Source organism: Rhinichthys klamathensis, unplaced genomic scaffold, assembly GCF_029890125.1.
Source record: "Rhinichthys klamathensis goyatoka isolate OS25496 unplaced genomic scaffold, OSU_Roscu_1.1 h1tg000176l_1, whole genome shotgun sequence".
Classification (NCBI taxonomy): Eukaryota; Metazoa; Chordata; class Actinopteri; order Cypriniformes; family Leuciscidae; genus Rhinichthys; species Rhinichthys klamathensis.
In genome coordinates, this window is record NW_026606705.1 from 9,167,636 (window position 1) to 9,455,993 (window position 288,358).

Genomic DNA, 288,358 nt, shown 5'->3' on the forward strand with positions numbered 1-288,358 from the left:
ATCAAACTGTCTATGAATGGTAAGATTGGCAAGCTGCCTGAAGATGAGACTACACATTTTCAAGTGTTTTAAAGGCATCATTCAGTTTTCATTAGACCATTAGCAGTGTATACAGGGGATCCTACGTTCATCTTCTTTGTTCAACCTTCGTAGGCTGTATTCTCACATGCACATACGACTGTGCTATCACAGGGTTTGCATACTCAACAACCCGGCGCATGTCACCAGCAGTCTTTGGATTTGATTCAAGAGGTATTTTATGCTTTGACCAATTAGCTGCCTCAACACCCTACGGCTGAGAAAGGTGCACCTGCTGGGGCGTTATCCAGACATGCTCCATTAGACCAGCCAAGTATAAACAGTAGAACAAACAGGAACAGTTGGAATCATGGGTCTGTTTCTGAAAAAGACCCGCTGTTAAATGAGCAGAAACTGATCACTACCATTAACACTTTGATGATATTGTTTTTCAAAGAACGACTATCACAGTGGCACTGGGGTGATTCTCTTTAATACAAAAGCAAACCTGTTCTTACTCCAAAGGCGTTGTATAAAACTGAAGCATAGTCAAGGTACTTTTTTGCAGGCTAAAATGTCTTCATACAGTACGTGTGTTTAATTAAACAAAAGCAAAACTGATTGCACATTTACATTTTTGCATGCATCTGTACAAGTGGAATTGATCATACAGTATATATAATTTATACATTCATAGATATGTTTAACCCCACCTCACATGAACTGAGGCCCTGTTTACAATTAGTATTAAAATGCCTTCTGCTCGATTGGTTCACAAGTAGATGAGAGAGACACATTCCTGTCTCTTTTGTTCACTTCGGTCCTTCCAGGGGAGGGTCTATAGGTGGGTAAATGTATTGGCTTTTTCAGATCTAATGGACGAAATAAGCTGGCACAATTTACATATGAACGTGCAAGGAGACAACAGAAAAACATAAGGAGACATATAGTCGCAAGACTATGCCGAATGCAGTGAGTATGTATCAGAAATCAGGAATGGTGAGAGCAGGACCGTCGACTTCACCTTAGTCGGACATCGCATCACCTCTGCCATGGACCTGTGGGCCGTCAGATGCTCTCCGGCCCTCCACCCCTATGACTTCGGCTAGCTCCGCCCTCCCTCAGGCTTCGCCTACGCACTCAGCCGCTCCAGCTCCACCTAAGCCCAATGGATCCCTCGTCAGTGTGGCTCCGTCATATGTGACGAATGACGTCAGAGAAACGTCAGTAGGCCACAATCGATTATGGCCTATTACTGCATTAATGCAGAATCATCCACATCCGTATCGATGCAACGATTAATTTCAACACCCCAACGAACCACCATCTGCTCCACATTGAGCCAAAAACGACCAAATGTCAAAGTAATAAGAATACGGGGTAACAAAAGACTAGGCCGAAAGGAAGAACCCGATACTGGTATGCTTTGCCCCAGAAAACAACCTGAGGAATTTGAGGAAGGATGAAATATGGAATTATGCATCCTAAAGATCTATAGTGACAAACCAGTCCTCGAATCTGTTTATGTCATGATTCGCCTCAGCGCACAGATCTAGAATTGGACGCAACCCCCCAGTCTTCTTAGGAATGATAAAATACCGGCTGTAAACTCGGACTCTTTGTCGGGGGGGAGGAACATATTCTATGGCCCCCTTCCCTAGCTAAGCTATTACCTCCTATTCCATAACCAGAGCCTGCTCGGGGCCTACCACTGTGGACAGGACCCCCTTGTGTGCAGGACCCATTGAGATATATTTCAGACTGATCTCATGAAATGGCGTATGTATGACACGCCAATTCGTATTTCCATTTTTGGCGTGCTATCATCACGCATAATCGCTTTTCAGCGTGTTTATCAACGCCTTTGACTTAACGTTATATTACTGTATTATGTATATATAAATATATGACCTACCCCAACCCCGTCCCTAAACCTACCCGTCACTGGGGTTAATACCATTTATGAGTCTTCTCCTACCATCCTAGGAAAAGAAATATCGCTCCACAGATGTAGATATAGATTTTGCTTCGTTTCGCTCGGACATTTAAAGGCGTACACATACACGCGGAATCACTCGGACATTTAATGGCGTAGACATACACGCAAAAGATTTCGGCGTGGACATACACGCGGATAGCTCAAAATGCGTATAGATAACACGCCACTTGAATTGAAAGTGGCGTGTATGTTTACGCAAAGTCATGATGTCATGTTGTATATTTGGTATATACTCTGGTCTCTGGTATTACTCGAGCGACCAATTCGGTTCCCTGAAGCGGCGAACCGGCAGGGAACTGGACTGATTGCTCTCAGACCCTCCTCAGAGGGCTTGAGCATCCCAGCGCCGCTACGTATCCGGGCCTCTCGAGACTGGTCTCTGGTATTACTCAAGCGACCAATTCAGTGCCCTGAAGCGGCTAACCAGCAGGTAACAACCAAACTGATTGCTCTGAGACCCTCCTCAGAAGGGGTGAGCATCCCAGCTATGTATCTGGGTGGACACTGAGATATGGGCTCACCGGAGACCACTGCGCCCCAAAGCACATGAGGTGGTGGGGTTAGGAGAATGGCCTCCCGAGGGCACCGAAGGTAAATTGGCACCGTAAAGTGAGGTGTTAACCACTACCCCCCTCAGGGGACTGCCCTCAGAGGTCTGGATCTCTTCGCCGAAGCCTTCCTCAAGATAATCACAGTCCTCAGATCTGTCTTATGACTTCGGCTGAGACTACTAAAGGAACCAGCCTCTCAAGACTGGTCTCTAGCATAACTCGAGTTGCCAATCCGGTACCCTGAAACAGATGACTGAATGGGGAAACAACCGACTAACCCCTCTTAAACCCTCCTCGGAGGGGGCGAGTCTCCCAGCGAAGCTGTTTCCAGGCGGACACTGAGACTAGAATTTGCTGGAGAGTGCCGGTTGGGGGTATGCTCCCCAGGAGATAAAAAAAAAATGCAGTTTTGTCAAATGTAAAAATAGTAGGGCTGTAACGATACACGATATAAAATCGAAATCGCGATACTCAGGTCCACGATCCTGTATCGCGATGTGAGAAGGCAGAATCGCGATCACAACCCTTCCAACTTCCAGAGTTATCCTTCCTGTCCAGAACCAATGCTACCACATCTTTAAATTACTATTAGTATTATTTGAAGTTAACATAATAAAATACGTAGACCTACACCACAAAACTAGTTGAGGATAAATTATTTAAAATTTGGCAATTTCAGCGTTATGGACGTGAAATTTGCAGCCAAAACTTGAAATATAAATTCTCAGAAAGTGCATTTAATACCAATATATTGACACTTCTGTTTATATATCCATAGCCTACTCCCTTAATAAAGTCCAGTACATGTCCAGCCATTAGAAAAATATAAGTCTACACATGCATTTTATATTTGTGACCAGTTACGGAAACTAGGGACACAAGTCGTTCTGGAGCATTTTGAGTTATTCACAGATTCTGAAAGTGTGGTCTCCAAGCTTTCCAACGATGTGTAACACATGGAAATCTGATAATATTTGGAGAAGTTGTGGCCATTTGAAGTTAGGCACTCAAAAAAACTAAAAGTGGATAAAACCGCCTCGAAAGATGTGCAGTTCTCACCTCTCTCTGCTGCTGGGAGTGACAATAGGGCTCATTTACATCTCATTTAGATAAGCCATACCCCCTGTAAAGCTCTCCCTGTGCTTTACAGCTTTTTTTTCTTTCCTGAGCTAGCTAATAACAATAGGTTGGTATGGGAAGGTCTAAATAGACTAAACATGAGATAACATGTACGTGTTCTTAGAATGAAAACAAAACGACAAACTTTAATGTTTAATGCAAACTCACCCCCAGGACCGGCGAATGCACTTCTGCCGCTCTAGGCGAAAAAACAATTGTGCTGCCCCTCTATTTGCAACGTTTACCAGCAACAACACACAAAGACCAATATGCCATACATATAATGCAAAACCAGCAACAACACACAAAGACCAATAAGCCATAGGCCTACATATAACGCAAATAGTGCGCAACGCGCGTGTGCCCAAAATGTCAACAATATTAAAGTTTATGCAGGAGGTAAATGCCTGCTGGCATTTTTCTTTAAGCAGTCATGACAGGAATTTTCCAAATAATCATATTTCCTCCTCAGATTACTGTTGCAAATCTCTTTACACCACTTTCTTATGTGCGTATACACACACAAATGAAATGTCCGCAAGCACATTATATCATCAGCAGGTTCAGCATCTTACATAACGACTAAGGAGCAAATAAAGCTTAACTTACGTTTCAGAAACGCGCACGGCAGGCATTCATCGCAGCAAAGGTCTTAACTGCATCCTCTATTTCGATTCTCTGTGCCAGTTCATGTTCTATGGAGATTGTTGACAGTCCATTAAGTCTGTTCCCTGTTCACAAAACGTTCCCCATTCAAAGCAATCGGGACGTCACATATGAAACAGTTAGCCACCGCTGTCAGCGAGCCGAGCCGCCGTATTCAAGCACCGAGGGCGCGCGCGTCGCGCCCATACCTCCGGTTCAGTTTCCCGAGCCCACGAAGTGCGGCGAAAACATTTTCGGTGTAACTGCCACGGTTCAGCTCGTCTGCGACAATCTTTGCGGCATCCATCTTCATTGAATTTTGATATCAGATAGAGCCGGCCAGAGTGCTGGATAATAAGTAGCCACGCTGTTGGGGGGCGGGGGCAAAAGCGCCGGCGGCTATTCAGTATGGAAATACACACAGACAATGACACGCCCCAACTGCATGCTAGAATCTCCGAAAAACAAGCCGATTTCAACCTCAAAATGTACGCTTTTAAATATACCAATACTGTTATCTGAAACATGGAGAGGCTTCTTCATGATCTCAACTAACAGATTCTGCAAAAAAGCGGAAATCACCAATTTTGGAAAAAAAACGCTTCTTTCTCATTTTGCTCGCAAGTTGTGCTGCCGACTTGTGTCCCTGGTTTCCGTGACGGGTCACATTTAATATGAGGGAAATACACACGCGTACACGGACGCGACACAAAACATCTTTAATTTTTTAGGTGGCAAAAAAAAAAAAAAAATTATAATTCTGTAAATTACACTGTACAAACCAAAAGTAATAGGCTCCTAGGCTACCCACCGGATGAAGGAGGGTTGGCTCTCCCCAGAACATAAAATATTCATTTTGTTTTATTTTTCGTGTTCGCATTTAAGAGGAAAAAACAATGTCGTGACAGTTCTCTGGAAGCGGCACTAAAACTTTCAGAGACCTCAAACAGAAAGCACAAAGACTTTCTTTAAATTGAATTTCGTTTTGTATTAATTGTATCTCAATTTAATAAATGTTTCAGCAACCAATTGCCTGGATTTAATAAATAAGTAGTAAATATAGCAGACAGATAATCACGACACAGAGGGGCCGGCGCGTGAACTGGAGCTCGTCTCATATGAATCGAAACCCAGTGTATAAGCCTATAGACCTGAGAAATATATCTACCGGTATATTGAAATGTCTACTTTTAAACCGAACAATTCAATACGAAAGAAAACAGACTGCTCTCTGCTTATGTAATCCGTATGAAAAGTGCATTTCTCTCTGGCGCGTTCACTACTGCGAAGATCGCGAGTCAGCATCGCAACTTCGTCTTTGCAGCTGACACTGACAGAAAACACTAATAAAGAATTAAATGTCTCCTTGCTATATTTGACATATTCATAATCATTACTTTTGCCGGTTCTTTGTGTAAGCTTATAGGTGCTTTATTGGCAGTGCCAGCCTTACGTTACATGAACGCGTCACCACCGCATCAGCACCGAAAACTGGAGATTTTTTTAGACCATAATCGCACAACCTATTTGATATTCTATAATTAAATACTCAGTGACTCATCCCAACCAACTATTTAAAAAAAATTAACTTGTAAGCGTCTTTTTACATGTTACATATCATGTGAGTCGTGACTACCTTTCCATGTGACGCGAGCTATTTAAAGAACGTGAAGAAACATGGAAATCAACCCAGAGATTGCGGACCCTCCCAATAGCCTACATTTCAGTCAGCAGTATGTCAACATTTCGGCTACACGGTGGAGAACAGGGATGGCAATCGTGTAATCTACAAGACCCACACAATTTGCCGTAAGTGTTTTAATAAGCTTCCTCAATTGACCGGCAACACGTCCAACATGCAGATGCATATCCTACGGCACCATCCCGAAATCAATTTAGTTGGAGCACAGAACACAACCCAATAGCAGCAGCCTACACTGCCTAGTTTAGTTTAATAATTTGCATAGTTATTATTGTTCTTTGGTGTTCAGATTATACAGGTTTTTTCTAATGTTATTTAATAAAAATACCAGTCTTTTTTTTTCTCCTTAAAAATCTTTTTTTTCACCCCAAGCCCCGCCCCCTCAAGCCCCGCCCCCGTGACAGAATCGCGATACGAATCGAATCGTGGGTCAAAAATCGTGATACGAATCGAATCGTGGGTTTGGTGTATCGTGACAGCCCTAAAAAATAGCATGTTGGTTAAAACCATGTCTACAATTCCAATTCATCTATCCATGTCAATTGAATCTTAATCCTTAGTAAAATGTAAATACTTTGACTAGATGTATTCCCATGAGAAGTTTTTTTTTAACTAACAATGCTGCAGAGCCATGAACAGCTGTTAATTATGTTACTGTTTATGTTCCCTTTCGAGGGATGCGATGCGTCAACGCGATGCGTCAACGACGCTTTGGGAACGCCCCCAGCGTGAATGCGTCTGAGCATCAATGTCAACTAGTCCAATGGAAAGAATGAGCGTCACGGGCGGGTGACGTCATGACCAGGAAGGGATAAAAGCACATCCGGTGCAAACCGACATTAGCTTCTGTGCCTCAGCAAGCGATCTGTGTTACTCTATCTCTGTCTATTTATTGTTGTCTGTTCGATATTATTGGGAAGAGTTATGGCGAAACAACTTTACAAACTCTGTGCTTCTCTCTGCCCGCGTTATTTAACGGGTGGGGACACACAGGAGCTTTGTGTAGTTTGTTTGGGAGTGGATCATGCGGTGTCAGCCTTCGAGGGGGCTGATTGCCAGCATTGCGAGATGCTTCCGCTCCGCATGCTCCGCTCTCGTCTGGCGCTTTTTGAGGAAAGTGGCCAGGCTCGCGATCCTCAGGGTGCAGGACCCGCGTCTGCCGAGGCTGCGCGGAGAATGCATTCCTGTGGATCGCGAATAGGATCTCTTTACGGGGTTGGAGACGGGTCCGCGGATCTTATCTCCTCCCTTTCCACGAGGGATCCAGTGCTCTCTCGCCGGTCTCGGAAGCCCGCGCTGCGGTCTCTTCCGCCCGGGGAAAGAAATCAATGCTTCAGTGCTCTACCTCCGAGGAGGTAGATGTGCTGGGCATTGAAAGTGACAATCATGGGGGAAGTGGATTTGCCATCTCTTTCCCCAGCGTATGAGAAATATATATAGCATATATATATATGATAGTTTATATATTATATATAAAATAAAGTGAATATATAAATATATAAAGAATATATATAAAAAAAATAATAAGCTGGTGGACTTGTTTACTAAGGCTGTAGATAAATTAAATATTTAATGGCCAGCAGAAATAAGGGGGCACTCGTCCTGAAAATAAAATAAATTGACGAGTTTCCTCCCCTCTATTTTTCCACCTCCATCACGGGGCCTTCCATTTTTCCCAATCTGCACAGCGAGCTGTCTAGATGATGGAAAAAGCCTTACTCATCTTGTCTTTTAGCCCCACATTCATGTGTATTCAGATATTTGGGGGTTAAGAGAGTATGGCTATGGGGCAATACCCCGGGTAGAACAGACGCTTGCGAGCTATCTGTCTCCCGGTTCAGTATCGTCCCTGAAGGCGTCGGCTTCTCTCACTAAACCATTAAAGAAAACTATTTTTTAATCTAGTGGGAAAAGCATATATGGCAGTGGGTTTGGCACGAGCCTGCTTGCACACTATAGCAGTGCTACAAGCATATCAGGCTGACCTGCTACGGTATTTGGACAGAATTGAGGGAGTTTGGCCCGATGGGGTTTGAGAACTCCGTCGGGCCACAGATTTATCTCTCAGGGATGGCAGCCCTTGTGGTCACTGAGAGACAACTCTGGCTCAATTTGATGGGAATCATGGAGAAAGATACAAGATAATCTCTCCCTCGCTATGTCCAACCCCCTGGGGCTGCTGGGCGTGAGCAGCTCCAGCCGTCTAGTTTCTTATACACAACACAGCAGCCAAAGCCTTCAAAGCAGAAGTCGGATCCGAGGACTGTTCTTCACGCTGAGAAGGCTGCGGCTCAAAAGAAAAGGTCTGGCGCCACCGGCGTCAGACCGGTGAGGGCAGCCCCAACCGGGGTGGAATGGTGTACACCTCATTATACGGTGCCCTTTCCATCTCGGTGCCCTCAGGGGACCGTTCTGCCAACCCCGCCACCCTTGGTGCTTCGGGGCGCAGCGGTCTCCAGCGAGCTTCTGGCGCAGCGTCAACTCGACATTGCGTCGGACTCGCGCCCTCTGAGGGGGGTTCGAAAACAGTCAGTTCGGGTGGTTCCTGCCAGTATGCTTCAGGTCCCCGAACTGGGGGAAACGGTCTTTATTACACCAGAGGCCAGCCTCGAGGGGCTGGTTCCCTTGGTAGATTTTCTGGCAGCGCGGAAGCTACTGCCAAATATATCTCTATGGGTCCTGCAGTTAGTAGTAAGAGGCAGATTTGGTTCTCGTCCTCCAGGCTACAACGGAGTGTTGCTCACGTTAGTGCATTCCGAGCAGGCTCTGGTAATGGAGCAAGAGGTAAAGGCCCTGTTAGCAAAGAAAGCTATAGAGCAGGTGTACTCACCCGACATTGCGTCGGGTCTTTACAGTCGTTATCTCATTGTTCCAAAAGAGGATGGAGAGCTGCGTCACATACTAGATCTTCGTCTGTTGGAGTGTTTGGTGCTGGAACTCAAGTCCAAGATGCTGACACTCAAACAGATCGTGACTCAAATCAAGATCCACGGACTGGTTTGTCACGATAGATCTAAAAGACGCATACTTCCATATCTCCATCCTCCCTCAGCACAGGAGGTTCTTGAGGTTTTCTTTGGGGCAAAGAACACCAGTATCAGGCACTTCCTTTCGGTCTAGCTCTATCACCCCGCACTTTCACGAAGCGTGTAGACGCAGCTCTGGCCCCGCTAGGCTGCAGTGCATACGCATTCTGAATTGCATAGATGACTGGCTGATTCTAGCGGAATCAGAACAGTTAGCGGTTCGGCACCGAGGTGTCGTTCTCGCTCATATGCAGATGTTGGGGTTGAGGCTCAATGCCAAGAAGAGTGTGCTTTCTCCAGTACAGAGAACCACTTTCCTTGGTGTGGTATGGGATTCAGTGACGATGCGGGCCACTCTGTCGCCCGTTCGTGTAGCTGCTATCCTAACAGCCTCAAAAGAGCTGAGGCTAGGCCAGTCACGCACTGTAAAACAGTTCGAGAGACTGCTGGGTCTTGTGGCAGCAGCGTCCAACGGGATACCTTTTGTCCTGCTGTACATGAGACCTTTACAGTGGTGGCTCAGGACCAGAGGGTTCTCCCCGAGGGGAAACCTACTTCATATGATCAAGATCACGTGGCGGTGTCTCCGCCTCTTGGTTATATGGAGGAAACACTGGTTCTTAACCCAGGCTCCGGTGTTGGGAGCTCTTTGCCATTCGAGTTGTGACCTCGACAGATGCTTCCCTCACCGGCTGGGGAGCGGTATTGGAAGGCCGCTCAGCTCAGGGCTTGTGGTGGACTCATCATCTCGCTTGGCACATGAATTGCCTAGAGATGATGGTCGTCTTCAATGCGTTGAGACATCTCCTCCCAGACCTGAGGGGCCATCATGTGTTGTTCTGGAACAGTGACTGTTAGGCCTCAGGGCAGCAGCGTCCAATGTGATACCCTTTGACCTGCTCTACATGAGACCTTTACAGTGGTGGCTCAGGACCAGAGGGTTCTCCCTGAGGGGAAACCCACTTCGTACGATCAAGATCACGCGGCAGTATCTCCGCGCCTTGGTTATATGGAGGAAACTCTGGTTCTTGACCCACAGACAACACGTTGGTGGCCTCTTATTTTGGTCCCTCAGGAAATTGCGCTGTCTGAGGGCAGTGTATATTCCAGGGGGGCCAGAATATTGGAGCAGACACCCTGTCGAGGCAGGGGCTGAGGCCAGGGGACTCCACCCCGAGGCGGTGGAGCAAATATGGGAGTTTTACGGCCAGGCAGAAGTGGATTTGTTCTCGTCTCAGCATACGACGCACTGTCAACTCTGGTTATCCCTCACTCAACCAGTCCCCTCGGGGCTGGTTGCTATGGTGCAGACGTGGCCGAGGCTACGTCTGTACGCATTTCCCCCTGTTGCTCTGCTCCCAGGAGTTCTGGAGTGATTCCGCCAGGATGGAATAAGCCTATTTAGTAGCACCACCCTGACCGAGCTGAATTTGGTTTGCGGACCTAATTTTTCTCCTCGACGGACCTCCCTTGGAGGTCCCGATCAGGAGAGACCTTCTGTCTCAGGCAGGGGATGCAACATTGCACCCCCGGCAGGGGATTTGGAAACTGTGGGTTTGGCCTCTGAGGGGGCCCAACTCATAGAGAGTGGTCTCTCAACCGAGGTTGTTGAGACCATTCTAAGCTCCAGAGTTCCCGCTACGAGGAAACTATATTCACTATTTCGAGAGTTTTTCACTTCTTGGTGTTACCAGCGTCAGTGGGATCCGGTTAACTGTTCAGTAAACACAGCATTCGAGTTTCTGCAAGAACGCTTTGTATCAGGTCTATGTCCTTCCGCGCTTAAGGTATACGTGGCGGCCATTGCGGCTTTCCACGCCCTGGTGGGTAGACCCCCTGATCACTCGTTTCCTTCGGGGCACTTTGAGGCTGAGGCCTGCAACTTGCACTAGGGTGCTGGCTTGGGACCTGGCAATAGTTCTAGAAGGCCTATCTGGGGCTCCCTTCGAGCCCTTAGATTTGGTCTCAGAGAAGTTCCTTTCTTTTAAGACTATTTTCTGCTAGCTATTTCGTCCCTATAAGAGTCAGACCTTCAGGCCCTTTCGGTCCCCACCTGCCTTGAGTGCACCGGGGATGGCCAAGGCAATCTTACCCGAAACATGGATATGTTCCAAAGGTGCCTACCATTATTCCGAGGCCTATTGTGCTGCAGGTTTCTGTCCTCCCCCATTTTTCGGACCAGGAAAAGCTGAACCTCTTGTGCCCAGTGCGAGCACTGGACACTTACTGTATGTTCATCGGACTTCTCTGTCGAGAAAATTCAACCTATTGAGCAAATAGATAGTCAAAACAATTCTTCTTGCTTGTGAGTCTTCTGGCCAACCATTTGGTGGTCAGGGCTCATTCCACTAGGAGTATGGCTTCTAAGCGTATTATCTGGAGTTCTCTCCAAGACGTTTGTGATGCGGCGGGCTGGTCCTCACCGCTCACATTCGTGAGGTTTTACAGCTTGGACCTGGATGCTGCCCCAGGATCCCAGGTGCTTGGTGCAGTGTGACAACAGGCTGACACTCAGGCATTTGAAAGTCTGGCGTTTTGGGTATTCTCGTTCCCAAAGCGTCGTTGACGCATCGCGAGTTCCCTCGAAAGGGAACGTCTCAGGTTACGACTGTAACCATAGTTCCCTGAGAAAGGGAACAAGACGATGCGTCACCCTGCCATACTTCCTGCATCCCTGTGATCGGCTTGCTTCGGCAATTTTCGAAGCTAATGCCGGTTTGCACCGGATGTGCTTTTATCCCTTCCTGGTCATGACGTCACCCGTCCGTGACGCTCATTCTTTCCATTGGACTAGTTGACATTGATGCTCAGACGCATTCACGCTGGGGGCGTTCCCAAAGCGTCGTTGACGCATCGTCTCGTTCCCTTTCTCAGGGAACTATGGTTACAGTCGTAACCTGAGACGTTCTCTCTAGTTTATCATGATTTTTGCAAGTTTGGTCATGGCACTGATACATTGTATGAAATACCAGTCTTCAATAAACCGACAGTTTTGTACCAAGTCTGCCAAATTTCTGCTGGTTGAAGACTTTGGTGGTGTTCAGATGTGGAATGTAGTGGAATTTTTGTTTTTAACAAAATGTGTTTTCTCTCTAAATTAATGCTCACATAGTGTATTTTAATATCATATCATATAATATAGCCTAATAATATATATGTCCAATAAAGCTGTTTTCATTTCCTATATTATTTTTTTCAGACAATAGAACAAGTGGCTATGATATAGTGAATGACAAAATTTTGTATGTTAAAAATATCTGAATTGACCGAGAGAGTTCGGGAACAGGATGAAAGCTCTGTGATCACAAGTAATAAGCACAAGAAAAAAAAAGGAAATTAAAATGGTCAAACTAAATTCTTTAAATATAAAACAAAAGAGAAGCAGATAAGTGATAAGTCCGTAAAACTCCTCTCAGCCATATTCACTGAACAGGGGAGATGCAGAGAGAGAGCGACGGCAGGGAGAAAGCAAGAGCTCGCGCTCGCAGGATAGTACTGGCAACATTTGGAGGTTACTGAGCTTTGTCTAAAGTCGCTAGATTTCACGTGATTTCGCGCATCACGTGTTCAGTCCATAGGTATGCGCGTTTGAATATATATGTGCGCCGGCATGTAGTCCTTCACAAATCAACCCTCAACAAACTACTTGTCTGGTCTTAATGTATGATACAGAAATTTTTAACGCATCTGCGTAGCCACTCGAACCGGAATTATCCCGACAACATTTATCTGTACAGAGGTAAAGGAAGGGAGGCCTTCACAGGGGAGAGACTAGTTGACACTTCAGGACTGCGTTGTTGTCGTGTCCAGGCGCTGGTCCTTCATCAGATCAGGATATGGCCTGGATCCGGGGGACTGCGGTAAACCTCGGGATAAACAGAGAGACTAATATTAGCGTAGACGCCATCCTTCTTATGATGTACCAAGCACATCAGGATTTTTGGGAAGTGTTCCCAGTTCCGACTGATCTAAACTATGCAGCCTAACATTGAATTATAGAAGTCTATAATGTGTTATGTGTATGCTAGGTCAAAGAGATGTGTTTTTAGTCTAGATTTGAACTGACAGACTGTGTCTGCTTCCCGGACAATGTTAGGAAGATTGTTCCAAAGTTTTGATGCTAAATAGGAAAAGGATCTACCGCCAGCAGTCGATTTTGATATTCTAGGTATTATCAACTGGCCGGAATTTTGAGATCACAATAGACATGAAGGACTATAATGCGTTAAGAGCTCGCTCAAGTTCTGGGGAGCTAAACCATTTAGTGCTTTGTAAGTCATCAGCAATATTTTAAAATGTATACGATGTTTAATAGGGAGCCAATGCAGTGTTGACAGAACCGGGCTAATATGGTCATACTTCCTGGTTCTGATAAGAACCTAGCGGCTGCATTTTGGACTAGCTGTAGTTTGTTTATTAAACGTGCAGGGCAACCACCCAGTAGATCATTACAGTAATCTAGCCTTGATGTCAAGAATGCATGAACTAATTGTTCTGCATTTTTAATTGAGAGCATATGACGTAATTTAGATATATTTTTAAGATGAAAAAATGCGGTTTTACAGATATTAGACACGTGACTTTCACATGAAAGATTGGTATCAAAGAGCACACCCAGGTTCCTAACCGACGACAAGGACTTGACAGAGCAGCCATCAAGTGTTAGACAGTATTCTAGGTTATTACTTAAAGAAGTTTTTTGTCCAATAATTCTCTGTTCTAAATCTGTTTTTTTTCAGAATTAAGTAGTAGGAAATTGCTAGTCATCCAGGTTTTTATATCAGCTATGCATTTCTGTTAATTGTGTGGATTGGTAAGTTTCGTTTACTTTCTCGAGTATTGTTACGTGTAACCATGGTTGGTAAGCGCCACGTCCATGTTTATATTTTGCCAAGCCAAATCTATGTTTGTTTTATGTTTTGATCATTTTAATTAAACTGCACTTGGGTTCTACAAACTTGCCTTCAGCGGACTCCCTTTAAAGAATACTTGACCCAAAAATGAACCCAGCAATAGCCCTCCTGCATCTACGCTAGGGGAATGTTCCCCTGGAGACGTATGTTAAAGACTTTTGTGGACTTTGTTATCTGGTGGGTTTTAATGACAGAGCCCTCAATGACATTTTTCGTGCTGGTTTGGATTAACCAATCTCCTCTAGGATGCAGGAAGGTCAACCAGCTGGAATCTGGTGGAATACATTGACCATGCCCTTCTGCTGAGTGGTTCCTCGCTTAGTGTGGGAATTGTGGATGAGGGGGTCCACAATCCCGCAGTGCACACCATAGCCAGCATGCCAAAGCCTGAGTCTCTTCACTTCATGCCTAGCATTCTGCCGAGCCTGAGCTTCACATCATGCCTGCCATTCTGCCGAGCCTGAGCTTCACGTCATGTCTGCCGAGCCAGAGCTTCTTCACGTCATGGCCGCAGAGCCAGAGTCAGCTCCGGATGATGCAGCGCTGATCATTATGGCCATGGCAATTTTGTGTGTATGGGCAGGACACACATTGGCTCCAACCTGTGAGCAGGCCAAACCAGAGGCCCCAGCTAAGATGACCGCTGTTCCAGAGTCCCGTCTCAAGATAGCCGCCGTTCCAGAGTCTCGTCCCAAGATGGTCGCCGTTCCAGACTCTTGTCCCAAGATGGCCACCGTTCCAGAGTCTCATCCCAAGATGGCCACTGTTCCAGAGTTACGTCCCAAGATGGCCGCCACTCCAGAGTCACTTCCCGTCATGGCCACCACACCAGAGCCCACTGCCAAGATGGCCGCCACTCCAGTGGCTGATGGTTCTTAATCCAGGCCACAGCCAGGGAAGTGCCCCATGGTGGCGTTGACAGAGGGAGGAGCCATGGAGGAACACTGATAAGGGTCGCCATGGGAATATCCGTAGAAAATGACGGCGAGGATGGAGCATATACCGCGCAGCCGATGAGCCGAGGTAAGCCACGACGGAGCTGCAGCGACCACCTCCCGAGAGTTAGCTGGGGGTCCAGAGGTTTGAGGTTGAGTTGGAGTGACTGAGGGCGGAGGTGGAGTCTGAGGTATGGCTGAGAAAGGCTCACTACTGAGTGCCACACTACTGAGAGGAGGCAGAGGTGGTACAGAGAGACTGATGAGAGACAGAGATGACTGGGTGGCACAGATGGCTGGAGACTGGGGAAAAGACTGAAGTACATACTGCAAACACCCCCCCCCCCCCCACCAAAAATAAAATAAAACTAGTGTTAGAACTAATCTGGAGAGGTGGTGGGAATATATATATATATATATTGCAGAAAAAATAAATATTGCAATGTCAGATTTTTCCAATATCTTGCAGCTCTAACCCATGTCAGCACCTGTGGATCTTCAGATGAAACAAAAATTATCTGTCTCCGTGAGTAAACAAAACCCCTCATGATTATAGTTCATTGTGGCTCTTACATTTTATGACGTGGCTGACAACTAGTTGTCCAGTTCCGGTTCTGCTCATTCAGCACAGGTTTGTCAAGAATGTAGACATGCAGTGCTGAACATGTGCAGGTGTCAATTGTTATAGAATGCGTTTGTCATGTTGTTGTAATAAGCAAAACGGTGCATGAACGCAACCGGATTAAGCGACATTGTCAAGTCAAGTCACCTTTATTTATATAGCGCTTTTTACAATACAGATTGTTTCATAGCCAGCAGCCATATCACCCTGTAGCCCAAGAATGGTTGCCCACTGAAGCTAAGCAGGGCTGAGCCTGGTTAGTACCTGGATGGGAGACCTTCTGATAAAACCAGGTTGCTGCTGGAAGAGGTGTTAGTGAGGCCAGCAGGAGGCGCTCACCCTGTGGTCTCTGTGGGTCCTAACGCCCCAGTATAGTGACAGGGATACTATACTGTCAAATGGCACCGTCCTTCGGATGTGACGTTAAACCGAGGTCCTGACTCTGACATTGAACTGAGCTGACATTGTCCAGCTCAGTTCAGTTCTCATATAATGGTGTCAATCCAGGCAGATCAATAATATTGTTGAATATTAAATGTCCCCAACTAAGCAAGCCAAACGCCAAAGGTGAAGCTTTGCCATACTATCAAGCATCTACATTTTGTATAAAACATGACAGGGGATTAGGGATGAATGGAAACATTGCGATCCATCGATCATAATCACCCTAACTGATTACGTCGATGTGTTGGAACAGCCCTAATTGCATCAGGAAAGGACCACAAGCTGGGACTTGAACACTGGTTGGGATGGCCTCCAAAGATGGGAACCCAAAGATGTGCACTTGCAGATCCATGATTCAGCCCTGCCCCTAACACCCTAATGGTAAAACATTCTAAGGCATACGTTATGTAGTAAAACACAGACTGAATTCCGTCCCCATGATACATTCTAGACAGCATGTAATGTAGAGTGCCAGCATTACCATTAGCACATCAGAGACAGAGCTGGATATCAATGTACACCATCCTCATTGTATTGACATCTCAGCACATCCTTGATCCCCCTGAGCTCCAGATAAAATCACGCTATGCTCAGAGCAGACCCATTGTTTTCTGGGATTATGGGGGATTACACATAGAAGCCAATGAAAGAAAAGGTTTGAGAGTGATGACCTCGTCAACAGATCAGGATGAGCCGGATATGTTGTATTCATTCCAAAGGAAGGATTTAATTAGATTAGTAATTTAATGCAGAGGGGTTTGTGGAAAAAATCTTGAAATTTGTGGGGTCACAAGATATCATCATGACAATTTAACCTACTGCCTCCTTAGATATACCTCAATGTCTATGGGACCTAAATGGAAACACTTTCTATGAAGACCATGCTTAAGATGAATTATAGCTCCATTTTTACTTTTTTACAAGTATTACTATTTTATAAATACATTTATAAAGACCCATACTCTGTTATAAAACCGTTATAGTTACATTTATATTATAATTTATAATTCCTTATAAGTCATGCATTTGCTTTTTCAATGTGCATACTCATAATCCATTATACACTGATTTATAAGTATGAATTAGTCAGTCTTATTGTTCCATGAATGTATTCATAAAGATGCAACCTGCATTGCTAGGTAACTATATTAGAGTTACAACTTTTTAGTAATTCAGATTTATTTATGTCAAATAACTGAATATATTGTTATTAATAGCAGTGTTGTGTTCTTTTAACACTTGAGTGTGAGTGATAATAGTTACTAACCTCTATAAATGCATGATTGATGTCTTGAAGTGAAAACATAGGAAGCATTTTAAGTTGTTTACTTGTAAATGTAACTAATGAACAATAATTCCTGAAATAAAAGAATGAAAAAAAAAACACCCAGATATCATTAATACGAACAGTTGATTTAAAAAAAGAAAATGTAATGTTACATACTAGCTAAACACTGCAACAATATTTTTTAAAGTATAATTTTAAACTGCAATAAGCAATACCATGCATATGGCTGAGGAGATATAGATTTTAACAAATCAAAATTACCATTCATGACCTCTAATGCAAACATTTGCCATTAAATACATTTTTGATAACTAATTGGTACAGCAAACAAGTTGTTGTATCGTTCACAATAATAACTTGAGAGGACTCGACGTTGTCTATATGCTTTTTTATTACCAACTTCCTAACAACACTTCTTCGTGGCATTTTTATGTTCAACTAGGCAACTGGTACCTTAGTGACACCTACTGTTCATACATGTATTTCAATATACCACATATTCCCCTTTTGTTAAAGAACAAGATTTGCATTAAACAAAACAATAACAAAGCACAGAACTCAAGAAAACAGTTCTAAATGTCACCAACATGCATAACATTATATCACATGCATATTTCAATTGACCATTTCACTGAGTATTAGTTTTACTGAAAAGTATGCAATTAAATAACTCAAATGTTTAACCTGCTTCCAATCTGTGGAAAAGAGCGAGCAATTATTTTCTCTATCACTCTTATTTCTTTCTTTATCTTTTTTCCCCATAAAACAACATTTAACAACATGCATGTCTCCAATACATTTTCTAGAATACGTTCAATATTCAAAACCTTGTATCTTTCCCCTTTTCTAAATTACTGAATACTTCTATGTACTGTAGTCCAGGGACGGACTGACAATCTGTGCGTTCGAGAAAAGTCCAGAACGGCCGTCCAACCGAGGGCCGTCGGCACAAAAAAAAAGTATAATAAAGCAATATGAATAGCCAACAGCAGGGGCACTAATACGATCACTTATGGCAGTGTTTCTCAACCTCTCCTGCAGGGACCCCCTGACAGGCCATGTTTCTGTTTTAACCCTGAAATGGCACACCTGATTCAAGTCATTAAAGGCTTAATGAGTAGTTGACTAATTGATTAATTGAACTATTCCTACTCTAATTACTCATTAAGCCTTTAATTACTTGAATCAGGTGTGCCATTTCAGAGTTAAAACAAAAACATGGCCTGTCAGGGGGTCCCTGCAGGAGAGGTTGAGAACCACTGACTTATGGGCTATGCTACGTGTAAAAAAAAAAAAAAACTGAGGAAGAAGAGTCGGCCTACTAGCCACTGACAGAAAGTTAGTTTAGTTTTATAAGGTTTACCTATAGGCCTACTGCACTTTTCGCTCAAAAAGAAACTTGTTTGATCTGTGCAGCGCGGAGCATTATCAGTTCGGCCCAAAAAAACAGCGATCGAGGCCAAAGCAGCTGTGCGGGCTGATCTCGATCACAGACTGCGCGATTCAGAAGCATTTCAATTCATCGCAGAATTCTCTATCTCTATTATAAACCCACAGATGACTATGTGATTTAAGCTAGTTAAAAGCCAGATGAAACAGCGCTGATATTCTCAACATATCAATATCAAAGACAGGTTAGAAGACTTTTCACTCCACAACTTATGAATTAACTGTAGTAAAACAAACTTTTTTGGGCAGAAATGTGCCTGTATATATTCATATTAAAAATGCTGTTATAGTCATGTAGGCCTATAAATGTATTAAATGTAGGCCTAATGCAGTAATGTTTTTGTTTAGAAGTTATGGCAGTTTTTTTTTTTTTTTTTTGCATTTATATTTATTTCCAAATGTTTTGGCTACTGTTTTTGATAACACATACAATAGGTTTATAGAGAATAAAAAAAAATCAATATATATTTTCCAAATTTTTCAAGAATTGTTGATTTTTTTTAAAATTATGTTTTATTTAACAAGGTTCGGGAGGAGCAGGTGCAGATAATTAACCCAATCAGCACAAGTGGAGATGAATCAGTAATCAACTCAGGACAAGATAAATACCAGCAGAACCCACCTTTGTTCCTTGACAGTTTATCAGCATCCCACCTCCACCCCATCTCCTCACTTTTAGTTCCATCTCTAGTTCCATCTACTCTTACCAACGGGGGGAGTACTCTGGGTTCGGGCAGAAATTCAGAGCTCGGAGCCCTCCACCCAGGCAGCACGCCAAGTACGCATAACCTTTACCATAATAATTATATGTAGATGTGAACTCGTGAAACGCTTGTAAGTCTGAACCAGAATATCAAGATATTTTATTATTTCGCAATATGATGGTAAAAAGTAAAAAAGTTAAAGTTAAAAGTAAAGGTAAAGGTAAGATAAAAAAGCTCCACCATGTTATATGTATAAAAAAAATATTTTTAAGTATAGCCCTTCTAGATTGTTTTATCCCTTGAGGTAGCCCTCACACACAAAAATGTTTTATAATTATAATTACAAGTTTGTGTAATTTGGAGTTTCTGTAGCCAGTGACATTTCATTATTTGTATTTTATTTTCAATGCAGATGTAATGGCATTGTACATGTTTTGTTTTTATTTGAAGGCTGAGGCTTCATTAATAAACAAAACCCCAATTATCATCATTGGTTTTGAGATATTACTTGCTGTGAATACCTTGTCTGATAGGCTACAGTATTGTGGCATAGTCTTAGGACATCATGGCTAGTGTCTGTCGCACACGGCTAGGGACGAATGGCCGGATGATGGGCCTACTTGGGAGAAAGTCCAGGGCTGTTTTTTAGCCCCAGTCCGTCCCTGCTGTAGTCCTTAACCCTCTGGGGTCTGAGGTGTTTTCGGGGTCCTTGAGATGTTTTGGCATGCTCTGACATTTGTGCTTTTTTCAGTTGCTTATAAACATATTAATGGCACAGGTGAAATTACACTCTATATAGCACACACAGGGCTACCATAATATGTGAGCAACATGTATGTACATGTTTGTATTTTTGAGAGAATATTGTTTATGCGTGGTTATTGAAAAAACTAAAAACTAAAGTTTATAATATAAGGCCACAAATAACATACTAAATATTTGTCCACAAGACTTTTGACTAGTGGATGTTATCGCCTAGAGTTTTTGCTTCAAATTGATCTGAAAATCATTCTGCCTTATCATTCACATAAAACAATAGATTGTTTTAAATTGTGAAAAACATTTTTTGTTTGCAAAGGCAATATGCGGATGGGCGGAACGGCCCAACCCCCTCATGAATAATTAGGCAGTTCTCACCTGAGCAGTCTGCATACTAATGAGCCTTTCATTCAGGGGTGTCACACAAGAAAGAATGCAAGGACAATATATATACACTACCGTTCAAAAGTTTGGGGTCAGTGAGAATTTTATTTTTATTTTTTGGAGGAAAGAAAACAATACTTTTATTTATCAAGGAATAATTAATTTGATCGAAAGTGACAGTAAAGACATTTATAATGTTACAAAAGTCTTTTGAACTTCCTATTCATCAAAGAATCCTAAAACAAACAAAAAAACTGTACAACTGACAGACCAACAACTGTTTCAACATTGATAATAATAATAAATGTTTATTGAGCATCAAATCCTCATATTATACTGATTTGTGAAGGATAATTTGACACTGAAGACACTGACACTGGTGATGCTGAAAATTCAGCTTTGATCACAGGAATAAATTACACTTTACTATATATTCACACAGAAAACAGCTGATTTACACTGGAGATAATATTTAATACTATAACTGATTTTTGTTGTATTTTTAATCAAATAAGCGCAGCCATGGTTAGCAGAAGAGAATTCTTTTAAAAGTATTTAAAATCGTACCGACCCCAAACTTTTGAACGGTAGTGTATATAAATAAATAAATGTTTATACACACACACACATATACATATATATATATATATACAAACAATCAAAATTTAAATGAAAGCCAAAAGCACATTTATAGTCACACCTTTTAGCCATCCACATACCATTTTTAGCCATCCACCGCGGTAAAAATAAACCAGTCGCATTGCAAAGTCGTTCGCGAAATGACCGCCAGGTGGCGCAAAGGGACATTTAGCAAAACGTAAGTGGGGCTAATGTCTATTAACAGTAGCCTAAGGATGAAATACTACAAGTTATGGTAATTTCCAAATAAGCCTACAACAAATTGTTGGTCATACAGATAAGATATAATCTTTTAAAACTTTAAAAGGCTAAAGTAGGCCTACACTCTCACAGGCTAAAGACCAAACGTTTTCTCGCTCATGTCAGAAACAGACGTTTGGGTATTTCTCAGTGAGAAAATTCATAGCCGAGCAGTAGAACTTACGGTTCATCATCAAGATGACACGGGTTCAAATCCCGCACAAACATGGTCTGCTGTAAATTTTATATTTATTATTGCAAAGAGATTTGTCTAGCTCTAAAACTCTGTTACACCATACAGTTTTTTTTTTTTTGCTTATATTTATAAAATACAATTATCATGCATTTCCATTCAACACTAAGTAAAAATACAAAAAAACAAAATAGTATCCAACAGAACGACTTTGCATCTGTATAATAATAGGCTACCAATCGTAATTTCAAAAGCAGTTCTGTAAAAAAATAAATTATATATAGCCTATATATACACTCACCGGCCACTTTATTAGGTACACCTGTCCAACTGCTCGTTAACACTTAATTTCTAAGCAGCCAATCACATGGCGGCAACTCAGTGCATTTAGGCATGTAGACATGGTCAAGACAATCTCCTGCAGTTCAAACCGAGCATCAGTATGGGGAAGAAAGGTGATTTGAGTGACTTTGAACGTGGCATGATTGTTGGTGCCAGAAGGGCTGGTCTGAGTATTTCAGAAACTGCTAATCTACTGGGATTTTCACGCACAACCATCTCTAGGGTTTACAGAGAATGGTCCGAAAAAGAAAAAACATCCAGTGAGCGGCAGTTCTGTGGGCGGAAATGCCTTGTTGATGCCAGAGGTCAGAGGAGAATGGCCAGACTGGTTCGAGCTGATAGAAGGGCAACAGTGACTCAAATAACCACCCGTTACAACCAAGGTGGGCAGAAGAGCATCTCTGAACGCACAGTACGTCGAACTTTGAGGCAGATGGGCTACAACAGCAGAAGACCCCACCGGGTACCACTCATCTCCACTACAAATAGGAAAAAGAGGCTACAATTTGCAAGAGCTCACCAAAATTGGACAGTTGAAGACTGGAAAAATGTTGCCTGGTCTGATGAGTCTCGATTTCTGTTGAGACATTCAGATGGTAGAGTCAGAATTTGGCGTAAACAGAATGAGAACATGGATCCATCATGCCTTGTTACCACTGAGCAGGCTGGTGGTGGTGGTGTAATGGTGTGGGGGATGTTTTCTTGGCACACTTTAGGCCCCTTAGTGCCAATTGGGCATCGTTTAAATGCCACGGCCTACCTGAGCATTGTTTCTGACCATGTCCATCCCTTTATGGCCACCATGTACCCATCCTCTGATGGCTACTTCCAGCAGGATAATGCACCATGGCACAAAGCTCGAATCATTTTAAATTGGTTTTCTTGAACATGACAATGAGTTCACTGTACTAAAATGGCCTCCACAGTCACCAGATCTCAATCCAATAGAGCATCTTTGGGATGTGGTGGAACGGGAGATTCGCATCATGGATGTGCAGCCGACAAATCTGCGGCAACTGTGTGATGCCATCATGTCAATATGGACCAAACTCCCTGAAGAATGCTTCCAGCACCTTGTTGAATCTATGCCACGAAGAATTGAGGCAGTTCTGAAGGCAAAAGGGGGTCCAACCCGTTACTAGCATGGGGTACCTAATAAAGTGGCCGGTGAGTGTATAGGCTATATATATATTATTTTTTTTATTCCAGGCTCTCATGCCACACCCCCGATTTCTCACGCTGAAGTGTCAACCCGGTCGGTCAAATTCCTGAAGGATATAGTTTATCTATAGATACCTGTTGAGCCACTCGTGATCGACTAGTTATTATACCGCAAATTAGTTAAAATATCCCGTAATCTATCTAGAGCGAGCGTGCATGCGAGACAGATATTGTGCTCCAAACCGTGCGCGCGCATGGCAGAGAGGTCTGTTCCCTACAACCTAGAGTTTTTAAAAACATGGTTTTAAGTAAAGTGTGATTTGCCAGGGGGGATTGTGATTTCCTTCTGGTCTAAACATCCCTGCTTCTGCTGAATTATTTTAATCCCCACACCCCTCCCTCCACAGCTAATCAATGCTATAGGCTACTTCACCAATATCAAATATATAAAATAGAGATATGCAACAGGCACGTTTAAACGACAAACAATAAAATCAAAACCAGCGTTTCAGTTGTTCATTAGTTCCAGTGGCCTTAATGCATGCACGTCTTTTCAAATTTCACAAAGCGTGTTGAGATTATTTTGAATGAAATATTGAAGTTTATAATTAAGTGTTTTGGCACACCACGCCGAGTGGCCCTATGCATTTTTCTAAAGTCGGGTTTTATTCTGGCATGGTGAGTTCATTCATTTAGATTAATTTATTTTTCTCATTATTACAGCTAAAATAACTTAGTAGGCGACTCCGTAATTTTTTGGTCATACAGATAAGAGTAGAGTAGCTTACATCGTTCAAAACTGTAAACTTGTATTCATATTAGGCTAACGACAAAAACAGTATAGGCTATCTGTCGTCTCTGTCTCCGGGAACTGCGCGTCACAAAAATGAACCGAAAGCCACTTCAGCTCAGTCACGATAAGAAATCGGCTATGTCTAAAGCCTTTAAATGTCTAAATATTTAGGCTAATAAATGTTATCTGATTATAGGCTAATCCATATGAAAACTAGAGGAACAGAGGATCTACTCAAACATGCAATGTAAGCGCTTCCCAATGAGAAAATGACAAGGGTGAAAATCTCGCTCTAATTAAATGTAGGCTAAATCGCCCTGAATTAAAATGTAAAAACAGATCAAATAATGTATTTGTTGAAATGTTGCGATATTGTTTCATTTAAGTTCATAATTGTTCTATAAATGTAATTTAATTTAGCAGCATTACCACGAAGCACCGTGTTTCGATATTTATTTGAATAATACAAAATCAAATAAAAGCTTAATTCACAAATTGCATGCCTGGTTGTAAGGATCCAAAGATCCCTGTAGAATTTAATATTGAGTTGAACATTTTGTTCATGACAACAAATTAACAAGCGTTTTTTCAGATTATATTTAGTTTTGCTTGGAAAAAGCTGCCCCAAACCAGTTTTATTTCATCAATTATTGAAATAATGAAATATTTAGTAATAAACTTTTATGACAGAAATATCACTAGGCTACATGTAATTCCATTTAATTCCTTCATTATCAACACTGTCTAGAATAGCGATTTAAGTGTGAATTGCGACTTCTCTTTGTGTTAAGTCAGCCTCAGACTCCGATAGCCTGTGGGGGGTTGGAGGGACAGTTGCTGAACAAAGGTGTTAATGTTCCTCTTTCATATGGAGAGTGTCGGATAGCCAGCCTGATGAGCAGGCAAAATTATTGTAAGGATAAATCTGTGTCCTAATGTAGGCCCCATATTTTATATAAATTTATAATAGTAGTTTTAGTATATTATAAATATTGTAGTTTATTTATTGTAGCCTATTTAAAGTTTTTTTTCACACAAAATTTCAATTGAAGTTATTGTACGGTGAATTCAACAAGGCATGCTGTGTCTTTTGAAGCACCCTCTGGGGTCGGCGGTCTCGCCGGCGATACCAGCTCACTTTTATCCTTATCAGTGCAAAAGAGACTCAAATTACTCTGTTGATTTTGATCTTACATATAAGTGTTGTACATCATTCGATCCTGTTGAGTTTGTATTTTTTTTGTGGAACCTCATAATAAAAACAAAGTGTTGTGCTTTTCGCCTAATAAAGAAAAATAAACATGATGCGCGTTCTGCGTTCTCTCTGTCAGTGAAGTCCATTCTGAAACGCGTCCAAAAAATGAACTGTAACTCTGCAAATACTCAGTCAAACAGTTATACAGGCACACAGGCATGGAGCCTGAATTATCTAATCGCGATATGGAATGGTGTCTGTAAACAAAAAGACTGTTTGAATCGCGTTTTTGTGTGTGAATGAATGAACAGCTTTTACCTAACTATATTCCAATACTGAGATGAGTAAAAATCGACTGAAATATGTTGAAATAAAATATTTTTGTATAAGCAACGTATTAAACTGCAAATTAACATTTATATGCCCTAATCATAAAAACGATGTTACATATGAAAGACAAGATGTCGTTTTTACTGTAAAATACTGCCACATCAAATAAGCTTGTTTGCTAAGATGTTATTATAGTGTTTGTTCGATTGTAGGCTATATTCAAACTAATTAATCCGCAACTGTGAAATATGTATGATAAAATGTATACTTTAGTATATACAAAGAAAGATTACATTTGAAATATAGTTAAAATTTTAATTGTTGTTGTAATTGTAACCTTTTTATTAAAACAGCAAAAATATATGTAGGTTACATATAAATAAATCTTAGGTAAATCTTAAAATTATTTGTATTGTGTTTTATTAGTGACACATTTGGGATATATTCCCAAACTTTCTGTAAAAACAGTATGATAATTAACTGCACAATTACTAGAAATTTTTACATTAGATATTATACAATTTGCAAGCACAATTTGAAAAATAAATAAATAATTGGAACTGTGAACCAATTTTGTATTATATAGGCATATATATATATATATATATATATATATATATACATATATTGTCATTCTTGTGGCTCAGTGACACACCTGAATGAAAGGGTCATTAGTATGCAGCCCCATTATGCGCTCATTATGCGGGCCCATTGTCTTCTCAGGTGTGAATCACAGCAGGTCACACCCCTGCGCATATTGCCTTTCCAAACAAAAAGTGTAATTTTTAAATTTAAACCAATCTATTGTTTTATGTGAATGATAAGGCAGGATGATTTTCAGATCATTTTGAAGAAAAAACTCTAGGCGACAACATCCATTAGTCAAAAGTCTTGTGGACACATATTTAGTATGTGTTTTGTGGCCTTATTTCAGAAACTTTAAGTTTTAGTTTTTTCAATAACCACGCATAAACAATATTCTCTCAAAAATACAAAAATGTACATACATGTTGATAACACATTATGGTAGCCCTGTTTGTGCTAAATAGAGTGTAATTACACCTTTGCCATTAATATGTTTATAAGCAACTGAAAAAAGCACAAATGTCAGAGTATGTCAAAACATCTCAAGGACCCCAAAAACACCTTGGACCCCAGAGGGTTAAAAGGCTGTGAAAACTTGGAATGTCCTTTCTTGACGATTCCAGGCCCCCTAATGCACACAAACAAACCAACTTGAATCTTTGAAGGTTGTGCACTGCGTTGCCGATCTGTGTACTCTTTCATTGTGTTTGTGACCGTCGGATGATTTGTTACAAGTTCTTTTTGTCCTTTGGCGGTCCCACAAATGGAAGACCAGACACATGCAATTTTTTCTTAATTTGACGGCCATGCAAAAGTTCAGCAGATGACAGTTTTGTCACAGCATGAGGAGTTGCTCTGTATGTATATAGAAACTCTGTCACAAAAGCTTTCCACTCTTTACCTTCAATGCTAGCAGTCTGCAAACAATCTTTGAACACTCGATTGAATCGTTCAATCTCACCATTCGCTTGTGGATAATAGACAGAGCTACGGTAGTGTTTGATATCTCTGTCTGCAAGAAACACCTCAAACTCAGCCGAAACAAATTGTGAACCATTATCAGTCACAAGTTCAAGTGGATTTCCGTCACAGCTAAACACAGCAGACAAAAACTTCACAACAGTCGCAGAAGTAACATCAGGTGCAAACGCAATCTCTGGCCATTTACTGTAGTAATCAATGAGTGTCATTGCAAAACGACAACCTTGAGGAGCATTATTCAAAGGCCCAACTACATCAATAGCCAGTTTCTCCCAAGCAGTTGTTGGAGTAGGCACAGGACAGATTGGAGCTGCATTGGTAATAGCAGTCTTGTCATGCTGGAGACAGGTGGAACAGGATTTGATGGCATTTTCCACTTGACAGTCCATGCCAGGCCACCAGTACAATTCCCTCAGTCTCTGCTTTGTGCGCACCATCCCTTGATGAGTGGCATGCGCCAGCTGGATGAACTTTGATTGCAAAGCTTACGGAATGATCACTCGGTATGTGCCACGAATTACATATCCGTCTTGTACAGCCAGCTCATTCCTGATACGATGATAAGGAGCTATAGCAGAATTCAAGCTTTTTGCACTACGAGGCCACCCATTTGCAATGGAGGTCTTTACCTGTTGAAGGATAGGACAGGTATCACAAGTAGACCTCAGCTCCTGTACAGTAACAGCTGCAAATTCAGGAGACAGTAGAGCCACCATTTCAGGCTCTTGGTATTGGCTGTCTTCTGTTGATGGAAGTGGAAGTCTGGTCAAACAATCAGCTGTGACATTGTCTCGGCCAGGTTAGTATTTCATGCTGTAAGTAACACACAGAAGACGTGCAGACCATCGGGCAATTTTCATACCTGCTCGTCCAAGGCCTTTTTTGGAAAGCAGTGTAGATAAAGGACTGTGGTCAGTGCAAAGAGTGAAATGGCGGCCCCATTTATAGGTGCGCCATTTTTCTGTCGCCTAAACACATGCCAAAGCCTATTTTTCTGTTGTAGAATACTTCCTGTCACAGTCAGACAATGTTCTAGATGCAAAAGCAACTGTTCTTTCAGTACTGCCATGACACTGGGTAAGCACAGCACCAATACCATAATCTGATGCATCCGTTGTGACTGTCGTCGGTAAAGAAGGATCAAATAATGCAAGGGCTGGGCTAGCAGAGATCAGATTTTTCACACGGCTGAAATGTTCCTGAGCCTCCTATTTCCAGCAAAAGCTAGTAGACCGTCGGAGCAGTGCACGGAGAGGTTCCACCAATGTCGCAAAATTGGTAATAATGAGTGCTTGTTGTATAGCCAGAACATGATCTGGATCTGGATGCAAGCCTGAAGCTGAAATAACATGGCCAAGAAAAGGTAACTCAGTTTTCCTGAAGTGACACTTTTCCTCATTAAGCTTCAACCCACTGCTTTGCAAACGCTGAAGTACAGCTTGAAGTCGTTTCTCATTTACTTCCGGATTCTCACCATAGACGATGTCACCTAAATAACATTGCACACCATCCTGGCCAGCCAAAATTTGAGACATCATTCTTTGAAAAGCACTTGGTGCTGAGGCCAGACCGTAAGGGACCTGTATGAAGCGATAGAGTCCATCATGGGTAACGAAAGCTGTCAGATCCCTACTATCTTGATGAAAAGTCACTTGGTGGTATGCATTCTGGAGATCTATTGTAGAGAACATAGAAGCCCCACGTAGTTCTGTAAAAACTTCCTCAATATGTGGCAAAGGGTGACTATCTATGACGACAGCTTTGTTTGGCTCTCTTAAATCAACACAAAGTCGAATTCCTCCAGATTTATTTTGGATGACCACCACCGGCGACACCCAAGGTGATGATGGCACTTTTTCAATGATCCCTTCAGATTCTAGCCTCTGTAGCTCTTGTGAGACTGCCTCTCTCACTGCAAATGGCAACCTGCGCAGTTTCTGTTGTACTGGCGGCACATTTGAACGCACATTTACTTTATGTACAAAACCAGCAGCAACACCCAATGGCTCAGTGAAGTTAACAGTAGTTTGACCGTCCTCTGTGAAAGATGCAATAGATCCATTCCTTATCTCAAGATGCAAAGTAGTAAAGAGATCCATGCCAAGCAATGGTGTTCCGCCGGGTACAATGTAGAAAGAAGCCTGTGTATGGTGACCCTCATATGTAACTGTAATGGCAAGGCACCCTAAAACTGGAATAGTGTTTTTCAAATATATCACCAAACGAACATTAGGCACAGCAAGAGAGCTATCTGCAAAGCATTGGCGGTACAGATGTTCTGGGAGAATGGAAACAACTGAGCCAGTATCCACCAGTAATTCAACATCGACTGATTTCCCACACTCAGTGTGCAAAGAAACATTACATCTAAGATTTTGTTTCTGTTTCATCGGCAGTGACGTTTCAATGCTTAAGACAGTTAACTCAGGTGCAGAAACTTCTTGCTCATTGCACGTGGATGCAGAACATTGACAAACTCATTCATTTGATGGCATCGGATGAGAAATTGTGAACTTACGTGAAGTAGGTCTCTGTCGCCACCGCGGTTTTGCACAGTCACGTGAGCCAGTATGCACCACTTTAACTGAAGCTTCAGTACGCTCCATAGCCTTAGCTACTGCAGACTCAATTTGTCCGGCGATAGTAATTGCCTTTTGAAGAGTGAGGTCCGTTTCCAAAAGCAGACGTTCCCGAATACGTGGAGTGCATGTCTTCTCTACGATCAGATCTCTAATCATGTCATCTCTACCTTAAGGCTCATCATTACCCTCCAGGCCGGTTAGAACTACTATGGCACTGGTGGGTAAGGCGTAAATGGGGGGCTGCTCGGCGGAGCAGCCCAAGCCATTAACAAACTCCTTGTACAGGATAAAGTGTCGTTTTCCGTGCTCCCCCTGAGAAAGATTGGGGACCGGGATGGCATTCTTAACCGAAGCCTTTTAAGCAGAAGATGGATCCGAGGACTGTTGTTCCTGCAAAAAGGCTTCAGCCAAAGAAAGGTCCTGACGCCACTGGTGTCAGAACTCGAGGGCAACCCTGAACAGGGTGGAGTGGTGTACACCTCAGTATATGGTGCCTGCCCTACCTCGGTGCCCTCAGGGGGCCGTTCTGCCAATCCCGCCACCCTTTGTGCCTCGGGTCTCCAGCGAGCACATGGCTCAGTGTCACCACGACGCTGCGTCAAACTCGCCCTTCTGAGGGGGGTTCAAAAACAGTCAGTTCGGTTGTTTCCTGCCAGTATGCTTCAGGTCACCGAAGTGGCTGTTCCAATTACACCAGGGGCCAGTCTCGAGAGGCTGGTACCCTTAGTAGACTATCTGACAGAATGGAGGGTTGCATCCTATACTAGATCTTCGTCAGTTGAATCGCACAGTCAAGAAACTCAAGTTGAGACACTAAAACAGATCGTGACTCAAATCAGATCCGAGGACTGGTTTGTCACGATAGATCTAATAGACGTATACTTCGATGTCTCCATCCTCCCTCACCACAGAAAGTTCCTGAGGTTTTCTTTCGGGGGCAAAGAATGCCAATATCGGGTGCTTCTATTCGGTCTAGCTCTATCACCCCGCACGTTCACCAAATGCGTAGATGCAGCTGTGGCTTCGCTCCAGCTGCAGGGCATACGCATTTTGAACCACATAGACGACTGGCTGATTCTAGCGGAATCAGAGCAGTTGGCGGTTCGGCATCAAGATGATGTCCTCGCACACATGCAGAAATTGGGGTTGAGACTCAATGCCAAGAAGAGTGTGCTTTCTCCACTACAGAGAACCACTTTCCTTGGTGTGGTTTGGGATTCAGTCAAAATGCCAACCGTCCTAGCCATCCTGCGAGCCGTTCAGCTGCTATCCTCACAGCCACGAAAGAGTTAAAGCTAGGCCAGTCACTCACTGTGAAACAGTTTCAGAGACTGTTGGGCCTCATGGCAGCAGCGTCCAATGTGATACCCTTTGGCCTGCTGTGCATGAGACCCTTGCAGTGGTGGGTCAGTTTCCCCCGAGGGGAAACCCACTTCGTATGATAAAGATCACGCGGCGGTAATGAACTGCCTGGAGATGATGGTGGTCTTCAATGAGGGGCCATCATGTGCTTGTCCGGTCAGACAACACATCGGTGGTCTCTTACATAAATCACCAGGGGGGTCTGCGATCGCGTCCACTATGCAAACTGGCGCACCAGATTATCTTGTGGTCCCTAGGAAAGAGTATGTGGTCCCTGCATGTGGTCCCTGAGAGCAGTTTATTCCCGTAGCACCGTATTGCCCCAGGTTCACAGGTGCTCTTGTCTTAGTTGTGCTCTCAGTTTTCACACAGACAGGCTTTTGTTCGTATGGCGTTCGAGCATTCTCGTTCACAAAGCATCATCGACGGAGCACGAGTTCCCTCGAAAGGTGCGTCACTTTGCCATACTCCCAGCATTCCTGTGATCGACTTGCTTTGGCTAAATTGAAGCTGACGCCGGTCAGACTGGATGTGCTTTTATCCTTTCCTGGTCGAGACGTCACCCGTCCGTGACGTTCACTCTCGCCATTGGACTAGTTGACACAAGTGCTTCAGACACATTTACGTAGGGGCGTTCCCAAAGCGTCATCGACACAGCGTCTCGTTCCCTTCTCAGGGAACTAGCGTTACAGTCGTAACCTGAGACATTTCGTACAGCTAAATATAACTAGAAGTGTATGGTAGCCGGACACTTTCAATTTACAAATGGCTGTTTTTGCTCTTACATGAAAATAAGGTGGATACTATTAAATACAAGACATCACAAGTTGAATAAACGATGATAAATAAGCCTCATGTATTGTTGGGAAGGAACAACCAATCAGATTAGTTGTTGTATTGGTTGTTCCTTCCCAACATGTATAAATGTCTAAGAATCTGAGCATAACAAACATAATTAGACATCAGCAACTCAAGTTAACTGGAAAATATTAGGTCATCCATAAATAATGTATATAAATTCCGCTTGTCTGTGAAACATTCTGTGTTTATTATATCTGAACGGAGAACTCTGACCTAAAAGTTAACACATTCTGTAGTTGCTTCATGAGACTGCAGCTCTAAATTATTAATATTGTAATAAAAAGTGGGAAAATTATCTGAAAACATTTAGTGAGAATGACAAGGCAATGAATAAAAAACATTTAGGGCTGAAGCCCCAAAAGTCCACCCTTTGTGCCACCCATGGCTAAGTACCCAATTTTACTGATGATCGTTTTTTTAGACCCTATATTTGTGCCTTTTCGTAAAGTTCCTCATATAAACATTGGGTAAATAGGTGCAACATTTTAAGGGGAAATTATATTGGCATACGACTAATGTCTTTGAAGTGCAGCTCTTTGTGTAGGTCAAAGAGCAATTCTTCATGTGTCATGCCAATGCCCAGGTTGCATTTGTGAGGTCTGCACACATCTTCACCTCGACAGGTGCTCGTCCTGCTGGGAGCTTCTCTTGATGTGGTAACCTGTTACTGAAAATCGTTTCAGTGTGCTTCCATTAGGAAGGTGTGAGGCACTGTGGGAAATATTACGATCCCTTATCTCTCCACAGTCTCTCACCTCTTTAAATAAGTCTGGGAAAACTTCTCAACCTCAAAAGACAATTGGCTCCATCACCATCCGACTACAGATTAGTACAGTCTGTTGGGGGGTATTTAAACCTGGTCACTTAGCTATCCATTCATGAAAAGATGCATTTGAGACAGACAATAATCTTGTACACATGAAGAAGAAGAAGCCACAACTGAGAGAGCTACCATAGATGAAACAACTGATATTAATGGCCATATGGGACATAGATAACATTCAACTGAAATTTTGCTGCCCAGCATTAATACATTGCATGAAAGGGAAAATTATGCCACTTCCTTGAGGATGATTTCAGGAACTGGCTTTTGATAGTTTAAGATATGAGTTTCACTTTATTTTGATGGTCCCTTTAAGACATTCTGTTGACTTTAAGTTGCAACTACCGTACATGTCTAGTGTTAGTAGAGAATTAATAGACTGGTAGGGTTAGGTTTAGAATAAGTTGACATGTAATTGCAAAGTTACTTATAGTCAGTAGAATGTCTGTTGGGGAGCATCAAAAAAAAGAGTTAGCAGATATTAGGCAGACAGTCTACTAATACTCTAATGAGAGTTAGTTGACATGTAGTTTTAAAGTTACTTAAAGTCAACAGAATGTTCAAGAACCATCAAAATAAAGTGTAATCAAGATATGTTACAAAAGGTTAACAGTCTGGGAAATTATAGAGACAGGAAAAAACTACAAACTGATTACTAATTAAACCAAATATTCCCAAAACAATTTTGCCACACTACATTTTGAAGTGAAAGTAATGTAGTGAAATCAAAGCTTCAGTCCCATTCATTGTAACTCCATGACAAATAGTAAATAATTTCTCCTTTTATGGTCTATGGAAGAGAAAGTCATTGAGGATTTAATAGGACAATACACGAGTAAACGAGAATTGCTGTTGGAGACAAGCTAATCCTTTTAGTTGATTTTTGGATCAGAAAATAAATCAGTGAATAGGCTACAATAAGACTAATTTTACAAACATTGTCCATATTTCCTTGAAATTACTAAAAGAACAATTAACAGAACCACTAAGGTATGGGAATCATTAAGTGGAATTGGAAGCAGTATCATTTAATTTCTCACAATTCTTATCCTGAGATATGATTTAAGAAGGATTCTTCGGTCAGATTGCTTTCAAGATTGCATTTCCAGTTCTGTATGCAACCTCTCTGTGGATTCCCAGAAATAGAGGCCCTAGAGGTGGAAAGATACAAGGTAGGAAGCTCTGGGTCGTATGGACGCTCATGGGATTCACTGGGCTCTGCTCCGTTTGTCACAGGAGAACCGGTACTATCACTGGCACATGATTAATGAAGCAGGTGCTCTACCTAAAGGGCAGGTTACTCAAACCCCATTCCAGACCAAGAATTGCCTATTCCGCATAGTAGAGGATTTCAATTGCCATGCCCTAATCAGGAGAACTCCCCGATGGATTTGCGGGAAGCTGAAAATGTATTAATTTCGCTCTCTTTTGGAGAATTTGACCATCCGGTCAATTGAAGTTACGGGGAAGTGTATTAGCACTTTAATGGCCTTTAAGAATGATAGGTTAGAGAGAAGACTTCACACCAGCTTTAGACCTGAAGACAAGCTCAATAAAAGATGTTCCCCTGGCACTCTAAACAATCTTAGAGTTCTTGGCAAATGACTTCTTTCAGAGACGACCTCACGTCTCGCTAGTGGAGTTCTGTTACTAACATGCAAATTAAAACCCTGATATATCAGCATTGAGCTGCTCTAATCACCTATTTGAGCATTCTGTCGGGTTTGCTAGACATATACTGCATTTTTAATGTTAAAGACCTTTCATTGCTCTAAACCCTCTGGTGCTCCTCATTTGTGTGTAGCACTTGTTATCTTCGCGGTCAGAAGTGACCGGACACCTAAAAATGAAATTTCCTCCACCCTAGTAAAACCAATGTAATTTATTTTTGTTCAATAATATTTTTTATTTTGAGAGGATTTGATGGTACTTATTAATATTTTTGCAATAATTATGGTTAATTTTTGCCATTGAAAATGCAAAACATTTTTTTTTCCAATTTAATTATTTTTTCAATTAATACTTTATTTCAGATTAATATAGAGACTAGACCTTTTAAATCCAAGTTTTTTAAGTCAGAGCACCATCTGTTGAGAGAAAATAAAATAAAACATATAATTTCATGGTGTTACCACTAGATGCCTGTATAGCTAGATGCCTAGTATAATTTTTGTGTTTTTGTCAATTTCCCATTCATTTCCTATGGTCGGTCATTTTTAACCGAAGAGCACAAGTGTGACTTTTTTTTTTACGACCACTTAGCCTGCTCAAATCATGCCCTCAATTTTTTTTTTGTGTTCACATTCCAAATGCCATAAAAGTCACCAAGTTTCATACCATTCTGATTCATTGCTTGAATATGCCATATAAACGACTGGAATTACATACTCTGAAGCAAATAAGTCAATCTGTTATTGTCTCGAGTAAGCAATGTTTAGCAATACCCAAATTCTCCATGTAATTCACACCGAGAAAAGTTAAACAACCGTATAATTTATTTAAAATGCATTTTTATATTGTTCAAATTCAAAATTGTGGTTTTTGGTTTAAACCTGTTTTGTTCCGTTTAACTAAAACCAAGAACGCATGCTGGCTAGCATTACTAACTGCAGAAAATATTGTCAGTTTTAAAACAAAATAGTTTCTCTAAATTTGATTTCTTTGCTTTTAATTAACGTAATTCTCTAAAATGTGAGTCATTCACCATATATAACTGTAGCCTAGTACCCGGCAGTGACTGCTTTTCCAAAAAAGAGTGTGAAAATATATTTGTGTGGATTTATGATATCAAATTCTAGCTTTGTATCACTGTCATTTCCACCACATTCTGTAATGCTTTGCACAATAAATAATTTGAGATGTAGTGGAAATGACACTGTCATGGAATTGTTCATGACTATCAGAAATAATTGAACAAATGTATATGCATGTATATCCAAACAGTGTTTGCAGACAAATAAACTAGTGAAAGTGTTAAGTGTTTTAATAGAGTTTATTCTATAAAGTGTACAGGGCCAAAAGTGCCCTTATAGTTGTCTTTAAAGGAACATCACAGCAAGGTTATTATGAATAAAGCCAAATCAGCACAAACGCTCTTATCAGATCATTTAAATGTATAGAATAGCCAGCACTCACTTCATGAGGCCAAGCAATGACTCTGTATTCAATACAAATCCTGTGCCCCTCGGGGCCTGTAAGATGCTCTCGCTCGCTGCGAGACACGCATTGTTAGACTAATGAAAAGATAGGATTTGATTAAAACATTTCAAACATCATTTGGACCCTGATGCGAAGCAAAGACGCACCCCCGTCGTGGGCACTTAACTCCTGTGGTTCAGCAGTCGTGTAGACTCCCTGAGCTCAGTCCACAAATCACACTGATGGGTGTATCGCGCTAGGAGGGCTCTCCGTTGCCCCTATAGCTCCGATAGTCGTTAAAAATTCATTAGACAATGTTTTTGCTGCCTCTTGCTGGATGTTACCCTAGTAGCTTACAACTCGACTGGTTTTCATGGGGACACTCAAACTGAGTCACAATGAGAGTATATGTGAGAAAGAAATATCAATAGGATCTCAGAAAGCTGTAAGGTTTACTGATATGAATCATAATAATTAGTCAGACACAAACAAAAACATGGCTGTGAGGAACAAAAATATAGTATGTCATAATTGACTAATTATGTCTAATTTTCACAACCCATGATTACTAGAAATGTTCCGTTTAAACGCATTGTACTGTACTCTAAAGTCTGAAATGCACATCGCATCAGAATATTATAACTCAATCCAGCAACAGTAAGATGGATGAATTTGAATCATATTTGCTTAAACAATTACTTGCCTTAATATAATTAAACTTTTTTTCTAAATGTCATAATCATTTGTTAAAAAAAAACAGTATTCATTACTTCAATGAGCTCTGCCTTAAATTATTACATTGTTTAAATGAACAAATTTTTAGCTAACTGTAATTTTGTTTATGTAAATTTCAGAACTTAGACAACGTATAGATTAACTTACCTCTGATAACATATCACTCTAAATTGTAATGTGGACTCATGCATTTTCTGTAAAGCTGCTTTGAAACGATGTGTATTGTGAAAAGCGCTATACAAATATATGTGAATTGAATTGAATTAATTATAATGGCAAGACTGATCACCACATCAATGACAGTAGTTTACACTACAATATTATTAGTTTAGTTTTTTTTCAAGCACTATAAAACCTCCTGTTTTGGCATTAAAAGCACATTTTCATTTAATTTACACATATACATTTACATTACTTTTTTTTTTACAGTTACAATAAAAATGTATTAATGAGAATCTAAAAAGAATCATGATGGATAATGTGAATTACAGCAGAAACAAAAGTAAAAGCACAGACATATCACAGTAATGAGAGTTTATGGGAAAATAATATTACAATGGAACAAATCTTAATCATCCTAAAAACCAGGCTGAGGCATGACTGAGACATGTTCTTGAAAGACATAAGATTTGCCCTTCCTCTTTTTTAGTCTCCTTGCAATGCAAAGGGGAATGCAAAACCGCTCTAGATTTATTCAAATCTCATCACTTAACACTTTTAATCATGTGGTTTTAAGAGCACATAAATGTGGGCTTAAGGGCAGTTTTGATTAAACTCTAGTGTTGGGAGAGAGGGTCTGGTGAGCGTTGATTCAGGTCAGTGTGGGTGTGTTGGCCACTGTCTCGCGTGCATTCAGACCTGATTCAGTCCACTCTCATCATGCCCTGCAGTAATGCAAGCTGACGTGATGTAAATGAGTTTTAAAGGTACTCGCACCGGGTGGTCATTGCTCTCGTTTAGCGGTCAGATTGACCAGCTCTCCAGCTGCTGGTGTGTCTGTTGCTCCAGCCTAAACTACAACATTACGGCTTTATTACAACCGAACGTCTCTCCTAGGAGAGAATGGGAAAGAGGGAATTGAAATAGAAGAGGGAGAGAATTGTTGTGGTGATGGAAAGGAAACAGTGTTGGGCAGTACGTTTAAAAAAAATACTTTTTTAAGTTGATGAAATGAAATAAAGTTGATTGGATTATGTTTTACAAGAAAATGTTTCATGTTTAATTTAATGTGTTTATGAGAAAGAGGTTTCACTTTAACACATTATGTTGACTATAAGTTACTTTACATCTCTATTAACTCTCATTAGAGTATTAGTAGATGACAGATTCCATATTGGTATTTCCTCTTACCATCACTGTATCAAGGTATCCCAAAAGAAAAGTAAGTTGGATTAATGAATTTTGTGTAAATAAGTCTTGTACAGAGATGCTTTTTCTTTGACAGCATGCATCATTTGTTGTTGTTTTGTTTTCTAATAACCATATATTGTCTGTCTCATGGCTATTTGTAATAATTCATATTTATAACGCAATGGTAAAGTACCAAGTTAGCTTGGCTACCAACATTTTCTGTATAGTTTGCCCAATACTGGAGCCACTATTGTCTGAATTTGTACACATTTTGTTGCCAGTATGTTCTGCAGTGAATAAAAGCCCCAGGCAGATACATGCCAAAGCCATCTACACCACTTTGTCCCTGCTGTCCTGGCTACATGTCGGCAGCCCGTCCCTTCTCGCCAGAGCCGAACACAGCCATGAGCAGATGTGAAACCACACTCAGAGGAGTATTCATTTATTCCGAGTCCTAGATAAGGTCTCCTGGAGGCCTGGAAGCCATTTCCAAAATGTCCTAGTATTTACTGGGTCATTTAAAACAGGTGCAATAACGTTTCTGCTGTTTTGAAAGATTTTTATGTTCAAGTCATCATGAAATCAAAATTGACACTTTACTCATTGTACCTGATTTGATTGTGCACAATGCATCAATGCATGCTATTCCAAGTTAAAAAATGTTTCTCAAACTTTTACTGAAATATAATAACATCAATCTGAAACTGCTTTCTTTTTAAGCTGATGCCACCCAGGCTACATAGGCTATTGGTTAATGTTAACCAATTAGCTATTTAGCTAGTTGTGCTAATCTTGTAGGTCGAGTCACCTTTATTTATATAGCGCTCTTTAGAATACAGATTGTTTAGCAGAGATGACAGGAAAATAATGCAACAAAGTTTGATTCTAGAAGAAAATAGCATCATAGTCCAGCTTAAGTAAGTTTAGTGATGGTTTATTTCTGTTGTAAAAAAGTTATTAATTTAGTTAAATTATCTATACAGCCACTCTGGGAAAACCGTGATGTCATCGTCCAGCTCAGTTCAGTTCTCATATAATAGTCTCAATGCAAGCAGATCAATAATATTTTTGAATATTAAATGTCCTCAACTGAGCAAGCCAAAGGCAAAAAGGCAATGCTTATATTATCTAAAATCTTGCAGAAATTGTAATGCGGGTTATGCATGCTGGTGTGTCAGTACAATGAAGTTGGCTGCAATGTTAGCAAATGAAGATTCTGTAGATTAAAAAAATAAGCACTGCCATTAGAATAACATCAAGATGCTGTTGACCACGCTCCAGACTAAAAGCCCCCTCTTAAGAGGATGCCAACTGTGTTTCAGGATGAGGGTAGTCCTTCACAATCCAATACAAATTCACAGTTAAGTCTGACTCCAATCTGTACCAGATTTTGTTTTTGTTGCTGAATATCCTTTTCAGAAATCTGTCACATTGTGGAAATAAAATGGGATTGCTGTGTGTCAGTGTCTGAGTCATATCATTAGCCGTTGATCTGGCTGATTGTTTTTAATTGTAGTGTGTGAAATTTACATGAATGTAAGACATAATCAAGAAAATTAAAACTTCTCTCACATTAGAATGTTTAACTTGAGCATATGCTGGCATTTATAAAATGTTTTTTCTGCTGGCTGACTGAGATGTGAGTGTTTTCTCCTTTAATTGATGTGATGTCATGAACCAACATCATTTCCTGTTCTGTTATCTCCTCTTCCCTTTTTGCATTGTTAATGCATTGAAGAGGTGAGTTTTCTGGCTCCTGTTAACCTTATTTAAACTGTATTGTAATTATTGCTTTTATGTCTATATTTTCACTCATGTATGTTTATAATGTTATTTTACCTATCTCTGTGATTATTTTAGTCATTTTACCCTTTTTGAGGTATATTTTTGTCTTTGGCCTAAATGAAAATGAAGCACATGGTGACAAGTGTACATCATATTTATTTTATAAAGAAAAAAAGGGCAATTCACTTCTAGAGGCTGTTCAGCCCGATCTCAGGAAAGTGCGTATCTATACAACGAATGTTATTTCTCGTGCCATTTATACGCCAAAAATAGTTTTTGCGTCTATATGATACGCAGTTTTCACGTGCATATGATACGCACTTTATGGCGTGTAATACGCACGCACTCCCCACCCCCCTCCCCCCTAAACCTACCCAAGGGGTTTTCGGTGCGTAGCATAATGCACGCAAAAACCATTTTTGGCGTATAAATGGCACGAGAAATGACATTCGTGGTATAGATACGCACTTTCATGAGGCTGTTGTTTTATTTGTTACATCAGGAATATTTTTCTGTTAATTCTATTTTCTTGTATAATGTGATTTGACTTTACTTGATTTATGTCTAATAAATGCTATTGTTCATTCATGCCAACTTTGTTTAACTGTACTGTTACTGATATAAGGTTGTGCTAGAAATAATGTTAGGTGGGCTTGACTTTATCAATCATAATCTGATTTCTTTTGTCTCCGCATTTGGCTTGAGTCTCTTTATATCACACAAATTTGAGGTATCATCATGTCTGTAGCACAAACTGATGGAGGGAGTTACCCTATATAAGCAATGAGTGTTATGAAAATTCAAATTTTGAATGACCAAAAACTGTAAAGTTGGCAGAGAAAGGAAAAACACTATTGCATTCAGGTGCATTGTTTGTTTTCATTTAATGTGGGATGCCTATTGTAGGGGAAAAAAGGGAAGGTAGACAGTTTTATTGGTTGAAAATATTAGTGATGGAAGGCATGCACTATAGGAAGCAGCTGCGACAGCCATATTACGTATTGATCTCTCATGTGCAGCGAAGTGGGAGCGCTTAATTAGATTTATATTGTAAACAGAGACTCACAATACATAATTTTACTCTGCAGATAATGTTATCAATCAAAGTAAATAATATTTGGTCGTGGTAGTGGCTGGTCTGTCACAAGAGAGATTTACTTGCGCTGTTAACGGGACTGGCCGAGAGACGTCTATTTCTCTGTGCAGTTTTCTACAGGATTTAGTTTTTACAGTGACCGAGGTATACATGAAAACAAATCGGTTACCTAACGTAACCTCGGTTCTCTCTAGAAGAGGGAACGAGTATTGCGTAAGCTAGCTTACGCTGCGGGAAAGATTCATCTTTGCTGAGAGTTTGAAGCCAAAAAATTATTTCATAATTTGTATCCATTGACAACGCAGTTCCTCTGCGGCAGACCTAGAGCAGGCTAGCTAGCAGCTCATTGGTTCGCTCAGAGAGAACTGCTTAAGCCTATGGGAGAGCGGGGCTGAACCCGCTTCCAATGAGAGGCGCCCGCGCGCTCATTGCGTCATGGCCCGCCAGAATGGGCGTGGCTATGGTGTATATAACAGTCTCTCCCAGGCTTATATGTTGATTTATTTCAGCGTGAAGCGAAACGCTAGTAGCGCAAGCACGGCCGGGAACGCAATACTCGTTCCCTCTTCTAGAGAGAACCGAGGTTACGTTAGGTAACCGATTCGTTCTCTTAAGAGAGGTTCTCTCGTATTGCGTAAGCTAGCTTACGCTGCGGGAACACCTGGTCAACGCCGTGCGCGCTATGAATCCACTCATGAATCCCAGGGTGATACCGGGGGATTTTTAACGTGGAGTGAATGTAGTATGAGGCCGGCAGAGCGGGCACATGAAGTGTATAAGCATTTAAGGAGAGCACAAGGGGCGAACCGGTTGTGTGAGGGACTCCCAGTAATGCAGCTTCTTAGGGAGCTGGTCGTTAGACAGCTAGTAATTTTGCCTGCAAGGCGGGAACTTCCAAGTTGTAAAATCTGACAAAAGTGGACGGGGAGGCCCATCCCGCGGCCACACAAATGTCATGAATGGAAATTCCACAGGACCATGCCCACGATGAGGCCATGCCTCTAGTGGAGTGCGCCCTGATGCCCAGAGGGCAGGGCAGGCATTTAGATGCGTAAGCAGAGGTGATAGCGTCTACTATCCATCTAGACAGTGTCTGTTTAGAGGCGGCCAGACCTTTGGTGCGCCCCCCAAACGACACGAAAAGCTGCTCAGCGCGTCTGAACGCGGCAGCGCGCGTAGTGTACAATCTCAGAGCCCGCACCGGGCAGAGGAGATTGGCGTCGCGCTCACTATCGGATGAAGGCAGAGCCGATAGGGAAATAATCTGAGCCCTGAACGGGGTACCAATCGCCTTCGGGACATAGCCATGTCTAGGTTTGAGAATGACAACAGAATCATTCGGTCCAAACTCAAGACACGCGGCGCTGGATGAGAGCGCGTGAAGATCCCCCACGCGTTTTACTGAGGACAGAGCCGTCAGAAAAACGGTTTTGAGCGAGAGGTATTTTAGGTCCACAGACTCGAGCGGTTCGAACGGGGGTGCTTTCATAGCTTCGAGAACTATAGAAAGATCCCAGATAGGAACCGAAGGGGGGCGCGGAGGGTTCATCCTCTTAGCTCCCCTGAGGAAGCGGATGACTAACTCGTCTTTGCCCAGGGACTGAGCGCGTCGGGGTTCAGAGAACGCCGCGACGGCTGCCACGTAAACCTTGAGAGTGGAGGGGGACCTGCCCTTGTCCAGCATCTCTTGAAGGAAAACAAGCAAAGACGGCACCTCGCATGACCGTGGGTCCAGATGTTTGTCGGTGCACCATTTTGAGAACACAGACCATTTAGACGCATAGAGCCTTCTCGTGGAAGGTGCTCTAGCCTGTATGATAGTGTTTCTTACTCCTTCTGGCAAATCGACGAATAGTCGTTGATCACCCATGCATGTAGCGCCCAGCGCCGTGGATGGGGCTGCCAGATCGTGCCGCGAGCTTGAGAGAGGAGATCTGCTCTGACTGGGATGGGCCACGGGGCTGTCTGTGACAGCTGAGTGAGCTCCGGAACCCAATTCTGACTCTCCCAACGCGGGGCTATGAGGAGCACCGAGTGGCGTGTGTCCCTGATCCGCTGAATTACCTGTGGTAGCAGAGCGATCGGAGGGAATGCATAGAGCGGGCGGCGAGGCCATTCCTGGGCTAGCGCGTCCTCGCTCCTTGAGAAAATATTGGGCAGTGAGCGTTCTCTTCTGACGCGAAGAGGTCCACCTCTGCTCTGCCGAATAGCCGCCACAGTATTTGGACCGTTTGTGTGTTCAGGGACCATTCTCCTGAGGAGATGAGGTTCCTGGACCGTCGTTCAGATGGCCCGGCACATGCGTCGCTCTGAGCGAGAGCAGGCGGCTCTGAGACCAAACTAAAATGCGGTGTGTCAGTAGGAAGAGATTCCTGGATCTGACACCGCCCTGACGGTTGAGATAGGAGACCACAGCCATGTTGTCCGAACGGATCAGGACGTGGTGTCCCCGAATGAGCGGGAGGAAGCGCGAGAGCGCGTTCTCGACCGCAAGCATTTCCAGACAGTTTATGTGTAAAGGGCTTTCCTGTGTCGACCAATGGCCGAAGGCCGGTGAGCCCTCGCAGACTGCACCCCAACCCGTGTTGGATGCATCTGTCGAGATGACTTTTCGGCGGGAAAAGGTCCCCATCGTGACGCCCTGTCGAAACCATTCTGCTACTGTCCATGGCTGCAGCGCCGTGAGACATGTCTGCGTAACTCTGATCAGCTGGCGGCCCGTGTTCCACGCGCGGTGGGGTACACGGCTGTTTAACCAAAGCTGAAGCGGACGCATGTGCAGAAGGCCCAGCTGAAGCACAGCGGAGGCTGAGGCCATGTAACCCAGCATCCTCTGAAAAGTTTTCAGAGGTGTGCGGGTGCCCATCTGAAACGAGGCGGCCAGTCGCTGTACACTGCGCGCGCGCTGTGTAGACAGGCGAGCCGTCATCGTGACCGAGTTCAAATCTATTCCTAGAAAGGAAATCGATTGACTGGGTTGAAGGGAGCTCTTTGTCCAGTTGACAGAGAGGCCCAGCGTTTTCAGATGGTCGAGGAGAACTGCGCGGTGCGACAGAAGCTCCGTCTGTGATTGGGCCAAAATCAGCCAGTCGTCCAGATAATTCAATATGCGCAGCCCCTGGCTCCGCAGGGGGGCGAGCGCCGTATCCATGCACTTCATGAATGTACGGGGCGCCAGGGATAAGCCGAACGGGAGAACGGCGTATTGATAAACATGACCCTCGAAGGCGAAACGTAAGAATGGCCTGTGACGGGGATTTATCTGGATCTGAAAATAGGCGTCTTTCAGGTCTAGAGAGATGAACCAGTCCCCCTGGCGCACCTGCGCGAGGAGTTTCCTGGTAGTGAGCATCTTGAACGGTCTCTTCATGAGCACTTTGTTCAAAGACCTGAGATCTAAAATCGGTCTGAGGCCGCCGTCTTTCTTGGGAACCAGAAAATAACGGCCGTAAAATCCCGACTCGGTCATAGATGGTGGGACTCTCTCTATAGCGCCCTTTTGCAACAGCGTCGCAATTTCTGAGCGGAGCGTGCCGGCGGCCAGCGGGCTGACAGTAGATTCGAGCCGAGCGCGCGCACGAGGCGGGCGGCGGCGAAACTGTAGCAGATAGCCGTTCTTTATAATGCTTAGCACCCACGGGGAAATGCCTGGAATGGCTTCCCACGCTTTGGAGCATGCGGCTAGTGGCCGAATGGCTATATCGCCCTGATTGCTGCACATAGCGGGCTGGACAGTGTGTGGGCGCGCTTTGAATGTGTGTGGCAACGGGATTTGCACTCAGAGAGGAGTCTATGGGCCGTGAAACAGAGCGAGCAGAGAGGGGACACGCACATGAGCTCGTGGGCGTGTTTATGTTCTCTGATATTAGAGCGGGCTGTGCCCGTTTCATGTGATGGGGCTTTGAGAGAGACACGGGATATGTTATGCTTGTGTGTATGGGTGAGCACATGATTGTGGGCACATTTTCTACACAACTGGCATATTTTCTCTTTTTGAGATTTCTCTGGGTAGCCGTGAAAACGGCTTTTTGTCGCTCGCAAGCGGGCTGGGACACCGGCTTGTTTGTGGCGGTCAACACTACAGCAGTCGGCGAAACAACGGGGACTGGCAGAGGGCGAAGCTTTGACGGCGGTCCGGCCGCAGCGGGAGAGCACCGTTGTTTTCTTAACTTTGCTAGGCAGACTTCTGGTGATCAGGCTTCAGCGTGATCTTGGGTCGCGGGCCCCGTGGGGGCGGCGGTCTGCGGCGGCTGTCAGAGCGAGAGCGAGGGCGGCCGCCCTGTCTGCGCTGGGCTGTTTGAGTCTGCGGAGGGGGGCGCTGTGGTGGAGCTCTGGCAGGAGGCTCACGAGAGCGGCCCGCGGAAGAGCTAGCGCGGCGGGGCAGAAACAAATTCATGGCCTGAGTGGCTTTCTGGACCTCGGAAAAGCGATCGACGATTCCCGTGACAGCAGATCCAAAAAGGCCCGTCGGGGAGAGGGGCGCGTTAAGAAACGCGGCGCGCTCAGAATCTCCCATGTCGGCGAGCGTGAGCCATAAGTGTCTCTCGGCTACACAAAGGCTGGCCATGCATCTCCCCAGAGCTTGTGCGGCGGCTTTAGTGGCGCGAAGGGCGAGGTCCGTAGCACTTCTCAGATCCGTGACAGCGGGGGAGGGGTTTCTACCGCTTTCGGCCCACTCACGGAGAATATCGCTCTGTAACACTTGGAGGACAGACATAGAATGTAGCGCTGCGGCGGCCTGACCGGCGGCGGCGTAGGCGCGAGCATGAAAGCTCGAGGTCGCTCTGCAAGCTTTCGAAGGAAGCGTGGGGGAAGAGCGCCATCTAGCAGAGGGCGGGCAGAGGTGTGCGGCGACCAAGTCCTCAACGGGCGGCATGGCTGAGTAACCTTTTTTGGCGGCTCCGTCCACCGAGCGCAGCGAGGCGGATATATCGGAGCGGTTTCTAGCCGAGAGCGGGGCATTCCAGGACTTCGTCAGCTCTGTGTGAAGTTCAGGCAGGAATGGGGCGGCCCGGTTGCACGCGGGGGTCGAGCGCCGATGAAAAAAGCTGCCGTCCATCCGGTTCGGGGCCTGCTCGGGTGGAGGAGACCACTCGAGACCGAGGCGTTCGACGGCCTGTGAGAGGAGGCGCATTAGTTCCTCCTCTATCCCGGCGCGGATCCCCGCCGACTCTCTCGTGGATCCGAGAGATGACCATTCCTCACTGTCTGACGCGAGCAGTGAACAGGAATCCTTCTCCTCCGCGGCGTCATCGGAAGCGACAGAGCGGCCACTCGGCGGCAACTGTATGTCCGGCAGGGGCGGGGAGGGAGAGCGGGAAGCGGGAAGCGGCGGCGGCGGCCCGCATGGTTCAGCAGGGGGCTCCGGCGGCCTCTGGGAGCGGCGTTTCTTCTTACGCGGCGAAGAGGGAGGCGGCGCGGGAGCGGATTGTGCTGCCAGAAGTCGTGCCCGCAGGGACGACAACGGCAGGCTTTCACAGAAGTCGCAACCTCCATCCGCGAGGGCGAGTTCTGCGTGCTCGAGTCCCAGGCAGAGAGCGCAGATGACATGGCGGTCTCCGTCCTCGAGAGGAGCGCGGCAAGAGCCGCAGGAAAAACGAGACATCTTTAAAAAGACGCTCGGCTCTTTTAGATATAGAGAAAAGAAGAAGGATACAGTCGTCGGATGGCGCTAGCTTGCAGGGCGGCTGAAGGTGGCGAAGACGGCCGGCTTCTTCAGGGTCCGGGAGCTCGCTAGAGTGATGCCTTCTCGACGGCGACGGTTTTCTCAGGACAGCAGAAGCGTGCAGCTTGCTGAAGATGAAATGAATCAACATATAAGCCTGGGAGAGACTGTTATATACACCATAGCCACGCCCATTCTGGCGGGCCATGACGCAATGAGCGCGCGGGCGCCTCTCATTGGAAGCGGGTTCAGCCCCGCTCTCCCATAGGCTTAAGCAGTTCTCTCTGAGCGAACCAATGAGCTGCTAGCTAGCCTGCTCTAGGTCTGCCGCAGAGGAACTGCGTTGTCAATGGATACAAATTATGAAATAATTTTTTGGCTTCAAACTCTCAGCAAAGATGAATCTTTCCCGCAGCGTAAGCTAGCTTACGCAATACGAGAGAACCTCTCGTAAGAGAACAGGGTCCTTTTTTTCTCCAAGGATTTCAAAAAATGGCTTTATAAAGACATGAGCAAACCAGCTCAGATTATTCAACACTACAAACTTTGATTTGATGTAAAACAGAGAGATAAAGATATGAGGCTATGTAGATTATTCACTGTCCCAATTTGCATTCTTATGCACCATTCTATATTGTTTTTATAGAATATAGTGTGTGTAGTTTGTTAACACAGAAAATTCCACTTATTTCAAAAAAAGAAACTTATTTCGCTTATTGCACTGTTGTAGCTTTCCTTATGTAGCAGAGGGGTAGGGACTATCAGACTCAAAATGAATAGGATTTTTAATTCCCAAATCAAACTGTTGCACTTTATAAAGGTTAAGCAAACACTGTCTCATGGTGACAATGGAGAGATTGTTTATAAAGATTTGATATACATCTTTTTCTCCTTGTCTTTTGGCCAAATTAATGGAAAAAAAACAATGTTTTTGAATCTGTGTGATCTTACAAAATATAGTAAAGAACATTATTAGAAGTGTGGAGAACACTCGAACCTACCCACAGAACATAATCAACATATGACCTACTTTGCCTCCCCGTGGAGCCCGTTGCCTTTTTGGGGGCTATGGGGTCAACATAAGTTTATTAATATCCAGTTTGGCAAGAAGCAGGAGAGTGCAAGGGGCACGTCTGAAGTGAATTGGATTGTGGGAAGGGGTATTGAGGATATCAAAGGGACAACAATGAGGGTCAGGATATTACTTCAAGAGAACATTTTGTTCAAAATAAGTTTCACACAGTCAAACAAGAAACGTACATTTTGAAGCAGCTGTGTTTTGTTTTCAAATGCAAGTTTGCTTGATTAATCATCCTTAAAAAAAGTTTAAACTCATATTCTAGAAAAACACAGTACCTTCAAAATTCATGCAAAGGGATAGTTCAACCAAAAAAATTAACATTCTGTCATTAGTTACTCACCCTTGTACCCATAAGACTTTTGTTCATCTCCCAGAACACAAATGAAGATCTTTTTAATGAAATCTGAGAGCTTTCTGTTCCTCCATTGACAGCCTACGCAACTACCACTTTCAAGCCCCAGTAAGATTGTTGTTTGCGAAAAGAAAAAGTAAATAATTTACCACTTTATTTACAAAATAATAATCTCTCGTGTCAGCACAACACTCATGCGTCCTGGGGCCTGTACCATAAAGCTGGTTTAGGTGGCTAGCCAGGTATGTTTCAGTTTAGTTTGTGCCAACCCTTGGTTTTAGGGTTAAAAGGGCAGGTTATGTAGCCTACTGTTGCTATTTTTTTTCTAGATCTACAGCAGAAACAAACTCTGTTGCATTATTTTCCTGTTATCACTGTAAAGCTGCTTTGAAACTATCTGTATTGTAAAAAGCACTATATAAATAAAGGTTACTTGACTTGACTGTCTAAGAGATCTCAAACCGAAATTGCTGTAAATCAGCTGTGAGCAAAGTGACACATCTCTGACGAAATAAAGACACTCTGTTTCTACTTCAAATTAAAGGTCACTTCATAGCAAATGATTTTTGAAGACAAAAACATCTGGCTGTTAGCAATGCTTATTTATAATAATAATTTTGTATGGTTTTGATAAAATATTATACCTTAATCCATTACACATGTACAATTTTAATTCATCACTTACTATTAAGCACTTAGTTTAAATTAATACAAATGTATAAAGGTAATAAATACGTTTTAGAATCAATAGATAAAGCAATAAAAATGACTACATGTGCAGCTTAAATGTTCAATTCTCTCTATACCTATATAAACTAACTTCACAACTTTTACTTGAACTGATATAGCTAGATTTTTTTTTCTTTTAGTTGTCCTCTTTCTTAGCTCTTTTCTTCTTGCTGTGTAAATAAGTTGAAATTCTTAATAGTTTTCAATCTCGTAATTCTGCAGAGGAGAGAAGTGCTGCTTTTCTCGCGAGAAATGAATCGCAGTTTCACTCTTTCTCAGCATGTGATTGGCTGTTCGCCACTGATGTCACACCTTAACTCCTAAACTCAGGATCAAAGGCTGAGTTGACAGAGAAAGTTGATGATCAGTGATGATGGTACCAACAAAGCCTGAGTTTAACAAAGCACTCATGTCGCTTCATAAAATTGAAGTTAAACCACTGGGGTCACATGGATTACTTTAATGATGTCTTTACTACCTTTCTGGGGCTTGAAAGTGGTAGTTGCGTAGAATGTCAATGGAGGGACAGAAAGCTCTCAGATTTCATTAAAAAGATCTTCATTTGTGTTCCGAAGATGAAAGAATGTCTTGCGTGTTTGGATCAAAATGAGCGTGGGTAAATGATGACATCATTTTCATTTTAGGGTGAACTAACCCTTTATTTTGTTAAATTCAGGTCCGCCATTTAGTCCTTGGGCCAAGACCCAAAATTTCACGTATTGGTACCATCTGGTACCAATTTTGGTAAGCCTCTTCTCCAATCTTCTTGGCCAAAAGTAGGTCATTTGCCACATCAGGTGGGGCTACAGTTGCAGTTGACAGACTGACAAACTCTTCTTGTTCTGGACTGAGCGGATTCAATTTCTGCCAGCAAGAGATCAACGATGGACTGGACATCTGCCTCATCTCTTCTGATCCTGGGAGGCTGTAGGTCTGGATGATTCAGCTGAGAATCACCCCGACCGAAGATCTCTCTCAGCTTACTTAGGTATGCGCTTTGTTTTCTCCTGCTGTCTGCGTGGACTTACGTGTCGCTGAACTGCGTCCACTGGAAGAAACAACTCAACGTAGCATCACAAAATATGCGAGTGTTGGTGAAGGCCTGTCGGTGTGCAAGTTTGTGCACAAAGCTAATATATACACAATGTAACATGGATCCACTGTCCGCGACTGTTTGCCGAATGACTGCGAGCTGTCCGGTAGTTAATCTTTTAGATTGACATCGGACCTGTGTGTTTATTTTGTGGTTAGAAAACGGCAATATAATAGCAATGAAGGTTGTGACCAAGATAAACATCGATTTTGGAAATAAAATGGGGTTTCTGGGCATAATATCTACCTGAAATTCAACGTTTCTTATTTTCTTGTGTTACAAAGCTGAAACCTAATACATTCCACATGAACCTGATAACAAAACTTATTCAAATATATTATACAAAATTGTCCGTACAATTTATGACGTTCCAATAGTAGACAGTGTAGAGTCGCCAATACATGTTATTTTTCTTTTCTTTTATATTTTTTACATCTCAAAACAACAAAATGTGAATTCAAAGATATCGACTTTATTATGCCTAATATTTACAAAATATTTTAATTTGCTTGGGATTAATATTAGATCACTGTTATTACGGTATTGGATGTTTGTGTATTTTTCAAAAATAATTCTAATACATAAAAGTAGGAAAATTACTAATTCTAAAAAAAAGTATAAAAAGCTGGGCCTGTGGAAAGGTTATCATATTATAATTAACTTATATTAACCCCATAAACAATTTAGTATAGGTAAGGTTTTGCCCACCCAGATGGTACCAATATCTGGTCTGGCCCATGGACTAATTGTAGATGTTGAAAAACTAAATGTGAACAAGTTTTTAAATCATAAACCAAAAATCACCATTCTATAAATCCAAAGAAAAATCCAGAGGGAACCCATGACAAATTAGAGGGAGAATGATGTAATTAATAATTGTAAATGTAATTAAAAACAGTAGACCCGTTTTTGTTGGTTAAAGGGATTATGAAAAAGAGCACACAGGAAAAATATAAGAATTGCAGATTTTCCAAGAAAACATTCCTCGTAGCTTTTCAACAAGGAAATAAATAAACACTTGGAATATTTTCCTTTAATAAATTGTCACTTGCAATTTATTAGGGAAATAATAAATTGTATTTAATTATAAAATAATTAAAAGTTCACTGAAATGTCATGATCATGTCGTGCTTAGTTTCATTGTCATATTCTGTTTAGTTTTGCTTTCTTTGTCATGGTTTCTATCTGTCGGAATTTTCATTCCTTGTTTGTTACCATAGTTTCTAATTAATTACGCACCTGTTTCTTGTTCTGTTGATTGTCATCTCATATAAGCCCTCAGTTTTCTCAGTTCTTTGTTCACCGTTGTTAATGGTAGTTGTGTTGTGTACTTTGAATCACTCTGTGTTCATTAAAATATCCCTTTTTTCTGTCGCTCTGCATCACACATCTTCTTTGGCTTATGCAACACAGCCTCATGACATTAACTGTGCTATTTGGGTTTTTTTTAAGAAAAAAAAACTGAAAATATGATTTCTATCAAAATGATTGATCTTTAAAATATGTACATTTAATATTTTAACCAATATATTAAGATGATATAATGATAATAAGACGTATGATGGGGACATTAAAATGTACTGCATAATAGGAATGACCCAGCAAATATTGCTGTAAAAAGCATCAGTCAAATCCTCCATACACTCAAGCACCGATGATATTATTTCATTGCTGACACTCGAAAATCACCAGATTATTGAAAGAAAAGTTATTGTTGCTATCATCACTGACAGCAGGAGGGACAAATCCGCTTGTATTTCATAATCAGAGAACTTTTACAGGATATGTTTGTATTTCATGTATTTGTGAGAACTTTGAACAATGTACTGTATGTACGGATTGTAGAATCTGTTGCATTGAATATGTCATTCAATGAAATGTCTTAAATGAAAACAAATATTTTATATATGAATGCAGCTGTCTCTTGTTTCTGTTGTATTAGCCAGCAGAAGTGCTAGAATGGTAAGAACATGTTTATGCATGGGTGTCTCAGATATAATGGCATGTCCATTCATTTAAAAATCTCTCCTACCATAAGTACAGTGGTGGTACCAAGGCAAAGTCAAGATACTGTATGTTAATACCATGTTAATTTGATATTACGGTATTTACATGTGCTAAGGAATCGGAGTGCCACTGAAAGAAATAAAACTCAAATGATTAACATTAGTTAATGCATTAGGTCTCATGAACTAACAGGCAATAATACTTTTACAGCATTTATTAATTTAGGTTAATATTAATCCTATTATCTTTCAAGTTTTAGAAATGAACATTAGCTAAACAAGAATTAACAATGAACAATGTATATCTGTATATTTATATATTGGTAATGCTATATTTGTAAAACTTTAAACTTTCTATTCATGATTTTTTAAGCCAACATCAAAGTTAATATTAACCTAGATTAATAAATGCTGTAAGATAAAAGTTGACCGTACTTAATAGAAATTTAAACTAATAGAAATATTATGTTTGTCAATGTAGTTGAAAATGGAACAATACAAAATAAACCAATCATTATGAAACTTTAAATGTAAATAATAATAAAAAAAAACATTTGTAAATTCATTTGAATAAAACTACTTTGAACTAATAAGGTAGTTTGTTACAATTCAATTTGAAAATGTAGTTAAATGGAAACATATAAATGTATGATTTTAAAAACATTTAAATGACATTTAATGTAATTATTTTAATTAAGTTAAATATTTTTAATTAATCATTTATTAATAATTGATATTTATTAAGTGATGCTCTTAGTCTTACATATGCCATGGTATAAATCCAAGAAACATGGTAATACCATGGTACTTTTTGTTATTGCTGTATAGAGTGTATAGAGTGTAGTTTTTTTTTTCTTCTTCCCCTTTACAAGCTAAATATAAAATCAATTAAACATCGAATTTAAGTATTACTGTGTTCATGAAACATTCAAGGGGGAATTCACTAAGAATGAATTGTGCCTTCAAATAGCGTATCTTATTTTGTCTGTTGTTTTAGCAAGGGAATTATGCAAACCCCCCCCAAAAAAAGTCCCAAAAATGTCATTTAAATGCCAATTCCCATCTTGCAGGCCAGTTCTATAGGACCAACTTACTCAAAATTAAATAATTAAATAAATAATGAATTCACTAAAACAACAATTACATTTATGTTTATTCTGAAATATGTAAATAATTATTAAATAATTAATTTAATTAATGATTCAATAAATAAATAAATGATTTATTTATTAAAATTCCATGAAAACACATCATTTATTGTTTAATATATTTCACAATATCCTCCTTCTCCCACTATTACTGTTTTTAAAAATAACATTTTTCATAATAAAATGTACTTTTTCAAAAAGCCGTTTTTCATTATAATATGCTGAATTTACGAATGACGCCTATTTGATGAATCATGAATCAGACCAAAGCACGATTTTCCCAAAGATTTTTTTTCATAACAATAGAGGACATTTCACAAATGCCAATCAACAACCAGTGGGCGGTGCTGATTGGCTAATCCTTTCAGATTTTGCTTAGGTCTGGCGAGTGTTGAGGTGAATTGAAAGATTGGAAACGAACAATTATCTGGATTAGATGACATAAAGGATCTGCTAGTGGTGACAAGTGCGTCAGAGGATCTAGAAATGGATGACTACACATGAAACACTTTACAAGCGATTGAACACAGAGTTCTTGTAGATGAGTATGCGAGAACGTGCTTGGAAGACCGTGTCTAGATGCTCCAGTAGATTCAATCCGGAGATATGTGAATGCGGGATTTAGAGCTAAATAAAATTGCCAATTTGCTTGGTGTGTCCATAAGCACAATTCAAAGAATGGAGCTCAATGGACTTTGGTAAGACATTTAGTAGTATATTATATAACGTATACTTTGACTAGCGCTTTTCCTTCAATGTCCTCGCTGTAGCCCGAGACATTCACGCAAGAACATCAGATATTGTCTCAGTTATTCGTCATGCTTTAAGTACATGAGAAAACTGTGAATCGGCGTTCCGTGACTAATGTCACCAACTACACAAAGGGCCCTATCATAAACGTGGCGCAATGCGGCGCCAGGCACGATGCAAGTGTTTTTTGCTAGTTTCAGCCCGACGCAGTTATCATTTTCACGTCCAGCACCACGTTGTTTAAACAGCAAATGCATTTGCGCCCATTTGTGCGCCCATGTGCGTGCTGTTCTGAAAACGAGGTGTGTTTAGGCGAATTGTTGGCGTGTTGCTATTTTGAGGCAACTGAAATAGACTGTGCCATTGACCAACTGAAACCTGGTCAAAAGTCAATGGCACAGTCTTTTTTTTTTTGTTATTTGAACAGCGCGTTAGTAATGCCATAGATGGCACATAGATGGTTTCGTTTCCTCGTTAGAGAAGCATTCAGTCTTTCCGCTCGCAAATTCCGCCATGTAAATATTTACGCGAACGCAACTGGCTTTTAAAAGGAATGGGAGATGAGACTCTGATTGGTTTATTGCACGTTACGCCCAAAACACACCCATTATTTATTAAGAGAATAGGGACAACCCTTTTAGACCATGCGCCGGGAGCGCCAACCCTTTTCCCCGTCTTTAAACTAGCAAAAGTGGATTCGGACACGCCCTAAGTGCACTTGCACCGCTCACTGCCTGTTGACTTGCATTTGTGAAATGTCCTCTATTATAATGTAAAAAATCTTTGGGAAAATCGTGGTTTGGAAATACATGATTCGTCAAAAAGGCATCATTCGTAAATTCAGCATATTATTATGAAAAACTGCTTTTTGAAAAAGCACATTTTATTATGGAAATTTTTTTAAACAGTAAAATTATGTGAAAGAGGATATTGTGAAATATATCAAACAATAATTGTTGTGTTTTCATGGAATTTTGCTAAATAAATAGATACATTCATTTATTGATTGATTTAATTCATAATTAATTAAATTAATTATTTAATTATTTCAGAATAAACTGGTACATTTAATTGTTGTTTTATTGAATTCATTATTTATAGAATTTTCAGTTATTTGATCCTCCATAATTGTAGGTTGTGGAAGTTGCAGATGACTACCACTATCTAGTATACAATTCTGGGACTCTACAGAACCACTCCACCTCTTCAATCCAGGCGCAACTTGTCTCTATTAATGCATAAAGTGTGCTTGTCTACACATCATTTCTTGATATATGCTTGGTTATAACACTCTTCTCCATATATTACTGCTGCCATGATCAACATAAAATTTACACAGACATTTAATAATAAATAATAATAATAATAATAATTGTGTAACTAAATGCTATTTATGCTATCAAAAGAACGCTGTTTTTTTTCTGAATGAGGTGGAATCTAAAAGAAGTCGAATTTGCATAGAAAAAAGTGTTTTTGTGCTGAAAAGAATGAAAATGAAATTATTATTATTATTATTATTATCACTATTTCATTGCATTAAGCTTCTGGTTAAACTGGATTGCAGGTGCTAAGTGAATAAAAAAATAAAATATACACAAAAAAAAATGTGCTTAAATAAAGATTATGCGCTTTTTAGTGAATTCACCCCTCAGTCTCATTTCCTCCCAAATATAAATCGATTCATCATGCGTACCTCCAAATGTACATATCTCCGTCAAACCTGGTATATCATTTTAAAAGGAGAAAGAAACTACCAAAAACATCATGATATTACAATTTTGTTTTAGCAACTTGATATTTTCACTTTTTTAATTTATTCTTAAAATAGTTCATAATAAAAAAGTATTTAATGTAAATGAATCTAAGACTTTCTGAACTGTCTCTGGAGGTGTCAAGACTTGGAGGTGAGCACTGTGCAAACAAACACAAGCACAAAAATCAATCTCAGAAAAGCCGAATACAAGAGCTTTTCTCCGACCCTTTACAATACAAAAGCTAAAAGTAGATTCCATGTTTGCTTTTCTGCAATTAATCAATTCTTTCCTTTGCATTTTGTCCGTTTTCTTCTTTACTTAATGTTCTCGTAGTCCTGTTTTCGAACCTGTGAAAGGAAAATTGCTACTTGAGTTTGAACTTTATAAGACTGGACTGCGTTATGGAGCAGAGCATTACCCACATTCTACATCTGTCATTTCCACAACGTTATTCATGTTAAATAAGATTCTCTACAAAGGTACAACATATAAAACTGTTAAATATATAACTCGTAGGCCTTTTCAAAATACATATAATGACATCTCACTCCTGGTAAACAGAAATTACAGTTTTTATGTTCTTTTTTAATATTTTCTGATGATAAGCAATGGGGTACTCTTCCATTTAACCTTCTATGTTTAATGCAAACTGTCCAAAATGTTGCTACTGAAAAATGCTAATTAAATTTCTTGATGCGTTTATGTGTACAGTATCTATATCCTTGTTGTCCTTGGAATACAGTGCTTGGTTCGGTTCAAGGGAATCTGTAAAGTATTAAAGGTTCTCCTTGGATTGTGATAAATGGGAATGTTCGACCCGATGTCGTTTCAATGTTCCACGTCAGTGTTTCCATTTGTAGACCACTGCGTCATAGCAAAGTCTTTCTATATCTATATCTATCTCTCTCTCTCTCTACATTTAGGTTTATATATATTGATTTTTTCTTTGCCAAAATTGTTCCTTTTGAGTCTTTCCCTCAGTCCGTGCTCACATAGTCAATGTTTTTTTGTTTGTTGTGTATAATTGTTCCTCTTTGGTCAGTAAAAAATGAGCGCCAAAAACGTACTCCAGCAGAAAGCCGTTTCACAGAGCAGTTCACAGTCTCAGATTGGGTCGGAACCGCTGGTGGAGTCCCATAAAGCCTGTGTCTGATTCAGTCTCAGACAGGATAGGCGCCTCATTGTCCCGTGCTGCGCTCTTAAAGTCCTCAAGGCTCCTAATGTCTGTGAGGCGCTTTGTGAACGTACAGTGTGTTCTCCGTGGCACAAGGGGGTGCTGCCCATTTACAAAGCAGAGACTCAGACAGGTAGGCAGAGGCAGGTGTTAAGCCGATGAGACATAGCAAGTATCTACAGCAGGTGGGCGAAGCAGCAAGAGGCCTCGTCTCGTAGCACTCCAGGAACCCCTCCCGCTGTTAGGACACCTAGATCAACCAGAAACACACAGGGAGTCAAGATTAATAATGCAATTCTAGGTATGTAGGGATGCAAAGAAAAGTGGCACATTCAGACACTACGTAGGCAAAGCAGGATTACTTTTGGGTGATTCTATAATTGCAGGTACATTTGGGGTTGTGGTAAGCAGGACGAGGCCGGGGGCCGTGAGAATGGAGCGTGATTGATAATCACGGCAATCATGCGGTTATCCCTAGGTTTACCGCAGTCCCCCGGATCCAGGCCGTATCCGGCTCTGATGAAGGACCAGCGCCTGGACACGACGACAACACAGTCCTAGCCTACAACTAGTCTCTCCCCTGTGAAGGCCTCCTTCCCTTTACCTCTGTACAAATAAAACGTTGTCGGGATAATTCTGGTTCACGCGGAAGCGATAAAAAATTCTGTATTATACATTTTTCAAGGCTTGTACCTTGGGACCTATCCCAGAATCTTACGGAAAACCTTTATAATAAACTATATTAAATCACACAAATATACTTTATGGATTTAATCTTACTTTATTAACCAACGTCTTTGCTGCTGACCTTCAATGACCTAATTCAACCTTATTAATAAGCAAACATTACTTTAGGTTAGATTTAGAAATAAGAGTGTTGAACTTCCCTCTCCTGTATCCTATAGTTCTTAAATACAGAATGGCAGCACAGCTGAAAGGTTTATTTGAGCGGCGCCCTCTACTGTACAGGCATAAATATGCATTATCTCCCACAACTATGTAAGATACAGGAAATGATGTCACTTTCCCTCTCTAATAAAATCTGAAGCACTGAAAAGGTATGTGTGCTCTCTCAGGAAATATTTTAATCTAAAAAGTTCTTACACCAAGAGTTATTTTGTAAAACGTCAAAATTGTTACCGCAATATCAAAAGGAAAAAAAAGACGAATTTATCACTTATTACACATTGGGTTGTCAATCTTTCAATAATGATTTCATTAGTGTCATTTATCTCTAGCAAAAATAATCTGAATCCAGATGGTTTAGTTGGTTTCCCTAACAAACCAAACTAGTATTTAGACAAATAGTGGTTTACTGGTCATCTGGCTGGTCTCTGGTCCAGTCTGATCAGATAACAAGTGCCCAACAGAGACACTTAAACCAGCAGGTGTTTTTTTCCAAGAGGGAGGAACTTAAACATTTAAGACTAGACAAGTGGCTATAGGCCTCTGGGTGCAAGTTCAACTCATTTTAATCTGTGACGAAAGTCAAAGATATTATAATTCTTTTGTAATCAAGCTAATATTTGAAAACTGTTGCATTCCTCAGCAGCTGCCAAAGAAAATGCTCTCAGCGCCATCTGCTAAATAGTCTACTGCCAGGCTGGAAAAAGGCATCAAATCCTGCCAACATGGGCTGCTGCTTAATTTACAATAATGAACTCTTGACTCTTGCATGGGGAGCAGATATTCATGGATTTAGCAGGTGCTGGATGAAACATTACCGAGTCTGAATACGGAATAACAGGGATAATCAGGATGAAAATGAACTCAGGAAAGTGATAAAGTGACCCCAGAGTGTGGAGGCTAAAGACAAGAGCATGCTATTGTTAATAAACTGCATGAAATGAAGCCGCTAACTCCTGCTTTAGAATCCCATATGCTCTAGCATAGTTTTAGCAATTGGCTTACATGTCGATGACCATGCGCAGATGTTAACAATCCTACACCCTTTTCAGTGTATATATTTTATATATTTTATATTTAATATACTGGAAATGCAAACAGTAGATCATTCTCTATGCAGTGTCATGTCACTTGGTGGCGCTATAATTGAACAAAACATGAAATTGGCTCTAACTACAGTACTGTTGGTCTGATTGAAAATCAAACGTTGTATTTGAAGAGCTCTTTTCCAAAACGCGATAAACGCCATTTAAAAAAAAATGAGTTTGTCACGTCATTCTGTTGTATACCGAGCCTACTCACTGCTCCATAAATGTTTCTAACCAAATCGCTACATATCCCTGTTTAAATTGTACTGAATGGTGTCGTTTTACTCCAAACCGCGACAGCCGCTACACTCGTTTCGAGTCAAAGTGCGATATATTCTCTCGGCCAATCGGAGTCTTCGAATAGCTGTCATGCGTGAGGTGTACGTGAGGCGTGAGGTAAACATCGTCAGTGTGAATTAAATACGTCGGAAAAATGAATGTGTTGACTGTGATAAACACTTTTGATGGGTCCGAAGAAGCTGTTAAGCCCGCGCCAGGTGGAAGACGACGGCGTTTAAACGAAGACAACCACGAACGTCAACAAACTAAGAAGATGCGCTACTCTGGTGGAGGACGGATCCCCACCATTGGATGTAAACACACCTCAGCTAAATGCTTTTGCCAAGCAGATAGATTGACACCCGATGACCTTGTCATGAATTTTCAGAAGTTTCATGACAAACCTAATAAGGTGGATCAGGACGCGGCACTTCTTCACCTGATGAGCGTATCTGAGGTAAAACGGCAGCGTCAGAACGACGAAAACCGACAGAAGGGGAGGAATGTCACCGTGAAATACAGCCTGCTGTGGGATGAGCACCCCAACAAATTGCCAGTTTGCAAGGCCACATTCCTGTCAGTTTTGGGTGAGTAAAGTTTTCATGTTTGGAATAGTTGAAATCCGTTTTGTATGTGATTTTCCTTTGTAGTTACACTGATGGGCGTCATGTTTTATACTATTAGAAGGATTGTTTTTTGGCTACTTATCAGAGAAAAGTAATTATGATACACAACCCTTTATTTGTGTAGTGGATGGCTAAAGCCATTTCTAGACCAGTGTTGTTTTTGGCAGCCCTTTTAGTTTTAGTCTTAGTCTTTTGGACGAAAATGCTTTTTAGTTTTAGTCACATTTTAGTCACTTATAAACTTAATAGTTTTAGTCAAGTATTAGTCGACGAAAACAAAAAAAGGTTTTAGTCAAGTTTTAGTAAAAAAAAAAAAATTAGTCTTTAAAAAATAGAGAAAATAAAAGTGCAGCTGTGTCAATTTGTATCAAGTTCAAAAATGGAAAAGAAATAAAAGTGCCACTTTGCAATCTGTTAAAAAAAGAGAAAAGAATAGAAATCCATTTGGCAAGACAGGTCTATTTATCCCTGCATTAGTGGCTGCAATGAGCCTGTTTTGCATTGCTCAATTTCTCAAAAGTCATGCTCAATGTTCAGCTGAGATCTATACTTTGTTTTCAGTGAAGCTGAAAAGCCCATCTCACAGAGATATGATGTGGCAAAGGGAAGAAGAATGCACACAGCTCTCTGCCTTTAGCCTATACATAAAAACGTATTTTTTTTTTTTAAATAGATAAAATAGACATAACATACTGTGTTTGATATGGGATTAAAATGATGGGTAGTGTATGGGCAGTGTATAAGATATAAACTAATGATTAATTATTGTAATATTCCTTTATTCCGATCAGAGCATGTGAGCGGAGAGCGCATTTCTGAATATCCCTCCGCTCGCTCATTCAGCTCAGGCTCGCGCGCTCAACCCAGAATGGCCTGCTGGTTCGAGAATATGTGGAATAAGGGCTGCCTCCGACTAAAGTTTTTATTCTAGTCGACTAGTAGTTGTTCATTTAAGCCATTAGTGGACAAATCGCCCCTTTATATTAATTTAATTACTTAAATAGGCTATACAGGATAATGAGCGTTATAGCCGCACTCGAGCGCACGACCGCACGCATAAAGCTTGCCACAAATAACCGGCAAAAGTAATGATTATGAATGTGTAAAAAAATAGCAAGGAGACATTTAATTGTTTATTAATAAACTGGAGTTTTCGGTGTCGCAGCAAAGATGAAGTTGACGATGCGGACGCCATGAGCGAATAAAGATACAAAGGCATAAAACGGAAAATTTCCTCCCGTTTGGAGGAGACCTGTCACGGCAGTGGGGCGCGCCCCACACTTTGAGAACCGCTGGATTATACTGAAACTGAAAGTATGTCCATAAATCATCTCGTCATTTCCGACCACCATGCCCGTCTATTGGCTTCGATCGCTGCCGTGGTCCTTCGAAGATGTGTGGTGAGTGACTAGCCGCAGGTGTGTTGTGTGGAATCTGGTGCGCGCGGCGGCATGGGTAGCCTACCCAAAACAAGGAAGCGGCAGCATTGCTGATACTTTTTTTTAGCTCAAAACAGACAGATTTCACGCAAAATAGGCGGAAATGACATGCTTGTGATTGTGAACGTCAGACTTATAATCATTTTCGTTCCGTCTCGTCTTGTCAACGAAAACTCGAAAACGTCTCGTCATGTTTTAGTCACCTTAGAGACATTTTTAGCTAGTCATCGTCGCGTTATCGTCATAAAAAAAAGTGCGTCAACGAAATCATTTCGTTATCGTCATCGTTGACGAAAACAACACTGATCAAAAGAAGTGTTTTAAGTTGATTCTGTACTGGACTATGTGTATAGTGTGTGTAATGATGTGTATGCATGTTGGTTTTACATTGAATCGATCTAATTCATTAATTTACCTTCACTTTACCACAGGAATCAGCAAAGACCGGGCCTCCCGGGTTGCCCGGTATTATGCTGAGACTGCAGAGGCTCGTCCGGAGAGAAGAGGTGGTGCGAGAAACATCGAGGGGAACGACAGTAGAAGGCAACTGATCATAAATCACATCAAGACCTTCACGTGCAGGGCCAGCCACTATGGGCGGAGGGGAGCACCTGGGCGCAGGTATCTGCCAGCTGACCTCAGTGTGCGCAGGATGCATGGGCTCTTTGAGGCTCTAAACCACGCACACACAAGCTACTCCCTCTACTACTCTGTTTTTGCCAAAAATTTCAATCTTGGCTTCGGCCACCCAGCAACTGATGCATGTTCTGATTGTGCCAAATACAAATTCAGAATCACAGATCCAAATATGACAGAAGCAGAGAGGCAGATAGAATCTGCATCATTCATTTTGCATCGTCGTAGAGCTCGTGTTTTCTATGACCTACTAGGCAGAGTTGCGAAGGATTCTGTGTCTGTCTGCTTTGACATGATGCAGAATCTGATCCTTCCCAAAACTCCAATAGGGCAGGCCTACTACTCTCGTCAGCTGTATCTCTACCTGTTTGGTGTTGTAAGACACCATGGAGAGAATAGTCGGCAGCCAAAAGAGGATGTCCATCTCTATGTGTGGCAGGAAAATCAGGGTCCCAAGAACAGCAACATGATTGCATCTGCTTTGAATGACTGCTTCACAGTTCGCCTTGCCAGTCAAATTCGCAGATCCAAGGGGCTTCAGCTCTTCAGTGACTCGTGCTATGGACAAAACAAAAATATGACCATGGTCTCCATGCTCATGGAGCTAAGGCAAACCTTCCCCAATCTTTGCATCGAGCACACATTTCCAGTCAGGGGGCACAGCTATCTCCCCGCAGATAGAGTGTTTGGCAGGATTGAGCAGAAAATCAGAAGGATCGACACAATTCTCCTGCCACAAGAATACCATGCCCTCCTGCAGCAGTTTGGTAATGTGTACATTTACGGCACAGACTGGAAGGCTTTTGATTACAAGTCAGCTACAAAAGAGTGCGTGAAGGCGCAGAGAAGCTTCAAGATCAGTGAAGCACGCATGCTGGATTTGAGTACCAACAAGGTTGGTATAAAGGTGGCATACAATGGGGAGTACTGCTTCCACAGTGTGCTGAAACGGGGCAAACGGTGGGCTGACCTGAAACCTGCCATTCTTGAAAGCCAAACCACAGTGAAGAAAGCAAAGAAGCAAGATGTGGTTGCACTCCTGAAAGCAATAGGTGTGTCTGAGGCAGTGAGCGCATTTTATAGTGATGCACTATCTGATGTGAATGAAAACGCTCACCAGAGTGACGAAGACCCAGAATAAATTCCTACAGTGTAGTGAATGAATGTAATGCAGTATGTAATGCAGTATTAAATTTTAGCTTTGTTTTATTGTTATAAAGGTTATGCACTTCAAGCAACAACATTTTAATTGGTTTCGCACTTAATATTGCACTAATTGGCCATTTGTTTTGTATGTGTGTTATGTTTTACTGTGTCTTTACTGTGAATAGCGAGCGCTCTATAGTCTCATATAGAGCTCATGATATTGTATGTTAACTTATTTTAAAAACAGACTGAAAAAAATGAATGGTTTTATAACATTTTTGAGCAAAGAACACATGGTGGATATGTAGTGGAGAGTGGATATATAGCGTTTTGAAAAGAAATAAAATAAACTTTGGATTTATGATCATTAACATTCTTGTTTGATTTCTCAATTATTGTTGATGGTGTTCAGACTGACCCAAACAGGATTTTTAACTATATAAATTAAATACTTACAAAATATGTAGGTCTGGGTAAATAATTGTCCTTTATCTCAAAACAATCAAAATGGATATATAGCGTTTTGGAAAAGAGCTCTTCATTTGTTAACATTAGTTCATGCACTGTGAACTGACATGAACAAACAATGAACAGCTGTATTTTTATTAGCTAACGTTAACAAAGATGAACAAATACAGTAATGGTTACATACATTAACTAATGTTAACAAATATTTTAAAGTGTTACCAAATTATTTAAATATTCTATAATTTTTTTTAACCCAGCCCTATTTATTTACAGCATCTATTGAGGATTCCACTTGAGTGTTCATGTGGTAAACAAGCTCTGAGCTGTATATGGACCTTAAATGACATTTACCATCTCTGAATTTGCAAAACTCTTCATACCATCCAAGTTTTGGGGAGGTTAAAGTCAGAACACACAAAATGGTTAAATATTATCCAGACAGAAAGTTTAGATGATTGGAAAGTGATAAATATTTGCTGAACACATCAGTATCCATCAGAAGTTATAATGTTGGTGTAGTGTGAAGGGTTTGAGCTTGCTAAACTCCCTCTGGCAGAATATACAGCTTTGCCCCTTGAAGGAAATTCATGCAAGCTATAACTGGATTTATCTTAATCATGCTTTTCATGTTGCATTTCCCCAATAAACAGCTTGGGAATTGCAGTATCACAGCTCCATATGAAGAAATTAATCACATACAATAACTGAGGGATTGTGTAATATGTAGTTTCATTAATAATTATACGGACTGGTTCCCTATTGAGGAACTTACTGTACATGACCGTTTTTAACTTGCATGTCTCACAGTCTGTGTGGTGAAGTCTTAAAATAAGAGCTACTCAATAGTAGCATGTCTCTTTACAAATTGCTCGGGCTGATACTTGGAAAAGACTCTTTTGGCAGCTGGAAATGGGAGGTTGGCAAAGTAACAAAGAAACCTTGTAATGGCTGCCTGGATTGTCTGGGTGAAATAACCAGCTTGGGCAGTGACAGATACAGAAGAGTGGCACCAGCTCTACAGAAACCAACAGTTAAATTAAGTCATTTGAGTTTTTTTTTTTTTTTTTTTTTGGTGTTCATAAATACTACATGGTGTTGAAACATGCCCCAGTCATGAGTAAACGGCCGTCAATGTTTCTCTCTCTGGGTAGGATTCAAAATGGAGGTTCTTGTTCTCCAGTGCTGACTTGGCTCCTTCCGACAGGAGCTGGCAGTGGGCGCTAATGGTTTGCAGAGGCCAAATACTTGCTTGGAGGAGCAGATGTCATCTCCATGGTGATGTGTCCATGCTCAGGCAGGGATGTGTCCTGTGGTGCCACGCTGGCGCATGGGGATCAATTACGCAGACCCCAACACTCACAGCAGCAATGCCTTGGCATGTGGCATCCGTGACCTCCCCGTGTTTTTTAGAACCCTCAGTCTATTCACTTTCCTTTTTTGCTTCAAACACACTTCAACGTAATAATTAATGGAATGGTTCATCTAAAACTGAGAAGATGTTAAAAAAAGTCATTATGAACTCTTCCTCATTTTGTTCCTTACTTGTATAATGTTTTTTCATTGGCAACAAATGTAGAAATTATGAAGAATATTTATGTATCTCTTAGAACTTAAGTTCTCGGTGACCAAGTAACAACAGTTCATGGTGACCAAGTCTGTAAAGCTCCAAAAAGAAAAGAAAATCAACACAGAAAGTGTCATGAAAGTAGTCCAGCAACATCTTCTCCACCCAAGCTCTTAAATCAATTGTCATTCTTGCGTGTCCTATATGATGAGATACAGGGTTTTGAAATACATGTGGGAGAGTAAATGACAGAATTTCATTTTTGGTTGAATTATTCCTTTCACTCCCCGTTTACCGACAAATTTCACCAAACGGCAGCACTTCAAACCATGGGATCCCCCTACATTTTCAAAGCCAGACATCACTGATGAGCAAGCGTTTTCTCTGTTTGCATGTGAAAGATAGCTGATTACTGCAATCAGTAGTTCTCTCTCGTCTCAAACTCCACCGCTACTACAGATTCAAGGACCCTTTCCATGGTTAAATACTACACAATCAACCTAATAGCTAATAGAATAGTTGATTAAGAGCCCTCTCGTTCTGATGGTATAATCAGAGAATTAAGGAGTAGTGTGGTGCAACTTTACAAAAGAGGAAACATAATGAGTTCAATTAACAGAATCCAGAAGACCTTCCACATTTCAGAGGAAATGCTTAATGTTGAACCCTGGTATGCTGACAACCCTGGTATGGTGACAGCTAACAGCTAATCTCACCCCTTTTTAGAATATCACCAACCAGCTAGTCAGATGTTGTACAACTAGTCGACCATCCAGACCCATCTTATTCTTTTTACATATTTCCTCCCATTTCGAAGATCTGCATATGTTGCTCGGATTAAAAAAAAGTCTGGAAATGACTTGAAAACGTTAAACGAACTTCATGCTAATGTGGGGTCATTGTCTCACAGAGACATTGTCCTTCATCATTATACTTCTGTTCACTCATCACCTCCTTTGACTAATTTCAATTGTTCCTGTAACTAAACAGTGTGAGATGTCATCAGATAAGGTAAAGCTTCATCAGAGCCTGTATAATGACATTGAGCCGCCCGCCAGAGATGACCGGCAATGCACAAGAGACGTCTACTGCTCGTTTAATCTGTTGTTAAAATGGAGGTGATGACAATCATATGAATCACTCAGGAGGGAAAGAGAAGAATGAGCAAATCACAAACATGATAGCAGTAATGACTGTTTATTCTAACAGGATGGGCCTACAGGGACTCTTGGGTTGATTAGTGATCATTCTCTTATTGAATAGCAGAAACTAATTTTAGCCGAGTATACTGGAAATTATTTGATGAGTTCCTTTGTCTCTTGACAATGGCTGGTCAATTAAAATGGTCAATTAAAAACAAAAAAAACAAACCGCAAAACATGACTGCCACACCAAGCATGTGCCACTCGCCAGACCACATCTCCAACATGTTACGTGATCGAAACATATCTGTCCATTTACGCAGAGGCCTTTCTTTTGTTCTGTGTACAAATGCAGACTGGAGTCTATGGCCACCAAGTCACATCTCAATGTTTTTTCAGCATCTCGCCCAATGAGTACCACTGTGCCAAGTTTAAGTTCAGTTCATCTATGAGAAATGTACCTTGAGACCCCTGTGTTCTGTTCCATTCTTGCTCTCCGTTTTTGAATGCAAAAATGCGTTTACAAGACCTTACCAAAATACATTTCTTCAGACTCACTTTCTTTCCCGTTCCCAGTGGATGAGTGATGCCTGGCAGTACCCTCACAGCATGGTACAAGGTCACTTTCAAAAACGTCCATACACTGTTTAATATCTACCCAACATAACTAATACAGCATATTCTTACAATGCCCCAATCTGAGATGATTTGTCAATAATATCTTAAAATCTCTGATTCACACACACACACACAAAAATAAAACCAGCCGTGCATTTTACATATACCAGTACTTTACAATGTAAACTTGCATTTCATTTTACAAATCATTTTAGTAGACTTTGTTCCATAATGGCCGGACACTTGCTTGTAACAACCTGAGATCAAATGAATGCATGATGTGTCAGCTGTGTCAGGATTAAACTTCACCCTGCTTTTCTCAATATTTGTCAAATGACTTTGATTCATATGATACGTAACCTGCATGTCATGTTTTGTATTACATTATTATTATTGTTTTAAATGATCAATGTGGTTTTTAAGAACGTTTTTATAAAATGACTTCTGTCATGACAACTTTCTCTCTCTCTCTCTCTTTCTTTACCTCTCTTTCTCTTTCTTTCTTTCTTTCTTTCTTTCTTTCTTTCTTTCTTTCTTTCTTTCTTTCTTTCTTTCTTTCTTTCTTTCTTTCTTTCTCTCTCTCTCTTCTCTTTGCGTGTGTGGTGAAAAACAACACTCTCAGCAAAGCGACGGCGAGTCGTGTGCCTTCACGGTACATCAAATACAGGTACGCTGTGTATAGTACAGATCGCTTGACGGAGAGCAAAACTTTCAAGCGCGAAAACAGGCAGAGGATACAGGAGGAGGTTCTGGAGGAGGATGGCTGACCAGGAGGAGGCGGAACTGAAGGGTCCAGGGCTATACTGAAGGTGATGAGAGCCAGAAAGAAAAGCCCTGCCTGGGCCAGACTGCTGCCACCATGGGGACGGCCGGAGGCAATGACGGTGGAGTAGGAGCCCACCGCATAGTCGAAGGGCTGAGGTGATGGAGAGACAGCAGGCAGTGAGCCTCAGTGACGACCTCCCGCGATAACGGTGTGGGCCCGGAGGTTAGAGGGCGAGCTGGAGCGACCGAGGGCGGTGGCGGAGCCTGAGGGTGGGCTAAGTGAGCTGGGTGCCCAAGCCCACAGCACAGATGTGGCGAGGTTGAGACTGGAAAGTGCAAAATAGTCCAATGATAAAGGCTAAGTCCTCTAGAGTGGGAGGCTGGGTGGGACTGACAGGACAGATGAAGATTGTCTTAACTGAAGGTCCGAACTTGGTGCTGCCAGAGTCTCAGTGGCGGGAGGATAGGCAGGGCTCTTTTCCTTGCCCTCTGATTCCACAATGGCTTCCTCGGCGGTGGATGGTGCAGCCGGCATGTGCACCTTGTCAGACTCGCGCATCTCAGGCTCCACTTCGATGTTGGGCTCACACGTCCCCGATGGCGTTGGCTCGCTTCTCGTGGGGGAGAAGGGCTCGATGTCTGCGGTGGGCTCAAACTGCTTTAACTTAACAGATGGGTTCTGGCTGGGCACTGGGTTTGGAGTGGGGCTGGTGACATCATCAACGGTGAAGGATGATCCACAGGATACCAACACCCACTACACAAAGGCAGCGAAGCTCCTTTGAGAAGCCTCCCCGGACAACTGGGCTCGTGTGGCTGTGTTGAGGCCAACACGAAGAAATGTGCAGAGGCAGTCGTCCGGGAAGGTGGTCTGATGGTCCAAATCCAAGAATTCCTCCAGGTGTTTCTCGAGGGAGCGTTCTACTTGCTCAAGGCATAGTAGCTTTACAGCAAGGAAGCCCATGATAAACTTAAAAAAAAAGAAACTACATAAAACACGAACTGGAGACGGAACAAAAATGCAATGAATCGCCGCGTCTATTTTCACTTTTGGGTCGTTTTTTTCTGTCACGGGTTGTGAGGTGAGACGCATAGATGAGAACTGGCAAACACACACAATACTTTTTTGTGGTTATAAATATTAAGAGTTATAATGATGATTTTTAGGATGATTTATAACACACAATGAACACAATTTTATCCACAGTTATAATAGATTATATATCCCATAGTTTCATATATTTTACTTTCCCAAGTCTCATATCTTAACATTGTTTACTTAAGACCTGCACAGTAGAATACTTCATATTATGAGTGGTCTTTTACTGCTTAAAGTAAAGTGATACAAACAAAGTCTTATTTTAAACATCTAAAAAGATTTATGATGTGGTCTTAATATTTATAAGTGGTCTTTGTTTGCTTAAAGTAAAGTAACAAAAGCTACTGTAAGTATTATTTTAAATAGCCATAATATATCATGAAGTGGTTATAAGACATTTCCCTTAAGATAAAATCAAAGTTTTGTGGAAAAGTACAAAAGAACGATACATTCACAATGCAAATCATGTTTTATTCATAAAAACTGTAAAATTACAATGCTTTACCAAATCTAATAAGTAGGTAGGTATTATTACTGTTGTTACCATTATTCATGAGATAATAAAACACATTATAATGTTGTTTATAAGGCATTATGCGTGCATTATAATGCATTAAGAATTCCCTTATGATGCATTATCAATGCAGGCTTCATCATAATGCATTGTACTCTTAAAAGTTATAACCACAAATAGGTAAGTATTATAATACATTGTAACTATTGTTATGATTATTTATCAGATGATACAACACGTTATAAAGTTGTTTATAAGGCATTATACATGTATTATAATGCATTAAGAATTCTAATATAATGTATTATAAATACAGGCTTCAAAAGAAAGTGTTACCTAATAATCTAGTGAAACCTATAATATATTTAGTCAAAAATTACAATCAGAGGGAAAAAGATACAAACAATATATAACAAATCCACACAAATGGAAGACTTTAAGAGCTGATGACAGCAGACAGGAGCTGAGGTGTTGTGCGCCCACTTTCATTTCCTCCTATTTCCTCTACGTCTCGTCTACATACCTGCGGTGATCACCCATCTGTTCACATAATTAGCCCAAAGCGTGATCTAATTACCATTGATAAACATCCCAGAGTTCTTCTCGTTGACAGCAGTCAGCTTAGAACTGATCTACATGTCTTATGATAGAGTCTGAAGAGCTCTATATAGAACCAAGTGATAGAGTTAAAGTCAACATGAACCAACTAGAGTTGGGGATTTTGATTCATACCAGTAAATCTTCTGAAACCGTTCACTAAATTTCATTCAAATTTTGTTTATATTCGTTCAGTGATTTGTTCAATTACCCTTCCTTCAGGTTACACCACTATGCCAGTAGTTGGGGACAAGTGAGTGTGTTATAGGTGAGTCATTGAATAATTCACTCAAATGATTTGATATAAAAAAAAAAATTTGAATGTTAAAAGTTCAAATCTACTACGTGTCCCGGTCAGTTCATGTTAGGTTTCACAGTCATGTTCTGTTTACTGTCATGGTTTATGTGTTACCATGGTTTTTGATTATTTGCATACCTGTTCCTTGTTTCTTTGATTGCCTGTCCCACTGTATTCAAGCCCTCTGTTTCCTCAGCTCAGTGTTCTGCTTTAAAGTAGATGCAAATGTGTAGTGTTCTCGCTCTTTGTGTTTATTACAGTCTATTCCATCAGTCATTCTGATTCACGCATCTCTTTATATTGGATTTCACCACACATTGATGACTTTTCATTAGACCCTTGTACACAATATTCAGTTTATTCAAAAATAAGATGTTAGGTAGCCTTGATTTTGTGAGTTGGGAATTAATTGGATGGTTAAAAGTGGTCAATGTGACAAATGGTTTGAGGGGAAGTGGTTCAAAAAATGATATCAGGCAAAAAGTAAAGTTGTTTCAGAGTCACTAATTTTTCATGAAAGACTGCAAAGACCTGAGGGAAGAACACAACACTACACTATGTTAATGTATTTATCTGACAAAATAATTTGACCAAAAAAAAAAAAAAATCAGACCGAGCACCATAGCATGCTTGTGGTAGCCAATCAGCAGCAGGGGGTGTATACACTCATGATGAGGGAGGAGAAAGAGTGAGTAAGAGGGAGATTTAAAGAAAGACTTTAGAAAAAGAGATGGCTGAGAGACATTACAAAAGAGAAAAGGTCAGAGCAATATTACTAGAAAAACAATGGTTATTATCACACTGTAAAAAAATTGCTCTAAAAAACGGACAAATTCTAACAGTGTTTTTGCTGTAGTAATTTCCTGTGTGATTTTAATTTCCAATCTATTTTAAGGTTTCAGTTTTGACCAAAAATGAATAAGTAATAAGCTGTAAAGCAATTTCACAGTATCCATACCGTAGAATTACAGTAGACCACTGGTAGTATTGTACTGTTATTTTACAGATAAATTGCTTACTGTACCTTTAATTACTAAAGCAAATACAGAACTGTAAAATAAAGTGTGACTTAAAAGATGATATAAAATCATTAAAAAAAATAAAATGCTTATGAATTTTATTTTTTAATGTTTGGTAGTTGAATGCTCTAATTCTCAGAGTACACCTCCCATTCACATGAAATCAGATTCTACGCAGATCGTGCTATTATGTCTAATTCATCTGTACACATTATAAAGAAAAAATATATATATTATCATTTAGTCTTTATTAAGACATGCATAATGGCTTTATAATCTTTCATTAAAATATAATATGCAACTGCCTCTCAAGACACTATTTTTTTTTTTTTTGCTGACTTCCACTCTGGAATGAAAGCTCATTTTTCACATCCTAATCAAATCCCAATGGATAACATCAAGCCTCGCTCCATTTATCTCTCTCTCTCTCATTGAACATCCCATTTCACTCTAAAATACTGTAGGCCTATGTGACATTATGGAATTGAGAGTTGCGAACATAGTTTCATGTCATTTTAAGAGCAGTGGTTATGAGAATATACAAGTCTCACCGTTGTAGTTTTCACTCTGCCGCTGGGCTGTGTACAAGTCCAGCCTGATTTATTTACTAACAGGTCACAGCCTTCATCCTCTAGACAGGGGACCATCTCACACCACTGCCTGGTCTTCACAATACGAGCTGTGGATCAAGACCAGAGAAAAGGTTAAGATGATATGATTAGGAAGTCAAGCACAAACACAACAATAACCCCCCCCCCCCCCCCCCCAAAGCTTCTGGACAATGTATGAATGTCTTTGTATTAGATGACAAAATAAGAAACCCACTGTAATTTATTTGAAATAAAGCACATGTTTCAAGAAAACAAAATACTGTTTGTGAGGTTAGAAAAAGTATTGTGACACTTTCTGTTTGATAAACAGTATAGTGGAACATATCCATGTCAAGCCAATCCAAGGGCTAACTGACTTCATATATCCAATATAAATCACAATGCTTGGTAATCACACAACACCAAATATATGGTAAAATATCTGAACCTTTCAGACTGAATGCGTCACTTTTGATTCACTTTTAGTTATTTAGCTTCAAGCATGTGTCAAAAGATTTCACTTTTCAACCCTAGCTGTCCCTGCTAGTCAAGTATAAAAGAGTAACACACTAGTGTTGTGGATGATATAAAATGAGACATCCCCCTATGGAAGCATCTTGTGCTACATGAGCATGAGAAAGGAAAATTAGTTTAATTCGAAAGGATGGTCATTAGTTTAAAGAAATTAGGTTCATCACAGATTTCTCGAGTAGATGTATTTGAGGTTCATCATGGACAATCACTTTTATATAAAATTAGGTCACTTTAACATGCATTAGCATTAGTCCCTTGGGAGAGACAGTGGTTCCTGTTTCACAGGACAATACAGAGCTTATTTATTTAGACAGTACAATCATACAGCCATTGCTTTAGAAACTTATATTTCAAACTTCACATGCCCAACATGTATGTTATGTATGCAAAAAGGTTTACATAACATAACTATAACAATGGCCATGTATAATTTACTTTAGATCCGAAGCAAAACATGTAAGGTTTCAGGAAATATATTAATAAAAACAGTATGTTTATGAAATAGTTGGATATGAAATGTCATGCCTGATATCTTTTAGATCCTGAAATTATAAATAATATATTAGTTATATAATACTTATATATACTGTAATTTCAGAAATGATATATTTATTTTGAGTATTAGCAAAGTATTAGTGTACATGTGTAAATCTCGATCTTCCTTCAAAATAGCTGGGCTTGAACATATGCTCATTTCTTCCCGTGAATAGTCATATATTAGAAACATTATTTTTTTCTTTCTGCAGCTTTAAAGATGGAAGATAATTAATTCAGTCAAGTTGTTGTCCTCTGTTCCGTTTAATTGACAGAACATCATAACATTACATCATGTGCATACCCAAACGTAATTGCCCTCCACTACAGATAGTTATCTTCATACAATTCAAAATGTCTGATCCATTTCCTGAAAGATGAAATCACATCTGTCAAGGCTGCATTAACGGATATTTTTCTGTTGTGTTTTACAATATTTATTCTTATATGGCTCTTGCCATAATGCATTTTTGAGAGCAATATTTAGAGGCAGGAAGAGAACTAGAGTAATCAGAGCACAGGATAATTACCTGCTGATTTGCATTTTTGCCATTGAAGACTCTTTTGCAAATTTCAGATGCCACGGGGAGACAAAAGGTGGCGCAATCAGGCCTAATTGTAGGTTTAATGGAGGAATTCAATGCGGCAGTAATCAAGACAGCTGAGCAGCTTAAAACGTTTGCTTCGGTGATGTTCAAATCTAGCTATGAATTGCCGAATTATCATTTTACACATCTACACAGTACATTAGACTAACAAGCAACCAAAACAGCAAACAAAAGCGATTTGCATGAGTCATGGCAAAAACACATACAATGATTCAGAAATGCAGCATGATGCCATTTAAAGCATGACTTTCTTTTTTCAGAATTTTCATGGATCACAAAAGAAGAAACTTTGAATAATGCACAGGTCACTCTTTTCCATACAATTACAATAAATGGGGCCTTTAGCTTTTAGAGCTTGACCTTTATCCCACAATGCAATGTGCTCAAACCTCCAGTGTGATGAATGAAATCATACTTCAAAAGAACAATCGAGAGTTGGATGCTATTTTTCAGCCAATCAGAAGAATTTGAGGTACTCTTTGCCTGACATCCATTTTGAGTGTTTGGGTTTGATGTCTTTAGAGGGGCTGAGATTTTAGGTAACACTTTATTGTAACATGAATGTGACTTTACATGTAACAGTAAATTATGCGTAATTACAAGCAAACTAACCCTAATCATAACCTACATGTTAAATAATATCACTCAGTAAATGTGTAGTGTTTGTGTAGTTACATTGTTGACAGTGTCATTCTAAAATAAAGTGTATCCATATTTTAGAGGGGGTGGGGGTAAAACACAGTTGCAAGAATATTTTTGTGATCCCTAGAATTCTGCACTGATTACTCATAACATGTAGTCTGATCTTAACCACACTTATATACCTTTTTTTTTTTAACTCCCAACTCCCAAATTGTGGTTATCCAAAAGCTAATTGGACTCCGTTAAGAAAATGAGATTGGAAGTAAGGGCTGCACAGATGCCCTACCTTTAAGATCAAGGCACACACTGACAATTCTGTTCTACTCAAAGACTGGTTAGTGTGAACCATGCCTCATATCCAAAGGCATTCACATGACCTTAAAAACACATTGCACAAAGCAGGTAAAGGCTATGAAATAATTGCTAAATACCTGTTAATCAATCAACTTTAAAATACCCATTTTAAATACCAATTCAATTTTTTTTACTACTCTCCCTAGGAGCAGGCATCCTGCAAACATCACTCTAAGAACACAACGTACAACCTTGAAAGAGGTGGGAAAGAACCATAGGATGACAGAAAAAGACATCCAGAAAACTCTGTGAAAGTCTTTACTGAACAAAAATGGTGTTCATGAAAGAACTGCTGCCAAAAAATATTGAGGCATGTCTCATGTTTGTCCATGAAAACCTGGGTGTTCTATAACACTCCTGCAAATCTTGTTTGGACATCTGAGACAAAAGTTGAACTTATTGGCAAAAAAATGGGCACTGCATGCACAACAACACCAAAAAAATCTCTTCTCAACTGTGAAGCATGGAAGTATCATGGTTTAGAGCTACTATGCTGCCTCAGGGTCTGGACACTTCACAGACATTGAAGGAACATTGAATTCAAAGGATTATCAATTTTTTTTTCAGGAGAACATTAGGAAAGTACTAAACTAAAGAATGACTGAAAAGTGGCTGAAGCCAATTGAGATGCTGTGGCATAACCCAAAGAGGACTGTGCTAACAAGACAACCCAGAAATATTGATGAACTGTGACCGATTTGTGGGGAGGGATGGTCCAAAATTGACAAGAGAAGCTACAGAAAACATTTGGTGGAAGTTTTGGTGCTAATGGAGGATCTACAGGTTTCTAGAGTTGGTTCCCTTACTTTCTCCAACCTGCACTGTGAATGATTATTTATTCAATAAAAATTTGAAAATAATACTGTTTGTGCATTATTTGTTACGTCAGATCGTGTTTGTCTATAATCGTGAGTAAATTAAGATCAGAACGCATTTTATGAATAATCGATGCAGAAATTCAGATATTTTCAAAGGGTTCACAACCTGTATGGTACTGTACTGTGAGCTGGACTTCACCTTTTATTTTTAGTGAGACAAATTAACTACCACTGATGTTATCTATCATGTATATATCGTGTAATGTCTTTCATTATTTGATCATTAATTAAAACTGTTAAGTTCACACTTGTACAGAAAGTCTAACAGTGGAAAATAACTGTATTTATTTCCAAGATACAACAAGTAGTGGTGTGACAATATCGTGTCACAATATATCGCAATACAAAAATGCAACAATATGTATCATGGATAGTGACAATATGTATTGTGTATAGTTCACCCAAAATTAAAATTACTGTGTGTAAAAAAATTCAAGTTTACGGAGTTTTAGTATCAGTACTACATTAAACTACTATAATGTATAATAATGCAATGGGGGAATATTTGTGGGTCCTGATAATGCCAAATGTCTGATGTCACCAGTAAAAAAATGGCCTACATTATTTTAAATATATGTCAGTGACAGACTGCAAGCATATTCGTCTAAAATAATTCAGTTTTTTTTAGCTTTAGAATCATGATCTTTTTAATTCTGGTGTCACTATTGTCCTGTGCATTGGGTTACCCCCACCAAGTCCAAGCCTATTCTTTTAATAATAATAATAATAATAATTCATCACATTTAGATAGCGCTTTTCTGGACACTCAAAGCGCTTCACATAGAAGGGGGAATCTCCTCAACCACCACCAATGTGCAGCATCCACCTGGATGATGCGACGGCAGCCATAGTGCGCCAGAACGCCCACCACACACCAGCTTACTGGTGGAGAGGAGACAGAGTGATCAAGCCAATTGGTATATATATATATATGGGGATGATTAGGAGGCCATGATGGACAGATAGACGGGGGGCCGAACGCTGCTATCTGCTTTAGTTTTTGAAATGATAGATCCTCGAGGATAGAGTAGCTGCTTTTTTCACATAAACTAAATAATTTTTTTATGAACACGTATCCGTTTGTTGGCAGTGTCAAGTCGATCATATTTTTTTGAAAACTAAATTTACGTTTAATAAACGGATGAGGCACACGCGAGGGAGTACTATACATCTAACCAATCAAAAACGAATTCTATCGTCACGTGACTAACGTCTGCCAATAGTATTCGTTCAAAATATAGTACCATTACCACGACTGTAGCGTAGCACATGCGTTCTCTAGCTAGCTAGATCCATGAGTTCACACCATAAAATCTTCTCTAATGAAATCTACACAATCAAACATTTTCCAGCAGGAATCCTATCCGAAGACGAGAAATATTAACAGCGGCATCCAAGATTCCAGGTGTAATGGCTCAGGTAAATACTGCTGTTTATACCTGTCTTATAACGTTAGCTTAGTGCATGAACTCTGTAAACCGTTAACATAATAGGTTATTCCGGATAATGTTTGTATTTACAGGTAACGTTAACGTTACACTGGTTAGAAATGACATACAGATCACAGAGAAGAAAACGTAAACAGAGTTATTCTATCAGGCTGTACAGTAGCGCCATAAATTAGGATATGAAAGACGAGGATTACTAGACAGAGTAATCTCTCTAATCAAAGACTCTGCTTATTACACACTCTGCTTATTACACTCTGCTAATTACACACACACACTCTGCTTATTACACACACACTCTGCTTATTACACACACTCTGCTTATTACACTATGCTAATTACACACACACTCTGCTTATTACACACACACTGCTTATTACACTATGCTTATTACACACACACTGCTTATTACACACACACACTCTGCTTATTACACTATGCTTATTACACACACACACTGCTTATTACACACACACTCTGCTTATTAAACACACACTCTGCTTATTACACACACAGGGACATGCACAAACATGCCAAATATTTAAAATAAAAGGATTACAATGTAAAAGATTATTATTGTGTACATAAAGATATGGTGGAATCCAGCTTGTCCCGTTGAAGGTCTATCTATAGTAACGTTAGGTTGTGTGTAGTTGATGTAATCATATGTAGCTAGCTAATAACGTTACATGTTATCTCTTCCATGACTAGCTACATGTTATCTCTTCCATGACTAGCTATTAGGTGATGTAGCTAGTAGATGTAAACTTATATGATAAATGTTATCTTTTCCACTTTAATCTCTGTCTAGAAAAGATAAGGGAAAAACAGAAAAATGTGATGACTGCAGGGATTGTAGTAGTAATGCTTCCAACTTGTTAGCAGATAACACTTGAGATTCAAATTCTTTAAATTGTCAAATAAAACAAACGACATATAATTGTTTGCTATAAATAAAGCTTTTTCCCCCTTTTGTTTAGTGTTTTAATTACTCATGAGTCATGACATACATTTTCTAAAAATGTCAACCTTATTTTCAGTTTCAGCAACTACAAGCTGATACCGAGTTGGATAACCACTTCAATTTACTGCCGAGCCCTAATGGTATGCTTTTATTATTCAAATTGACACAAGGGGCTCTATCTTGCACCCGGCGCAAATGACTTTGTACACTGACACATGTATCATTCCTATTTTGCACCCGCGCAAAGCGGACTTTTCCCTCCACAGACACACGTCGGTTAACTAAGAAATACACTTGCGCTCCCCGGGGCGGTTCAGCACAAAGAGGAGGCGTGTTCCGGCGCAAACTTTCCCTAGTGCTATTTTGCAGTTCCAGAAAACAATTGCGCCACTGACCAGAAAAAACCTAGTCTAAAGTCAGTGGCGCGTTGCGCGTACATTCAGATGCTATTTTAAGCGCGCATGCTTGACCATAATACAGAGTCTGAACAACGCGCATACACTGTAGATGATGCTCTCATCTACACAGATGCATTTTACTTTTTGCAAATGATATATTATTATAAGGAAAAATATTAAAACACGAGGAAAATCATTGTTGTGTCCATGACAATTTGAAAAATAGGCATATAAGCTTACACATTTACCCCGATTATTATATGCATGTTTAACTGAAGCTAATTTGGGTGGGTTTGTCCCGTCCCCAATGTCACTTCTCTTTCTTTTACGGCCCTGACGAGAACATCGATCTCCTTGGCTGTGAACCGATTCTGAAGCGCGCCTGGTAAATGCGCCGTTATAATAGTTTTGCGCCATGGAACAAGCGCACCTCGTTCATCATGCTCTTAAAGGGAATGTGAGATGACACTCTTATTGGTTTGCTCCCGTTACACCCAAACCACACCTATGAATAATGAAGCTACTTCAGACCAACCCCTTTTAGATTTGCGCCAGGCGCAAGAGTCATTTATCCCACCGGGAAAATAGCAACAGCGCCGGGATCCGCCCACAAAGTTGCTTGCGCTTTGTGCTTTGACACTTGCGTTTCAGATTGTTAAAATAGGGCCCAATGTGTGATTACTGTATGCATTTTAATCTGGGCTCATCTTACACTTTTTTTTTAAATTCTTTTTTTAAAGTGCCTCATAAATGTAAATCCTCATTTATTAGACCGTGAACCAATAATTTTACTACACCGTTTACAACTCTGCTAATCTGTTTCCCCAGGTAATCCCAGATCCTCAGCCCTGCGAGACATCTTCTTGACCTGATCGGACTAAGCCCTGACACATCTATTCTGCTGAAACAATGAAAATGCCCTTTGTTTTTCAGGGTTCATCATAAAACCCCTTTTACTGTTTTGCTCATCTGATTGATGGAGCACATTTCAGTCGCTATATGTTGAAAAATGTGTCCACTAGATGTCTAGTATGGACAATATGTCGCTGTGTCTATAGAAGCCTTTCTCTTAATAGATTCATGGTCTGGCCTGGCAGGGTTTACATGGGCAGGGTTTATTTTTTGTGCGCATAGTTTCAGAGAGATCTATTTATTGTTGTTAATAATGTTAAATGTCCTACCATTATATATATTACTGCCATATACTACTAAAACCTGCTTGACCAAATAGTTGAATTGTCATTTAGTTATAAAGGTAGTCATGCTAAGATAATAGATATTTAACTTTTATAAGACTAAATATATAATAATTAACTTAATATATATGTTATTACATTATATAATTATATCTGTTTGTTTTTTCACTATTTCTGAGATGTAAATATCAATAATTTATGTTTGGGGTTAAAAAGGATCCTAAGCATTTATACCATGATTTATCCAAACGTATGAGGTCAAACAACTACACTTAACCACAATAAAGCTGCCTAACAACCCTTCAACTTCCTGTACTGTCTTTTCTTTCCTCTTGCTGGCTCTCTCAATATTTCTTTTGTTAGCATACTGCATGTATAATTTTCTATGGTAGCCAACATGAATTGGCACATCTGGAATGTGGCCTTCTGTGATTTCTTATTTTTCCACAGCTTTTTGGGCGATTTGGCTTTCTTTTGTATTTAAATTCACCCACTCTAAAGAACATTGTACAAACTTGATCCAACTTGTTAGTGAAAAGGTGTTAGTGTTGATGTACAGCTAGTAACATGCACATAACACTCCATATCCAAGATAAAGTGTCTTATTTGTGTTAGATATATAAATATAGGCCTACTACAATATAACATTGCCGCTATGTCACGCCCGCCCATTTCGGGGTCCTAGCCTGGCCGTCTGCGATTGGTTAGTATTTTTAATGACGTTAAAAACTACAATCCGATTGGCGCAGCTACTAGAGCTGTCCCGCGATTTGCCTAAGAAGATTGACAATCAAAACATACGTTTGTGAAAATATATGATCAAACCAGAATTGCCAACAAATTTTATTTGACTACATATAATGACTTAATATCGCACATGAAAAAAGCGTATACTCTATCGATGGAGATCGATCAACAACACGAAAAACGCGTTCGGCCCACCGTCTAAGAGGCCACTGGGCAAATTTGGCCAGGATGCCGGGGTTACACCCCTACTCTTTTCGAAAGACATCCTGGGATTTTTTGTGACCACAGAGAGTCAGGACCTCGGTTTAACGTCTCATCCGAAGGACGGTGCTCAATTGACAGTATAGTGTCCCCGTCACTATACTGGGGCGTTAGGACCCACACAGACCACAGGGTGAGCACCCCCTGCTGGCCTCACTAACACCTCTTCCAGCAGCAACCTGGTTTTCTCAGAAGGTCTCCCATCCAGGTACTAACCAGGCTCAGCCCTGCTTAGCTTCAGTGGGCAACCAGTCTTGGGCTACAGGGTGATATGGCTGCTGGTTTTACACCCACAATGTAATATCAAGTTTTGCATTTTAATCAACAGTTAATTTTTTGTTAAGCTTTTACCATATGTCTTGGAGTATCACAATAATATCGTATCGTGAGTTTAGTATTGTGATATCTATCGAATCGTGATATGAGGGTATTGTTACACCCCTAACCACAAGAGACTGGATGCCACTGGATACCACTCACGTGTAATATAGGTCATGTTCCAATAAACAAGCATACTGCTTATTAAAACTTTATTGTTGCATAATGCACACTCTTTTGCTTACTATTATTTAAATAGGAGGCAGTATGTAGTGTATTCTGTGCAGTATTTATTAGCTAATAGTCCATGTACAAAACAAAACAAAACAAAAAGCAGCAGACAACATAATCTCTGTTCTTGGATGTCAGTGCCATAATTACAACATTACTTGGGAGGACGTTGATAACGGAGATTGACATCGACTGAATGGGATCACGCGAGGGAGCCAGTCATCATCGAGTACTATTGAAACGAGCCAATGGAATGGGCGTGCGTGATTTGCATCACACACTCCGCCCCCACGGCACGGGTATAAATACGGAAGTGGATGCACGCACTAGTTGCTTTTTCGCTGAGGAGCGAGCGTAACTCGGAGTCAGCGGTGGTCCACCAATAGTGGCGAAGGGACTCCGTCTCCGTTCCCTCCTTCAGAAAACGAGGGTTGCATACACAACCGAGAGAAACAGGCACGTCGTCTGAATGGGATCACCATTAAAATCGCCACTAGTGCTGCCACCTTCCAGTGCCTAAGCCTCCTGATCTCCCCCGCATTATTGAGGCGGAGATGGGACAGGGCTTAAGCCAGGGAATCACTGCTGTTCCACAGGACCACTGGGAAGTGTGCCCTATCAATGGATAAAAGGGACGCTGCAGAAGCCACATCCTGCCACCTCAGGACTCGGCCGTGAAGTCATTGCTGAAGCGGTCTTCATATGGGGGAAGCCGACCGGATGCGTCTGAAGAGTTTCAGTGGGACCCTTTATCACTTCTATACAGTACTAACCATCCACACACTCTTTTTCAGAGATGCGGTGGACCGAATCCATCTCCAAACTAGAAAAGAGATCCTCAGCCCGTGGACGAGTTTACTCTTTCCCAGTTGACCTGAGGACCCAACTGGCTATGAGCACTTGAAGGGTAGGACTTTGTACTGATACTTCACACCTTTCGAACGCATGAACACAGGATGGCCTGTGGTGCGGAAGGATAGAGATCTGAAGTACATGTCAGTTCGAACGCTGCAGACCAATCTTGGGGACGGAGCATTTGGAAATGCATCTCTGTGTAACAAATTGAATGGAGGCTTTCGAAAAAGGGCCCGTCTCAATTAACACAGGACCAAGATGGTCGTGACCCACCTCTCAAGGGTACAATGAAGTACAGGCTTATAGAAGCCGGCCTTCAAATCGGCTGGAGGGAGCGGCTGCATCGCGTCCTTCAGGTCGTGACCCACCTCTCTAGGGTACAATGAAGTACAGGCTTATAGAAGCCGGCCTTCATATCGGCTGGAGGGAGCGGCTGCATCGCGTCCTTTGCCAGTAGACTGTGATGTGCGCACACAAGACAGGAGCACTGCTCAACACTTAGGTGTGACTAAAGTAACTCATTTTAGGAGCATATTTGTTTAACACCTAGGTGTGATGAATATCACTGAGCTTGGGTGGAATCCGAGCGAAAAGGAATCGCAAGTCGAGTTTGATGGTATAGTTTGGGGCCATCTGGACCGGTTGGGAAGCCTTTTTGGCTTCCATGAACTGGGCCAGGGGACCACAGACGTACCCAAGTTGGTGCAGCGAGGTGGTGCAGCAAGCCCGAAGGCGGTCCGAAGCAGGGTCTGAATGTGGTGCACAATAATTACCTGTCTCCACGAGACGGCCATGGATGCGTGAGAAGGCGAATGACTGGGTCCTCGAACCGCACCCAGCTGCCGTGCTGGCGAACAAGAGGCGGCTGAGGGGTGCAAGGCTTTACAGGGTTACACATTGCCAGACTTGCCCTCTTGGGACCCAGGAACAGAGGAATTTGCTCTTTCTTTGAAGTGTGGGTACCGCTTGCTCCGTTTTTGGGAGCCAGCGGTGGAACAGACACACACACAAATGAAGACTCCACCCGGCCCTCACCCGGGGGGAGGGAGTGGATCGGTGACCAACTCCAAGAGCATCATTCTCCATCCCTGAGTGGCCCGCTCAGGAATGCTTTCGCTATCGCTTGCCACCTGGCTTGGCAGCGCCTTGAGCGGACTGGACGTCCCTACTGCGGCCAGCTCCATGCTGAGGCCTGGCTGAAGGCTGCTGCGGAGGCCCAGCGGGAGCGGCGGCAGGGGAACGCCCTCGGTGTCGAGCAGGCGGAGGAACTGCCACCGGTGGCGGGCCGCTGGGGCAGGATGTGCCGGATGGCCTCCGTCTGCGCTTGGCGGCAGAGAACTGTTGGGCGCAGTTCTCCATCAAGTCGCCGAATAGTTGAGAGCTCAAAGCTCGCGATCACCCCTGCACTCGCGCTGTAGAAACCACCAGCACTGGGAGAGTCTTCCAGAAGAACACCGACTCGCTCGTTGTAAATAACAGCACTCTTCAGAGACATCAAACAATCGGCTCCAAAGCGAAAGGCAACTAGTGCGTGCATCCACTTCCGTATTTATACCAAATGTGTGATGCAAATCACGCACGCCAATTCCATTATCTCGTTTCAATAGTACTCGAAGATGACTAGCTCCCGTGCGTGATCCCATTCAGTCGACGTCGACTACGTCGAACGTGAACGACTGAAAGGGAACAGTGCCATCAATTTAATACAGTAATATGCCCTCCTAGAGTGTTTGGTGCCCGGAAATTTTATTGAGATTTCCCGTTACCACCAATTATTAATCCAACTGAACATAAAAGGAAAGAACGCCAGCTCAAACTCACAGCATTTAAGAAACATCGCATTTCACGGTGCATGTAATCACAGTGCCCATAATCTGATGTCATATATCACTGACATGCTACTGTTGCCATTTAATTTGAGCTGTTGCAACATTTTAATCAATTTCAAGCAGGGTCACAACTTCCACAAGGGGCCGTTCAAACTTCCAGACAGTTTCCGTCGGTGTGTAACCACTCTCCAGGTGTGAGTAGAAGGATTCAAGGACAACTCGACGTTATAAAATAAAAACAACCTGGATGTAATCTGCCTCTGGGATGGGGCTAGACGCACAGTTCATCTGGAGGCGATAAGAGAAGGTATAACATCATTACACCCACACTGGGACACTCATCTTGTTGAAATGCTTTATCACACTCACGTCAACAGCCAGGAACCCTGGGTAATAAATCTTATCTAATGCTGAAGAGAAGCAAGGTCTGGCAGGAGAGAGTAGATATACAAGAAAGCAAGAGCTCAGCTAGATCTTTGCATTTTAAAATGTGCGGAATATAGGTACAGCCATCTGGTCTAAGAATAGTCAGTAAAAATAATTAGTGAGTAATTAGTTAGTAAATGGATGAGCTGCCATCTGAAAGGACTGGTGTTTAGGAATTTGATTCATGACATTAAGCTTTAATGCATTGGAAAGAACAATCAAACATGGCATTTCTTTAATAGCTCAATTGTTCTGATTGAGGTATGAGAATTAATGAAGATATTCAGAGAATTCTGCTAAAAGGATTAAAGGATTCTGACTTGAGAATTAAAATTTCCTGATAATTTACTCACCCCCCTGTCATCCAAGATGTTCATGTCTTTCTTTCTTCAGTCGAAAAGAAATTAAGGTTTTTGAGGAAAACATTTTAGGATTTTTCTCCATATAGTGGACTTCAACAGGAACCAACGGTTTGAAGGTCAAAATTGCAGTTTCAATGCAGCTTCAAAGGGCTCAACAGATCCCAGATCCCAGCCGAGGAAAAAGTCTATCTAGCCAAACGATCGGTCATTAAAAAAATATACATATATATCTATATATATATACTTTTTAACCACAAATGCTCATCTTGCACGTTCACGACTTTACATTACATAATCACGTTGGAAAGGTCAGGCGGTAACCTGACGTAGGATGGAAAAGGTAGGGTATTGCTCATTTTCTTCAAAATCGTCTGACATCGCTGTTTTACCATTTATTTATTTAAAGGGCGTTTGACTTAATCTTTGCACGTTCGCTTTGTAAACACTAGGTCGGAACTTCTGCCTATGTCATGCGTGACCTTTCAACGTGATTATGTAATGTGTGGTGCATTGGAGCTAGTGCAAGAAGAGCATTTGTGGTTAAAAAGTATATTATTATTATTTTTTTGTTGTTGAAAATGACAGATAGTTTGGCTAGATAAGACCCTTATTCGTCAGCTGGGATCATATAGAGCACTTTGAAGCTGCATTGAAACTGCAATTTTGACCTTCAACCCATTGGTTCCCGTTGTCCCGAAGTCCACTACATGGAGAAAAATCCTGGAATGTTTTCCTCAAAAACCTTAATTTGTTTTCGACTGAAGAAAGAAAGACATGAATATCTTGGATGACGTGGGGGTGAGTAAATTATCTGGACATTTTAATTCTGGAGTGAACTAATCCTTTAAGATCTGACTTTCTCCAGAGAGAGAGAGAGAGATAAAAAAATCACATATATCTCCTCTAGAGTTTCAGAAGAGATTTTGACAATTTCTTTTTGAAAAAAAAAAAGCACAAAAAAAATATATTTTGCCAGGATAACAATCAAAAGTCAAAGATCTTACTATGAACTCTATATAAGGAGAAACATTTGAGAAAATGTTGCTACTTAAATGAAAACTCCAGGCTATAAAATAACTCCGAGCTATAAACAAGCAATGTCGGAGCAATACAATTTTCCTCTGGGAACTTTGCAAGTATATTTATGAAAACTGTCACATCATATCCATCAGTACAGAGTGCAAATGTAGTGATAGATTTCCATAGGCAATATAGGGCTTTTCAAATGTAATTTATGCTAAATTAATTCATAAAATGGTGCTGTATTTATGACATTTCTTTTGGGAATGACACTTTTCTAATTCATAACTTAATTTCTGGTTAATAATTAATAACAGTGCGTCAGCCCCTGTATCAGGTTTGTAGTTTTATTCAAAGACACAGTGCCTCCATGCTCCAGTGGTCTGGTCCAATCTCGGGTCCCTCGGCCTTGCTCTGGTGACAGGCATGCGCATGTTCTCCATGTCCCTGGCCAGGTGCCCATTCTGTCCTCTTTCACGCATTAGGATTCGCAGCAGCACCGCTGCGCAGTAATGACAGCTCAAAGACCCTTTTAAGCAAATTTAGTGTCTTCATTTTTGCACAGGCATTCCAATATGGCGTGCCATTCAACTCACTCTATCCTCTATTTGTGGGTCATTGCTTTTTCTTTATTTTTCTCTTAATCTCTCTTTTCCTTGTCCAAACCTTGGGGTCAACTTTTACTGGTTAGCATAGCACAGATAGCCCCTGCTAGATGTTGTACTACACGATCTGGCTGTTAATAGCATCTTTCTCCATTTTCCCATGGCTCTAGAGTCATTAGTCATATGCTATTTAAGCTCAGGTGACTGGCTTAAAACAATTTGGCAGCAGAACTGAACACCCATGAGCTGGCATAAGCGAAGACTGTACATTTCGTACATCGGGGGGAAGAATATATGGCTGATTTTGAAAGCTTATGTCCAAATGGTAGTAATGGTATATACTACCATGAGCATGAGCTAACCAGCCAAACCTGAATCTTTTGGACACCAATTCCATCATGGCATATATTTTTCTACGCCTTTAAAAGTCTGTCATCTTTAAACTACTTTTCACAATCCATATACAAAACTCCTTCCCTACATTATATGTTATAAAAATATAATAAAACTGGGTTATACATACTGATCTGGTTCATGGGTTAGTTCACCCAACAATTCTGTCATTAATTACTCACCCTCATGTCGTCCCAAAACCCAAACATGTGTTCATCTTCGGAACACAAATGAAGATATTTTTTATTAAATCTGAGAGCTTTCTGTAGCTCCATTGACAGCTACGCAACTACCACTTTCAAGCCCCAGAAAGGTAGTAAAGACATAACGGTAACACTTTGCAATAAGGTTTCCTGGTAACACTTTACAATAAGGTTCCATTAGTTAACATTAGTTAATGCATTAGTTAACATGAACTAACCATGAACAACATCTCTGTTCAGCATTAGTTCATATTTGTTAACGTTAACTCACACATGTACTAATGCATCAATTCACATTAATAGCCCGGTTAATTAACATTAGTTAATGCATTAGTTAACATGAACTAACCATGAACAATGCCTGTAAATAGCTTTACTGTTTTGTAAGGTTAACTTACTGTACATATTTACATTAGTTTACGTTGCAGTTGACACACACTAAGTATGAACATTTCTAACTCACCATGTTACCCTAAATGTAAAAATACTGTTGTGTCCCTTATCAACACTCTTTCATATAAGGCATTGGTTTGTTGGTAAACAACATGGTGAGTTAGAAATGTTCATACTTATGTGTGTCAACTGCTACGTAAACTAATGTACATATGTACAGTAAGTTAACCTTAAACTTAAAGCTATTTGCAGGCATTGTGAGCCCGTTCTCATCCCAAGGCGTCATACATGTGACGCTTTGGACATTTCGTCGAAATCTTACGCACATGGCATCCTTTAGCGTCAATATGAGACGCAGAACCCAAGGCGTCATACAGGTGACACTCGTCTAAATCCAACGCACATGGCATCCTTTAGCGTCAATATGAGACGCAGATCCTAAGGCGTCATAACCGTAACCCTACCGCAGACCTAAACCTACCCATAACAGTGCGTTTTATATTGACGCTAAAGGATGCCATGTGCGTAATATTTCGATGAAATATCATATGGCGTCACCTATATGACGCCAAAGGATGAGAATGTGTTGGCATTGTTCATGGTTAGTTCATGTTAACTAATGCATTAACTAATGTTAACTTAATTGTGCTGTTAACGTAAATTGATGCATTAGTATATGTGTGAGTTAACGTTAACAAATATTAACTAATGCTGAACAGAGATGTTGTTCATGGTTAGTACATGTTAACTAATGCATTAACTAATGTTAACTAATGGAACCTTATTGTAAAGTGTTACCGAAATATTTTTCATTGTTAGTTCATGTTAACTAATGTAGTTGTAAAACTAATGGAACCTTATTGTGAATCTAAGAAAATGCTAAGAAGAAAAATTGAGTGTCTTGCTTGTAAAAATTCGCAGTTGCTAAAGTGTTCTGATGGTTGTTTTTGGGATTGCTGTTATTTAGGTGTTGTAGGTTGCTTACTGACTCAAGTAAAAAGAGCCCAGCAAGTCTCTAATATTCCAACACTATCTCACAACCAAGTCGTACGAATTTGTATAATTTGTCAAACCCCAGTGATTGGTAGGTTTAGTGGCGGGGTCAGGGGTAGGTAATTCATACGAATTCATACAAATTGGGCACCTCGTAAAATATGTACGATTTAGCAAAAATCTTACGAATTCGTACGTGTGAGGTCGTATGAATTCGTACGAATTAGCCACCTTGTAAATTACGTTTGAATTGCCGTGAGATCGGGTTGGATATTCCGATCTCTAGTTATTGCTCAGGTCTAAAATTGGTTATTTTTTACAGACCCTTGTTCTGTTTGGAGGGGACAGTGTATTTATCCTCACTGCTGTTTGGTAAATGCCAGGCTGAACCCTAATTGGCAGGCGCATTTGGCACGACGCTGTTTGCCGAGACTGTCTGTCTGTTTGGTTCCGCCGTGGGCCCGTGCGGACCGGTGCATGCAGCCCGGCATCTGCAAACCTCACCCTGAGTGATATCATGGACTCACAGATGCGTGCTGACATTTCCCCCTTGCAGCAGGAGTAGCTCCGAGCCAACAGTGGAAATGTCAACCCCTACACGGGCCACGTGGAATGAAATCATTTAAAAGTCTGTCAGTGCAAACCATAGTATCTGCAAGGAAAGTGACTCCAGTGTGAGGCCACACTGTGAAAAGTTATGTCCTTAATTCATATTTTTGGCTTGTTTTCCAAATATATCTTAATATCTTTAATTGCGATAGTCTTTCTTCCCTATTGTGATGTACTAGCCTAGTGAAACGGCTTCTCGGACAAGAATTGTTTTGTCAGTTGGGAATTGATTAGATCGTTTTCGTTTGCTACTGCTGAGATCTCATTTAAGTGATAGGTTTGCCCACCCTTGCACCAGTAAACACGTATTTGTATATACATTCAGTCACCTGATGGAGTTTTGGTTCCTTGTCACTGTTGCCTTTGACGCCTTTGGCTTTGGCTTGCTTAGTTGGGGACATTTAATATTCAACAATATTATTGATCTTCCTGCATTGACACCATTATATGAGAACTGAACTGAGCTGGACGATGACATCACTGTTTTCCCAGAGTGGCTGTATAGATAATTGAACTAAATTAATAACTTTTTTACAATAGAAATGAACCATCACTGAACTTACTTAAGCTGGACTATGACACTATTTTCTTCTAGATCTGCTGTGCAGAAGAAACAGACTGTGTTGCATTATTTTCCTGTTATCACTGTAAAGCTGCTTTGAAACAATCTGCATTGTAAAAAGCACTATATAACTTGTGGTATAGGTGACTTGACTTGACTTGATATATATATAATTCTATAGTGATTTTAAAACAAGATATATTTATTTGAGGATTTTTTTCTAAAATATTAAGACTTGTTTTCAGAATATTTAATTCTGTTAAAAAGTTATTTCATGAAGGTTGTGAAATGTACTGTTTCTTTTAAACAAGAGGAGTTCTTCAGTTTTTTAATTGATCTTGTCTTAAGAATGTTTAGAGAAAAAAGGAAAAAAATATCATTAAATGATTCTTTGGTGGCGTTTTTTCTTTTCTTTTCTGCATTGCAGTCTAATGCTTATCTGCCTTAAGATGCTGACTACTTTACAGCTATATCCTGGATCAATTTACATGTAGTAATTCAACACCCTGCGGTAATGTCAGTGGAGCTATATGATCCCTGTTATGGGCTTGGTAGCACTAAAATTGTTTTAAAGGAGTCTGTTATTATTAAAGGAAACTAGGAAAGTATAATAATGTCTAGTTTGCAGAAGTTCCCTGTGGCATAAACAGTTTCTGTTTTATTAAAGTGAGAAAAACGACATATGCACCCATTCATCCACATATGTAGACAGAGATCTTTAATGTACACTATTCATGAGGTTATACAAAATTATTAACTTTTTTATTTACTTTTTCTCCCTGATCCCATTCATTTTTTTATACAGTAATTTTACACATTTTAAAAACAGCATAAAAAAAAAATACACAGTAAACATATAAACGGGTATATGATTTCACATAATGCGACACTATTTTTCTAGAGTACATTTTTGACTTCCTGTGTTCTCTTTTCTTGCCCCATGGGGAGAGAATTTCTAAATCTACCCCTTGACCCCATGTCCATGCACATTTCACAGCTCAATTCACACATTACTGAGGTGTAAACAGCACACATTCACACATCTCTTGTACTGCAGAGTGCAGATCTGAAGTACACATTTCCTCTGATTTATTACTTCCTGATATGTCTGTAATGAAGGCGCTGAGAGATCAGTTGTACGATTTAAATTTACCTTTGCAAAAACATTTAGATCAGTAATTACACATTATCTGTCTGTGTTCATTAACACTCATCTGTGACAAAACCATAGCAAACTCCCACACATACTGCAGCCTATTCTTAAAGAAACTAACTAACCCAATTCTTGTTATCAACATTATTTAAATGATGATGGATGTTTTCCCTCGTTACTAGCCTATATTCATTTTTAATAGGTTAATAGGTTTAAATGGTTAAAATAAAATATTACAAACAAGAATTTGAAAATAACCAGTAGCAATCAGAGTATTTCCTTTTTACCACAGGACAGCAAAAAAAAAAAAAAAAAACAGTAGGCCTACATGTTAAAATGTTATATTTTGGATTAAGAGACCATAGAAACCTCGAAATACGAGGAGCCCAGTTGCATAAACATAGCCATTATGTTTAAGACTGTAAAATAGACCAATCTACGTTTTTTAACTAATTTAAATACTAACTTACAGTAATAAACTATCCATCCATGTAGCTAATCAACTAAAAATATAATTCCTTATAATAGTTTGTAAAAAAAAAAGTAAAAAAAGATTGTTTGGACCAGCTTAAAAAAAGGCAAAGATATCACACTTTCTCAAATTATATCTATAATTTGGTTCAAACTCTAAATTTTGATTTAACAATAATGAAAAATATATTTCTTTTCCAAAGACAAAAACATTAATTCAAAAGTTATTTATAATACATTTTTTACTTGATGAATATATTTTCCCAAGGCATAAGCCAAAATGTTACTTAATGTAGGTCAATATAATTTTTTTATAGTGTTTAACCTAAAATCAAATTACTTTAAAAAATATGCATCATATCTTTTTAGTTATGTAACAAAAAAACACCAGAAAATTTAATAAAACCCATAATTACTTCTGCAGTCAGTATGTGTTCTGCACATTAACATTGATGTGTCAAATTTAAACAAAATCTTTTATTTTAATATGTTCAATGTGGAATGTTATTCGATTTTAGTCAAACTGAACAAAACTGGTTTTATTTTCAATTATACCAATACAAAAAGCACTTTAAACACATGACATGGTCTTTTAACTTTTTTCATTAAAAGAATAATCCTTTAGGTGTCTTGGAATCTTACTGCTGTTGCTGCTCAACTTAATTTAAAGATACTAAATTGCATAAATGTACTGCTGCACACGTAGTCCTCTAAAGATCTCTTTTAGGCATCATGCTCTGCCTCTGTCCCACCTGCCCTTGATCTTCTGAAGACGGAGAATGGTCCGAAACCGGTCTCATAGGCCCCTATGGTCTTGACCCAGTTAAGATGTTCTGTAACTGATAACCTGGGCTCAGACCCACAGACAAGCTTTATTGAGACAATAAATGAGTGTGGCATGCGGCTGTAGGGGAAGAGAGCATTATTTATGTATTTAGAGTAATGCTTCGCTAAGCCTCTCTGTCGGATCTGGGTTCTGTGATACGCCTGCATTTCGGCATCAGGCCACAATCCTTCTTCTTGAAAATGTGCTGAGCTTCCAGATCAGAATCTACTCCTTAAATCTGACCCCATTCCCCTGACTTCCTTTTATCTCCTCATTGGGTATGGAGGACGTTTCCCTGCCGAGAAGATCAGCCCATACAGCCTAAGGTCCTGTTTAACTGGTCTTCTTGTCAGGCTCGGTCTCCGAGTCTGACCAGTTTTAAAAATGCCCAGAATCACTCTAATACCATCAAACCATCCTGGGGTGCGTTTCCCGTACAACCACGTAACCCGCTGGCTATCTATCATTTTACGATTCGTGATTCTTGATAGCTAATCAAGACTGCTTCCCAAAACCGTACAGTCGCAAATTTGTCGTTCAACCACATTGGTTAATGATGTCACACAAGTGGTGGAGTAATAACCTCTTTTAGTTAATTTGTTTGAGATCAAATTAATGGGAGATATTTGCAACCCGATCTCATGGCAATTCGTACGAATTTTACAAGGTGGCTAATTCGTACAAATTCATACGACCTCACTCGTACGAATTCATATGATTTTTGCTAAATCGTACATATTTTACGAGTTGCCCAATTCGTATGAAATCGTACGAATGAACTACCCCTGAACCCGCCCCTAAACCTACCGTCACTGGAGTTTGGACAAATCATACAAATTCAGACGAGTGATATAATACGAATTTGTACGAATTAGCCACCTTTTACTCGCTCGTACGATTTCGTACGAATTGGTCGTGAGATAGCGTTGCATAATTGTAATAAATTACGGACATGGCATCTGAGGACTAATCCTAAACCTTTTTTCCAGATTCAATCATAGGCTCCATCTTACTAGAGCACATTCACACATGCGCACTCTTTAAATCTCTTGACAAACTAAAAGAAGTAAATGAAATTTGTATATATTCAAAATGAAAGATATAAATTGTACTGAATGTCAGCTTAATTATTTTGCTCAAGATAAGGATTTATTAAGTCCACTTTCCATACAAATAAGAAACTATGCTTCTAACCACAGGTTAGCTGTCGTTCCTTCCTACCATACAACTTTGCGATGCTGTTTGCAAATGTTCAATGTAACCATGGTTTTGGGAAACACAGACTCATTGAACTATGCTAATAAAAATGAACGACGGAACTTGTGGCCATATTTGGCCAAAAATGCTTGTGGAAAACACACCACTCACAACGTTTGTTCAGTACTGCAAAAAAATATATAAAAAAGTATACAATTTTGCTGTTTAAAATTAGCTGTTTTTTGTTTTATTTATAATAACACAAAAATAATTGTTTCTTGTTCTTGCATAAACCCCACTAAATGTTGTTAGATTTATGGTTATATATGTTTTTTAAAGCTATGGATGCTAATGCTAGGTGGTGCCAACCTCAAACCCGTAACCCGTAAATTAATACATCACTTGATGTGTCAGGATCATAGCCCACCATCAAAAGTTAATCACCATAATTGGATATGCCCCACACCCATAATGACATTTCATAATTATCTGTAGTGGCAATGAATCCTGGCACTTAGTGTTAAGCAAGCTAGCTAATGTCAGGCGATAATAAAACAGTTAGGAATTTAAACTCAAATTTTTGAAGGGAATCAGTTTGTGCTATTACTGGTCATGGAAATTTTGTTAATTAAAAAACAAATGGGTTTGAAAAATGCACCTTTCTACCACTGATATAGCACAGTTTTGTATATGGGACACAGCTTCTGGCTCTGTGGCACTCTCAAAACTTCTGCTCTTTTTGGTTGGGCATCTTGACTAGACCAAAAACAGCAATTGCCTCAACCAATGGTGTGAGTTTGGGGCATGGTTATATGTTATTGTGTGGACCACCATGAGCTCTGTCATGCACCATCTTGGCAGTGCTCTCTAAACTGTAAACAACTAATCAATATCTCATTTGTCAATGGAGTCTTAAGGACAAGTTTTCCAGAGATCTACTTTTTCCAACCAGATGAGACAATCAATTTGCCTTCCACTGAGACCCCGCTCAGAGAGATGGAAGTTAGAAGTGTTTTTCTTTTTCTGTGTTCTGTCACGCTCTCTCTCTGAGCATTGTAATGCTCTCTCCATATGCCAGAGCTATCTCTTTCTCTCTGGAGAGGTCTTCTGAAATACTCAGAGGAGAATGGAAGCATTTTCCGGCTCTGTTCCACTCTGATGGCACTTTGTGTTTAAATGGAGAACAGAATGTTCCTGTCAGAGACCCAACCCTTACCGGGACTGGCAGGTGTATTATACCTCTCGCTACAATGTCCCTGGACAAATTTAAAGGCAACTCAGCCACTTGCACAGCAGTAGCTCCTTAGGTCAACTACCTGCATGTTTATCTTTTTGATTTTCTACGTCGTCCATCTCCAACGCCCTTACACACATGCACTAAAGCAAACTCGGAGATTAAGGACTGAAGCTGCTTTTCAAATCTCACAAGCTTTCAATCTCACAAGTCAAGGTCATAGCACTCTCACTGAAAAGCAAAGGCTAAAATAACTGAATGTGCAGGGGTTGACATCTTAGTGTTCGAGTAGCTATTTTAAATCTGTAGCCTGCCAAGCTACTCATAATTTAAAGTAGTTTATAATCAGTTGCTGCAGCATCCTCATGTACATTTTGCACTGTGGTATTATGTATTAAAAGTGCAATACACACAAGCACGAATGGGGGCACCATAACCCAGTGAACTACATGTCTGCACTGCAGTGACACAACCCTTATGGAGAGGCAGTTAGATACACTACAAGTTACAAACACAAATATTAACTATATTAAAGTTGTTTGAGGGGGAAATAAATTTTTAAATATATAACATTATAAAAATTATATCAAAAAGCATGATTTTGTTTCATTAAAAGGCTATTTTTTTCATTAACCCACTATTGCTCTGATATTTTATCTTTAGTACAAATAGCATATTACTTCAGTTTACATTCTGTGTGACTTGCATCTATCATTATTAGGACTTATTATAAATAAGTTGCTATTTATTGCTAATTATACTTAATAAAATACAAACTAAATACAATCTATCACTGTTTACACAGCAAATTATGGAAGCTTGTTTCCATTGCAAGAAAAAAGTAAAAATTCAGACTTTTTTTTTCTCACAATTGCAAGTTATAAAGTCAGAATTGCAGGATATAAACTCGCAATTGCTAGAGTTTATATCTCGCAATTCTGACTTTATCTCTCGCAATTGCAAGTTTATATCCCGCAATTCTGACTTAGCATTTGCCTAAAGTAAAGAAATAAAAAAATAAATAGATAAAAATCAGCACCTGGCATAAAAAGTTTGAGGATCTTGGTAGCAGCTTCAAACTGGAAATAACTTGGACTACTATATGGACTACTACTAATTAAAACAGAAAAAAAAAATAACAAGCATAACTGCATCGGAAAAAAAAAAAGCAGTCTCAGGGACATCTGGGAACACTAATAAGTGATGACTGAAATAAATTGGTGAATGTTTTTTTAAAACAAACTGACTTGCTGAAACAAATCAAATAATTTTGATTTGATTATTGCCTTAACTGACTTGGTACAACTTTGAGGGCAATACAATGAGACAAATATGATAACTTTGAGACTTAATGTTATAAAACATTTTATCAAGCTACACTGCTAGTGCTACTGCTAAATGGCTCATTACTCTCCCTGAGCTTCCGAACAATTGTAAAAATTGAAGAATGTTAAGCATCACTACCTTTAGTTACCTCCAAATGCTTTTCCCAACCCAAAATATTGCGTGGTGTTAGTGTATGGCATCTGTTGTGTAAAAATAAGTGGTTTATTCGGAACTCCTGACTTTTTTATTGTTACTTATACAATCTGAAGTGAAAAAGATCATTAGTCTGGAAATCACTAAAACATGTCTTCACTAAAAGCTGCAGTGACAACTGGCTGCTCTCCCCAAAGTCCAATCACCAGACCGACTGTAGCTCGGGGTTGCCTCGGCAACAGAACCGTACTTTCTGCAGAGCTGACATGAGCTCTTCCACTCAAAGGACTGCGAACCAAACGCATGCAACAGTCGCAGTTTCATGCTTCCCATACATTACAGAGGATAGGAAAATAATCCCAGTGGGCCACAGAGACCCACAGAGTCCTGCCTTTATGCCTCTATCAAATTCGCTCTGCCTTCTTATACACGCTTTTGTGTAATATTATACAGTTTTAGTTTGCTCAGCAAGATAGTTTGGAATAAGAGGCATTGCCAATGTATTTGCTTTAAAAACAAAAAGGACGAGCAATTTACATTATATTCATAGACACAATTAATTTACACAGACTTGTGTAATAAACCTATTCAAATGTTTGTCAACAGTCAGTGGTTCTTAACTGTTTTTGCTTTAAGATTGCTTCATATTTTACATTAAGTACCAAACCAACACATTATTAAATGTAACCTGTGTATTTTTTTTTTCATAGGATATAAGGACATGTCATGCAACTTGTCCATGTTTCCATCTGCTAAAAATGGCAAATTCATCTGTTCTTATATTGAAATTATGCATGATTATGTTTAGTTGCATTTTATTTAGTGCTGGGCAAGGATAAATCGCATCCAAAATAAAAGTTTGTGTTTACATAATATATGTGTGTGTACTTTGTATGATTATTTTGTATATATAAATACACACACATGCATGTATATATTTTAGGAAAAAAATGTTATATATAAAATATAATATAATATAAATTTTGTATAATATACAGTATATATATGCAAAATATTTCTTGTGTGTATTTATATATACAAAATAAGTATACAGTACACACACATATATGATGTAAACACAAACTTTTATTTTGGATGTGATTAATCGTTGTCCAGCACTAATTTTATTACTTGCATTTTGCATTGATTTCTTCAAGACAATCTTCGACACACCACCTGGGGCCACTGTCTGACATAACTGTAAATAATTTGCAATAATTTCATACTTAAATGCTTCATAAATCCTTTAAATACAGTGAACTTAGTCTTTTTTCCCCATGATGCATTAATAACCTAGAGAAAATGACCGGTAAAATGGGCCATCTTTACAAAAAAAATTGTGTAAAAAGTGACTTTCACGGCTGTGACCACGTTGCACATTGTTATTATCTTGCGACCATGAAAGCAAGCTCATTAATATTAATGATTGTAGTAATTGTTACAGACGACTGGGGATGTACACTGGCTCCAGACAGCTGGAGCCTTCGGCAGCACGTCACACCATGGCACCGGGGTTCTTGATCTCCGGCAGAGGGACATCTCAGCGTTTATTTTTAGGAGCAGGGAATATCTTGGCTGGGTAGAGGCAGAGAGGTATTAAACTGGGGCTTATTACTTGATGCTCGGTCAGTGTGTGGTTTACCGCGATGTGACATTGTGTTGTGACAGAGTGTGATTCTCCATCACTGAAGCAGAAAAAGCGGCAACTCTCAAAGATTGCCACAATTACAAACCTACAAGGCTTTGACTGACTATGTGTCTATGGAACCTCGTTCTGCGGTCGAATAAACCTTAGCTATGCTGGGGTTCATTTATTTAGATAGAAACTTCCTAAGTGGATGTATTCAGGCTAAGTGCTCCATATACGGGTGGACTTTAGAGGTGGATTACAAGGGCATTCATCGTCTCTTCCTCAACCCTGTCCTCCTCCTCAAGTTCACCTCAAACCTGACACTGACGGAGCACACTATTAAGTTAGCACACTAAGCACTGAGTTTGTTATTATAATGGTCCCCACTTTGAGCATCTCACTTAATGTAAAAAATGGGAGTCTGCCTTCAATATTAATCCAAACCTGATTTATACCTCCTGCTTGCAGCGAGAGATGTCATTTGTATTCATTTGTGTCTCCTTTTGGAACATAGATTTGTTTCTTTTGCTCCTCTTATATGGTTGTCACCTTGTTGTTGATATAGCCCAACAATGCTACACGGCAGAACGTGCTTTTAAAGAATTGGCCGGGTAATTCAAACAATGTATGTGATTCTCAGGTGTTGGATGAAGGAATGCCAGTATAGTGATATTGGTTACTCTAGCGCATGAATGCATTTTAATATGCACATGATAACTGATTATATGCCTTGGATGCTTTCTCTGCACTTACATTGCATGCACTTCCTACATTTAGAAATCCGGATTAACTGATATTTGTCCCCTTTCTCTAAGTATCACTTTCAGATGGCACACCCACAGTCCATGACAATGTAATACTTATGCATACCATAAGTAAAAATACCATGCATACTTAATGCAAAAATGGTGCAATTCCAGGTCCAATTTGATGTATTCTTTCTGCCCATTAAAACAAGTTAATAATACTCTAATGACAGTTAGATGACATGTAGCTGCAAAGTTACTTATAGTTAGTAGAATGTCTAAAGTGGACTATCGAAATAAAGTTTTACCAAAATGGCTAATTCATCTGTGCTTATATTGAAAATATGCATGATTATGGATAGTTGCATTTTATTTAGTGTTGGGTAACGATTAAGCGCATCTAAAATAAAAGTTTGTGTTTACATAATATATGTGTGTGGACTGTGTATAATTATTTTGTATATATACATACACACACATGTAAATATTTAAGAAAATTGTATTTATTTTTATATAAAATATTTATATTTCTATATAATATAAATTATGTATAAATATATATATATATATATATATATATATATACAGTATATACATGCACATATTTATTAAATATATACATGCATATGTGTGTATTTATATATACAAAATCAGTATACAGTACATACACATATATGATGTAAACACAAACTTTTATTTTGGATGCGATTAATCGTTGCCCAGCACTAATTTTAGTACTTGATATTTGAATTGATTTCTTCAGGACAAATCTTCGACACACCACCTGGGGCCACTGTAATAACTTTAATATTTACATGCAAATTTGCAATAATTTCATACTTAAATGCTTCATAAATATTTAATAGATAGAGGTATAATAGGTAGATAACATTACTTTTTGATCAGACAGTCTCTTCCTGCCTATAGCGAATGGTCCATTTTCATAATAAGCAAACTTGACCAGACTTTAAGCAGATAAAAAAGTTCAAAATTCTTAAAGTGTGTATGTCAGGTTAATTTTTTTTTTAGATATATTAAATAAGGTTTAGATGTCTGAGTGAAAATGTAATTATCATTAAAATTATTACTGTAATTGCCCTACAATAAGCTTTAGCCATTTCTCTCAAGATCATATTTTTAAAACACAGCTGAGCTGTGACGTCAGAAGAGGGAGACGTGCCAAAAAAGTTCTATTCAAGTATGGAGAGTTTTGAGTCTAAGGAGATCCAAAATCCCCCTCAAACCTACAATGGCCCACAGCCATACAATTTTGAGCCTCCCAGGCATGAGACAGATGAGGAGGCAAACAGAAATTTAAATAATTCCTATCAAAGAAACATAAATATCTGGTGTGAAGAGAACCAGTGGAGAGTTGGTTATGTGTCTTGGTAAGTAGGCTATAGGCATAACTTAGAGGTGGAACGGTACATGTATTCGTATTGATCCGAAACGGTACGGGCGTCACGGTTCGGTGCATGAATATACACGGAGAATACACGGTATAAAAATAAATAAAACTCGCGTGCAAATTAATTAATGCGGAACTACTGTTAGATACGCGGGTTATTTAGGGAAACCTAATCTGTAGCTCCGCCTTAGCTCTGAAGCTCCATGGCTATAATGAACAGGCTGCGATGTCAAGATTGCAATGCTGGAATATGTTGGTGTGTGTGTGTGTGTGTGTGTGTGTGTGTGTGTGTGTGTGTGAGAGAGAGAGAGAGAGAGAGAGAGAGAGAGAGAGAGAGAGAGAGAGACAGAGAGAGACAGAGAGAGAGAGGCGCGGGCGCGATCGAGCAGTGGAAACATAAAAACGGGAAGAAATGGGCGCTGCAAATGTATCCGAATCCGAATCCGAATCCGAAGTCTTGGATACTGAAGCAGCACTGAAGTCAGCGCGTTTGGTCCGAACAAAGTTGACCCAGGCACGGAACACAGACCTGCTTTTTGGGAAAAAGTGGACTCTGTGACCGGTTTTAACGGTGTTTTTGCACCCAGCACAAACGCAGTAATTCACCATCGTGAAAATACGCCTGCGTATACCTAACTAACTACCTAACTTTAATAACAAAATAAATAAATAAATAAATGTCCTAATCACTAATTCTCTCGCTCTATCACTCGTACAATTTTCAACACAGCTCACAAACTCACTTTCTCAGCGCCCTGGGGAGACGTCTCCCTCTTATGACGTCAAGCGAATCGTTTTGGGGGAGGAGCTGTTTTAAGTGAGTACTGAAAATAGCGAACTTTTTCATCTTATATTCTGCCTTTAGGTATCGAAAAACATACAAAACAATACATCAACTTGTCAAACGTGTATTTCCCCTAACTACTTTGTGTCAATCATAATTACAAATTTAACCTGACATACACACTTTAAAGATACAACATAAAGAGTAACCCACAAAATAAAGAAAGAAAATACAATATGAACACACAAATGACTGAGGAAAAATACATTATGTCTTGACTTTGTTGATCTAATACTAAACAGTTATAGAAAGTTAAATAGTTCTCCAGACAGCAACATAGTGTCGGCCAAGATCCGGCCCACATCTGGTACACGTGGTTTCCACACGGCCCATATGTGGGCCGGATCTGGGCCAACACTATTTTGCTGTCTGGGTCACCATCTTTGCCTCATTTCCCAAGTGTTAGAATACTGTTTTTTAGACATGTTATTTTGATGTCCACAAAAAACAAACGAGGTTTGAATTACCTGAACTTTTACTTTTTATTTTTACACACACACTTTTTTAAATTAGATTTTTTTAAAAGCTCTGTGTGAAATCTGTTTAGTAGCAGGCCTCTGCAACTTTTTTTCTTGTCACATTCAAGCATACGTCTCAGTGCATAATGGTCAGGACATTACATTAGCCTACTGAGCATCTCCGCTCATAACCTTATTTTTCCTTTGCACGTCCCTGCCAGTTAAGCCTGCCCAGTGCTGGTGACATATGAGATATGAACTGTTTAATACTACCTTGCCAGTGCATCACAGGCTATAGCATTGTCAGGATCATGGCCTCTTCATCCACCACCCAAAACATCCTGTGGTGCTGTACTAACACTCACCAATAATGCATGACCTAATAGTCATATCAGAACAGTCACAACACCCATCTCTTATGAAAAATAAATGTTCTGAATTGAATTGAATGTATTGTACTAGATTTAAATAACTTGCAGATAATATAATATAAATTAAATAAAATGCCACTTAAAGAGAGTACACTTTAACAAATGTTTCTTAACACACTCATTAACGCACTTTGCCATAAAATTAATCTGTAATTAATAAACAAAACACTATATATATCAAACCTCTATACAAACGAGAACCGACGGGAACACTTTATTCTGCTCGTCCCTTTTGAACATTCTGTTGACTATGAGTAGCTTTGCAACTACAAACTGAACAGAAAACTCAGGGCTATATATGGGGACAAACTAAGGAAACTAAACGAGACACAGGTGAAAACAATGGGTAACTATGGTAACTAACAAGGCAGGGGACTAAACTGAACGGAAACACAGGAACCAGACACAACAAATGGCAAACCAAACATACACCTGACATGTATAAGATATTTTTAAGTCCTACTTAAGTGGGACTACTTACACTGTATTCTGCTGCCAGGCCATTAGATGGCGATGAAACACTATAAGACTGAACATGTAATATGCATGTGCATGACGTCATCGTCTTCAGAGATTCACATTTTTATTGTTTACACGGAGACCGTTTTCAAAAACGTCCTCTTTGAAACCCGTTTTCAAAAGTTTGCTTTTTCAGCCACCAAAAACGCTGTTGTTGTGTAGACGAACGGCCAAAACGCATAAAAAGTTTTACGTTTTTAGTTGAAAACGGTGTCGTGTAAACAGCCCCATTAAACGCTGTATTATTCATGCCAGGCCAGTAGTGTCTTTAAAAATATACATTACCGTTTTCACAAACGCATGACATTACCGTTTTCACAAATTAGCGTTTTTGTTGTTTTACATGAAGACGACGATGCTATCGTTTTCAAAAAACTATTTTTAAAAGCTTGCGTTTTCAAGCCACCAAAACTTAGTAGTCATGTAAATGAATGGCCAAAACGCATAAACAGATCCCGTTTTTATTTGAAAACGTTGTCGTGTAAACAGCCCCTAAATTCATCTATTATATATTTAAACTATGGTAGGCCTATTTGGTCATTTAATTGCAATTAGCATGCAATTAAGTGTCCAAAAACATACATTCAGTCCGCACCTAACTTTATATTATCTCTGCAATAAGTATGTTATTGTGTACTTCTTTTTCACAAGGGATCGTGAGACACCAAATGGATATCCATTCCCCTTTGACGACATTCTTCTGTATATTTTTAAAGACATGATATAAGACTCTCTTTCGGCCGAATGGGCTTCAGATGATTGCATCGTGCGCAAGCACTGCTTTCAAATCCACGCTCAGTACTAAATAACACATGAGAAGCTGGAGTTACAGAAAATTGCAGATTACATCAAAGGAAAGTGCGCAGGTAAAGGACAATCAGAGGCTGTCAGATAGAAGAAAAAAAAAACTGTTGCTGCTTTTACAGCAACAAGTGCAATGAGAAGTCCACTTTTGCCATAGATCCACTACCTTCTGCTCTCTTTAGGACCAGAGTAATCCCAAACAACCCATGGCCCTTTACTGAAAAGGTCTGCCAGAGACAGGAACTCTCCAGTTTAATTAGAGACTCACTCTTCACATGCACAAATATCAACAGAAGCATGTCAGCAGGACCATCAACCAAGCGTTTAGGTTTACATTGCAGGTAGAACAAGCCCCTGTGGGCCAGTGGACTGTCATCATCACTTTACATATCAGAAAGGAGGAAAGTGCAGTGGAAGTACTCTAGAGCTCTATGAGAAGATGAAGACCTCTGTAATTCAGTACTTAGACAGAATGAACTCAAAAACAGACATATTTGATACAATAGAGTCTCTGGAGAGCAGAACTGCCAGAGGTAATGTACAAAATGTACGAACGATTTTGAGGCAAACATTGGACACAAGGTAAAAAATATATATATAATAATAAAAAATAGATGAAGTGGATTTGATGGTTGATCAAAGACACAGTGGGCCAAATTGGAAGCTGCCGTTTCAATCGCAATTGCCATTATCTCAATTGATTTATTTGTGAAAAAGTAGTCCAAGTTTTCAACATCAGTCGATTGGACTACATTCATATTGTGTTGTAATTTTTGGAGCCTGTCAGCGACTGGTCACTGTATTCTTTTGTTTTTTATGTGGAAAAACAGCTTTGTCATTCAGGTCCCATTGTGATCCACAGAACAATGAATGTCAGGGGCTTTGGAACGATATGAGGCTAGATACTGTAAATGATGACAAAATCAAAGATTAAACTGATAAATAACAAATTATGAAATCATACTATATTGTTCCATGTCTTTATATGTTGTAAACATACAGGAGTGCACAAGCGGATCCAGACTTGAGATGATCTTGACTCTTTTTGTCAGAGAACAGCAGAAGAACAAACACTTTACAGCTCTGACTCTCCTCATCCATTTCTCTATTAGATTTATGACACATGCTCCCATTTTGAAAACACTCAATTTTTCAGCTTCATCATTCAACAGTCCTTGTCTGACAAACTTCAATATTAATGATGCTAGTTTATATCCAAATCGCTGAGTTAAATCCTTCTTCTCGGAGAAGTTTATTTTCCAATCTCCTCTGCTCTTTGCACTTACAATGAAATTTTGGCCACCGTAAACTGAACTGAATATATATAAATGAATGAATGCAAGACTCCCAGCATCTCACTTTGACATCCATGGGGAGTTTGATGGACTTTTAAAATGAAAGGTCTTAAGAGCATCATGTACATGTGTTAGTTGTATCTCTTAAGAAACATTTTAACAACATGATTTTGATTTAATATTGACCAACCCTCAACCATGCACATAGTATTGGCATGCATGGAGAATGAAGGAACTGTCAGAACGCAACATACTTAGACAAGAAACCTTTAATCGATATTTAAGTGTAATTGTATCTTATGAAAACAATTTCAACACCGTTTCTGATCTAGTTTACACTGAGCTTTGTTGAATTGAATGTGCAATAATTCACAATGGACCATTGGATTATTAAAAAATAACACACACCCTGAGGTGGTAAATCAACCCAATGCAAAGAGAATCAATTATTCTGCTTATAACACGGTCGTGTGTGTGAAACTTAACCCAAAAGATAATTTAAAGGGCACCTATTATTCTACTTTTTACAAGATGTAACATAAGTCTCTGATGACCCCAGAGTGTGCATGAGAAGGATTAGCTGAAAATACTCCACAGATCATTTTATATAGCATGTTAAAATTGCCAATTTTTGGGGGTGAGTAAAAACGTGCCGTTTTTGAGTGTGTCCCTTTAAATGCAAATGAGTAGAGTTGTTCCGATTCCGATACTAGTATCGGAAATGCCGCCGATACCAATAAAAATTCTGGCATCGGTATCGGCGAGTACTTCTATCCGCGTACCGATCCGATACCATTTTCTTAAACAATAACTAGTTATGCACGCTAGCTTTGCGTAACGCTGCATCAAATCGGAGCTCAATTCTTCTCCGCTGCTCTAAACAGTGGTTGCTTGTGGCAACACAGGAAGTCGTGCTGTTGCCACACAAGCAACCACTGTTTAGAGCAGCGAAGAAGAAAACGCGCGCGCGCCCTGCAGTATGTCCGCTGTTTAGCAGTATTTCAGACTGGACAACCAGGTAGTAAAACGGCGACATGTCTCATATGCCATACTGCAATTTCGAGGGGTGGAACAAGTATTAGCAACTTCAAGTAACACCGAGTAACCCCGCAGAACACGATTACACAAAGGCAAGGGCAGAGAAGGATGAGCCGCACCAGAATCAACAATCTCTGAAAGCTTCATTCAAACGAAGAGAAATGTTTTCAAAAGACAGCCAACGAGCGATCATAAATATAACTGACACAACATGTAAGTTATTAAGTTTATTATTCTGGATGACCAGCCGATGTCAAAACTGAAATGCCGTTTATTTAACAAAACTGTTTATGGACCTTAAATTATAAAGAGATAATTTTCTTATATTATTCATATATCATTTTTTTAGATTCCTAGATTTATTTGTTGCACTTTTTTTATACAGTTATATATTGTAAATCTAAAATACCTTTTTTGAGTTTACAGTTTTAGATGTGTGGCTGCATTTTAAGTTCTTTTTCACTTAAGAAAGATAAATAATATATTGCTGTGAAATGTATGTCAGATAATAAAAATACTCTAGTTCACTCTAAATACTCTAATTAAGGGATAAGTCTGAAGCACACCATAAAATAATTCTATCAATTCATACAGTGCTAGTATGAATAGCAGCTGTATAGATACTGTACAGACCCAGGTATCGGATCGGTACTCGGTATCGGCCGATACCCCAAGTCCAGGTATCGGAATCGGTATCGGGAAGGGAAAAAGGGTATCGGAACATCTCTACAAATGAGCTGCTCTTTTCAAGAAGAGGGCGGAGCTTCAAGAGCTCATGCTCTGGTGGCAACAAAACAGGACAATTTCACACAATAAAATGTCAGGAAAAATGTCGGACAATGATGCCTACAGAGCCAGAGAATGAATGCTGCATGGAGATAGAACAGGTATAGTTTAGTTTAATTACAGTTATAACTTATGTTGTCACCTTGCTTTTATCCACTTCAGGGCTGTTGTAGAAGACCTTGTCCGAATGGTGGCCAAAACTTTACTGATGAGTTTTATGAAGTTTATTGTACATCACACAAAAAATGAAGCATCCGTTTTCGCTCCAGAAAATCACTTTAAGAGCTGAATAAATCACAGTACAAGAAGTGCGCAATAAAGTCTTATCCATAAACTCCCTCTCTCTCTCTCTTGCATTATCATCAACATACACAGCAAACTACACAAAAGCACTCGTTACAACTAACAGCAAAAACATATATATACAGACTTTATGCCTTTTCTGGGGGTGCTTAATAAACTGGTAAACTTTATATCCGCAAAACACCTCCTATGAACAGTAATAAAGTGCTTGCTCTCCTTTTCATTACTGCCTTGACCAGTATCGATCCAGAGACTATAAGCTGTAACACCAACAGTTGGTACTGATCCATCCTCGAGTAACAACTTTTTAGCAAAGCCTGTGTTTTGTATTGTCCCTTTGTATTGACCCTCGTTCACAAAGCAGTCTGGAGTGAAATGATTTGCGCAGAAATAAACAAATTTAGATATGTTTTGCAGCGCATTACCTTCAAAAATAAAACTAATCCACTCCGTCCTCAGTGGCCCGGATGACGGGAGAAAGAGCTATATGGCTGAGCTGCTCGAGCACGGAGAAAATGACGGATAGTGAGAGGGCGGAAACTATGGTAATGCAGGACTGTCAGTCAGCGACCGTGGGCGGGGCCTGAGCAGTATGATGTCACACTGCTCAGAGAATCAAAATGGCATGTCTAATGAGACTTGGGGGTTACAAAAAAGGAGTGGATGGATTTGTATCATTGTTAGGGTGATTATGCTCACACACTGCCAACGCACATTTATGTCCAAACACAATATAAAAGTACATTTTGCATAATAGGTACCGTTTCAAGTCATCATTGTGTTAAATGAGAAAAGCATCAAATAGATGCAATAGTTGTTGCTCTGCTTCATGTTCGTCATCAATCAACTGCATGAAATGTAAGATGACCTATGTAATTTAAAAAAACAAAAACGAAACAAAATTCTCCATAGCATTTCTTTTTTAAAGTAACGCATTAGATCGACAGCCCTTTATATACAGGGCTGGTCAGAATTATTTGCCCCCTTGGTAAATATGATCAAAGATGACTGTAAAAAATGAATCTGCATTGTTAATCCTTTTGATATTTTATTTAAGAGTAGCAAAAATCTAACCTTTCATTGAAGTAATAGAATTGAAAGTGGGGGGGGGGAGGGGGAATCACATTATGAAATAAATGTTTTTCTCCAAAACACGTTGGGAACAATTATTTGCCCATTTTTCTTAAATACCCAATACAAATACAGCAGAGTATTTCATGTTACATACGTCCATACTTTTTTATCCCTGTGTGCACCAAACCCATCTTAAGTGTTTGCAGCCAAAAAAACTATTTTTGTGTTTGTTTCTTTTTCTCACAATAACACACAGTTTCCTAAGAATTCTTTCAATGCCTTTTTGTTTTTTGCTTCAGTCATCAAAGTATACAGGTAAGGTCTATAAGTCCAAGCACCATGTTGGCGGTGTACGCTAAAACAACGTGAAAAAAGAAAGAAAAAAAACGCAGTTAATGATGGATTACAAGAGAGAAACAAAAGAAATGGTACTTAATGGAACATCAATAAGAATTGATGTAATCAACAGCTTGGTACCTCCGTACACCTGGCAGCACTTTATCATGAGAATGGCCTGGTTTGCTATAGCGTGAAGACGAGGGGTTTAGATTGTACCTACTGTGTGGGTATGGCATTTATTAAAGAGGAAATCATTTGGCCAGTGCTGCCATACATCTACAAGTACCTTCCCTTTTCACTCTCATTTGCTAGAAACAGCACACAAACCCACAGCTCCAGCTCACTGTACTATAATTTCTCTACAAAACAGGGTGAATTTATTTGCTCAAATAAAAAAAATATATATAAATACAAAGACGGTGTAAAATATACATGAATGCCTTAATTCAGCAATAAACCTTTAACATTCAAGGTCGGACAGGACCGGGCTGGTGTAATAAAGAGATAATAATGTACTTATAATATAGAAAGTAGCCACCACACCATGTCTTTTAAGTGAATACTTTTACAAGTCTTTAGAAAATTCCACACAGGACCATTACAATGTAAAACATTTACATTATTCAACTACTCACCTCAGTCTCGTCTTAGTTGTGAGCCTTTTTCATACAAATGCTCATCAATTCATCGCTCAACACAATCTGACTGCTGAAACTGCATATATTCATGCTAATAAAAATTACTTGTAACAAAATTGTAAGTGAATGGTAGTTGGTGGCAAAAGTCTTTTAAAATGAATGCTTCCATGCTAATCTTGTAATTTCTATGCTAATGTTTGTGCCGCACGTCTGTTTTGGAGAGCTGTTCACTGTTTGGTGCATAATTTCTAAAAAGCCATCCAAAACCACATTACTTACTGATAAGCAGTCCTTAAAATAATAAATGAAAAAAAAAAAATAATAACACTACAATTAACATTAACAACACTACATTAACATATTCACTCTACAGAAGAGCTCGTGGAGTTCGGATGCTTAGTGACTAGTGAGGTTTGACAGTTCATTTCCATTTTTGCTGTTATATATTGCAGTCAATGCGGTGCTTTCACAATGTCCCAGGGCTCTATGCTGTGCTCTATATTTTTTAGTCGAATAGTCAAAGTTCGCCACCTTCAGTATGTCAAAACAAAGGACACCCATTTATGGACCACACCCTACAAAAAAAAAAAAAAAAAAAAAACTTAAAAAAACAAGGACACAAATAAAGAGTCAGGATCTGATTATTTTTACAAAATGACAAATTGACAGCTCTACAACAAAGTGAGAAAACATGAGATTGAGTATGTGAACTTGCAACAGAACACATTTTATAATGTTTTACATTTGATTGTTTTATGTATTTCTAAAGAACTCTGTTGGTGTGCTTTAAGCAGTCACTCTGAACCAGTAATCACTTAAATTATGACTACATTATGTAATTATTTGTCCCATTTTTGGCAACATATTTTTTAAATGTCTTAAACTGTATATGACAGGATTATTTATTATGTGTGTATATAGTATATTATATACATATATATATATATATATATATATATATGATTACATTAAATTACAAATTAATAAAAACATGAATTAGGCTACTAATCTATTAATGTATCTGTCTAATGTCTAAAAACATAACAATCATCTGTCTACAAAGCTCTAATAATGTATGGAATATTATATGAATAGATTATCCAAATATATATATTTTTTTTAAAAACGAACAAAAAACAACAACAATAGGCTTTAGAAGCACGGATGTGTCTGTGTTCTTCTAAATTTATTAATATAATATCCCATTCATAAATCATCCTGCTTTACGTCAGACAGTCTGAGCTACTGAAATGCTTCTCGGCAAAGTGTGCAGTTCGCCTTAGTTTCCTCATTAGTGACTGGACAGACCCATTAATACCTTTTTCCCTCTTGCGTTAAAAGGGCTGATATGAGCTCAACATGTTTAAAAAAACAACAACAAGGTTTACAGCGCATGTGTTTGAGACTCCATCTCCGGATCCGGCCCACATCTGGTACGCATGGAATCCACATGTACCAGATGTGGCCCGGATCTGGGCCGTTATGTTGCTGTCTGGGAAATGAGCTTCTCTACCACTTATTGTGAAATTTACTTCTTTATATTTGGTATTAGTATTCTTCACACTGCAAAATCTTATGTGTTTTTTCAACTAAGTGTGGGCCAATGTAAAATAGAGGGTAAATCGCGTCCCATATTGATTTGATACGAGATGCATCATTTTACCTGTAAATATGGGACAGTTACGTATTTTACGGGACGGGTGGCAACCCTACATCCAGGAATCAACCCTGCTTAGCTTCAGTGGGCAACCAGTCTTGGGCTACAGGGTGATATGGCTTTGCTGATGAAATCAGCTCTTACAATGATGAAATGACGCTTATTCAATAAATCTGTGAGGTTTTCAAGCATCACTTCGCCTCCTGTCTCTTGCAATTCTCTGACCTCTGCGTTTTGGCTATTAGAGGAGAACATGACAGTTTTAATATCAGAAAAATCGTCTGCTGTTTCCTAGTGGAGAAAGATAAAAATTTGAGCTGGATCCTGTTCCGGAAAATGCCAGATTTTTAGATTTTTGCATTCCAGTATTTGTTTTTAAACGATTCGGCATTTACAAGTGCATTACATGGTGACACTGCATGCATGCATATGAGACATAGCGAGTGTGAATTTATGCCAATCTATTTGTAGGTTATGTTTTGCTATTGGCCTTCAACAAATATATATTTTTGACCAATCAGTTTTCTTAAGTTCAAAATCACTTTCATTGGTTGGTGCTTACTGCTTATTGTTTTGCATGCAGTGAGGAGCAGAAAGCTCTTAATATTGCCAAAATGTCAAAAAGACAGTCAAGCACATTTTTTTTATTTATTTTCCTGAGTAAAGCTGATGGTGTTTCTGATTAAAAGAGATCCAGAGAAGATGAAACTGCATACCTGGATTCCGCTAACACTAATCAGGATTGCGGGAGACACGAGCAACACATTTTTGAGCAGTTAGAAATCTATGTAATGGAAGAGGCAACAACTTCGTCGGTGAGAGAACACATCAATGAAATCAATAGAATGATATTGGGTCTCAACGCACATACGTGACAGAATAATGCACTAGGCCGTGCAGAAACCTGCGAATGATGCTCTTATACAGTATTTGTGCCATCACCATTTAGTGACGTCATTGTTTGTTCCGGGAAAACGTCTCGGTTACGGATGTAACCCTCTTTCCCTGAGTAGGGAACGGAGACGTTACGTCGGATGACGGAGAATGGGTGTTTTGCCAGAAAGCCTATCATCTTCGAGTATTAAAAAACGAGCCTATGGCAATGAAATGCCATGGGTCTGCGGAATTTGCATAATGTATCTCCGCCCCACCGCGTGGGTATTTAAGGTGAGACACCTGCAACAGCAGATCATGTCTTCGCTGAGGAGCCGAGACTGAACTCAGGCGTCTACCCAGCGGTACAGCGGAAGTGGCAGGGAGACGTAACGTCTCCGTTCCCTACTCAGGGAACGAGGGTTACATCTGTAACCGAGACGTTCCCTTTCGTAGTCACTCCGAGTTACGTCGGATGACGGAGAATGGGGGTCCCCGTGTAATCACGCCACCTTCACAGCTGTCTTCCAGTGCCCTGCGAAGTCTGACCTCCCTGTCGTGATATAGGCACGGACGAAGGAGTCCTACTTAACACAGGAATACCAAGGTACACTGGGAAGCATATCTCAGGGGAGAAATGCCACAGCATGCCTACCCATAGGGAGGACTTAAGAATACACATATGGCCGAGGGGGTTTCATATGGAGGGACACTGGAGTGACCAGCCCGTGGGGTGGCAACTTTCAACTCCAGAAGTGGCAAGGTGGCTTGCCGAGGGAAAGACACATGCTTAAAGAGGCTTACAGTGTAAATACACATGTGGGGGTTACTCAGAGGAGGAACCATGCACACGGAGGCACCTAGCCGACGCACAGGTTATAGACACTGGCGCCAGCGTCAACAGTGCTGGAGGAACTCAGGGCTTCAGAGAAGAAGGCTACCTGAGGAAATATCGCACGTATCCAGTCCGTGGATTGGAATGGCGAGCAAGCGAGACACCTAACGGCTCCCATGTTAGCTTGAAAAAGACAGTACATGGGCGGAGACTGGCTCCACTCGGAGATTGTAAAATCTGGCGAATGTGTTGGGTGTCGCCCAGCCTGCAGCTCTGCAGATGTCTGTTATGCTGGTATGCCAAAGCAATGGCGTCCACTATCCAGTGGGATAACCTTTGCTTGGAGAGAGCCTTTCCCTTCAGCCTCCCACCATAACAGACAAAGAGCTGGTCTGAGGTCCTGAAACACTGCGTCCTGTCTACGTAAGCACGGCGGGCGCGTACTGGACAGAGCAGTGCCAAGGCTGGGTCTGCCTCCTCCAGGGGCAGCGCTTGCAGGTTCACCACCTGGTCCCGGAAGGGAGTGGTGGGAACCTTGGGCACATATCCAGGCCGGGGTCTCAGGATCACGTGAGAGCAGGCCGGCCCGAATTCCAGGCACGCTTCGTCAACGGAGAGTGCGTGCAGATCCCCCAACCTCTTGATGGAGGCCAGTGCAACCAGGAGCGCTGTCTTCATTGACAGGAACTTAATCTCCACTGATTGCAGAGGCTCAAAGGGAGCCCTCTGCAGGGCATATAAGACCACTGAGAGGTCCCAAGAGGGTACGAGAGGAGGGCGAGGATGATTCAGTCTCCTCGCTCCTCTCAGGAACCTGATGATCAGGTCGTGCTTTCCCAGAGACTTACCTTCAACTGCATCGTGATAAGCTGCGATAGCGGCCACATACACCTTCAGGGTGGAGGGAGACAGCCTTCACTCCAGCCCGTCTTGCAGAAAGGAAAGCACGACACCAATCGAGCATCTCCTGGGGTCTTCTCGAGAAGAGCACCAGTTGACGAAGAGGTTCCACTTCAACGCGTAGACGTGTCTCGTGGACAACGCTCTAGCGGAAGCGATGGTAGCCGCCACCACAGGTGGCAGGGTACTCAAACCTGCCTCGTCCCGTCCAGGAGCCACACGTGGAGTCTCCAAAGATCGGGACGAGGGTGCCATAGGGTGCCCCGTCTCTGAGAAAGGAGGTCCTTCCTCAGAGGAATTGGCCAAGGAGGTGCTGTCGCGAGGAGTATCAGTTCGGAGAACCAGGTCTTGGTGGGCCAGTATGGGGCGACCAATATGACCTGCTCCTCGTCCTCCTTGATCTTGCACAGAGTCCGTGCGAGAAGGCTCACTGGGGGAAACGCATATTTGCGTAGGCCCTGCGGCCAGCTGTGCGCCAGTGCATCCGTGCCAAGCGTGCCCTCGGACAGGGAGTAATACAGGGCGCAATGGGATGAGTCGTGGGAGGCAAACAGATATATCTGTGCGTCCCTGAACTGGTCCCATATCAGCTGGACCGACTAGGGATGGAGTCGCCATTCGCCAGAGGTTGGCCGGAGCCGTGACAGCTCGTCGGCTGCAAGGTTCCGCTCTCCTGGAATGTAAATAGCACGAAGGGACCTCAGGTGCTTCTGACTCCATAAGAGGAGGTGGCGTGCGAGTTGCGACATACGGCGAGAGCGTAGACCACCCTGATGGTTGATGTACGCTACTGTCGCGGTATTGTCCGGACAGACAAGTACGTGTTGACCCTGGAGCAGCGCGTGGAAGCGGTGCAGGGCAAGGCGTACTGCCAGCAACTCGAGGCAATTGACATGCATGAGGCGCTGGGGTCCTGTCCAGGAGCCCGCGGCTGCATGTCCATTGCACATGGCGCCCCAGCCCGTGGCAGAGGCATCTGTGGAGACAACAACATGCCTGGAAACTCGTTCTAGGGGAACTCCGGCCCGTAGAAAGCTGAGGTTCCGCCACGGGGTGAAGGACTGACGGCAGGTCGGAGTTATTGGAACTCTGAGCGTACCGCGATGCCATGCCCACCTCGGGACCCGATCGCGAAGCCACAGCTGAAGCGGTGTCATATGAAGCAATCCGAGTGGCGTTGCCGCGGCTGCGGATGACATATGCCCCAGGAGCCTCTGAAAAAGTTTCAGTGGGACCGCACTCTTGCCCTCGAACTGTCGAAGACAAGTCAGCAGTGAGTGTGCGCGCTCGCTCGTAAGCTGCATGGACATGGCGACCGAGTCTATCTCCATACCGAGAAAAGAGATCCTCTGTACGGGGCAAAGTTTGCTCTTCTCCCAGTTGACCCGAAGGCCCAGACGGGCTAGGTGCCGGAGCACTAGGTCTCTGTGTTCGCAAACCTGGACTCGAGAGGGAGCTAATATTAGCCAGTCGTCGAGGTAATTCAGGATGCGAACCCCGTGTTCGCGCAGGGGAACAAGGGCTGCCTCGACGACCTTCGTAAAGACGCGAGGAGACAGAGCCAACCCGAATGGGAGAACTGCGTACTGGTATGCCTGCCCCTCGAAAGCAAACCGAAGAAACGGTCTGTGTCGAGGTAAAATGGAGACATGAAAGTAGGCGTCCTTCAGGTCTATCGCTGCAAACCAATCCTGTGGCCGCACGCATTCCAAAATGCGTTTGGTCGTGAGCATCCTGAACGGCAGCCTGTGAAGGGAGCGGCTCAAGACGCGCAGATCCAGGATTGGCCGTAACCCACCGGTCTTCTTGGGGACAATGAAGTACGGGCTGTAAAACCCTGACCTCATTTCGGCTGGAGGGACAGTCTCGATTGCACCCTTCGCCAGCAGGGTGGCAACCTCCGCTCTCATGATCGGGGCATTGCCACCGACCAAAGTAAACGGACTCCCCTGAAGCGGGGAGGAGACCGTGCGAATTGGATCGCATAGCCGAGCCTGATAGTTCGGGCGACCCAGCGGGACAGGTAGGGAAGCTCTAACCAAGCTCCCAAGAACTGAACCAGCGGAAACATCCGAACGACAGACGTCCCCCCGGAGGGGCAGCGAAGCGGAGTGACCGGCCCAGGCGTGGGTGGCATAGCGGCCCGGTGCGGGGGCACGGTCATGCTCCGCGTCCTGACAAAGGAGACCAGGGAAGGACCAGCGTTCCACGGGGGTCTGCTCTGCCAGGGGTCTGGCGACAGAGGGGGACGAGAGTGGTGTGGTCCGGAGACGGCACACACTGTTATCCGCGCCCTCAGAGACAGAGGGGGACGAGAGCGGCAAGGCCCGGGAGCGTCGCTCACTGTCGTCCGGCCCTCTGAGGGCTCAGAGATGGGATGCAGCTCTTTGGTTTAGAAAAGATTCTCCCCCAGCCCTCCACCGGGGGAAGGAGTGGCCCTGCAACCACTCCCTGAAGAACTGCAACCCACATCTGAGCTGCCCGTAACGGGAACGCCGCAAGCCTGGCCTTGGCGGGGCTGCGGGACCGGTACGGGCAGGGGCGCCTTCCTGCGACCACCTCCACGGTGCGGCCCGGTGCTGGGGGCCGGGCGGGAGGGGGCGGAAGTCGCAGGAGGGCGCATTCGGCAGCAAGCGGACTGAGGCGTCTGAGCTGGCAGCTGGAGGCAGCAAAGCCGCGGGGTCAGACAAAATAGCCACAGTCCACTTCTGGGCGGCCGAGAACTGTTGGGCAGAGTCCTCGACCGCGCCGCCGAAGAGGCCAGCCTGGGATATGGGGGAGTTGAGGAAACGAAATCACTCAGCCTCGCGCACATCAACCAGGTTAGCCAGAGGTGTCTGACCACCTATGTGGACATCACCTGACTCAGGGAGCGTGCGGTCACCTACGTCGCTCGGAGAGCAAGGTCGGTGACGGCAGGCAGCTCAAGGATAAGCCCTGAATCAGCCCTACCCTCGTGCATGTCATTGAACACCCAGGAGGATGGCAATAACACGCAGTGAGGTGGCAGCCTGCCCCGCAGCTCTATAGGTCCCCGCCACCGGAGTAGACAAGAACCTACAGGCATTGGAGGGGTGCTTAAGAGTCGCCACGCCAGGTGGAGGCGCTGTGGGGACACATAAGTGTTGCCACAGAACACTCCACAGGGGGAACCCCAGTGCACCCTAGGCCGCGGCCTCTGCAAGGGCAGAGAAGGCGGAAGAGGCCACTGAGCAGTCGCGAAAAGTCAAGGAGACTTCCACGATCTCATGATCTCTTCATGCACGTCCGGGTAGAATGGATTTGGGTTCGCCACCCCCAAAAACCAATCAACAGCCTTAAGTGCTCAGGACATGGCAGAAGGTTCCACACAGCCCGATACTCGCGGCAGCCCGGGAAGCATAGCTGTGCACTCTGGATCAAACTCGTTATGCTAGCACATCCGAGGACGGCAGCACAGACGAGCCATCATCTCTAGAGGACTCCAGCTCACCTTGTGATGCGGTGATAGATGATTTCATCAGCCGGGGGACCGAATGAGACCGCGGGCCCGCGGGCGGGCCGGCGAACTCACCTGGGACCACGCAGGTTGCAATGTGAAAGATGGGGTGTGGGCCGAGGAATTTTTCGTCGGTTTAGTTCCAAACCTGCCGTCTTAGGTCACCCTGGCCACCAGCCGAAGTATTATCTCACGTGGAGAAAAATAGATCGGGGTGTGGATGAGGGGACTCTCACTCATTGAGCTCATCGAGTCTCGAGCGTTACAGTGCGATGGTCACGTTCCCAGTGAGAGAACGTGACACACCCACGAGCGCTGTCTGAGCGCGATCAAAGCCCAAACACTCAAAACAGCGCTCGCGCCCATCAGCTATCAGAATACCACACTCAGAAAAACACGGGCAGATCGTCTTTAGAAAGACGCGTCTTTAAAAAGACGTGCCGCGTGCAGCTCTTTAGTGAGAGGAAAAACTCCGCGGATGTTGCAGCGACCAGGGAGAACACACAGACTGGCAGACCACTGCTCAGATCGCAGGCAACGTGAAACTCGCTGGATACCGCCGTCACACCAACACCGGAGAGTTCGCTCGTCTCGAAGAGATGAAGTCACTGAGAAAACTCAGGATTTGGCTTGTGGAGTGAAGAGATGGCTCTTGGCTCCGAAGCGAAAACATGATCTGCTGTTGCAGGTGTCTCTCCTTAAATACCCACGCGGTGGGGCGGAGATACATTATGCAAGTTCCGCAGACCCATGGCATTTCATTGCCATAGGCTCGTTTTGTAATACTCGAAGATGATAGGCTTTCTGGCGAAACCCCCATTCTCCGTCATCCGACGTAACTCGGAGTGACTACGAAAGGGAACTAAAGTTGTATATTCAGTGTTGGTCGCTTTGTGTTATTTGCAGCATCTGACATATTTTTCAACAGCAAGACAATCCCAGAATGCATTTCTGTTCACCTCCATTCATCTGATGTCCCTGGTTAATCCTGTCATCAGCTTTCTAATTTCATGTAATGCTTTCAGTGTTTCAGCTTTAATTTATTTAGTCTACTGAAAGCATACAGGGATCATGTATAATGTAGCATTAGCTTTCATTCGTGTTATTGTGATTTCAGAAGCGAATGACTTCATGTCTCCATTCCAGCAAACAACCCTGATTCCCAGAATCCTCCACACTATCACAATTCTTGTCAGAGCTTTGATCTGCACAAATATATGACACTACACGTGAGTGATGTCATTTCACACTGCTCAGGTTAACAAAAGCGTATTTCTTTTTCCTTTTCTCTCCATATTAATACAGTTCACTATTTCCAGAATGACACATTGTTCCACATGACGACGAAGCAGAAGGCGTGAAATTACTGATAACGTTGTCCACATTAATGCAACACGAAAGTCAACAATGGCGACAGTGTCCTCTAACTGTATAACCACTGAGTCGATTACAAAAAAATTGACATGTAATTTGACATGTTACTTTTTTTGGACGGCTCACAATTCAGCACAAAACAGCAAACAAAAGGGGAGAGATGGCTAGTAAAATAAATTAAATACAGAGACATTTTTTTTAGAAGAACACACACACACTAATTTATTATTTTAATTAAACCGTTTAAGTTGTAAATATTTTTTTTTCACATTATAATGTTGATCATTACATCAACTTAATATATTCTGTAATTTAAACCTTTTTGGGGGGTTTTAGTAATTTAAAGCTGCAGTCCGTAGCTTTTTTTGGGTTAAAAATGATCCAAAATACATATTTGAGAAAATACACAACCAGCCAGTGTTCAAAACTATCTGCTTGCCTTAGCTCGATTCAAAGCGGTAAGCTTGTAATAATGTTAATTCTAATGGTACTGGTGGATTTCCGCGGGAGATTCGAGCATGTCTTTGCGTCATTACGTCACATCTATACACATAAAGAAGGAGTCTCGGCTAGTCGGCTATATTGCGTTTGAGGATGCTGGAGGTGGAGATTTATAGCCTTTTCTCACAGCACTTGATATAATTAAACTTATCAATTTGATGGCGGATCCAGAAAGGTTCAAACGACAATCACCAGTGACAACAGATTCACCCGATGTAAAATGCAAAAGACTTCGTTCGGACTTCGGAGTGGCTACAGAAAAAAAGAGACTGCAACCGGACCCATGCGAAAACAAGGATACATATCGGAAGGACATTACAAGTAGTCACGCAATGCTCACGTTGTTAACATTAACAATTTGAGAACAAAGTATAATTTGCACGGTTTTGCGTGATATGATAAGCGATTGTTAGCTTTAATCAGCGCGATTTACTGCAATGTCAGAACCAGAACAATGGTGGATGTTTCTTACTTGTTCAGATGACATTTTCCATTGAAAATTCTTATGTTGGTCATACTTAGAATAATTTGATTCTGAATGCCAGTATCCACACTGGCGCGGTGACTGACAGCTGCACACTCTCCTCAATGTGTTCATCCGCGCTGTGCCGTGTCCAAGTACATTCCGCGAATAACTGCAATGGCAGATTTCGAGCAGAGATGGCGACAAAGAGGAAAAACTGCGGACTGCAGCTTTAATGAAATTGTCTTGATAACTTAGGAAATTAGGCAGTGGATTTACAGTTCCCAGCATGCTTTGCATAGGACTGGATAAGGATAATGAACGTTGAAATTAAGTGTTAATTGATTTGTTTTTAGTGAAGGGAAAGACCTGTTAGTGTTTAATGCTGTTATGTTTGACATTTAAAAGAGTTTATGTAATGTTGAAGTTGTCGTGGTTGCCATTGTGCTGAAGTTACTCTTACTCCACGAAAACTTCAACATGACTTCAAACTTCATACATGAAGGTAAACACTACATTGAGTCTATAAGCGACGCTTATAACTACCAGAGTTGCTAATGCCAGTGACAAATAATATCTTACTTGTTCATTAAATATACATGTTAAATAAGTTGTGTTAGAATGTGCTATGATAGCTGTTGATATATATACTAAAATAGATAAGATTAATTGGTTCCAGGGCTACAAATCTGGTGTGTTTATGCTACAAATTATTAAGTTCCTCTAACTCAATTTAGCTTGTTGGTTGTACGTAAATTCACTCAAATTCAAATTCACTCACTGTCATAACTCAAAAAAATGTATGCACACTGTTGCGTAGATTTTTGTTGTTCTTGTTGAGGCAATACATAATTTTTTTGAGTGTGTGAATTGGACAGGGTTCCCTTTGCACAGAAAGCTGGTGCCAAATACTGACATTCTATATGAACAGACCTTAGGAAATGGTCCTCAGTTTCCAACCCTAGGAGTAAAGCATTTTGGGTCTGTGCTCTGTGGATTATCCTGTGGGTGAACTGACCTCCACAGACTGAAGGACACAGCATGTCTCATCACATATGACAATTGTGCTGAGACCTTGAGGACTCCAGCAGATTAAACTGATTGAAATTTCATTTGTCTCTTTTCTACCTCTCTCTTTTTTTTTTTTTACCTCTCTCTTTCTCTTCCCCTCTGGTGGACTGTGTCCTGCTTTTGTACACTTATATCTGGAACAAAATCAAACTTATGAAGCATTGCAGCTGTACAGCTGCTTTGGAACAATATACTGTATTTTGTGAAAAGCACTACAACATTAAAACGAACTTGACTTGGATTCTAGGATGTAACTACGGGTGTATTCTATGGAATTGTTTGTTTTATCAAAAAACATACATCTGATCGATTCGAAAAGTGATAGCACGTCTTCTCAACAAGTCACATGTATGGTGTACGTATTAGGACTTCCTTAGACTTTATAAAAGATTTCAGGTCACAGGAAAAAATGTCAGGTGTCAGAGGCATCTGTCGAACCAGAAATATGTAATTCATAACGAGTTTAATTTAAAAGGATGCACAGTTTACAAGAAAAAGCTGCCACAAAATACACTGCTAAAATCCAGGGCCTTGACCACCGTAGACATTGAGGTGGATAAATTGTTAAATATATTATTGCCATATTTAATTGCAATTTTAAATGTTTTGTACCAGCACAGGTGTCAAATTAAGTAGTGAATATTAATATCAATATATATATACCAAATTCTCAATTTTTAGGTCACTGTTTTGAAACTCTTCACAGTGCAGTGTCATTCAACAGTGTTAGTCTGTTTGTTTTTTTAACTGTAATATATTTTGAACTGTAATATAAACATAGACTATGTAAAATATACTGTAGTGAATTATAAACAGTAGAGAATGTCATTCTTGCTTTGGAAATCAAACATTGTATGATTGTATATATTTTAGTGCATTTTGAATGTGAAATAAACTGCAGTGCCAGGCTGAAAATTGGTTAGAAGAACTGTGTGAAGAGTAGCAGAATAATAACTATATAAAATGCAAACAAATGTGCCTCAATTTCTGATATAAATCCACAGATATTATAAAGTAGCAATTTTTCTTGGTTCATTAAAAGTTACACGTGCAGTGCTTCTTATGCCAACAACAATGTCATTTTCATTTATTAATTTCATTTTTGAATGCATCTTCTTTGTCTTATATTATTATAAATAGTAATATCACACAAAAAAATAAAATAATAATAATAAGAATAATGATAAAAAAAAAAACACTCCCACCTCTAAAAATCCTTCTATCCTTTGGTAATAATTAAATACACTGCTTCAGGCACCAGTGGTGTTTATAGCAGCGTACCGTATTTTGCAGAGCCTTTTTCTTGTAAACTTTTAAATTAAACTTATTTTTCCAAATCTCTTGTCCTATGTAGGGTCACAGGAAGGCTGGAGCTTATCCCAGCATTTCAGGCTGCAGGCAGGGAAACACACTGGATGGATAATGAATGACACGTTTCTTAAGTTTTGTCTGATGCCGTTTTATCCGATTCTTTGATGCCCAAGGCGGTTTTGTCCAATGCCTTTATATCTTAGGCTGTTTCATCTACAGTGGGATGGCTTTGCATTTATGCTCTTGGTCTTTTACAAGAAACTTATTAGAAACATTTATTACACAATCATCTTATCTTATTGTATATGATTATAATACATAAGAGAATATCTGGCAGAAATTACAGCCTACCATACACATCATGGTCATTTTTTTAGAGGTTTGCTAAAAAAAAGAGACTGGTATGTAATAGTTTTAAGGGTAGTACAGTGCTTTGAATAATAGATCCTCAAATATGATCTTACCATCTACGCAGGCCGGCCTGGCTCTCGTTGTCCCAGCAATCTGTCCTTTCTTACATGCGCAGCGGGCCGTCTGTCTGGCAATAGTTCTGCGTGGCTGACTGCTGTCTCTGTCTAGAGTAACAATCTCACAGGTGCCTGCTGCCAGTTGACCTGCAGGACATAACCAGAGATAGAAGAAGGGTTCAGAGGGGAACGTTGCGGAAAATCACCATAGCAGTTTTCGGACTTATTCAGGTTGTTTTTTCATACACTGTAAAAAAATAAAATAAAAACAGTAAAAGTACTGGCAAATTATTACCCGGACATTATCCAGTAATTTTACGGACATTTCCATTAACACTAAAACAACGCAATGAAGTTCAAAATTCAAAATACAGGTAAAACACCTGTAAAGGTTAAACACGGGAAATTTAGTCAAATTAATACAAAAATTTTAAAAAATAAAGTTTAAAATAAAGTTTGCCTTTTTTTGTGATAGGATAGTATAAAGAGGACAGGAAGCGACTGGGGACGTATCGGGAAAGGTCCACAAGCCGAGATTCGAACTCGGGTCTCTCGAAGCACAATGGCGCTATATATCAGTGCCGACCGTTGTGCCCTATTTTTTCCGATTTTTTTTAGTTATAATGGGGTTCTCAGTTATGCTTAGGCATCAACTTTTATACATAATTATCTTAAAATTCCAAAAAAAATACAGTCAAATGAGACAATTGTAGACATGCAATAAGAGTAATGTAACGTGGGCAGCATATAGCTCAAATAATTTGAATTTGATGAGAAATGTTTGATTTCATATTACACTTTTTCTCAGTCGCTTTGGTACATTTATCGAAGCGTCCTCAACATTTGCAAAGCAGTAAGTGCATTTCTCAAAACAATTCGTACAAATAGCAAAACACCATGGATTACCTGCAAAAGCCAGTCTCTTGCTCAAACTCCTTAGTTCATCTCTCAAAAGTAAATACCTGTGTCAATGAACATGTCAGTGCCATCAGAATGACAAGTCCTTGTGTCATTGTGTACGGATAAGACAGTCAAATTGCTTAGTCATGTTGTCAATATAACAGTGTACTCAGGAGGGATGTTCTGATGTAAACTATGGATAATGTTTTGATGACAATTATTGTAAATTGTAGGTTACACACCTTAGTGTATGTGGGAGTTTGATTGCAAGAGACTGGACAAGATTCACATTTACGCTTTTACTGTTTGTACTGTAATTTGTTGACAGACCATGTCATTGCGATACAGAAAAGAAAAGAAAAGGAGAGAAAACAAAGAAAAAAAGTGAACAGGACAGATTTAGAAAAAAAAGTCTAATGGAAATGTATATAAATATGCTTGACATATTATGACAACTTGTTCAACCATTTTGCATGTAAAGACGTATGCTATGAACTACTGCCTAAATGTTGTGGGGCCTAAACTATTCAACAGAGACCCATTATAATATATTTTGATCAACATAACATAAGCTATTGATAATATAGTAAACAGCAGATAATTGTACATAATCATTTTTGCATGGATGTACCAAAGCATTTGCAACTTGTTCAAAGAAATGAGAAACTGCTTTTTTGATGTGCACAAGTGACACAATGGTGTGACGATTGAACGGTAGTTTTGAGAATTTCAATTCTGATCTGAGAAATGTACCAAAGTGACTGAGAAAAACTGTAAAATGAGAAATTGTTGAGATTGTTTACTTTTTTACAACAGTTTTTACTATTTCTCAGTAAAACGTGAGAAAGAGGAGAGTGAAGCAAAGAGCAACAATCGATAATTCCTTCCCTTTCTTTGTCAGTGTGTGCTGGAGATGAAAATTTGATTGCAGTGCGAAGCATCTTATTTATTTATTTATTGATAGATGATAGATAGATAGATAGATAGATAGATAGATAGATAGATAGATAGATAGATAGATAGATAGATAGATAGATAGATAGATAGATAGATAGATAGATAGATAGATAGATAGATAGATAGATAGATATATTCAATTATGTCATGAAGTACACTTGGCGATTGGATAGTTCCATGAAAATCATTCAAGATATAATATGGCATCTTGTCATTTTTTTGCTTAATTTAAGCAATTTCAAGCAAACCTAAACAAAGTAAAATAATATGAATCAAAAACCCAACTTTAAAGCATTTCTAAGCTTCAGTTAGGGCCACTTCTGGCCCTCTGTGAAGCCCACAGATTAACCTGTCTATATGTGAAGCTGGTCTACAGGGAATCTGCTTCCTGCTCCAGACCCGAGAGTTCTGATTGGCAGTGAGTCAAAGCTGTGATTTAAACTGACCCAGAGTCAGCGTGCTGAGGTAAAACAGGGTTAATTAACTTAACGCATAGGTCGTTAAGGCTAATTGAGGATCTTAAGATACACAGCTGTACTGCCGCACCAAATGTGTGTCTCTGTGTGTGTGTGTGTGGTCAAAGGTTAAACAACATCAAGCTTAACAAGATGTTTGTGTTTTCATGGAATTTATTCAACCTTTAGCCTAAAGATTGCAGAGTGTGTGAGTCGGATTATGTAAAAATCCATTTGTCAGTCTGTTTGCTGTCTAGATGAGACTTCTTAAGCTCTGCAGGTGATAAGAAAAACAACTTCCTGATATTTCATAATTTGGCTGCTGTATCTGTTCACAAAGCCATACATTCTGATTCTTTAATAATAATTCCCCCTATTTTTTCTTTCTTTCAGATTATTGCTTTAAAATTCAAGTACACATAGGGCCCTATTTTAACGATCTAAGCGCATGGTCTAAAGCGCAGGGTTCAAGTGCAGTTAGGTCGTGTCCGAATCCACTTTTGCTAGTTTAACTATGGAAAAAATGGTCGTCGCTCCCGGCGCATGGTCTAAAACGGTTGTCCCTATTCTCTTAATGAGTAATGGGTGTGTTTTGGGCTTAACGTGCGAAAAAAACAATCTCAGTGTCTCATCTCCCATTCCCTTTAAAAGCCAGTTGCGTTCACGCCATGGCGGATTCGCTATTTACATGGCCGGATTTGCAAGCGGAAAAATTTAACGCTTCTCCAGAGAGGAAATGGATCTGCTCGTGCGCGAGGTTAAAGCGTGCAAGCAGACCATCTACGGGACAAAGGTGTTGTGTTGTGGACCCGCCTATAGGCGCACATTACTAATGCGCTCTTTAAATAACAAAAAACATACTGCGCCATTGACTTTAGACCAGGTTTTAGTTGGTCTATTTCAGTTGCCTCAAAATAGCAAAATGGGCGCAAAAGCATTTGCTTTTTAAACAACATGGACGTGAACATGAAACTAGCACAAAACACTTGTGTCGCGCCTGACGCCGCATTGTGCCATGATAGGGCCCATGGAAATTAAAATAAATAGAGCAAATTAGAAGCCTGAAACTTGAACTTTGAACAAACATCAATGTTATTTATTTATTTCCTCTGTTAATTGCAGACCCTTCTGGAAGCAAGTGAGCTGTGTGAAACGAAAATTTGCCATTGTGTAAGTTTCCTTCCTTCCGCTGATTTCCATTCCCCTCAAACCATAAAAAAGCGTGAAAAAACGCTTTGAAACAAAATTCTCTAATATAAACTTGACCTATGTTGAAAAGACAATGTTCTCTCCTTTCTACGTTGTCTCTCACTCTATGATAAAAGCTATTTCTTTATTTCTCTTTGCATCAACTCTCATTTCATTTATATTCTTCCATTCCTCCAAGCTTCTGGATGATGTCGGATAATGATATGTCATATGTGCGTAGCAGCGGGAAATCCATCTTTCTCTTTAACAGTCATTTCTGCAGAGATTGCATTTGTCTGCCAGATCTGAAAATCCCCAACAGGAACTGCAAAAAAAACCTCTTCCCCTTACATTGCTATACGCATAGTAAGACACGAAGAGATGAGATGAAGCCCTTTTGAAAATCTCCTTTTTTTGTCAGCAATTCATGCATTGAATTACATTCTTCTGCTTTTTGTCATAGTTTAAACTACATTTTGTTATTCTGTGCTCCTCTGGCATTGAATTAATATATTACTTGAACATTATCATTCTTTTAGAGCTGCTCTTCCATGTATCTTTAAAGGACTCAAAATTTTCTCAATCTTTTGTGAAAGAGTTTGAGTAATATGGAAACATACTTTTAATAGCAGCAATTCCTATCATTGAAATGTAGTTATGATGCTTCTAAGACATCTTTTTTCTTGAGTTATCTTATGTTAGGATCAACCAAGCAATAACTGTGATGCAATTATTAATGTTGCAATTATTAATGTTAAGGACCTTTTACAGGTACACATATCAGATTTTAAAGGTATTCATTCTGATTAATGTCAATGCAACACATATTTATAGATCTAAGACACTTATTAGGTGTTCAGAACCATGGCTTCCCCAATTACAGGATATATAATATTATTTCTAAAAACCAGATGCACTCATGATAAAATGTGGTCATGACTGTTAAATATTTTGAAGCTCCTGACTCAGCATCCATTGCTCTGCATTTCCTTCTGAAGGAATGAGCCTGATATCCATTCAAGGCTTCTAAGAGGCAGAGAGAAGGTAGAAATGAAGATTTTTTTTTTCTTTTGGTGAGAAAAAAAAAACCCTAACCTAATCAGTAAATATCAGGGAACGGTATAAAGCATTTCCTTAGGACTCTGGGTTCAGCATGGATATCCCATACAATAGATGGTGCTGATCTACACAAACACACACGCATATGTTGGTTTTTCATGTTTTATGGGGACATACATAATGATTTTTACACTGTATGAACTGTATATTCTATCCCTAACACTAACCCTACTCCTAAACCTACCCATCACAGAAAACTTTCTGCATTTTTACATTTTCAAAAAACATCACTTATGATTAATAATGATTCATAAGCTGTTTCCCTCATGGGCACCAAAAAATGTCCCCACAAGGACAAAGATTCCGGATATTGCTATCTTTATGGGGACGTTTTGTCTGCATTTCCAACATGAATGGCCAAACAGTTAATCTCACCAAATCTTGCTCAAACCACCAAATCACAACAATAAATTAAATTAAATTATAACACTGGCAAAAATGTTCACCCAGCATACACTGTCACCCATAACACACTAACCTGTCAACAGAGAGCAGTCATAATGTTAATATGTATCATAATTGTGGCGAGCAGGACGAGGCCGGGTGACGTGAGAGCGGCGCGAGGCCGGTGGCGTGAGTGGTAATGAGCGACACCTGTGAGACGCACCGGTCTCGCATCTCTCACGGAGGAGCGGAAGCATAAAGGAGGAGCGACGACGGTGAAGATCGAGAGAGGAACAGGCCTTATTTTATGTTGTGTTTTGTTTCTGTGGCCAGCAGTCGACCGTGAGGGGCTGCTGGCTTTACTTTCATTTTGTATTTGTTTATTTTATTATTAAAGTGTTGAATGTTCACCGGTTCCCGCCTCCTTCTTCCCATAACATCTGAACCCCGTTACAATAATGATGAACTTTTATCTATTAAGTTTACAGTATTTTTTTTACATAAACCAATGTCTTTAAAACAATATGAATAACACCTTTTAACTTTATTGACTTTAAAATTATTTAATTTTACTGTAAATGTTCTGCAATGATTGTTTATAGCCTGTATTTTCTGTAGAAATGCACAACATTTGCAATTATTCTATTTTGACTGAGTTTTAACAGTTTTGAAAGCAGCATATTCACATTTGAAAAATGGGCTGCAAATAATGTTTTACAGGTGGAGTATGAATGACAAAAGAGTTCAGGGATTTTTGGAAGATGCGGTATTTACGTTTTTTTCTCAGTCGATAAAACATTCCTCCAAACTCCCTTATTTTGATGGTCCCTTTAAGACTTTCAGTTGACTATAAGTAATGCTGCACCTACATGTCAATGACTCTCATTAGAATATTAGTTGAGTATAGACTGTTAGGTTTGTGGTGGTTCGGATTAGTAGAAAAATTTGACGTACTTGCAAAATGACTTAAATTCAGAAGAATGTCTGTTGTGGAGTAAACACAGTCTTACCCTAACCAAACATTTCAACTTAACTGCATAATGAAGCACTATTTTTTTTCTTCTCTGGTAATATTAGCAGTAAATGCTATGTAGTCTGTGTTCTCTTCTATTGATTTTAAACATTCATCTATAGACACACAAATACACTAATGGAAATACAAATTCCCTTTCAAAAGCTACACTCAATGTTGCGCTGACAGCGCTATGGGAAAACATATTTGACTGGTTGTGAACACGTGTGGTTGATCACTTGATGACAAGATCATGGGGCTCACGTGTCGATCTGGCTGAAGGCCAGGTGACTGGTCCTTCCCTTTCTCTTGTTCTCTGACCAGATTGTGAGGTCATCAAGCCCACTTCTGGAGCGCTGCGGCACTTCTTCGGACCGGGCTGAGGACACTATAGTTCTCTTGGGGAGATTTTGAGTGCACTGCCTCCGAGCGCTCCTCTCATGACGATAGATCTTACGATGAGTCGAGGTAGTCACTGTGTAGTCACTCTTCAGCGAGACTGGCTACAGGACCAAGAGACCCCCAGACAATCAAAGTTAAACGACAGATTTTTGTCAGGTGTCCAAGGGGAGGCATCAGAGAAATGGTCCCTCCCCTTCTTTCAAGATCTCCATAATGAATTATCTAAATCAAGGGTATAAACAGTGTTCTTCCCATGTCTTTGTGCTCTATTTGACTATCGTTGTTGCAAAGGAACAGGGTTATACGATGATGCCCCAGGTTGAAGATATGCTCGCGGGCTACCTCTCCACTGGCAGCGCATCATCACTCAAAAATCCTGCGTTTCCCTCCAGACCGTGCAGAATTACGTTCGTAGGGAAACGTTTTCAGGTGGCAGGTCAGGCTGGTACGTGGCAGTGTTGCAGGCGTACTAGGCTAACCTGCTTATAGAACTGGGCATGAGTGGGGGAAACGTCAGTGAGGAGGTGGTTGATGAGCTGCGCTGAGCCAAAGACCTGTCTTTGCATGCAACCAAGCAAACGGCTCGTGCCATTGGCCGTTCCATGGGTGCTATGGGCACTACGGAGAGACATGTGTGGCCCAACCTCACTGGCATCAAGGAGAGGGATAAAGTATTTCTCCTTGATGTCGCCTTTCAGACTATTCGGCGACTCTGTCAAGTAGTCTGTAGTCAGACTGTAGTCAGTAGATTCCAGGAGGGTAAAAGGCACGAGGAGGCACTTGATAACTTCCTTCCCCGCCATGCCCAAGGGTCGGGGCTGTTGGCCACCCAGCCCCAACCAGGTCCAACTCCTCAGAAACGAGAAGTTCAGAAACAGAGCATGGCGAGTCGTGCTCCCCCTTGCAAAGACTGGGGACCGGCGCACCATGCTCCACCATCAAAAAAGACGCTGGACCTGAGATCTCTGATCTCAGAAAAGAAAAAGAAGGGGGCCCAACTCATAGACTCAGGTCTCTCAACTGAGGTTGTTGAGGCCACGATCCCTGCTCCCTGCACAGGAAACAAACCGGTTTCCTCCGTGGTGCATTGGAGCAGGAGGAGTATGGCTGCTTTGTAGCCTTTTATTAGGGGTATCCTTACAAGAGGTGTGTGATGCGCACACACTCGTCGGGTTTACAACCTAGTTTTGGGCTTCACTCCTGGGTCCCAGGTAATTCTGTCTTTTTTGTGCTCGCCTGATTTCACACAAGACAGGCACTGGTCACTATGGTGACGTTGGTATAGACGTTCCCACAGCATCATCTCGACGCAACGCGAGTTCCCTTGGAAGGGAACGCCTCGGTTACGACTGTAACTTCGGTTCCATGAAGAGGGAACGAGACGTTGCGTCACCCAGCCATACTTCCGGCGTGCCTGTGATCGACTTGCTTCAACCTATCAGAAGAAGTTGACAATGTTTGGTCTGGGTGCACTTTATAGCTTCCTGATATGACGTCCCACAGCGTCATCTCGACGCAATGTCTCACTCCCTCTTCAGGGAACTGAGGATACTGTCGTAACCGAGGCGATTTTGCAAAGTCTGAAGGCTTTAGTGATAAGTGACAATAGAGGTGTCAGTGTCAATGCATTTACATAGTTCATTCAGTCCTTAATACTGAAACATCTAAAAAGCTTGTGTTAATGGCAGACATTTGCTGAATCTGAGCTCTATTTATAACTTGAGTGCTTTAGTGTTTAAAAAAAAAAAGTGAAATGCTGGATTGCTGGAAGTCACTTATGCGGATGCCTCTATAATTGCTGAGTCATTTAGAAAAAAAACCCAAGTTATTCATCCATATACTAAAAGGGACCAGGTAGAAATTGAAGAAATGCAAGGATGTGACATTTTAAAATATCACTGCTGGTAGGTATGTCTTTAAATTCTTACTGGGCCAAATCTAGGTATGAGCAGGGCTGCAACACATGCTAGACAATGCAATGCAGAATGACTCTCTCACACTGTATTTTGTGACAAATAACTAGTTGTCCAGTACAATTCCATTCACACAGCAGGGATTCTCTGAAAATACGGTTGTTAGTCCCAGACAATATTAAAAAGCTACCTTAAACGTGCATTTGGGTCCATATCAAAATCAACAACTGGATATCTGTCAGGCCTTCTTTCTTTAGCTAGCAAAGAACCAGGCCTCAATTTTTATGTTCCTTACCTTGTAAATATAGTCTAAGGTGTCATTACTTTTCTTCTAAAAATGAAAAAAAAAAATTGTAACTAGATTTTCACGTTTTTGGTGCAAGGTAGAATAAAAAAGTCAGCAGCTAAATAGCAATAGTATAATAATATTTACACTAAGTGAAAATAGCATATTTTCTTACATACGAAAATACTACACATTTCTAATAGATAGCTGCTATTTACACTAAGTTTAAATAGTAATAGATTATATTTACAATAGTAATAGATTATATTTACACTAAGTGAAAATAACGATAGATTATATTTACACAGCAAAAATAGCAGTGTTTTCTTTGCAGTATAGTAGTACGATTATATTTATACCTAAAGTATAGTGGCAGATACTATTTGCATCTCAGTGTTGTTATACATTAAATGGTATGCAATAATAACATATAGTGTAAATTATTATATTTATTAAAATTATTAAATAAATGCCATCTCATTGGGACAATAAAGCCCTCCCTACACCTACCCATAACCCTGACTTTTTTTTCCACTTTTCGAATATTGTCCTCATTTTTTTCATCTCATATATGTGATGGGAAAAGGGAGTAAAGCAAGTTCAGCAAAAGGCATATTTGAACTCGTGTCGATTTTTGTCTGGCCCAACCAGACGTCAGTGGGCGGAGTTAGTACAAATAGCCTCTTCCAACAAGGCGGGCTATTTGCACTTGGTGTAAATACACACTCTGTAGAAAGAAAGGGGGCATTTGAAAACATTTCTGGTGGGAATGCTATTTAAGAGATAATAACGACCTACTCACCACCAAATAACCAAACATGTAATTGTTATTAGGCGTGTAATGAGGAAGCACAACAAAACGGATTCAGAAGAGATTCAAACTTGGTGTGTTGCACCCAAATACACATTAGTTACGATCAACATCATCTTTTATGTTCTACAGAAAAAAAAAAAAAAAAGAGTCAGGTTTGGGACAACATGAGGGTGAGTACATTATGAAAGATTTTTTAATTTCCCATTTAGGATTTTAAAAAAAAAAATCAAAACACACTCTAAATGTGAGCAAATGTGAGCAATAGTGGCGCAGCCCTTTATAGCTGTTGTTTCTAGAGATATCAGTTTATCAGTTGAATATGGATTTTTTTTCTCTATGACCTTCTCAACTCATCTGCCAAGTCAACACAACAGAATAACAAGAAAAGCATTCATCGCCATTCTTGGTACACACTTCCTTTCAGGTTATAGTTTTGATCTACATTGGTAAACAAATCTTTTGTATTCATTATTACAATGTTTCACAAACCAACCTACAGTATTATTACAATAACACACTTTTAATTGACTTACATATTCTCAAACAACAATATTGATTGATTCTGGTATAATCTACAACACCTGTTGATTATGACAATCTCCAATGACACTACTACTTGATTTCCCAACAAAACCATTGATTAATTAAGACATCACCTCCAACAACATATAGCCCACTGATTTGACTATGACATCACCTCTAACAATACCTATAGTTTGATTATGCCATTGACTTCAGAATGTTGTGTTGCTAAATACGTTGGATACATGTTATTTTGATGGTTTCGTTGGAGACATTTTACTAGCTATAAGTAATTTTGCAACTACATGTCTGCCAACTCTCATTAGAATATTAGTATACTGTTAGGTTAGGGTTATGTGTTAGTTGACATGTAGTTGCAATGTTAATTATAGTCAGTAGAATGTCTATTGAGGGACTATCAAAATAAAGTGTTAGCAAATCTTAAGCAGACAGTCGACTAATACTCTAATGAGAGTTAGTTGACATCTAGTTGCAAAGTTACTTATAGTTAATAGAATGTCTAAGTGGACCATCGAAATAAAGTTAATCCTGGTGCTTGAGTTCCAACTTCCTCAATGTTTTAGTGACTGCGATCGTTCGGAAACCTTCATGTGAACTAAAATCAATGTAAAGCCACTCAATTAAGCAAGCTGGGGTTCCAAATAGCCTTCACAAACTCTACGTGTGACTCGTTGATGGCATTGTCTTACTTCTAGCCAGCAGGGCAGTTTTAAACGATGCCCTTAGCAAGTGTAATCAGTGGTGAGCCCCAGCACAGCACATCACCTCATTTCAGCAACATCCGACTGCTGCCAATCACTTGTCGGATTCAGTTTCTCTGTTGGGGCTCTTGCTGTAGGAAATGTTGCATCTGCTGCAGAAAGCATGTAGTCTATCAATAACAAATTCCATTCAAACTTCTGCATTCTATATTCTGTTTGGTATGTGAAATAAGTATTGTCTGCATTAATGATCAGTGATTCATTATTGCTAATCCCTATATATGTGCTAAAGACATCTAAACCTATGAGATGATTGATTGCTATTGCTTTAAAAAAATAAATAAGCCAAGATTATGACAATAAATAAATAAATAAATAAACAAACAAACACATAGAATGAAAAAATAGGCTTACATTCAAGATTAATTGAACCTTTGCAACTTCAAAGCAATGCATTAAAAACAAGTTAGAACACCCAGTTTGGATGGATCTCTGCATCATACATAACAAATCCGATCCTGGATGCTGCTGGCTCCTGTCAATAGATATCCATTTGTTCTGGTGTCCAAAACCAGTAAAACCCTTCTGGTACCCAACACTCTATTAAAGGGATAGTTCACTTTGAAATTAATTTTTGGTATGTTTTAGCTTACCTCAAGGGCATCCAAGATGTAGGTGTCTATTGGCGCTTTTCCACTACACAGTACCAGCTCGCCTCGGCTCGGCTCGACTCGACTCGACTCGCCTTTGTTTGGTTTTCCACTGTGTAAAAGTTGTACCTGTACCTGCTTTCGGGTACTTTTTTTCGTTCCACCTCCGGCGAGGTTCTAAGCGAGCTGAGGCGAGCTAAGCCGATACTAAAATGTGACGTGAAAACAATGCCGACTGCTGATTGGTCACAGAGAATCTGCGTCATCATTGCACGCGCCAGATGGAGTATCCAGAATAACCCTGCCATTTTTAAATAGTTTGGCCAGAGATAGTTACTAAACTTACTACTATTATTATGGATACTCGGAAGAATACGCCGTGGTCAAACGAGGAGGTGCAGACGTTCCTTTGTTTGGTTGCCGAAAAGAGGATCCAGCGAGAGCTTGATGGGGCAACGAGGAACGAAATGCGTCGCTATGACGACCGGGTACTATTTGTGGCGGTACTTTCTGCAATGGAAAACGGAGCGAAAAGCGAGCCGAGTCGAGGCGAGCCAAGGCGAGTCGAGTCGAGTTGAGCTGGTACTGGTAATGGAAAAGCGCCATTTGTTTCCGCAGTAGTTTCAATTTTGATATTTTTAGGTCAAACCGTTCTTGTCTGTCAGTCATATAATGCAGGTCTATGGTCACCACCTCAAAGAGCATGCACATATGCATTATTACACATTATATCGTTTTTACCTCTTGTAAACACAGCCACATCCAAGTGATCTGAGGGCGCGGGCGCTTCGGTCTTTTCCGGCAAGCGCCGGAAGTGATCTCTCGCGCGTGTTCGTAACTCATTGTTTACACAGAACAGAGATTGTAGGTAAGACGGCTAATTAAAATGGTACTAATTTGCGCTTATCCGGGATGTTTAAACCGTCGTAAAAGAAAACACTAAAAAAAAATAAAAAATAAAACAATTGTATGAGTGATGTACACGCGCGAGAGATCACTTCCGGCGCTTTCCGGCGCTTGCCGGAAAAGGCCGAAGCGCCCGCGCCCTCAGATCACTTGGACGTGGCTGTGTTTACAAGAGGTTAAAACGATAAATACTGTTCGTTTTCTCACACAAACCGCTCGTTTCGTGTCTTAGGCCATCAATGTGTACTTACATTTACGAGTCATTAAATCATGTTTAATTTGGACTTTTCTGTGCATGCTCTTTGAGGTGGTGACCATAGACCTGCATTATATGACTGACAGACAAGAACGGTTTGACCTAAAAATATCAAAATTGAAACTACTGCGGAAACAAAGACACCTACATTTTGGATGCCCTTGAGGTAAGCCAACACATACCAAAAATGAATTTCAAAGTGAACTATCCCTTTAACTGTCTTCTCTCAGTCTTAGAGTTTGACTAAGGAAGCCAGTGAAGAGCAGAGTCAGAGTATTGAGTAATCTTAGTTGCGTAATTGTCAATGCTCAGACTTCGGCTGACCAGTACAAATCCAACAAGTGTTATTATACCAAAGCACAAGCAATAGAAAGTGTCTGCTTCACAACATCATCCTGTGAAGTTAAAAACTCTTGAAATGGAGACATTTTCTTATCTCTTACTCATTTAGACAAATATCCCTTGAAACCACACAATTATAATATGTTCAAGTCAAGTCACCTTTATATATATATGGGGCTTTGAAAATAAATTAAATGAGACAATCATATAGCACTCAACTGTGTACTGCTGTACACCCAAAGTGCTTTACAATCATATCAGGGGGTCTTCAACTACCACCAGTGTGCAGCATCCACTTGGATGATGCCATGACAACCACAGAACAATGGCGCCAGTGCGCTCACCACACACCAGCTATAGGTGGAGAGGAGAGAGAGAGAGTGATTAAGCCAGTTCAGTGGATGGGGATTATTAGGAGGCCATGATTGATAAAGGCCGATGGAGGGAATTTGGCCAGTACACCATGGCTACACCCCTACTCTTTACGAGAAGTGCCATGGGATTTTTAATGACCACAGAGTCAGGACCTCGGTTTAACGTCTCATCCGAAGGACGATGGTTTTTGACAGTATTGTGTCCACCTCACTATACTGGGGCGTTAGGACCCACACAGACCAGGGTGAGCGTCCCCGGTTGGCCTCACTAACACCTCTACTAGCAGCAACCTGGTGTTCAGCTGAAGTCAGTTCAGTGTTGATTCAGTTCCGTTGTACAGATCATCAATTATTAAATTAGTTAATTTAATCTATAAAGCAGTTCTGCAAAAAACAATGTCATAATCCAGATCAGTTCAGTTCTCATACAACACTGAGAATCCTTAGATCATTCGCTAGCTACAACATGTGTTCCCATGAAAAAAAAATCCGTAAAAAATGTCAATTTGGTGTGCTTTTACTGCACTGCAAGCTTGTTACAACTCATAGTTATGATTCTGGATGAGTGTCTAAGTTCTGTGCTTTGTGAGCAAATGGATCATTCGCCTTTTAATTTAGACGCATTGCAGACCAACTTCTGAATCATAATTCCATATTGGAAATTGAGTTTACAATTTGACCCATTTTCTTATATGATCACCTTCACCTTTAATTTACTAAGGATAATTCATGTTATTGAATCGAAAACTATCTAATTTTAGGTATTTGTCTCTTTAATCACAAAAAAATGATTTAATACAATACTTATCGCTCTTGTTCGAATGTGCTTGATTTTTTACTGAAGAATATTGACATTAAATAAACCGCTATAAATTGTTCAAATCGTATAGAATGTTTTATGGTGCTTTTTGCTGTGCTTTTATGCCTTAACAATCACACAACCCGGCCTCAACCCTCAGGGACTTGTGAGGGTTTTGCATGAGATAGTGTGGGATCACAGGGGCTATAATCTGTGAGCAGGTTCGGGGTCCATGAGGCCATTCATTGTGCTTCATCAGCATGCAGTGAGGAGGACATTTCGCCTTCAGAGCGTGAATGCCGCCTTGAGATGGTCTGTCTTTAATCTCAGCTGGCGGGGTCTGATGCAGGATAAAGACACCACACATCCTCTCATCCGCCACTTCCTCCAGGTCCTCTCTAGACTTCCCTCTATCTCACTACCTCTTCATTCTCATCGAACCAACTCTTGCTGCGTTTAAATCCCTCATGATCCTAATGTGATGTGTATGTTCGACTAAGGAGTGTGTGAGAATTTTGGGGGGTTGTTGGGTGAGAAGCACCGAGCTATAAAGCTGTATAGTACATTTTGTGAAACCAAGCAAGACAAAAGACAATGATCTACAATGCCTGTTTAAGTTTTAAGACTACAAAACATGGCAGTTCATTTTCAGTTCCTGTGGCATAATGAAGTTGTAGTGATGAGCATTGTAGCCGATGACAGACATTTCTGTTGAGCGCATGAATGCAGTGATCTCGTCATTGCATCTCAAATTCTACACTCTCATGAATGCTCTCATCATAACTAACAGTTCAAACATTATGTAAACAGCATTATAACAGTTTATTACGGGAGCTTTGGTGAGAGTCACTGATATAATTGCTCCAGCGATTATAAAGGGAGCGTTCTTTGATCGCTTTTTGTATATAATTTAATCACAATTTAAACAACAGATTATTTCATGCTATAAGAGAAACAACGCAAAGTTGATCGTTTAGTCACTGGCTTGAGTTACTGACACATAAACAGCAATAAATGATTTTGAGACAAAGAACGTCTGACTGTACATGTATCATTATCAGAAATCACTGATCACAGATCAGGTATTAGAATTAACATGGTTATTTACATGTTGTGCCATTACTGTCGGATCCATTACTGTTTGCAAAACCCAAATGCGACTGACTTGGGCGGGGCCAAAGAAGCAATTATTTCGAAGTAGGTATTCATTTTCTTCTGCAGAGGCGTTCTTTCAAATAGGCCTATATATGACGTCATTAATGGGCACATTCCAAAACGAGTCATTTTCAGACCCTGGTTTCAATAAAAGCTGTTTTAACGAGGAAGTTTTGAGTTCTGATCCTTACAGGATGTTTTTAAATCTGACTAAACTTTGCCATGTCATAAAATTGCTAATTGTGTACACAATTAACATCATATCATTGCCCCTTAAAGGAATAGTTCACTTAAAAATGAAAATTCTGTCATAATTTACTCACCCTCAAGTTTTTTCAAACCTCTATGAATTTTATTCTTCTGCTGAACGGAAAATAAGATATTTTGAAGAATGTTGGTAACCAGACAGTTGATGGACCCCATTGACTTCCATGGTATTTTTTTTTCTTCCTACTATGTAAGTCAATGGGGTACATCAACTGTCTGGTTGCCAACATTCTTCAAAATATCTTCCTTTGTGTTCAGCAGTAGAAAGAAATGCATACAGAGGTTTGAAACAACTTGAGGGTGAGTAAATGGTGAAAAGAATTTAATTTTTAAAGTGAACTATTGCTTTAAATCCTTACTTGAACTCCATTATCCTTACTTGTATGTTATTCTGAGCTTCCCATCCCAGCCCTTAAGACCGCAGTAGTGGGCAGCGTTATCCCAAATGGTTTGTTCAAATGTACACACCTCACCCTGGAAAAATCTGAATCGTCATAGCTAATAAACAACACGTGGAATCGAAAGCTCATGCAATCTGACAGAATTAGTGCAAACTGCACCACCATGATTTTTTTGTTTTTGCCATTCACACAAATACACTCAAAGTGACAAAGGTCAAAGTGAAAGAAAGAAAAAAAATCTGCTGGCATCTCCACATTTATTACAGGGTCACATACCGACTTATCATTAATCCTCATGTTAATAAGTGACTTGTAGTTCAAAAATTGCAGGTTCAGTCCCCCTTAAGTAACCCCAAGGTTAAGTATCTTGCTCAAAGGCACAAAACGGTGATATTCAATGGATCTGTCCTTCTGGGTTTTGTAGTGGTATTCCCAGACTTTTAATTACTATGGTACAATATAAAATCCTTTACCTAAATATACACGTAGGTGACCTGGAGAAACAGTGCTTGAAAAAAAAAAGGTTGCACAGACATATAGGCTACATTTATCTGACTTACAGTATGGAGGAAAGCTCTCACTGCAATAAAAACAAATGGGTATCATTTGTAAGCTCTGTGTTTGGCACAAATCTAACATAGGAACAAACAGACGAGAACAAAAAAATCCTGGAGGAAAATATGCCGGAATTCACAAGAGCACTGGGATTTGGAAGTCAACTGAATGACAATTTATCTTCAACAGTGACCTGGAATATATCGCAAACCCCTCAATACAGTGGCTCATAAAACCAACAAAGTACATTTCCTGGAGTGGTCGAGTTACAGCCCAGACCTTAATTCAATTGAGCATCTGCAGAATGACTTAAAATGACTAAAATATGGTTCCCGTCCAACTTGATGCAGCTTGAGTGATTTTGCCATAAAAGAATGGCTAAAGATTTGCATTTACATTTGGCAGATAAAAATACTAACAGATGTAACTGTTATCAAAGCTGATCCTACCATGCATTAACTTTACATGAAGGGAAACTTATGATTAAAATATTTAAATAATTTCCAATTCAATACAATAGAAAATATGTTGTGTGTGTGTGTATGTGTGTTCCATGCAGAAAGAAAGTAAAACCTATGTTTGGGATGACATGAGGGTGAGTAAATGAATTTTAATTTCAGGGTGAACTATATCCATTAATAAAAAAAAGTATGTTCTATTTTATACAATCACCACATTTCCTTAACTGACCCCAGATCTTCTTGGCTACAGCAATCGGCTTCTCAAAGCAGCCCTCATCAACAATTCTGACTGAAATAACAATGAACCGCACACTGAGCTGAAGACACAAGTCATCTCATACTTCAGCAATATCTGCAAACTCTTCCCATCTGTGCTGTCCCATTTTTGTTCCCCCAATCTGTTTATTCAGAGCTCAAACAAACAAAAATGGCCTCCCAGCACTTGTTCAAAACAGTGAGAAGGAAGCTATTTCAAAATTCTCTTTTATGGTGTAATTACTACGTAAGCCAGCCACCAAAGACCTATTTCTCATATTTCAGTTGCTGATTTTGAAAAGCTGATTAACTTTATGTTCAAATACTCCTAACACTTTAGCATACTTTTAAAAATAAGACTTAATTAAGTGGACTCTTAATTCCATATTATTTAGAATGAAATAAAATGTATTATAGTAAATGCACTTATTACATGCAATTAGTTAAACTTAAGAGTGCTTTTTTGACCCACTTTACCCACTTTTTTGACTTAAGTACATCCTTATATATAATTTCATAATTTCTTCTTTTGTTTTGGAATATGGTTAAAGTGTACTGCCGAATGTACTTATATTTTTGTTGTTTATAGTCTCTTGTTTGTATATCAGTGCAGTATAAGTCAGTAGTGTTTAGACCTTCAGTTCTGCTGAGGCGAGCCAGTCCAGCGTCCTATGATCTAGGTCAATTAAACCTCATTTGCTGTTCGGGGGCCGATATATGGGGCAGCTAGTTAAAATGTGTTCCACAGTTTGTAGTGGGTCTCCGCACTCGCATTGAGGACTATCCGCGATGCCTCACTTATTGCTGCCCCGAAGCATCCCACACCTCTCCTCAGGCGGTTGAGGATTTTCCACTGCTTTCTGGGTAGGTGCTGACCAGCAACGTCCGTGGGGTCTTCAACGTAGAGGTGTAGCCGAGATGGTTCTGCTGACTTCCACTGGTTCCTCCATTTTGCCTTGACCCAGGCAGCCTTGCAGATGTCTGCTGATGTAGTGCGGAGCAGTTCTTGGGCATGTGTGGCAAAAGGTCGCCGGGACTTGACGCGCATGCGCTGTGGTGTCTCTGTGGCGATTTTGTGGAGGAGGTGGGATTCATTCGCCTGTGCCTCTCGAGCGAGAGCCAGCATTCCCATTCTCACCTGACCTCTGTAGGGGCAATTCCTCAGAGGACGGGCAGTTGGTTGGTTGGAGTCAAGCCAATACATGGTAACTTTAATAACCATGACTCAACTGTGGGTCATGGAGTATATGATATTCCAAATGCACATGCAGGATTTGCTACCAAGGCTGCTTGATCGGCACTCTGTTCTGTTCTATATGACACTGGTTGGTTTTATGGTGGATCTTTAGTTTGAAGTGACTGTTCTGCTAGATTCTACACAGGACTTATGTCCACCAAGGGAGTAGCAAAATCAGGGATCTGATGATTATCTACAACCAAGCCTGGGTCATCATTGTTTTGTTGAGTAGCCCACTGCCACCTTATAATAATAATAATAATTCATTACATTTTATATAGCGCTTTTCTAGGCACTCAAAGCGCTTCACATAGAAGGGGGGATCTCCTCAACCACCACCAATGTGCAGCATCCACTTGGATGATGCGACGGCAGCCATAGTGCGCCAGAACGCCCACCACACACCAGCTTACTGGTGGAGAGGAGACAGTGATGAAGCCAATCAGTATATATGGGGATGATTAGGAGGCCATGATGGACAGAGGCCACTGGGCAAATTTGGCCAGGATGCCGGGGTTACAGCCCTACTCTTTCGAAAGACATCCTGGGATTTTTAATGACCACAGAGAGTCAGGACCTCGGTTTAACGTCTCATCCGAAGGACGAGGTTATGAGGTTGTTTAATGGTGAGTGTTTAAGTAACTTGGAGTATTTACAATGATCTATAACACAATGTTGACATGTAACCTCGAACAATTATGATATAGAAAACAGTGGCAATAGGAAAACCGCCTCAAATATTCAGTCAATACTGCATAGATAGAATACTAAATGGTGTATTCCTTACTGTGAAGCTATTGTACATTAAGTAGTTTTACATGAAAGCACCCATGAAACACAACCACATTGTTGAAAGAGTACATTCTATAGTGATTGCATTTTTGAGAAAAGTAAGACAGCAATGGGGTGGAGTCATGTAATTCATTAGCCACCATATATCTGTATTACTTTGGCTTGTGCTTGTATTTCATAATTATGGTTATGCACAGGTTCAGACAGCCATTTGCTCATGAATATTTAGCCCTCATCATGAATATGCATTGAGTTGATGAAGTGGCTCTGTTGATGTAGATTTATGGTTGTGCATGACATAATTAAAAGGTAGAATACAAGCTGCCAGAATCATGAAAACAAGCTACACACAATGTTCCAGACCTCAGGTGGACTGGGTTGTCTACTTTGAAACAAGTTCCTCAAAAGCATGCTAGCAAACGATGGATTATGGTGATTAACTGTGTCAGCTAATTTATTTATGTCTGAAATGAGTAATTAAACAAGACATGTACACTTATATAATGTCCCAATGAAAGAAAACAGCAGCGTCTTAACATCTGACCCGGACTAATCCTGGTACAGTATACCATGGTTTTTAACTGAAACAATTCTTGTTTGAAATATTCTTTCTCTCAAATGTGGGCACTTGCGATGTCTTTACCGGTCTACAATTAACATTGACATGATTGTTAGAATGTGCACTCAAACATCTTTTTTATATAGACAATGCTAGGTTTATTTACTGTTTGGTTTCATTTGGCATGATGCAGATTGATGTAAATTGCAGCTGGCAATTTTGTGACAGAAATGCAATTGACAACAAACCTAATTTACATAGAAAGAAGGTGCGTTTGTGTAAAAAAGTTAAGTTGATTACTTCATTGAAGACACAGTACAGTTTCAGCACTGGAAATTTCTGCACTGCGGCTGCTAAAATGAATAAAAAAAAATTCCACAGACGTGGCACAGCTGCTAAATGGATACCCCCATGGGATTCAATTTTGGTGTGTAACTTGTCCCCCAACCATACTTGGGGGAGACTCTTTTGACTTGGGCCAGAAAGGAACCACTTAGCAAACACCCAGAATTCCATAGCATCCACATAGAAATGCAAGATCACCTCAGTTCACTGGCAACCACTCACAACACCCTAGCATTGTGCCCAGCACCATTCACAATTTCTTGAGAAAATATAAAAATTGAGTTTGCTAAAATAACCTTAAAACAGTTTTAATAATCAGACATTAGGATGCAAAGCCCTTTACTCTTGCATAAAGATCATTGATCATTGATTCACAACCTGCAAATAATGAAGTTGGCTTTTACAAGAAGGCAATTATGTTAATATAATTAAATAGGAAAATAGCAACATAAGATCAATAGGTAAATCCTATCAAGCTTAAAGCACATTGCTTGCGATTTCAATGAAACTCTTTTGTACTCCAAGGTTAGAACAGACCTGTCATACCCCTCAAAAAACGCATACCGCATGACATTGTTTTTCTCCTTCAGATGAGTACAACACTAGCGCTTTAACTTTCTCTACTTCACTTAGGCTTTGTGGAGTTTGATGGCTTGCTATTTGTTGTCCCCCTCCCCCTTCTATTCTCTCACCAAAATGCGGAAAATAGACTTTGAAACACTACATCAACACTTTATCACCTGTTATCTTCGGTATGTGAGTCAAGAGTGACTGAAACTAACATTTAGAGACTGATTGTTGTGTAGTTGTCTGTGCTGATACTGCAGGTGAGAAAAAACAATGGATGTAGAAATAGATAGTGTGAATTAGGTTAGTTTTCAAAACTGTTCTCAGTCACAGCTGTGTTCAGGATTTAGACCGCATCATGGTGCTGAGACTGCTCTCATTAAAGTTACAAATGATTTGCTCTTATCATCCGATCGTGGTTGTATCTCTCTATTAGTGTTACTGCTGCATTTGATACTATTGACCACAACATTATTTTGAATAGACTCGAAAATTATGTTAGCATTAGTGGAATTGCAATGGCATGGTTCTAATCATATGTTTCTGACCATTATCAGTTTGTAGCAGTAAACAAAGAGATGTCATATCAATCGCAAGGTCAGTATGGAGTACCTCAAGGCTCAGTACTAAGACCGTTGCTTTTTACCCTGTACTTGCTACCCTTGGGAGATATCTTTAGGATGCATGGCATTAGCTTTCACTGTTACACTGATGATACTCAGCTCTATATTTCTTCACGCCCGATAAAACTACCAATTCACAAAATGAATGGAATGCATAGCTGATATAAAAATTGGATGACTAGTAATTTCATGCAACTTCCACCCCCCCCCCGCCGATATTCTAATTATTAGAGCACACAAGTAGTTTGGCGATTTCACTTTGTAAAGAAAGACTATGCGCCCGTGCACATATGCCTTCAAATGTGCTTGCATATAGACTAAACACGTGATACGCATACCGTCACCGTTTTCACAGATTCGTGTTTTTGAAGTTTACACGGAGATGATAACGGTATCATTTTCAAAACTCGTTTTTTAAAACCTATTTCAAAGTTTGACCTCTCAGGCCACCAAAACACAGCTGTCGTGTAAATGATTGGCCAGAACATATTCAAAGTTTTCTGTTTTCAGCTGAAAAATAGTGTCGTGTAATAGTTAACAGTAAATTTTAATACGTTTTTTCAACGTATTACCCCATAGTTAATAACTAATGATTTTTACAATGGAAATTAATCAATCAAAAACTTACTTAAGCTAGACAATTACTTTCTTCTAGATATGTACAGCCAAAACAATCTTTGTTGCATTAATTTCCTATTATCACTGTAAAGCTACTGTGAAACAATCTGTATTGGAAAAAGCGCTATATAAATGAAGGTCACTGACTTGACCTGACTTCACTCAACTATGGGCTCTTTTGGGCCAGGGGACATAAGGGAAATGTAGGTTCCTTTAAAACAACTTTTATCCACTAACAGTGGATATACAACAAAAGGAGTACTGTCATCAAATGTCTTTTTCAAAATGGCAAATTATGTATTTTGTCTGATAACATTCTGTGGAAATTACATTCTTGCTAATGCATTTTCATACTTTGAAAGGGAGCATAAATATATCCTTCACTGCCTACGATATTCCACAATTCTGTGTATGCTGTTTGGCAGTTATTACTGGAAAGAAGAACATTATGTATGAATTTATCTATCAATAGGCATTGTGTGTGCTGTTGTTTTTGTTAGTTATTAACTAAAGCTTGAGTTTGTTCTAGGTGATCAGCCATGATGTTATGGTGTCTTGCAAGTCCCTAGGACGTACCTGTATGCAAAAACACTGTCTGTCACTGACTGACCGGGCAGTGATGCGGCAAGGCAGCTGTCTTAGCATTGAGAGCATCTCAAGCATGCTCTTAACTGACACTGCTGTCCCTTTGGTAAACAAGTACACCGTTAACACTTTATAAGGCTCAGCTTTCTTTGCGATAATGAGTTAACATTAGTTAATCCGTTATGTATCATGAGCTAACAAATGAACACATTTTTTTTTTCCAGCCATTTATGGTCTAGGTTCTTGTTCTTTTATTTTTCATTGTTACTTCATTATGTTCATGTTTATAATAAATTAATGTTTTGAATGTGTACAATTGGGTTGGTGACACTGGAATATGGTTCATATTTGCATGATGGTAATTATGTACCGCATTTTAAATCTATTTTAATGTTAATTAATCATTATTAAACATTTTTATTTATAATACATTAATAACCGTTGATGTATTCAACCTGAAATGTTAAAAATTACAATACTTTTACGGATTAATAAATGCTGTAAACGTATTGTTCATTGGGGACACTTAACCCTCTGGGGACCAGAAACGCGCCGGCGCGTTTTGCCGTTTTTTTTTTCCCATAGCAGAAAAATAGACTTAAAATACTCTGTTGATTTTGATCGTACATATAAGTGTTATACATCAATCGATCCTGTTAATTGTCTATTATTTTTCTGTATACTCACAATAAAAACAAAGTTTTGTGCTTTTTGTCAAATAAAGAAAAATAAACATGATGCGAGTTTTGCCTTCTCTCTGTCAGTGCAGTCCATTCTGAAACACGTCCGAAAAATTAACTCTAACTCTGCAAATACTTCCACGTGACTCCTTTCTTTCTCGTGGAAGTCACTACACGAGAGATTTTTCTTTATGAAGCTTGAATTCTCTTCTTTTCAATGAAGTAATTTATATAAAAAACAAATATTCTCAGTTTATGTAATCTGTATGAAAAGAGAGTGCTGTCAGATTTTTTTCCCCAGCTCATTACACTTCATTACGCGTTAATCTGACACGCCGACGGAGGACGCGCGCTATTCAAACGCAAATGTTGAGGCAAGCCATGACAATGCCCACATCAGCCGTTCCACCGCGGCGGTAAAATGTGGGGTGTATTTTCTGCCTTTTACCGCCAAGAGGCGCTACAATCATAGACTCTGAAAAGTGTTTGTTTATTCTCTCTAATGCGTAATCTGCCGCCGCACCGCGGCTCATTCAGAGCGATTGAAAGCTGGTAGCAGATGAATTCAACAAGTGAAACGTAGTTAAAATAATTCATAATCACAATACTGAAATTACTTTAGCCTACATGAATAAAAGTAGACCTTTTACAGTTTTAAAAGATGATATCTTATCTGTATGACCAACAATTACGCAGTAAGTTCTTTTAGCTGTTATGAGAAAAATAAATTCAAATGAACGCGCCGCCGCGTTTGTCAAACTCTAATTCAACATGCCAGAATAAAGCCAGATTTTAGAATAATGCATAGCCACTCGGCGTGGTGTGCCAAAATACCCTAATTATAAACTTCAATATTTCATTCAAAACCATCTCAAAACGCTTTGTGACATTTTAAAAAGCCGTGAATGTATTAAGGCCACTGGAACCAGGATCGTAACTGAAACGCGCTGCATGTCTCAATACAGGAGCAGAAGCGCTGGTTCAGATTGTATTGTTTGTTGTTTAAACGTGCATGTTGCATATTTAAAAATATTTGTTTAAAAATAAATGTTTGTTGTAGGCTTATTTGTAAATTACCATAACTTGTAGAATTTCATCACTGTTAATTGACATTAGCCCCACTTACGTTTTGATAAATGTCCCTTTGCGCCACCTGGCGGTCATTTCGCGAGCGACTTTGAAATGCGACTGGTTTATTTTTATTGTATTGGTCTACTTTAAAAAATAATACTTTATAAGACATTTATGGGAAAAGACTATTTTCTTTTCAAGATGTTTCCAACTGTAACTTTGAACCAATTCTGTAGAATGGCCCATATAGCATTTGACCAGGATTTGTTTCCAGGTATGACTAAAAATGTGCTTTTGGCTTTCATTTATATTTTGATTGTTTGTATATATATATATATATATATGTGTGTGTGTGTGTGTGTGTGTGTATATATATATATATATATATATATATATATATATATATGTAGGCTACATATATACAAGAAAGAATGCAATGACGCAACGCATTCTCATCCCAAGGCGTCACTAAAATGACAATTTTGACCATGCTTCAATATTCGACGCTTTAGGCACCCTTTAGCGTCAGTTACATGACGCGATCCTAGGGCGTCATCTTACTGACGCTTTACCTTTAGCGTCAGTTAGATGACGCGGGTAGGTTTAGGTCTGGGGTAGGGTTAGGATTAGATAGCGTCATCTAACTGACGTTAAAGGTAAAGCGTCAGTAAGATGACGCCCTAGGATCGCGTCATGTAACTGACGCTAAAGGGTGCCTAAAGCGTCAAATATTGAAGCATGGTCAAAATGATTCCCAAGGCGTCAGTTTTATGACGCCTAGGGATGAGAATGGGCTGAATGACAATATATATATATATATATATATATATATATATATATATATATATATATATATATATTGTCCTTGCATTCTTTCTTGTGTGACACCCCTGAATGAAAGGCTCATTATTATGCAGGGTCACTGTCTGAGAACCACTTAATTATTCATGATAGGGGTTGGGCCGTTCCGCCCATCCGCATATTGCCTTGGCAAACAAAAAAATGTTTTTCACAATTTAAAACAATCTATTGTTTTATGTGAATGATTAGGAAGGATGATTTTCAGATCATTTTGAAGCAAAAACTCTAGACGACAACGTACATTAGTCAAAAGTCTTGTGGACACATATTTAGTATGTTTTTTGTGTCCTTATTTCAAAAACTTTTTTTTTTTGTTTTTTCAATAACCATGCATAAACAATATTCCCTCAAAAATACAAACATGTACATACATGTTGCTCACACATTATGGTAGACCTGTTTGTGCTAAATAGAGTGTAATTTCACCTGTGCCATTAATATGTTTATAAGCAACTGAAAAAAGCACAAATGTCAGAGCATGTCAAAACATCTCAAAGGGTTAATGTTCAACAATTTTATTGAACTGACTGTACTGATGCTGTTGTATAACTGAACTGACACATTTTTTTTACCTCATTTAATATTTGATGATCTTTACAACGGAACTGTATAAACACTGAACTGACTTAGGCTGAACAACAGCCGAAATGCATCATTCTTTCCAGTTTATCGCTGTAAAGCTGCTTTGAAACAATCTGTATTTTATAAAGCGCTATATAAATAAAGGTGACTTGACTTGACATTGTTACTGTTAAAAATCATTACTTACTTCAATTATTTGTGTGTGGCACTGGGACAAAAACATCTGCAATGTCAAAGAAACACCCATGTACATCAACAACAATAATAAAACTGAAATTGAGTGTCCATATTAAATGTGCAGAAGTTTTTTTTTTTTTTAACACGACAGGAAGTTTAAATGACTCGATCAGATATAAATATGGTGCAATATATAACGCAGATGTTACAATGAGACAAACAACGGAAACATGTCTGTATTTATAAAGTAATCAATAAAGCACAGCCTATCAATACTTCTAATCTATCTCTCTCTTCCTGCCTATATGGAATTTTTTGCATTATAACACTTTCTCTCACTCTGTCTCTCCCCTGACTCTATCACCACATTCTTATCAATTTGTCTTAATATAAGCAAATTACAAGTGCAGTACTCAAAAAAAAAAAAAAAATTCCAAGAGAACACATCTATGACTAAGCCTTAGCAAACACCACCAATAATTATTAGTTTATATTATTACACTCTAAAAAATGCTGGGTTGTTTTAACCCAATTTTTGGTCAAATATGGACAAACCCAAACATTGGGTTAACCCTCTGGGCTTCTTCGGTCAAAAATGACCGAAACAGTATACGTTTTGAATTGTTTAATTTTTTTGCTTCATCGGAGGGGGATGAAACTTGGTGACTTTTGTTGTATTACCTATGTGAACACACACAAAAAATCAAGGAGATGATTTGGATATGTTAAAGGGTCGTAAAAAAAAAAGTCACACTTAGCTTCCTTTCGGTCCAAAATGACCGACATAGGAAATGAATGGGAAATACGAAAAAATAGCAAAACTCAGAGAAACTTTTGGTGGTACAAACTACAGATCAGCCACTGTGCAGAAAAAAGTGTACAGCAATGAAGGGATGACACTCTAAAACATTGCAAATAAGTGATAACTCAAATAAATGAGTGCAAATAAGACCCCCCCCCCCCCCCCCACACACACACACACACACACACCGACGCACACAAACACACACACACACACACACACACACACACACAGAGAAATTAATAGGAAAGACTGTAACAGCAAATGTTGAGAAAAGGCTAAATAAAATCAAAAATTAAAAGAAAATACAAAAGATAGGCTATTCTTTCTCGCTCAAATGCACACACACACACACCTCATCATGTCTAAAACAACAATATGAATCAAAAATCTTGTCTATGTATTTATATAGGAAGCCTACAGGCGGTTACGGACATTACACACATTTATACATTTTTACTTATCTAAAACATTTTTAAAAAAAATTAAAAAGTAGTCTTTTAGAATATCTAAATATATATATCTAAATAAAAAAAACGAATAAGAGAGAGAAATCATGTCTAAAACAGCAATAGGAATCAAAAAGCATTTCTATGTATTTACATAGGAAGCTATGGGCAACCTACAGGCGGTTACAGACATTACACACTTTAAAACATTTTTAAAGCCACTGGATAGCGGTATTCTCACTTGATATATATATTTTTTTTTTTGCATGCTGCCAGCATTATATTTTAATGTGCCACGTTGAGTTTTTTGAAAAAAAAAAATATATATATATATATAATAATAATTAAAAAATAAAAATTCTAATGGAAAAAATAGCTCATGAAAAATTATATAAATAATGCAAAGTATCATAAAAATCTTAAGAGATTCTAAATAATAATAAGAAAATATTATTGAACAGAAATATATTTGAATGGTTTTCCTGGGGGGAAAAAAAGTTACATTTTAAGGCTTCGGTCTTTTTTGACCGAAAGGAAGCCAAGTGTAACCCGTAAACAAAGAAGCCCAGAGGGTTAAAAAAGTTATTTTAAAATTTAACCCAATGGCTGGGTTTGTCCATGTTTGACCCAAAGTTGAAACAACCCAACATTTTTTAGAGTGTATTTTGGCCCATCATATGATTATATATGATTGGCTGAGAGCCTTTTCCAGCAATGCCATAATATGCAATTTATATACAGTATAAACATAGCGCCTATTTGAACATTTGTTTAGACGTTTTTGGAGATGTGAGCTCCAGGCCGTCAGCGGCATTTCCAACCCGATCTCACGGCAATTCATACGTATTTTACGAGGTGGCTAATTCGTACGAATTCATACAACCTCATTTTTGAGGTCTTTGATATGTACGATTTTTGCAACATCGTACATATATTACGAGTTGCCAAATTCGTGTGAATTCATATGAATGACCTACCCCTGACCCCAACCCTAAACCTACCCATCACTGCGGTTTAGATAAATCGTACGAATTAGCCACCTTGTACCCACTCACTCAATTGGTTGTGAGATAGTGTTGGCATTTCAGTGCTCATGTGCCCGCCAAGAATAGCTTTATCTCGGTCCCTCTGAAATGTGCCACTGGCAAACAGGCAATCTTTGGTCTTATCGATTTGGCTACAGGCAAAGTTAAGTTTCATAACTTAATATTTTTATTTAACTTAAACCCTGTACAAACAAGAGTGCTTCCTTTCTACTCTTGACTGAATTGCTAGCCAATTGCTTTTATAATAGCTATTATTGTTAATTTAAATAGTGTTGTTTCTATAAATAATATTTTATTTTATATGAAAAATATGCTGTATTTGGTATCGAGAAAGGGCCTAGCCATATCGCACTTCTACTTGTGTGATATTGCTCATGTATACAGTATATAGGGACATCCCACCAAAGACGCTTTGTCAGGTTTTGCAGTACTAAAATTCTGTCTGCTCCATAATTAACAGTCTCTCCATTGTGCCGTGCTCCCAGAAGCTTGTCTGTTTGACTAGCATTGGCCCTTAGTAAACAGGAAGACAGTTAATTATTTCGAAACTCACATCCACAAATAACTGGCTACTGGTCCCCCGCTGTTAGTAATGACACTGTTCGGTCAGTAATTAAAGACTGTTTTCACATGAAACTACTCAACGTTCCCTCTGAGAGCGACGGAGAAACCCATGAGAAAACCTCAACTTTTTTTCCCTTTTCCTTTGTCTAGTCTTAAATCTCTCTCTCTCTCTTTCTGTTGCCCTTTTCACACAGGGTAGAGCACGACCCATGCTTTCCTTCAATCACATTTTCATGGATTTCTGTCTCCATGGCAACCTCCCAAAAAGAAACAGCAGCAATATCCGTCTTTAAAAAAAAAATTAAAACATTTTTTTAAAATTATGTTTATTTGAAGGATAGGCGCTTTTAATGTCGCAGGGGTTGATTAAAACCTAAATAAATAAATAAATAAAAATGATTATTATGCGGAAAATATTTATAGCACAATTTTGCCTCAATTACGTGCCACCAATAAAGGAAAGAAAACAATGAAAGAATAATGTGTAAGAATAATATTCAATTGTGTATTTATGATACATAAAATGCTAGATATTACATTTTCCTTAGACATATAAAAGGCTGCAATTTTATTTGAAACGTGTTTAAAATGACATTTCCGCCACAGATATATCAAGTTGAGAAGATGGAAATTATATTTTGTTGATTCAAAAAAAAAAAAAAAAAAAAAAAAAAAAAAACAGGATTCTCCAATGATGCATGTATATCCACTGAAGGAAGGGAGTTTATTTTCTATAAAATGCAACAGCTGAAGACATATCCAAATGTTCTTGTTACGCTTCTAGCACCAGAGCTCCACTGCACACATACTTAGTGTTGTTCATTTTTGCATCAGTTTGTCTGTTCAGCCAGCAGTTATAGTACTGATGAGAGAGTGAAGCTTCTCAATGTATTCAAGCCATGTGTATCCAATAGTGCCAATTATTTCATTAGGATCAGGACAGCTCGTCACCAGCTGCAGCCCCAGTTTTACACGCTGCAGCACACAGTGATGGCTTTTTGTTTCATCACTTAGTCACCACAGTTAATGTGCACACTACAAGCTTGTGCTTTTTCCATCTTACAAAGAACATGTCCGGTTCGAATTTCACCCCTAACTCAAGTAAAAGTTTATTTGTTTAGATGCTTTTTTTTTTTTTTTTTTTACATCATAACATTATTTTCATAAAAATTAAGCACATTTTCCACCAAATTTGTGATTTGATTTCATAACTACATTGAACTTCACATATATATTCTGATTGGTTGTGATTGTGTCACGTTGCACACTATGGGCCCTATTTTAATGATCTAAGCGCATGGTCTAAAGCGCACAGCGCAAGTGCACTTATGGCGTTTCCGAATCCACTTTTGCTAGTTTAACAACGGGAAAAATGGTCAGCGCTCCCGGCGCATGGTCTAAAAGGGTTGTCCCTATTCTCTTAATGAGTAATGGGTGTGTTTTGGGCGTAATGTGCAATAAGAGAAAGCATATATATATGCACTCAGTCGACTTCACCCCGACACCTCACTCTTTGCTTGTTCCTTCCACGAGTACTCTGGGTTCGGGCCGAATACCGAGCCCGGAGCCCTCTCCTCTCCTCGGACAGCATGCCAAATATGAATACCATTTATCCTATCTGACTTATTTGTAAGTGTGAACTTGTGAAATATACTGTGTTTCACATTCACGATACATAGACAATAGCGTGTCTGATGAACATTATTATGTATTTCTGCTCAGCTAGCAACACTGGACATCAACCACACGGCATACGCTACTTACTTTTCATTACTGTCTACTTTATAACAGTTCTATCTAATAACATATTAGACTGTTAGACAGAGTAAACTAATGAACACTGAGAATGTGAGCACTGTGTGCTCAGGCTCTGGCGTTCTCAGCGCCACCAAAATAACAGTCACGACAACAAGTGCGGCTTACGTCAGTAGTTCCTACTGGTGGTGCGAACACACAACCAGAAAACGTTCCTAGGGGAACCATTCGTTCTCGGGGAAACACCCTGGTGGCTAGTTCCTAGAACTAAGTTCCTATATGCGAAAGCCCCTATTATCATCCATATGTGTCTGGATAATGAGATTCTCATTATCCTCAATAATGATTCCAATAATGAGATTCTCACTAATGTATTTTGTTACTGTCCGGACACATAATTTAAATCTATAATTTAAACAAATGCAGCCATAGTGTTTATATAGCCTGGTCCTACCAGACTACACATTTCATTTGTACAGAGAGTCTGGCCACTCTCCATTGACAAGCGTTAACTTCCTTGAAGGCGGGAACTATGTTGCAGTTCAAAACTATTGGATCTGCTCAGAGTCACTCTGGATCTGCCATAACCAATCGCTAACTTTTGGTCGTGACGTATGTCTACAACTCAAAATAGCCACCTCAACCTCATCGTTCTCAGCCACTCCCTCTGTTCGCTGATTGGACCGGTAAAAAATTGATCGGAGAAAACCCAAGAATATACAGCAAACCCGGACGTAGTACTGAAGGAAAATGAAAATTGAGCGGAAGTATGTAGGAGTGCGGAGGCAGGCTAGTGTTTATATACTTCATTGTTTAAATAATACATCATTGTTTTTACATGACAGTAATGAGAGTTTTGAATTATGAAGATGAGAGTTTGGGGTGAATTTTCATTGGCATGAAAATGTCAGAATGCCTTTTTTTTGTTGTTGAGTTTATACAATGTGTATATATATATATATATATATATATATATATATATATATATATATATATATACACTCCAAAATAAAAAGGGCGTTGTGACATTTTCATGACCCCAAACTCTCATCATCTTAATTCAAAAATATCATTACTGTAATGTATAGTATATACTTTTTTTTTTTTTTTTGTCAGTAACTCATTGCCTTTACTAATGTAATCTTTAAATATGGGGTGATAGAGTATCTCACATTGCTTGACAGACCCCTGTGTCATAGTTCGTACAAATGTGCATATGTTTGAGCGAAATAAATGTGTGTGTCAGCCTAGTACAGATAAATTTCCGGAATTTTCCTCTGGGCATCACTGCAGTATCTATCCATCTATGAACGTAAGATGTGGAAACCAACGCTGATACATAGGAATGCTGAGATACAGGCGCGTGTGTGTGTGTTGTGTAATGTATGTTTAAATCACAGTTTTCTGACAGGACCTCCATGTATCTCTCCTCCCCAGCGCCCATTCTAATGCAAACATGAGCGATTCGGCTGCCTAACTCTAGCATTTTCTCACATCTTATTGGTCGTAATATTATCCTTGGGCTTATGAAGCCACCAAAGGTATAATTTATTGTCTGTTCAGCAGGCAAAATTTTTGCAAACCCGGCAAATTCATTTGCTGAATAAATAACATTATTACATCTTTCCTCTTTTTTTGCCTGTGATATAACATATTTCTGTGATTCATATCCAAGTTGTGATAGTGTGCGAAAAATCATTTCATTATCATTAAAAATCGATGCACTGTGAATAAGTGGACTAAGGGACTGAATAAAATTAAATATAATGTTATTTTAGGAACTTTCTAATGTGGGCCCATGCAAAATAAATGAACGCTTAATATTTTACAAAAAAATCTCTGAAACAGCAGGTGGGCCATAAAAAGCCAAACTCCTGGCCAGGTACATTTATCACCTCTTTCTAAGTGTACATGTTCATATGCTACTGTATTTTCAGAATCACACATTACCATATAACAATACTGCGTCTGCATATTTGTATGTATTATGTATCCATGTCACATCCAATCAATGGATACTGCACAGAAGTATCCCAAAATGCAACATGGTTGACTTCACCTTCCATTTCAAGTGTGAAAAAAAAACTATCAACCACACAGTTGTTATTAGCTTCTTCATGAATTATTATTTGATCAGACTACCATAAAAACTGGATAAAATACAAGTTACAAGTATGATACAAGTATAAAATAAAAGTATATTTATATTAAAAAGTATATGCCCTTTACTGTGCTGTATGCATTATACTAATATTCCATTCTAAAGTTGCACATCTAAAATGAGCTAACATTGTAATAGCACTGCTACATTGTTTGACAGCTCTCCACGTCTCTATTTAAATAAAGTGGTCCCTGACCTTTGCGAAACATTCTCAGATATGTCGTAAATCCCAGCTTCATTTATATCAAGCATTTATGGATTGGTCCGCAATTGACAGTCATAAACAGTAACATAAAATGATATGTAACTGATTACAAAGGGAGTTATGAAGTGCAAAATCTGTTTGAGAGAAAGATTAATTGGCCTTGTGCCATTGGAAAGTCTGTCCTACTCTTCCTCAAGATCTAGCTATCCCAGTGAGGAAGTATACTGGAGTCAAATCACTGAATGCTTGCCAGCGGCAAGCTAGTTTTATGGAGGCTTCAACCACTTATTTTCTGAATGAGATTTACTGTAGGTAAAGGGCAGTTTTATGTTTATCATCTGTTGATGAGCTTGATATATATATTGAAGGATGAATTTGCAATAAAAAGGCATTTACCTGTAAGCTATAGCTTTCTTTGTGGAATCCTACCTGTGAATTGGCACTACTAAAGTAGTTTCTAAAATGTCTTAGCTTATATAATTATAATGCATTACAGACCTCTTAATTAAAGCTCAAATGTGTCATTTTAGCTTAGTTTAATGTGCGGAGACAACTGTAAGCCATTCTTTGGTTGACTTCCTAAACACTTCCAACTTCCTAAAGCCTATCAAAACAAATATTATATTTATTTGTATTATTTAATTAGTACCCTTTTGTTGAATAAAATACACACTTTTTCAGTTAATTATGCTTAAATTGAAATTTAACCTACCTCAATTTAAATCCAATCTGAATTGAGAAACTGAACTGGAACTTTAAATATAATATTCTTCACTGCCTACCAGTAACTAAGAGCCTTTATAGTCGAGTTAGGACCAAGACAGTTCTCTAGTGAGCAAATGACAAGGAACATGATTATCTCTTGCACAGTAAAACATCAACATAATCTCATTTAAGTTTGCTGGAAGGATACTGATTACGTCTCATTCAAGTGTTTGATCATGCAATGAAGGTTTACTGCCGTCCTCTATATCACGTTGCTAAGATTTGTAGGAAAACAGCATCCAAGACCATCATTATTTGCAAAGAAATATAAGTGTAAATGAATACATTCTCCAGAGAAAGCATTATTGCTTTTCCTGCTTTTTTATTAATGGCTCACAAAAAAATATTTTGCCATTGTGTTGTTAGTTGCATGCAATTTATTCAAGGATGCAAGGCTAAAGGAATGTGACACCCTGCATTATAAGGTATTCATTAAATGGAATGCCTTTAATTCCATTTTCAATCGAAAATAAGAATACCAATCATGATGCGATGGAAGACAAAGTGGATGTTGTTTTGCTACGAGTCGGGTGATAGTAATAACTCCATGATTGCTTTTCGACACAAACTGCCCACAACGACAATGACTAAGACAGTCGGAGTTTCAATGAATAATACCTCTATTATTATACTGAGAGGGGAAAAAAATGGAGAAAACAATAATAATAAAAAAAAACCTTCATGGCACTTATATATACATGGCAAATTTTGATGAAACATCATGAAGACAACTGAATGCATCTGAATAGTGCACACATTGGCTTCCCATTCTTAATTGTTTTAAGCATTTGAGGCCCAAATCCTGTATTTCCATTTTGAAAACTAAACTATATAAACTGTTATCTAACATAAAATGAACATAGCATGAATAGAAAGGTGATATTTTAAATGTACACCAATTAGTACATCGATCAAACTGAAACATATCCATCCATCAATCAATGAATCAGTAGGAAGCGCCTCATCAGATACTGCTTGCACAAACAACTTTATGTGTAACAAATATGTTAACTCGGCAGTTGGGGCATGAACTTATAGATTTTGCATTCTCAAGGGAAATAATGGCTTCAACAAGCAAAGCGGATAGCCTAACATGTAGAATGAACTGGAGCAACCTCTTTGTAATGCATTTTTTAAGGGATATTATCTTAAACAGGAAGAGTGAATCCAACTTTCCTTGATTGGCTGGTTTCAATAATATTGTTGAATATTAGGTGTCCCCAACTAAGCAAGCCAAAACCCAAAAGGCGACAAAAGGTTGCGGCAAGCATTGTATTGAAGAAGTCGTTGAGCTTCTTATCTTGAGTCAGCTTTTCATATTCCACTAATAGTTAAGGTTTACATTTAGCAATGGGAAACTATCCAGCTTTATGCCAATGCATAGGAATCAGTAGCATTAGTGGATTGAGTGAGATAATTCTCCCACAAATTTTACATGAGCAAGCTGAGGTCATAAATCAAAAAGCTATATGTATGTTAAATAGATGAAAGGAGAATACTAATAATTCATGTAAATTAATAGACGGATTTGCAAGATCATACTCAATTACTAGTGTTGATTAGGGATTTTGTGCGTGTGTTGGCTGGGATACAATCAGAAATCTACTCTGTCAATAAATGCTATTACAGTTCCAACTGAGGTCACTCTTACTTTGAGGGATCTTAGTCTTGTGTAGCCAGAGCTTTTCTCAGCACCCGAAGGTCAGGGCTCTATAGCCACCACTGCATTTGGTCACTTAGTCAGGAAGAGGAGGTCTGATTGGCATGTAAAGTGACCAGTTACAGTTTTGTTCAACATCATTTTGATGGGTACATGTCCCTACAATAACAGACCGCCATGCTATTACAGACTATTGAATATTTTAATGTTTACCTGCATATGCCACAGATATTCCCTTCTAATTAAAGTACTTCACTTGATCTTCCACTATTGATGTAAGAGGGCATGGGACTCACTTGGGAAATTAAAGGGTTGGCCAAGCTAAGAAAATAATACTTTTCACATATCCTGTCGGTAAACTTGTGAACGCATCTCTTTAAAATTCATCCAAGTGCCTCAAACAAAACGTTTGATATCTTGAAGCTTCTATGCCACTTCACAAACTTTTAAATCCAGTGTTCAGTTGCTCCTCTGAAGAGTTCATTGCTGCAGTAGTGAAACTTTTAAACACGGCTTTGTTTCCTGGCTGACCATTAAAGATCGCCGTACACTAGGCAAACCTGGGAAACCAGTAGAAGACAGCCAATCAGATTTTAACACGATCAGATATTGCAACACATTCTCACTCCCAACTCGTCACATATGGACGCTTCGGTACCCCTTTAGCGTCAATTTTCGACATGCAGGGTACTCCATTGCTTTCAATGAGAACCCTTTAGCATCAATACATGGACCGCTACTATAATTGTATTTACATTACACTATTTAGACATTTTTGAGCATGTATCCCTAAACCTAACCATTTGTATATAATATAATATAAACAGGCAGGCAGATACAACTTCAGTCACATCTTTTGAATGAGATAATGCTGTGTGCATTCATGGAGCGGCACCATTTCCAGCCATTAAAACCTTGAGATACACATAAAAATACCATATGACTTCAGAAAACTTGGAATGCAAGACGAGTTGTTTGTAATACTTTATACGTTTAATACTATGAACGTACTTTTATTTGCCTGTTACGTGTTTGATATTGTTGAGAAGTGGGTTTAGAGTAAGTTTGGGGTTAGATGCTTTAAAATAGCCATGAAAGCATATGATTTATAAAATAATTTTTACTTTTACGAATGCATGCAAATAATTAAATGCGTCTTGATCTGTCGCATAAGGCTAATACTGAAAGCAAGTACCCTACACGTTGAAATATTACGCTAAAGGGGTACCCTGTGTGTTAAAATGTGAGGCCAAGGGGTGCTCACCAAGCATCCATATGTGAGGAGTTGGGAATGAGACATTTTTGATATTGGGAGTGTTTTTGTGTGCCATATGCATCAGACGCTCAGTGAATGGAGTGCGGCAAGCATTGGTCAGCAGGCATCTGAGGCTGAGACTAGAGGGTGCTTAGCATACTCAAGCACCCACGTCCCTACTGTAAAGGGACTTCAGCAGTCCGTAGGATGAAGATGAGATTATGCTGCTTATCAGCCCTTCTGGAAACTCCTATGTGCAATTTCAGGAATTGTTATTACGATGTAATGTCTATTCAAGTCAAGTCAAGTCACATTTATTTATATAGCGCTTTTTTACAATACAGATTGTTTCAAAGCAGCTTTACAGAGATAACAGGAAAATACTGCAAAAAAGTTTGTTTCCAGAAGAAAATAGCGTAAAAAAAAGTTCTTAATTTAGTTCATTTATATATATATATATATATATATAGCCGCTCTGGAGTAAACAGTGATGTCATCATCCAGCTCAGTTCAGTTCTTGTATAATAGTGTCAATGCAGGCAGATCAATATTATTGTTGAATATTAAATCAAATGTTAAATTGAATGTCCCCAACTAAGCAAGCCAAGCCAATGGCAACAAAGGTGGAAAAAGGCGACAGTGATTTTGGTCAAGTGATGTAGGTTCTGGCACAGGGAATTATGGGAAATGTAGTTTTGTCACATGCTTATTACCTCATACACTGACTAAATGAATGGTATTTTTAATGTTTACATATTTGTAGTTTTTTTTTTTATCAACAGTACTGTACAGACTAAACTGTAATTAATTGGTTGCGTTTAAGTGCGCTAACTTCTTAAAGGGATAGTTCACACAAAAAAGAAAATTAGCACATGATTTACTCACCCTCAAGTCATCCTAGGTGTATATGACATTCTTCTTTCAGACGAATACAATCGGATTTATATAAAAAAATGTCCTGGCTCTTCCAAGCTTTATAATGGCAGTGAATGGCCGTTTCTGTTTTGAAGTCCAAAAAAGTGCATCTATCCATCATAAGAGTGCATCTATCCATCATAAAGAGATGCACTTTTATGATGGATAGATGCACTTTTATGGACTTCAAAAAAGAAACGGCCATTCACTGCCATTATAAAGCTTGGAAGAGCCAGGTCATTTTTTAATATAACTCTGATTGTATTCGTCTGAAAAAAGAAGATGGATGACTTGAGGGTGAGTAAATCATGGGCTAATTTTCATTTTTGGTTGAACTATCCCTTTAAATATAATTCTGACATTGAAGACAGCACTTGTTGGCAAGCCTACTAATGCAGGTTTGTATTGAATAAGGTATATAGCAAGTGCTTAAAAGGAACATAGAGGCTACATTTTCTTTAATTATAGCCAGGCATTGGCCATTGAATCTACCAGGTTGTCCCCTTAATAAATGTGTTAAATCTCTCGTGTTTGACACATTTCTATGGCACCACTTCTTAGCTATGTTCTGGCAGTCCTTGAGAAAGAGATCCTGCCTCTCAGCTTGTTTGGGGTTTGACAAAAGAGAGGATTTTCACCCTACAATGACGATGACTCTATTCATAAGTTCTCACTGCAAGGTATTTTCCAGCATGTTAAGTGTTGAGTAGTACTGAAGTGCCACTTCAGACTGACGTGCCACTCCAGGGCAAAATTGCCAAATCTTTCCACACTATCAGTTTAAGCACCTTCGAAAAAAGGCCGCTAGATGAATAAGCCTGCCATCTGCCAGCCAGACAACCGACACTTGCTAATTGCACTATACTGTTCACCAGTGTGTTCACTACAATTATGCAATCAGTGCATCATCACAGCAAACAAACAGCACTGGGGATTTCAGATCACCAAGTCCTCCTGAACTGTTGCTTTTGGGGATCCTGCTGCCAGGCTTGGTTTGATAAGCAAAATGTTATCCAGGATTTCAGTTCTGGATTTGAAATATTTAACTGTTCAGTTTTTGAGTTTACAATATACCTCAAAGGAAGTGAAGATCTTGAGTGTGTATTTTAAAAGTTGGGGCTCAAAAGGATTGGACAGCATTGCTATCTTTGTATCTGAGATTTGTAGTAAAATACATTTTAAGCATGCAACCATTTAGCAAAAATAAAAAAAAAAGTTTTACATTACGTGTACTTGCATGCACTTACAGTAAGTACTGGGTAATAAAATTTAGGTTAGGTTCAGGTTTTTTACCTAGTTATTACCCAGTTGTATTTAATATAATAAGTACATAGTATGTATATATGGAACATGACTGTAAAATAAAGTGTTGTGCTACCAAAGTTTTTTTCATATGAACATCATATGAAACATCTGACTGCTCAATATTGTGACTGACCAATCAGAATCAAGTATTGCAGAGAGCGCCAGCACGATCACAGTAATGATATTGCATAACATTTATAATATTGACTATAAAAGTATAGTTGATTAAGATGAGTCTGAGTGAATTACCAATCCGAAACCACAATTGTATATTTTATGTCCATAATTGTCATATTTCCCATAAGACACAACACAAATTCCTGTCCACCACTGTGAAACACAATGCAACATCAATACTGATGCTATTGATGCTCATTTCAAGGATTTTCTCAACTGAAAAAAAAAATGCCTTTGAGGACCACTTCAACTTTATTTCAAAGGACTGCCCAATAAACGACTCCCTGAGCTCATCTGTATTATTTCTGTGGTCAGTGGAGTTTATTCAGTGCCTCTTAATATAAATTACCTCGCCTCACAACCTTGCAGCCGAAGCAAATACACTCTCACCTCTGTGTCTCCTTTACTTCAACAGTCCCAACAAAGTATGCCCTTGCAATGAATGGACGAGAAGGCTCAAATGTAAAATGCTAATCAGACACATGCTGGGCATATTGTGCCTATCTTAATGTTGAAACATAATGCACTTGGCCCAATCATTGGTCATAATTTCTGTTCCAGACGTCTTTGTCTGTTAATTGAAGGCAAAAGAACCAGACACGAAGGTCTGAATGCTTGTCTTGAGTGGGAATCTTAAAGGAATGGTTCACCCACAAATAAAAAGTCGGCCATGTTGTTCTAAATCTTGATTGGATTGATTGGTTGACTGATTAGTTGATTGATTGATTGATTGATTCATTGATTCATTGATTCATTGATTGAGGAACATAAAAGGAGACATTTTGAATAACTTTTATGAAGCTCCATAAGATGACAGTTATAGTAACCACTTCCGTTAAGCTCCAAAAACTCAAACACTACATTCAAAGTCTTCTAAACTTTTATGTGAAGAACCGACCTAAATTTATATCATTATTTACATTTAGTTTAGATTTGTGTGGTAATTGTAAAAAAAGAAAGAAAAAAAAGAAGAAGGAAATCTGTCTTTCTTCACATAATCTCATGTTGTTCTAAATCTTTATAATACAAAAAATAAATTTAAATCATTATTCACTGATATTTTTTATCTCCATCCAAGCTCTAAAATCTTAAATTGTATCGTCACTTTGATGTAATTTTCACCAAATTGCCATTGGTTCTGGAATGCGACGGAACTATTCGTTTAAGAATACGTAAGTTCTTATTTCACAAAACAGCAGCATTACCAGAAAACAAAAAAAACATTTGTTTTCTTCATATATGTCATCATGTCAATACATGTGTGTTTTCATTCACAATAGTAAACCGTCCACTGCAAGGTCATAACACACTGTTCTTGAATAGGGTTGAGGTCATAAGCAGTTTCAGCAAAATTCGATCGGCATGTACCCTTCAAAGTATACAAGCATGGCATTAAGGCAGCTTAGCATGTGTGGACCTGCTTTGATGTCAAGACCAGAAAAAAAAGTAAAATGTGAAGTTTTCAAAAATGCATTTTTTTTTGGGTAAAGTAATTTCTTTGTCTCTTTTGTTATTATTATGAGGACGGTTAACTTTTGCTTCACCAAAATGCATCTTTCCTCTCAGACTGATCTTTATGTTTACATCAGGAATACAAGGACAGGTTGAAAACACGCTCCAATCCCCACAGCTAAGCAGAGAAACCAGCTAACCTTCTGTCTCGTCTATAAACAAACCACTCTTGTCTTCCCTTAAGGCACATGCAGAAGCCAGGATAGATGTCTCTTGAAAAGGACATCCTATATCTACTGTGTCAGGGTGGAAAGGTGAAGCAGCGGTATCTAGCTGACTTGTCTGTGTGGCTCCCATTTCTCACCTTTCAGCATTCATGTTGACACGTTACCCCTTCAACTGCATGCGGTATAAAGCAGTTTTATTTTAAACTGCTCTGCTTTGTATCGGGCCATCAAAAATGTCAATGCTTCAAGGGTAATAAATGACATGTTGTTTAAACCTAGATCTGGTACACAGAGAAAATTATTCAGTTTAACGCTTTACTTTAAGCCTCTTTATATAAAAGTACTCTTAAATCATTAATACTTTCAAAATGTCTCATATTTCATCTTATAATCAGTTCTTGTAACCGTTATAGTACTTTAATACTTTATATATCATTTCTAATATATTTTGGCCTCCTTTACAATATTATTTACATATTCATATATTATTAGGCATATCGAAAGGGAGAAATTGCGTATATTATATTATATTATGTTATATTAAGAATTTCAGTCTGTCTGAATGTTAAAAATAACTTTTGTTGGTGCAACCTAATGTAAACAGACCAATTAAATCATGTTACATAATATTTTTTGATGTAAACTGAAATGTTACCACATGAAGTATAATTTAGATAATTTATAATTAAAAACATTTAGTTAACATCCAATTTCATGTGCTATCGTGTGTTTAAATACTCTTTGGTGACCACGAATACATACTGCATTGTTACTTATTTGTGACACAATATAAAGCATTACTTTGTGGCATTATGATACTTTATAATGAACTTTATATACAAGCCACGAGTTTAATTTAGATCCACAGAAGATATATCTCAGATAAACTTAGTGTGAGAAAATTTTCACTTTTTGACCTCAGCTTTACCCTTATGATAGACTGTAGTGCCATCTATTGAAAAACATAAATAAATCGCTTAACTCATAAAACAGCCCCATCTGATGCGATCCTTTTCACATTCTAACACTTTTGAAGATGAGATCATAAAAAAACATAAATCAAATGAGAGAAGAGTCCGTTTTGAATTAATATCATCTGAAAAATATTAGCCAATGGGTCCAAAACATAAACAGATTTTTTGCTGTGTTTTTTTTTTCCTTCAGTAAACGCATCCACCATATCCATATGGATATGACTGCGCACTGTCACAACAACAAATACAGATATTAATCCTGCAATATTCCTCTCACAGATCACCAGGCAACCAGACTAAAGTGACCCTACAGGTATGGGTTTACGATTAAAGGTACATAAAACAAGCGGCATATTAATAATGAACAAACATTTACCGTCTCGTATGAAGCGAGAGTGGATGAGAATGATGAGAAAACAGCAGATCGCCGCTCCCGCTAGAGCCCACGCAACTCTCAGCATCAGCATCCTGACTGCCTTCAGCATCCACACCACATCTCCATTCTATTGCCATACAACAACCGACACCTTTGCCGCGCTTTTCTCTCACAGAGTCAGAAAAAAAGGAATCCGTTCTTTTTTTTCAATAGATGCCAACTTTAGGAAAATAAAATATTTGATATTTTGGAGCTTTCACCGCCCATTGCAAAAATGTTGAATTTCCCAGTTCATCTGTAGCTGTTGCGTGGATCTAAGTCGAGTGATGCGCGTCCGTCCTCTCCAACATCTCTGTTTTACGCACTTGGAGAACTGCTCTGATCGCTAGAACTGTCACTCTTCTCTTCTCTTGTCGACTGGTCCTTTTCTGTGTATCAGGAGATACAAGTCAGCTTTTTAAATTCCGGCATTCATTCGAACGATCGTTTAAAAATTTCCCAAACGCGACGCATGTGTGGTGTTTGGTGATATGCCGAGTGTGTATCTCCTCTTCCGTCTGTGCAGTTACTGGGGTTTGATTCTTCTCTTAACAAGCGCACTTTCTCTCCGCTGTGACGCATACATCGCCTCCTCACTCACTCACACACACACACACACACACACACTCGCGTTTGAGAAGCGCTCGCCGGCGGATGCGTCACAGCGCATGTTCCTGTAGTCTGACGTCAGAGTTTAAGTCTTAAGTGCATTCTTTCTGATTGTGTGTTAAGCTTTCAGAAATGTTGTGCACCGCACTGTTTAAAGACACCGTGAATTCAATCTTGAAGTTTCATAGCTTATAGAGTCTTTTGAGGGCATCGGTCTAGTGGGTCAATTTCGGAAAAATTTACACATTTTGTCTCTATTTAGTAGGATACAAATGATCTTTTAAGACATTTTCCCCCCATCCGAATAATTTGCAATAAGCATGTCCCCATTCATCACAGCTAAAGAAAATTATTTATATATATATATGATATCTATAACACACGCCTCACAGCAAGAAAGTCCCTGATTCGATTTTTTGCTGACTCTGGAAGCCTTTCAGTGGCGTTTGAATGTGCTCGCCATGTTTTCCTCCAGCCTACTTTGGTTTCACCCACAGCCTAAAGACATGCTGGTCAGGTGAATTAGAGATTTTTAAAACTGGCCATAAATGTAAGTGTAAATGTGTCTGTCTTTTTATATTAGCCCGGTCCAACAGTCTATGGTGTTTCTAGGCCTATACGGTTCATGTGTGTGTGTGTATATATATAAGCAGAATGTTAGACATGCAAAAGTATCAACACTTCCCAAATAACAAATAATCACTATAAAGGTGTACATTAAAAAACACTCATAAATAAGCAAGAGTCTTGGACCACTCACAAGTCAATTGTTTGCAGTCTAAACAGATCGTTCTCCTTGCGTTCACAATTTCTTAAATACAAAGAACCACTTAAGGATATTATTGCATTTTGATTACTGCAGATGCGAAAAATTAGGAGAAAAAAAGGTCTTCTAAAATGTGTCTCCATCTGTGCATTCATTTACTCAACAATAAGACAAAATGTAGGCTTAACTCATAGCAGTGCATTGTTATATTGCTGCAATTACAAACTGCAATAATAATTTCACATAAATATGTGACCGTAGTCCCCAAAAGTAAAAATATAAATCAGCAAGTTTGGTTCTGATGGCATGATGCAACAATGCATTTAATAATGAACATCTATATCCTGGCTTGGGAAACAGGTCACAACAATTGAAGAATTGTAGTGTAAATTAAATGAACCGAAATGTGGAGTGTGTATATGAAGACATTAACTGTGATGGGATGATTGACAGGCCAGTTCAGGAACGTATCATTGTGACAGCCTGGTCTGTGTTTCCCAAAAGCATCGTAAGCTCAAGTTGATGGTAGAGACCATTGGTGGCAATTGTTCTACGATCAACTAATAGGCTTTACAATGCTTTTGGGAAACGCAGCCCTGGTCCATTACGCAAGACGCAATTAGGACATGGTAGTTTACACCAAAACTTGCCTACTCTTCTCTTCACACTCAAAAATATGAAGGCCTACTTGTTCTTCACAAAAAAAAATGGCATACTTTTAGGGAACGAAGTGGAACTCAGCATGAACTCAACTTTTTTACAACATAAATGGAAAACCTAAATGAAAATATAGAAGTGAGAAGTGAGAAAAAAAAAACATTAGGAAGTTGGTAGAGTTGCATTCTGGGTATTTTTTTCACAACACTGATGCATCAAAATCTCAGTGTTGTCAATACTGCTGTCTGCGCAGCTAATTTGAAGCCAATTATCAGCATTCGCCAGTGTTTACGGTGGGGGCGTCCGTTTTTAATTTCTCCGCAGCGCCTGTAACACACTCTCCCATTGTGATCCATCAATCAGCTGGATGGCAATTAAAGGAGATCTGTCCACGGATGGCTGCACGAGGCAAGCAGAGCAGGTGCATCACCTTAAGGATGATGATGACATACACATTGCCAATGAACAGTCCTTGGTCGCGTTACTCAAAGAGCACCTGTCACTTATATTGACACCCTCCTGCTGTTTCAGCACAAGCGTGCCTTTGGGAACTACTTGATAGTGGTCAAAGGGTCTGAGATGTCCACAAAGAAGAGAGCTGAATTTAAGAGGTTGTTTACTCACAAAGCTGGCACTTTTAAAAATCTCTTTCTGGCATGGTTTGTGGCATGGCATGGTTTTCTGGCATGGTATCTCTTTCTCTGTAGAACTGCCCTCAGAAAAAAATGTTTTCACTTATTGAAATTTGTTAGTGAGTAAACTTGCAACATACATTTTAAAGCGTCTATAGGGCCCTATTTTAACGATCTAAGTGCAAGGGCTAAAGCTCACGGCGCAAGTGCACTTAGGTCGTGTCCGAATCTACTTTTGCTAGTTTAACGACGGGGGAAATGGTCGGCGCTCCCGGTGCATGGTCTAAAAGGGTTGTCCCTATTCTCTTAATGAGTAATGGGTGTGTTTTGGGCGTAACGTGTAATAAACCAATCAGAGTCTCATCTCCCATTCCCTTTAAAAGCCAGTTGCGCTCGCACCATGGCGGATTCGCTATTTACATGGCTGAATTTGCAAGTGGAAAGACCGAACGCTTCTCCACCTCATTTTCAGACCAGCACGCACATGGGCGCAAATGCATTTGCTATTGGCGCAGGACGTGAAAATGATAACTGCGTCGGGCTGAAACTAGCAAAAAACACTTGCTGCATTGCACCGGGTGTATGATAGGGCCCTTTAAAAGTAAACATAATTTATTTTGACAGTATATTATAAGCAATTGCAAAACATGTTTGTTACCTAGAAGAAACATATAGTGACAGTTGAATTGGGTATGGATTGTATTATTATAATTTATTTTTTGCATTATTCATTATTATCTATAAATGTGTATGTAACCCCTCCAGTTCTACTCGCACTCCTCCAAGCAGGATTTGAACTAGCGTTGCCAGCATGGGAGGCGGGCGCGCTGGCAAGGATGACCACAGCCAACATCAGTTGCTAGTGCCCCTCTCAAGTACACCATGTTCCTAAATCAACGTCTTTGTTGATCCTGCAAACAATATTCCAATCAACCAATCAGATTTGAGGGACAAGTTTACAGTTTATGTCAAGTTTACTAAGTTTTATTTGTCTAATAATGTACATTTGTTATTGAAGACATCATATATTACAAACCACGATAGCCTTGTGGGCAATTGCCCTGACATATGCTTCGGGAGACCTGAGTTTGAGTCCCGGCTCGTGGACCTTTCCTGATCCCGTCACACCTCACTTCCTGTCTAGCTACTGTCCTATCCTAATAAAAGGAGAAAACGCCAAAAATATTTTTGAACAAATATATATAAAAACATTCGAAGACACTCGTAATGCATATGTAATGTACTTGTAACACAAATAAAGTACACTTTAATATCACTAATCAAGCATGTAATTAGTCCCTACACAGGCATATAGGCCTTAAAGTATACTTAGTATACTTGAAGTTGGTCCAATTTAGTGCACAAAAGTAGAATAAATACACTTAAAGTTATGCTTTACTACAATTTAATTACAACTAAAATATACTCAGTACAAAATTAATTGTTTCAAAATAGCACACTTCAAGTTAACACACTTAGGGCTCTATCTTGCACCCGGCGCAAATGACTTTGTACACTGACGCATGTATCATTCCTATTTTGCACCCGCGCAAAGCGGGCTTTTCCCTCCACAGACACACGTCGGTTAACTAAGAAATACACTTGCGCTCCCCGGGGCGGTTCAGCGCAAAGAGGAGGCGTGTTCCGGCGCAAACTTTCCCTCATGCTATTTTGCTGTTCTATAAAACAATTGCGCCACTGACCAGAAAAAAAACTAGTCTAAAGTCAGTGGCGCGTTGCGCGTTCTTCATTATGCTATTTTAAGCGCGCATGCTTGGCCATAATGTAGCGGGTGCACAACGCGCATACACTTTGATTCTCTCATCAACACAGATGCAGCAGTTTTTATTTTTGCAAATCATACATTATAACAAGGAAAGATATGAACACATGAGGGAAATCATTGTGGTGTCCATGAAAATTTAGTTTTTTTCCTCCCACGCCTGTTTAACCGACGCTGATTTGTATGGGGATGGGAGAAACCCACCCACGATAGATAGATAGATAGATAGATAGATAGATAGATAGATAGATAGATAGATAGATAGATAGATAGATAGATAGATAGATAGATAGATAGATAGATAGATAGATAGATAGATAGATAGATAGATAGATAGAGAGATAAATAGAGAGATAAATAGATAGATAAGTCTGATTTGAACGTTGAATTTCTTGTTATTTCTGCATGCATTCTACTTCAGACAGTCAATAAACAGTGCCGTCTGAGGGTGTTACTGCATGAGGGTTTATGCCATAGTTTACAGGTGCACGCAAAACACGCAATACAACGTCACTTCTCTGTCTTTCACGGTCCTGACAAGAACGTCGGTCTCCTCGGCTGTGAACCGCTCCTGACGCGCGCCTGGTAAATCCGCCGTTATAATAGCAATCCGCCATGCAACATGCGCACCTGCTCTTAAAGGGAATGTGAGATGACGCTCTGATTGGTTTATTTCACGTTACGCCCAAACCACACCTATGAATAATGAAGCTACTTCAGACCAACCTCTTTTAGATTTGCGCCAGGCGCAAGAGGCATTTATCCCGCCGGGAAAATAGCAACAGCGCCGGGATCCGCCCACAAAGTTACTTGCGCTTTGCGCTTAGACACTTGCGTTTCAGATCGTTAAAATAGGGCCCTTAAAGTATACTGAGAATTAGTCTGGCTGAAAGTATACTTAGCATTTTTTTTTTTCACCAGGGCATGCTTACAACCAGGGTTAGAGTGTTATTCACCTATCATTACCCTCTTATTTTAGGGATAACTTATGGGTAGGGTTAGGTTTAGTGGTAGGGATAGAATTAGGACTACATTTTTGGACAGAAATGATGTTCCAGGATCAACAAAATATGTTGATTCAGGAACAAGTCTTACTTGGCAAAATCACTAGCTGGCCTCCATTGCATGTACATATTTAGTATTTACTAGAGGTGTAACGATACCCTCACGATTCGATACATATCACAATACTGAACTCACGATATGATATTATTGTGATACTCCAAGACACATGGGAAAAGGTTAACAAGGTGACTTGGGGCCGATAACCCAAATGCACAGGACAACGATGACACCAGAATAAAAATATTCATGCTTCTATACACATATTGTCACTATACACAATACATATTGTTGTATTTTTGTATTGTGATATATTGTGACATGATATATTGTTACACCCCTAGTATTTACTTAATATTTAAGTAAAATAAAAGTAAACTGCAAAAACTAGTATCTTCCAATACCAATTTGTCTTGGTGTATTTTCTAACTGCTGTATCAGGTTTGTTTGGCAAATGTCCCCCCATGCTGTTTTCACTTTAAAGCACACATTTTTCATTGTGTCTTGACACTTTTGAAATGATCACACCAATGATGACACAAGAGTGATGCTGAAGTCTTGAAATAGGTTTATGTGATCAGCTAAGCTGAAAAATGACAGTCTAGGAGATTCTATTCTGATCAACGACCAACCGACCAGAGCTCCCTAACAACTTCAGCACTATTTTTCAACGATCGAGTGTGCTTGTGACGTACTCCAAGGGGAAGGTAATCACTGTGTGTGTGTGTGTGTGTGTGTGTGTGTGTGTGTGTGTGTGTGTGTGTGTGTGTGTGTGTGTGTGTGTGTGTGTGTGTGTGTGTGTGTGTGTGTGTGTGAACACACCACCAAGAAAACAGAATAGAATATAAAGCCACTCAATTCCCAGACTAAGCTCAACTATGGAAACGAGGGAACAACACTGATTTGAATGAAAACAGCTTTCTGCTTTACAAGCGGTTTTGTGCATGTTATTTTATAGGATAAGCCAGAAACATAAACATGTTCAGTCAAGAAATGTTATTCTCCCTGAATAGAACTGCTTTATTTCCTCACATTTATCCAGCTCAGCTATGTTTTCAAGTCAGTTTTTAGCTTTTTAATCAGCTTTAAGCAGCTCCGGTTCTAACAGGGTGTGTAGATGTCATACCAGTGCTTTTTACTACTTTTACAAATTAAGCATATAGCTGCTTTTATACATCCTTAATACACACTATTCTAAATATGAAAATAACATTCTAATTTTCATATAATATTCAAGCTCAAATTTGAATAGCTTAATTCAACACCTAACAAACTTTAATACTGTATACAATTGGCTGTTGCTTAAAAAAGGGGAAAAAGCAGCAATGAAATCTCACTGAAACACTTGCAGTTGCTAAACCGTTTAGCAGGTTAAGAGTCGTGCGAGGCGCGTGATTCCCAATAGGGACAAACCTCTGGTCACATCCATCATTTCCATTTCACAGGCGAGACAAAGATCTCACCTGTTCTCATCCCATTTGTCACCAGTTTTCATGCTGTCATACATGAGTGAATCAGTGTTTGTGTTCCACGCTTCTGCACACTGCCTGATGAATATTCATCAGCCTCTTAAACGCTCAGTCTGTCGACAGCTCATTAACTGCTCAAATAACTTCTGTGTAAAGACCCAATTGCCTGGCTTAAAAATAGACAAAGAAGACTGACGCTGTTCAATCAAGCTCTGATGAAAGACAAACTCTTCATCAAACACGGAGGTGATACACTGTACGACACAATCCAAAACACTAGAAAACGTAATTATATTGAATTGTTTTAATAAGAAACATGTAGAAGTTGTATCTGGGGAAGTGCCACCATGATAAACTTTTGACTACATCATCATCGTTATCAAAACATACCGAAATGACATTTGTGTTCTTAAAATGAACTTCTGCTACAATGTTATAAAGAATGTTTTTTTTTTATGTCTACTTGCTTTGAGCAATAAAAAGTTAGTTAGAGAAGGGCTGTTTATCTTTTCTTCTAAATTGGAGAGAAAAGCAAAGCATGACAGAAGGCCATGAATGAAAAACTTTAAACGCTTGTTTTCTGCGATAGTTGTGATCAAATAAATAATGAGATATATTGTGGAGAGAGAAAACTTTTGAAAACATGTTAGCGCCATTATAATACACCAACACAGGCAAAATGAAAACTAATAAATTCATTATAAGACATAATGATAAAAAATAAACCTGTAACAAAACAAGAGTTGTCATTTTCTGTCGCATACTTGAACAATTCGTGCTCATCTGTAAATCATATGCAGATATAACTGTCCCAGTATCTAAATGTATTATTCAAGGTTAGCAGTTGTTGCGACAGAAATGAGTTTTTCTTTCTTTGTGTGGCCTTGTTGTTGCATCATTCTTCAACTTTGAAGCTGTTAACTCAATGCATCTAATAATACAAGCCCAAATACTCTTAGATTTGCATTTCTACAGTCTGGGAATTGTATTCCATAACTTCACTTACTGCTTGTCCTTATTTAACCCAAACCAAAGCAACATTCATTAGCAATGCAGTGAGCTCTGTGTGTCTAATTAAAGAAAAAAGTTTCTGCTTGATCTGTTCTCTCACTGGCAGAGTCCCGGTATATATATTTTTTTGGTTTTAATATTTGAATCCACGGTAGATGGATTCAAATTACAATTAATTACTAATGGCAGACCTGTGAATCTGTCATACGTTTACACATTTTTCATTTCAAAGTTTAATTGCCCGTGATAAATAGACTTTTTAAATAGACTTTTAGACACACATGCACACACACTCACACATGCACACACATGCACACACACTCAGGTTTTTCTCCATAGGCATAATGATTTGTATACTGTACAAACTATATATATATGTATATATATATATATATATATATATATATATATATAATATACCCTAACCCTAAGCATAACCATCACAAAAAAACTTTATGAATTTTTATAAAAAATAAATACATAAACACAAAAAAACACTTAGTTTGATTTAAAAGCTGTTTTCCTCATGGGAACCAAAAAATGTCCTTGAAAACCTTGGAATCTTTTGGATTTCAGTATTGCCATCCGAGACATTTTATACCCACATAGAGAGTATCTGAACCAACCCAAATTTTACGAAAAAAAAAAAATATAGAAACAACTTACGCAAAAAGAACTTACTCTGTTCGGCCTTATAATCGTGTTAAGAAGTTATATTTCATCCTATAACACGACTATAATTATATTGAATTATGTTGCATTAATTGTATTAGGCTTTATAATCCATATATAATACAATTATTAAATTATGCTTGTAAATTATCCCGCAAGTGTTTAAAGGCGTATTGTTTGAATAGTTGGTGCATCTATGTCCCATATGTCTCAGGTTGTGTTATCATGCATTCAAAGGCCAATTCAGGACTCTCAAAACTGAATTCCAGTGCATGTCAACAACCCTGGACAAAAACACTGAGGCAGGCAAATCCGAGGAAATCTATACTCTATACTGTTAACACTGCACAGAATAAAGGGACAGAGCAATGAGGGTGCATTTATTGAGGACAAAGAGCTACAATATCACCATGCAGACTAAATGAGAATATCTGAATACAGAAAAACAAGAAAATGCATTGATATGCATGATAACATGCCCTTATCTCCTCTACAGATTGTTTACCTCAAGAAAAGTTAAGCAACACATACAGCAAGAGGACAAAGATGAGACCAAATAAACGTTTAATTAATGGTGGTGTGAGATAAATCCAAAGAGGATAATATCAGGAGAGAGATATGTTAGCATTCCAATTCATCTCATTGTCAGTTGCTTGACTGGTGCAGGATGCATTTTGATGAACCTAAGGTTTTGTTCAACCTAAAAAAAAAAAAAACTTTTCTTTTGTGACAATTATCTTCACAATAAATGTCTTGCCAGTAATCACTCCTGAGCTGCAGGAAATTAAGTCATGTCCATTTCAAGTCACGCTTTTGAAACCCTGCCAAACACAAATCACAGACAGGAATACTGAAATAATTACTTGCAATTTTTTCTTTTTTTTTTTAATCAAAATAATAATATTGTAATACTGGGCAAAAAAAAAAAAAGCAAACAAATGCTGTTTGGATTTAAATAGGCAAATGCTTAAGAGTCCGTGATTTGTTCATTATTGCAGTGATTATTATGTTTCTAGCATGTTATGTTTGGCAACAGTTTTTCTAACCCTAATTGACGGAGTGTGTAGCTTTTAATTTCTTAAACAACCATGAAGACATATCATGGCCATATTCCAGGATGACAATGTCAAGATTCAGCAGGCTCAAACTGTGAAATACAAGATATTGTCCAAAAATGTATGGAGATAAATGTTGTGATGTTATTTCCATCAAAAGGTGCATTCATCTTTGGTCAAGATTTTGTATTGACAATGCAAGTGTGTTGTAAAGTCTACTCTGTAAAGCCTACTCAGCACATCCCAAAGACTTGAAATCAATAAATTTAAGGTCTGGATTCAGAGGTGCCCATTTGTATAACATGCTAGAAACATAATAATCACTGCAATAATGATCCAAAGGGATTTAAACGCTGCTCACACTGATGAGAGTGAATATGTAAATATGTGTTGCACGCTTAACAAAATAAACACAAAACAAAAATGACAGCGTTGAGAAACTATAGCGAAAGCATCTGATCATAGTGATGTGGATATGTTTGCACCAGCTCTGCAGTTCAGCGCTCCAGTCAAGTCACTTCATGTTTATTCATATAGCACATTATACAATAGGTTACTTTGAAGCGGCAGCATTACAGTATTAAACATGAAAAACCAGTGACAGTGTCATTTTCCATTAGAATTACAACTATATGTTCTACTATAAAGCAGCTCTCCAGTAAGTTAATGTTTTTACTAAGGGATGTCCGACCTCAACGGACTGAACAGAAGGAATGCAATTGTGTTTTATTAACAAAGTTCAGGAGGAGCACTTTCAGATAATTAACCTAATTAATACATTATGAGCACATTCAGTTAATCAACTCAAGTAAGAAGATAAGAGGTATACTGTATATACAGCAGACTTACCTCTGCTCCATGACAGTTTTCCAGCATCCTTCCACCACCCCATCTCCTCACTTCTAACTATTCCTTTCCCAACCTGGGATGGGGGAGGACTCTGGGTTCGGGAGTACTCTGGGTTGAACTACCTGAAACTATACGGGCTTTCGCACTGGGTAGTCCTAGGAACTTAGTTCTAGGAACTAGCCACCAGGGTGTTTCTCCAAGAACTAATGGTTCCCTTAGAAACATTTTCCTGGTTGCGTTCGCACCACCAGTAGGAACTCTGAAGTGACCTAAGCTTGTTGCTGTGACTTTTAATTTGACGGAGAGGCAGACCTTTATTTTGGCGGCGCTGAGAACGACAGAGCCTGAGCACACAGTGCTCGCATTCTCCGTGTTCATTAGTTTACGATCTGTCTAACAGTCCTGTGTAATACGTTATTAGATAGAGCTAATATAGATAGAAAGTAGACAGTGTATGAAAAGGTATTAGCGTATGCCGTGTGGTTAATGTACAGTGTTGCTAGCTGAGCAGAAATACATAATAAAGTTTGGCTTGGTCCCCTCAAAGTTGCGTTGGATTTTCTCCATAGCGTAAAGGTTGAGAGGACCATCTATCATAGTTCCCTTTCGTAGTCACTCCGAGTTACGTCGGATGACGGAGAATGGGGGTTTCGCTAGAAAGCCAGTCCTCTTCGAGTATTAAAAAACGAGCCAATGGCAAAGAAATGCCATGGGTCTGCGGAATTTGCATAATGTATCTCCGCCTCACCGCGTGAGTATTTAAGGAGAGACACCTGCAACAGCAGATCATGTTTTCGCTTCGGAGCCAAGAGAACCTCTTCACTCCACAGCCACAAGACCTGAGTTTACAAGTGACTCACCTTGGGCTGAGGCCGCTTTACTATGGTCGGTGGCAATACCCGGTCATGAGAGCGGAGGTTGCTACCCTGCTGGCGAATGGTGCGATCGAGGCTGTCCCTCCAGCCGAGATGAGGTCAGGGTTCTACAGCCCCTACTTCATTGTCCCCAAGAAAACCGGTGGGTTACGGCCAATCCTGGACTTGCGCGTCTTGAACCGCTCCCTTCACAGGCTGCCGTTCAAGATGCTCACGGCCAAACGCATTTTCGAATGCGTGCGGCCACAGGATTGGTTTGCAGCGATAGACCTGAAGGACGCCTACTTTCATGTCTCCATTTTACCTCGACACAGACCGTTTCTTCGGTTTGCTTTCGAGGGGCAGGCATACCAGTACGCGGTTCTCCCATTCGGGTTGGCTCTGTCTCCTCGCGTCTTTACGAAGGTCGTCGAGGCAGCCCTTGTTCCCCTACGCGAACACTGGGTTCGCATCCTGAATTATCTCGACGACTGGCTAATATTAGTTAATATTATCTCGAGATAAGGTTTGCGAACACAGAGACCTTGTGCTCCGGCACCTAGCCCGTCTGGGCCTTCGGGTCAACTGGGAGAAGAGCAAACTTTGCCCCGTGCAGAGGATCTCTTTTCTCGATATGGAGATAGACTCGGTCGCCATGTCCGCGCAGCTTACGAGCGAGCGCGCACACTCACTGCTGACTTGTCTTCGACAGTTCGAGGGCAAGAGTGCGGTCCCACTGAAACTTTTTCAGAGGCTCCTGGGGCATATGGCATCCGCAGCCGCGGCAACGCCACTCGGTTTGCTTCAATGAGACCGCTTCAGCTGTGGCTTCGCAATCGGGTCCCGAGGTGGGCATGGCATCGCGGTACGCTCAGAGTTCAAATAACTCCGACCTGCCGTCAGACCTTCACCCCGTGGCGGAACCTCAGCTTTCTACGGGCCAGAGTCCCCCTAGAAAGAGTTTCCAGGCATGTTGTTGTCTCCACAGATGCCTCTGCCACGGGCTGGGGCGCCATGTGCAATGGACATGCAGCCGCGGGCTCCTGGACAGGACCCCAGCGCCTCATGCATGTCAATTGCCTCGAGTTGCTGGCAGTTCGCCTTGCCCTGCACCGCTTCCACGCGTTGCTCCTGGGTCAACACGTACTTGTCCGCTTGGACAATACCGCGACTGTAGAGTACATCAACCGTCAGGGTGGTCTACGCTCTCGCCGTATGTTGCAACTCGCACGCCACCTCCTCTTATGGAGTCAGAAGAACCTAAGGTCCCTTCGTGCTATTTACATTCCAGGAGTGCGGAACCTTGCAGCCGACGAGCTGTCACGGCTCCGGCCAACCTCTGGCGAATGGCGACTCCATCCCCAGTCGGTCCAGCTGATATGGGACCAGTTCGGGGACGCACAGATAGATCTGTTTGCCTCCCACGACTCATCCCATTGCGCCCTGTATTACTCCCTGACTGAGGGCACGCTCGGCACGGATGCACTGGCGCACAGCTGGCCGCAGGGCCTACGCAAGTATGCGTTTCCCCCAGTGAGCCTTCTCGCACGTACTCTGTGCAAGATCAAGGAGGACGAGGAGCAGGTCATTTTGGTCGCCCCATACTGGCCCACCAAGACCTGGTTCTCCGAACTGAAACTCCTCGCGACAGCACCTCCTTGGCCAATTCCTCTGAGGAAGGACCTCCTTTCTCAGAGACGGGGCACCCTATGGCACCCTCGTCCCGATCTTTGGAGACTCCACGTGTGGCTCCTGGACGGGACGAGGCAGGTTTGAGTACCCTGCCACCAGCGGTGGCGGCTACCATCACTTCCGCTAGAGCATCGTCCACGAGACATGTCTATGCGTTGAAGTGGAACCTCTTCGTCAACTGGTGCTCTTCTCGCCGAGAAGACCCCAGGAGATGCTCGATCAGTGTCGTGCTTTCCTTCCTGCAAGACGGGTTGGAGCGAAGGCTGTCTCCCTCCACCCTGAAGGTGTATGTGGCCGCTATCGCCGCATATCACGATGCAGTTGAAGGTAAGTCTCTGGGAAAGCACGACCTGATCATCAGGTTCCTGAGAGGAGCGAGGAGACTGAATCCTCCTCGCCCTCCTCTCGTTCCCTCTTGGGACCTCTCAGTGGTGTTAAATGCCCATGCAGAGGGCTCCCTTTGAGCCTCTGCAATCAGCTGAGCTTAAGTTCCTGTCAATGAAGACAGCGCTCCTGGTTGCACTGGCCTCCATCAAGAGGGTAGGGGACCTGCACGCATTCTCCGTTGACGAAGCGTGCCTGGAATTTGGGCCGGCTTACTCTCACGTGATCCTGAGACCCCGGCCTGGATATGTGCCCAAGGTTCCCACCGGTCCCTTCCGGGACCAGGTGGTGAACCTGTAAGCGCTGCCCCTGAAGGAGGCAGACCCAGCCTTGGCACTGCTCTGTCCAGTACGCGCCCTCCGTGCTTACGTAGTCAGGACGCAGTGTTTCAGGACCTCAGACCAGCTCTTTGTCTGTTATGGTGGGAGACTGAAGGGAAAGGCTCTCTCAAAGCAGAGGTTGTCTCACTGGATAGTGGACGCCATTGCTTTGGCTGACCAACAGCAAGGCCGACCGTGCCCCCTTGGTGTGACAGCGCACTCCACCCGGAGTGTGGCTTCCTCTTGGGCTCTAGCGCATGGCGCCTCGCTGGCAGACATCTGTAGAGCTGCAGGCTGGGCGACACCCAACACATTCGCCAGATTTTATAATCTCCGAGTGGAGCCTGTGTCCTCTCGTGTACTCGCTTCAGTTAGCTAGTACTGGACCCGCTTTAGGTGTCTTCGGTTGCTCGCCATTCCACTCCACGGACTGGATACGTGCGATATTTCCTCAGGTTCCTCCAGCACTGTTGACGCTGGCGCCAGTGTCTACTGCCTGTGCGTCGGCTAGGTGCCTCCGTGTGCATGGTTCCTCCTCTGAGCAACCCCCACATGTGTATTTCCACTGTAAGCCTCTTTGAGCATGTGTCTTTCCCTCGGCAAGCCACCTTGCCACTCCTGGAGTTGAAAGTAGATGCCACCCCACGGGCTGGTCACTCCAGTGTTCCTCCATATGTAGCCCCCTCGGGCCATATGTGTATTCTTAAGTCCTCCCTTCAGGTAGGCATGCTGCGGCATATCTCCTGAGATATGCTTCCCAGTGTACCTTGGTATTCCTGTGTTAAGTAGGACTCCTTCGTCCGTGCCTATATCACGACAGGGAGGTCAGACTTCGCAGGGCACTGGAAGACAGCTGTGAAGGTGGCGTGATTACACGGGGACCCCCCATTCTCCGTCATCCGACGTAACTCGGAGTGACTACGAAAGGGAACGTCTCGGTTATGGATGTAACCCTCGTTCCCTGAGTAGGGAACGGAGACGTTACGTCTCCCTGCCACTTCCGCTGTACCGCTGGGTAGACGCCTGAGTTCAGTCTCGGCTCCTCAGCGAAGACATGATCTGCTGTTGCATGTGTCTCTCCTTAATTACTCACGCGGTGAGGCGGAGATATGTTATGCAAATTCCGCAGACCCATGGCATTTCTTTGCCATTGGCTCGTTTTTTAATACTCGAAGAGGACTGGCTTTCTAGCGAAACCCCCATTCTCCGTCATCCGACGTAACGTCTCCGTTCCCTACTCAGGGAACGAGGGTTACATCCGTAACCGAGACGTTTTCCATGTTCGTAGAGTTATAGTAAATATATTGGCTATAATCTGTGTGTTTACACAGCTTTTTTAAGAATGCTGGTTGCTGGTGTTTCACGTGTGTTCGGCCAATCAGGATACAGTTCAGTTCAAGTTTATTGTCATATGCATGTTAGTACAGTGTACCACAGCAATGAAATGCAATGTGCCTTGGCACTCTCTCAGCACCAGTCAATGATAACAATTATAAATAACATTAAAACATCCAAGCACAGTAAACATAGTAACTAAGCTCAAACCTCAAACCTCCTTCCTGTTGTACTATCATTCAGTAGCCTTATTACCTGAGCGTAAAAACTATCCCTGAAATGTAAAGTGCGCATTGGGATGCTCTGCAAACGTGAGAGAGATTGTGTGCAGGGTGACTAGAATCCTGCATAATACCTAGTGCCTTCTTAGTGCTGCGTTTCCAGTAAATGTTTTGAAGCGGTTCAAGTGGAACCCCAATAATTTTAGAAGCAGTTGTGACCACCTTTATCAGAAGATTAATTAAGGTCACGTGAAGAAGCCCTGCCTAACCTCACTTTCACTATTGTAAATTTCACAATACTATGTGTGGTATGTTTTGCAATACAGTCATATACAGACTATATAATAGAGGACTGAGCACCCAGCCTTGAGGTGCTCCGGTGTTTAACACGACAATCTGGCTCAAACATGACAATCTGGGGATCAGGTCAGGAGGAAGCAGACAGACCGACCGTCTGCTAGCTGTCTCACATCACTGAGGTCAGATAAATCCCATCACATAGAACCTCTTTCACCTAGATATCATCATATAGAGACTGTGTCTGTTCCCCGAATTAGGAAATACAAAACACTTTGTATGTGGGAATTTTTTTTATTGATGTTCAACAAATAAAAAACAGATATAATACAAATGAGCAAATGATAAAGCTTGGGTTGCTGAATATTCGATCCCTTACTTCAAAAGCACTTATTGTTAATGATATGATTACAGACTATAACCTAGATGTGCTGTGTTTGACAGAAACTTGGCTAAAATCAAAAAATTACATTACTTTAAATGAGTCCACCCCCCAAGATTACTGTTATAAACATGAACCTCGTATGAAAGGCAGAGGGGGAGGTGTTGCTGTAATTTATAGTAAAATTTTCAGAATTACTAAGAAGTCTAGTTTCAAATATAATTATTTTGAAGTGTTGGTGCTTAATGTAACTATATCTAGTGTAAATGATAAATCACGATTTGTGCTGGCTACTGTGAACAGGCCACCAGGGCACCATACAGACTTTATCAAAGAATTTGCTGACTTTCTATCAGAGTTAGTACGGGCTGCAGATAAATTCCTAATTGTTGGTGATTTTAATATACATGTAGATAACGAAAAATATGCATTGGGATTGGCATTTAAAGACATTCTGAACTCTATTGGATTAAGACAACACGTGTCAGGACCTACTCATTGTCATAATCATACTCTAGATCTAATATTATCACATGGAATCAATGTTAATGCCGTTGAAATTCTGCAGCAGAGCGATGACATCTCAGATCATTATCTAGTCTCAATTAAACTTCATTTAGCCAAGGCTGCAAAGCCGACTCCGTGTTACAAATATGTTAGACCTATTACTTCTGCCACTAAAGATTGCTTTATTAATAATCTTCCTGATCAGTTTCATCATCTAAGCATCCCAGATAGCTTAAAAGAACTCAAAACATTGTGCTTTTGTAAAATAAAGAAAATAAACAGGGTTTCTGCTTTCTGGCTTTTTTTTTTTTGGAGCACTTCTCTAAACTTAAAAAAAACCTCAGCGAATACTATTCACCCAGGCATGAACAATATATCTTTATAATCATTTAAGTGTGTAATTTTAAATGATCTAATTCAAAACTAAAACAAATATTCTCTGTTTATGTAATCTGTATGAAAAGAGAGAGATGTCAGTCATTCTCATTACAGCTCGTTATCTGTTTATATGAACACGCCAACGGAGAGAGTGCGCTATTCAAACGCAAATTATCTGAGGCAATACATGCAAACCTGTGAACGCCCACATCAGCTGGATAAAACACACCAAGTTTAATCAGATTCATGTACTTTACGTTGAGACGCTGTGAGGGTTTTCACTATTATGCAGATGATATTCAGCTCTATATTTCTTCACGCCCTGACGAAACGTATACCAATCCACAAAATTAACGTAATGCATCGCTGATATAAAAAACTGGATGACTAGCAATTTCCTACTACTTAATTCTGAAAAAACAGAGATTCTAATTATTGGACTAAAAACTTCCACACGTAATAACCTAGAAAACTGTCTAACACTTGATGGCTGCTCTGTCAAGTCCTCGTCGTCGGTTAGGAACCTGGGTGTGCTCTTTGATACCAATCTTTCATTAGAAAGTCACGTGTCTAGTATCTGTAAAACTGAATTTTTTCATCTTAAAAATATATATCTAATTTACGTCATATGCTCTCAATTAAAAATGCAGAACAATTAGTTCATGTGTTCATGACATCAAGGCTAGATTACTATAATGCTTTACTGGGTGGTTGCCCTGCACGCTTAATAAACAAACTACAGCTGGTCCAAAATGCAGCAGCTCGAGTTCTTACCATAACCAGGAAGTATGACCATATTAGCCCGGTTCTGTCAACACTGCAGTGGCTCCCTATTAAACATCGTATACATTTCAAAATATTGCTTATTACTTACAAAGCACTAAATGGTTTAGCTCCCCAGTACTTGAGCGAGCTCTTTACGCATTATAGTCCTTCACGTCTATTGCGATCTCAAAATTCCGGCGAGTTGATAATACCTAGAATATCAAAAGAGACTGCTGGCGGTAGAGCCTTTTCCTATTTAGCACCAAAACTTTGGAAGCAGACCGGGAAGCAGACACAGTCTGTCAGTTCAAATCTAGACTAAAAACACATCTCTTTGACCTAGCATACACATAACACATTATAGACTTCTATAATTCAATGTTAGGCTGCATAGTCTAGATCAGCCGGAACCGGGAACACTTCGCATAAATCCTGATGTACTTGGTACATCATAAGAAGGATGGCATCTACGCTAATATTAGTCTCTCTGTTTATCCCGAGGTTTACCACAGTCTGCCGAATCCAGGCCATATCCAGATCTGATGAAGGACCAGTCAACAACGCAGTCCTGAAGTGTCAACTAGTCTCTCCCTGTGAAGGCCTCCCTCCCTTTACCTCTGTACAGATAAATCGTTGTCGGGTTAATTCCGGTTCGCGTGGCTACGCAGACACGACAAAAATTTCTGTATTACACATTTTTAAGACCAGACAAGTAGTTTGTTGAGAGTTGATTTGTGAAGAAGGACTACACGCCTGCCCACATATATATTCAAACGTGCATACCTATGGACTGAACACGTGATGCGCATATGGCGCCGTCTGCGTTTTCGCGGGTTTGCGTTTTTGAGGTTTGCGCAGAGATAATGGGTAATCGTTTGCACCTTCGAACCTATTTCAGGGAGTGCGTTCTCGAGACACCAGGCACTGTTTTGTGTTAAGAGTTTTTCTGGTAGAACGATGTCATGTTAGCGGCCCCTAAGTTAATAACTAATGATCTTCGCAACGGAAGCGAATCAATCAAAACTAACTTTAGATGGACAATAACTTTATCCTAATGCTGTTGTACAGCCTAAACAATCTGTTACGGTAATTTATATTATAACTGTAAAGCTGCTTTGAAACAATCCATACTGTTAAAAGCACTTTATTATTGAAGGTTACTTGACTTTAACACTTTAGAGGATTTGTATGTAGTCCCAACTTTAACTGTCTGGGGGCGGCCTGTTAGAAAGTCCTGTATCCACCTGCAGATGGAATTGCAGAGGCCCAGCATCCTGACATACGTATCCCTGCCCTCTAGATGCTGGAGCACAGTATGTAAAGCCAAGGATACAGCATCATCCACAGCTCTATTTGATCTGTATGCAAATTGTAGTGGATCAGTGGAGACAGGTATGCTGTTATTGATATATGTTTTCACGAGCTGTTCAAAACACTTCATAATCACAGAAGTCAAGGCTACAGGTCTAAAATCATTCATACAGGTGGCAGTCATTTTCTTAGGCACATGAATTATGATTGATTTTTTAAAACAATTCGGAACCACACAAAGAGAGAGTGACAGGTTAAAAATGTCAGTGAAAACAGAGACAAGTTGGCTATAACATGTCCTTAAGACTCGCGGAGTAATGCCATCAGGCCCAGCAGCCTTCCCTATTTTCACAGATTTAAAAACTTTACATGTGTCAGTGACTGAGACCTGATATGCTTGCCTGCTGAATGCACCTGGAGATGATATGTCTGTGTGTATTCCCATTTGGAGGTACTTTGACATGCACGTCCCCAGTTGGAGATGGTCCAAGAGTCAGTGCCTCAGCAGCGCATTCAAAACAAGCATAAAAAATGTCGTCTGGGAAGGAAGCAGAGGTTGTTGTGATGCCGCTAGTTGTGGCCTTGTAGCTTGTGACCGCTTGTAGGCCTTGCCAAACGCGCCTAGAGTCCCCTTCAGAACAATATCGCTACAAGATATATTTTGTCCCGGTGTTGTTTTTTAGCAGACTTGATTGCATTCCTAAGCTCGTATCTCGCACTCTTGTAACGAGCGTCGTCCCCAGATTTAAAAGCTACTGTCCTCTCATATAATTTCGCGCGTTCATCACTGTTTACCCATGGTTTTCCGTTAGGGTAAACGAAAAAAGTACGTGTGGGAATACAGCTGTCCACACAGAATTTAACATAACCAGTAACTGCCTCAGTGTACTCATGCAAGGTAGCAGAATCGCTAAACACTGACCAGTCAGTAGATTCTAAACAATCTTGCAACACGTCACTGGTAGTTCCTATAGTGCTGGTTTAGACCCTACTCTGAAGTAGGAGATAAATTAGTTCCTCCAAAAGGAGTTCCTAAAACTAACATCGTTCCTAGTTCCTGCGGTGCGAACACCTCAAAATCTGGGTGCTTCCACCAATAGTTCTAGGAACTATGAAAAGGTTCCTCCGGTGCGAAAGCCCCTCATGGCTTTGCTTTTGTTAACACGTTTGGATAGGTTTAGGGTAGAGTTTAGCAATAGACCAATTACCTTTTAGCTCACCCTAGCCCTAATTCCCAAACTGTCACAATTTGTACAACAACCAGTGTAACCAAACAAAGCAAAATTTACGTCATCTGTTTCGGATTAGACTGAACGTGCTTTTAATGTCAATTACTAGATAGTTCTCGCCTTGCGAGATCCACAGAACTTTTGGTTATAGTACAGATTCCAAATTGGATTGAAAATACCTAGAAATGTGTGCTAAAGTGAAAAATAATTTTCAAGCAATAAGACTGAAAAGGTAAAATTAGGTAAAACTGCCCTTGAACCTTTGCAGAATGTTGGTGGGATGATAATGGAGTCAAACAGAAGAATAAAATAATGCTGGCTGCTTTATTGGAAAGAAGTGCACAGCATGCTGTTTATATGCGGTAGATAACATGCTGTTGATTTTGTAATTTTCGGTATGACATTAGTCAGGCCACAGGCTGTCAGCGACTCCATCCCCTGAGCTAACTGATTGACAGGCACGTTGAATTCATACCCGCATTGCTCAGTTTCAATTACTCAATAAACATGTGGCCCTCAGTTTAAGTTGTCAGGCCCTCGCTGGAGTGCCTCTGATAAGACATCCTCTCGCAGACGTGAGCCCCAATGGGCCCCGGTGAACGAAATTCATTCACACACACAAATACATTCCAAGAGGGAATTTTGCATCTATGCTGCCCACAGCTGAGCTTGTTTGCGGATCCTAATTCGCGAACAAAGAAATTAATGAGTCCAAACTTTTATTACTCATGGCCAAATGCATCAGGACATTTGCTGTATTTTTCCATGAAGTGTGCAGGAGGAAAAAATCAGATCTTGTTTGTCCTTTTCAGAATCTAAATTCGTCTAAGTGCCTCTGGCAAATAGTTTATCACTGGATTTACAACACAAGTTTACAGTATGAATTTTAAGAATAGGAAATGATCCAAAATTGTCCTTTAACTGCAATAGTTTTCTTGCAGAAGCAGTGAAAATCTAAACACAAATGTCATATTTACTCCTCGATGCCTGTAATGTTTTTTCTGATAATCATTTTTTAGTGGGTCAAGGACATGATGGGTGTTCCTGTTGTCTGGGAAGCACTGCGCAGTCAAAGTTGTGAACCATATCTGCAGTCTACACCTTCCTAATGTTGTGAAGTGAATTTTATGCCTGGGCAATGGGACTCCCAGCATGGTATAAAATAATGATCTCTTTGGCTACATTTTCCCGGGGCAAAATAGTAGATGAGTCATGAGCTTAGTAAAACCAACTGAGAATCAATTCAGGACAATGCACAAGTTTTCATGGAATGGATTTGTGTCCATTTTACGCTACACTCTTAAAGCAGTACAGGCAAAAATCCAGAAAAAAAGATTCTGGTAAGAACTGTTCGATTTGTTGAATAAACCATTTTGTTTGAAATTAAGGCTGTGATTGAGGGACTAGCTTTATTTACACAAAATTTGCAGTAATGTTACTCATATTGAAGACGTATTATTTTCAAGATGTATTTGATAAGAGTGTTGCATACTTTACTTGAAGTCTATGAGAGTTATTTACATTGGGGAAACTTCAATCAATGCATTTTTGTTCCATGTTGAAAACCAACTTCTTTATATAATGACTGGCAAACTTTTCACTTGGGTGGGAAACAAACGGCTAATTGAAATAGTGATACATGACTGACCACATTTATAATTTCAAAACACAGCTGTACACAAAGTGCTTGGAGATGGATACATTTAACTCTGGCCTGTTTAAAAGCATTTCGTTTAACATGAAAAATCTTGTTTGTTGGGTTTTGCCATTAATAAATATTGTAAAAATCCCTTTTTTCTATTTTTTGTTGTTGTAATTTCACAGTTTGTGGCAAATTAAGAGAGCAGCTTTTAGATGCAACAATGGAGTATCTACAGGTTTCATTAGCTGCGTTTACATGGACACCTTTTGTTTCTTTTGGAATTAAATCATTACGATCGATGAATGCTAAGTGTTTACTTGAAAGCTAAATGAAGTGATCTGGTTGATGTGCAAGTTTTTTTGTTATCACAAGCTACAAATCAGATTTGATCTTCTGACATGCGTACCGAGCTCGGAATGTGGCCCGAACCCAGAGTACTCCCCCCGTGTCTCTGGTTAGGATAGTAACCAGGTGAGTGTGAGGAGACAGGTTGGTGGAGGGATGCAGAAAACTGTGGAGGAACATAGGTGAGTCGGCTATGTATATATATATATATAGCCTTCCTCTCATACTGATTGGATAAGCAATTTGAACGTGTTCCTACCAAACTTTGTTTATAAAACATCATTTGAAGCTTTGTGACATGATGCTTATATTTATCAAGCAGTTAAACACCCCTTCCCTGTGGATGAAAGTCCGATGCAAGGACTGGTTGGACATTGTCAGCTCTCATCTTCAGAAAAAAGATCTTCATTTGTGTTCCGAAGAAAGTCTTACAGTTTGGAATGACATGAAGGTGAGAAATTAATGACAGAATATACATTTTTGGGTGAACTATCCCTTTCACAGACGATGAGTGGAAGGAAAATTTTAGAATCACACGACAGTAATTTATGACAATATAAACAATAACGAGAGCTTGTTCTATGCGTCATACGTCATTATGCCATCTCTACATCATTGCACATTGCATAACTTTCCAGTTTTCGGTTTTCAATCCAAACAAGTGTTTGCATGTCCCATCGAATGGATTAGAAAAGATTTAAACCACCCCTTTCAATCCAAATTACATTTCAATCGGATATGGCCAATTCATTCTGATTGATATGGTTAGATGGGACTTTTTTATTCCGTCTTTGCTACTAGTCCGATTACAAGCTGATTGTGAACACAGAGTGATCTGGTCTTCCCCGCTCTCGAAAAGCAGTGTCCTGTGTACTCATTAATGGTTTGTTGTTACTTCCCAGAGAAAATTCACATGTAAAATAATATCTTTCTCTTTCTTTTAAACACAGTAAACATGTTAAACGTTGCTTAGGGTGAAAGCCAACACGGCCCATCTAAAATCTCTGAAGCATTCTCGCTGCCAGATCTACATGAGGTCTTTAAAGCTACAGCCCAATTGGAGGATAAAAACAGATAGAGGAGACTGAAAGGGAATCGATGAGAGGTAACTCCTGCAATATCGTTTCTACAGCGGCATTGGAGAGCTAAGTTGATGAAACAGATCAAGGGGCTCGGCGAATGACTTTGATGAAACATCCGTGACAGTTCGAAGGATGGGCTTGAAGGATTCGATAAGTCTTGCCCCTCTCCTCCTGGTTGGACTCAAAAGAGCATGTAATCAATCATCCCCATCTAATTTTGGAGCCAAACACAAGGGGGTTAGCCGAGACCCATCCTTTAAAGCAAGGGACAAAGTTGATGGGACACATCAAGGCTGCGTCCTGGCCAGACAGACCAGATGTATTTACTCAGCTCTGCCCGCCCCCTTTTCCGGCTGTGATCATGCTGCATGCTGGGAAATCCTGCTTGGGCCATTATCAACACAAGGCCAGGTGCATCCTGGGAGATTCAAGCCAAGCCTTTATCACAGCCAGGGAGGTGGCAACCAAAGCTGGAGGATCAGAGATGCCCCAGTGAAGGGACCTAGGCAGAGGCATCTATAGGGACGCTGCAGTCTGCCACATCAAAGGTCTGTGGAGCCAAAAGGTGCTGGGCTGGAAATATCAAATCTTGTCAAGAGAAAAACTCTAATGTCCCAAGTCCATTCCAGCATGGCTTGTGGCCGAAGCACAGACATTTGCTGAACGAGTAGCATGACTATAATGGCATTATTGTTGTCAGTGGTAAAAGGTATTCATTAGTGTCATTTCTAGCAAGAAACCTAGCAGTAATAGAACCAATAAACAAAACAAATTCAAAAACAGGTCTAGGTCATTTTTAGTCCTAATGATATCCATCAAAGGAAAATAAGAAAGAAATCATTGAAATGACAGAAACAACATTATTGTACATAAAGAAAATGGAGCATTATGATCTTTTGTTGTTGTTGTTTTTGTCATTGTGACTACTTTTACAAGTACATTTACTACAGTCGAAAAAATCAATTGTACTGAAAAAAAATAGAACAATGAAAAACAAGTAGTGTTTTCAGACTTTGGTGCAACGTTTTATGTTCTGTAAACGGTAAAGTACTAACAATAACACTTTACAATAAGGTTAATCAGTTAACATTAATGTATTAACTAACATGAACAATACATTTGTTACAGTATTTAATAATATTTGTTAATGTTAGTTAATAAAAATACAGCTGCTTATTATTTGTTCATGTTAGTTCACAGTCGATTAACTAATGTTAACAAATACAACCTTTGAATTTAATGATGTATTAGTAAATGTGGAAATTAATCTTAACTAAGATTAATAAATGCTGTAGAAGTATTGTTCATTCTTAGTTCATGTTAACTAAGGTAGTTAACTAATAATGTTATCTAATGAGCCTTATTTTAAAGTGTTACCGTATTAAATAACAATATATTATGTTATATTTGTACTGCCTTTAATTTATGCTAATTCAATAATGAAATCACTAATATAACGGTTGCACTTTATTTTAAGGTGACGTGGTTACATCGTACTTACTCAAATAAGTACTGAATAATATTAATTAACTTCATGCGCTTACTTTAGAGTTACAGTAAGGGTTAGGGTTTGGCTTAGGGTTAATATGCATAATGTACTGCTACTGCTTTAATACATGTATTAACGTGTAACTATGTCACCTCAAAATAAAGTGTTACCAATATCCCTATAGTGATACCAGCATCTGTGTTATTTTTACTGTAATACTGTTAAAATCGGAGCATTACAGTAACCACAGTTTAACCAGAATCACTGAGAATAATGACAATCACAAAAAAAGTGTAATAGTAATCTGAATCAAGGATAAATGTGCTTTATTAATCATGCACAATATATAATTATATTATATATAATTAACCCATTTAATCCCAAATTTTTCCCAGACATAAAAATATCCAAATCATGTGTCATTAGTATCCCTTTGAAACAATCAATCATAATTTTTTTTAATTTTCTTGGAAAAGTGTGTGAAAAAGTGAGTTTTATGATCGGTCACAATTGTGACCGGTGGGATAATGTGTTGTATCTACCATTGGACAGACTGAATATAGGTCTATAGGACCTGTGCAGTGTGTTTGTGTGTGCATGTGCATGTGTGTGTGGGTGTGGGTGTGCGTGTGCGTGTGCGTGTGCGTGTGCGTGTGTGTGTGTGTATGTGTGTGGGGTTTGTGGTGTGCATGTGGGGTTTGTGGTGTGCGTGCGTGCGTGTGGGGGGTGTCTGGTGTGTGTGTGTGGTGTGGTGTGGGGTTTGTGGTGTGTGTGGGATGTGTGGTTTGTGTGTGGGGGGTGTGGTGTGTGTGGGGTGTGTGGTTTGTGTGTGGGGTCTGTGGTGTGGGGTCTGTGGTGTGTGGTGTGCATGCGTGTGGGGTGTGCGGTGTGTGTGTGGGGTGTCTGGTTTGTGTGTGTGTGGGATCTGTGGTGTGTGGTGTGCGTGTGTGTGGGGTCTGTGGTGTGTGGTGTGCATGCGTGTGGGGTGTGCGGTGTGTGTGTGGGGTCTGTGGTGTGTGGTGTGCGTGTGTGTGGGGTCTGTGGTGTGTGGTGTGCATGCGTGTGGGGTGTGCGGTGTGTGTGTGGGGTCTGTGGTGTGTGGTGTGCGTGTGTGTGGGGTCTGTGGTGTGTGGTGTGCATGCGTGTGGGGTGTGCGGTGTGTGTGTGTGGGGTCTGTGGTGTGCGTGTGTGTGGGGTCTGTGGTGTGTGGTGTGCATGCGTGTGGGGTGTGCGGTGTGTGTGTGTGGGGTCTGTGGTGTGCGTGTGTGTGGGGTCTGTGGTGTGTGGTGTGCATGCGTGTGGGGTGTGCGGTGTGTGTGTGGGGTGTCTGGTGTGTGTGTGGGGGGGGTGTGTGTGGGATGTGTGGTGTGTGTGGGGGGTGTGGTGTGTGTGTGGGGTGTGTGGTTTGTGTGTGGGGTCTGTGGTGTGGTGTGCGTGGGGTTTGTGGTGTGTGTGCGTGTGGGGTGTGCGGTGTGTGTGTGTGGGGTGTCTGGTTTGTGTGTGTGGGGTGTGTGGTGTGTGTGTGGGGTGTGTGGTGTGTGTGTGGGGTGTGTGGGGTGTGTGGGGTGTCCGGTGTCCGTCGGGTCTGTGGTGTGTGGTGTGCGTGCGTGTGCGGTGTGTGTGTGTGTGGGGTGTCTGGTGTGTGTGTGTGTGGGGTGTCTGGTGTGTGTGTGGGGGGGGTGTGCGTGTGTGTGGGATGTGTGGTGTGTGTGTGGGGGGTGTGGTGTGTGTGTGGGGTGTGTGGTTTGTGTGTGGGGTCTGTGGTGTGGTGTGCGTGGGGTTTGTGGTGTGCGTGCGTGTGGGTTGTGCGGTGTGTGTGTGTGTGTGGGGGGGGTGTCTGTTTTGTGTGTGTGGGGTGTGTGGTGTGTGTGTGGGGTGTGTGGTGTGTGTGTGGGGTGTGTGGTGTGTGTGTGGGGTGTGTGGGGTGTGTGGTGCGTGGGGTGTCTGGTGTCCGTGGGGTCTGTGGTGTGCGTGCGTGTGCGGTGTGTGTGTGTGTGGGGGGTGTCTGGTGTGGGTGTGTGTGTGTGTGTGTGTGTGTGGGGTGTGCGTGTGTGTGGGGTGTGTGGTGTGTGTGTGGGGTGTGTGGTGCGTGGGGTCTGTGGTGTGTGGTGCGCGTGTGTGTGGGGTGCGTGTGGGTTGTGTGGTGTACGTGTGTGTGGGGTGCGTGTGGGTTGTGTGGTGTATGTGTGTGTGGGGTGTGTGGTGTGTGCGGGGTGCGTGTGTGGAGTGTGTGGTGTGCGTGTGTGTGCCTACCTGTAATTGCGTGTGTGTGTGTGGAAAATTAGGTAGAATTAGTTAGCTAGCTAGTCTTTGTGTGTGTGTGTGTGTGTGCGTGTGTGTGCGTGTGTGCGTGTGTGTGCGTGTGTGTGTGTGTGTGTGTGTGTGTGTGTGTGTGTGTGTGTGTGTAAAAGGTAGAAAGTTAGGTAGCAGCAGAAAGTAAGGTAGAACAGTTAGCCTATGTGTATTAGCATGTAGATACAATGGGTTATCCCACCGGTCACTATTGTTGCCGGTGACATGTTTGTAAGTTCTATGACCACATTAAACAAAGTTGAGTAATTGCAAATGCATATATCAATACTAGACACCTTAAACATGATGTGTACCAAAAATCTAAGTCCTATCTTTATGTTAACATGCTTTACTGTTCTTTTCTTTGGGAGCTTTCTTGCTGCCATCCTCTTCTCTTGGCACAAACAGGAAATAAACAGCTCTGGTCATGTGACAATTTACAGTAAACATGTGACACTGCACATATTTCATTGAGACCCTTTATTATTTCAATATCTGTTGGAAATGCACTGATAGATCATTCAGTAACATTTTTATAGCCTAAGAAATGAAACATTTTTTTACGGTCACTATTGTGACCGGTGGGATTAAATGGGATTAAATTAATATAATATAATATAATAAAAAAACAATATATAATTATACATACAATTAAAAGAAATCTTTTTTTTTTTTTTTTTTTTTTCTTCTTCATTCTGGTGTGAAATGTGACCTGGAAATGTTTTTGACTGATTTTGAGACTCACTTGCTGAGGAAAATGTAACAAATCCACTCAAAGAAAACGCAGAATGGCAACAGTTTCTGTAACAATCAACAGTGTAACGTGCAAAATGAAGTCGGAGGGACTACACAAAAAGGACTTTATCGCCTGAAGGATCAAATGTGCACATTCTCTCCTCTGACTCAACCAAACCTGTATCGTTTTCATCAATATGCAAAGCACACAAGTCTGTTCTCAAGGCAAGCCATAAAATAGAGGCACAAGTGACACCGCCAAAGTAGGAAACCATCTCAGTGGAGACAGAAGTCTGCCGCTGGGTCTGTAAATGAAAGGGAAGATAATAATTGGGCCTTGGCGGCCATTTTCCATTCTACAGCACTCGGTATTCCAGTCTTTCGACAGCAGGTGATTTCTGTGATGGCAATTATCGTGACCGTTTAAGCTACTGAACTAAGCATATTAGACCTGGGCTTGTTTGCTACATTGAAATGGGGGAGGTTTGTGGTGTCTGATAAACCATTATGAAAAGACTGAAACGGTGAGGAGTGGATTGAATGTGGTGCCAAATAGAGTCGCCTGCCTAACTGTCAATGCCACTTTCTCAATAGAATCCCTTTGTTAATACCATTGACTAAAGGCTTGACTAATTAGTCCATGCTGTGGATTCTCACACTGTTACAATTAAAGAAGTGGCTGTAATGTCTTGGCTTTAGTGATTTCGTTTTTATATTTTAACTTAATTGACACAAACCCAAAAAACATTACTAGTCATAAAGTAGTGATACGTCTAACATACCAATACAAAATAATCATAGCAGTAAAACTGTTAGAGAGTGCAACAGTCAGGCTCCGGAAAGGAAAAACTCCATTAAATTATTTCCACAGGGAAACTGATTTTTAACAATAACTTAACAACCTTTAAAGACAGGGATACTGTGAGCTACGGGGTTGTTAATTGACACTTTTTGCTTCTGTTGAAGCTGTTATCCAGCATTATTACAACTTAGTTTTAAAATAATCGTGCTTTTCACCCCGTAGCTGGTTGGCTTGGTTCATACCTACGGAGTCCCTAAAGTGACCTTTGCAAAAATAAAAATATACGGACTTTCGTGTGCTCACGAGAAACGTATCTCGTGCTCACGAGAATATATTTTTACTTTTGCAAAGGTCCCTTTAGGGGCTCCGCACATTCCATATAATACTTAAACAAATACTTTTTTTAAATTCACTATGGGAGAAATGAATGCAAAACATTTCCCTGTTCACTGTTGCATGAATAGTTCTGACTTGATTCTGATTGGATGAGCAGAATTCCACTTATATATGGACAGTTGTGACCACACATCAGTTGAATTCTATATTCATGCGGCAACCATAAACAGCTAAATCATTTTGCATAATAATCTTTTTTTTATTATCTTTTTTTTAAGCTTTTTTTTTAGCTTATTATCCTCCAAGCTCTCGCATGTGTTTCTATGATGCTGTTATTTTTAAGTAACATCCTAACCAACAGCAATGCTAACCAACATTAGTCATGCATATTTATCTACTGAAATATAAATGGCAAAGAAAAACCTTTATCATCTGACTTATTTCCACCATCACATGTATACAGTATACCATCTTACTACCCAACCCTGATCCACAATGACCCATTTCTACGAATAATGACTTTCCTAGCTTTCCCAAACACTCCTACCATCACACATCTTCCATTGGGCTCACTTATTGGTAATTGTCTCTGAACATTAGTCTGGAATACCATAAATTGTCTTATTCTGTCGGGAGGCCAAGAAATGGCGCTGCATTATACATTCTAGAATAAAACCCTGACATATCTGCATTAAAAGACTTATATTGATTTAAAATATAAATCCCATGCTAGCAAAGTGCATTCACACAGCCTGAAGTTTGCCGTCTTTGTTCTGCTCAAATTGGGTTTGAGGCTGCCAGTGAAGATCAGGCAGGCAGGTAATCCCAGAATGCAAATTGCCTGGAAAAAACCTATCTATTGCATCCTTGAATGGAAGTTTTCGAAAGGGTCAGGTCTCCCGCGCTCTCAAGTTTACTGTGAGTTTAATTGGATTAGAAAAGCATGCAAACTCGCCATCTTTACGCTTTTGAGATTACATAAAATGTAAGGGGGGTGGGGGTGCAGTTTTTAGTATTTGTTCGAGCACTGCCAGATTTCTGCTACATGCCAAAGGAACAGTTTCGTTACATTATTCAGAGGCTGCAAGACTCCACTTTGCCTCAAAATTTAACTCAATTATGCCAGGCTAAGAGAGAGTGGGACACAATAGACCTGCACTGTGTGCTTCTATGACTGCAGGCTGAAATGAAGTGACTAGCAGAGATACTCGCAAGACAAATCCAGATGGAATGTACACAGGCCTTCACCTCTTCTGTCAAACACAGGCTTGAGTTTATTCAAAAGTGAATAAATAAATAAATAAATAAGTAAATATAATATATAGAGGCACAAATACAATTTTCAGTATCTGAAGCTTAAACTGTTATCACAATCCCTAACTCGTCGTGCTGTATTACAGAAACTTCCTATCATTTAAAAAGGTTCAATTTTCCCCATGTGAAATTACCATGGTTACTATACAGATAGAATAGGATTCTTAGATAGGATGTTTTTGTAAAACAGGCCGGATACGTTTTTTTTTTTTGGAGAAAATCAAAGAAAATATAAGCATTGATTTCAGATTAATAACTCCAGTGTAAGTGATTTATTCTAATTTACAAAAAAAAAGAAAGAATCAGTGTCATATTGTTCGGGTTCTGTCTTTATTCATTGGGTTTTAGTTATTGTGTCATTTACACGACAACGATGTACTAATTTTTTCTCTTTTTTTTGCGATTTTCGTGTTGAGATGACAACACGGATCCAAGAAAGTTACTAAAAACGTTGTATTATTCATGCCAGACCAGTAGTTGGCGATGTAAAGAAACACTACTATACACTGAACACGTAATTACGGCATGCGTATGACGACACCGTTTTTCACAAATTCGCGTTTTCGTAGATTACACAGAGATGATACAGGTATTGTTTTAAAAAAACTTGCACTTTGAACCCTGTTTTCAAAAGTTTGCGTTTTCATGCCCCCAAAAACGCCACGGTCGTGTAAATGAATGAACACAAGCTTTAGTTTTTAGGTGAAAATGAAACTGGCCTCTTTGTTTCATGTATACCCTTTCAGTTTACTGACAGTGACTTGTCATTATACAAAACAATCTGAGACAGAACTAGTATGGTAATCAGTGAGTGGTGTAAATTATGGTCTGTCCCTCACACAAAGCTATTGTAAGGCTTAACTCTTTCCCCTCCATTGATGAAAATTTACCGCTTTCCGTGTTTTCACTGATATACGGTATGCGGTGCTATTACACATCTTCTGAAAGAGTACTGAATATCCTGATCAAAAAACATGTGAAGAAGAAGCAGAAATAAGCAATATCACATGTAAGCAGATGCATATGTAAAATAACGTGATTATCATCATTAAAGGGATAGTTCACCCAAATATTTAAATTAGCCCATGATTTACTCACCCTCAAGCCATCCTAGGTGTATATGACTTTCTTCTTTCAGGCGAATACAATCGGAGTTATATAAAAAAAATGTCCTGGCTTTTCCAAGCTTTATAATGGCAGTGAATTCTTTTTTGAAGTCCAGAAAAGTGCATCTATCCATCATAAAAGTGCATCTATACTATCCATCATAAAAGTGCTCCACACGGCTCCGGGGGGTTAATAAAGGTCTTCTGAAGCGATGCGATGCGTTTGTGTAAGAAAAATATCCATATTTAAAACTTTATCAACTAAAATAACTAGCTTCCGGCGACGGCCTACACAAGTCGACTTACACCAAAAGAGTAACACTTGACGATTGGCTGGGCAACAAACTCAAGCTCCTCCCACATTTCTCTTTAAAAATTCTCGTTTTAGACTTCAAATTCGTGACTGGTGTTTTGTTTTGCTCTATCCTCTGCGCTTCTGCGTTCGTCATTACGTTGTGCATCAAGGTCAAGTGTTGCTCTTTTGCCATAAACGGTTGTCTGTTGGAAGCTACTGTAGTTATTTTACTTTATAAAGTTTTAAATATGGATATTTTTCTTACACAAACGCATCGCTTCACTTCGGAAGACCTTTATTAACCCCCCCGGAGCCGTGTGGAGCACTTTTATGATGGATAGATGCACTTTCATGATGGATAGATGCACTTTTATGATGGATATGTGCACTTTTATGATGGATAGATGCACTTTCATGATGGATAGATGTGTATTTTTATGATGGATAGATGCACTTTCATGATGGATAGATGTACTTTTATGATGGATAGATGCACTTTTATGATGGATAGATGCACTTTTATGATGGATAGATGCACTTTTATGATGGATGGATGCACTTTTATGATGAATAGATGCACTTTCTTGATGGATAGATGCACTTTTATGATGGATAGATGTACTTTTATGATGGATAGATGTACTTTTATGATGGATAGATGTACTTTTATGATGGATAAATGCACTTCTATGATGGATAGATAAACTGTTATGATGGATAAATGCCCTTTTATGATGGATAGATGCACTTTTATGATGGATAGATGCACTTTTATGATGGATAGATGCACTTTCATGATGGATAGATGCACTTTTATGATGGATAGGTGCACTTTCATGATGGATAGATGTGTATTTTTATTATGGATAGATGCACTTTCATGATGGATAGATGTACTTTTATGATGGATAGATGCACTTTTATGATGGATAGATGCACTTTTATGATGGATAGATGCACTTTTATGATGGATGGATGCACTTTTATGATGAATAGATGCACTTTCATGATGGATAGATGCACTTTTATGATGCATAGATGTACTTTTATGATGATAGATGCACTTTTATGATGGATGGATGCACTTTTATGATGGATAGATGTACTTTTATGATGGATAGATGTACTTTTATGATGGATGGATGCACTTTTATGATGGATAGATGTACTTTTATGATGGATAGATGTATAGATGTACTTTTATGATGGATAGATGTACTTTTATGATGGATAGATGTACTTTTATGATGGATAGATCCACTTTTATGATGGATGGATGCACTTTTATGATGGATAGATGTACTTTTATGATGGATAAATGCACTTCTATGATGGATAGATGCACTGTTATGATGGATAAATGCCCTTTTATGATGGATAGATGCACTTTTATGATGGATAGATGCACTTTTATGATGGATAGATGCACTTTTATGGACTTCAAAACAGAAACGGCCATTCACTGCCATTATAAAGCTTGGAAGAGCCAGGACGATTGTGTATTCGCCTGAAAGAAGAATTTCATATACACTTAAGATAACTTGAGGGTGAGTAAATCATGAGCTAATTTTCATTTTTGGGTGAACTAACTAAAATAAACTAGCATATAAATCCAAACTGCCTTGTGTTACTGAATGAAATGTCGACCTAGTACGAGCTATAGGACTGTCAAGGTTTGGGGGTGTTGATGGACTCGATCTACTCCATCTGTGTTTTGGTCATCGTTCTGAATTCGATCTGGATGTAGTCTTTCACAAAACCATTTTTATCAGCTTTTAACTAAAAAAAATAGCTTTTTCAGTCAGGTCCACTCTCATCAAATGTATATTTATTATAATGCTAATGCATACAGTTAGTGTTGGCGGTATTGTTGTGTTCTGGGCATTCTCCATTCAGCCATGCCTGGACAGAGCAAGGAGAGCAGCAAGTCAAAACCCCCTGGGGTAACAGAACAGATCCAGTAATCATGCATACATAATTACACAAATTTTACATGAGTTGTAACAAGCCAAAATACACGAGGAAGGATGCTTACAATGAGATTTACTGTATGCTGAAGACAATCGTGAAATAGATATCAGATTATATCCCAGACTGTCAGCTGATGCAAGTTTAACTGACGTGGCCTGCCTGAACTAACGCGATGCTTGATTTTTATGAAACACATATCAACATTCAAGAGTTGATAAAAAAGAATAAACGTTTGTTGTTGTTTGTAGAGGGTCTGTTCTTTCTTTTGATATATTGCATGTTCAGATATTCATACAACAAATATTCGGGAGGGGCATGCAATTTTTAAGAAAATGATCAAAAAACAAATAAATAAAAAACACTGGAAAGAGTTAAGACTAGGCTACTTTTATGAATTACTTTTAGTAGTAATGTGATTCATTTAATTTTTTTTTCTTCTTTTTTTCTTGTTCCCATTCCATTTCTTTTTATGGGAAAGTGCAGCCTGGATATTCTTCCTGTGCCTGATGTCTTCGTATGTGTTGAGGTGAGAAAGTCATACACATTTGGAATAACAAGAGTAAATGAAGACAACATTTTCATTTGTTGGATGACAAATTTCTTCAGACCTAAGAAAATAAAATAGCTTTTTAACTGTCAAGCCACTTACTAAATATGTTCCATTTTTGAGTTAAACGCAAAGGACGTATTTGGTGACGCAATTACAATTCCCATTTGTCCGTTTAGACAGATTGACAGATCTGCAAAACTTAGACTTATACTGACTGAAATATAATTGCCTTGCTTTGGCGTGCGTGTGAGCAGTAGAGCAGAAAATAGAAGCTAAATTTTGGCCCGTGCACCACACCCCCCTGTCCTCCACCCCCTTTAACAAAACAGAAGGGTATGTAGAACAGGCAAAGTGGAAAAAGCTTCATCTCAGCTCTTTGCTTTTAAAAATAACAGCCATTTTGGTTAAAAGGGCTGAGCAGAGAGCCAGTGATGTATAACCAAGACCTTGCATTTAATTAAGCTGGCCTCTTCCACTTTTCTGCAAGCATGCATAATCATTTCATACACCGTGATATCATCTGCCTAATGCGCTATTTTACCATACAGTTAAACCTGGGCGATAAATCTCATGCAGCTTTCTTTTAATAGATGCAGGCTGAATAATGCGTGCATTAAATTACCGGCCCAGCGTTGTGTGTGAGAGGAAATGCTTTACAATGATTAGGGCCACCTCTCCCAGCGGACACTATCTTCATGCCCCCGCTGAGCTCCTGGCCAAATTGTTTATTTCATTTCTTCTGCATCAGATAATGCATTCGATTCACAACACGCATGAATATCGGCATGTAAAACGCACCCCTGCACTGCAAAAGCGAGGGTTTGCCTTGCCTTCTAGTTTAAGTCTGAATACGTTTTTATTTATTTATTGCATGACGAACGATATTGTCTTGTAGGTCAAGAGTGGACAACACTTATCTCTGCTTCCTTCAAGCATAGCAGCATTTGTTCTCCTGCAAATGGCTTTGTTTGCAAATGTGTGGTTGGGCATGCCTCATCTTATTATGGTCATTACATACTAAAATCATTCAGTGACAGTTATCAACCCCTGAAATTGTATTTCCCATTTTCTTTGCACAGTCATTATTTATCTAGATTCTGCCGACATGACATAACTTATCACACTGGGCCACGATCACATCGCTCTACCGTTCTGCTCATACGATTTCAAGAACAGCGCCGATGAATTTGTAAATTACCACTTTGACATCTGTCTTCTGTGTGGGAGGGATTAGCAAGTAATAACAGCCATATTTTGATCGCCGCCAGACTTGTGACAATTATGACAGACATTAAAAACAGCCCCATTAATATGAACAAATGCCAGGTCAAACTGAACAGTGTAGTTGTGTAGTTAATTGTTTAACATGTCCATGGACTTTAATTAACAACAAGAAGTTCAAATTGATATGAATATGTTTACCTTAGATACCTTTTTGGCTTTACTAATTCATTTTAAATGGCCCTACAATATATATATATTTTAAGTACAAATACCGTATTCTATGTCTGTCAATTAACGTGAGCTCATACAAGAGCTCATAAAAGCTGCACGCTTGATAAATACACAAGAATTACCAAAAAGCTTTAATAGTTTTAAATTGTTTAAAAAAAAGTCAACTTAGCATTTTTTGAGATTTTTTTTTTTATCCCTTTCTGTATTATTTGTTGGATTATCAAGTGGATATAATTTTGTTAAAATACATCATTTCCCTGTATCCCTGTATACTATCTCTCCTAAAAATTGTATAATATAATAAAACGCTATCTCACGTGAGTAAAAGGTGGCTAATTCGTACGAATTCCGAAACCCCAGTGACGGGTAGGTTTAGGGGCGGGGTCAGGGGTAGGTCATTCGTACGAATTGGGCAACTCGTAAAATATGTACGATTTAGCAAAAGTCGTACTAATTCGTATGAGTGAGGTCGTATGAATTCGCACAAATTAGCCACTTTTCGTAAAAAAATAGGTACGAATTGCCGTGAGATCGGGTTGAATATAACCCACATACTCCTTCACCAACGAAGGAATTTGTGTGAGTTCTTAAATGGAAAAAAAAGCTGTCTGTGGTATCAGGATGGAATTTTATAACATAGGATGTCCAAAACAAGCTCATTAACTTACAATACACAAGTTCCCAGTACCATAATGGAGATGTCCAAAGTTACATTTTGTAAAAATGACAATGTTACTGAGCACTGAAATATTCAAAGGTTGAAGATAATTTAAATAAGCAGTCACGAGTAAAGCATGGCCCCCAGTCCTGTGCTAGAGCGCTATGAAATCCAACCAGTGTCTGACTACTGACGTTGACAAATTAAGTAATTAAATTTATGCAATCTTTGTGCTCGGTTAGCCTTTGAATGCTGCCAGTGAATGCACAAACTCTGGAGAAAGCTAGTTCAGATATTAGATTGCTTCTGAACTGACAAATCATGGTCGCACCGTATGCATATTTAAATTAAGATAACAGTAGATATCAATGTGCACTTGATTGTCAAGCAATTGGAATCACTTCTATGAAGGAAAATATGCACATTGTTTAAAGTGGCAAGAAGATTAGTTTTGTATAGCATAGCCAAGAGTTATATAAGAAGTGTATGAGATTAAATCAATATGAGGTGGTTTATTGCAAAGTAAGTTCAGCTGTCTTGCAGGCATGAATTATAGCTCAAATTGTGTGAATTGTTGACAACAGGTAAGCAGCTGGACTGACAGTTTTCACTTGGTGAATGGATTTTAAAACATTGACCACTTTTTACAACCATTTTAAGTTTTGGGACTTTTGAAAGTTGTAGCACAATGGTGAGGCAGAGTCTTTGAAACAGAATGTATTACAGAGCGCATTAATTTTCCTGCCAGTGTCGTATAACATGTTTTAACAAGATCACAGTTGTTGTAATGTAATGAATATCGCAACCCCCAAGTGCCCCTCGTATAATTCACATGCATGTCAGTGATACAATCTTTTTACGCGTCAGCGCTCGGAGGAGGTTTGGAAAGAGACAGTCTTAGCCTCGGGAAGCTAGAAATGAGGCTTAACAAAGTCATGTTTCGTGAGCATGAATGTATGGTGGAATTACACAGCTTCAGTTGAACAAATATCTCTGGGGTCCATTTCCACTGCTGCCAGTGGTTGCCAGTCCTCGTATAATACAGAGTCATCCCATATTTAAGAAAACAGAATCGGCTTTAAATCTAGCCTTACACACTGAGAAAGCTTCAGTGTGCATTTGAAATAGATTTGCAAAGTGTAAAAAAATAAAATAACAAAATCACACTTTATAATGAGAAAGCAGTTAAGATGGATCTGAAATCTAGACTATCTATTGCAGCAAAAAAAATGGATACTACTTTTGACAGCGGGATCAAGTAAGATGAAGACAAGGGCAGCAAACTTGCATGGTTGGAACTACAGCTCAAGCATTTTGAAAAAACAACATTATTTTTCAAATGAAATGCGGACTTAAACAGATCATGCTATTGGGCACAATAAGCAAGCTAAAATTCATTACATTCGATGTCTTTCATCCTATTTTTAATTTATATGGACATATTCATCTATATATTTTAGTGCGTCAACAATCAGTGCCGTTTTTGGGGAGTGCGCATGCATGTGCATAAATGCGTAAGGGAACCCAGGAGTGTGACGTAGACTAGAGCAGCGGTTTTCAGTGGCAATTTGTGGCAATTTTCAGTTTATCTACAAATGTCGTTTGAAAGATAAAAACCTTAAAAAGGTTCAACCTCTGTAGTGCGTTGGTATGGAAGTTTGTTTCCGCCACAGAATAAAAAATAAATAAGGTAATTGCAAGTTTTTATCTCACAATTCTGACTTTTCCTCACAATTGCGAGTTTACATCTCGCAATTCTGACTTTTTATCTCAGAATTGCGTGAAATAAAGTCACAATTGCGTGATATAAAGTCAGAAAGGTGAGATATAAACTCGCTATTCTGAGGGAAAAAGTCCGTCTTTTTTTCCTTAGAATTGGACTTTATAACATACCGTAAAACTTCAAATAGTAGCCCGGGCTTTTATTTTCCCAAATCGTCGATCTGCACCGGCTTGTATTTGAGACAGGCGTCTATATGAGACAGGCCTTTATAATTTAGTGTTGAGATGGTGTTCATTGAGTGTATAGGCCTGACTCTAATCTCTTAAAATCTCCAAATGCTCCACGTGAAACTGCGGTCTTCCGACCTTTTACTATCGTGTCAATTGATTTTGATCAATATGCGCGAGGGAGAGAGAGCAAGACAGCGCTCGTGTTGTTTGAAGACGTGAAAGTGCGCGCGCGCGACCGGGGCGCTCTCTCTCTCTGCTCGTAACGCGCCCTGTCAAGCGCAGCAGTCATTCTATTCTACATCACTCATCGATCAAAAAAGGCTTTGGAGGGACAACAATTTGCTTTGGCGGCCGCCAAAAAGCGGACGATCTGACGGTTTTAGAGGATTAAATACAACCCGAAACTAAAAAACAGACCCGGCCTCTATTTGAGACCGGCCTTTATTTACCCAAACCGGCAGCCACACCAGGCGTGTAAAAGAGACAGGCGTCTATTTGGGACTCGGCTATTATTTGAAGTTTTACGGTAATTGCAACTTTATATCTCACAATTCTGAGAAAAAACTGCAGAATTGCGAGATATAAACTCGCAATTGCGAGAAAAAAAGTTAAAATTGCGAGTTTATATCTCGCAAATTCTGACTTTATAACACGCAATTGTGAATTTCTATCTCGCAATTCTGTACTTTATATCTCACAATTCTGAGAAATAAAGTCAGAATTGGAAGATGTAAACTCGCAATTGTGAGATAAAAAGTCGCAATTATCTTCACAACAATTGTATTCTGTGGCGGAAACAAGCTTCCATAGTTTTCCAATCTATACATTACAGCGGAAATAAGAATCAGAATGTTTATGCTGAACTGCTGCATGAGCTTATGAAACATGAGCAAACTGACACATCTCTCGGTTAAGCAGCAAAGCAGTGTCGCGACAGTAAAGTTGTGATGGATGACGATTGTAATCAAGGCAAAGACGATTACAATGACATACAGGAGTCGTACATTAAGCAAGCAAGAGTTTGTTATTATTGTTGCGCAAACAAACCTCTCTCGCCGCAAATATTAGGGATGGAAATATTAAATGTTTTCTTTTTTTTCTCGAAATATCATACGCTTTCGGCACCTGAATCGGCACTTAATTTTCATTTCGTTGCATAATCACCTGTTTTCTCAGCAGATCGGGTTGGAAAGGAAAAGTCGCTTTGTGTACCAGGGTAACTGGGGTACTCCTGCTGTTCTAAAAGTACCACCAACTGTTGAAGAATGAATTTTTATTTTCATTCAAGCTTAGTCTCGCATAGCCAGATCTTTGACTAACCGCATAAGGCCTGGACTGTTTACCGCTGGACGTTGGACTGGACCGCCCACTTTAGTCAAGAAGAGAAACTCTGCTCCTGGAAAACCTACAGAAACCAGCCAGTCAGAGTGTTTCCAGTTTAGTGTGCCATATGCATCAGATGTTCAGCGAACAGAGTGTGGGCAGTCCGTGGGCCCAACGTCTGAGACTGAGACTATATTCAGCGCGTCTCCTGTTTTTTTATGCAATGGTCTGAACAGACAAAAACGCATGCAATTCATGTTGGAACATTCATGCCAGCATTTAATCAGTCCACTTTCAGTCAGTTTCGATGCACATTTTTACAGGATTTGTTCCTATTTGAATTAAAACGACAACAATACAAATAACTTTAGAGTTGAACTGCAGTCTGTTCGTCTTTAAATAAGTTATGTACAGTCCCAATTCTGCAGTGTTATTTAGTTTAATCGAATCTCTGTGTATGACTCATTAAAATGCTACTGTAACAATGAGCTCTTCAAATAGCATTTGTACTCTCTCTCCTCTCTTCATTCTGTCGTCAGTATCTCTTGGTCTGATCAGGTCTATCTCGTATATATGTTGGTGATTGTAGTCTGATGTGGTCTGGCTGATGGCATCACGGTCTAGTGTTAGCGTCTTGCATTAGCATCACACGCCTCCATCACTTTCCTTTAGACGTTGACCTTGCGTCTGATCTGTACCAAGATATACAGATGAGTTCCAAAACTAGTGAGCTTTATCAAAGTGACCAAATGTGATCCAGGCAAATCCAGAATGCATTGACAACTACTTGTGCCATATAATTCCAGAAGAAGTCAAGGTTTCCCCTTATTTTGATTGTCCCTTTAAAGGGATAGTTCACCCAAAAATGAAAATTCTGTCATTATTTCCTCACCCTCAAGTTGTTCCAAATATGTATGAATTACTTTCTTCTGTTGAACACAAAATAAAATATTTTAAACAGTGTTGGTCATCAAACTTTTGACGGTAGCCATTGACTTCCATAGTAGAATAAAGTAAAAAAATACTGGGACCAGAAACTGTTTGGTTACCAACATTTTTCAAAATATCTTCTTTTGTGTTCAGCAGAAGAAAGAAACGCATACAGATTTGGAACAACATGAGGGTGCATAAGTGATGACAGAATTTTCATTTTTGGGTGAACTATCCCTTTAACACATTCTATTGACTATAAGTAACGTTGCACCTACAGGTCCACTAACTCTCATTAGAGTATTAGTAGAGTATTACTGTAGTAGACTAGTTTGGTAGGGTAAATGACATAGATGCACTTTTATGGCCATTATAAAGCTTGGAAGAGCCAGGACATTTTTTTTTTTATATAACTCTGATTGTATTCGTCTGAAAGAAGGATGTCATATACACCTGACTTCAGGGTGAGTAAATCATGCACTAATTTTCATTTTTGGGCGAACTATCCCTTTAAGTAGACAGTCTACTAATACTCTAATGAGAGTTAGTTGACATAGTTACAACGTTACTTATAGTCAACAGAATGTGTAAACCCTTGTGTTATGTTGCGGGTCAATTTGACCCGTTTCGATTTTCAAGTTGTTGGAAATACCAACCCGATCTCACGACCAATTCATCCGAATTTGACGAGTGATTAAAAGATGGCTAATTCATAACAATTCGTACGACCTCACTCGTACGAATTAGTACGATTTTTGCTAAATCGTACATATTTGACGAGTTGCCCAATTCGTATGAATTCGTACGAATGACCTACCCTTGACCCCGCCCCTAAACCTACCCATCACGTGGGTTTAGACAAATCGTACAAATTCGTACGAGTGAGGTCGTACGAATTGTTACGAATTAGCCATCTTTTAATCACTCGTCAAATTCGGATTTTCTTGATATTTTGTGACTTTTTCTCATTTATCATGATGAACATGCATGCCAAGTTTCAACATGCTGATGTGTTTTGACATATACAAACAAAATTACTGTTGCGTTCGTGATGTTTGCGGGTCAATTTGACCCTCATAGGCAGCCATTCAAAAGCAACTGTACAGACACAAAATAAAAACATTTATTTTCTGTATGTAAGGGCACTTCAACTCCAGTTCTAACGTGCAAGTGCATCTAAAAGTGCTCTAACCCTAACCAAACACACTTGAAAAAGCTAAAATTACAGTGTTCAGAATTATTTGCAAATTACAGATGAAAATCTTTGTCAGACACAGATAGTAAAATAAGCTCTCATTTCAATATTCAAAATATCTAAAATGATATAGGTGAGCTTGTAACCAAAACTTTTATGTAGGATTTTCAAAGGCAGCTTCACAGAGCCAAAAAATAAATAAAAAACATTTATTTGATGTATGTTTTTGTTATGTTTGGTTTGTCACTTCCCAGTGAGTGAATAATGAAACTAGGAAAATAGGTTTTAGGAAAATAGGGAAAGTTAACTTAGGAAAATGAAAAATTTTCATTATACAGCAATTTTTTTTGTTCAGTTACGATGTTCAAAGCATAAAATGTAAAAAAAAAAAAAAAAAAAAAAAAATATGCAAAAAAAATCAGTATACTGTTTATTTTCCAATTTTGTCAAAACAAAACTGTTTTAAAAAATGTTTTAAAAACATTTTCATAAATCATATTTTCAGATATAATGTTTTTGTAATGTTTGACAAATGTTGATATTGAAAGTTTACAGTTTGTATCTAAATCTTTGTTGTTTTTCATAGTGTGATTTTTGAGGAATTGTATTGAATCCAATTAGGGTCAATTTGACCCGGTCCATAAGGGGAGTAAACAGAAATCGAACAGAACACAATTAAAGGGACCATCGAAATAAAGTGATACCGAAGTCAAATCTAACTGAAAGCATTTTGCCAAATAATTGCTTGTGCTGTGTGTTTCTGTGCTTATTGAAGTGTCATGTTATTAGCTCAGAAACATGCTGCAGTCAAACTCTATTTGGAAACAACTGTGAAGTATCAGACTCTCAGTCTTTCTCTGAGTCTACACTTTTTTTTCCACATCGACTGCTAGACTGGTTATTAGTCTGCTGTGAAGTCTTCAGTGAAAGTTTCGGAGAAAGGGTTCATTATGGGTCCATGGTGGCTTCAATGGAGGCAATCTTGGGAACACTACTGAAGCCGGAAATGACAAATTGGACACCATATGATCTTAAGGACTTCACGGACGTGCACAAGTGAAGGCCACAAGACCACAAATTCATATCGAGTGTGCCTTTTGGGACAGGGCCTTTAGTGGAGTCACTTTTACCAACACAAGATAAAACAGCCAATTAGTAACACTGTGATTACAGTAAAAAAGGCCTAGGACTGCAATACTGATGAGCCAGTTAAAGTCAAGCAATAAACAATGTATTAATAAATATACAAATAAATGTATTAGCAATATATTTAAAATTAACAATAAAGTATATTGCTGTAAAATGTTAGTTCACAGATTGAATTTTATTGTAAAGTGTTACAAGGTATTATTGGGTAATGCTTTATTTTACACTGTCCTTACATTTGTCATGTTCTTAATAGTAAAAGCAGTAACGTATGCATAATTACAATATAGTTTATAGTAAGTAAATGTTACTAATTATAATAACTAGTAGTAATTTACACTGTAACAACGACACTGAAATAAAGGGTTACACTTTATTTTAAGGTGTAATTGTAACAGTGTAATTATATATTTAAGTACTGAGTAATATTAAGCAACTACATGTACTTACTATTGGGTTAGGGTAGGATTAGGGTTTGTTGAAGGTTAGTTGCATGTAATAAATTATACATAATTTACTGTTATTTCTATGGTAAGTACATGCAACAAGGACACTGTAAAACAAAGTGTTACCGTAAAGTGTAACCTACTGTTACTAGTGTTATACGTATTAATATTATGGACACATAAGTTTAGGGTTCAACTCTCACAATTATCTAACTACGACTTCTGCCTCACTAAACTCCTTATTACCGCTCATGAATAGTTAGTAAGATAGTTGTTAAGTGTAGGTAGAATAAGGCGGTAACGCTTCCTTTTACAGTCCTGTTACCCATGTACTTACTATGTACTTATTATAGTAACTATAATTACTGGGTAATAACTAGGTACTAACCCTGAACCTACCCCTAAACCTACCCTTAACCCATGTACTTACCTTATATTAGCCAGTACTTTCTAGGTAAGTACACTGTAAGTACACATAAGTACTGTACTGTAAAAGGAAGCGTTACCAATAAGGCTTTATAAGTACTAATAAAAAGACAATATCCTGGTAATATGCATGCTAATAAGCGACTAGTTAATAGTGAGAATTAGACCCTAAACAAAAGTGTTACTTATATGATTGCTAGACCATCATAATCATTACAATATTTCATTACCATATATATATATATATATATAGTTTTAGGTTTAGGTGGGACATTGTATAGTCGGGTATCTATAGCTTTTGTGTGTGTGTGTGTGTGTGTGTGTGTGCGCGCGTGCGCGTGCGTGTCTGTGTGTGTGTGTGTGTGTGTGTGTGCACATAAAGAAACAGTCTTCCGAGTATGAAAGTAGACACAGTGGCAGGCTTGCTTGCGTCAGTGCTTGCTAGATGAGCTGTTGAGCAGATGCAGTCGGTTCTCACACAGTATACTGTACATCAGGCTGTTGTTTGTTGTGAAGTTAATGTGATAAAGGATTTTAAAAAAGGTAACATGAAAGCAACAAACACGAGCTGTAACTCTGACGAAGATAGGCTTTGAATGTATAATCATGTTGTTTGCAAGTATGTAAACAGATGTTGCCAATTAGTAATCAGTGAATACATCAAGTAATGATCAATGAACACAATTCTCCACTGAGACGTGCTGCACACTAATGTACGGTTTTACAAATCCACACACAACTGCTGCTTGCAATCAATCAGATCACATATAAAAATTAGAATAAGAGAAAAAGATTGGTTCGAGGTCATTAAGAGATTTCTTTTATAAAGTTGCTAGCCCTATACAAATACAATGTAGGCTACTTGATCTGATCAGTACTATATTAATACTGTTAAACTGGTGTCTTTTATCATTGTATCATCGTCATATCTTTCTGCCAAATAGTCCTTCATTAGCATAACCATAGGCCATTTATGCACACTCCTTTGCACAATAATATAGAATTGTAAAATGAGGTCACAGGTGTCAGTATATTATTAGACAAAAATGCAATATTATTGCCATTTGTCATTTTTTGTTATATCTCCAACTGCTGTGAAGTGCATGTTCTTGTTTCTGATTTTCAAAGATTTAATTTTACTGAATATCAGAAACGTTGAAACACTAGCTCTCCCATTTATATACAGTTGCATTCCGTGATCCATCAAGGCAGGAAAGCTTTTGAATCATGTTTCTGAGATGTCTTGTCAGGCTCAACCATGCATTACAGTCTGGCATCCTGTTAAGTTTTTTTTTGCAAAAGACACATCTGCATGATTGAATACAGCTGACTTCCACACAGCTACCTCTTCTCTAACACACATTTGTTGAGCGACCCCGATCTTTTCTTCCGACGAGTAACTACCTCCACGACTTCACGATAAATGCAGCTGTCTTTTTATAAAGTAACATTTGTTCGCGGGAATCTTTTCTAACTGTGTAAAGGCCCATTCACGCCGAGAATGATAACTATATTAGCGTTCACAGCAGCAGACGATGTCGTTCTGTTTATTCGAAGCACACGCTGTGTTTTATGTCGTCTGTCGCTTTAAATGCTCGAGCTTGTTAAAGCAGGATGGATTCTGATTGGCTGTCAATGTTTTATTGTTTATCAGCTGGGAAAAAAAAAGGTTCTGTAAGTGATTCCAATGATTATTAAACTCTACCGCATACACTTGTGGTGTGAACTATATTTACAAAGGTTTTTAGAACTATATCTTTATTGTTATTGTTATAGTTAGCGTCCTTTGAGTGAACATTGCATTGACACCATTATATGAGAACTGAACTGAGCTGGACGATGACATCATGGTTCCCTTTCGAAAGGGAACTCGCACTGCGTCAAATGACCCTTTGGGGGGACGCCTCAGGCATGACAGGTGTCTGAAATCACAATCAAATCACGTCAATCACATTGACAGGCGACAGCCCGTGAATCATTAATGTGAATGATTAACATGCGACCTGGAAGTATAAAAGGGCGCCTTGCAAACATGACAATATCTTTTTCGTCTTCAGGGACTGTTTTGTCTGAAACCGCTCTGAAAATCAGGTAATTATGAAATGCTTTCAGAAGTGTGCAGACCCATGCTCGAGATATCTGAAGCCGGGTGACAAACACAAACTGTGCATTTTTCTGTCTGGGAAGGAAGAGCGCGCACAGGACTTCTCGAGGGAACTGCCTGTACAAATTGTGAGCATTTTTCTTTGTGAACGCTCCGCTCTCGCCTGTCCCTCTTCTCGAGAGAAAAGGGTTCAGCGTCTGGATGTCAGGTTCCCAGATGAAGCCCGCCAATTGCCTTGAGAGGGGTGTAATCCTCTCAGACGATGTGGCGGCTGACGAGGGTAAGCTGCAAATGGATGCTGAAGTAAAAAAAAAAAAAGAAAACTTAGTCCGGCAGCGAGTGCTCTCTTTTGGACAAACAGGAGATGGCTGATGAGGGTGGTGATAATAGGATATATCCTGTATCTTCTCAGCCACCCTGCCCCGTGTATGCTGAGCTGGTTCGTGTTGTGGAACGCGCCGCGGGCAGGCTGCAGCTGCCGTGGCTGCTCGTTGGGGGAGAAATCGCTCACGATGAGAGCGGGTTTTCCCCGGTCATAGAACCACCAGCTCAGGTGAGCCTTTCATTTCTTCCCGATCTCATACTGAGATTGAGAGGACATGGAAGAACCCATACTCTGCCTGTATCCACCAACATCAGCAGGCTAGTTTCGCTGATGTTGAGGGGATAGGAGAGCGTGGGTATGCGTCGATGGGACAATCGACACTGAGAGCTCCAAACCTGCCAGTTGAATGGCAGAGCATACACGTCAGTGGGTTAGGCCGGTGCTACCTCGCACATCATGGCGGTGTTGCAGGTATACCAGGCTGATATACCAGGCTGATCTACTGGGGGATCTCGACCAAGGGGTGGGGCCCCTGAGGCGGTTACTGAGCTGTGCCGCAAATGAAAAAAGTAGCTCTCCGGGCCACCAAACAGACTGCTGCAGCGATCTGCCGGTCGATGGCGACGATAGTGGCCACGGAGAGACATTTGTGGTTGAACCTGGCCGACATCGGGGAGAAAGAGAAAGGCTTTCTCCTCGATTCGCTGGTTTCGCCCTCTGAGCTTTTCGGCATCTCCGTGGTGGCGATGGTTGGAAAGTTCAGACAGGCGAAGGCGCGCTCAGCTGTATCCAGGACATACATACCGCTGAGATCCGTGTCCACGCCCAGACAGATGGGAGGGCCTGGCCTATCATGGTCCGAGGACCTTAGATAGGGCCAGAGAGCCAGTGTCGCCTCTCGTGCGCCTCCTCCGTGGAGGAGTAGGTCGCAGAGGAGGCGGGACTCCCGCAAGAGGATGGATCTGAGGGAGGTGATCCAGCACAAACGCACATTGCGTCGGTCATGGATCATCTTCCCTAAGGGCGTGATTATATCTTAGCCCTTTCCTCTCTTCCCCGACTCCCCAGGCGCTTCTTACATCAGGCCTGAGGCTGGGCTCATGGTTAGAACAATGTTCTGATGGCCCGCCTCGGCTTGGTTAGTGAGAGTGCCTCTTTCAGGCATGTAAGGTGGTAGACCCCATGTTCATAAAGAACTGTCTGGTGAGTCTTCAATTCGCATGCCACAGGTGAGCTGAGTGGTCTTTAGTAAGAGTAAATTTTTGTGTGCAACTAACACTAAAATGTATCTCTCTACAGACCTCGTTCCCTGTATAGAGATATGGGGTCATGTCAATGTCCTAAGGTAAGGTACATTTTTGGATTATTGGGGCCCTGAAGTTCCCCTTTAGGTGGCTAGATAAGCCATAAGCCCAGCTCTATGGGCTTCTCTTGTGATGTGAAACTATGTTAGCCCATGGGCTGTTAGCCACCTCAGGGTAGAGTAGTTGGTCTCTCTCTCATAGGATTTTTTATTTGGAGTTTTGACTGACGCTAGAGCTTCAGATAGATCTTATGTCCGGCCCACGGGTCCGTCTGACTTCTTTCCTGAGTACATCGCCACCTTGAGCTCTGTTGGGTTTTCAGTGGGCTGAGCGATTCTGCAGTCCCTCGTATGAAATAATAATAAAAAAAATTCTAGTAAGGCTGTAGCTCCTCCGAGTCCTCAGGTAGATATATGCTCGCAGGCTGGCCCTCACCAGGGCCGCCTCTGTAGCTGGCCTAGGCTGTGCCAGGGATAGTGGAGCCGCTCTCCTTAAGCATTCCTGCCTCTGACCCTTCACTTTGTGAATGTAGGTTTCTAGAAAGCATCCCTGTATGACAGCCTCCTCCCATGGGAGTTGTTAGGCCAAGGCCCGCCCCCTTCTCTGCATTCTGGGGCGACAAGAGTAATGCAGCGTGGTGCAGAGGCATGGTTTATAAAGATTCTGGGTTGCCCAAGGTGCTTCACAAACAGTGGAATAAAACAATTTAAAACTTTACTTACAATTCCATCCAAACAAACAATGGAATATAAGCACAAGACAAGAAAACAACTATATACTGTATCACTTTCATACAAAAGGGCCAAGCCACTTCAGACTGACCCCCGTGCTACCTATAATAAGTGGGTTTTTAACAACGACTTAAAAACACGGCCAACGACTTTGCTGATCTGACAGAGTGTGGGAGGTTATTCCATAGTATAGGACCGACTCTAGAGAACATTCTGTCACCTTTACGTTTCAAATTTGTTCTTACAGTCACAAGGAGATTTACATTTTCCGATCCTCAAATAGGCCTCGCCGGTACAATGTGTCTTTATTGAGCAGGGTTAGGCCGTCTTTCGCCTCACGAAGAGACTGGGTTGTCTGCCCGACCCTGCCGTGCAGAACTAGCATACGGATCTGGACTGCCAGTTTAGGCTTCACTTACCTCGCTGAGCTACTGCTCGGGCGTTGGGTTGTAGGTGGTTTGGCTCACAAACAAGCCCCACTCCCCTAGGTTGGGCACAGAAACATTTTCTGTCACCCCTAGAGCCGCTGGCAGGCCCGCACCCTGGTAAACCTCAGGGTGAGGTGGTAGTATTCCCCTGTGATACAGGGTAGGTCTGAGTACTTCACTTTCAGTTCATAGCCGCTACCAGGTAGCTAGCCGTATTAAGCATCCTGTGGATGGACCCAATAGTTATGTTGGTGTAGTATGGTTCCCAACAGTGTACCTTTGTAGCAGAATTGACTTGCTATCAGCTAGTAGGTCCAACCAGGCCTCCCTGATAGGCGAGTCCCCAGCTGGCTGGCCTTAGCAGGCCACCTTGGAACTATCACCCGGACTCAGGGCTCATAGTTACCAGTTGCTATCAGGTAGTAGGCTTCTCAGGCCTCCCTGAAGGTGATTTCTCACTTGAGATGGTAGTAGGCCTCACCCGGCCTTCCTGAATTTTAGTTCCCCACGTACTGCGGTGGTCAGGTAGTAGGCCCCTCCAGGCCTCCCTGGAGGCAAGCCCAAGGACAGGCAACTGGACAGCTAGCCTGACTTACTATCGGGTAGTTGGGCTCACTGGGCCTCCCTGAAGGTGAGTTCCCACATGCTGTGACTCTCAGGTAGTAGGCCTCACCAGGCCTCCCTGAATGTAAGCTCCCAGAAATTGTGGCTGTCAGGTAGTAGGCCTCACCAGGCCTCCCTGAATGTGCTTTCCCTCATGCTGTGATTATCAGGTAGTAGGCCCCACCAGGCCTCCCTGAATGGAAACTGTCAGGTAGTAGGCCTCACCAGGCCTCCCTGAATGGAAACTGTCAGGTAGTAGGCCTCACCAGGCCTGCCTGAAGGCGAGCTCCCACGTACTGTGGTTATCAGGTAGTAGGCCTCACCAGGCCTCCCTGAAGGTGAGTTCCCCACATACTGTGGTTGTCAGGTAGTAGGCCCCTCCAGGCCTCCCTGAATGGGAACTGTCAGGTAGTAGGCCTCACCAGGCCTCCCTGAGGGTGAGTTCCCCACATACTGTGGTTATCAGGTAGTAGGCCTCTCCAGGCCTCCCTGTGAGTGGTTTCCTAGTGGTGCTGGGTCCAGGAAGCTAGTGGCCTCTTGCTATCATTTCAGCTGGCCTTATCAGGCAGCTGCTGAAGACGAGCTTGCGCCCTGGCTCGACTAAAGTGTTCATTCTCTGCTACTGGTTCCCTCCCGGAACCTCTTTCCTGCCTACAGCCTGGTTTGCCTACCAGTCAGACCATGTGCTCCCCTCACCGAGGGTCACTTGCATGCGGACTCCTGAGTCTGGTCAGACGGTCGTAGGGCTCTCGTGAGGCCTCCAAGTTAGATCGGCCCTTACGCCTTCACAGGCCTCCTCAGTGTTTTGAAACACAAACACTGGTTAGATCCATTGATCGAGTAGAGAAACTCCCCTCGCTGGCAAGGGTTGGAAAGCACTCTCTGGGATATCCCGTCTCTGAGATGTGGCCGAGTGGTTCACTGCCAGCTTCGCAGTCCCTCGGGTTGGATGCCTTACCTAAAGGCAAGTGTCCAGAGGCTCTGTCTTCGGACAGACAGGAATTGGCCAGACTAAGTGTCTATGTAACTGACACCAGGTCAGGCTGTCCTGGTGGCATTTCGGGGTGAGTATGTTTCCCTGAATACTGATTGGCTTGGGTTCCTTCGGGTTCCCTAGTCACATTCCCTAGAAGGGACCCCTTCTAATTGAAGTTGTGGTCCTAGGCCTTTGAACAGGCCCAGGTAGGCCTTTCATTTAACCATGTTTATGGAGGTTTTCCTGCGAGGCTTATAGCTTGGGCTATGACCGTAGGGAATGCTGTCCCTGACAGCCCAGTGTGACCTGAGGGTGAGTGGTTCTAGCATTTCATTTGAATTTGCTGGTTCGGACAGTTGTCACTGCCAATGGGCATGCACTCCCCTTGCATGGCGGCATGGGTATATCATTCCCTAAATATATCGTATGTCGTTCTTTCGAAAGGGAACGTCTCAGGTTACGACTGTAACCTATGTTCCCTGAGAACAGGGAACGAGACACTGCGTCTCCTTTCCATGCCTCGGGGCCTGCCTACCGAACAGTCCCTTCAGACGAAAGGATATTGTCATGTTTGCAAGGCGCCCTTTTATTCTTCCTGGTCGCATGTTAATCATTCACATTAATGATTCACGGGCTGTCGCCGACTGTTGAACATAGGTTACAGTCGTAACCTGAGACGTTTTCTCCAGAGCGGCTAGATATATAAATCAACTAAATTAATAACTTTTTACAACAAAAATGAACCATCACTGAACTTACTTAAGCTGGACTGTGACGCTATTTTCTTCTGGAAACACACTTTGTTGCATTATTTCCTGTTATCTCTGTAAAGCTGATTTAAATACTGCTGTAAATCTGTATTGTAAAAAGCGCTATATAAATAAAGGTGACTTGACTTGACTTGACTTGACTTGAACAGGCCTTTTGGCAGTATAATTTTTTTTTTTTTTTTTTTTTTTTTTTTTTTTTTACAATTGTCAGTGTTATCAGGATGTTGTTTGTGTGCATCAGGACATCAAGCTAAACATATGAGCTGTTTTATTTCTTTTTTTAATTTGGTAATTTTCTAGTAATACAAGTAGCCTAACAGTTAATTATAAAAATAAATTAAATCAATTTAAATTAAATACAAAATAACGAAACAACATTAATACAAATCACAGTGGGTTGAATTTATTATAAATATTCATATTTGGTTCTTGTTATGGGACCAAATGTTGGTAGTTGTTAATTAACTTACAAAAAAAATAATAATCTTAATAATTTTGGCAAAAGAGCTGAGTGGTTAAACTTATGAACGCAGTCAACACAACACACATTTTTGTGAAAACTGAGAAAACATAATGAGGTTATTTCCTAACCTGTGCTGTAGTAAGGTTGCAAATTAAGCTTAATTACTTTTTAAAAAATTGTATTTTCATTTTCCAAAATCATGTGGTAATAGAGGTTGTGTTACTAATTAAAAAAGGGTCGAGTCAATAATTAATAATATTTTTACTGTAAATTGTCAAAATGATGACATTGTATGATTTACATTTTTTGGAAAGGAATGCCTCTAAAGCTTTGCAAAAGTAATGGGACACCAGAGTGTGTGCCATTTGGGGGAAAGTTCCATTTCCCATGTCAGTTCATAGCGGGGTGGCACATTCTTATCCATCTTTCTCAGTCTCATTGTCTGCTTCTCTCTCTTCCTTCTTTTTTTTTATCTTTCATTCACTTCTCAAGAGTGTTTCCACCCCAGACATTTCCTGTCACAGCCCGTGAGCGACCCCGTGTTGATGGAGCCCTCCAGGAATTCAAAACGCCAGGGTGGCATTTTCTTTCAAGTGATTGGTTCCCTATAAAGAAGTGGAGTCATTTTAACAGCCCGCCGCGAGTATGTTAGTAGTCTTCCCCGTCTTTCTCCGCCCCTCAAGCAGCGTGTGTGTGTTTGAGGTTACAGCTGATCATTAAAATTCACACCCTCATCATTACATCAACCAAGAATGAAGCCAGATTGTTAGCAGAGTGCACGTCCCCTTAAATGAAGAAGACCCTTGTGTGAAATGTCAAAATGTATGTTTTATGCATGCTAGTGCACCCATTAAATCTAATACCAAATTTAAATTAATTTATGGTCTAACACGCACATTTAAACAGCAATTAGTGATCAAATTTATGAGAGCCTGGAGGAGATGTCTGCCGAACGGGTTCACATTAATAAACACTAAGCATGTTTTGTTTTTTTGTTTTTTTTAAATATACATTTTCAGATTTCTCACGGATCAACATTAAGCAAAAAATCTCACATGAACACAAGGGAAGTTCAACAAGCTAAACTGTAGAACTACGTGCACTACGCATTCAGTCTAGATGCTAAACTGCTTATTTCTTGACACATAAGCTCAATTGGTAACACTTTACAATAAGGTCTCATAAGTTAACATTAGTTAATGTATTAACTAACATGAACTAACAATGAGCAATTCATTTGTCACAGTATTTATTAATCTTTGTTAACGTTAGCTAATAAAAATACAGCTGTTTGTTTATGTTAGTTCATAGGGCATTAACTAATGTTAACAAATACAACCTTTGATTTGAATAACTTAGTAAATGTTGAAATTAATATTATCTAAGATTAATAAATGCTGTAGAAGTATTGTTCATTCTCAGGTCATTTTAACCACGGTAGTTAACTGGTAACTAATGAACCTTATTGTAAAGTGTTACCGCTCAATTTATCTCACATTAGAAAGCAAATCAAGTCGCTTTTAGACCAGTCTCCAAATATTACAACGCACAATTTTCACTGCACTGCACTAAAATGTCTCTGCAATCGTATGAGGACTTCCTTCACAAATCATGGTTCATAAAACAAAAGGTCTAGCATTTGTATGCAGATGCCATTTTGACATTTTGTATACAATGCAATTGTCACACCTGCCGGCTGTTTTCTTCCGAACGATCAGGCTTGAATATAAACAAAATAGGAATAAAGACACAAACAGCGATAATCCAATAAACAACAGAGAGAACATCCATGTAGAAATGTTAACACAAGACAAATAACATAAGCTAACAAAGGCTAACTAAGGGTACATTTACACGACAACAATACGCTTAAAATGGAGAAGTTTTCCTTTGAGTCTTCCGCGTACAGACGACACCATTGTCAAAACGATCCCCATTTATACGGATCCGCGAAAACAAATAAAAACGCAGTATTCTGCTGCCAGGCCATCAGATGGCGATGAAACACTATAGACTGAACATGTAATACGCATGTGCATGACGTCATCGTCTTCAGAGATTCGTGTTTTTGTTGTTTAGACGGAGACCGTTTTTAAAAACTTGCACTTTGAAACACGTTTTCAAAAATGTGCGTTTTCAGGCTCCCAAAACGCCATTGTTGTGTAAACGAATGGCCAACACACCATTGTAAACAGCCCCTGAGGGTATAAATACACAGTGGTAATGAGGGACAGGTGAGACTCAATGAAACAATGAATAACTATGGCAACCAAGAAAACAGGAAATAAACACACCGGTACTGAACACAGGCAAAGCAAGACAAAAGAATATCAAAATAAAAGTCCATGGGCACGGGAAGCCCATGTTATTGTTTTTTTTAGTTTTTTTTTTAGTTTTTTTTTTAGATAATTACACATTTAATAACATTTGTAATGTTAAGTACCATGAATTAGAAGTGAACACTGATACCAACAGTGAAACATTCCAGTGCTGTTATCCAATCAAATTAGCAGACTGGAACTAACTGTTGTTGTATAATACACTGTAAAAACTGATCGTGATTTTTACGGTAAAAGACTGTAAAAATGCTGCAGTTCAAAACTGTTAATTGGTTAACAGAAAGTTACCTTACTATATACGTTAAATAACTGATAGATCTAACGGTACATTTAATGTAATTTTACTGTAAAATACCGTTAAATTTACAGTTTTTTGAAAGTGAAAAGAACAACTCATTGTATAATTTACAGTGAAAAAACGTAAATTGATATTCCCACAATTCCCTTCATGACACTTCACATTTGATTTATTTTTGTTGAAATAACTGTTTTTTCTTAGTTTTCTTAGTTCTTTTCTAATCAGTTATGTACATTAGGGTTTTATGTTACATTTAATGTTGTTAAATTAATGTTTATTGCATTTTTAAAATTTCATGTGTGTTACCATGATGGTGTTTAATGTTTGTGCGAATAACACTGTGCAGCTTCAACATAATAATATTAACTTTCTTGTGGAAGATTGCTTGTGATGATCTTTGATTTATCATGTGACTCATCACTGCTGTGATGATTGTTGGTTGTCAGTGTGTTACAATGGTACAAAACAGTTATTAATACTTCAATAGGTTGGTAAATTATCATTATATCAGATAATGAAGTACGGTTTATTACTGTAAATTTTAAGTTAAGTCTGTAAAACCAAAAACGTTGATACCGTATTTTTGACGGTAAAGTTCTGGTAACCACAGCTGCCAATTTTTTTCCGTAAAAACAACGGGATTATTTTTACAGTGTATCCTTCTCTTTTTTTTTTTTTTACACAGTACATGTAAAAACAAATCCATTCATAAATGATGGAAACCATATTCAGTAGTATGAAACAGCTCTAGTATGCTATAGATCCAGCCTTTCAACAATGTGCTACACACATTTCAACTTTGCGAGTATATATGTCCCTGCCAAAAACCTTGTAGGTCCTCGGAGCTGATTAAACATTCATCCATAAAGATGCCTCCATTTTCGTAAGAGTTTCATGATGTGCTCACTAGGCCTGACAAAAAAACTTGACAGGTTCCACAAGCCCACATCTTTACCCTTTGATGCAGACAGTGGTTAAACACATAAAACGCCAGGGTGGCATTCGGCTAGCTTTAAAATAGACGAGGATATTATAATGATTGGATGCTTATTGTACCACATAAATACACCATTTATTTTTCTCACTCTCTCTTTTTGGTTATTTCTGCTTTGGTAACCAAAACTTACAACAACATCCAAAAGCTGTCTATAATTACCAAAAACGGCTTCTGTTTATGCCCTTAAATGGTCTTGATGATAACCACTGAGAAAAGTGTGCATGTGCGCATTTGTGAATGTTTGAAGCAACGTGTCAGACTACATGGGCTGTTTTCGAGGGCGATGTGTGAATGCGCTGCAGTGCATTGTGGGATGCCTTCAGTGGGCGGGGCTATGGCAATGCGGGTCGGGCCTGTAGCAGGTATGATTCATCAGGGCACGTAATTGACCCTGTGGGATGTGTGATGGAGGAGGAGACCATTGTGCGCTCATCACTTTCTTTGTCTGCTTCCTTTTGGTGTGTGTTTTATGGTTTCCCTGTTTTAGCTCACTTTCTATTGGTATTTTTCTCTCTTGATCTCTCTCTCTATCTGTTTACACAGCCAGTGAATATCAGCACACACACACACACACTCATAGAGCACCATATGCTCTCTGCACCATCTGACTTTAATGATGGTCAGGCTGTCTGAACATTTGCAGAAATATACAGTCATAAAAACACACTACATCCTACCTACATGATTATTACTCTGAATAATGAATTAATATTAAATGGGGACATTTAATAATATCCAACTAAATTATTGATCTGCCTGCATTGACACCATTATATTGAACTGAGCATGATGATGACATCACTGTTTTCTCCAGAGCGGCTATATATAAATGAACTAAATTAATAACTTTTTACAACAGAAATAAACCATCACTGAACTCACTTAAGCTGGACTGTGGAGCTATTTTCTCCTGGAAACAAACTTTGTTGCATTATTTTCCTGTTATCTCTGTAAAGCTGCTTTGAAACAATCTGTATTGTAAAAAGCGCTATATAAATAAAGGTGACTTGACTTGACTAAGATAATATATACCACAATGTTAATTATTTATATGTATATAAAATTTGAATGTCAATATCATGTATTTATAAAACATTAAGATTATTAATACTATAAACATTAAATAATACAGTTTAATAGTTATTTATAAGGGAAAAAAATACAACAACACTAAATCTATGACTACATTTTTATATATACAGAAAAAAATGAATGATGTTTGCCCATGCAGAACTCTACTCTGCTATGATGCTGGGTGGTTTTTACAGTGTGGTTGCTAGAGTGGTTTTAAGGTCCTGCAAAGATGTTGCTTACTAGACCAAGAGTCGACCCACAAGTCTCAATGATCTTGATCTCTAGTTATGTCTCAGGAGTTTTCCACCAGTGGTTTCAGTGAAAATCATAAGTCTGACTGCTTAGTGAAGTACACAACTCGCAACAATTTGCATGATTGATCTTAGATTTGTGTGTGTAACATAGATAAATGTGTGTTGTGGTTTACCAAAAGTGTTTTATGAAATTGAAGTTGAAGGCTGAGAATTAATGTGTGGTTTTGCAGATTTGGTGTGTGGCTCTGGGGTTTGAGTGTCAGGTTTCAGAAATTGTGTGACAAGTAAGGATTTTGTGTGTAAGCAGTTGAAAAAAAACTGTAATATTTAACACTTGTTATTCTAAAGGTGTCAAATATAGCAAGTATTCTGTGTTTCTACGGCGAGTTTGAACAATGCATCTGTGGCTCTAACAAAGACAAAACGTGTGTCGAGTATAGCATCCAGAGGAGGGAGCCAGCGGACAGAACAAAGCCACATCATTCATTAAACAGTCATTACAAACAGTCCTTGTCATCATATCATATCGCTTGATATTAATTTGTACAGCTGTGGTACAGCACGAGTACCATTCTGCTGTTTCCCTATCTCCGTTGCTCTCCGAAACAAACCCAATCTCCTGTACAACCATGACATTTGTAGGGGAATACTTTGACTTGTTTTGTTGTGAGATGCTAATATAAAGAGGCAAGCGACTGCATGACTCACTAGTGGGAATGCAGACCTAATTTCTGTTGTGTTTGTGCACGCGTCGCACAAGCTATAAATAAACAAATCAACCATCAGAACTTGGTTTTCGTGTCCCTGCGTTTATGTTTTCAATCTCCTCGGCGAGCTGCGAGGTGCCAGTCTGGGGTCTTGACAGCGACTCAGACGTAGATGTCGTTCGGTGGGCAGCCCATCTAGATGAAGATTAATATCACAGGCAACAAGCGGGTCGGGGCAGAGATGCACAAGCAGGATTTGCACAGAGAGAGACACAGAGAAAACAGGCACCCCCCCAAATAAAAAAAATAAAATAAAGAATCGACTGCGAACCCACAACAAACATCCAGAACATTGATTGTAGCCAAGCGGAGAATAAATCATGGTATCGCAAGGAAGATCAATTGAGTGAATGCAGAAACATCTATGCACATATTTACATAATATATTTCCATATTTGCTCGGAAATGGAAAGGTACTGGAGGTAAAGTCGCACAGGCTACGCATCCTTTCAGATGTACTGCCACCCAGACAGGCCTGGGACATGAAAATAATGTGACATTTCTAGACATATTCAGGTGTGTGAGTGTATATTTGTCCATTTCATTCAATTTACCTGTGTGTGTGTGTGTGTGTGTGTGTGTGTTCTAGTGCAGTCATGTGGACTACAGTGCTAAGACTACAGTGCTAGAGAGTCAGTGAAAGTTTCATTCAGACTATTATTAGCTAAAATAATGAATCAATTGAGCTTTCATTGGATATATAGTTCTTTAAGAGGAAAGGCCTTTTCTTTTACATTTCAATGAGAGACATTTGTGATAACCCAACGCTATCTCACGACCAATTCGTATGAGTGAGTAGTACCCTGTTGGCTACTTCACGAATTCGTACGATTTGTCTAAACCCCAGTGATGGGTAGATTTAGGGGCGGGGTCAGGGGTAGGTCATTCGTACGAATTCATACGAATCGGGCAACTCGGAAAATATGTACGATTTCGCAATTATCGTACGAATTCGCACGAGTGAGGTCGTATGAATTCGTACGAATTTGCCACCAAGTAAAATACGTACGAATTGCTGTGACAGTCTAACAATCTACTTATTGTTTCACACAACTTTCCTTTTGAGTTTCAGCTTAAAATGTATTTTAGTGTAGGAACACCATGGCCAGAGCTGAATTCTCTCTGAGGTTTCAAAATATCATGTTTAGAGGGATTGTATAAGCTGCCTTTGCATATCTCTGTGTTTGAGTAATGCAGAGTTGGCTTGTGCATTTATTTTCCTGTATCTTTGCAATTAGAAGAAGTAATTTCATATGTTTTTTTTTCTTATTAAGGAATATACTTAACAATCCTATCATAAGATCCAGAAGATAGATGCTAATACACATTGTCCCTTTCCTTGAGGCGCAAGTTAAAAATGTATATATTATGGTCATGTCTAGGACATGCTTTGACATTTCCGTTTCCATCAGCCTCCATGACTTTGTTTGTATGTGTGTATTTGTGAGTGACACGGCATACACAACATCCTTAAGGTCACATCAATAAAGTGTTACACATCCACACACACCTATCGAAGACGCATCGCCTACACCGCAAACTCACCGCAGTACACGATCAGAAGCGCCGTCAACAGCAGCACAGCCCAGAAAGTTGTCGACATCCTCGGCCAGTTAATCGCATCCTTACGCTTAATCGATCTGACCGCAGGAGCCATGGAAAACGCGTGTCGTGAAATCGGCGATAAATTCAGCGTTACAAACCCTCCCGTCCTCTGAGGAAACGTCTCTCTCCACGAGTGATTCTTAAAAAAGACATTTTGAAAACGGACCGCTCATTTCCAAAAGCACCTTCGGCAGTCTTTAAGTCCAGGAAAATCGGAAAATTAAGTCTCTAGTTGACGCGCGATCGATTCAGTGTTCGGTATCCTGGGAAACGGATAATCCAAATCAGGCGCGTGAATTCAGATTTTCTCATAAATATTAAAACTGTCGACGCCACGTCAAACCTCCGTGTAGAGAAACGAAAAAAAATACACACGATAAAGATTGAATGATGTATGTCGCAACGCCGTGAGGAAACTAGCGAAATAACTGCTCAGTTGGTCTTTGAGGACGTGCTTGATTCCTCTCAGACTCCCAGAGAAAAGATCCCATCGCAAAACCGTCTGGATTTGCCAAATATTCTCTTAAGAGGGAATCGAAGTCTCCATCGATAGAGGATGAGGAACATAAAGAGATGTGAGCAGATGAAATGGAAAGATCTAGAGAGCTCTGAAGCTGCGCAGACCGATACATGAACTGAAACTTCGTGCCGCCTCAACTTTTACTTGCACTGCATGCGAGCGACGACGCGAAAAAACTAGCACTCTCCTGTTATAATTAAGGAACCGGTTTGAGCGTGCAGTGCAGACAGCTTCCTTGATTACAACTGAACCTTCTACTTTTAAAAGGTCGCGTCAAGTTGAAGTCTAGACTTTTTAATTTGGCATCCAGATCATTTTATCCTTTTCTTTTCTGTATCTATGATTTATTATATTATATTCACCTGTCTCATATGCTGCATTTATTCGTGACGTGCGGGCGGCTAACAGGTTGTGTGTGTGTGTGTGTGTGTGTGTGTGTGTGTGTGTTACTACTGTTACAACATTTCTGAAGAAACAGCTAAGCTTAGAGCAGAAACGCAGAGGACAGGTCAAAGCTTCAAAGGAGCATTTCAGCACCACATGGTGTGGACAGCTCCCACTCAAACTATCGTCATTAAAAAGTGATAATATTAGGAATCTCAGCCTCTCTGAATTCAGCAATGCTGTAAAAAAAAGAAAATGTGTTAATTTTACAATATGGAGCTATGTTTACCTGATCTAACACTTGTTCTCATTATTATGACAATAAACCACCTTATATTGCTTCTTATATTGCCAAATACTATCCTATCCAAAACTACCTTGTTCTATATCAGGTTGATTTTTTTGTTGCATTATTTTCCTGTTTTGTTGCATTCTTTTCCTGTTATCACTGTAAAGTTGCTTTGAAACAATCTGTATTGTAAAAAGCTCTAATGCAAATGCTAAATTTGACTTAAATAAAACCTTTTAATTTAGACGTTATCACATGAAGCTCATTTTAGGGTACCAAACAAATCACTATCGAGTGTTTAGTTACATTTGAAGTGAAAATAACAAGCATGCAATGCACTGACTCTATCTTAAATCACAGATAAAAAAATATATACACTATAAAAGTGGTAAACTTAAAGAGGTATTTAAATTGATTTAAACCATACAAATTAGTTTTGTGGTAACTCTTTACAATAAGGTTCATTAGTAGACATTAGTTTAGTTAACATGAACTAAGAATGAACAACACTTCTACAGCATTTATTAATCTTAGTTCATATTGATTTCAACATTTACTAATACAGTATTAAAATCAAAAGTTGTATTTGTTAACATTAGTTAATGCACTGTCAACTAACATGAACAAACACTGAACAGCTGTCTGTTTATTAGCTAACATTAACAAAGATTAATAAATACTGTAACAAATGGATTGTTCATGGTTCGTTCATGTTAGCTAATACATTAACTAATGTCAACAAATGAGACCTTATTGTAAAGTGTAACGAGTTCATATAACTTAAAATTATTAAGGTTGAAATGGGTTGGGAACCGTTGTCCTAGAATAGCACTTTATTAATCCTTTTTGGGAAACTGACGAAACATCAAAATGAGGTATTTTAATAGTGTCACGCCAATTAAAATATTGTACAGGTGTCAGATAAGGCATACATATATATATATATATATATATATATATATATATATATATATATATATATTCTTAATATAACCATGTTCTAATAGGGATCACAATATTGGGAGCTGTCCACTTTGTGTGGTGCTGAAACGATCTGAAAGCTTTATACCTGTTCTAGTTCTTCAATGCTCATAGAATCATTTGTGTGTGTGTGTGTGTGTGTATGTGTGTGTGCGTGTGACATCATAATGTTCTATTATGAACATTCCACAGAATAATAAAATAAGAAATAACAAACTTTTACTAGATACAATTCGCATATATTGAAAAAACCTGTCTGATTCTCATTGGTGCAGCTGTTCACAAAAATAGCATTAACAATTCCATACATACAGCATTGGGCTCTCTAAACACAACAAACAACCAGTATCAACGGAAAATGAAGGTTAAATGAAACAATTGCTGTCCTTTGTATTTAACATATAAATAATGCTAAGAGTACCCACTGAAACTCTCTCAAAGAGATGCACTGCATAAGAATAATTTCCTAGTGGAGGCATGAGCTGAATTTACAATTATATTGTCATAGATCCATTGCTTATTTCCCATTAGGCAATGGCACACTATGCAGGTGCTTTGAGGTGTTTCACCCTTCCCCATTCTCTTCAAAGTGTGAGTTTCCATTCCGCTATGTCCCTTTCAGGTGTCTGCACAGCTCTGGCTCTCTGTGGTTGTGCTGTGCACTGCTTAGCAGGAACGCCTCTTTATGTAGTCGCTTGTGATCGACTGAGCGCTGACCTTTCACATCACTCTTCTTTTGATCTTTCCACACTCTACTTCCCCTGTATCTGAATCGAGATTTGTCTTTGAACTCCAGCATGGAGCCTTTCCTCGTATATGTCTTTTCTCTTTTATTGTCTGTAATTTTCCAAATCACAAAGACACAAAGCTAGATTACTGTGAGCAAAGCTGCGACCGCAGTAAGGAATTTTGGACATATTGTCATGCACAGTGTGCATTGAAATTATAGTTCACCACAAAAAAAGAAAGAAAAAAAATAGAAATTCTCTTATTATTTAATCACTTTCATATTATTCCAAACCTGTTATTTTCTTGGTTAACTAGAACATAAAATGAGACGTTTAGCAGAAAATTCACACTGCACTTTATCATAAAAGTAAAAACTGACAAAGGCTCCACAGAGACAGTGATACTTTTATGACTAATATTACTTTTTGTGTCACAGAGAAGAAAAAAAAAATCATGCAGGTTCATTTCCGGAAAAACTCTTAAATCAAAATATAAGAATCCTCTCTGCATCTTAAAAAAACAACTTTCTGGTAACACTTTCTATGAAGCCCATGCTTATAATGAATTATAGCTTCATTTATACTTATTTATAAGTATTACTATTCTATATGTTTATAAATACTCATTAAGACCTATACTGCATTATAAGAACAGTTATAGTTATATTTATATTATTTACATAATTACTTATTACTTTTATATATATACTATGTCATGCATTTGCTTTTTCAATGTGCATACTCATAATTCATTATACACTGATTTATAAGCATGAATTAGTCAGTCTTATGGTTATTTATTATTTATATTTATAAAGTATTTATAAAGATGCAACCTGCATTGCTATAATGTTCTTATATAATAGTTACAATGGTATTTAGTAATTCAGATTTATTTCTGTCAAATTGGTGACAGAATTTTGTTACTAATATTGTTATTAATAGGTGTGTTGTGTTTTTATGAATACTTATTGTGAGTGATAATACAGTTATAAATGCATAACTGATGGCTTTAAGTAAAGTGAAAACATAAGATGCAATCTTATTAAGGCAAATATTAAGAAATCATGAAGATGTGCTCATTATACATTTTAAGTTGTTTACTTGTAAATGAACAATAATTTCTGTTTCCAGTTGGGAAAAATGTTTAATCTTTTTTTAATCTTACATACTAGCAAAACTTTTTAAAGTATAATTCCAAACTGCTATAAGCAATACCATGCATATGGGTGAGGAGATATAGATTTTAACAAATCAAAATTACCATTCATGAACTCTAATGCAAACATTAGCCATTAAAGACATATTTGACAACTAATTGGTACACTAAACAAGTTCATATTTGATCATTTATAAATCAGTGTATAATGGATTATGAGCATGCACATTGAAAAAGCAAATGCATGACTTAAATGTAATTATAAAAATAATATAAATGTAATAACTGTTCTTATAATGCAGTATAGGTCTTAATGAGTCTTTATAAATATATTTAGTAATAAATAAGTATAAATGGGGCTATAAGCCTGGGCTTCATAGAAAGTGTTACCTTTCAGTTGAAAGTTGAGTTAATGGGTTGGGGGAATAACCAAATATGTTTCAAGCACTTATAGCAACACAATTCTGCTCACCTCAAACTAAAGTAACAAAAAAAAGCATTTAGCATTGGCAGCTTATAACATGTAATCTCTATGAGATAGATGTTTGATTTGTTAATATATGTTTTCATCGGTTTTTTTCCTTTTATATAAAGCACTTTGGTCAACCTCGGTTGTTTTAGCAGTGAAGCAAGTAAATAGCAAGACAAGACAGGGAGGTATGTTTTAGGGTCGGTACCCATCCATAAACTAACCCAACCATGTGCCACTGGCTTGTTTGCATTCTGAAGAAGAAGGAGTTTCATGTCACAGTTGAGTTCAAAGAATTTCACTTCTGAATGGTTGCCAAACTTAAGGTTAAAATGGTGTTATGTTTCCATGTCAAAATGCTTTGTTTAAAAAGAATGCACTAGCAAATATCGATGTTTACGTAATATCCAGCCCGTTCTCATCCCAAGGCGTCATACATGTGACGCTTTTGACATTTCGTTAAAATCTTACGCACATGGCACCCATAAAAATGTCATATGGCGTCACATATGATGCCAAAGGATGAGAATTTGTTGCAATATCATAATGGCATAACTGAATTTTTTATTTTATTTACTAAAATATTTAGTGGCTTCTGTTTACATCACACATTTCTATTCTTGATGAATCTTTTTATGATCTGATTAAATCCTGATGAACAGTCCTCATTTTTAAAATGTCATGTGTGTTACCATGATGGTGTATAGTGTTTGTGTGAATGACACTCTTCAGCTTTCTTTATATTAATATTAACTCTCTTGTGGAAAAGCTGCTTTTGACGAGCTTTGATTCATCGTGCGACTCTCATAACCACTGTGATTGGTGGTTGTCAGTGTATTACAATGGTGCAAAACAGAAATGGGCACTTTAATAAGTTGGTAAATTAACATTATATCAGATAGTGAAAACCCCTTTTTTTACTGTAAATTTAAGGTAATTCTGTAAAACCTAAAATGTTGCTACCATATTTTTTTACGGTAAATTTCTGGTAATCACAGCTTCTGTTTGTATTACCGCAAATTTAACGGAATTGTTTTTTACAGTGTAGTTTCAGTTTGAATCTATTGAGACATATATTCATCGTTGCTTTAAAGATGTACATGTAGAATTGCAGTAGAGGCTTTCATGAAGAGTAAAATAAGGTTAATCCCACTACATGAAGGGGTAATCCTAACCCAACAGTTTTGACCTGGAAGACCCCCAATTAGTCTGATCATGTCAGATCCGAGAGGAATCAACAGTCAATCCACGTTTTGTTTGTTCTCATTCACCGAATAAGAAAACATGCCATTTCTTTACATATTTGATAGTGGTTGTGATAGCTTCCCTCTAAAGTAATTTCTTCTCTGACACACGTGACTTGCTCCAAGGGCCATGATGTGAGTTGTGAAAATATGAGATCTCTGCCTGTGCTATGAAATAGCATTGTTATTTCCAGATCTAATGGAAGCAGATTATCAACATGAGAGCATGTTCTCTGAGATTTGGGCTGAAATGATTCTTGCTCACCTAAGAGAAATAGGTTGTGTTGGTCTTTTAACGCCGCAGAATCTAACAAACATAACACAACAAACAAAACGTAAGCAGTTCATAGTGCATTTACACCTCTTCACCCGTTAAAAGTGGGGAAATAATAGTAATTGGTATTACAATTGAAACATTCTTACACTGGACTAACAAGCAAGTTGATCATTACTTCTGTGGATTCACTATTAACATCCATTTACCATTGAATCCTGCCTGCAGCCTCTACATGACTCGGAAGTGCGATGATTATTGACTTGTTTACTTGGGTGGAATTCAAGACAGTAATTTCAGCAACGGCTCCATTCCGAAAGCCTAAATTATTGCTAGAAACATCCTGCCAAAAGCAAAACAAAATGAGGTTTTGCCATAACCAGCAAGCGTGTGCAAAGGTGCAACCAAGCATCACTTTTCTGATACCAATCAATTCTTTCTCACATTGTGTTTCATTTCACAAGCTGCTAGGTATACATGCGTGCAAATGTCTTCAGTAGCATTTGTTTCAGATGTTTGCATTGATTGTACAGAGGCCAGAAAATGAACATGGCTTCTCAGAAATCACCTCTAACGCTTTTGTTAATATTCCATTATTCACTCCGCATGAAAAGCGGATTATCATCGCATAATGAAGTCTGTGTCAACAATGATGTGACCGAATGGCTTCCTTAGCAACAAATAAAATAAAAAAGATTTCTTTAGGAATTAAAGAGCGAAAAAAAAAAAAAAAACTTTTAATGGGATCCAAACAATAACAATTATCTGCAGGCAAATTTGCTTTTTTCTGAATATTGTCCCATTAATTGCATTTACGTACTTTCAAATGAAGTATGGCGAATGCTTTTAGTCAACGGTTCCCAAACCAATTTGCATGGTAATGAATATATTTCATTGGGATCTGAAATGGTCCCTGGATGTGTGTCTGCTCTGGCTGGGAAATTACGAGCAGGTTGTTCATGGGTTCGCAGTGATTACAACCTCCTTCATGTATAAGTGGAGATGTGTAAAACGGTAATTGTATTGCCCTACAAGCGGAATCAAAGTATAACACCAGCTGCAAGAGCTTTAACCAACAAGCCTGATCTCATTGTTATACAGTATACATAGGTATTTGTATAACACTTACACAAATGTTCATTTTTGAATGTTTGGAAATGTACAGTATGAATTCATTGACAGCTGTAGAAACATCATTCAAAAACACTGTGTGTGCTTAAGTATGATTCTTCTGTTATAACACTTGGTTGATACAAGACTTCTGCAAACCTTTAACCTGAGGTTACAGTTCACTTGCATTGTTTTTCAATCCAAGTCAGAGTAATTGTTTTTGATTTTAGCGGTTTAAATTGGGAATAAACAAAACAAAACAAACAGCTTTTTGTGGGCCCCTCAAAAGTATTGATTCTACCGTCTACTAACAAGCACCACTGCTGAGTTGACATGGCTTTTTATTCGGAGACAACAGAAGAGAACGAGATAAATTACTTCAGCCGCCTGTCACCTTCTGTTCAGGAATTAGCTGGGCCATGTTCCTGGACAACCACAAAAGTATAATGCCATGACTCCTACCCGAGACCCCAGTCCATCATTGTGCAAATCTTCCAGATGACCTCAATTTCACCAATGATCTATGACTATGAAGTGGTTGTCTGATGACATCTGGGGAAATGACTTCCTCCCAACTGTTATTAGAATGCTCATGACCTCCTCTTGAATTGATTTTGGGAAGATGGTGCATAAAATACCAAAATTTCATTAAACCTTGGGTGACTAGGGTCTTTTTTGTTCTTTTTTGCTGAAGCTGTATTGTAGTACAACTTTTGGTAGAGCAGATAGTTTTCCAAATTTAAAGGAATGTTTCAGGTAAAGCTTGGACATTATCTGTGATGTGATTTATTACTTAAAAAAATTATTATGTTGTGTCCTCCAAATTGTAAAAACAACAACAACGAAACAGTTGTATATATAGTGGTGTTTACTGTTAACATACTGTGTTCTAACTTTATTCCATTGGTGATGCAAAATCATTCGTTCCACCTAGAAAAGTAATCCCATGTCAAAGACTATTTAGACAACTTCATGGCTCCAATTACACGTTTCGTGGAGGAGTTAACAAACTCTTACACAAAAAAACTAACATTTCTGCTTTTAAACCCTCTTAAATGCCTTGTACCAAAAATCAATCAACCAATCAACCAACCAACCAACCAACTAACCAATCAATCAACCAACCAACCAACCAACCAACCAACCAACCAACCAACCAACCAACCAACCAACCAACCAACCAATCAATCAATCAATCAATCAATCAATCAATCAATCAATCAACCAATCAATCAATCAATCAATCAATCAATCAACAAATCAATCAATTAATCAATCAATCAACCAATCAATCAATCAATCAATCAATCAATCAATCAATCAATCAATCAAAATGAATGTCATGACAAAACAAGCAACATAAAACTAGTCCATAAGTCATGAGCTATATGTCTTCTGAAGCTTTCAACCTGCATTTCTTTATAAAATGAACAGACAGTACAAAAAAAAAATCTAATTATTCACTGAAAATTGCATTTTAATTTGAAGGCATTGACATTTCTATGAATGACAGTGTTTCACCTGTGAGTTATATTTTTACTTGTTGAGCTTGGATAATGTTTAAATGCCATCATACAAAAACAAAACAAAAAACAATAACAAAGCAAATTACTTACGTGTAGGAATTTCTCCCATCTAGCAGCGAATTGTGCTCTCCAGCGCCTCGCTTTTTTAAATGTGCGTTGCATCTACGGTAGACATTATGTACCAAAAAGCTATGACATGATGTCTTCTAATAGCACTTTGTCGAGTGTTCCTTCGGATGAAGAGGTTTGTTATTTCAAACAGCAACTTGACACAACGAACAAACGAATGTTACAGTATGAATTACTGACTGTGAAAAACATGAACTATTGTAATAAGTAGTTATGCCTTCTTTATTCGTTATATTTTCTGAAGTACGTGCATTGTTAGATATCATCATCAACTTTTAACTATAAATGTTCATCTGTATAAAATAAAGTACACAACCAAACAATGAAAAAAAGCTTGTAATTTAGACTGTAACGTTGACTTACCTGTCGAGAAGAAAGCAGGACTTCAGCGTCTCTTTTGAAATCTTTCTCCTGCATTAGATATCCACCTGGAAAAAGATATCTACCTCAAAACGTGCTGTGGAAACGTGTTGGCCTAGTACTTTTTGTCCCTCTCTGCTATTATAGTTTTTCATGGCGGAACTACATGGAAGCCTCCTTGGACCTACCCGTCCAATGTATATAAAGATAATAAATTCTTCGTTTACGAGGATAAGTCAGATAATTGGCAGAGGTATTTGTACACCATCGAGGACATATTTATGAATAACATTTTTGATTTTAAATAATAAAATACATAAAAAAGTACACATTGTAAATGTACACATTTAAATCAATTTAAGAGGGTATTTCTATAATTTACTGATAAGCGTGTGTTCCGCTATCCACTAAGTAAATGCATTTTTTTTTTAAAATGGTGCAGTTGTTTGAAATTGTGAAATAGTTTGTGTAAGACTTCCTTTCTGCATGCATTTACACACATTAGAACAGGACTGCCTAAAAAGTGCTACCGATATTTGTTATCCAGCAATTTTAAAAAGTAGGAGGGGGGGGATGGCATTATTGGCTGATGTGTCCAGCATATCATCATATTTTAATCCAAAAATAAGTTTTGAGATTTAAATGCGTTATAAGACTTTATAATGCAACATGCAATATATGAGTGCTATATTACAGACTGAGCAGATTTAACCTGCCACTGCAGGAAATGAAGATGTGAATGATCATGAGGATGAGGAGGAGGAGGAGGAGGAGGAGGAGGAGAGAGTGGGATGTGCTTATTTGGCACATTGCCACTGTAACCTTAATTGTCAACAATACTTTAATACTTTATTTTGATGGTCCCTTTTGAATATTCTGTTGACTATTCTGTATTCTGTTGACTGTTACACCTATGTGTCATCTATCTCTCATTAGAGCATTAGTAGACCGTCAGCTTATTATCTGCTAACTTTTTATTGTGTTGGTCCCCCAACAGACATTATATTCAATATTAGTAACTTTGCAACTACATGTCAACTTATTCTAACCCAAACCCTACCAGTCTATTAATACTCTACTAACACTCTAGTGAGAGTTAGTAGACATGTAGGTGCAACGTTACTTGTAGTCAACAGAATGTGTTAAAGGGACCAGAATAAAGTGTAACTAAAAAAATCTGCAGTCACTTTTTAAAAATAAAATCAATAGTTACTAAAGAATTTATCGCTACCTCAATATTCTAGTCACATTTAGGCCGAGTTGAAGTTATCTCATCATCCAGACCTATCATGTGGTTTTACAAAGTACCAAGGTGCCCTTAATAAACTATTAATGATCCCAGAAAATATATATTTAAGTTGCATGTAATGGGCTTTGAAATGCTCAGAGGCTTTCATTCATTTAGAAACTCGATTACATGCTATTTAGATAACAATGATTTAGGGAACGTATCATAGAGATTAAGTATCGCTTACATCTGACTAATGTTCTACTTTCTCCGGGAAAGCAAGATATGTTTCAATCAGCTCTCTACGTTCTTGTAAGTTTATGGAATTCACACAGAGCACAATTCAGCAGTTATCATGTCAAATTAGATAAATGTGTTAACAGCAGTACAAAAAAGTGAAATCAATCAATCAATCAATTAATCAACCAACGAATCAATGAATCAATGAATCAACGAATCAATCAATGAATCAATCAATGATTCATAGATTTTAGGGTTTATAAAGTTTGATACAAAACCATCACTAATTCTGATTTTCTTTTTCTATTTTTTCTTTTCTTTTTTGCTGCTATCTAAAATGTTTCTGGCTCTACGCTGCCCTGCCTGTTAGTGATCCAGCCACTGAAGCTTGTACAGTCCTGTCAGCACTACAAAGTAAAATCTATCATTCCTGTGCAACTCCAGGACTCTTCTTCACTTGCTTTTTCTTCCCTCTCATCCCTCACTAACACCCTCCCTGCCTCTCCCTTCCATCACTGTCAATCAGAGAGAGAATGGAGCATGCAGCTGTTCTAACACTCATAGAAAGACAGACAGACATTTATTTCGGACAGGACGTTATGCCTCTCTGTCCCAGAGTGCGGTTTGGAAATATTTGTCAGCTGTATACAGTAACTGACACACAGTAATGAGAGCTGATTTATTTGATATGTACTGATATAAAAGTGGCTAAATAGCAACGTCAAAATGGACCAACTTTCCTCTTGTTTCTTCAGAATACACAGCTCTTCATTGCACCACTATTGATTTGCTTGACAGATAAGGACATTCTGTCCTTTGTGCTCAGCAGTTTTGAGCTTGATTAAGTGTTCATTACATCTTTCCCTCCTGCTGACTCAATTAATCCCTCAAATAAATGCTTTCGAACTATGGTTTATGTACACTTAATATGCTAATCTAACCACTCAAATATTAGCATATGAGAAACTTTTTAAGAAATAGTTTTGGAACGGATTACAATTTTTAACTTTTTGGAGGATTTTTATTGTTAATTATTTGATACTTGCAAAAGAAAGCTTCATTAGTAAGTACTGTCGGCTAAGATTAGCATCACTATTAATATTGCTTATACTTAGGATTAGTTTGGAATAATAAAGCTTAGCAATGGCATAGCAGTCCTGTTAAAACATTATTTACTTGGACATTCATCTAATGTTTATTTTTTTAACCCTCTGGTGCTCTCCGCGTGTCGGTCAAAAATGACCGAGTTATTATTTATTTTTTTGTCAATTAAATGAATGTACCATATTTTGATAATGTTTTTTATTTCATATTTTGTATCTTCAGGGGATTTTTTTATATTAAATTAAATTCACGCTGCATTTATAATCCATTTATGCACTTTGAGCATTTACATTTTCAACTTAAACTTTCGTAACTCTTGAATGCATTAGAGCACATACTTAAGTTTGATATCTTTTCAAAGATGACACTTGGCAGATTATTGCTGAAGTGAAAAAAGTTTAAAATAGTGAACTTAAAAAAAGTAACAGAATTTTATGTGTATTGTTATGAAAAATGCACAAAAATACTATTTTCAAATTTTATATGAAATGCATATTTTCAAAATCACGTTTTAATCTAAAACAGCAAGAAAATCAAAGCCATAAATCTAAACAAGTTGTGTTCCAAATTTGAGCTTGATATCTCAAAAAAATAGCTTTCAGTAAGATTTTGTTTGGCCGCAGTGCGTTTTCACTAGATAAAATGAGTCTCCCATCAATTTCCAATGCGGTCATTTTTGACCACGAGGAGCACAAGTGTGACTATTTTTTATAGGACCATTTAACCTTTTCGAATAATATTCATGATTTTTTGTGTGTGTTCACATAGCAAGTGCCAAAACCTTTACCAAGTTTTGTACCATTCCAATGAAGTAAAACTAAACTTACTACTGTATTTTCTTTTTCAGAATTTTCAGCAAACATTCAAAAGTGTTTGTAAACAAGAAATACAATGGAACGTTGCCTTAACTATTTCTACTCCATGTGTGACAGCTTGAAGCTGTCTACACGCATCTAAGTGAAACTTCTGAATCCATTTGTCCTGTTGTCAGAAGTAAAACAATCGCATGGACTACGTCAAAAATAGAACGGGGCATCAGTTTACTATTAGAGTTGGATTGAGCCACTTGTGGATGCTGGACGTTTACTTAAATAATACTTGTTTGCTTAAATAAAGTTGCTATATTTCTTGGTCTCTGACTTATTCACTGTAAAAAAATTATCGTGATTTTAAACGTAAAAGACTGTAAAAATGCTACGGTGAAAAACTGTTAATTGTTAAACTGTTAAACGTACATGGTGTTTCCGTACATGGTGTTTCCGTACATGGTGAATAACTGTGATAGACCTAACCGTACATTTAATGTAATTTTACAGTAAAATCCCCTTAAATTTGCAGTTTTTGGAAGTGAAAAAGAACCAGTCATTGTATAATTTACAGTGAAAAACTGTAAATTGACATTCCCACAATTCCCGGCGTGACACTTCACATTTAATTTTTTTTTTTTTGAAATAACTGAAATATCTTTTTTTGAAATAACTGTTTCTTGATAGTTTTTCTTATTTTTTTCTAAACAGTTATGTACATTAGGGTTTTATGTTACATGTAATGTTGTTCAATTAATGTTTATTGCATTTTTACAATTGCATGTCTTACCATAATGTTTGTGTGAATGACACTGTGCAACTTCGATATATAAATATATTAATGTTCTTGCGGTAAAGCTGCTTGTGATGAGCTTTGATTCATCATGTGACTCTCATTGTGATTGGTAGTTGCCAGCGTTTTACAACAGTACAAAACAGATATTAGCACTTTAATTGGTTGGTAAATTAACATTATATCAGATAATGAAATATAGTTTTTACTGTAAATTTAAGTTAAGTCTATAAAACCCTAAATGTTGCTACCGTATTTTTTACGGTAAATTTCTGGCAACCACAGCTTCCGTTTTTTTTTACTGTAAATATAACTCATATTGAGTTTTTTTCACAGTGTTTATTCAGGAGTGAATTTTTAAACACAAACTGTAGCCATTAAAGCAAAGTGGAGCAAGTCAGTGGGCCAGAAATGGTGTCTCTTTGTTCAGAAAAACAGGTCAACATGTTTAGAGGTTCTGGTAGAGATGATGTGAGCTTGTCCCGCTACAGACTCTCAGTGGTGATTTTGGGGTATTTCCTCTGTCTGTTCAGAGCATTCTTAGCTGCCAATCAGGTGCTCAATCCGCGTCTGTGCCACATCGAGTCCGGAGAGCAGGCAGAAGTGGTGCCAATGACATCTGCGAAAGACATCTGCGCCTGCTAATCCCGTCACTTATTTGTATATCATCTAGCATGTGATATCCCTGCTGGCGAAGAACAGTAAGAAAGAAAGACAGAAGGAGAGAGATTGAAAGATCGGTCGTCTGGGAAATTAAGAGGCTGGATTTTGTTTTATATGTTATATATTTGGGTAGCACTTTACATTAAGGTTTCCTTTGTACAGGGTTTATAAAGGTGTTTGTTAATGACTAATAAGTCATTTACAAATGCATTATAAATCGTTGACAAGCTGTTTTTTTTTAACTTGCACTTTGTAACCTACTTCAAAGTTTGGATTCTCAGGCCACCCTTTCAAGGCACTCAAGGACGTATAAACCTTTAACCTTAATGTAAAGTGTGAACCTATATTGATATATTAATTGCAAAGGCTATAACTCGTTGCATAGCCATGACGTTTGGCATAAAGTCTGTTCCACATTTCAGTTTATCCTGCTACAAACTCCCCACTTAACCAGGAAGTGACAGTCTGACATGTAAAGCCACAAACAGTTTGTGTATGTGGCAAAGTTCCCAAACTAAGTGAGCTACAAAGACAGCATGTGCTAGGTTTCCAATTAAATGTTTCACATTTTTTATACACATTTATGAAAATCTTGACTAAGAAGAATGCAAACATTGTGCATTTCCATTTACGAACTATGTTATACACATTATTTTGAGGTTGCCTCAATATATACAAAAAAAAAAGAAAAAAAAGTTTGATGGAGACCCAGAGGTCTGGTGATGACCCAAAAAAGTCTCATATGCGCAAAAATGTTGAATTCATTTGAATAAAAAGAAAACAGTCAAAACATTATTATTGTGAAATAATATTCAAATATCATTTTTCGATTTTGATATGTGTATATAAATGTAAATTTATTCCTGTTATGGAAAAGTCAAACTTTCAGCATCATTACTCCAGTCTTCAGTGTCACAAGATCCTTCAGAAATCCTTAATATGCTGATTTGCTGCTCAAGAAACATTTCTTATTATAATCAATATTGAAGACATTTCTGCTGCTTAATATTTTTGTGGAAACCATGGTACACTACTATTTTTTTAAGCAATTAACTTTTTTTTTATCAAACAGGGACACATTCGATTTCTTATAAATGCAGTTTTTTTCTATTCGAAGTTTCTGTTCATCAAAGAATACTGAATAAAACATTCACAAAAATTACCACAAAAATATAAAAAGTAGCAAAAGCAGCATTGTTTCAACCTTAATAACTGAGCACCAAATCGGCATATTAAAATGATTTCTGAAAGATTGTGTGACACTGAAGACTGGAAAAAAAATTACTCCTAAAAACCTTTGTCGTCTCTCTCTCTCTCTCTCTCTCTCTCTCTCTCTCTCTCTCTCTCTCTCTCTCTCTCTCTCTCTCTCTCTCTCTCTCTCTCTCTCTCTCTCTCTCTCTCTCTCTCTCTCTCTCTCTCTCTTTCTCTCTTTCTCTCTCTCTCTCTCTCTCTCTCTCTCTCTCTCTCTCTCCTCTCTCTCTCTCTCTCTCTCTCTCTCTCTCTCTCTCTCTCTCTCTCTCTCTCTCTCTCTCTCTCTCTCTCTCTCTCTCTCTCCTGGTGACTGTGTTTGATGGATGGGTCCTTTATTGTCCTCTCTACGGTGAGCTGTAATACCACATCTTAAGTGCATGGTCTGTCTGGACGTCTCACTGTGAACGCGTGCATCTGTATACATACAGCAGATGGCAGTTACATGATTCTGATCTCTCTTTAGACCACCATATGATACCACAATGATTATGGGGGTTTGAGAAAGGTTGGGCATATACAGACTTGATCCCTTTTGACAAATGCACACTTCTGTAAATCCCAAGGAATGCTGCCAAGAACGTAGAGGCAATCTATATACATAATGCTTTCCTCCTTATACAGTTGCCCACAATGTCTCTAGGGCTTTTTCCATATTCTGTTGGCCAAATGTTTTATTTAATAGTGCACGGTCAAGGGCATCTGGGGTATTTATGTTTTTGTAGTCATTTGAAGGCAATCATAATGCCAAAATATTATTCTATTTTTCTACAAGCTCAAGTGGTAACGCTTTGCTCTGGCAAGGTGAAGGCCAAGGGTTTGAATCCCAAGCACACATCATGATAAAATGTATACTTTAAACGTGTTGTAAATCGCTTCCGAGTGAATACATGTAAATATAATCCGATGTAGCCTCTTCATCACATGCAGTGAGTCTTATTCATGAAACAGCAGTATGAATTTAAGTCAATTATTAATTTTCAAGTAAACTTTAAGTAAAATTAAAGTAAATGGTTGCATATGGCAATTTACACAATGGTTTTACTTTGTGTAAATTTGTACTTTGTGTTTTTAATCAAAATGAGTTTTGTCAATTTCATATTCATGAAAAACAAGTTCAATTTATACAGAATGTAAACAGTTTTTATACAGAATTTAAACAGCATGTCAGTCCACAACATTTAAGAAGTGGTTGTCAAAATTGATGAACAGTATGTCGGTATTACCAACATGATTGACTATGACAGGAAGAAATATATATAAAAAAAAAAGGTTATCTTTTTTAGGGTCTTTTTTTCATGGTTCTCTTTTGAAATTCTAAGTAACTTTGCAACTGCATGTCAACAATCTGTCATTAGAGTATTAGAAGACTGCTAGTAGACTGTTAAGTTATGGTTAGGTGTTTAGGTGTTACTTGTAGTCAGTAATAGAATAATCAAAATTAAGTTTTAACAGATATTAAGCTGACAGTCTACTAATACTCTAATGAGAGTTAGTTGACCCATAGTTACAAAATGATGTATAGTTGGTATAATGTCTAAAGTGGACCATCAAAATAAAGTGTTACAAAAACTAATAATAATACAAATAATAAACAGTCATCAAAAGTGAAAAACATTGACTAAAGCAAAACAACTTTCAAATGTAACACTATTTATTTTTATGAAAAATGGGTTTGTAAAATAAGATCCCTTGTAATTTTGTGTGTGTGCAAATGCTCCTAGTTGAGGCGAGAGAAAGGAATAGATACACTTAGTTGGACGCATTGCTTTCTGCCTAATAAATGAAATTAGAGTAACTTTAATAAACGAGGATGAGGCAATAAGGAAACCCGCTGAGAAATTAGCCTTTCATCTAGCGAGCAGAATGAAGATCCCTGGCTGAGCGTAGCCCACAGCCACACTTTAACTGGAGAAATGGCTGGAAATTCAGTGCGACTGTAAAGTGCCCCTGAAAATGTGAAGCTAGTCCTCTTTTAGACTTCTCATACAACTGCACCATGTCAGATATGATTCTACACAATATCCCTCTTACACTCACAGCTTACACAGCGTTAATAGAGCTCGAGTTCAGCGCTGACAGTCTGAGCTTTATGTAATGTAAGTAAGTGTGATATTCCCCGGAAGAGTGTTAAATCCCAGATACATTCATTGTGTCTAATAGTGTGTGAGTTAACATTCTGGTTGGTGTTGCAAACAACTGCATCACACCAATGACATCAAAATGCGACTAGATCTAAAATTCTAAAACTTTTAAGAATCTGAAATCAGATTGTGAACACCTATTGAAGCTTATTCTGACCGTCAAGGGGAAGAAACCAACTAACAGACATCTAAACAAGCACTATTCATGTAATCCACAATTTGGCAACCCGATCTCCTGAAAAAAAAACAATTTTTTCGAGGTGGCGATTTTGTAGGAATTCATACAATGTGATTTGTAATGATGGTCCACCTTTAGTTACTGTCAGTGGGGCGTAACGTACGGAGACGTATGAATGAGATCGTACAAATTTGTACGAATCAACCACCAATTTGTTATTTTAAGGATCTAAGTGCATGGTCTAAACCTCACGGCGCAAGTGCACTCGTGTCCGAATCCACTTTTGCTAGTTTAATGATGGGAAAAATGGTCGGCACTCCCGGCGCATGGTCTAAAAGGGTTGTCCCTATTCTCTTAATGAGTAATGGGTATGTTTTGGGCTAATGTGCAATAAACCAGTCAGAGTCTCATCTCCCATTCCCTTTAAAAGCCAGTTGCGCTCGAGCCATGGCGGATTCGCTATTTACATGGCGGAATTTGCAAGCGGAAAAACTGATTGATTCTCTAGCGAGGAAACGGATCTGCTTGGTTAAAGCTCGCAAGCAGACCATCTCCGACATCTACTGTGTGTTTAATAAGCAGTGTACATGCATTGTGGACCCGCCTATAGGCGCACATTACTAATGCGCTCTTTAGATAAAAACAAAAATACTGTGCCATTGACTTTAGACCAGCTTTCAGTTGGTCAATGGCACAGTCTATTTCAGTTGTCTCAAAACGTTTTCAGAACAGCACGCCCATGGGAGCACAAATGGGCGCAAATGCATTTGCTATTTAAACAACGTGGCGCAGGACGTGAAAATGATGACTGCGTCGGGCTGAAACTAGCAAAAAACACTTGCGTCAACAAACAATTGCAGGTTACAAGTTTACATCTGCAGTGTCGTTTGTCGTGTTCAGTAATGTTACCATCCACTTTTCCTTTTAATCAACTATGTATCAAGCTTTATGTATTATATTTCAGTCATTGTATCAAATATATGGAACCACCCCAGAACTCCATGAGGAAATCACAAGAGTGTGTGGACCATCTGACAAATGCTTTACTGCACAAGCTTTTATTCTTCAACTCTAGCAGTGGGAGAGATGATGCTGACACCTCACCAGGGATGAGACTCCTATGAGACTTCCTGTCTTCAGAAGACCCACTTCCTTCGACTCACTGACACGTTGTCAAGCATTTTATACTCTGAACTCATTTATTTCTTGATGCATCAACCTGTCTGTGGACACCTTACTAACTGATCAGGAATATTAATGTCCAGTTAACATATTTCCCCTTAGTATCATTCACATTCATACTAAATATCTGCACAAAGGTTCCATTACGTATGTATGATGTGAAATAACAAAAACCAAGACACATTTCTCATAGGATTTCCAATTCATGCCAAAAAAAAAAAAAAAAAAAATAGAATTTTGATGAACTAATAAACATTGACATATTTCAATTAGGTCTTCACCTCATTACAGTTGCACTAATTATGAACTAAAACACAGATACGGATACAGGCATGATACCAGGATTTCAGAAGTCAATACCAATAAAACATATTTTACGGAACATTATAACATTTAATTACTATATTTAAATGTTAATACATTGACAAAAATGTCACAGTTTGTTGTGGATTTCATGTATTTTGTTTTGTAATTCATGCTTATTGTCATGTTCCTGGTTTTGTCATGTGCTCCCCTTTGTCATCTGATCCTGCCATGTGAACCCCTTGTCATGTGTCCTTTGTTGTCATTGGTTCAATGTTTTATCCTGTTCTTGTCAAGTCATAAGGCCTGTTCAACTTGAACCGGCGCTGCACAGACCGATGACATCAAAGTACCGCGAGAGCAATTTAAAAGCATAAGGAGCCGTCTACTTTTTATTCGCTGTCGCGGTACTTCGATGTCATTCACCGATCGGTCTGTGCAGCGCTGGTTCAAGTCCAACAAGCCTATGGTCTCTGTGTATTTATTGACCTCATGTTTCCACAGTCTCTTGTCTTGTATTGTTCACTGTAAACCTCTTTTGGTGAGTGTTATGTTGTGTCAAGTTATGCTTAGTCTTTTTGTTTTGTTTTGCTCACTTTGGATTTTTGCCACAAAAAAAAAAAAAACTGCGCTTGGGTATTGGCAGTGCCAAATCTAGATCTGCAAATAGGCAACCTTGTTGGAACTCCCAGCTATTTTCATCCATTTGAAAACCACTGCACACCATTTAAAAAACAAAACAAAACATAGTTTACCATTAGTACTTAGTGTATTAATTCTATTTACAATATTCTATTTTGTGAACAAGAGACAGTTTGTTACTATTTATACTTAGTACAGCAGTATCTACCACTATTTACACTCCATAGCATCTAACTTTTTCAAATACAAAAATGTCATTGCATTAAGTATGTCAACTGAGTAAACATTGCTCATCTATCTATAACCTCAAAATATCAATCTTTTAAAAGTTGTTTATATATAATTTTGGCAAATGTCTTGCATAGGCCTACCCTATACAAATAAATGAGTTTCCCCATGCTCAAAGATTTGTTACTATTTTGGTGGAAGTATCTTATTTATTTTTACTTGTGTTGTCAGGGTTCTGTCACTTCGGTCTGTTATTCTTAGTTTGGTGACAGACCCCTCAGCCCTATCGTTGTGTGCAGTTCAGAGTTTGCTTGGGCTCTTCTGACCATGTTATTTTGTGTGCAGAATGTGGTGTTCGTACACTGGCACTTCAGTTTCGGTTCTGGGCCGGACGAGACATTCATGCTCGTGTGTTTGTCTTCCGTTGTGTGCGTTGGGCGAGCATTCGCTCATTCTCAGTGTGCTCTGGTCTCATTGTGTGAGCGTACGGTTTTGAGTTTGCTTGGGCCGTGTGCTTGTCTGTCCGCGTGTGTTGTGTTCTGTGTTGCACGCGGTTCGCCTCATCTCTTTACCTGAAACCTGACCATGTTGTTTCACTGTTATGTTTTCCTGATGCCTTGATACAGTCTTCACCCAAGACGACAGTATTTAGCTCATTCATTTTTAACAAACGAAAGCCAAAAACTCACTACACTCACCGTCACAGGCGAGGAGACGTGAATTCGTATCCCTACGGATTCCTATCGCAATTGGTTTACAGCATTGGTTCCGGCCCACTGCTGTCTGTATCCATTAAGATAATAAAATGGCCTGCAGTGAGCGCTTGGGGAGGAGGTGAACTGTCAAGATAGGGTAAGGCCATAATATGTTTGCAATATTTGCACAACTGGAGCTGGAATACATTGAATGTGTAACAAGAAGGAGAGAGAAATTGACTGTACTATATTCAATTATTCTTTGGCTGGTGCTTTTTCTGCAAATGCCCGGCGAAGCGTTCATGCACGCACTGCCTCAACGGGAGAGAACTAGTAGCAGTTAGGTCACCAGATGGCAGACACTTAGTTCCACATGTAAAACGAAAGAGTTTTTAAGAATCCAATAGATGTTTTGGGTGTTTGCCAGGGCATTCTAAAAAAGTTGTGGCCCATGCCAAATTAATAGAAAAGACCCATGTTGAGAGAGATTAATATAGAAAACTAAGGAATAATTAATGGTAGACTGCAAAAATTAAAGCATACCCATCATGCCATTTTTCTCCATGACAGATTTCAATGATTTAGTGGTCTGGTGTCAATTAATTGCATTTATACCACAGTTGGCAATTAACTTTTCACCACACCTGCCACCTTCAGAGAAATGAAATACAATTAACTGCTACACCAACCATGACTCTGTATTTACATAGTTTAGTAAAATATTTGAATGGTGTTTCTTGAACTATGGGCACTTTTAGCACTCTATTTTAAACAATTTGACAAAATTATGACTCACACAAGATGTGAAATTATATTTACCATGACACCACTACTGAAGGACAGTTGTATTGATATAAATCATTTTCAAATTTTTAGTTTCCTAGCCAAACTTTGAATCTGATTCTTTTCTAATATTAAAGATGTAGAACAGTGTTTCTCATTCAAATTGCATTTAAAAAAACACTTGTAACACTTTATTTTACAGTGTCCTTGTTACAAGTTACTATTGTACTTACTTATGCCAGTCACCCTCGCCAGGGTATTGGCCGCAAACTGCAGATCTACATTGTCCTCTGTCCTTGGCCATTCTTTCCAACTGTTTCCAGGCATAGCCAATCAGCTTTAATAATGTCAGCTTTAAAGTCACGTCACCAGTTAGTACTTGGACGGCCTTTTCTCCACTTTCCTTGGGGGTTCCACTTCAATGCCTGCTTGTTGATGTTAGTTGGCGGTTTACAAAGGTTGTGCCCTATCCAGACCCATCTTCTCTTCCTGATTTCTTCTTCAGCAGGGAGTTGGTGTGTCATTTCCCAAAGGTTGGGAATCTGGAGAATCCTTCTGAGACAGCTATTGATGAAGGTTTGAACGTCCTCCAGGTTTCAGCTCCATAGAACAATACTGACTTCACGTTAGTGTTGAATAGGCTGATCTTTGTTGTCAAGGATGTTCTTGAGGTGTATGAAGGCCGCTCCTGCTTTGCCAATCCTTGCCTTGACATCTGCATCTGTTCTGCCCTGTTGGTCAATGATGCTGCCCAGGTAAGTGAAGGACTGGACTTATTTCAGGGGACGTCCATTCAGCATGACTGGATCCTTGCTTGTGGATTTTATCTTGGGGATCTTGGTCTTATCTCTGTTAACATTGAGGCCAATCTGAGATTAAATAGTTGTCACTACATCAGTCTTCTCTTGCATCTGCTGTTTATCGTGGAAGAGAAGTACAAGGTCGTCAGCAAAGTCCAGGTCCTCGAGCTGGATCCATGAGGTCCTCTGTATTCCGTTCCTTGGCTCTCTAGTGGATTCCTTCATAATTCAAACAATGGCAAAAAGAAACAGGAAGGGTGTCAACAAGCATCCTTGTCTAACTCCTGTTTTCACCTGGAAGTTATTGGTAAGCTGCCCTCCATGGATGACTCTACAAGCCATTCCATCATAAGATTTTCTAATCAGATTTACCTTCTTGACTGGGATGCCATAGTGTCGAAGGAGCTTCCAATGGGTCTCTCGATCCAAGCTGTCAAGCATCTTCTCGTAGTTGACAAAGTTAATATGCAAGGAGGAATTCCACTCCAGTGACTGTTCGACTATGATGTGGAGCATTGCGATCTGATCTCTGCATGATCTATTCTGCTAGAAACCTGCTTGTTGATCTCGAAGCTATGGGTCGACAATGTCTTTCATTCTCTCCAGAAGGATCCAATTGATAACCTTCCCAGGTACAGACAGGAGTGTGATGCCTCTATAGTTGGCGCAATTGCTGAGGTCACCTTTCTTGGGGAATTTTACGAGGTATCCCTCCTTCCAGTCTGTCAGAACCTTCTCTTCTTCCCAGATCCTCTCAAAGAAGGCATACAGCATCTCCACTGATGGTTGGACGCCACATCTACTCCTCTTCTAACTCTGACATCCGGCAGGGATCTCCTAAACTTCTTGCTATTACAGACGTGATCTATATGATTCTCCATCATGCTGTTTGGAGATACCCAAGTGCTCTTGTGGATCCATTTGTGGGGAAAGACACTACCTCTAATGACCAGGTTGTTAAGTGCACACGTCTGCAAATCTCTCTCCATTCTCACTCATCGTTTCCAGTCCATGAGTCCCCATGACTTGCTCGTATCGTGTTATCGATCCAATCTTGGCGTTGAAGTTGCCCATAAGGAAAATAATGTCTCTGTCTGGGAATGTCCCGATCTTCTGCAGTCTACTGGTCTTTTTCCTCTTCTACACTGTCGTTAGTTGGAGTATACTTCAAATGATAATTATGTTTTGTATACGTTACGTTACGTTAGTATTATGTTAGTATGCCTATGTCTTCGTTTTGCTCGGATTACTGCTGCCATTTCACCAGGAGACATATGGCAGGAAACCCGTTTCCTAAGTTACACCTGCTTTTAAGAGGCCGAGAACTTTCAGCGCAAAATAGAGGCTTTTCTGTAATATGGAATACATAATTAGGAATACAGCACAGTTGACGCTTCCCCTCCCATCTCTTTATGTGACACTCCCACTTTCCCCTTGACCATCCCATGAATGCATATGCATGACATGAAAAGCGCATTTTGCCATTTTCAGTTCCCGCGACAGGCAGTCTGCGCTTTCATCTCGGTGCGTCCCGTTCGTACATACCTCGCCATCGTTTATGCGCACTTTGCGAAACAAATACGCCTGAAGTAGGCGCAAAACTGTTAGTACATCTGGCCCTAACTGTTCAGAGATCTGAACTTATTGTTAAAATTCTGAAAATTAGCAAAGTGATTACTGTAGACGCCATCCTTCTTATGATGTACCAAGTACATCAGGATTTATGGGAAGTGTTCCCGGTTCCGGCTGATCTAAACTATGCAGCCTAACATTGAGTTACAGAGGTCTATAATGTGTTATGTGAATGCTTGGCCAAAGAGATGTGTTTTTAGTCTAGATTTGAACTGACAGACTGTGTCTGCTTTCCCGGACAATGTAAGGAAAATTGTTCCAAAGTTTTGGTGCTAAATAGGAAAAGGATCTACCGCCATTGATTCCGATATTCTAGGTATTATCAACTAGCCGGAATTTTGAGATCACAATAGACGTGAAGGACTATAATGCGTTAAGAGCTCGCTCAAGTACTGGGGAGCTAAACCATTTAGTGCTTGGTAAGTAATCAGCAATATTTAAAAATGTATACGATGTTTAATAGGCAGCCAATTCAGTGTTGACAGAACCGGGCTAATATGGTCATACTTCCTGGTTCTGGTAAGAACTCTAGCGGCTGCATTTTGGACCAGCTGTAGTTTGTTTATTAAACGTGCAGGGCAACCACCCAGTAGAGCATTACAATAATATAGCCTTGATGTCATGAACACATGAACTAATTGTTCTGCATTTTTAATTGAGAGCATATGACGTAATTTAGATATATTTTTAAGATGAAAAAATGCTGTTTTACAGATACTAGACATGTGACTTTCAAATGAAAGATTGGTATCAAAGAGCACACCCAGGTTTCTAACCGACGACGAGGACTTGACAGAGCAGCCATCAAGTGTTAGGTTAAGTGAGGACGTTTTTTGTCCAATAATTAGAATCTCTGTTTTTTCAGAAGACTTAAAAATGCATTTATTTATTTTACAACGTAAAATACATTTATTTCATACTAAGTTTATAGTAATGTATATATACTAAGTCCATTGACATATTTTCTGACATATCATTTGAGACTTACTGATATAAATATTATAATTAAACTTTATTTGGAGTACTTATTTATTGCACAATGCACATTTCTTAACATTAAGCAAAATGTGTTTTAATATCACTTTTAGTAAGGATAGTTTGATCTCTGTATAATATTAGTCTTTAAATGCAATATATTTAAAGTGCACCTAAAGTATACTTTCAATAGTTCCACTTTAGCACAATCAAATATACTTAAGTATATCTTTAGTTGGACCTCAGCAATATTTCCGTTTGAGTATACTAAAAGTACAATTGCAGAGTTTTTATATTAATTGTAAATTAATACAATATACATTGTAAATGTATTTGTTATATACTTAGCATAAAAGAAAATGTATTTCATACCTTTTTTTCACAGGGATGTATATTTGATGTATTTCATTATATGTACCTTGCCTTAATATAAAATTACTCACTGTGATATGTAATCATTTTTGTTACACCACCCTCCCCTGTGGTTCAGTATAAAAGAGATTACAGAGTTGAAAGCTACTTTTCTCAGACAGAGAGAAAATACACACACACTCACACATATCTGTTCACATTCATACAGCAGGCACTAGCTGTGTTCTTTGAGAATGAAGTCATCATTGTGTATAATGAATTGTTCCCAGCATTGAAGGTAAGCTGATTATGCTGGTTTTACTCACCTTGTGTCAGTTATCCCTCTATGACGATAGACAGAGAGAGAAATACACGAGAAAAAGATCCAATTACAACCCATGCTGAAAGTATCTCTTCAGGCGGAGTAGAAAGGCCACAGGAAGACTCCGCACTGCACACCGATGGGCTTGTGGGTTCAGGGGGCGGCAAGAGTCAAAGGCAAGTCTGAAACGGTCCTTCTTTAGAGGATGAAAAGAACCACAGTAGCTGGCTGTACATTTTTAATCTTGTTAGCACCTGTATGCGATGACCTTTATTGTGACAGATGCTTTTAAGCTCAAGTCTTTTTGTGCTTTCACTGTGCTAAGAGCAGAGCAACTTGAAAAGATCCAGGGCACAAGGTGCAGATGCTAAATTTAACACCCTAAGATTGTTTCTCCTTCAAGGTGGAGGGATGTTGACAGATGAACTGTGTTTTGGCTGTCTTCTTTTTTTAATATGGAAGATCTACTGAAGTTTCCCAACAATGCACAACAAACACAATGCTTATAGAAACAGTAGTTTTAGCATGCGTGACAGCATCCTTGAATTGAACTTCATAAGTAACTGATTTGAAACGCATATGCAGGAACTCATTTCATATGAAGCACACAAGAGACTTGGCTCACAGTTCATTTCAAATCAGGCGACATACAGAGGAACAACGCAATAACATCACGCATGAGATGATATCTCAATTGTTTTACCAAGACCGCAATGAGATGTGTTGAACAGATAGGTAACGCTTTATTTTACGACCCGCAAACAACAGCGTAAGTAAACCGAAAATACAGTGTACGTTTCTGTAATTATAGGGTACTTCCGTGTAGGTATAGGGCAACAATATGTTAAGTTTGGTGTATTAAAGGGGTAACAAGCAGATAGTATACAACCTGCAAATAACTTTGTAAGTAAACTGAAATTACGGTGTACGTTTCTGTAAATATAGTGTACCTCCGTGTAAGGTAATAAAGGGGTAACAAGCTATGCAAGCAAATTATTTATAATGTAATTATTTTAACAGGTACCTATTATGTTAATATATTCCAGGCAAAAATTGTACGTCTGTTGTAAAAAAGTTATCAAATTTCTGGCAAAATATGTTCTTGTGCAATTTTACATTTAATTTTGGCATCTGTGGGTTGATTTAACATTATTTAATCTAGTAAGAAAAGCCAATAAATTCATTTTTTATCATACTGTGCTTACATACAGCCATACACGTTTCATTTTCAACCCACAGATGTCAAAATTACCCTGTAAAATTGCACAAGAACATATTTTGCCAGAAATGTGATGATAACTTTGATATACAACAGACGTACATTTTTTGCCTGGAATATATTAACATAATAGGTACCTGTTAGTTTTAAAATAATTACATTATAAATAATTTGCTTGTATATATGCTTGTTACCCCTTTATTAGCCAACCCAAAACTTAACATATTGTTCCCTTATACCTACACGGAGGTACACTATAATTACAGAAACATACACCGTAATTTTGATTTACTGACGAAGTTATTTACAGGTTGTATATCTGCTTGTTACCCCTTTATTACCCAAAACTTAACATATTGTTCCCTTATACCTACGCGGAAGTACGCTATAATTACAGAAACGTACACTGTAATTTCGGTGTACTTACGCAGTTGTTTGCGGGTCGTAAAATAAAGTGTTACCAACAGATATTTAACAGATATAAGACCCCTGAAGGTCTACCCAGAATTTTTCCCCTTGAGAAGAGTCAGAGATCTCAGTACGTCCTCAAATATTTCTCAACAAATTATGCAAAGAACAAATGATCTGAGCTATGCTATCCATGTGAAATCTATACCTCTACTCTTACTGTATGTTCCCAATTGGCTCATTTGTATTGTTCTTTGCAGGTAATCTTAAGACAAACAACTTAGACAAAGTTGACCGTCTAAAACAAAATGAAGAAACATTCCTTTAAATCTTCTATAAATAATCGGAGAAAAAATAAATAAAAATAGCCCTAAATATTAGAAAAGTAACATTTTTCAACACTACTGGCCCTATATCATACACTCGGCGCAATGGAGTGCCACAATACAAGTGTTTTTTACTAGTTTCAGCCCAACGCAGTTATCATTTCCACATCCTGCGCCACGTTGTTTAAATAGCAAATGCATTTGCGCCCATTTGTTCACCCATGGGCGTGCTGGTCTGTGTTTAGGCGCATTGTCGGCGTGTTGCTATTTTGAAACAAGCATTGACCAACTGAAACCTGGTCTAAAGTCAATATCTCAATATGTGTTTTGTTATTTAAAGAGCGCGTTAGTACTGTGCGCCTATAGGCGGGTCCACAATGCGCGTACACTTTGTCCCGTAGATGGTCTGCTTGCACGCTTTAACCAAGCAGATCCATTTCCTCGCTAGAGAAGCGTTCAGTTTTTCCGCTTGCAAATTCCGCCATGTAAATAGCGAATCCGCCATGGCGCGAGCGCAACTGACTTTAAAAGGAATGAGAGATGAGACTCTGATTGGTTTATTGCACGTTACGCCCCCCAAAACACACATATTACTCATGAAGAGAATTGGAACAACCCTTTTAGACCATACGCCGGGAGCGCCGACCATTTTTCCCGTTGTTAAACTAGTAAAAGTGGATTCGGACACGACCTAAGTGCACTTGCGCCGTGAGCTTTAGACCATGACAATTCTAATCAAGCCACAGCTGGTTTTTGCATCCAGTAGTTGAGGTACAGTCTTCATCTCGGTGTCTAAATATACATGACACAATGAATAATTGAATAGTTGAAGGATTTTACACATTGCATATCACCTTTTCTTTTGGAGCAGGTGCAAAACAGCAGGCCCAACTGTAGTTATGTGCAAACATGCTAGACGAAGCTGAGCTTCAATTCCATTACATTGGGCGGATGTTTGCATTCAAGTCATACAATTTATCATTCATTTCCTGGGTATAAAACCTCTAATCCTGGCAGTGTTAGCACTATGCCCTACCATTTGACCTTAAATAACACACTTTACAATAGACAGGATCTATGTCTGTTTTAATGTGCGTTTACCACACTAACTGATGGACAAAGCCAAATATCTCTATACCATGTTTGACAGTTAACATCGACTTATATTAACTTTATCTGAAGACTGGTTTCCACAGTGGTGCTACTGTTCACACACAAAATCCCCAAGTGTGCCGTGGAGAGCCATTTTAGTGGGATCTCAGGGGAACTCTTGGCCACTTCCCTGAACACTGATGTATCCCTAGAGTGGAGCTATACTATATCACATCAGACTTGTATTGAATTTGTGACCGCTTACAAATGTACCTTCTCACGGTAGATTAAACACTGAACATCAATAATGTGAGCCCAAATTAAATATCATGTAGCACTTCTCTGACAGCTTGTTGAACTCCGATACTGTATTTTGTTTTGAGCTGATGTTACTTGTAACATCACAGATAAACATGAAAGTGTTGAAATTAAGATGTCCAAGATTGTTAATGATACTCTAGGAGATTGCATTGGTACTCATCCAGCGTATCAAAATGAAGGATATGTTGATAAAGTTTTTCAGAAGATTGTTATTCCCTGGTCATCTGAAACACAAGTCAGAGACATGCCTCATTGGGAGCATGTATTTTCAACTCTGAAACTTTCTAAATAAAGTTGTAGAGGAGTTTGTTCATCTAGTCCGTTCATCTAGTCCTGTCAATCACAGTTCAATACAAGCGACTGCTTACCTCAACCACCCAATTGCATGTGTTTTTTTTAAATAATGTCAACTACATATAAACTAACCTTACCCTTTAATTTGTAGTCTTTATTGAGCTCCTCCATAACACACTGTAACCCCTACCAGTCTGTTTACCTTGCAATCAATGTAGGCTGATTGGGAAAACATGCCTATGGCGATATTTCTGCTAAATGGTTTACTTTTAAGTTTCACGACACATTGTAATGTAGTATGAAGTATTGCAGCAGTTTGGAAAATGACATGTCTGGTGAATGGCTGGTTTATTTCTTAGAATTGCAAGATATAAAGTCAGAATTGCGTGTTATAAAGTCAGAATTGCGAGATATAAACTATAAACTTGCAATTCTGACTTTTTTGTCAGTTTATATCTCACAATTATGTAAGGAATAATTGACGACGGGCCGTTATTCAGCTTATACTACAGTTACCACACCTCGAAACATTGTTCAGATGATGTAATTCTAGACGTTTGTCAAGTTTTTGTCATTAAAACGCTCTTGTATGTAGGACTAATTTCTTACTCATCTAATCCCATGCCTCCATTGCTAATTCCAAAACGTAATTTTAGAGTTAGTAACGGAGGTTTGAGCCACCGATAGCAGACTAATGCAGTTATTAGTGTAGTTATTAGAGAGACAGAGAGAGGTTGCAATAATGAGACAGAAAAGCACGTGCGTCAATATTAAATGTATTCATTAATTCATACGTTATAATTCATTCGTTATTTTGTTACTTTATTTATTTAAATTAAACTGCACGTTTCCATTGATTGTGAAGTCAGACATCGAAAATGCAGATCAGGCGCATTGGGCTGCATGTTAGCAGAGGTTGTTTTTTTTGCTGGTGATCCTTTGCTTGATTTTCATTTGTACTTTTGTTTCCTGAGAGGATCAAGCTCCATGTCTTTCTTTCTTTAGCGGAAGGTGCCCAGTAGCTTCTCAGGCTTGTTTCACACTTGTGCCCTGTGACAGACATCGTCTGTTTTCTCTCCAGCCCTGCCTCTGACAGCATTTGAACTGCAGTGCTTCTTAATGAATGGTTGGTGTATCTTTTGGGTAAGCCGACTGCCCCGCTGATACGCGGAAGCATGTTTCCAAGATAGTTTACACCCATCGGTTCGTGGGAATACCAGCAATCTCTCCCGTCAAGCTCCTCCTGTGGGACTTTTAGTGGATGAAGGTAAAAGGATGTGGCATTAGTTGGGCATTTGGCGATGTACTTTCTGAAACTTTTAACAGGGCAAAGGGGCTCCCCTGTTTTGGCAAACATGAATCCCCGGTAGCAGTCTTTGTTGGGATAGGTGGGCTTTTTGTGTTTTTTTGTTTCCGCATTATAAGACAAGCAAATATATTCATCATCATTTTCGTCTTTTTTAATGACGAACGAATGCTTTCTTAATTCTCGATTTCCTTCAGGCCCCCTCCTGGCCAGGTTCAGCTGAATATCAAACCAGACTTTGCGAACCAGCTTGGCTGCTGACAGGTACGTAGAGTTACGAATGCGCTCTATTTCAGCGGTCAAAATGGGAGGATGATGAGAACTGGAGTCTTTCCCAGCCTTGCGAAGCTTTTTCAGGACGGCCTTGAATACGTCGTTGGATGATTTGAATTCTGACTGCCCAATGATGTTGTATTTGGATATATAGCGGTTCAGTCCAGCTCGTAGGGAGAGAAAACTTGACACTGAATACTCTGCGCCGGATGCGTTTCGGACAGTGGCATAGAAAGCCCGCGGCTGGGTATTTAAAGAGTCTGCCCCGTCTCTCTCTACTTTGTCCACAGTATTTTTTGGCTTAAGCCAGTCGTTAAACACATTGACAGCCCAAGCTGTTGTTTTGGTGTTTTCTTCATGTTTTTCGCCCTCGAGTCAGTCTAGCTGTTCTTCACTGATTGTTTTATGTCTTTTGTTGTTGCCTGCTGCCTTTGATGTCCTCTTCCATTTATTTGTTTTTTCATCTGAGCTATCCAATACTGCGGTCGCCCAGTTGTTAAAAATGTTTATGTTCACCATAAATATTCAAATTTACTTCCGGAAAATCTAAATAGTCTGTCATTTTTTTTTCTTGAAGTTTTTCTCACTTCTTGTTACGAATTGTATCCTATTTTCCGTTATGACAGTTGACTACGCAAAGTGATATGGAACTGTAATGCGGTCAAGACCTGCCGGGAACTACTTTAGCCGTGCGCTTCCCTGAAAATAATTGGACACCTTAGAACATTCGTCAACCAATCAAATTCAAGCATTCAACGGCCCCGTAGTATTATAACACGCAATTGTGAGTTTATATCCTGCAATTATGACTTTATAACACGCAATTGCGAGTTTATATCTCACAATTATGTAAGGGATAATGTACATCCAGCAGGTTGTTCTCTCAAAATAAACCCCGACAGGGTGATAAGGATCTTATTTTCATCAGCCCGAAGGTCTTTTTTTGAGAGAACATCCGGCTGGATGTACATTATCCCGCTTATTACACAGCTAATTGCCACATAAGTAAATAATTAGACACGAAATATTGAATATTGAAATATTTTATTAGGTCTTTAAACGCAAAGCTTCCACGGAGAGTACAGTTGATAACGCGGCAAGTTCAAACTGGATGGACATTTAAGAGATACGACATACAGTCATACCACTTATTACGCAGCATTTCACCACATACATAATTATGGAGATAAGAGATATTGATTTTTGATTAAACTGTTTTAAAGTTTGTATCTTATAATCTTATAAAAGTGTACAAAACAATAGTCACAAAATGGCAGCAGCTGCGTTTGTATGAAAAAAGAGAGAGCGACTCCACGATACTCACAAAACATAGATTTTTAGATATTGATATTGATATTGAGTTTTAATAATTTATTAGCTCACCAAATGCAAAACTTCCACCGGGAAAAACCCATTCCTAGCAATGTATAGCACTGCTGACTTCAGTAACCCGGATGAGCCTGCGTTATCTGTTTTGAGAGGCTGTTATCTGGGAATAACATACCGCTGGATGGCACGATTGACCAATCAGAATCAAGTATTCCACAGAGCCGTGTAATAAGACTTTATAACATGCAAATTGCGAGTTTAGATCTTTGTGATCAATTGCGAGATATAAAGTCCAAATAAGGAAAAGACTGACTTTTTCCTTCAGAATTGTAACTTTATATCATGCAATTCTGACTTTATATCTCCCAATTGCGTGTTATAAAGTCAGAATTGCGAGATATAAACATGCAACTCTGAGAAAAATTTCAGAATTGCGAGTTATTTCTCTGCACAGGGTAACAACTGTGTATTAGACTGCTCCTATTCTTGCAAGAATAAATACTTCTATTTTATATAATTTGACTATGAGTGTCTCTTACGCAGTGATGTTTGTTTGAGATGAATTTTTGCCACAACAGTTTTTGGTGTCAGAAGTGGGATTCCTTGGACGTGCCTCCTGGACCTGAGATCGGACGGTGTTTGGCCACCTGGACTAAGTAAGTTCCAGCTCTACCTCGTAAACTTGAGAGAGAGGGGCCGACCGATATCAGAGCCGGGAGAATCGACCACTGGAATCTAAAGAACCCGCAGGTGGCAACAGAAGCATCTCTGGTAAGAGACAGTTCAATTTATTTTCTTTTGGGTAAGTTAATTAAATTCAGTTTAATTGGGGAGAAGAGTGAAATTGAACCATATTGGCTGAAGGCTGTTTCTGTGGTACGTAATCTGAGATTAATTGAGATCTATATAGATCAAGAAATTTCAAACAGATACGGGGGAAAAATCTGAGATTAATTGAGGTCTGTAACAGAACAAGAAATTTCAAGCAGATAAATAATCTGGGATTAAGTGAGAACTGTAACAGATCAAGAGATTTCAAACAGATAGGTACCCTGAAAATTAGTTGTTCCACCACGGAGCAAATTGTTTTTGGGTGCTGAGGCTAATTAGGGGGAACCAGAATTTTTTTGGTAAACCATAATTAGGAGGGCACTAATAGTGCAACCCGACTGATTTGGGTTAAAAGAAAAGAATCAGATTTGTTGGGGACGCCTAACAGATTAAAGAAAACGCGCGTTGAAGAGAAATCCACAGAGAACAGAGAAGCAGCCAGTATGGGGATGTCTCAAAAGCAAGCTTGCGAAATTTGATACACCGGTTTTCTGTAGAACTAGGAAAGTATGGGGGGAAATGTATGTTTTAGATATTGGGAAAAAAAACTGAGAAAATACCATGATCATGAGCTACCATGAGCACAAATAGACTAAGAGTGTGCGAGAATCAGTGGAACAGGGCAGCGGGACAAAAGGTTGTTGTGGCTGCGTTCAACATGTGTGTAAAAAATGTGAACAGATAATGGATTGTTCAGTTGAAGATAAAATGTCGAACTGCCAGGAGAAATAATGTTTTTTACTTCTTCATCCAGTAAATGGATGCATGACATTAGATGTCTATAGAACTTAAATTTATATGACAAGGATTGAAGTGGCAAGAAGCAATAAGGCTGTCTGTGTGAAATAGAGGGAAGTGAAAAAACAAAAAGGTTGGTGTGTGAGATATGTGTGTGTGGGGATTGTTCAAACAATCATGTACTGGTTAGATAATGAAGGAACTGGCATGTTTGAGAAAAGAAAGGAGAGGATAATGAAGGAACTGGCATGTAGGGAAAAGAAAGGAGAAATATAGTAGAAAACTATATGTGATGAAAATAGACATGGTCTGATAGAATTTATGGATGTTTAAATGATATGAAAAGTTTTAGAATAAAATAAGGCATTGTATGATTGACAGGGATTAACATGATATGAAGAATGTTTTGAGCAGAATGGGGAACAATTCTAGATTTTGATAAAATAATGATTGAAATGATGATATATCTGCTTTATTTTATTAATGTTAGGAAAATAAGGGTATTGAAGCAAGTAGCTATAATGGTTGTCTGTGTAATTTACGGACTGAGTAATATAATCTGTTTTGGAGAAACAGTAGAGATAAGACTGAGACAATAATGTGATGGAAGAAAAAGGCTTCAAACCAGTGGAAATGAAAATAATGATGTACAAATTGTTACACTTTATGAAGAGTAACGGAACAGTCCGGGAAAATAAATAAATAAATAAATAGTGAGACAGAAGAGAGCAAATGCTGTAAACAGCTCTGCTCTGAAGATCTCACTTTGAAGAGATTTGCAGATGATGTTTTGTAAAAGATAAGCTGGGATAACAGCAACAGTACTTGTAATTAGTGTTGTTGATGATAATACCAAATTAGTAAGGTAAAGACAGAAAACAAATTCGAATATTTTGAGCATTTTCTGTGCTGCTCATGAAATTATGTTCTGCCAATAATAATGATGAAGAGTATGATTTGGCTATTGTGATTGAATCCGCCATTGGTGGATGGTCAAAGGAATACAGAGAACTGCTTATCAGTGGGTCTGTTTACATTCCTGAATGGGACACACACTGCTTCAAGGGCGTGTTAAGTTGAAGCCCTTTGGAAGCTCACAGTGATCAAACTGCAAGGTGTCTGATGCTGAAGTTGAGGCTGAAACAAATTCAGATGACAGAGAGTGTTTTAATGGTGGTCATCGGGACAATTTAATAGGTAACTGTAAATGACCACCGAGAAGGTGTTTAAAAATGTGATAAAATGACAACACATTTCTGGTAATAATATTGGTTTGAAAATAGATCAGTGTTTAAATGACGACAGTGACAATTTTTGGTCTGAGAAATAAGAGATAAAAAACAAGGTCAAAAGATTGAAGTCTTAAAGTGAATCCTTTTGTGACTCAAACAAATGTGAGTTGCAAAATATGTAAAGGTAATATAGAGAGACAGATCTCAAAGATGATTTATAATAACTGCAAAAGATGCAGAGTAGCCTTGTCAAAGTTAGTGTGAATCCTGATTGGAGACTGATAAACTCCTAGAAGGGAAAATTTTGAAGTCAGATATTAAGTTATGGTAATTGAGAACTTGACAACTAAAATTGAGATTGAGAAATGTGAAATGTTATTGAGAACTAGAATAATTACCATTATGTAAGAACAAATAAGCAGAAGCCGTACTGGATTAACAGTTGCTAAATGCTGATTAAACAAACAGCTTGAAAAGTTGACCATGAAAGAACTAGAAGCTGATGTTTTGCTTTCAAAAGATAAGTTTGTTATTGGCTGTAATGAAACAGCTCGCTTATCTAAAATCTGATGTGTGCTGTGCCTGAAACTGCCAGTGCGACAGAGACTCAATCTGAGTGGAAATTTGTAATGTCTAAATTCCCTGAGGTGGGCAAAAGACAAATATAAATAATATGTTTATTTGAAACCGTATGTAATTTCTGGCAAAGATGCCTTAAGCTGGGATAGAGTTAAAAGATGATAGATAAATGTTTGATGTTAGAAGTATATGAGAGAGCAGTGTACCATCCAATAGAGTCTCAGAGTCTCTCTCATTCAATGAGTCAGCTAAAAGCTGGTATCTGTGATAATGTGTAAAGCACAGTGTTTCAGTTGAAGGATCATAGACACAGAGATGTTTTAAAAATAAAACTGAATGACTTTAAAGAAGTATTTAAAATAATAATACAGATAGAGATGACATTTTGATTAGGTTAATTTAGGACCAGTAACTTCTTTGTCTGATCTTAGTCCCCACCATGAAACGGGGGAGGGGCCGACGGAAATGTACACTGAATGTACAGTTGTGATCTAAATTCACTGAGTATAATCCAAGTAGCTAGGTTGCTGCTTTTAAGATAGTTAATGGATTTAAGTGATTAAATACTGTTGTTTTTGACCTGTCTCCCTATGTGAACACTATTAGGCAATCGGAATGGCTCTGGTGACTCTTGAACGTGCCTTTCCTAAGCTCTAGAAAACAGCTGAGTTCTGTTGAAGCAAACAGCCTGTGATGGGAAAGAGCGGTCACCAGTGGGCACGAGTGGCTACTCAATGACGGGTAAGACCTTCTATTGGCCAGACAGGGGGCAACCTAAGCCAGAGTGGATCACGTAAAGTCACTGGCATCTCAAGATGGAGGTGTTTATGTGAGAAAGGTATGAGAGTGGAGCGGATGACTGTGAGGCCAGCAGCATCCTTTATCGTTAGGGCGGATGAGCTGTGAGGAGTTACAGACAGTCTGACCCCGAAACGTGAGTGTTCCTCTAATACCAATCACCAGAAACCGCATTCATTGTATGGCTTGTTTTTTTTTTATTGTGACAAGCGTCTGCAAATATGCCAGGGGAAAACACCCTGATGGAGATTATAGATAAAGGGCTAACAGGAGTGGGCTTTCAAGAGCCAGCTGAGGCCATGAAGTGATTCCCATTAGTTGTTGTGGAGACAGTAGCAAAACTTTTTATGTACTGGTTTGCCTTATGGGCAAGGAAAATCATAGTGTTGATTTTGAACTAATAGGTCTATGACATAGTTTTAACTCCTGAAGGTCGTTAGACATGGTGGTGGCTAAAGATGAAGACAGCTTTTGTTGATTTAAGGAAAGTCTGGATGACAAAGGTGAATGGTCAAAGGTTATTGTAATGAATACAAATTTTGACTAAGTGACAGCCTTAGGAGGCTGGTGAAAAAATTATTTGTTTATAGTGAGAGAGACTGCTTGAGCAGAGGAAGGGATGGTAACTGTGTCTGTCTTTCCATTATTGGCCTGCTAGAGCAAGCTGAAGCAAAATAATGATAATGAAACAAAACAACCCAGCTGACCTTGTTAAATTCTAATGAATAATGAACAAGACATGCTTTGAAACTGTTTGGGAGACCATGTAAAATTAGGTAGAAGCTACAGGAAAAATGGAAAGGTTAAAATCTTATTTAAAATTTAAATCTTTTAGCAATAATATAAAGAAAAGTGAACATTGAGAATGAGCAGTTAACATATGTGTGTCTAGTATGAGTGTGTGTGATGGTGACAGCACTTTATGTCTTGTATGTATTAGTTTGGGGCACTAATATTCCGCCTGAATGGTGTGTATATTGCGTCATTAACCTCTGGAATGAGTTTATCATTACAGATGGGTTAAGGCAAATGACAAATTTTAAAGAAGCTGATAATTCTGATGAAAAGACAATACAGAACATGGGACAAGCTTTAAGTTGATTGGCCATCAAGCTCTGTCTGGTAGTAATAATTTTGTCATACATAATGTAGATTTGAAGATCAGTAAATTGGAATTGTGTAGTTGTAGATCACCATCTGGCATGGGCTGAGATAAATGAAAATGTTGTAGATTTGAGGGAAACAACAAAGTGACATATTGGCTAAGTCAACATGAAATTATCAAGAGAGCCTCTCACATTTATGATTATTGTGAACAAAGGGGGAGAAATGATTGACTGACATTGACCAAGTCTGCACAGCACGACCTGACCTGATAGGGAAAATTGATGACTTTGGAAATGTTTGTAGATGACTGACTTGAGAGACCAAACAACAGGCCTGAAAAGCAAGATTCGATGTGAGACTGAGGGCCATTGCCCTTCAAATACTGCGAGAAGAAGATGAGATTGTGGCTTTAAGGGAAGAATGTAATATTTTTGTTTCAGAGACAGAGAAAGATGTCTGGAGGAAATTTGTCTTAAGGACAACGTTTGGATTAGTGTTGATGGCAAACTTTATCAAAAACACTATGTTAAATGTTATGTTTAATTGATGCTCGAGTTGTGTCGTGCATCAAAAGGGGGATGGTATAACAATTGCCAAATATGGTTTATTAAGGGGTTCACATTTGCTGAATAAATGTTGGGAGAACACTAGGGGTATTTGGATAAAAGCCCTGAAAGAAGCCATTTTTCTGCCTAACAAAATTGATGTCTGTGAGTGTGCACACACCAATAACAAAGATTGTTTCAACAGGAAACGCCAGGGCATCGAAGGACACGGGAGAACAGTAGACAAAAGAAACTACGTACTTTACTATCTGACAATAACCTCGAAATTTGTTTCTCTTTACAGAGAGCATGCAGGATTGGGAGACAGGGCAAAATGTGCCAATAAAATAATGGTTATGGATGAATTTGGCTAACTATCCTGGCCTGGGTTATTATTGTGGCAGAAAGGTGCTACACCTGCGCAGCGCATAACTTAAAATTTTCCTTTTACAGAATGTCAGGATGGATTGGATCAAACAGAACTAATTCTGTTCCAAATGTATAAATATTGTGTGGACATGAGCAAAGTGGGTTGAGTGTTTTTCAGGGTAAAAGGACCCCGAGTGCTATTAAGTGAGCAAGAAATTATCCGGAGATAATGTTTCAGGTTGTTGATTCCACAGGTCACACCAAAGGGGACGAGCGGCTAGACAAGCGGTCACTAACAAAATACTTAAGGTCTCCATTCACAGGTGACAGTTCACTCCAGTGGGGGTGCGGTCGTGATATAAGGGAAAACCTTATAAGGATCAGAAAATGGTTGGAGAGTGTGACACCTGGGTCCAAGCCTCTCACCTACACCAACAGGCCACAACCATCCCATAGTCCATGGGGCGAACGAGATGATCAACACGCCTGGAGGAGGATGTGAACCGACTAATGGTTTAAGAATGTGGTTTTGTGATTATTTTGAGGATTTGATTTGATTAAATCAAAATAGGGCTTAGAATTAATAGTTAAAGGTAAAAGAACACAGAACGTCCGTGGGGCGAACGAGATGATCAACACAACTGATGGTTTAAGTTTAACAGAGGAATCTGGTTTTGTGATGATTTGGTTTGATTGAATCAAACTAGGTATTGATTTGATTGTAAATGTAGAAAATATATTGATTGTGTCCGTAATGGGAATATTAGAGTTAATATTGAACAACTGCATTGGTTGGAAGAATGGATAAAATTATAAGACTTCTCTGGTTAGATTTTGTTAAATATGGCATTAAATAGAGCTTACTAAATTGAATTAGAAGTGAACAAAATATGGTTAGGAAAACCGAGGTGAAATATGGAGATGGGCGTAGATTAATGGAAAAGGCTTAATGATAGGAGTTAGGATTGTTATTCTAATAATTTTGTTATTCATGGGTGAATATGATTACAGTGACAGGTGAAACATGCTGTCTGTTCAATTGATGGAAATGACAGTCTATCCCAAGGATGAACAAAATTATGTGACGATACAGGTAGCGGGAGCTACAGTGAGAGATGTGTTAAATGTATGTTCTGTTTGTTTTTCTTCTATTTGTTTATTTTCTGAGAAAGATTAAGGGCAAAGATTTAAAGAAGGTTACAAGCAGCGGTCATCCGTGTTACGAGATGGCGTACAAAGATAGGGTTTGAAACTGAGTGATTTTTATTATACTTTTATCTGTTTGTTTCCTTACTATGTTATAACTACCTTTTTCCTTACTGGCGTGACTGAGGGTCTGTTTACAGGAGCGCAGGAACAGGGATTTCTCGCTTAGCCCGGCGTCGTAAAAATGTTTACTTGCTAGCTAAAATATTACGGGGCCTTTCCCCAACAAAAACAGCCTTATGCTTCTTCATTCTAAACTTTTCTTCACAGGTTCAAGGAGAGTGATCATTTATGCAAAAATCAGAGATAAAGAGTATAAGTGTGATGATATGACTTAAAATTTGTTTTATTGTTTATTATTGTGATTATGGGTAATCAGAATGATAAAAAGTGAGGAGTTGTAGTGGCAATTTTAATGATATTCATTGATCTTTAGTAAAATATAGATGATTCAAAGAATGTCACATGTGTGTCTCACTTGTAGTGAGAGAAGATTCTGTTTATGTACCTGGGGAGGCAGAAGAGGGAGACACTCCAGAGAACAGACGAACAAGGACCTCTGACCTAGATGTCAGAAGGCCATTTTGGGTGCAGGGGGGCTTATTGGGCCAACTAGTGACGTCTATGGAAAACTACTGGGAGGAAGGCTCTGGGGGGAAGAAGGCCTTGAAACTAAGATAAAAGCTAGTTCAGTCTGTCTGGGGGTGTGTCACTCTTCTGCACAGGGTAACAACTGTGTATTAGACTGCTCCTATTCTTGCAAGAATAAATACTTCTATTTTATATAATTTGACTATGAGTGTCTCTTACGCAGTGATGTTTGTTTGAGATGAATTTTTGCCACAACACCACCAAAACAATCCATCTTAAGACTAGCCAGGATGGGAAACCATCTAACCACAACTGGCTGATTTACTCAGCAGGGAAACCAGAGATCAAAAGAGATCTTAAAGCCACCATGACATCAATATAGACAATTCTTATTTTCTCATGGAACGACATATCTTCTCTGATGACATGTTCATCGACACAAGGGCAGGACAATAACCTCTCTCCTCCATAAACCTGTCACTCACATAAGATTGCACATGAGACAACAATCCGATGAGCCAATCAATTCCAGATCGACAAAATCAAGTCACATGTGTTCTTGATCAAGAAGCTGTTTCATTTGAATATGTCACAATAGGGATGAAAAGACGATCACAACTTCCATTTCATGCCGTCTTTTAAACTCAGCAAACGCACTCATTAAACCTCACGCAGTATCTGTTTGAATAGAAGGGCTTATTTGGTTGGTTTGAGAGTATTCTTTGTCTGTTTGTTTTTCTGTTCCTTTCCCCTTTTGTTTCCAACATGGAAATTGTGTGTATGTTTGTCATCGTCTTCGTTCATGGTTATTTGGGCTGGTGTGATGTTTTCCCTCTCCCATTACTCCACACATAATTAAAAGCCAGAAGCATCTTCATTTCCTGTGCTAACCAGTAGCTCTACAGTCAGCAGAAAGCAACAGTGTGTGCACAGATGAAAACAAAGATGACCATCTAAATATATTTGCCTTGAACTCTTGCAAGTTGACAGTAATTTCAGTTCCAGAGACCATTTTTTCCCCCCAAATATTTCTGGTATTGCAGAAATGCATTATAATACATTCCCGTTCACTGTTGATGTGTGTAATCAGCACTGATCCATCATTATGTCCTCAAACTAAAAGACTTCACAGTTCGGTTCATTTATTCAAGAGGAATAAATGATGGGAAGAACCAAACCACTGCAGAGGAAACATCTCTGAATGACACATTTTTTTTTATTCTCCAAATATAAAATTATGATATATTATAATTATAAACATTATAATTATTTATAACATTTAAATTTATACATTCAGCATATGCTTTAATTAAAGTAAACATACTAATTAAAACCAAAGTGCATATTTGAATAATATATACAATATAGTAGATATATGCATAATGTAATATATAAAAAATTACAAATATTTAATTTTAAAAACTTTAATCTAAAATGTAAAAAAAAAAATCAATTAATTTAATAAAAATAAGAATGTAAGTTTATTTCAGGACCTAAAACTAATCTTATTACATAATATTCCCTGAGAAGACACTTAAGGTACTCAGAATGTTGTATTATGAAAACAGTGAATATAATCCACTGTGTTGTACCTAACAAAAGCCCTTAGCCGTGGCTATCTGATCCTGTTTTAGCAGCATAAATAAACTTCAGATCACAAGAAAAATGATAGACAGAAGAAAGGCGGCAATTCTTTCTCTATTAAACTCTTGCTGACAAAGTAATGCAAAGACTGTAAATCTGAGGCAACAAAAGAACCGTCTCTCCTTTATTTAATCAGAGTCTGTGAAACAATAAAGAGCTTTGAATCAAGTCGAACGTGCTGGTATTAGAGAGTTCGTGTTTTGGATGTGTATGATTGATGATTGCAGTTTACAGGGGATGTTGATTAATAGCCAGATTAGAATGGACTGATGCCAAAAGCTCCTCTCTGAAGGTAATGAATCACATGTTGAGCTTCTCAAAAAAGGGTATGCTCTTTGATAAACACTTGCTGATGTTAATATTCTCATCTGCTGCCATACAAGCATGTTCAGCCTCTAACCAATATTAAGTGCATTGGAAAAATGGGAATGATTGCACTGATTGACAATGATTGACTGCTGCACTTTTTAGGAACGTGTTGATGTTTCTGTGAAGGGGTGAGGGTTTGGGTGCTTTAGTGTTGACAGTTAGTCCATTGCTGATGCTGTAGATGCTACACTGTTACGTAAAAAGCCTGTTCTCCACTGGTGTCGATTCAAATAAAACCATGTTTTCTGACAAAATCTGGTTTTGACTTTTGATTCCACTTTATAACTGATGACTTATAACACACTAGAGAAGTCTCTGACTAAGCATTTGTCAGAATCGTAGGCGTGGAGAAAGCTGGGTCAGTTTGAAATCGAACAAAAATGGGGCGAAAATGATTTCTCAAAACATAAATGGACTTGCATGTCTGTAATTCTCATTGATCACCCAACGCATTCTCATCCCAAGGCGTCATAAACTGACACTTTTGACAATTCGTCTAAATCCAACGCACATGGCTAGCCTGGCTCCGCCCTCCTACGCACTTCCGCTCAATTTTATTTTCCTTCAGTACTACGTCTGGGATTGTGCTGTAGACTTTGGTTTCCAGAAATAATTTTTTTACCGGTCCAATCAGCGAACAGAGGGAGTGGCTGAGAACGATGACGTTGATGTAGCGCGTCAGTTTGAGTTGGAGTTCAGTAATGGCAGCGGAGAAAGACGTGAGAAAATCTATTCGGTCCGTTGTTGCAAAACTGCTGAATATCCAGAAGTTAAAGCCGGAGCAAGATCAATGTTTGCTAAGTGTTGTTGGTGGCCATGATGTTGTGGCCCTCCTCCCCACGGGGTTCGGGAAAAGTTTAATTTTCCAGCTCACTCCGCTAGTGGTGAATGAGTTAGCTAAGGCGAACGATAGGATGCAAAGCCTATAGTTGTTGTCGTCTCTTCTTGTTGCACTAATGGAGGACCAAGTGAGGGAGGCAGAAAGGTTAGGAGTTGGTGCTGGGCAGCTTGGCGTGCGCGATGATCACTGTACAGCATTTGCGGCAGATCCGAAACGACCGCAGTGGCGTATTGTTAATGATTACACCCAGCTTCGACAGTTGACTGAATACATCACTGTCCTTAGTGTCAAATATACATTTAGAATTTAGAATTGTTCCTTGAACTCTTAAATTCGATGAACAAAACATGCAGCTCTCGTTGACAGACATCTTATTCTAAACATAATCCTCTGATCATTCGGACTTGTTTTTTTTTATTGCTTAAAACAATACACAAGTAATAACAGAAAACATAATACAAAAACAAACAAAAAATAATAATAAAAACAAAACAAAAATAAAACAGTAGGGGGATAATATAAAATAAACATGAACAAGTTAAGAGAATTACATGACACTGAAAAAAGGAAAATAATTACAAACAGATAATGTTTTTAAGGCTTTTTTTGTTCTCAGACAACTTAATTGAAAAGAGGTATTTTTAAAATTCTTTCACAAATATAAGAAAGAGAGGTTTAGCATTTAGATTTATGAATATGTAATTCGGACTTGTTGTTTCCAGCCGGTTTCGGCGCATGACATACGTCACGACCACACGTTAGCGATTGGCTATGGCAGATCCTGAGTGACGCTGGGCAGATCCAATAGTTTTGAACTTTAACAGAGAACCCGCCTACAAGGAAGTAAACGTTTCTCAATGGAGCGAGGCCAGACTCTCTGTACAAATGAAATGTACGAGAGTCTGGTAGAACCAGGCTAGCACATGGCACCCTTTAGCGTCAATATAGTTATGGGTAGGTTTAGGTCTGGGGTAGGGTTAGACCACTAGGAGGCGCCTTCTGGCCCATATATATCTGCGTCTCATATTGACGCTAAAGGGTGCCATGTGCGTTGGATTTAGACGAAACGTCAAAAGCGTCAGTTTATGACGCCTTGGGATGAGAACGGGCTGGATCACCAGATGCCTATATATGAGAGTGTGCGGCTGCTAAAATTATTTTTTTGTTACATTAAGAACCTTTTTTGCAAACTCTCTCTGTGTCCTTGCAATGCACCATTCCCTGATTCGCAGCATTCTCTGACAAAACAAAAATGTAACTGAAGTTCCTGAGTTCTTGAGGTTCTACCCCGTAGAAAAGAAAAATCAAAAACGAGATCTCTTTAACATCTCAAATGTTTCTCCTATAGACAAAAATGAGGTTACTTTAATATCAAATGGAGACTTTTGCTTCAGTCTCCTGCTTCTCGCACTTCACTCCTGAGAATCAAACAATGGTCTCTTTTTTAGAAGAGATCTCAACAACATCACACACTGTGCTCAATTTTTTCTCCTTGGCTTGAGACTCTGGATCGCTCACATTTGTCTCCTCTCAAGTTTAGAAGAGATCTCATCATCTTCATACACTGTGCTCATCTTTTTCTCCTTACCTGCACTGTAAAAAACATCTGTAGAAATTACAGTATTACTGGCAGCTGCTTGCCAGTAACTTACTGTAGTTTTAAATTGATGTTATTTACTGGCAACAGTTTGTTCAAAGTTAAATGAACATTAAACATTAACAAGTCTTTATCTTTACAGAATAAAACTAAAATAACAGCCTCATGCAAAGCATTCTGGGAACCAAAATCTGAAGGAAAAAAACAGAAAAAGGTTGATGAAGATTTCTGGTTCCCAGAATGCTTTGCATTAGATTGTTATTTTATAATTTTATTACAGCATAATTACAGCAATTTTTTTTACAGTGTGAGATTTGAGAATCACAACTAAGTATCCTGCGTTAGAAGAGGCTACCACTAAGCAATACATTTTTCCTCTGGGTAGATCTGCTTACGCTGCTGTGACAGAAAAAGTAAAAATACTTCTGCTAAGACACAATAGATATGCTGCAACATGCATGTAATATATGCTGTTGTGCCTGTACATATAGATATGCATAAACAGATGTAGACAGGCGGTCCTGAGGAGGAAGAGAACACTGATATATTACAGCAAAACACTGATGGATGACTTGTTTACTTGATGTTTACTTGTTTAAAGTATAAAGCCTAAAGTATACTTTCCTCCTACTTCCTACGTTCCACTCCAAGTCAAGTCACCTTTATTTATGAAGTGCTCTAAACACTACAGATTGTTTCGAAGCAGTGATAACAGTTCAGTGTTGATTCAGATCCGTTGTAAAGATCATCAATTATTTACTTAGTTCATTTAATCTATAGTTCTGCAAACAAAATTGCCATCGTCAAGCTCAGTTCAGTTCTCATACAACAGCATCAGTACAGTCAGATCAATAAATAGTGTTGAATATTAAGTGTCCCCAACTATAAGCAAGCCAGAGGCGACAGTGGCAAGGAACCCAAACTCCATCAGGTGAAGAATGGAGAGGAGAACAACTTGGGAGAAACCAGGCTCAGTTTCCTCTGGCCACAGAATGAAAACGGTGTCATTATGATTCATAACGCCGGTGTGGAGCCGAAGCTGGCCATAGGGACTGTGCGGAGGAACTGTCTGGTTCTTGTGGTCTCAGCTGAGGATCTGTGCCGGTGACTGTCTTGTCAACAAGGCCTTCACAGGGGATTGTCTAGTAGACACGGTCTCTGATCTGGATACGGCCCGGATCCGGCTGACTACGGTAACCTCGAGATAAGGATGAGACAGGCTAATATTGGTGTAGATGCTAATCTTCTTACGACGTTACAAGTACATCGGGTTGTTATATGGAAGTGTTGTTGGACGTAATTTTGCAGACTTTCTGTGTGACGTAATTTCCGTCATCTATTTGCTCTGGCCAACCGGATCTCACAGCAATTCGTACGTATTTTACGAGGTGGTTAATACGACCTCACTCGTACGTTTTTTTTTTTTTTTAAATCGTACATATATTCGTTTCCGAGTTCCCGAATTTGTATGAATTCGTACGAATGACCTAACCCTGACCCCACCCCTAAACCTACCCATCACTGGGGTTTAGATAATCACTTATAAAGTAAGTAAATGATTCATAAACTATTTAAATGTACATTCATACATCTTATTATTCAGTCATATAGTAATAGTTACTTAGTGTGTTAATAAATGGTTTATTAACATGTATTTCTACTGTAATTCATGGTTAATTCAGGTAGTTATAAAGCAATTTGTAGTGTTCAGTTAACTATTTTTGTGAGCTCATCTAAAGTGAGGACTATGTATGCCTTGTAAAGCTTTTACAAAGGAGATTTAAAGGCTCGGTTATCTTCTAAACAGAAAAATGAAACAAACACAACACAGTGACACAGAACATAGAAATATTTAAGATGTATGAATGTCCATATAAATAGTTTATTAATTATTTACTTACACTTTCTAAGTGATCTTATGAACCACTGACAACTCCTAAATAACTGGTTTGTAAATAATTCAATACTTTATTAATATCATTAATAAAGTATGAAAATACAATTATTAAACACATTATAGATATGCTTATAAATCAAGAATAAAGCATTATGCTTTATTGCTGTATTTATCAACTGCTTATTAATGTCTATTAATGCTTTATAAATGATGAATTAACGGTTTACGAATGCTTAACTAATGATCAGTAGCGTGCAGTTATTATAAAGTGTTACCGAAAATACTATTTCAGTCATTCCACTTCAAAGTTTCATGTTTAATTTAATGTGTTACTTGCAGTTTCTTTGTAATTATTTGTGCAATTTACTTGCAATTTCTGAGAGAAAATTGGATTACACTTTATTTTAAGGTAATTTAAGGTAATATCAATTAACTACATGTACTTACTGTAGACTTACGGTTAGGGTTTGGATTAATTTACTGTAATTACTACAGCAAGTACATGTAGTTAATTGATATAACCTTAAATTAATATTACCTTAAAACAAACGGTAAGCCAATTTTCACTGATACACTGAACAAAAATTGCTGTAGAAAGTTTCTCGGTAACACTTTATTTTAAAGGGTTAGTTCACCCAAAAATGAAAATTCTGTCAGTAATTACTCACCCCCATGTTGTTCCAGCCCGATCTCACGGCAATTCGTACAAATTTTACGAGGTGGCTAATTCGTACTAATTCATACGACCTCACTCGTACAAATTTGTACGATTTTGGGTAATTCGTACATATTTTACGAGTATGAATTTGTACGAATGACCTACCCCTGACCCCGCCCCTAAACCTACCCATCACGTGGGTTTAGACAAATCGTACAAATTCGTGCGAGTGAGGTCTATGAATTAGTACGAATTAGCCACCTTTTAATCACTCGTACGAATTCGTACGAATTGGTCGTGAGATAGCGTTGGTTGTTCCAACCGTAAGACTTTCGTTCATCTTCGGAACACAAATTAAGATATTTTTGATTAAATCTGAGAGCTGTCTCACTCCTCCATAGGCTTCTATTGTAATTGAAACCTGCCGGCCCAGAAAGTTAGTAAAAACATAGTTAAAATAGTCCAAGTGACTAAAGTGGCTCAACCCTAAGTTTATCAAGCGATGAGAATACAAAACAAAAATAACGACTTTATTCAACTATTCATCTTCTTCTGTGTGGGCCTCGAGTGAGTTCACGTAGTGTAACAGCGCAGCGCTACGTCAGAACGTAGGCTAACTATTGGCCGACGCTGGTCATGAGTGTGATGCTGGTCAATAGTGAGCCTACGTTCTGACGTAGCGCTGCGCTGTTACACTCCGAAGATGAACGAAAGTCTTACGGGGTTGGAACAACATGAGGGTGAGTAATTAATTACTGACAGAATTTTCATTTTTCTGTGAACTAATCCTTTAAGGTGACCTAGTTACACGTCACTACATGTACGTAATCAGTTACGGTTAGGGTTGGGGTTTGGTTTAATTAACTGTTATTACTATAGTAAGTAATTTTTTTTTTCAGTGTATCGGCTCACGCCATGAAGTATACAAGGCATCTTGCTGACAGATTACATATAAGATAAAGAACCTATCAGCTTGCACCATACAGTTTCATGACTGAACTTCAAGTTCTTTGTGGTCAGCTTGTTGGTGATTTTGCTGAACACAGTCTAGGACCCAGAGCAGGTGTTCACCTAGAGAGTAGATGCAGTGATATTAGTTTTATGTAGTACATCTGTCTGGTACGTCAGCTTTTGGCTCTTCCTTTTCTGTTTCAGTAAACAATCCAGACTCAATATGAAGTGCTGAGAGCGCAATTAATTTGTTGCTGAAATGATAGAGTGCGATATTGCTCGACATACAAGATACTCCACAAAAAGCATGAGGGTGTTCAACAAGATTTAATGAACTGATGTGTTTCCCTTTCTTTTATCACACACACCACATGCAGACAAACTACACACAGGTAGAGAATACACTGGATTATTTTTAAATCAACAGTCTATGTGTAATATACAGCGATATATTTGTTGTGCATGAGGACGTTAACAGTAGGAGTTTGAGTCAAAAGTTGAAAACTGAACAAATGTTTGTTTTCTCTAGCGGTGAATTTTTATGTTGGCTTGAAACAACTCCATTACTGTCTTAAATTGTAAAGTTTTGTGGATTAAATATCAATAACTAAACTTTCAATGAAATCATATATAGTGTTTTTCTTAGTTTTTTTAGGCAAACACCACTATTATTGTTTCTATTTTTCCGTTTGATCTTGTTGGGAAGAGGTGTAGTATTACTTTTCAATAAAGGACATAAAATGGAGCTGGTTATGTGATGAAAACGTAAAATGGTTTACAAATCATGCAGTGTGGTAAATTGTTTTAAGTCTTTATTATGCACTAATATACCCCTGTAATCGTAATTTGCGTAGAAAGCAATAAAAGTTGTTTTTTGACTGCCTTTATTGTTCATTTTCAACTAGAAACTGCTGTGAACTTTATATAGGTACATTTTTGGACACATGATTTCCCAATAAGCAAATGTTGCAATAAAATATAATTTCTGTAAAGCTGCTGGGTAAACAAGTTAGTACAATAAAAACATATTGTGACACGTTAAGGCTTGTATTTTAAGTGTTGAACCCTTCAGATAATTTCAGAATGGAACAACTTTCCATTCATTACCACTGTACAATTAATATCTATTAAACAAATGTGTCAAAAAAGCTCTTGAAGGATCATGATGAAGAAACACTGGTGCAATGTAACTCAGCACTTCAGTCAGCAAAAGGCTTTAGAAGGGAATTTCACAGCGGCCGAGTAACACAGAATCACATGAATTATAAAATAACTACAGAGAATGCATCGTTTTACCCAGTTTCTGACAGACTAACCTTAAAGTAGTCAAAGCAGGAGGAATATAGCACTACAATGGCTGCCATACTCCTCTATTCACTTTGCCTTTAAATTCTTTATGGATCTGCTCTTACTACAATGTTCGTGTTCGTTATATACTGATACTGTCACCATTCTGTTCTGTTTAGTTTTATTCACGGAATTTTAGTTTGTAATTCTTCAGTTCCTGCATGTGTTCCTTTGTTTGAGTTTCCCGCCACCTATCTGTAAGTCAAGTCAAGTCATCTTCATTTATATAGCGCTTTTAACAATGGATTGTTTCAAAGCAGCTTTACAGAGATAAACATATAATTTAAGGTAACAGATTGTTTTGGCGTTATAGCGGTTCTTGAATAATGTTAATTCCAGCTAAAGTTAACTTTGATTGATTCACCTCCGTCGAAATGATCAGACTTTAAACGCGAACCTGTGATTAACGCTGACGGCGTTCACATGCTCATTCAGAATTCTATAGTTATGTGCTTTTTAAAATATGTGCGCAGGTTTGTAATTCATACAACCCAGCCTAAACAAACTACTTTTCTTGCCTATAAATTTGATACAGAATTTTGTTTTATTTTATCACTTCGGGGTACGCGAGCCGGAATTCACAACGCTTTATCTGTAGAGTGGGAAAGGGATCCTCCATAGGGAGAGGATAGTGGATACTTCAGCACTGCATTGTCATCGGGTCCAGGCGAATCTCCCTCGTCAGATCTGGACACTGCCTGGATCCGGCAGGCTGCGGGAAAACCTCGGGATAAACAAAGACACTAATATTAGCGTAGATGCCATTCTTCTTATGATGTAGCGAGTACATCAAGATTTAAGGGAAGTGTTCCCAGTTCCGGCTGACCTAATCTATGCAGCCTAACATTGAATTTATAGAAGTCTCTAATGTATTATGTGTATGCTAGGTCAAAGAGATGTGTTTTTAGTCTAGCTTTGAACTGACAGAGTGTGTCTGCTTCCCGGACAATGGTAGGAAGACTGTTCCAAATTTTGGTGCTGAATAGGAAAAGGATCTACCGCCTGCAGTCGATTTAGATATTCTAGGTATTATCAACTGGCCGGAATTTTGAGATCGCAATAGACGTGAAGGACTATAATGCGTTAAGAGCTCGCTCAAGTACTGCGGAGCTAAACCATTTAGTGCTTTGTAGGTATTCAACAATATTTTAAAATTTATACGATGTTTAATAGGGAGCCAATGCAGTGTTGACAGAACTGGGCTAATATGGTCATATTTCCTGGTTTTGGTAAGAACTCGAGCTGCTGCGTTTTGAACTAGCTGGAGTTTATTTATTAAGCGTGCAGGGCAACCGCCCAGTAGAGCATTACAATAATCTAGCCTTGAGGTCATGAACGCATGGACTAATTGTTCTGCATTTCCCAATGAGAGCATATGGCGTATTTTAGATATATTTTTAAGATGGAAAAATGCAGTTTTACAGATACTAGACACGTGGCTTTCAAAAGAAAGGTTGGTATCAAAGAGCACACCCAGGTTCCTAACCGACGACGAAGACTTGACAGAGCAGCCATTAAGTGTTATACAGTATTCTAGGTTATTGAGTTCTTAGGTTAGGTTATTCTGAGTTCTTGCTGTTCACTTAGTCTTTGTCTGGTCATGTTCACCTTAAGTTGTGTTTTGCTAATGTCTGTTTGCCTGCCTTTTGAGACTACTTGACATTAACGTTGGGAACTTTATTCATGTCTGGCTGCAAGCACACTGTGACAGATACAACATCAATGTATAGACACTTTCTGCATACTGTACTTTTAAAAGACTGACATTTTTGGATCCTTTGCATGACAGGTCAGTTCAGTACTCTAGTTTATTCAGTAAATGATGGAGATAATTACACATTTATTACAATTATTTATTAATATAATTGTATTCACTTATTATTTTATGAATGTCAGCAAACCTAAATAAAAACATGGGTGCTAGAACTATATGCAGAAATACCTGGGTGCACCTACAGGTGTTATAGGCATTAAATACCTATTTTCAACATTTAAATAATTTATTTTTGATACTTTTCAAGTGATTTGTATTCATAGATTTTTTCTTAAAATATAATGCATTATGCATGATGTTATACACACCATTTTCTTTCTTTCCTTCCTTCCTTCCTTCCTTCCTTCCTTCCTTCCTTCCTTCCTTCCTTCCTTCCTTCCTTCCTTCCTTCCTTCCCTTCCACTTCCGTTATTTTTCCTTCCTTCCTTCCTTCCTTCCTTCCTTCCTTCCTTCCTTCCTTCCTTCCTTCCTTCCTTCCTTCCTTCCTTCTCTCTTTCCTTCCTTTCTTCCTTCCTTCCTCCCTTTCTTCTCTCTTTCCTTCCTTCCTTCCTTCCTTCCTTTCTTGCTCCCTTCCACTCCCTTCCACTTCCGTTATTTCCCCTTCCTTTCTTTCTTTCTTTCTTCCTTCCTTCCTTCCTTCCTTTCTTCCTTTCTTCCTTTCTTCCTTCCACTTCCGTTATTTCCCCTTCCTTCCTTCCTTCCTTCCTTCCTTCCTTTCGTTATTTCCCCTTCCTTCCTTCCTTCCTTCCTTCCTTCCTTCCTTCCTTCCTTCCTTCCTTCCTTCCTTCCTTCCTTCCTTCCTTCCTTCCTTCCTTCCTTTCTCCCGTCTAGTTCCGTTATTTCCACTTCCATCCTTCCTTCCCTCACCTCCCTTCCACTTCCGTTATTTCCCCTTCCTTACTCCCTTCCATAAATCAAGATAAATATCACTAATAAATCATAAATCACTAACTAACAGAATGTTTCATTTTGTGTCATGACCACTCAAGCTGTCATTTTGTTAAAATATGATTTGACTTATCATACTGTACATACAATGCTTGCTATGAAATTAAACATAGCAGACAATGAAAACTGCCATTTATCTCCTCCACTGTTATTTCCACTTTTACAAAAAAAAGGATGGTAATTTGAGATACACTTGAAGATACATCAGCTCGTGATGTTCAGAAAACTGACAAAAACAACAGAATTCGATGCACTGTATACACTGACATTGTTGCTAGTCTGATTAAATAAACAAGTGAGATTGAGATTGTGAAAAGCGTTTTAAGTGAATTTATTTTCTACAGTCCTCAGAGCCAAAAGTGCCCATACTTGAAAAAAACACACCCACCTACGAATACTAATGAGATCACATTGGCTCTTGAAATGTGTGGGCTCATCATTTGCCGTTGGGTCACTTACAGAGACTGGAGTCAGGTCATAAATGTAGCTTTCTTCAGAAACTTCAGCAGATTTACACGCATTTTTTTTTTTTTTTTTTTTTTGATATCAGCTGGGGAGGATAGTGTGACATTGGACAAAAGGGAATAGTCTTCATCTTCCTCTCGCTATGCGTTGGGTGAAACAGCGCTGGATTGGCAGATGGAGTGAGAAATGAAAGACTATGAAAGAGAAGTCGAGAAAGAGCTGTCTCCCTCAACACACCATTCCCACTGCGAGGATCAGAGGAGACAGAGTGACACGGGAATGAATCTGTCGCAGACGGGACGATTCCCTGAGGTCTTGTCAACTGCAGGATTAGACCCTCACTCCGCCTGCCGTTTCATGAAGCTTCTGAGGGGAAAAGAGGTAAATCGAGCGAGGAATGCCTTTCCAGTTCTGTCTGATTCCAAATAGGGCCCTTGACTCGACTGTGGCCCTGTTCAGGGGCCGCACTCACAGTCTCATCCTGTCATCGTTAATTGGCTGTCATACCTTTTTCCCAATGGCCCAATTGGGACCTTGTTTTTTTCCCCTCCAATGTAACTTTTTTTTTTCTTGTCTGTTTTATTTGGTTATTTTTTCCCCTATTATATCAGAGAAGAAATGACACAAATTTGTACGTGGTTTGAGCAGAACTATTTGAGTAGAGCTATGTCAACTTTCATGGGGAAAACAAACCCACTTGCCACTTGAAAGACAAGGTGAGCGCATGACGCAAGAATCACAGAGGGAATTTGAAGGAATTTTTCTTTTGTTTTCCATCTATTGTCTCTTTCACCTTCTGTCTATAATGCATGGCAAAACTCCACTGACTGCACATATCTCTGTGGCTAAACCCTTTTTTTTCTGTGATGCTGTCAAGAAGAGTTGAATACAACAAAGCTCAAATGTCACACATTTCCCAGATGTGGGTAATTTCAATATCCTTGCATAATGTGCCTATTTGTTGAAAAACGAACCCAAAGCTAAGAGAGAATGGAGTAAAGAAAATTATTAAAGAAAATAATTGCATAACCACTGATGACAGACAGCTTGGCTTGAGACAAAAACAAAAATAATCTGTCTCATAGCCTATTGAGATATGTCAAGTTTGAATATGTAGAACTTCAAATAAGATTTGAATGCTGATGTGGTGGGGAATAAAATTTCCAGTGAATAACAACTTAAAATAGCTTAACTCACTCAAAAAATGTAAATGCATTATTTACTCAACGTCATGTCATTCCAAATCTGAGTGCTGTTATTGTTTCCATGGATCACAGAGTGATTGTTTTCAGTATCTTCATCCTGCTGTCTTCATCCTCCATAAAATTACAGTTTATAGTGACATTGACAGACCAATCAGCTGTTCAGTCTCCAAAAAGGATTAAAAGCACCATGAATGTTGTCTATATTTAGCTTGTTATTCTCTGAAAATATTTCAATGCACTGGACCTGCAACTCTTCCCTGGAGCTTTACAGCACAAGCCGCGAAGACTCATTTTATGGTGCTTTTGTAGTTTTTGTGGTGCGTGCCATATATAATGTAGCTTCACAAGCTCAATTTTAAGGAGGCAAGGGACAATAAAATATACTTAAAATACATTTGGATAAAAAAAGTTGGATAAATACAATTAAAAATACAAAAAATACTTCTCAAATACATATACTTTTTAATAATAAAAAAACTGTATTAGCAATATACTTATTTGGCCATATATATTTGAAAATATATTTGAAAATATGCTTGCGTACTAAATATATTGTTCCAAATGGGAATCTTGGAATTATTTCTGGAATATTGGATATGGTGCGGGTTTTTCTCCCCATTTTTTTCTTCCATATATTCATGTATAATTCATACTTTTGCATTGTGAAGTTGGCTATAGTGCTGTAACCCTAGCTTTCTTCCCACGGGGGCTCACATGTGGTGTCGCAGTGGCATACGGCTCTGATCAAACTAGTTAGAGAACATCTGCACACTCTCACCCATAAGGCACAACATACTAATTGCAATTTCAAGCCGTATGTTCATTTTCCTAATACCACTAATCAATAGTTGTTTTTCTTAAAGCAGCAGATGTTGCTGGTAATCTTTAAGCTGTTCTGTTTGGGTTGATGCAATGAGAGTAATATCACAATAAAGTATATAAATCTCAACTTTGAAGTGGACTCTCTTTTTTCTTTTTCTCATTTATTATCACCCCCCCAAAAAACATATTCAGTATATATATATATATATATATATATATATATATATATATATATATATATACACACAGTATATATACATCAGCCAATGTATTTGAAAATATATACATACAAAATACGTATTGACAAAAAAAAAAGTACTGACAGAGTGAATATATTTTGAGTAAAGTTTTTTTTTTCTCATCCCATTGGCAAATTATATAATACAACAAAAGATGATTATAATTGGGCATATATACACATTTTAAGGTGTATTTAATAACACTTTCTATGTTTAAAACAGACTATTAATTTATAGTGAATTGGATTCTAAAACAACGCAGACCGCCTATATTCGACACTGTCAGAGGGCACAGTTTATTATTAGTAATTTCCAGTTGATAAAAGGTGATAATCGCACATATAAAAGTGTTCACTAACATATTTTAATAAAATTTAAATATGTTATATTTTAATTTGAATTATTTTTTATTTTAATTATTTAAATTTTAACCCGTTAATAAGATTGTTAAAATGATAATTTTACATAAATACAAACCTCAAACATTCCAATTTGAATCAGGCAGTGCGTACTGCTTAATAGATTAGTGAATGTCTTTTGTTCTTTATGACTGTAGAGAAATATGAAATATCATGTATTTGCTAAGGTGGAAGAAATGGCATAAACAGTCAAATGTGTGCCTGTGAATTCTGTAAATGTGTGTGTATCTCCTCTAGCTTTTTGTTAAATGTCTCTGTGTGTTATTCTGACAACGGCATCAGAAGCCCAGCAGATATGTCAAGTCACACTGGAAAAGCCCACAACTCAGATGAGAGATTCTTGATGTGGCGCCGCTTATCATTGGGGTTTTGCAAGACCGCTGACTGCCTCATGACACACAGCCTAATCCAATACTTTCAGACTTTGTCATTTCAATTGCCCTTCTCTGATAACAGCATCCATGCGTGGGCATCTCTCCCAAGCTCTCAGTATATGACATTAATGCAGTGAGATGTGTCATACCTGCGTGTTCAAGAAATATTGTGGGTGCAATGCATCCTCAGCTCTAAAGCAATCTTGTTGATTTGTACAAAACTTGTTAACATTATTATACTTACAATAGGACAAGTTCACAGTATAAACATTAAAACATGATTATCAGGGTATATAATTACACTTAAGTGTTATACAGATACTATGTCTATATGTAAATCAGTCATGTCAACTCTCAGAGAGATTGGCATGGTAATGGATGTGGCAATGTTAATGTATTTGGTCTTACTACTGCCAATACATACACACATACAGCATACATGAAATAACCCCCTAACCAAGCAGGAGACACGAAAAATAGACAATACAAAGCAATATATGCATGCTGCTGAGTGAAGAAAACAAGCTGCTGCATTGCCAGACATGCATATATCTGCACATATGGATAAACATAGACGGGATGGGATAGGACAAACACCCCCCGGCATGCAGATCTACCGCCATATGTAAGACATATGTACCAGCTCTGAAGAGCCATGAGACCACGTTTTAATATGTTTGTGTTCTCATTAAGTAAGTGATAATGTACATCCAGACGTTTGTTATCCGAGAATAAACCCCTGACAGGGTAATGAGGAGGGGTCTTGCATCAGCCTGAAGGGGGTTTATTCTGAGATAACAACCGGCTGGATGTACATTATCCCGCTTATTACATGGCTACTTGCCACGTAAGTAAATAATTAGACACAAAATATTGATCTGAATGAATTAGAGTTATAGAGCTAAATATGGTGAACCCATTGAAAGCGCAAATGCTTATTTCTCTTCAGCCTTTTCTCATATCCGTAGCTCAGACGCCATGTCCTCACAGCAAAGAACAAAGAAGACCGCTTGCTGCTATAGAACACATTATGTAAGGGCTTGTTAATAGAGATGAGAAAGAACTTTGTTAAACATGCTGCTCTTGCTGTACAAGTACTAAGAATTGCTATAGCTACGTTTTAAGATGCGACAAGAAAGCGAAAGCCTATTTCACTTCAAAGAGTTCACATGGCGGCAATGCTTTGTCTCTGTATCCTTACGGCAACGTCATTGTCTGCTTGGTGCTGCTGCATAAACACAATATTGCGTGTTCACTAGCTTCTAATATGCCTAGTAATTCACTCTAATCATTAAACAGACTGTTAACATAACACGTGATTTTAAACCTTTTATAAGGAATTGACAAAGCAGACCATGTAAAAAAAAACAAAAAAACAACAACATAGTGATAGCATAAGAAAGACCGTTCACTTATCTTAGATGTTGAATTTCAAAGGATTTCTGAAAGCGCTGCAGACTGCTAACAGCAAAACAATGCCAATTATTTGAATGTTGGGCAGGAAGCTCATTGGCTGCTGATGCCACAGCAACCAATCAGCTGCGCTATGCAGATAATGAAGTGATCGCTAACAAATTGAGTTAAGGATCAATCAGCCTACGCCATCTAGACTTTCATGACAGAACTTTGTATTTATAATCAAAACATAGAACACTAGATAAGGAACAGGTGAACAATGAAATAATCAATGAGTAACCATAGCAACTAATTAACAACGGGAACAAACATAGAAGGAAGTGCAGGAACTGAAGAACACACAAACATAACATAACTGTTACACATGTTTCGTGTTCTTGTGGATTCTTATGTTGAAGTTTTCGAAAGACTCTTAGTAGAACTTTTTTCCATTGTGTCTTTATTGTCACATTTCCTGCTTTTCTTCCTGTGTTTGATCTATTTCCTTGCTTACTATGCTAACCTTTTCATATGATATCCAGTGTATATATAGTCTATGTATTTATAGTAGACGCAAGTTGAAGTTATTAATACATCATGTGGTGATATGGAAATCGTCTCGGTTACGGATGTAACCCTCGTTCCCTGAGTAGGGAACGGAGACGTTACGTCGGATGACGGAGAATGGGGGTTTCGCCAGAAAGCCTATCATCTTCGAGTATTAAAAAACGAGCCTATGGCAATGAAATGCCATGGGTCTGCGGAATTTGCATAATGTATCTCCGCCCCACCGCGTGGGTATTTAAGGAGAGACACCTGCAACAGCAGATCATGTCTTCGCTGAGGAGCCGAGACTGAACTCAGGCGTCTACCCAGCGGTACAGCGGAAGTGGCAGGGAGACATCCGTAACCGAGACGTTCCCTTTCGTAGTCACTCCGAGTTACGTCGGATGACGGAGAATGGGGGTCCCCGTGTAATCACGCCACCTTCACAGCTGTCTTCCAGTGCCCTGCGAAGTCTGACCTCCCTGTCGTGATATAGGCACGGACGAAGGAGTCCTACTTAACACAGGAATACCAAGGTACACTGGGAAGCATATCTCAGGGGAGATATGCCACAGCATGCCTACCCATAGGGAGGACTTAAGAATACACATATGGCCGAGGGGGCTTCATATGGAGGAACACTGGAGTGACCAGCCCGTGGGGTGGCAACTTTCAACTCCAGGAGTGGCAAGGTGGCTTGCCGAGGGAAAGACACATGCTCAAAGAGGCTTACAGTGGAAATACACATGTGGGGGTTACTCAGAGGAGGAACCATGCACACGGAGGCACCTAGCCGACGCACAGGCAATAGACACTGGCGCCAGCGTCAACAGTGCTGGAGGAACTCAGGGCTTCAGAGAGGAAGGCTACCTGAGGAAATATCGCACGTATCCAGTCCGTGGATTGGAATGGCGAGTGAGCGAGACACCTAACGGCTCCCATGTTAGCTTGAAAAAGACAGTACATGGGCGGAGACTGGCTCCACTCGGAGATTGTAAAATCTGGCGAATGTGCTGGGTGTCGCCCAGCCTGCAGCTCTGCAGATGTCTGTTATGCTGGTATGCCAAAGCAATGGCATCCACTATCCAGTGGGATAACCTTTGCTTGGAGAGAGCCTTTCCCTTCAGCTTCCCACCATAACAGACAAAGAGCTGGTCTGAGGTCCTGAAACACTGCGTCCTGTCTACGTAAGCACGGAGGGCGCGTACTGGACAAAGCAGTGCCAAGGCTGGGTCTGCCTCCTCCAGGGGCAGCGCTTGCAGGTTCACCACCTGGTCCCGGAAGGGAGTGGTTGGAACCTTGGGCACATATCCAGAAAAAATATCCAAAAAAAATATCCAGGCCGGGGTCTCAGGATCACGTGAGAGCAGGCCGGCCCGAATTCCAGGCACGCTTCGTCAACGGAGAGTGCGTGCAGATCCCCCAACCTCTTGATGGAGGCCAGTGCAACCAGGAGCGCTGTCTTCATTGACAGGAACTTAATCTCCACTGATTGCAGAGGCTCAAAGGGAGCCCTCTGCAGGGCATATAAGACCACTGAGAGGTCCCAAGAGGGTACGAGAGGAGGGCGAGGAGGATTCAGTCTCCTCGCTCCTCTCAGGAACCTGATGATCAGGTCGTGCTTTCCCAGAGACTTACCTTCAACTGCATCGTGATAAGCGGCGATAGCGGCCACATACACCTTCAGGGTGGAGGGAGACAGCCTTCACTCCAGGCCGTCTTGCAGAAAGGAAAGCACGACACCAATCGAGCATCTCCTGGGGTCTTCTCGCCGAGAAGAGCACCAGTTGACGAAGAGGTTCCACTTCAACGCGTAGACGTGTCTCGTGGACAACGCTCTAGCGGAAGTGATGGTAGCCGCCACCGCAGGTGGCAGGGTACTCAAACCTGCCTCGTCCCGTCCAGGAGCCACACGTGGAGTCTCCAAAGATCGGGACGAGGGTGCCCCGTCTCTGAGAAAGGAGGTCCTTCCTCAGAGGAATTGGCCAAGGAGGTGCTGTCGCGAGGAGTATCAGTTCGGAGAACCAGGTCTTGGTGGGCCAGTATGGGGCGACCAATATGACCTGCTCCTCGTCCTCCTTGATCTTGCACAAAGTCCGTGCGAGAAGGCTCACTGGGGGAAACGTATATTTGCGTAGGCCCTGCGGCCAGCTGTGCGCCAGTGCATCCGTGCCGAGCGTGCCCTCGGTCAGGGAGTAATACAGGGCGCAATGGGATGAGTCGTGGGAGGCAAACAGATATATCTGTGCGTCCCCGAACTGGTCCCATATCAGCTGGACCGACTGGGGATGGAGTCGCCATTCGCCAGAGGTTGGCCGGAGCCGTGACAGCTCGTCGGCTGCAAGGTTCCGCTCTCCTGGAATGTAAATAGCACGAAGGGACCTCAGGTGCTTCTGACTCCATAAGAGGAGGTGGCGTGCGAGTTGCGACATACGGCGAGAGCGTAGACCACCCTGATGGTTGATGTACGCTACTGTCGCGGTATTGTCCGGACGGACAAGTACGTGTTGACCCTGGAGCAGCGCGTGGAAGCGGTGCAGGGCAAGGCGTACTGCCAGCAACTCGAGGCAATTGACATGCATGAGGCGCTGGGGTCCTGTCCAGGAGCCCGCGGCTGCATGTCCATTGCACATGGCGCCCCAGCCCGTGGCAGAGGCATCTGTGGAGACAACAACATGCCTGGAAACTCGTTCTAGGGGAACTCCAGCCCGTAGAAAGCTGAGGTTCCGCCACGGGGTGAAGGACTGACGGCAGGTCGGAGTTATTGGAACTCTGAGCGTACCGCGATGCCATGCCCACCTCGGGACCCGATCGCGAAGCCACAGCTGAAGCGGTCTCATATGAAGCAATCCGAGTGGCGTTGCCGCGGCTGCGGATGCCATATGCCCCAGGAGCCTCTGAAAAAGTTTCAGTGGGACCGCACTCTTGCCCTCGAACTGTCGAAGACAAGTCAGCAGTGAGTGTGCGCGCTCGCTCGTAAGCTGCGCGGACATGGCGACTGAGTCTATCTCCATACCGAGAAAAGAGATCCTCTGCACGGGGCAAAGTTTGCTCTTTTCCCAGTTGACCCGAAGGCCCAGACGGGCTAGGTGCCGGAGCACTCGGTCTCTGTGTTCACAACCTGGACTCGAGAGTGAGCTAATATTAGCCAGTCGTCGAGGTAATTCAGGATGCGAACCCCGTGTTCGCGCAGGGGAACAAGGGCTGCCTCGACGACCTTCGTAAAGACGCGAGGAGACAGAGCCAACCCGAATGGGAGAACTGCGTACTGGTATGCCTGCCCCTCGAAAGCAAACCGAAGAAACGGTCTGTGTCGAGGTAAAATGGAGACATGAAAGTAGGCGTCCTTCAGGTCTATCGCTGCAAACCAATCCTGTGACCGCACGCATTCGAAAATGCGTTTGGTCGTGAGCATCCTGAACGGCAGCCTGTGAAGGGAGCGGCTCAAGACGCGCAGATCCAGGATTGGCCGTAACCCACCGGTCTTCTTGGGGACAATGAAGTACGGGCTGTAAAACCCTGACCTCATTTCGGCTGGAGGGACAGTCTCGATTGCACCCTTCGCCAGCAGGGTGGCAACCTCCGCTCTCATGATCGGGGCATTGCCACCGACCAAAGTAAACGGACTCCCCTGAAGCGGGGAGGAGACCGTGCGAATTGGATCGCATAGCCGAGCCTGATAGTTCGGGCGACCCAGCGGGACAGGTAGGGAAGCTCTAACCAAGCTCCCAAGAACTGAACCAGCGGAAACATCCGAATGACAGACGTCCCCCCGGAGGGGCAGCGAAGCGGAGTGACCGGCCCAGGCGTGGGTGGCATAGCGGCCCAGTGCGGGGGCACGGTCATGCTCCGCGTCCTGACAGAGGAGACCAGGGAAGGACCAGCGTTCCACGGGGGTCTGCTCTGCCAGGGGTCTGGCGACAGAGGGGGACGAGAGTGGTGTGGTCAGGAGACGGCACACACTGTCATCCGCGCCCTCAGAGACAGAGGGGGATGAGAGCGGCAAGGCCCGGGAGCGTCGCGCACTGTCGTCCGGCCCTCTGAGGGCTCAGAGATGGGATGCAGCTCTTTGGTTTAGAAAAGATTCTCCCCCAGCCCTCCACCGGGGGAAGGAGTGGCCCTGCAACCACTCCCTGAAGAACTGCAACCCACATCTGAGCTGCCCATAACGGGAGCGCCGCAAGCCTGGCCTTGGCGGGGCTGCGGGACCGGTACGGGCAGGGGCGCCTTCCTGCGACCACCTCCACGGCGCGGCCCGGTGCTGCTGGGGGCCGGGCGGGAGGGGGCGGAAGTCGCAGTAGGGCGCATTCGGCAGCAAGCGGACTGAGGCGTCTGAGCCGGCAGCTGGAGGCAGCAAAGCCGCGAGGTCAGACAAAATAGCCACAGTCCACTTCTGGGCGGCCGAGAACTGTTGGGCAGAGTCCTCGACCGCGCCGCCGAAGAGGCCAGCCTGGGATATGGGGGAGTTGAGGAAACGGAATCACTCAGCCTCGCGCACATCAACCAGGTTAGCCAGAGGTGTCTGACCACCTATGTGGACATCACCTGACTCAGGGAGCGTGCGGTCATCTACGTCGCTCGGAGAGCAAGGTCGGTGACGGCAGGCAGCTCAAGGATGAGCCCTGAATCAGCCCTACCCTCGTGCATGTCATTGAACACCCAGGAGGATGGCAATAACACGCAGTGAGGTGGCAGCCTGCCCCGCAGCTCTATAGGTCCCCGCCACCGGAGTAGACAAGAACCTACAGGATTGGAGGGGTGCTTAACCCTCTGGGGACCAGAAACGCGCCCGCGCGTTTTGCTGTTTTTTTTTCACATAGCAGCAACATAGACTTAAAATACTCCGTCATTTATGGTCATATAAATAAAATCAATACATGATTATAAACTATAGAGGGTCTTCTTTTTTTGTGTACACTCACATTAACATCAAAACCGTGTGTTTTATTTTAAATAAATAAAATAAACAGGGTGCGCTTTCAGCTCACTCTGTCTCCGCAAAAATCTTTCTGAAACATGTCTGGAAAATTAACGGAAACTAAGCCAATACTTATCACACAAACATGAAACATACCTCTAAAGAACGCTTTAAATTTCTACTTTTAAATAAAACAATTCACATTTAAAACAAATATTCTCCTGCAATGTAAACTGTATAAAACTAAAGAGAAGTACAGTTTCTCCGGTCTCAGCTCATTATCGTTAATGTGTTCACACCCACTCGCAGAGCGCGCTATTCATAAGATAATGTGTTGAGGCCATATGCAAAATAGAAACGCCCCCAGGCAAATGCCTTAAAAGCAGCAAGTTTCATAATAAGATTCACTCACTTTCCTGCGCATTTGGAAGATGACACGATACACCGACGCGGAAGCTCTTCAGCTCGTCCTGGACAGTGACGAAGAGTTCACATTTTCCTCAGAAGAAGAGCGGGACTCCGACGATGAGCGTTTGTATTTTGAAGAGCGACTTGATCCAGCCATGGATACAATTTCGGATGAGTAAGTCTTTTAGTTGAACTTACATTAGTTGACAAGCTATTTTATATAAACATGTACATATTTTACTGGTTGGACTATTTCCAGACTTGCCATCCAGTAGCCTATTCAGAGTATTGAAATTTAAAATATATCTTAATAGGCAGGTTTTACTTACATTTAAATTGTCTAGCCTATAGGCTAAATGCTGTATGATATGTAAAATGATATTTAAAAAATATTATCTATGTTTAGATTATATTTTGACTAGGCTATAGTGTTTATGCTGCCTCATTATCATCAACTAAGCGTGTGCTTGCATTGCCTCGCAAATATCTGTTGTAAATGTGCTGAAATGTGTAAATATGCCCGGTTGATGAAGTGCGCAAATGTGTTAATGTTTAATGTTAGTGCTATCTCCGGTAATGGCACATTGACACGCATATACAGCATGCGTCTACCATTTTTCAAATCAGTTATTCATACTATAGGCCAATGGTACTATACTTTGAAATATTTATGTAATAATAGTTTTCAACTTTTTTTAAAGGAATGTAGTTGCAGCATCACTACCTTCACCTGCCACTCGGAGGGCGCGCAACACAGTCGAAAATCAGAAAGAGTAAGTAGATATTTACCCACTATTTTACAGATGTTAGTTCAATTTTGTTTATAGGCTACTTAGTGATAATATATTTATTTATATTTGGAGGTTGGTTGATAATGTTACATATGTTTTATTTATCAGCATGCTAATGCCTATCAGTTATGCATGTGCTGGAATAGTAGGCCTACTCTGTAAATTATGATAAGTTTTCAACTTTTTTTGAAAGGAATGTAGCTTGCTCACTCTCACCATCAACTGGAACTCGCACTAGGAGGGCACGCAACAACACAGACGGAAATCAGAAAGAGTAAGTACATATACCCACTATTTTACAGATGTTAGTTCAATTTTGTTTATATAGGCCTACTTAGTGACGATACAATATGCATATGTGCCTGTGTGGCTTTGCAAAAATTGTGTTGTTGTTGTTATGCATGCTAATATTACAATTAGTGATTGGTAATGTTAATATAAAAGCTTATTTTTTGTTATTTTATCAACATGCTGATTGTCCATCAGTTATGCATGTGCTGGCATAGTACTTTGTTAAACCTTTATTAATATTATTATTTTTATAGGAATGTGGTAGCATCACTCTCACCTTCACCTGCAACTCACACTGGGAGGAGGGCACGCAACCGGTGTCGTTCAGTTTTGAGAACAATTGAAAATGACAAGTAAGTACACGTATTCCCTTTCTTTCAGATATTAGTATAATTCTGTTTACATATTCCGGTTTTGTCTGGGCAATATTACTTTTAGTGATTGAAATACAGTTTTTTGTGTAATAAACATGCTCACAGTTGTTTGTTTGTTTTACAGCTATAAAGATGATGGTGATCATCAGACACCTGTTGCAAAGAGGGCCAAGACAAACATTCAAACAAGCAACAAGCAGTCCACTCTGTCATGGAAAACAGAGACTGACATTGATCTGGTTCCACAGACTCTGAGATTCCTGCCTGCACAGGAACCTGGACCACAACTGAGACCTGCTGACACACACACTCCTCCTTGGAAATGCCAGGCATGTAATGTTCACTTGTGTCTTCAGTTGAACAGGAACTGTTTTCAAAAATGGCACCAAGACATGTAACTGTATTCTCAAAACAATCGGATTGCTTTGATTTCACTACTTAAATCCACCTTTCCGAACTTCCGCTACTAGCCTTAGCCCACTAGCATAGCAGGCGTGGTCTGCGAGGATAGCGATCTGCCTTTACTTTTGTTATTTTACTCACATTTGATTTGCTTAGAGCCCGCATCAATGGGGCATAAGCATTTACTGTGAGATACCTGCCTTTAGTTTTGTTTATTTTACTCACATTTGATTTGCTTAGAGCCCGCATCAATGGGGTATATGCATTTACTGTGAGATACCTGCCTTTAGTTTTGTTTATTTATCGCTCACAATTGCTTTGTTTATAGCCGACTGATTATTTATTTTACTCACATTTGATTTGCTTAGAGCAAATTTAGAACATCAAGTTTCTCCACATAGAGGAATTACAATAAAACCGATTGAAAACCTTTGAATTTCCTCTCATTCTTTGTTCAGGCTGCCTCACTTGATGGGCCATTAGCCATTGGGAGAGTGTCTGTCACACCCCTGGTCTGAATCTCATTAATATTGATAGGCCATTACCACTCCCACGCATAAACCTCTTCTGACCAAAAAACTGTCATACAAAGTATAAATGAATGTTATTGTGTTATGTGAACGATCAGGCAGGATGATTTTCACATCATTTTGAAGCCAGAACTCGAAGCGACAACATCCATTAGTCAAAAGTCTTGTGGACACATATTTAGTATGTGTTTTGTGGTTTTATTTCAGCAACTTTCATTTTTATTTTTTTCAATAACCACGCATAAACATTATTCTCTTAAAAAAAACAAATATGTACATACATGTTGCTCACATATTATGGTAGCCCCGTTTGTGATATATAGAGTGAATTTACACCTTTGCCATTAACATGTTTATAAATAACTGAAAAAAGCACAAATGTCAGTGCATGTCAAAACATCCAAAGGGCCCCAAAAACACTCTGGTCCCCAGAGGGTTAAGAGTCGCCACGCCAGGTGGAGGCGCTGTGGGGACACATAAGTGTTGCCACAGAACACTCCACAGGGGGAACCCCAGTGCACCCTAGGCCGCGGCCTCTACAAGGGCAGAGAAGGCGGAAGAGGCCACTGAGCAGTCGCGAAAAGTCAAGGAGACTTCCACGATCTCATGATCTCTTCATGCACGTCCGGGTAGAATGGATTTGGGTTCGCCACCCCCAAAACCCATCAACAGCCTTAAGTGCTCGGGACATGGCAGAAGGTTCCACACCAGCCCGATACTCGCGGCAGCCCGGGAAGCATAGCTGTGCACTCTGGATCAAACTCGTTATGCTAGCACATCCGAGGACGGCAGCACAGACGAGCCATCATCTGGCTCCTTGTGATACGGTGATACATGATTTCATCAGCCGGGGGACCGAATGATACCGCGGGCCCGCGGGCGGGCCAGCGAACTCACCTGGGACCACGCAGGTTGCAATGTGAAAGACGGGGTGTGGACCGAGAAGTTTTTTCGTCGGTATAGTTCCAAACCTGCCGTCTTAGGTCACCCTGGCCACCAGCCGAAGTATTATCTCACGTGGAGAAAAATAGATCGGGGTGTGGATGAGGGGACTCTCACTCATTGAGCTCATCGAGTCTCGACCGTTACATTGCGATGGTCACGTTCCCAGTGAGAGAACGTGACACACCCACGAGCGCTGTCTGAGCGCGATCAAAGCCCAAACACTCAAAACAGCGCTCGCGCCCATCAGCTGAATCTATCAGAATACCACACTCAGAAAAACATGGGCAGATCGTCTTTAGAAAGACGCGTCTTTAAAAAGACGTGCCGCGTGCAGCTCTTTAGTGAGAGGAAAAACTCCGTGGATGTTGAAGCGACCAGGGAGAACACACAGACTGGCAGACCACTGCTCAGCTCGCAGGCAATGTGAAACTCGCTGGATACCGCCGTCACACCAACACCGGAGAGTTCGCTCGTCTCGAAGAGATGTAGTCACTGAGAAAACTCAGGATTTGGCTTGTGGAGTGAAGAGATGCTCTTGGCTCCGAAGCGAAAACATGATCTGCTGTTGCAGGTGTCTCTCCTTAAATACCCACGCGGTGGGGCGGAGTTACATTATGCAAATTCCGCAGACCCATGGCATTTCATTGCCATAGGCTCGTTTTTTAATACTCGAAGATGATAGGCTTTCTGGCGAAACCCCCATTCTCCGTCATCCGACGTAACTCGGAGTGACTACGAAAGGGAACTGTTAGGTTTGAAAGGTGTGAAATCCATTTTGTTTAATTTATAACAATTTGGTGTAGAGCCAAGCCTAATTACTATTTGGTGATGAGTATCACTTCCATGGTTAAATGACGCATATAAACTGTGGCATTTAATATGTTGGATGTAGCTCACATTCCTAATCAGTTTTAGTTAGTTTATTGAAAGTTAAGCCGTTACATAGGACATTATACAGTTGTGTTGCATTCATTTCTGTTGAGTTAAAACAAACTGTAAGAGCATGTGTATATAGTTAATCCTGCCAATGAGAGTCTTACAAGTACTTTTCTCCGGCTCTGAAGGGCACCAGCCTGTTTGCCAACATGAACCGATCGCTTTCCCCTCCTATATTGATTTTTGGCAACTTAGCTGATCTGAGAAAGGAATCTCTCGATCTCTCTTGTGCACTTTTGTTTCAGTGCCTTTAACTATGACCACTATTC

At 39.7% G+C, this 288,358-nt stretch overlaps 1 protein-coding gene across 2 annotated transcripts; it reads right to left on the reverse strand.

The window, feature by feature from the left end:
- Window positions 1-55,115: 55,115 nt before the first annotated feature.
- tafa5a (TAFA chemokine like family member 5a) lies at window positions 55,116-221,631 on the reverse strand. 2 transcript variants are annotated; one of them, XM_056260381.1, is made up of 4 exons: window positions 220,890-221,631; window positions 120,259-120,408; window positions 71,257-71,384; window positions 55,116-56,751 (listed from the first exon to the last, which is right to left on the reverse strand). In XM_056260381.1, exons 1-4 carry the CDS (start codon window positions 220,999-221,001, stop codon window positions 56,743-56,745), a joined length of 399 nt encoding a protein of 132 aa, XP_056116356.1. In that variant the 5' UTR covers window positions 221,002-221,631; the 3' UTR covers window positions 55,116-56,742. The 2 variants fall into 2 exon arrangements, with proteins under 2 accessions (XP_056116356.1, XP_056116357.1); XM_056260382.1 differs by lacking the exon at window positions 220,890-221,631 and adding an exon at window positions 162,142-162,774.
- Between the last annotated feature and the right edge of the window lie 66,727 nt (window positions 221,632-288,358).

Bases quoted from the DNA above. Each gene is read 5' to 3' on its own strand.
- tafa5a (XM_056260381.1), bottom strand. From the start codon at position 221,001: ATGGCTCCTGCGGTCAGATCGATTAAGCGTAAGGATGCGATTAACTGG. The intron at 120,409-220,889 runs GTGAGTTTGCGG...TATGTCCTGCAG, and splicing joins GCTTCTGATCGTGTACTGCG to GTCAACTGGCAGCAGGCACC. The intron at 71,385-120,258 runs GTAAGATCATAT...CTTGATCCACAG, and splicing joins CAGGCCGGCCTGCGTAGATG to CTCGTATTGTGAAGACCAGG.